The sequence below is a fragment of the Erinaceus europaeus genome (assembly GCF_950295315.1).
Source record: "Erinaceus europaeus chromosome 5 unlocalized genomic scaffold, mEriEur2.1 SUPER_5_unloc_1, whole genome shotgun sequence".
Lineage (NCBI taxonomy): Eukaryota > Metazoa > Chordata > Mammalia > Eulipotyphla > Erinaceidae > Erinaceus > Erinaceus europaeus.
In genome coordinates, this window is record NW_026647112.1 from 16951 (window position 1) to 229617 (window position 212667).

The 212667-nt window shown below is 65.4% G+C and overlaps 10 protein-coding genes across 32 annotated transcripts; 7 read left to right on the top strand and 3 right to left on the bottom strand.

The window, feature by feature from the left end:
• Positions 1 to 1156: 1156 nt before the first annotated feature.
• On the bottom strand, positions 1157 to 6539 carry LOC132536103 (uncharacterized). Its single transcript, XM_060183712.1, has 5 exons — positions 6439 to 6539; positions 2751 to 2921; positions 1977 to 2144; positions 1514 to 1629; positions 1157 to 1313 (listed from the first exon to the last, which is right to left on the bottom strand). The coding sequence occupies exons 1-5, from the start codon at positions 6445 to 6447 to the stop codon at positions 1157 to 1159; spliced, it is 621 nt and encodes a 206-aa protein (XP_060039695.1). The 5' UTR covers positions 6448 to 6539.
• A 1811-nt stretch (positions 6540 to 8350) lies between these two features.
• Positions 8351 to 48889, top strand: ATP11A (ATPase phospholipid transporting 11A). Of its 8 annotated transcripts, none has more exons than XM_060183716.1 (30): positions 8353 to 8549; positions 22379 to 22501; positions 24098 to 24187; positions 24942 to 25022; positions 25184 to 25291; positions 25725 to 25853; positions 26295 to 26398; positions 26796 to 26846; positions 26971 to 27035; positions 27116 to 27197; positions 27746 to 27896; positions 28225 to 28422; positions 30309 to 30482; positions 31048 to 31208; positions 31286 to 31357; positions 31678 to 31751; positions 33546 to 33649; positions 33851 to 34032; positions 34651 to 34899; positions 35052 to 35226; positions 35361 to 35463; positions 36138 to 36283; positions 36625 to 36684; positions 36851 to 36978; positions 38510 to 38645; positions 42180 to 42245; positions 42475 to 42578; positions 42909 to 43086; positions 44159 to 44241; positions 46740 to 48889. In XM_060183716.1, exons 1-29 carry the CDS (start codon positions 8511 to 8513, stop codon positions 44234 to 44236), a joined length of 3411 nt encoding a protein of 1136 aa, XP_060039699.1. In that variant the 5' UTR covers positions 8353 to 8510; the 3' UTR covers positions 44237 to 44241; positions 46740 to 48889. The 8 variants fall into 8 exon arrangements, with proteins under 8 accessions (XP_060039707.1, XP_060039699.1, XP_060039700.1 ...); XM_060183717.1 differs by having other exon boundaries at positions 46744 to 48889; XM_060183721.1 differs by having other exon boundaries at positions 8354 to 8549; positions 42909 to 43074.
• Positions 48890 to 55976: 7087 nt separating this feature from the next.
• MCF2L (MCF.2 cell line derived transforming sequence like) lies at positions 55977 to 98942 on the top strand. 7 transcript variants are annotated; one of them, XM_060183736.1, is made up of 31 exons: positions 55977 to 56001; positions 72722 to 72805; positions 74946 to 75060; positions 75654 to 75744; positions 76848 to 76967; positions 77978 to 78094; positions 78412 to 78561; positions 79052 to 79176; positions 79435 to 79549; positions 81101 to 81220; positions 81297 to 81488; positions 81819 to 82010; positions 82100 to 82259; positions 84669 to 84742; positions 84825 to 84892; positions 85271 to 85337; positions 85440 to 85555; positions 85633 to 85702; positions 86982 to 87074; positions 87679 to 87771; positions 89193 to 89318; positions 89430 to 89651; positions 91205 to 91297; positions 91382 to 91460; positions 92227 to 92284; positions 92575 to 92675; positions 96193 to 96264; positions 97137 to 97264; positions 97544 to 97656; positions 97727 to 97830; positions 97910 to 98942. In XM_060183736.1, the coding sequence occupies exons 2-31, from the start codon at positions 72730 to 72732 to the stop codon at positions 97993 to 97995; spliced, it is 3336 nt and encodes a 1111-aa protein (XP_060039719.1). In that variant the 5' UTR covers positions 55977 to 56001; positions 72722 to 72729; the 3' UTR covers positions 97996 to 98942. The 7 variants fall into 7 exon arrangements, with proteins under 7 accessions (XP_060039719.1, XP_060039718.1, XP_060039713.1 ...); XM_060183735.1 differs by lacking the exon at positions 55977 to 56001 and adding an exon at positions 56190 to 56269; XM_060183730.1 differs by lacking the exon at positions 55977 to 56001 and adding an exon at positions 65306 to 65503.
• Positions 98943 to 114578: 15636 nt separating this feature from the next.
• Positions 114579 to 124731, top strand: F7 (coagulation factor VII). Its single transcript, XM_016194465.2, has 8 exons — positions 114579 to 114767; positions 120491 to 120651; positions 121331 to 121355; positions 121440 to 121553; positions 122138 to 122278; positions 122634 to 122743; positions 122973 to 123096; positions 123997 to 124731. The coding sequence occupies exons 1-8, from the start codon at positions 114710 to 114712 to the stop codon at positions 124713 to 124715; spliced, it is 1452 nt and encodes a 483-aa protein (XP_016049951.2). The 5' UTR covers positions 114579 to 114709; the 3' UTR covers positions 124716 to 124731.
• Positions 124732 to 128099: 3368 nt separating this feature from the next.
• Positions 128100 to 146843, top strand: F10 (coagulation factor X). Of its 2 annotated transcripts, XM_060183766.1 has the most exons (8): positions 128128 to 128240; positions 139097 to 139257; positions 141929 to 141953; positions 142713 to 142826; positions 143653 to 143784; positions 143967 to 144184; positions 145484 to 145601; positions 146231 to 146843. In XM_060183766.1, the coding sequence occupies exons 1-8, from the start codon at positions 128171 to 128173 to the stop codon at positions 146821 to 146823; spliced, it is 1431 nt and encodes a 476-aa protein (XP_060039749.1). In that variant the 5' UTR covers positions 128128 to 128170; the 3' UTR covers positions 146824 to 146843. The 2 variants fall into 2 exon arrangements, with proteins under 2 accessions (XP_016049953.2, XP_060039749.1); XM_016194467.2 differs by lacking the exons at positions 139097 to 139257; positions 141929 to 141953 and having other exon boundaries at positions 128100 to 128240.
• A 4437-nt stretch (positions 146844 to 151280) lies between these two features.
• PROZ (protein Z, vitamin K dependent plasma glycoprotein) lies at positions 151281 to 157441 on the top strand. 4 transcript variants are annotated; one of them, XM_016194470.2, is made up of 9 exons: positions 151286 to 151457; positions 151701 to 151816; positions 152969 to 153132; positions 154961 to 154985; positions 155237 to 155350; positions 155447 to 155578; positions 155704 to 155792; positions 155959 to 156076; positions 156286 to 157441. In XM_016194470.2, the coding sequence occupies exons 1-9, from the start codon at positions 151432 to 151434 to the stop codon at positions 156810 to 156812; spliced, it is 1311 nt and encodes a 436-aa protein (XP_016049956.1). In that variant the 5' UTR covers positions 151286 to 151431; the 3' UTR covers positions 156813 to 157441. The 4 variants fall into 4 exon arrangements, with proteins under 4 accessions (XP_060039723.1, XP_016049956.1, XP_016049958.1 ...); XM_016194472.2 differs by having other exon boundaries at positions 151287 to 151485; XM_016194473.2 differs by having other exon boundaries at positions 151287 to 151461.
• Positions 157382 to 175382, bottom strand: PCID2 (PCI domain containing 2). Its single transcript, XM_060183741.1, has 14 exons — positions 175248 to 175382; positions 173801 to 173890; positions 172674 to 172747; positions 172439 to 172506; positions 166222 to 166261; positions 165291 to 165345; positions 165014 to 165117; positions 164817 to 164892; positions 164594 to 164735; positions 163009 to 163109; positions 162055 to 162128; positions 160277 to 160402; positions 157898 to 158021; positions 157382 to 157786 (listed from the first exon to the last, which is right to left on the bottom strand). Exons 1-14 carry the CDS (start codon positions 175281 to 175283, stop codon positions 157697 to 157699), a joined length of 1200 nt encoding a protein of 399 aa, XP_060039724.1. The 5' UTR covers positions 175284 to 175382; the 3' UTR covers positions 157382 to 157696.
• Positions 175383 to 175466: 84 nt separating this feature from the next.
• On the top strand, positions 175467 to 192901 carry CUL4A (cullin 4A). Of its 4 annotated transcripts, none has more exons than XM_060183744.1 (20): positions 175467 to 175772; positions 176519 to 176634; positions 180910 to 181013; positions 181276 to 181345; positions 183172 to 183245; positions 183787 to 183949; positions 184279 to 184341; positions 186163 to 186245; positions 186629 to 186696; positions 186785 to 186903; positions 188219 to 188411; positions 188675 to 188779; positions 188864 to 188974; positions 189661 to 189746; positions 189843 to 189950; positions 190305 to 190418; positions 191258 to 191363; positions 191436 to 191608; positions 192180 to 192430; positions 192487 to 192553. In XM_060183744.1, the coding sequence occupies exons 1-20, from the start codon at positions 175640 to 175642 to the stop codon at positions 192536 to 192538; spliced, it is 2292 nt and encodes a 763-aa protein (XP_060039727.1). In that variant the 5' UTR covers positions 175467 to 175639; the 3' UTR covers positions 192539 to 192553. The 4 variants fall into 4 exon arrangements, with proteins under 4 accessions (XP_060039727.1, XP_060039726.1, XP_060039729.1 ...); XM_060183743.1 differs by having other exon boundaries at positions 175468 to 175772; positions 184252 to 184341; XM_060183745.1 differs by lacking the exon at positions 192487 to 192553 and adding an exon at positions 192684 to 192901 and having other exon boundaries at positions 175472 to 175772; positions 184252 to 184341; positions 192180 to 192332.
• Positions 192902 to 194461: 1560 nt separating this feature from the next.
• Positions 194462 to 198456, top strand: LAMP1 (lysosomal associated membrane protein 1). 2 transcript variants are annotated; one of them, XM_060183765.1, is made up of 9 exons: positions 194488 to 194706; positions 195046 to 195161; positions 196056 to 196269; positions 196359 to 196517; positions 196594 to 196736; positions 196918 to 197043; positions 197479 to 197545; positions 197627 to 197797; positions 197886 to 198456. In XM_060183765.1, exons 1-9 carry the CDS (start codon positions 194643 to 194645, stop codon positions 198023 to 198025), a joined length of 1200 nt encoding a protein of 399 aa, XP_060039748.1. In that variant the 5' UTR covers positions 194488 to 194642; the 3' UTR covers positions 198026 to 198456. The 2 variants fall into 2 exon arrangements, 1 of the variants encoding a protein (XP_060039748.1); XR_009547784.1 differs by lacking the exon at positions 197886 to 198456 and having other exon boundaries at positions 194462 to 194706; positions 197247 to 197545; positions 197627 to 197709.
• Positions 198457 to 199033: 577 nt separating this feature from the next.
• On the bottom strand, positions 199034 to 206510 carry GRTP1 (growth hormone regulated TBC protein 1). 2 transcript variants are annotated; one of them, XM_060183768.1, is made up of 8 exons: positions 206409 to 206510; positions 206137 to 206285; positions 202531 to 202689; positions 201799 to 201923; positions 200309 to 200405; positions 200030 to 200202; positions 199760 to 199945; positions 199034 to 199314 (listed from the first exon to the last, which is right to left on the bottom strand). In XM_060183768.1, exons 1-8 carry the CDS (start codon positions 206453 to 206455, stop codon positions 199225 to 199227), a joined length of 1026 nt encoding a protein of 341 aa, XP_060039751.1. In that variant the 5' UTR covers positions 206456 to 206510; the 3' UTR covers positions 199034 to 199224. The 2 variants fall into 2 exon arrangements, with proteins under 2 accessions (XP_060039751.1, XP_060039752.1); XM_060183769.1 differs by having other exon boundaries at positions 199233 to 199362.
• Between the last annotated feature and the right edge of the window lie 6157 nt (positions 206511 to 212667).

Sequence of the window (212667 nt, forward strand, 5' to 3'; positions counted from 1 at the left end):
GTGAGCAGGGGAGGGGAGAGGCCTGTGTGAGCAGGGGAGGGGAGAGGCCTGTGTGTGCAGGGGAGGGGTGCGGCCTCTGTGTGAGCAGGGGAGGGGTGCGGCCGTGTGAGCTGGGGAGGGGTGCGGCCCGTGTGAGCAGGGTTGGAGTTCTGTCCCCACTCAGGGATGTCCTGAGCCCTTCCTGTCAGGGACCAGGCTGCCCACTCTGGACCCCAACCCCAGCAGAGCGCTCAGGCCATGCGGGCCCCATCCCCATGGCTCTGGGGGGAGAGGCCAGTGCGTCCACCTCTCCGTCCGCCGGCGTCTGTCCTCCGGCCACCCTGGGCCAGGCTCCTGTGTGCTCAGCCTCCAGTGCTCCCACTCTGGGGGCAGTGTTTCTGGGGGGCACTCCTGCAGGGGGAGGGACGTTTGGTGCTGAGCCAGGGGCCGGGTTCCAGGAAGTAGGGGCGAGGCCACGTCAGGAGCCCCAAGTCCCTTGGGACCCCCACGTCCCCTCCGTCAGTCAGGGAAGCCCCCACACACAGCAGCCACCACCTGTCACGGGGCTCAGCGACTTCCCAGAGGCCTCAGCCTGGGGGCAAGGCTCCAGGGTCACCCCCCAGAATAACCAAGCGCTAGGCAGGTGCTGGAGGGCAGCTCAGGGAGAGCAGCACCCTCCCCTGCACCCTCCCCTGCACCCTGCCCCCTGCCCCCTGCCCCCTGCCCCCTCCCCCTGCAGCAGCCAGGTCAGGCCCAGGTCAGGCCCAGAAGCCCAGTGTGTCTGCATGTCCTGCCCCAGCTCCCTCCCTCCCTGACTGCAAAGGCCACAACCTGCAGATGGAGGCCGAGGGGACCCTGGACACAGAGGCTGGAGCTCATCCCTGAGGGTCCTGCCTTCCCCAGAAGGGACCAGGAGCTGGGGGACCAGGGGCTGGGTCTCTCTCTCTCTCTCCCCCCTGAGGGTCCTGCCTTTCCCAGAAGGGACCAGAGAGCTGGGGGACCAGGGGCTGGGTCTCTCTCTCTCTCTCTCTCTCTCTCTCTCCATCCCTGGGGGTCCTGCCTTCCCCAGAAGGGACCAGAGAACTGGGGGACCAGGGGCTGGGGCCTTCCCCCCACCTACACGCCTCTGTGACTTGTGATTTCTTCTTTTCTGTCCTCACTTTCTCCCAGCCAGTGCTCATTCTGTGACTGTCTGTGCTTCCTCCATGGAGGAGTCAACCTCGAGCCCCAGGGCTGGGGGCACCCTGGCTGCTCCGCCCTCAGTTACTGGCTTTCCCCTGGCAGGTTCCTGGGAGCGGGTGGCAGGAAGCCAGTGGAAATGTGATACCTGTGGCCTTCGGAAGAAGAGGAAAGAAGAGGACCCAGAGGGTGGAGACAGCTCTGTGCTGAGTTCCTCTCGGCTCACAGACACGTGGGGGGCTGGGGGTCCTCCCTGCACCGAGACCGGGGGCTCAGAGCCGCAGGGGCTGGGAGGCGGTATCCTCAGAGCCGGGGCTGGGAAGGGCACCCTGGCCAGCAGGAGAACGTAGCTCACCTGAGGGGTGACGTGTGGGGCTGGGGGGCAGAGAACCCTAGACGTAGCCCCCCTTGACGGAGACCAGGATCACGCTGGCCGGGCAGACCACAGGGGAGAGGACGGCTCGAGAGGCCCTGCTGGACGTAGCAGCTTCTGTGAGAAGGGGACGCGGCCTGGGCGCCATATCCTACACCCCACCCGTCCCCGACTGCCTGGCACAAGGTACAGCCGCAGGTGGCAGGGGGACGGGGCTCAGGCCTGTTTTCCCTGGGGCTTCTCCCACCAGCTCCCAGGGGCCAGAGCCACTCCTGCTCCAAGTCCCTGGGTACCTGCTCCTCCCCAGAAGCTGCTCCCTGGGGTGGGGGCCTCTGTGGGTGAGCCCTCCACCTGCCCAGGTGAGGGAGGGGCATGCCTGGGGGCCCGGGTCCCCTCTGAGCCCTGAGGAGCAGCTGCCCCCCCAGCCGCGAGAGGGTGTACCCACCTTCATAAGCTGTGTCCCGTCCCGTTCACGTCGCGCCCTGGTGAGGCTCTTCAGGAAGGGGGCGAGGCGAGTGGGGAGAAACAGGCTACACGGGCTCAGACAAGCTCGGCTGAGGGCACCTGTTCCCAGGCGCGAGGACTCAGGACTGAGCCCTAGCTCACTCCCCACCTGCAGGGGGAAGCTTCATGAGCGGCGGAGCGGGGCTGCAGGCGTCTCCCCCCTCTCTCTCCCCCTGTGTGGCTTCCTCTTCCCTCTCAATTTTTGCCTCTGTCCAATAAAATAAAGAAAAAGATAAAAAAAGAATTCCCTCTCAATTCCTATCTGTCTCTATCCAATAGAAAAGAAAAAACAACAGTGACAGCACATGTCACCAGGCTCAAGCCCCCACTCCCCACCTGCAGGGGGGAAGCTTCATGAGTGGTGGAGCGGGGCTGCAGGGGTCTCTCTCCCTCTCTGTCTCCCCTTCCCTCTCAAACCATCTCTGTTCTGTCACATAAAAATAAGGAGGAAAGAATGGCTACCAGGAGCAGGGGACTAGTGCAGGCGCTGAGCCTCGGTGATGACCCTGGTGGCAACGAATAAAATAAATACATAAGTAAAGTAGACAAAACCGGTCTGAGGCCCGGCGACTGTCGAAACGGGCAAGTGTGTGGAGCCCGGGAAGGCGTGCTGGTCTTGGCCGGATGCAAAGCCGTCACCGTGAAGAACGTCAGTCCGGGGTGGCGTCTCAGTCCCCCCAGACGGCCGTGCTCTGGCGGCCGGGCCGACCCTCACCCACGGGGAGCGGAAGCTGCCACGGGCAAGAAGAATATTGCCAAGAGGACAAAAAGCCGCTTGTGAAAGGTCATGATCACAGTCGCCTCGTGCCCACGAGGTGGACGTCCCCTTGGACGAAGCGGCCGTCAACAGGACGTCTTCCGAGACCCTTCTCTTCAAGACAAGGCCCTAGAGAGGCAGAAGCCAAGAGGCCGGAGGAACAAATGGTTCCTCCAAAAGCTGCGATTTCAGATGTTTTGTTTCAGTCATTAAAAGTTAAAAATAGGGAGTCGGGCGGCAGCGCAGCGGGTTAAGCGCACGTGGCACGAAGCGCAAGGACCGGCATAAGGATCCCGGTTCGAGCCCCCGGCTCCCCACCTGCAGGGGAGTCGCTTCCCAGGCGGTGAAGCAGGTCTGCAGGTGTCTGTCTTTCTCTCCCCCTCTCTGTCTTCCCCTCCTCTCTCCGTTTCTCTCTGTTCTATCCAACAACGACATCAATAATTACAATAATAACTACAACAATTAAAACAACAAGGGCAAAAAATGGGGGGGGAATAAATTTTTTTAAAAAGTTTAAAAATAATAATAATCAAAACCAAGAAAGTGGTGGAGGTTGGCAGTAGAAGCAGCAGTGGACAGGCTCCAGGTGCCCCCGTCAGCCTCAGGCGAGAGGACACTCAGCACAGATCATTTGTTTGAGCGGAGCTAAAAATACTGAACTCTGACAAATCACCCATTATTTTTAGTAGTAGAGGTAAATCAATCGAAAGTGCATTACACAAACACCGGCGGCTCCCGGCCAGTGAGCTCACCCCCAGGTGACAATGGCCTCCCAGAGTCATGGGGACCAGGGCACCTCTGACCTCCACCCCACAGCCCCTGCACACCTGGTGGGACACCTGCAAGTCTCGCTGGAAGAAACAGGAAGACAGCAGAGTGCATGATGGGAGGACTCACATGGTGTGTGGGGCACACAGCCACTGGGGAGGTGTCCCCAGGAGCCAGAGAGGGTCCCAGGGTCAGTGTCCTCATGGGGGCGTCCGGGGTCAGTGTCCCCAGAGACCAGGGAGGGGCCTGCTGTCAGTGTCCCCTGGGGGGGCAGGATCTGCTGCTGGCCCAGACACAGGATGACCTGTGCCCAGTGTCCAGGGTGCAGAGATGGGAAGCCTGGCCCTGGGGTCCCCTGGGTGGATGGGCCACCAGTGTGGGGCAGGCCGCTCCTAGTGCCCTGGGGACCCTGATCATAGCGGGTGCCACCCACAGGCATGCCCTGCTGGCTCTGAGTCCAGCCCAGCTTCCTCCTCTTCCTCTGAGAGGCGGTGGGCAGTGTGTGACCTTTGAGGGCCAGGAAGGGTGGCCAGGCTGAGGGCATCGCAGGGTGTGAGGGGCTGCCCGAGGGTGGAGAGGACTGGGAGGGGCTCCTGTTCCTCTGCACCCTGGGGTGGGCCCAGGGTGGGCTCAACCCTCTGCTGCTCTGTGAGGAAGCACCCCAGGGCCTCTTGCCTCCCGGGGCTGTCCCAGGGAGACACACCTGCAGCCCCTCCCCGACATGCTCCCCAGACCACAGGAACGTGGGTACTGGGGGCCTGGGAGGCAGGTCACCTTGAGCCCCGGTGACTCTCACCAGCTTTCCGGCCAAGCGGAACCTGTGGCCGCAGCAGCCTCCCTGGAGCTGCCGTGGACCCGGCCACAGGGAAGAGTTTATTTTTATCCCGAGACCTGACACAGCTCAGCTCCGCAGCCCCAGGCCGGGCCTCTCGGGAGGTGGATGGGGCCCCTGCGGGGGACAGACTCCGGGCCTGGGGTCCATGCCAGCTGCCACCCTGCCCTGCATCTGGGGCTCTTGGGGCTCATGGGGCAGCTCCCGTCGGGCCGAGTCACACACCGTTGGCTGGGTCGTCACCTAGTCACCTTTTCAAGGGACCTTCCATGGAAATCTCATTTTAATATTTTATTCATTTATTGATCCGACAGAGACCGAGTAGAATCAGGAGGGAAGGGCGAGATGGAGGGAGAGAGCCCTGCAGCCCTGCCGCACCACTCATGAAGCCTCCCCCTGCAGGTGGAGGGCTGGGGCTTGAGCCCTGAGCATGGGGATGCGTGAACACTACCACACGCACCATCACCCAGCCCATGTCACTGAGTGTTTGTTGTTGTTGTTGTCAGAGTTTCAGTATTCCAAGTCAAAATTTCAGCCAGAGACAGAGAGAAAAAGGGAGGGAAAGAGACTGCACCAGGTAGAGACCCCTGCCCCTCCCCAACACGGACCCCCAGCAGTAGGCAGGTGCCATGCCAGGTGAGTTCCCCTGCCCGCCCTCCGTGGGCACTGGGGGTCCTGGTCACTGTGGCCCACCTCATGAAGGGCCCACATTGGGGTGGACACTCACTGAGCCCCATAAAAGTCAGGCCTCAGCCAATCACGTGCCCCACCCCCACCTCCAGGGCTGACCCCAGAGGGCATCCCTCTGCTGCTCTGGCTGGGGCTATCCTGCCGTCACCGTCACTGGCTCCACAGGCCACCAGACACTGCACACTCTGAGGACAGCACCTCAGTCTGCCCCTCCCAGAGCTGTTCCCCCCCCCCCCCAAGGATACAGCCCAAGGAATATTCTGGAACTTCCCAGCAAGCCCTTCGGGGCTGCATGTGAGCCAGTCGGAGCCCCCACTCACATCCACCCCCACCTCTGAGACCCCCAAGCCCCCACCAGACTCTGGTCACGTGACCCCTCTCCAGGCCTGTCCAAGCCCCCCACCTGAGAACCCAGAGAGACCCCCACACTCCACACTCACAGCTCCTGGAAATGGCCCCCTCTACTCCCACCCCCAGGGCACAGGGTGCTGTCATCCCAGAGTGCCGCCCCGCGGGGGTGTTGGAGGGCGTCAGGGAGGGTGGCACCCTCCTCTGCCCCTCTTCCCCTTACAAGAGGTTCAGAAACGTGGGGTTCCTGCTGGTCTGGGCTGGTCAAGGTTAATGGGAGCTGGCTCACTGTTGCCACACACACACACACACACACACACACACACACCCCACCGCCTGCTGTGTGCGCCTGGCCCTGGGTTCAAGCTCAGCACCACGTGGGTGCAGTACTACAGACCAGGAGCTACTGCGCTGGGCTGGGCCTCGGGGTCCCTCTCCCCCTCTCTCTGGTGGCCAACTACCCATCCAGGCTGCAGAGTGCCGGGCATCACGCCCAGTCTCCGGTGGGGTGCTGGGTGGGGTTCTGTGGAACCCGGGCAGTGCGGTCGCCCCCCTGGAAGGTGATGTCCCGGGCAGGGCAGGGCAGGGCAGGGCAGGCAGAGAGGCTGCAGGAGGCTGGGGTGGGGGTGGGGGAGGAAGTGAGGCAGGAAAAGGAAGTGCCACCACCGGAGGGCGGGAGACAGGGACGGAGGCTGCAGCCAGCCTGAGTCTGGGGGGTGCCACCCTGTTCTGGTCTCAGCGCCGGCCCCCGCCCCCCCCTGGTGCTCTGTGTGGAGCTGGGTGCAGCCGGCCAGCTACAGGCTCGGGGGCCCGGTGCAGGGGGCAGCCCCGGAGCATGGAGGCCGCAGACCAGGCACCCGTGAGCCCCATCTGTCCCCTTGGGAGAGGTGGCACCTGGTGACATTCCAGGCTGGGCAGGGGGGCTGCACAGCAGTCAGCTGGGGATACGAGGGGCACTGGCCTTCACACAGTGATGCCACAGCTCATAGCAGCAAGGTCCTCACTCACCTGCTCCATCTGTGGCAAGAGGGGCTCCTGGGAGCCTCAGGCGACTCGGGAGAGGGGCCCCCTGCCCTGCCCTGCCCTGCCCAGCACCGCCCCTGCATGCCCTCTGGCTGAACAGGAAGTTGCAGGGTGTTAGCAGATGTCTACTTTGCAGGGAGAGGACAGGTTGCCCCCCCACCCCACCCTCAGGACACCTTACTCCACCCAGGGGCGGTGCCCCACCCCCAGCAAAGGAACAGCCCCACCTCTCAACACACCCCCAGCAGTGACAGTCCCCCAGGATGACAGTGCCCCCCATCAGTGACAACCCCCCAGCAGTGGCAGCCCCACAGGGTGACAGCCTCCCAAGCAGTCACAGTCCCCCCCCAGCAGTGACAGTCCCCCCCATCAGTGACAGCCTCCCATCAGTGATAGCCCCCCAGGGTGACAGCCCCCCAGCAGTGGCAGGCCCCAGCAGTGACAGCCCCCCAGTAGTGACAGTCCCCCAGCAGTGACAGTCCCCCCAGCAGTGACAGTCCCCCCCAGCAGTGACAGCCCCCCAGAAGTGACAGCCCCCCAGCAGTGACAGTCTCCACCAGCAGTGACAGCTTCCCAGTAGTGACAGCCCCCCCAGGGTGAGAGTCCCCCATCAGTGACAGCCCCCAGGGTGACAGCCTCTCAAGCAGTCACAGTCCCCCCCAGCAGTGATGGTCACCCAGGATGACAGCCCCCAGCAGTGACAATCCCCCAAGCAGTGACAGCCCCCCAGCAGTGACAGTCTCCCCCATCAGTGACAGCCCTCCAGGATGACAGTCCCCCCATCAATGACAGCACCCCAGGATGACAGTCTCCCCAGCAGTGACAGCCCCCCTGGTTGACAGTCCCCTCCAGCAGTGACAGCCCCCCAGTGGCAGCACCCCCAGTGCCAACCCCCAGTAGTGACAGCTCCCCATCAGTGACAGGGTCCTCAGCAGTGCCAGGCCCCAGCAGCGCCAGCCTCCCCCCAATGCCAGACCTCCAGAAGTGACAGACTCCAACAGTGACAGTTCCCCCCGACAGTGATAGCCCCCAAATAGTGACAGCCCCCCAACAGTGACAGACTCCAACAGTAACAACCCTCCCAGTAGTGGCAGTCCCCCCAGTGCCAACCCCCAGCAGTGACAGCCCCCCAACAGTGACAGCACCCCCAGTAGTGACAGCCCCCACAGCAGTGACAACCCCCTCAGTAGTGACAGCCCCCCCAGCAGTGACAGTCCCCCCAGCAGTGACAACCCCCCCAGTAGTGACAGCCCCCCCCAGCAGTGACAGTCCCCCCAGGGTGAAAGTCCCCCAGCAGTGACAGTCCCCCAGGGTGAGAGTCCCCCAGCAGTGACAGTCCCCCCAGCAGTGACAGTCCCCCAGCAGTGACAGTCCCCCCAGCAGTGACAGTCCCCCAGCAGTGACAGTCCCCCCAGCAGTGACAGTCCCCCCAGGGTGATAGTCCCCCAGAAGTGACAGTCCCCCCTAGCAGTGACAGTCCCCCCAGCAGTGACAGCCCCCCAGCAGTGACAGTACCCCCAGGGTGAGAGTCCCCCAGCAGTGACAGTCCCCCCCAGCAGTGACAGTCCCCCCCAGCAGTGACAGCCCCCCCAGCAGTGACAGTCCCTCCAGGGTGAGAGTCCCCCCCCAGCAGTGACAGTCCCCCAGGGTGAGAGTCCCCCAGCAGTGACAGTCCCCCAGCAGTGACAGCCCCCCAGCAGTGACAGCCCCCCAGGGTGAGAGTCCCCCAGCAGTGACAGTCCCCCCCAGCAGTGCCAGCCCCCCAAGGTGCCAGCCCCCCCAGTGCCAGCCCCGGCCCCCTCTCTGCTCTCCACAGAAGCAACAGAGCAGGACCAGGGCAGGCAGGCGGGCGGGCGGGGCTGGCTGGGCGGGGCGGCTTGGGACGCATGCTCACAGGGCCAGTGACGTGCGCCAGGCCAGGCTGGGGCCGAGGGCGGAGGCCGGGCAGGAACGGCAGGCCGGGGGCGGCCGCGGGCAGCACCCAGCAGTGAGGCCGGCACCTCCCGCCGGGCATGAGCGCCCCGGGGCCCCCAGCAAGGCCATAGCTGGCGGGCGCCATGGACTGCAGCCTCGTGCGGACGCTCGTGCGCAGATATGTGAGTGGGGCTGGCGAGGGGACCGTGGGAGGGGACGGGGACACAGGCGCCACCACCGGGAGCCTCGCTGGGGGTCCGGGGACCGTGGACGAGTGTCCCGCGGGGTTCCGCTGTCTCCACTGGTGCTGGGGGTCCTCCGGGTGCCTGCTCCCCGTCCCGCACCGGGGCTGGAGTGTGTGGCCCCAGGAGGCACTGCTGTGGCGGCCAGGAGGTGCTGGGTCCAGAGTGAAGTTTGGACTCTTCTCCAGAAAGTCACCAGTCAGCCGGGCAGGCGCTGGGGGCCCTCAGCCACGGCCAAGCCGGGACGTGTGCAGCCCAGGAGGGGACCCCCGGTGGCCGGCGGGACAGAGACCGGGCTCAGACATAGAGGGGGGTGTGCAGAGGGCAGGGAACTCCCCAGCTTCAAGTCCCAGCCATTGTCCCCAGCAAGTCACAGGTCTGGCCAGGGCCCTTTGGGAGGCTGGGGACCTGCCCTCTTCTCTGGGGGCCCGGGAGCCTTTGTACCCCGACCCAGGTGTCCTGTCCCGCTAGTGCCAGCCCCTGGGGTGGCCAGGAGTCAGACCTCAAGGTGAGTGTCCAGGGACACTGGCTGGGGGCTCCTCTCTCCTCAGCATCCCTGCCTGAACCTCAGTAGGGACAGCCTGGCCACACCTGTGCCCGTGGCCTAGAAGGAGGGCAGAGCCCCCCAGGCCCCCAGGTCACCCCTGTCCCGGCAAGGGGCCGGCAGTGCAGGCGTATCGCGCGGCCTCATGTCCACTTCTCCCCGGGCCCCCAGCTGCTAGCTGGGTGCCAGCACCCACGTTTGGATGTCACTTGTTCGGTGCCCCTGAAGCTCCTTAGCCCAGAGGGGAATGTTCTGGAAGATCCTCTCCCAACTGCGCTATGTCTGTGGAATGCAAGGTATGGGCGGCCATCGCAAGCCTGGCTCTTGTCAGCCTCGCTGCATTGCATCCAGACCCATGCAACCCCCATCCCCCAGGAGCCCCCCACCTCTGCGCCTGACACCAGGCATCCAGCTGGGGACGGCACCCACTCTCCAGAAAGTCTGTCTCCCTCGCTCTGTCCCATCAGGAGGAGAACTGGACCTTCCTTCTCTCCTTCCTTCCTTCCTTCCTTGCTTCCTTCCTGTTGGAGGGACGCAGGGCCTGGAGCCCCCTGCCCCCCAGGGGCTGCCTGCTGAGAGCCCGCAGAGCCAGGCCCCTCATGCCCACACTGCCCGCTGCATCTCTGGGAGAGCTTGGCTCCCAGGACGCCCAAGGCTGCCAGGAGATAAGAGTCTAGAAAACATCCGTGCAGGTGTTGGGTTGCATCCAGCGGGGCGGGAAGTCGGGTGACCGCATTCCGGGGTGGCCCCAGCGGCCAGCATGTCTCCCAGGCGAGCGGCCAAGCCCCTGACAGACACTGTGACGGTGAGTCCATGACGGCTCGGGCCCTGTGCCCCCCGCTCCCGGCTTCAGGGGACGGGCAACCTCACAGGCCTGTCCGGGCTTGAACCTGTGGCCCGCGGCTGATGGGGGTGGGAGGGGCAGACACGCTGTGGAGGATGCCGGCTCCGCTCCCCCGGCCCTGTGAGACCGGCCCCAGCACCCGGGGGCGTCTGCCAGAGTGTGGGCAGCGGGTCCCTTTGAAGGTGGCCGCACCACGGCTTTGCTGCACTCTGACGTCCGGTCCAGGAGCGTGGTCGTGGCCGCAGCATCCAGGAGGCTGGGCTCACACGCCTCTGTCCACCCTGCACTGACTGGCCCCCACCGGTCCCCAGGGTGGGCCGCTTCTGCTCTGAGGTCCCTGACGGCTGGCCCTCTGGGGGGCTGTCCTGCCAGCATGGAGGCCAAGGGGCCACCTACAGGCCCCTCCACAAGGCCCCGCCCTCGGCGGCTACGACCACCCTCACGTCCAGGTGTGACCACAGACTGACCGACAGGGACCCTGGGCAGGCTGCCACCCACCCTCTGGGATGTCCGCACACTCTGGTGTGGTGCCTCAGCTTCTAGAATCTTCTCTCACGCCGGCTGGGCCGGCCTGTCCTCAGCACCATGCAGCGCCTGCAGGGGCGTGCCCTGCATCCTTGTCCTGTGACTCCGAAGCCCAGGCCCTGGTTGTCCTGGGAACCCCTCAGTTGGGTCCGAGAGTTGTTCCCTAGCTCCGGGTTCGGGGCCCAGGGGCTGCGAGTCACAGTTCTGGGGTTGACGCCCAGCCTGGGTTTAGTTAGCGAGCCCCCTCCCTGGCTGGCCTCCCACCCGCATCCATCTGCTCAGACATCCGGGACGGCCATGTCCCCAGGCGTGCAGCCAGGTGTCCAGGTGTCCACACCGCATGTGGACATGCTCTGTTTGCAGCTGGCTTAGTGGGCACCTCTGAGGGGCGGGGTGGTGGTGGCCTCGACGGCCTGGACATCACAGCCACAGAGCGCCCACCAGCCTGGCTGCACTGCCCACCGGGGTCTCTGTGAAGGGCCAGTGCCCCTGCCTGCTGGGGTCTCTGAGGCCAGGTGACCTCTTTGGTCTCCCCTGCCCGCCTGGCCCCCAGGAATGCGGTGACACCACCCGGCTCCATGGGAACACAGGGCGCTCAGCCCATGCCAGCCCCCACTTCAGCCCTGACCCCTGATCTCCCCCCGCGGTGGAATCAAAGCCTGTGTCCTTGCTGTCCGCTGGCCGCCCACTTCCAGCCTGCTGGGCCAGGATCCCAGCCTCCCGTCTCGGCCCCTCTCGGGTGACACCGTCACCTGGCCCATCGGTGCCCCGCCTGGCCTGACCTTTGCCCTCGCCGTGGCCCAGGGGTGCCAGGTCCTCCTGACCTCTGACCTCTGAGGGAGGCTGGCAAAGGCAGAGTGGTCAGGTGCTAGGCTACTCAGGCCAGCGCCCCCCCCCCCCCCGCGCCTGTTCCCGGCCTGGACTCCTGGCATTTGTGGAACAGGGACGCCTGGCTCTGTCCCTCTCGGACCCGCCCTTGGCCCACTGTGAGAGACGGAGAGACAGCCTGGTCACTGCCTTGAGGGGCTGGGGGGGCATCACTGGGCAGCATGACCACCAGCTCACAGCAGGGTCCCCGCACCCCTCAGCAGGGCTGCTGCCTGGGGACCCACATGCAATGTTCAAATTGCCTTGGGGATGGGACCCCCAGTTCTGTAGATTCTTGGTGGGAGGCTGCGGGGGAGGGGGGAACCTGGGGGTGCCTGGGGAGGGTCTTTCCCAGAAGCAGGAGGGGCCCTTGACATTGCTGCCCGCTGAATGGCTTCCGAGCCCCTTGACTGCCCCACCACCACCCCCGCCACGACTGAGGTGACCTGGGGTGCACCATGCTCCTGACTCGCAGGCCCGGCCCCGGCCGTCCTGAGCTGTGTAGACGGACTCCGGTCCCTGCCCCCCAGCCTGGGCCCAGTGTGACCCAGACACACACCCTGCACAGCCCCAGGTGATGGGCTCTCCCGGCCAGTCACTCTGTGCTGTGTGGCTTTCTGGGTGGGACCTGGGGCCCTGGATTCTGGGCTGTGGACCCTGGGGCTGTGGACTCTGGAGGCTGGGGCCCTGGACTGTGGGGTTTGGGCCCTGGACTCTGAGGATGTGGACTGTGGGACCTGGGGTTGTGGATTCTGGGCTGTGAGGTCTGTGATCCTGGACTCAAGGGCTGTGGGGCCTGGGGCTTTGGGACCTGGGGCTGTGGGGTCTGGGGCTGTGGGGTCTGGGCTGTGGGACCTGGGCTGTGGGGTCTGGGCTGTGGGACCTGGGCTGTGGGGTCTGGGCTGTGGGACCTGGGCTGTGGGGTCTGGGCTGTGGGGTCTGGGCTGTGGGACCTGGGCTGTGGGGTCTGGGCTGTGGGGTCTGGGGCTGTGGGGCCTGGGCTGTGGGGTCTGGGGCTATGGGGCCTGGGTCTGTGGGGCCTGGGCTGTGGGGTCTGGACTGTGGGGTCTGGGCTGTGGGGTCTGGGCTTTGGGACCTGGGGCTGTGGGGTCTGGGCTGTGGGGTCTGGGCTGTGGGGTCTGGGGCTGTGGCGTCTGGGCTGTAGGGTCTGGGCTGTGGGTCTGGGCTGTGGGGTCTGGGCTGTGGGGTTTGGGCTGTGGGTCCTGGGCTGTGGGGCCTGGGGCTGTGGGACCTGGGTTGTGGTGTCTGGGCTGTGGGGTCTGGGCTTTAGGGTCTGGGCTGTGGGTTCTGAGGCTGTGGGGTCTGGGCTGTGGGACCTGGGCTTTTGCAGCCTGGGGCTTTGGGGCTGGACTGTGGCCAGGAGCTGTTTCTCCTTGCCCACATCACTCAGGGGGAACAGGGGGCAGTCAGGTGAGGTGGTGCCTCTGGCTGAGACAGCCCCACCCTGCCCTGTCAAACACTAGCACCCGTGAGGCCAGGGAAACGGACACCAGTGCCCCAGCTGTGCAGGGCCAGGTGTGCTGGGTCTGTACCTGAGTCAGGTGTGCTAGATCAGGTGTGCTGGGTCAGTCCCTGGGCCAGATGTGCTGGGTCAGTACCTGGCCAGGTGTGCTGGGCCAGGTGTGCTGGGTCACTCACTACCTGAGTCAGGTGTGCTAGATCAGGTGTGCTGGGTCAGTCCCTGGGCCAGGTGTGCTGGGGCGGCAGGTAGACATATCCCCGGCCCTCTAGCTGATCATTAACCAACTCCGGTGCTGGAGCTGCACAAAGTTCCCCACCTGTCAGGTGACAGTCGAGCCCCCCACCCACACTGAGTCCACCCAAGACCCCGGGAGCCCCCCAGGCCCTGGCATCACAGACCCTAGCTAGGGACACCCGGTGTCCACCCTGGACCCTGCCCCAGTCACGAGGCCCGTTGGTCAGTTCCACACTGCACCTCCCATGTGGCATCCAGCAGACAGGTGACCCTGGGAGCTGGGGCAGGCACAGCTATGTGGCCAGACACCCTCGGCCGTGTGCCCGCTGCCGTGTGCATACCTGACCTGGTATGCCGCCTGACCTGGCCACACCATAGGTCCAGTCCAGGGCTTGCCATCACTGCCCAGATGGGGAGCATATGCCGCTGGCCGGGCAGATGGCACAGTCACCCTAACTAGACTGGATGACTGTTCCTGGCAGGGCCGGGGGAGGGGGGCTGGGCCCCCTGGCAGAGACTGGGGTCCTTGGGAGGGGGCTGGAGTCCCCCAGGTAGGTGCTGGGGACCCCTGAGGAGAGGGCTGGGGTCCCCTGGCAGGGGCGCTGGGACAGCAGTCGGCCCTCTGTCACCATGCTGGACAGGGACCTGCTTTGCAGACTGGGTGCTGGTGCTCATCTGTCCTCAGGTGGGGGACGTCCAGTCTGTCTCTCGTCTGTGGAGTCCCCCTGGCATCTTCCAGCCTGCTTCCTAGTGCTGGGCCTCGAACTCTGGGCCCCAGGCACAGGGAGACCAGGCTCTGCCCACTGCCCCGCCTCCCAGCCCCTTCCTGCTTGAGTCGGAATGCAGGTCTCCTGGAAGAAGGTTCTGGAAGCCTCCCACTCCCCTGGTCTGCGGGGCAGTCTCTCCGCCTCACCCTTAGATGTGCCCCCCAGGGGCCGGGTCCCCAGAGCCGCAGGGAGGAGCATGACCCCAGCCGCCTGCCTGCTCCCCCGGCTCTCCCCCGGCTCTCCCCCGGCTCTCTCCCGGCTCTCCCCCTGGCTCTCCCCCTGGCTCTCTCCCGGCTCTTCCCCGGCTCTCCCCCTGGTTCTCTCCCGGCTCTCTCCCGGCTCTCCCCCGGCTCTCTCCCGGCTCTCCCCCTGGCTCTCCCCCGGCTCTCCCCCGGCTCTCTCCCGGCTCTCCCCCGGCTCTCTCCCGGCTCTCCCCCTGGCTCTCCCCCTGGCTCTCTCCCGGCTCTTCCCCGGCTCTCCCCCTGGTTCTCTCCCGGCTCTCTCCCGGCTCTCCCCCGGCTCTCTCCCGGCTCTCCCCCTGGCTCTCTCCCGGCTCTTCCCCGGCTCTCCCCCTGGCTCTCCCAGCTCTCCCCCTGGCTCTCTCCCGGCTCTCTCCCGGCTCTCCCCCTGGCTCTCTCCCGGCTCTCCCCCTGGCTCTCTCCCGGCTCTCTCCCGGCTCTCCCCCTGGCTCTCTCCCGGCTCTCCCCCTGGCTCTCCCCCGGCTCTCCCCCGGCTCTCTCCCGGCTCTCCCCCTGGCTCTCTCCCGGCTCTTCCCCGGCTCTCCCCCTGGCTCTCCCGGCTCTCCCCCTGGCTCTCTCCCGGCTCTCTCCTGGCTCTCCCCCGGCAGATGAGCTATTTGTGGCCAGATTAGGGGACTCAGGGCTCAGCCGCCTGCCCGCTCCTCTCAGTGGGCTGGGGCTCAGGGGAGCAGGAGGGCTGCCTGGGGTGCTGCGGGGTACAGGGCAGCGGGCAGGGTGGGGAGCTGCCCACCCCAGCTCTGACCCCGAGAGCCCCCCCCCCAGCGGGGGCCAGCTGGGATTGTGGTGCCCACGGCCCAGCACAGAGCCTGGAGTCCTGTCGGCCTTTCCTGCTGGGGGGGGACTGCAAACCGGGGTGCACACGCCCTGGGCAGCCACCCAGAGGAGTCACACAGGGAAAGGAGGCTCCCAGCTGGCGCAGGCCTGGCCACTGAGCCCCACTGAGCTGTGTGGGGGGCCTGGGGGGCACCTCCTGGGGGCATGGCCTCGGGTGATGGGAGGCGGGGGCACGAGAGGACACACCTGCTCCCCACAGCCGGGGTATCACCGCTGAGCCTGCTTCTCTCCCACAAGCTCGAGGCAGCCTCAGAACCACGTGGCCACTCAACCCAGAGCGTCTGTCACCCAGAAATTACTGAGGGGACATTTCTTTCTCTTTTTAAATACTTACTTGCAATATATATATATATGTTAATTTATTTTTCCAGAGCCCTGCTCAGCTCTGGCTTATGGCGGTGCTGGGGATTGAACCTGGGACCACTGGTGCCTCAGGCAGGAGAGTCTGTTTGCAGAACCATTGTGCTGTCTCTCCAGCCCTTACTTACTTGTTTATATTTATTATTGGATAGAGATGGGAACTGTGAGGGGAGGGGGAGATAGAGAGACAGAGAGACACCTGCAGACCTGCTTCACCACTCATGAAGCTTCCCCCCTGCAGGTGGGGACTGGGGGCTCGAACCCAAGTCCTTCTGCCTGGTGATGTGCACTGTACTGGGTGTGCCATTGCTTGGTCCCTGAAGAGACCTTTCTTTTTTTTAAAGATTTTAAAAAATATATTTATTTATTTATTCCCTTTTTGTTGCCCTTGTTGTTTTATTGTTGTAGTTATTGTTGTTGTTATTGATGTCGTTATTGTTGGACAGGACAGAGAGAAATGGAGAGAGGAGGGGAGACAGAGAACCTGGGCCTCAGAGCCTCAGGCAGGAGAGCCCGTGATATTTATTTATTTGTTTATTTATTTATTATTTTTATTGGATAGAGACAGCCAGAAATCGAGAGAGGAAAGGCTGATAGAGAGGGAGAGAGACAGAGAGCCCTGCAGCCCTGCTTCCCCACTCGTGAAGTTTCCCCGTTAGGTTCCGGAATCCAAGGAAGACACCAAGAGACCAGAGTGACGTAAAAACAAAGAGTCTTGATTTCTAGCCTGGGCTAGGGCTGAAAACCGAGTGGCTGACGCAGCAGCTAGTATTCGACCCTTTATCTAAGTTCTACGAGGGCTTATATGCGATTCAGAATATATGGCTTACATGACACAGCTCAGCTCTGCGTAGTGATTGATTACAGTCTTACATTTGAAGTTATCTGTTACCCATGTGAAGGGAGGGTGAGGGTCTTTTTTTTTTACAATCCTGTAGTTATCTCTTTTCCTGCCTCAAGGTCTACCTTTGTAGTTATCTCTCACATCAAGGCTCTGTGGCTTGTAGCAGCTGTAATTCCAAGAGCCATTCTTCTATCTGGGAACTCAGGTCTGTTCTGTAATTACTTACTTAACCCTTGTGTTACTAGAGTCCAGGCTTATCTGTCTTTTAATTAGCAATTTACATTTATTAATTTTAGCTCAATTCCTACACCCCCTTCAGGTTGAGAGCAGGGGGATCGAACCCGGGTCCTTGTGCACTGTAATGTGTGCATTCAACCAGGTGCGTCACTACCTGGTTCCTGTGATATTTATTTACTTAATGAGAGAGATAGATGATAGATAGATAGATAGATAGATAGATAGATAGATAGATAGGGAGATAGAAAGAGAGATAGATAGAGAGATAGATAGATAGGGAGATAGATAGATAGGGAGATAGATAGATAGGGAGATAGAAAGATAGATAGATAGATAGATAGATAGATAGATAGATAGATAGATAGGGAGATAGATAGATAGGTAGATAGAAAGATAGGGAGATAGGGAGATAGGTAGATAGATAGATAGATAGATAGATAGATAGATAGATAGATAGATAGAAAGATAGATAGGGAGATAGATAGGGAGATAGAAAGAGAGATAGATAGAGAGATAGATAGATAGGGAGATAGATAGGGAGATAGATAGATAGGGAGATAGAAAGATAGGTAGATAGATAGATAGAAAGATAGGGAGATAGAGAGATAGGTAGATAGATAGATAGATAGATAGATAGATAGATAGGGGGACAGATAGGGAGATAGATAGATAGATAGATAGATAGGTAGATAGATAGATAGGTAGGTAGGTAGGTAGATAGATAGATAGATAGATAGATAGGGAGATAGATAGGGAGATAGATAGGGAGATAGATAGGTAGATAGATAGGTAGGTAGGTAGGTAGGTAGGTAGGTAGGTAGGTAGGTAGATAGATAGATAGATAGATAGGGAGATAGATAGGGAGATAGATAGGTAGGTAGGTAGGTAGGTAGGTAGGTAGGTAGATAGATAGATAGATAGAGAGATAGGGAGATAGATAGGGAGATAGAAAGAGAGATAGATAGAGAGATAGATAGATAGGGAGATAGATAGGGAGATAGATAGATAGGGAGATAGAAAGATAGGTAGATAGATAGATAGAAAGATAGGGAGATAGATAGATAGGTAGATAGATAGGTAGGTAGGTAGGTAGGTAGGTAGATAGATAGATAGATAGATAGATAGATAGATAGGGAGATAGATAGGTAGATAGATAGGTAGGTAGGTAGGTAGGTAGGTAGGTAGATAGATAGATAGATAGATAGGTAGGTAGGTAGGTAGGTAGATAGATAGATAGATAGATAGATAGATAGATAGGGAGATAGATAGGGAGATAGATAGGTAGGTAGGTAGATAGATAGATAGATAGATAGATAGATAGGGAGATAGAGAGATAGGTAGATAGGGAGATAGAGAGATAGGTAGGTAGGTAGGTAGGTAGATAGATAGATAGATAGATAGGGAGATAGATAGGTAGATAGATAGGTAGGTAGGTAGGTAGGTAGGTAGGTAGGTAGGTAGATAGATAGATAGATAGATAGATAGGGAGATAGATAGGGAGATAGATAGGTAGGTAGGTAGGTAGGTAGGTAGATAGATAGATAGATAGATAGATAGATAGATAGAGAGATAGATAGGGAGATAGATAGGGAGATAGATAGGTAGGTAGGTAGGTAGGTAGGTAGATAGATAGATAGATAGATAGATAGATAGATAGAGAGATAGATAGGGAGATAGATAGGGAGATAGAAAGAGAGATAGATAGAGAGATAGATAGATAGGGAGATAGATAGGGAGATAGATAGATAGGGAGATAGAAAGATAGGTAGATAGATAGAAAGATAGGGAGATAGATAGATAGGTAGATAGATAGGTAGGTAGGTAGGTAGGTAGGTAGGTAGGTAGGTAGGTAGGTAGGTAGATAGATAGATAGATAGATAGGGAGATAGATAGGTAGATAGATAGGTAGGTAGGTAGGTAGGTAGGTAGATAGATAGATAGATAGGTAGGTAGGTAGGTAGATAGATAGATAGATAGATAGATAGATAGATAGATAGGGAGATAGATAGGGAGATAGATAGGTAGGTAGGTAGGTAGATAGATAGATAGATAGATAGATAGATAGATAGATAGATAGGGAGATAGAGAGATAGGTAGATAGGGAGATAGAGAGATAGGTAGGTAGGTAGGTAGGTAGATAGATAGATAGATAGATAGGGAGATAGATAGGTAGATAGATAGGTAGGTAGGTAGGTAGGTAGGTAGGTAGATAGATAGATAGATAGATAGATAGATAGATAGATAGGGAGATAGAGAGATAGGTAGATAGGGAGATAGAGAGATAGGTAGGTAGGTAGGTAGGTAGGTAGATAGATAGATAGATAGATAGGGAGATAGATAGGTAGATAGATAGGTAGGTAGGTAGGTAGGTAGGTAGGTAGGTAGGTAGATAGATAGATAGATAGATAGATAGATAGATAGATAGGGAGATAGATAGGGAGATAGATAGGGAGATAGATAGGGAGATAGATAGGAGAGAGAGACCAGAGCCCTGCTGAGCTCTGGCTGATGGTGGTGCTGGGGATTGAACCTGGGCCTCAGAGCCCTGTGCTGTCCTCCCGAGTGCTCATGGGTAATTTTTACTTTTCTTTTCCCACTGGAGCAGGGCTTGGAGCCAGCACTAGGAGTCTACCGCCCGCAACCGGCTTCCCCGTGTCTGCCGTCAGGTGGGCCCTGTGTGTGGCCCTGTGGGGTCAGTCCCCACAGTCCCGCCGCCCCTGCTCCCTCGATGAGGGTGGGTGGCTGAGCTCAGCTTCTGCGTGAGGCTTTTTTGGACGTGCCTTTGTCCTGATCAATGAACAGGGAAGCCGCGGGCCATGGCGCAGGGACATCCCTGAGCACCGGAGGGGCAGGGGCGCAAGGGGTGGGGATCTCTGGCTGTGGCGGGTATCTCCCCTGCAGCAAGGAATTCTCCTGAGAGAGAGGCAACTCTGCCCTGCAGCAAGGAATTAATTCTCTGCCAGAGAGAGGCAACACCCTGCAAACCAGGCTAACTGGTAGCACTTAAAAAGCCACCCAGTAAGGTCCTTCAGGAAGCAGGGCTCCTCTGCTCACCTGCTGACACTGACACCTGGGACCGTGGCCTCTGTGCCGGGAACCCTGCCTTCTGGGAGGCTGATCTCTGAGGGGCTGATCTCTGGGGGGCTGGTCTCTGGGGGCTGGTCTCTGGGGGCTGATCTCTGGGGGCTGATCTCTGGGGGCTGATCTCTGGGGGGCTGGTCTCTGGGGGATGATCTCTGGGGGCTGATCTCTGGGGGCTGGTCTCTGGGGGCTGGTCTCTGGGTGGCTGATCTCTGGGGAGCTGATCTCTGGTGGGCTGATTTCTGGGGGCTGGTCTCTGGTGGGCTGATCTCTGGTGGGCTTATTTCTGGGGGTACTGGTCTCTGGGGGGCTGATCTCTGGGGGCTGGTCTCTGGGAGTTGGTCTCTGGGGGCTGGTCTCTGGGGGCTGATCTCTGGGGGGCTGATCTCTGCGGGGCTGATTTCTGGGGGGGACTGGTCTCTGTGGGGCTGATCTCTGGGGGGGACTGGTCTCTGGGGGTGCTGGTCTGGAGGAGGGAGCCATGGACAGCCTGGGCTACAACAGAGCCCAGCCTTGTCCCACAGGTCAGAGCACTGGGCTGTCCCCCCATTTCATTGGACATTTGCTATCAGAAGAGGGAGCCCTCTTAGCAGGTGGGGAACAGGGGCCCCACCTGCGTCCCCCACCTGCGTCCCCGGGAAGCAGGCCCAGCTCAGGCCCTGAGGTAGTGTGGGCGGGAGGAGGCAGCCTTGGGTCTGTGTCCTGTCCTCTCTGCCTCAGCCTGAGGGCATGGCTGCTTTGGGGATTTCTGTGCACCCTGGGGCCTTCCTGCTCGGGACCCTCCACTCCCCGAGAAGCTGTGAGCTGTGGGTGGAGGCTGGGCTAGGACGTGCGGGCTCCTGGGGCCCCAGGGCTGGGAGATGAGGGTGATGTCTCTGCTGGGGCCCCAGGAGGTGGACTGAGACCCGCAGGCTCCCAGTGTGGGGGACATGCCCAGGGCGGCCCACAGATGAACCTCACGCCAGGGGCTGTGACCAGGCCGGGTGACCATCCAGCCCAGCACAGCCCGCTCCCTGGGGCAGGGTGGGGGTCGGGGGGGGTGAGCAGTGCCACATGGGGAGCGGTGTGACAGCTCTCTGGGGAGGCGGGCTCCCCGAGACGGCAGGGGCCCGAGTTAGCAGTCCGCCAGAAACATTAGCCAAGGAATCGACTCATGAAACAGCTCGGGGCCACTTCCAACATGGACTCTGCCTCCACCGTGGTCCTCAGCTCAGAGACAGTCTGCCCGCTTTAGAGTGTGTTTTCAAGTTCATGCGAGTCAGGCCTCTAGATTCCGCATGTGATGAAACCGTCTGAGAGTATCTCTCATCTCTTATTTTTTTTAATTAAAAAATTTTTATTAATGAGAAAGGAGTAGAGAGAGAGAAAGAACCAGACATCACTCTGGTACGTGTGCTGCCGGGGATTGAACTCAGGACCTCATGCTTGAGAGTCCAATGCTTTATCCACTGTGCCACCTCCCTGGCCAGTAAAACTTTTTTATATTTATTTATTTTCCCTTTTGTTGCCCTTTTTTTTATTGTTGCTGTAGTTATTATTGGTGTTGTTACTGATGTCATTGTTGTTAGATAGGGCAGAGAGAAATGGAGAGAGGAGGGGAAGACAGAGAGGGGGAGAGAAAGACACCTGCAGACCTGCTTCACCGCCTGTGAAGTGATCCCTCCCTGCAGGTGGGGAGCCGGGGGCTCGAACCGGGATCCTTACGCCGGTCCTTGTGCTTTGTACCACCTGTGCTTAACCCGCTGCGCTACCGCCGGACTCCCTGTCTCTCATCTCTTGACTTATTTCACTGAGCATCATCACCTCCAGTTCCATCCCTTTTGTCCCAAAGGGCACAGTATCATCATTTTTGACGGCAGAGTCATACTCCATGGACTCTATATCCCATAACTTCTTTACTCAGTCACCTGCCTATGGGCATCTGGGCTGCGTCCACTCTCTGGCTGCCGTGAACAACGCAGCTGTGGACACAGGGGGCCGGTGCCCCTTCCCATGAGCGTCTGCGTGTCCTTTGGGTCAATGCCTGATGTGAGATTGTTGGGAGGCAGACCGGTCCTCTGTGTGGCCTGTGAGCATGGGGCAGGCAGCCGGGTGTGAGCTGGTGGCCTGGCCTCTCAAGCCCTGGACAGAGCTGGGCTCAGGGTGGTGGTGGCTGGCACAGAGGCCGTGCGGCCATAGCTGGACACTGGGTGACAGAGTGGCTCCTGTCCCTGTTCCCTCAATGTCCAGTGACACTCCCGTCTACCGTTGACCTATCCCTTCCCCCAACATATCCCCTGCTGACCTGACCCTGGCCCTGATATATACTGATATTTCTGTTTTTCTGATGTATCTCACCTCCTCCTGACCTGTCCCTGTCCCCTGACTTGTCCCTGCCCCCTGACCTGTCCCCTCACCCTGACCTGTCCCTGTCCCCTGACCTGTCCCTGCCCCCTGACCTGTCCCATCATCCTGACCTGTCCCTGACCTGTCCCCTCACTCTGACCTGTCCCCTCACCCTGACCTGTCCTCTCACCCTGACCTGTCCCCTCACCCTGACCTGTCCCTGACCCCTGACCTGTCCCTGACCCCTGACCTGTCCCCTCACTCTGACCTGTCCCCTCACCCTGACCTGTCCCCTCACCCTGACCTGTCCCCTCACCCTGACCTGTCCCCTCCCTGACCTGTCCCCTCACCCTGACCTGTCCCCTCACTCTGACCTGTCTCCTCACCCTGACCTGTCCTCTCACCCTGACCTGTCCCCTCACCCTGACCTGTCCCCTCCCTGACCTGTCCCCTCACCCTGACCTGTCCCCTCACTCTGACCTGTCCCCTCACCCTGACCTGTCCTCTCACCCTGACCTGTCCCTGACCCCTGACCTGTCCTCTCCCTGACCTGTCTCCCAACAGTGTGCCGGTGAGGAGAGCTGGGTGGACAGCCGCACGGTGTATGTGGGCCACAAGGAGCCGCCGCCGGGCACCGAGGCCTACATCCCCCAGCGCTACCCCGACAACCGGATTGTGTCCTCCAAGGTGAGCCCCCGCCCTGCTCTGGAACTCCCGCCAGTCTGGTGGGGCCTCTGGAGCACCGGTGTCCCATGTCCCCAGATGCCTCCCCCACCTCATCTCTGGGGACACCGTGGATGGGCTCCTGCCCGTGGTGCAGCTGGCCATGGTGGGAGGCTGGGAGGGACAGGTAGAGGCCGGGCAGAGAGGCGTGGCTGTCCCTCCATGTGGGCTCACGGGCAGGTTCCACACAGGGGCCCCGAGGGGTGTGAGCCCCCCCCCAGTCAGACGGGCAGGGTCCTCATCTTGCGCCATTCTGTCACGGTCTGGTCACACTCACACAGCAGACCCTGCGGGGTGGGCGTGGGGAAGCTCTGCTGCTGCTGTCTCTGAATAAAGGAGTAGCCCTGGGGGCGGGGTGGCGCTCCTGGCTGAGCAGCTGTTCACCAGCGCAAGGACCCAGCTCGGGCCTCCGGTCCCCACCTGCAGGGGGAAGCTTGGCAGGTGTGAGGCAGGGCTGCAGGGGTCTCTCTGTCTCTCTCCTTCTCTGTCTCTCCTTCCCCTCTCAGTTTCTCTCTGTTTCTATCCAGTAATAAGTAAATATTAGGGAAAAAAAGTTTCTTTAAATAGATAACATAAAAGATAGCCTTAAAGGGAGTCGGGCGGTGGCGCAGAGGGCTAAGCGCAGGTGGTGCAAAGCGCAAGGACCGGCCTAAGGATCCCGGTTCAAGCCCCCGGCTCCCCACCTGCAGGGGAGTTGCTGCACAGTCTTTGTCTCCCCCTCTCTGTCTTCCCTTCCTCTCTCCATTTCTCTCTGTCCTATCCAACAACATCAGTAACTACAACAATAAAGCAACAAGTGCAACAAAAGGGAAAATAAATAAACATTTTTTTAAAAAGTAAAAAAAAAAAAAGATATCCTTAAAATAAAAACCCCTCTCCTTAGAAGTAAAATCCTTGGGATCAGGAGGTGCACCTGGCTGAGCGCACACGTTACAATGAGCAAGGATCTGGGTTCAAGCCCCCGGTCCCCACCCGCAGGGGGAAAACTTCACGAGTGGTGTCTCTCTGTCTCTCTCCCTCCCTATCTCTCGCTCCCCTCTCAACGTCTTTCTGTCCTATTTAACCGAATAAAATAATAAAGGGGAATTTAAAAAGTGGCCGAGCTGTGAGATTGCACAGGTGCAAAGCCCTGGGCCAGACAGAAAGGAAGAATGAGAGGGAGAGAGGGAGAGAGGGAGGCTACATTCGGTGAAGACACGGAAGAACGATGAACATGGCTGGCAGCCCAGCTAGTGAGTGTTCACCATGGTGCCGTGAGCCCCGCTGCCTGGGTGGCTCCGGGGTTCGGGGTTCGTGCCTGCTCACGCCCCCACAGCATTCACGTCTCAGCTCCCATCCATCCAAACCCATGTCTGCCCGTGTCCTGCCCATGAAAACCAGCCCTGGTCTCTGGGCTCTGAGTCCCCCGTGTGGACAGAGGGTCCCTGGTTCTCTGGGCGACTGAGCCCCCCCGTGTGGACAGAGGTCCTGGGTGCAGGGCTGAGCCCACAGGGGACATGACCGTCCTCGGGTCGTGGTGGTCAGGGGTCAGGGGTCAGGCGTGGCCGTCTCTGCCCACAGTACACCTTCTGGAGCTTCATCCCCAAGAACCTGTTTGAACAGTTCCGCAGAATTGCCAACTTCTACTTCCTCATCATCTTCTTGGTCCAGGTAGGCGGGCGGCAGACCATCCCAGGGGACAGGCCACCCCAGGAGGCTGGGACAGGGGACAGGCCTTCTAGGGGACCCAGCTTCCTTTGGGGGGGGGACGGCACGAGCTCAGCATCAGTGTGTCTGATGCATCTAGGGGGTTTCTGAGGGTGTGTGTGTGTCTGGGGGCCTCCCTGCAAGGGGTCTGGGGGAGCCTGGACGTGTCTGAGGACATGTGTGTGGGGGCGGCTCTGCGGGGTGTCTGGGGTTGCCCTGTGGGGTGTCTGTGAGGGTCTGGGCCGCCCTGTGGGGTGTCTGGGATCTGGGCTGCCCTGCGGGGTGTCTGCGGGGGTCTGGGCTGCCCTATGGGGTGTCTGTGAGGGTCTGAGGGCCGCCCTGTGGGTGTCTGCGGGGGTCTGGGCTGGGCCGCCCTGCGGGTGTCTGCGGGCTCTGGGTTGGGCCGCCCTGCGGGTTTCTGCGGGGGTCTGGGCTGGGCCGCCCTGCGGGTGCCTGCGGGGACCTGGGTTGGGCCGCCCTGCGGGTGTCTGCGGGGGTCTGGGCTGGGCCGCCCTGCGGGTGTCTGCGGGGGTCTGGACTGGGGTGCCCTGCGGGTGTCTGCGGGGGTCTGGGCTGGGCTGCCCTGCGGGTGTCTGCGGGGGTCTGGGCTGGGCCGCCCTGTGGGTGCCTGCGGGGGTCTGGGCTGGGCCGCCCTGCGGGTGTCTGTGGGGGTCTGGGGGCCGCCCTCCTGCCAGGTCCCTGACCCGCCTGCCCGCAGCTCATCATCGACACGCCCACCAGCCCCGTGACCAGTGGGCTGCCTCTGTTCTTCGTCATCACCGTCACGGCCATCAAGCAGGTAGGAGACGGGCAGTGCCACCCACGCCCGAGGTGGGAGATGGTGCGGGCTTACCTGGCACCCTGCCCCGTGGGGACGGCCGCCTCGAGACCAGAGAGGGAGGGGTCCCAGGGAGGCCGCCGGGTGGGATCTGCCGGGCTCCACGCCACCCCCCCTCCCAGGGTTATGAGGACTGGCTGCGGCACAAGGCGGATAAGGCCATGAACCAGTGTCCCGTCCACTTCATCCAGCACGGACGGCTGGTGCGGAAACAGAGCAGAAAGCTGCAGGTGAGCCTACCCAAGGGAGACCCTGCAGCCACCCCAGGGAGACCCAGGCCCCCCATCCAGGGGAGACCCAGGCCCCCACCCAGGGGAGACCCCGCAGCTTCCGCAGGGAGACCCAGGCCCCCACCCCGGGGTGACACAGCACTGACCCTGAGGAGACCCCAGGCTCCATCCTGGAAACCCCCCAGATCTGGCCCACACCCTGGTTGACCCCCTGCCCAGACTTCCACCTCAGGGTGACACCCCCCCAGACCCAGGCTTCCACCCTGAACTGAGCCCCCTACTCCCCCACCCCTGGGTAACTCCCCTCCCCACGCCCCACCCTGTAGATGCCCCCCCAAGATCCGGGCTCCTGCGGGGAGTGAGGCTTGAACCCGGAGCCATGTGCCCCCCACAAAGCCCGGCTTCTGTCCCTGGCTCTCCCGTGGCCCCACAGGTGGGGGACATCGTGATGGTGAAGGAGGATGAGAGTTTTCCCTGTGACCTCGTCTTCCTGTCCAGCAGCCGAGGGGACGGGACCTGCCACGTGACCACGGCCAGCCTGGATGGCGAGTCCAGCCACAAGGTGACGCCCACGAGGCTCTGTGGCAGAGAGCCGGGGTCAGGTCAGAGGTCGGGGCGCCCCCGTCTCTGCCACCCGCTTCTGTCCCCACAGCAGAGCCTCTGCCTCCCCTGCGGGACAGTGGGGACAGCGGGGCACAGGCCATGTGGAAGGCTCTTTGCTGCCACAGGGAGGCCCTCCCAGCCAGAACAGGAGGGGCCACAAAAAGGGGCCCCGTCCCTCCACCACACCTGTGTCTGGGGTGCAGGGGTGGAGAGAGGAGGGCGACGGGGGCAGGGGCAGGGGACGGGGGGACATGGGCTAGCCGAGGGACGTGACGGGCGGCTGGTGGGTGGGCGGGCGGCGGAGGACCGGTTGGGGGGCACATCAGATGCGGGGGCCGTCCCCCCCGATGCCCAGGTGGCCACAGGCACGGGCTGGCCCTGCTGACCCCTGTCCCCACAGACCCACTACGCAGTGCAGGACACCAAGGGCTTCCACACGGAGGAGGACGTGGACAGCCTGCACGCCACCATCGAGTGTGAGCAGCCCCAGCCGGACCTCTACAAGTGCGTCCCGTCCTGTCCCTGTTCCCTGCTCTCACCCTTGTGCCTCTCCCACTCGGTCCCAGACCCTGAGTGTGTCCCTGCCACTGTCCCCCTCCCCGTCCCCGTCACCCTCCCCCCAGGCCCCCTCCCAGTCCCCATCCTTCTCCCCCAGTCCCCCTCCCCACCCCCTCCCTCTCCCCGTCCCCGTCCACATCCCCCTCCCCGTCCCCCTCCCCCCAATCCCCCTCCCCATCCCATCCCCCTCCCCTCCCCATTCCCATCCTCCTCCCTCTCCCTGTCCCCCTCCCCCCAGTCCCCCTCCCTGTCCCATCCCCCTCCCCGCCCCGTCCCCTTCCCCCTGCTCCCCTCCCCGTCCCCGTCCCATCCCCGTGCCCATCCCCCTGTCCTCTGTGTGCAGGTTTGTGGGCCGCATCAACGTGTACAGTGACCTGAGGGAGCCTGTGGTGCGGTGAGTCCCCGCTGAGCCGTGCTCCCACAGGGTCAGGAGGCTCCTCTAAGGGTCCCACCACCCCACCCCACCCCACCCTCGGCAGGGGCGCCCGTCCCCTCACTCAGTGTGTCCCCTCCCCCAGGCCTCTGGGGTCGGAAAACCTGCTCCTCCGAGGAGCCACGCTCAAGAACACGGAGAAAGTCTTTGGTGAGTGACCGTCTGCTCGGCACAGCCCCCACGGCCTCGTCCCTGGGCCCTCACGCACCTCCCTCCCTCCCTCCCCACAGGTGTGGCCATCTACACTGGCATGGAGACCAAGATGGCCTTGAACTACCAGTCCAAGTCACAGAAGCGCTCCGCTGTGGAGAAGTAAGGCCCCGGGTGCGAGGCCACGGGCCAGGCCTGGGGCAGACAGGGTCCTGGCCTTGCTGGGTCCCGTGAGGCGCGGGGTTGGGGGCGACTTTCACTCCCCTTCACAGTGACAGCCCTGATCAGGGGTCTCTCAACCTGCCCACTGTGTGGGAGGGCTCTGGCTGAGTGGAGGTCTCTGTGTGGGGAGGTCTCTCTCTGTGGGTCTCTGTGGGGGTCTCTCTCTGTGGGTCTCTCTGTGGGGTCTCTCTGTGGGTCTCTCTCTGTGGGTCTCTCTCTGTAGGTCTCTCTGTGGGTCTCTCTGTGGGGAGGTCTCTCTCTGTGAGAGTCTCTCCCTGTGTGGAGGTCTCTGTGGGGGTCTCTCCCTGTGTGGGGATCTCTGTGGGGTCTCTCCCTGTGTGTGGGTCTCTCCCTGAGTGGGGGTCTCTGTGAGGGTCTCTCCCTGTGTGGGGGTCTCTCCCTGAGTGGGGGTCTCTGTGGGGTCTCTCCCTGTGTGGGGGTCTCTCCTGGGTGGGTCTCTGGCTCCTAAGCCGCCCGCCCGCCCGCAGGTCCATGAACGCCTTCCTGGTGGTCTACCTGTGCATCCTCATCAGCAAGGCCCTGGTCAACACGGCCCTCAAATACGTGTGGCAGAGCTGGCCTCAGCAGGACGAGCCCTGGTACAGCCAGAAGACCGCCGCCGAGCGCCAGCGCAACCTGGTACGACCGGCGGGGGTGGACGCGTCCCCGTGGGCTGCCCTCCAGAGCCGTGTGGCGGGTGTGCTCAGCGCCGTCCTCATCCGTCCCCCGCCATCCGTCCCTGTCCGTCCCTGTCGTCAGCCCCTCGCTCTCCCCGTCCTCCCTCCCCCGACCCTCCGTGTCCCCCATCATCTGCACCCGGTCCATCCTCTGTCTGTCCCTCGTCCCCCATCCATGTCCGTCACTTGTCTCCTGCCCATCCCGTATGTCCGTCCCCCATCGTCCGTCCCCCGTCTGTCACCGGCCATCCATCCGTCCATCCGTCCATCCGTCCTCATCTTCCCCGCAGTTCCTGAGTGCCTTCACGGACTTCCTGGCCTTCATGGTCCTGTTCAACTACATCATCCCGGTGTCCATGTACGTCACGGTGGAGCTGCAGAAGTTCCTGGGCTCCTACTTCCTGGCCTGGGATCAGCTCATGCTTGATGAGGACAGCGGAGAGGGGCCCCTGGTCAACACCTCGGACCTCAACGAGGAGCTGGGCCAGGTCAGGACTGCCCCCAGGCCACTGTCCCCACACCCAGCACTCTGAGCCCGTGTCCCGTGTCCGTGTCCCCACACCCAGCACTCTGAGCCCTTGTCCCGTGTCCGTGTCCCCACACCCAAAACTCTGAGCCCATGTCCCGTGTCCGTGTCACCACACCCAGCACTCTGAGCCCGTGTCCCCACACCCAGCACTCTGAGCCCATGTCCCATGTCCGTGTCACCACACCCAGCACTCTGAGCCCGTGTCCCCACACCCAGCACTCTGAGCCCATGTCCCGTGTCCGTGTCACCACACCCAGCACTCTGAGCCCGTGTCCCCACACCCAGCACTCTGAGCCCGTGTCCCGTGTCCCCACACCCAACACTCTGAGCCCGTGTCCCGTGTCCCCACACCCAGCACTCTGAGCCCATGTCCCATGTCCCCACACCCAGCACTCTGAGCCCATGTCCCGTGTCCGTGTCCCCACACCCAGCACTCTGAGCCCATGTCCCGTGTCCCCACAACCAGCACTCTGAGCCCGTGTCCCGTGTCCCCACACCCAGCACTCTGAGCCCATGTCCCGTATCCCGTGTCCCCACAACCAGCACTCTGAGCCCATGTCCCGTGTCCGTGTCACCACACCCAGCACTCTGAGCCCGTGTCCCCACACCCAGCACTCTGAGCCCGTGTCCCGTGTCCCCACACCCAGCACTCTGAGCCCATGTCCCATGTCCGTGTCACCACACCCAGCACTCTGAGCCCGTGTCCCCACACCCAGCACTCTGAGCCCATGTCCCGTGTCCGTGTCCCCACACCCAGCACTCTGAGCCCGTGTCCCGTGTCCCCACACCCAACACTCTGAGCCCATGTCCTGTGTCCTGTGTCCCCACACCCAGCACTCTGAGCCCATGTCCCATGTCCCCACACCCAGCACTCTGAGCCCGTGTCCCGTGTCCGTGTCCCCACACCCAGCACTCTGAGCCCATGTCCCGTGTCCGTGTCCCCACACCCAGCACTCTGAGCCCATGTCCCGTGTCCCCACAACCAGCACTCTGAGCCCGTGTCCCGTGTCCCCACACCCAGCACTCTGAGCCCATGTCCCGTATCCCGTGTCACCACACCCAGCACTCTGAGCCCGTGTCCCCACACCCAGCACTCTGAGCCCATGTCCTGTGTCCTGTGTCCCCACACCCAGCACTCTGAGCCCATGTCCCGTGTCTGTGTCCCCACACCCAGCACTCTGAGCCCATGTCCCGTGTCCGTGTCACCACACCCAGCACTCTGAGCCCGTGTCCCCACACCCAGCACTCTGAGCCCGTGTCCCGTGTCCCCACACCCAGCACTCTGAGCCCGTGTCCCGTGTCCCCACACCCAGCACTCTGAGCCCATGTCCTGTGTCCTGTGTCCCCACACCCAGCACTCTGAGCCCATGTCCCATGTCCCCACACCCAGCACTCTGAGCCCATGTCCCGTGTCCGTGTCCCCACACCCAGCACTCTGAGCCCATGTCCCGTGTCCCGTGTCCCCACACCCAGCACTCTGAGCCCATGTCCCGTGTCCCGTGTCCCCACAACCAGCACTCTGAGCCCGTGTCCCGTGTCCCCACACCCAGCACTCTGAGCCCATGTCCCGTGTCCCGTGTCCCCACACCCAGCACTCTGAGCCCATGTCCCGTGTCCCGTGTCCCCACAAACAGCACTCTGAGCCCGTGTCCCCACACCCAGCACTCTGAGCCCGTGTCCCCACACCCAGCACTCTGAGCCCATGTCCTGTGTCCTGTGTCCCCACACCCAGCACTCTGAGCCCATGTCCCGTGTCCATGTCCCCACACCCAGCACTCCAAGCCCGTGTCCCGTGTCCGTGTCCCCACACCCAGCACTCCGAGCCCGTGTCCGTGCCCCGTGCAGGTGGAGTACGTGTTCACAGACAAGACGGGCACGCTGACGGAGAACAACATGGAGTTCCGGGAGTGCTGCATCGAGGGCCAGGTGTACGTGCCCCACGCCATCTGCAACGGCCAGGTGCTGCCCGGGTCCTCAGGCATCGACATGATTGACTCCTCCCCCGGTATCAGCGGGAAGGTGGGTGCTGCTGGGTCTGTCCCTGTCCCCAGCCCTGTCCCAGCCCCATCCTCATCTCCGTCCTTGCCCCCATCCTCGTCCCCGTCCCGTCCTGTCCCATCCCCATCCTTGTCCCTGTCCCCATCCCCGTCCCCATCCCCATCCTTGTCCCCATCCCCATCCTTGTCCCCATCCCCATCCTTGTCCCCATCGCTGTCTTTGTCTCTGTCCTGTCCGGTCCTGTCCCCATCCTTGTCCCCGTCCCCGTCCCCATTGCTGTCTTTGTCTCTGTCCCGTCCTGTGCTGTTCTGTCCCCATCCTTGTCCCTATCCCCGTCCCCATCCCCATCGCTGTCTCTGTCCCGTCCTGTCCTGTCCCCGTCCTTGTCCCCATGTCTGTCCCCATCGCTGTCTTTGTCTCTGTCCCATCCTGTGCTGTCCCACCCCCGTCCCATCCTGCCCCCACCCGTGGCCATGTGTCCTGAGCCATGTCCCGGGTTATGCCCTGGACGTCGGGTCCTGCTCAGGGGAGGTGGCCCGGGCCCCCGGTGAGGGACACGCAGGGACGGTGGCCGTTGCCCCTGCAGGAGCAAGAGGAGCTGTTTTTCCGGGCCCTCTGCCTCTGCCACACCGTCCAGGTGAAGGAGGAGGACGAGCCTGACGGCCCCCACAAGCCCCCGGACGGCAAGTCTTGCGTGTACATCTCGTCCTCGCCCGATGAGGTGGCCCTGGTGGAAGGCATCCAGAGGTGCGCCCGGGTGCTGGGTGACTGCACATGCCCTCCGCCCGTCCCCCCATGCCCTGCAGCGTCCCCCGTCCCCACAGGCTGGGCTTCACCTACCTGCGGCTCAGAGACAACCACATGGAGATTCTCAACAGGGACAATGACATCGAGAGGTGGGGGCGGCGTCGGGGTGCGGGCAGGGCGCGGGCAGGGCACGGGCAGGGAGCGGGCAGGGTGCGGGCAGGGTGCAGACAGGGCGCGGGGTGGGCCCTCGGGGGCAGGGAGGCCCCTCTACCCCCGGAACCCCGAGAATTGGAGTGGAGTTGGAGCCGGGTGCTGTGTGAGGATGGGGAGCTTCCGGCTTCTAGAATGTTCTGCAGGCCACTGGCACCCCTGGTCCCGTCCCCACAGACATGGAGGGCTGAGGGCCCTGCAGACGGTCAGCCCTGGTCCAAGGCCCCTAGCAGGTGGGAGCCCTCACGCCTCCTTGCAGGTTTGAGCTGCTGGAGGTCCTGAGCTTCGACTCCGTGCGGAGAAGGATGAGCGTGATTGTGCGGGCAGCCACAGGTGAGACACGCCCCTGCCTTACACCTCCTGTCCCTGTCACCTCCTGTCCTCTGTCACCTCCTGTCCTTGTCACCCATCCTCTGTCACCTCCTGTCCCTGTCACCTGTCCTCTGTCACCTCCTGTCCTATGTCACCTCCTGTCCCTGTCACCTCCTGTCCTCTGTCACCTCCTGTCCCTGTCACCCATCCTCTGTCACCTCCTGTCCCTGTCACTTCCTGTCATGTGTCACTTCCTGTCCTGTGTCACCTCCTGTCCCTGTCACCTCCTGTCCTCTGTCACCTCCTGTCCCTGTCACCCATCCTCGGTCACCTCCTGTCCCTGTCACCCATCCTCGGTCACCTCCTGTCCCTGTCACCTCCTGTCCCTGTCACCTGTCCTCTGTCACCTCCTGTCCCTGTCACTTCCTTCCTCTGTCACCTCCTGTCCTCTGTCACCTGTCCCTGTCACCTGTCCTCTGTCACCTCCTGTCCCTGTCACTTCCTGTCCCTGTCACCTCCTGTCCTCTGTCACCTCCTGTCCCTGTCACCTGTCCTCTGTCACCACCTGTCCCTGTCACCTCCTGTCCCTGTCACCTCCTGTCCCTGTCACTTCCTGTCCCTGTCACCTCCTGAACTATAGTCCACAAGCCCTGGTCCCCACCTGCAGGGGGAGCTTCATGAGTGGTGGAGCAGGGCTGCAGGTGTCTGTCTCTCTCCCTCTCTATCTCCCTCTTCTCTCTAAATTTCTCTCTCTATCCAATAATTACTTAATTTAATTTAATAAGAGAAATTGAGAAGAGGCAGGGGCAGACAGCATAATGGTTATGCAGAGACTCTCCTGCCTGAGGCTTGAGGTCCCAGGTTCAATCCCCCACACCACCATCAGCCAGAGCTGAGCAGGACTACAGTAAAACAAAGAAAAAAACATGGGGGGGGACATTGTGAGGAAGGGTAAGAGACAGAGACACCTGCAGACCTGCTTCCCTGTGTGAAGCTTGCCCCTGCAGGTGGGGAGTGGGGCTTGAACCCGGGCCCTTGAGCACAGTGACAGGTGCTCTACCGGGAGCCCCCACCCCCGTCTTCACTCAGGGTCAGGGAGCACAGGCCTGGCTCAGAACTGGTCACTCAGTGGTGAGAGGCTGGGCCCGGCTCCACCTTCCACCCACTCCGTTTGTGTCTTATTGTGTGGCGAGGGGTGAGGGGTCCGGGGGTGGGGGGCTGGAGGGCCGGGGCTCTGGGTCTGGACTTGGTGGCGAGGGGCTGGTAGGGACTGGGGACCAGGGGACAGGGGCCTGGGGGGCAGGGGCTGGGGGGGCCGGGGAGCTGGGGGACCCTGGGGGCAAGGGCTGGGGGGCCAGAGGGGTGGGGGCTGGGGGCCGGGGGCTGCCTGGGGATCGGGGTGTGCAGGGGCTGGGGTGCCGGGGGGCCGGGGGCTGGGGAGCCGGAGGGCCGGGAGGCTGAGGAGCCGGGAGGCCGGGGCTCTGGGTCTGGACTTGGTGGCGAGGGGCTGGTGGGTGCTGGAGGGCTGGAGGGCCGGGGGGCAAGGGGGTGGGGGCCGGCGGCCTGGTGGCCTGGGTACCAGGTGGGGAAGGGGCTGGGGGCCGGGGGGGCCTGGGGGGTCGGGAGCCATTGTGCCGGGGGGCCCGTGGCTGGGGGACTAGGTCTGGGATTTGGTGGAGAGGGGCTGGTGGGGTCTGGGGGCCGGTGGGCCGGGGGCTGGGGACCAGGGGGGCCAGGGGGCCGGGGGGCCGGGGGTCCAGGGCTCTGTGTCTGGGTCTCTGTGGCCCCAGTTGCCGACACTATGCTTCTCTGCAGGGGACATCTTTCTGTTCTGCAAGGGAGCGGACTCCTCCATCTTCCCCAGAGTGGTGGAGGGCAAGGTAGAGCAGGTGCGAGCCCGCGTGGAGCACAATGCTGTGGTAAGACTCGGGGAAGGGGCCAGACATGGAGGGGACCCCACACACGGGCTTCCCAGCCAGGACCCCTCCCCACAGTGCTGGTGTTGAGTGCTGGGCTGCTGAGTCCCCCCGAGCCCACACTCAGAGCCTGTCCCCCCGGAGGGCTGAGGGCGGCTTCTGGAAGGTTCCTCCTGGGACACCAGGCTCCATCCTCACCTGCAGGAGGGGCTGCGCACCCTGTGTGTGGCCTACAAGCGGCTGGGCCCCGAGGAGTTCGCGGCCGTGAGTGCCCGGCTTCAGGAGGCCAAGGTGGCACTGCAGGGCCGTGAGCAGAAGCTGGCCGAGGCCTACGAGCTCGTGGAGACGGACCTCACCTTGCTGGGCGCCACGGCTGTGGAGGACCGGTGAGCCACGGGGACAGTGGGGGACAGAGGCCGTGGAGGGTCTGTGAGCCACAGGACGTGGTGGACAGAGGCCGTGGCGGGTCCGTGAGCCCTAGGGACAGTGGGGACAGAGGCCATGGCGGGTCCGTGAGTCACAGGGATGGGAGGGACAGAAAACAGCCCATGGAGGACCGGTTAGCCAGGTGGGACAGGGGACAGAGAGGGACAGAGGCCATAGGTGAAGCAGTCCAGTGGTGGAGGGACAGAGGGATGTGGCAGTGTGGCCAGCTGCACCTGTGACACTGTGACTGCCTGAGGCCCTGTCAGTGGCCGTGTGCCCAGCATGCCAGGAAGGGTTGGGGATGGTCCCTCAGGAGTGAGGCCTGAGAGGCTGACTCCCGGGAGAGACCAGGATGGTCCCCGGGGCCACGTGGCGTGGTCGGTCACAGGGTCACTGCGGCGAGTCATGTTAGGACAGGACCCGTCCGTGCTGCCGTCCCCAGCCCGTCACTCGCCACACCCTCCACGGCTGGTCCGGTCCAGCGTCCCTGCTCAGCCTTGGCCGTGCTCTGAGCCCGGAGTGGACAGGGAGGCGGCCGGGGACCCTACCGACCGGGCCCATCTGGGTCTCCACCCCAGGCTGCAGGAGAAGGCGGCGGACACCATCGAGGCACTGCAGAAGGCGGGCATCAAGGTGTGGGTGCTCACGGGCGACAAGATGGAGACGGCCTCGGCCACCTGCTACGCCTGCAAGCTCTTCGGGCCGGGCACGCGGCTGCTGGAGCTGACCACCAAGCGCGTGGGGGAGCAGGGCCTGCGCGACGTGCTTCTCGAGCTCAGCAAGACCGTGCTGCGTGGCGGGGCCCTGCCTCGGGACAGCACCTCAGGGTGGGAGCCGGGTCAGCACAGGGGCAGGTGGGGGGGCAGCACAGGGGCGAGGCTGGGTCCCCCGGGGTGGGGGGGCAGCACAGGGGCAAGGCTGGGTCCCCCGGCAGGGTCTGGCCCCGTGGCCGCCAGGCGTCACCCGCTGTCCCGCACAGCCTCTCTGCGGAGCTGCAGGACTTTGGGCTGATCATCGACGGGGCGGCCCTGTCCCTCATCATGAAGCCGCCCGAGGACCCGGCGGCCGGCAGCTACCGAGAGCTCTTCCTGGCCGTGTGTCGGAACTGCAGCGCCGTGCTGTGCTGCCGCATGGCGCCCCTGCAGAAGGCACAGGTGAGGGGCCAGGTCCCCGCGGCAGGGGCGGGTGGGGAGGGTGCTGAGGCAGGGGCGGGTGGGGAGGGTGCTGAGGCGTGGTGGCTGCAGAGGTGAGTGAGCTGGGTTCTCCCTGGAGCACGTCCCGCCCCCAGATCGTGAAGCTCATAAAGTTGTCCAAGGAGCACCCCATCACCCTGGCCATCGGCGATGGGGCCAATGACGTCAGCATGATCCTGGAGGCTCACGTGGGCATTGGTGAGCATCCTGCAGTGGGGACAGGGTGCCGGGTGGGGTGCCGGGTGGAGGTACTGGGCCAGGGTGCTGGGCCGGGGTGCTGGGCTGGGTGCTGGGCTAGGGTGCTGGCTGGGGGTGCTGGGCTGGGGTGCTAGGCTGGGGTGCTGGGCTGGGGTACTGGGCTAGGGTGCTGGGCTGGGGTGCTGGGCTGTGAGTACTGGGCTGGGTGCTGGGCTGGGTACTGGGCTGGATGCTGGGCCGGGGTGCTGGCTGGGGTACTGGGCTGGGTGCTGGGCTGGGATGCTGGGCTGGGTGCTGGGTGGGGTGCTGGGCTGGGTGCTGGGCCGGGGTGCTGGGCTCCAGGACTGGCCGGGGTGCTGGGCTGGGTGCTGGGCCGGGGTGCTGGGCTCCAGGACTGGCCGGGGTGCTGGGCTGGGTGCTGGGCTGGGTGCTGGGCCGGGGTGCTGGGCTGGGTGCTGGGCTGGGTGCTGGGCCGGGGTGCTGGGCTGGGTGCTGGGTGCTGGGCTGGGTGCTGGGTCGGGGTGCTGGGCTCCAGGACTGGCCGGGGTCACCCCCATACGGGTGTCAGTGAGCCGCACCCCAGGGTGAGGGGCTGGGATGAGACAGGTTCGCGGGCCGGGGTCACTGTGGGGGGACGCTCAGGTCCCCGGGGCCAGGCCGGCTCTGTCCCTCAGGCATCATCGGCAAGGAGGGCCGCCAGGCGGCCAGGAACAGCGACTATGCCGTCCCCAAGTTCAAGCACCTGCAGAGGCTGCTGCTGGTCCACGGCCACCTCTACTACGTGCGCATCTCCGAGCTGGTGCAGTACTTCTTCTACAAGGTGGGCGCCACGCGGGCGGGCATCGGGCCTCCATGGGCAGGCGCCTCGGGCGGGCCTTCACGGGCGGGCCTCCACGGGCGAGCCTTCACGGGTGAGCCTTCACGGGTGGGCCTTCACGGGTGGGCCTCCATGGGCGAGCCTCCACGGGCGGGCCTTCACGGATGAGCCTTCATGTGTGGGCGCCCCTCCACGGGCGAGCCTTCACGGATGAGCCTCCATGGGCGAGCCTTCACGGGGAAGCCTTCATGGGCGAGCCTTCACGGGCGCTCCTCCACGGATGAGCCTCCACGGGCGGGCCCGGCCCAGGCAGGGGCCCTCACACCACCCGGCCTGTCTTCCAGAATGTCTGCTTCATCTTCCCTCAGTTCCTGTACCAGTTTTTCTGCGGGTTCTCGCAGCAGGTGTGTAGGGAGGGGAGGGGAGGGGAGGGGAGGGGAGGGCACATGCAGGGCGGTGGCCATGGAGGGGCAGGCGCCCCCTAGGAGCCTGCTGCTGCACCCACAGTGAGCTGGGCACCCCTGGGAGTGGAGAGTGGGGAGCAGCACCCCAATCCAGGTGCCCCTCCAGACGCTGTATGACACGGCCTACCTGACGCTGTACAACATCAGCTTCACGTCACTGCCCATCCTGCTGTACAGCCTCCTGGAGCAGCATGTGAGCGTGGACACACTGGCCAGGGACCCCGGCCTCTACAGGTGGGACCAGGGCGGACACCTGGCCAGGGACCCGGCCTCTAAGGGGAGATAGGGGTGGACACACTGGCCAGGGACCCAGCCTCTAAGGGGAGACAGGGGTGGACACACTGGCCAGGGACCCCGGCCTCTACAGGTGGGACCGGGGCGGACACCTGGCCAGGGACCCAGCCTCTAAGGGGGGACAGGGGTGGACACCTGGCCAGGGACCCAGCCTCTAAGGGGAGACAGGGGTGGACACCTGGCCAGGGACCCAGCCTCTAAGGGGGGACAGGGGTGGACACCTGGCCAGGGACCCAGCCTCTAAGGGGAGACAGGGGTGGACACACTGGCCAGGGACCCAGCCTCTAAGGGGGGACAGGGGTGGACACCTGGCCAGGGACCCAGCCTCTAAGGGGAGATAGGGGTGGACACACTGGCCAGGGACCCAGCCTCTAAGGGGAGACAGGGGTGGACACACTGGCCAGGGACCCAGCCTCTAAGGGGAGACAGGGGTGGACACCTGGCCAGGGACCCCGGCCTCTACAGGTGGGACCGGGGCGGACACCTGGCCAGGGACCCAGCCTCTAAGGGGAGACAGGGGTGGACACACTGGCCAGGGACCCAGCCTCTAAGGGGGGACAGGGGTGGACACCTGGCCAGGGACCCAGCCTCTAAGGGGAGACAGGGGTGGACACACTGGCCAGGGACCCAGCCTCTAAGGGGAGACAGGGGTGGACACACTGGCCAGGGACCCAGCCTCTAAGGGGAGACAGGGGTGGACACCTGGCCAGGGACCCCGGCCTCTACAGGTGGGACCGGGGCGGACACCTGGCCAGGGACCCAGCCTCTAAGGGGAGACAGGGGTGGACACACTGGCCAGGGACCCAGCCTCTAAGGGGGGACAGGGGTGGACACCTGGCCAGGGACCCAGCCTCTAAGGGGAGACAGGGGTGGACACACTGGCCAGGGACCCAGCCTCTAAGGGGGGACAGGGGTGGACACCTGGCCAGGGACCCAGCCTCTAAGGGGAGATAGGGGTGGACACACTGGCCAGGGACCCAGCCTCTAAGGGGAGACAGGGGTGGACACCTGGCCTGGGACCCCAGCTTCTAAGGGGAGACAGGGGTGGACACCTGGCCAGGGACCCCGGCCTCTACAGGTGGGACTGGGGCGGACACCTGGCCAGGGACCCGGCCTCTAAGGGGGGACAGGGGTGGACACCTGGCCAGGGACCCAGCCTCTAAGGGGGGACAGGGGTGGACACCTGGCCTGGGACCCCGGCTTCTAAGGGGAGACAGGGGTGGACACCTGGCCAGGGACCCAGCCTCTAAGGGGGGACAGGGGTGGACACCTGGCCAGAGACCCAGCCTCTAAGGGGGGACAGGGGTGGACACCTGGCCAGAGACCCAGCCTCTAAGGGGGGACAGGGGTGGACACCTGGCCAGGGACCCGGCCTCTACAGGGAGGCAGAGGGGGGAGCAGGGGAGGGGGCATGGCGGGCACCGGGGGGGCCGTCAGGGCAGGGTGGCAGACCTCAGCGCGCCTCCTGCAGGGACGTGGCCAAGAACGCTCTCCTCCGCTGGCGGACTTTCTTCTACTGGACTTTCCTGGGCGTGTTTGACGCTCTTGTCTTTTTCTTCGGTGCTTATTTCCTGCTGGAGGACACGGCGGTCACCAGCCATGGCCAGGTGTGCACGAGGACAGGGCAGCGGGGGGCACAAGGGCTGGGGGTGAGGTCCGGGGTCGGGCTGGGCCAACGCAGACCACTGAGCATCCCCTCCTCGGGGGTGCTGGGGCTCAGTCCTGCCGGCTGGGGAGCAGGACTGAGTGCTCCCGTGGGTACTGGGGCTCAGTGGCACCGCCGGGGGGGCAGGGCTGAGTGGCCGTGTGGCCCGTGGGTGCTTCACATCTCCTCTCCCCCTCACCTTGCCCAGCTCGCGGCCGCCGGCTCGCACACGGTAAGACCACCGCGCTCTGTCCCGTCTGCCGTGCCCACCTCAGTGGCTGCCGTGTCCAGTCAGGGCGCGCGCGTGGTCTCGTGGTCTGTGTCCCCTCCGCGGGGGCGGTGTCCCGTGTCCACTGTGTGACCCCTTCTCTCTGGGTGACGGCAGGCCTGGGAACACCTGGAGAGAGGGACAGCCCTTCTGCCCACGTCCCATGCCATGGCCCTGACCCAGAGTCCCCGTGCTGTGACAGACGGGCCCCACACTCACTGTCCCCACCCCTCCTGCTCCCTACGTGTCCCCACGTCCCTGTTCTGCACCCCTGGCCCACACTGTCCCCGGGCTGTGCACAGCACGGGCCCTGCGGTCACTGTCCCCGCCCTCAGGTCCGTCCGTGTCCCCGTCCTCTGGCCGGGACCCATGTGTCCACCTGCTGTCCCTGTGCTGTGTGTGACTGTCCTTGCTCCTCTGTCCCCATTCCCATGACCCACCTTCCCAGATGGTATTTTTCTAAGGTTTTTCCAAGCGGATCTGAGACTCATGGCCAACCTGTGGGACTGAGGCCTGTGGGGGGCGGTCTCCCTAATCCAGGCCCCCCTTCCCACTCAGGGAGAGACAGAGACACAGAGATGCAGAGGGAGACAGAGAGACACAGAGGGAGAGACAGCGAGATGGAGAGATGCAAAAACAAAGAGACAGAAATACACAGAAGACAAAGACAGAGACACAAAGAGGGGGAGAGATACGGAATGAGGGAGAGACACACAGGGAGGGAGACAAAGAAGCAGAGAGATGCAGGAGAGGGAAAGACACGGAGAGGAAGAGACAGGAAGAGAGAGAGGGCGCCCCTGGGCTGGGCAGGCCTGTCCCCCCCACCAGGTGAGACCTCAAGCCACAAGGATCCTTTGGGAACAAGGCACCAGGGGACTCAGGGCTCTGGGAGCACCGTGCAGGGACTCAGGGCCTCTGGGAGCACCGTGCAGGGACTCAGGCCTCTGGGAGCACCGTGCAGGGACTCAGGGCTCTGGGAGCACCGTGCAGGGACTCAGGGCTCTGGGAGCACCGTGCAGGGACTCAGGGCTCTGGGAGCACCGTGCAGGGACTCAGGGCTCTGGGAGCACCGTGCAGGGACTCAGGGCTCTGGGAGCACCGTGTAGGGACTCAGGCCTCTGGGAGCACCGTGCAGGGACTCAGGGCTCTGGGAGCACCGTGTAGGGACTCAGGGCTCTGGGAGCACCGTGCAGGGACTCAGGGCCTCTGGGAGCACCAGGGTACTCAGGGCTCTGGGAGTACCATGCAGGGACTCAGGGCTCTGGGAGCTCCGTGCAGGGACTCAGGCCTCTGGGAGCACCGTGCAGGGACTCAGGGCCTCTGGGAACACCGTGCAGGGACTCAGGGCCTCTGGGAGCACCGTGCAGGGACTCAGGCCTCTGGGAGCACCATGCAGGGACTCAGGTCTCTGGGAGCACCGTGCAGGGACTCAGGGCTCTGGGAGCACCGTGCAGGGACTCAGGGCTCTGGGAGCACCGTGCAGGGACTCAGGCCTCCGGGAGCACCATGCAGGGACTCAGGCCTCCGGGAGCACCATGCAGGGACTCAGGGCTCTGGGAGCACTGTGCAGGGGCTCAGGGCCTCTGGGAGCACTGTGCAGGGACTCAGGGCCCACTGGGAGCACTGTGCAGGGACTCAACCTCTCTGGGGAGCACCGTGCAGGGACTCAGAGCCTTCTGGGAGCACCGTGCAGGGACTCAGGGCCTCTGGGAGCACCATGCAGGGACTCAGGGCCTCTGGGAGCACTGTGCAGGGACTCAGCCCTCTGGGAAAACCATGCAGGGACTCAGAGCCCTCTGGGGAGCACTCTGCAGGGACTCGGGTCCACTGGGAGCACCGTGCAGGGACTCAGCCCTCTGGGGAGCACCGTGCAGGGACTCAGGGCCTCGGGAGCACCGTGCAGGGACTCAGCCCTCTGGGGAGCACCGTGCAGGGACTCAGGGCCTCTGGGAGCACCGTGCAGGGACTCAGGCCTCTGGGAGCACCATGCAGGGACTCAGGGCCTCTGGGAGCACTGTGCAGGGACTCAGCCCTCTGGGAAAACCATGCAGGGACTCAGAGCCCTCTGGGGAGCACCGTGCAGGGACTCAGGGCCTCTGGGAGCACTGTGCAGGGACTCAGGGCCTCTGGGAGCACTGTGCAGGGACTCAGGGCCTCTGGGAGCACTGTGCAGGGACTCAGGGCCCACTGAGAGCACCGTGCAGGGACTCAACCTCTCTGGGGAGCACCGTACAGGGACTCAGAGCCTTCTGGGAGCACCGTGCAGGGACTCAGGGCCTCTGGGAGCACCGTGCAGGGACTCAGGCCTCTGGGAGCACCATGCAGGGACTCAGGGCCTCTGGGAGCACTGTGCAGGGACTCAGCCCTCTGGGAAAACCATGCAGGGACTCAGAGCCCTCTGGGGAGCACTCTGCAGGGACTCGGGTCCACTGGGAGCACCATGCAGGGACTCAGCCCTCTGGGGAGCACCGTGCAGGGACTCAGCCCTCTGGGAAAACCATGCAGGGACTCAGAGCCCTCTGGGGAGCACCGTGCAGGGACTCAGCCCTCTGGGAGCACCGTGCAGGGACTCAGAGCCTTCTGGGAGCACCATGTAGGGGAGGACTTGGCCTTCTGGGAATGACTCAGGCCCTCTGGGAGCACCATGCAAGGGAGGACTCGGCCCCACTGGGAGCACCTTGCGGGGACTTAGGCCCTCTGGACAGCACTGTGCAGGGACTTGGGCCCTCTGGGGAGCACCGTGTGGGCCCCTCTGGGAGCGCGCTAGGTGTGTGCAGCAGTGGGAAGCCACCTTGTCCAGTGGAAGGTTCTTTCTCTCTCTACCTGGAAGTGAGGGGTCAGCACTCCCCTAGGCCAGGTGTGAGACCCCCAGCCATGAGATGCTGCTAGGCAGTCAGAGTCCAGAGCCCAGAGGGTCCAGGACATGGGCCTGGGGTCCTGCCCTCTGTTCACCCAACCAGTCTGGGCTGAGGAGAGTGAGGGTGCTCAGGGCCCTGTGAGACTGGGTGCTCATCCCTGAGAGACTGGGTGCTCAGCCCTGGGTGACTGGGTGCTCAGCCCTGGGTGACTGGGTGCTCAGCCCTGGGTGACTGGGTGCTCAGCCCTGGGTGACTGGGTGCTCAGCCCTGGGTGACTGGGTGCTCAGCCCTGGGTGACTGGGTGCTCAGCCCTGGGTGACTGGGTGCTCAGCCCTGGGTGACTGGGTGCTCTTGCCGGGCGTCTCCTCAGATCTTTGGCAACTGGACGTTCGGGACTCTGGTGTTCACGGTGATGGTCTTCACGGTCACTCTCAAGGTGCGTGTCCACCTGTGCACGGGCAAGGCCGGGGCGCCCGAGCCCGGGGTGGTCATGGCCGCGGAGGGGCCGGCCCGAAGCCCTCCTCCCTCCCAGACACGTGCGGCCTCGGCCGTGGTCACAGCCCCCGAGGGTGGGGCACTCACTGCCCAGCGCAGGCCCCAGCTGACCCTGCCCCGGTCGTCGCCAGCTCTGACGTGACCCTGAGTGCCTGTGCCCCTGCCCCCAGCTGGCGCTGGACACACAGTACTGGACCTGGGTCAACCACCTTGTCATCTGGGGCTCCCTCCTGTTCTACGTGGCCTTCTCCCTGCTCTGGGGGGGCGTCATCTGGTAGGCCCCCTCCCCAAGGCCTCACCCGGCCCCACCTGCCCCACACCACCCCCACCCTGCCACAGATAGCCCCCCCAGGCCCCACCATCCCCACCCTCCCCTCCCAGCCCCCTGCAGGCCTGCTCCGCCTGGGTCCTGGAGTCAGGCAGGGCGGCCCACTGGGCAACGCATCACTTCCTGTCCTGTGGGGTCCCCCACCTGCTGACCCACACCTCACCCAGTGGGTCCCCCCACATTGACTGCGCCCCCCACCCAGTTAAGTCCTCCTCCAACTCCTGACCCCGCCCCCACCCAGTGGGTCCCCCCACTGACCCGCCTGCCCACCCACAGGCCTTTCCTCAGCTCCCAGAGGATGTACCACGTCTTCCTCCAGCTGCTGTCCGGGGCACCCGCCTGGCTGGCCATCACCCTGCTGGTCACCGTCAGCCTCCTGCCCGACGTCCTCAAGAAGGTCCTGTGTTACCAGCTGTGGCCCAGCGCCACCCAGAGGGCACAGGTGAGGGGGAAGGTGCAGGGGAATGGGGCAGGGGTGGAGGTGCAGGGGAGTAGGCCAGGGGCAAGGGACACAGGTGAGGGGGCAGGGGACAGGGGGAAGATGCAGGGGAGTGGGGCAGGGGGCAGGGGGGAAGGTGCAGGGGAGTAAGGCAGGGGCAAGGGACACAGGTGAGGGGGCAGGGGACAGGGGGAAGGTGCAGGGGAGTAGGGCAGGGGCAAGGGACACAGGTGAGGGGGCAGGGGACAGGGGGAAGGTGCAGGGGAGTGGGGCAGGGGGCAGGGGGAAGGTGCAGGGGAGTAGGGCAGGGGCAAGGGACACAGGTGAGGGGGCAGGGGGCAGGGGGGAAGGTGCAGGGGAGTAAGGCAGGGGGCAGGGGGGAAGGTGCAGGGGAGGGGGCAGGGCATAGGGGAGGGGGGCAGGGGCGGGGTGTGCGAGGGTGCAGGTGAGAGGAGGAGGGGTCAGGTCACGGGGTGAGGGAGGGGGTGGGGAGGGGCATCACTGTAGGCTGGGGAGGGGTAGTGTCCGTGGGGAGGGGAGGTCACGGCCTGGGGTTCAGAGGTCACGGGTCCAGGGTCCCGAGCAGGGTTGAGAAGGGGCAGCCAGCGGGGCGCTGGGGTGGGTCCGGGCCCCGTGCGCATCCTGGTGGGACAGACTGGGTGTGAGGGCGAGGCCGGCTCGGGGCGGGGCAGGGGCCGCTAGGACCACAGCCTGCGGTGTGGACGCTCCCGGAGCCCCAGGGGACAGGACCGGGTGGGGGCACGGCCAGCCCCATCGTGGGGGTGGGGGCGGGGGCTCACTGGGTGTCACCTGGCATGGCTGCGCTGCTGAGGTCGGTGCCCCCACACCCCTCGCCCACTGCGGGAACTCTGTGGGAATCCGTGACGGGGGTCTCGGGTCACGGTCAGGCCAGACCCGTCCTCACCGGCGGCCGGAGGCCGGCCAAGCCCGGAACAGCCCCAGGAGGCCCACCGGGTGCAGCCCCCGGCCACGTGCCCCCAGGGCAGGGGCTGCTTGACCTCACTCGTCTCGTTTCTCTCCTTGCTGGCCTGTCCCTCTGCCTCGCTCTTGCTGGCCGCCCCGCCAGACGCGGAAGCGGTGCCTTTCTGTGGAGCAGTCCGCCATCTTCATGCTCTCTCAGACCTCCAGCTCTCTGCCTTTCTGAAACAGGTGACACCTCCACCTCTCTCTCCTGGGCCACCGCCAGCCCCGGGCCCTTCTCAAGGCCCACTCCCCACCCCGGGCCAGGCTGTGTGTGGGCACCTCCAGGCAGACTGGGCACCGTGTCCCCCGGCTAGGCTGTGTGTGGGCACCTCCAGGCAGACTGGGCACCGTGTCCCCCGGCAGGCTGTGTGTGGGCACCTCCAGGCAGAATGGGCACCGTGTCCCCGGCCAGGCTGTGTGTGGGCACCTCCAGGCAGACTGGGCACTGTGTCCCCCGGCTAGGCTGTGTGTGGGCACCTCCAGGCAGACTGGGCACCGTGTCCCCCGGCAGGCTGTGTGTGGGCACCTCCAGGCAGAATGGGCACCGTGTCCCCGGCCAGGCTGTGGGCACCTCCAGGCAGACTGGGCACCGTGTCCCCCGGCCAGGCTGTGTGTGGGCACCTCCAGGCAGAATGGGCACTGTGTCCCCCGGCCAGGCTGTGGGCACCTCCAGGCAGACTGGGCACCGTGTCCCCCGGCCAGGCTGTGGGCACCTCCAGGCAGACTGGGCACCATGTCCCCCGGCCAGGCTGTGGGCACCTCCAGGCAGACTGGGCACCGTGTCCCCCGGCCAGGCTGTGTGTGGGCACCTCCAGGCAGACTGGGCACTGTGTCCCCCGGCTAGGCTGTGTGTGGGCACCTCCAGGCAGACTGGGCACCGTGTCCCCCGGCAGGCTGTGTGTGGGCACCTCCAGGCAGAATGGGCACCGTGTCCCCGGCCAGGCTGTGGGCACCTCCAGGCAGACTGGGCACCGTGTCCCCCGGCCAGGCTGTGTGTGGGCACCTCCAGGCAGAATGGGCACTGTGTCCCCCGGCCAGGCTGTGGGCACCTCCAGGCAGACTGGGCACCGTGTCCCCCGGCCAGGCTGTGGGCACCTCCAGGCAGACTGGGCACCATGTCCCCCGGCCAGGCTGTGGGCACCTCCAGGCAGACTGGGCACCTTGTCCCCCCAGGCTGTGGGCACCTCCAGGCAGACTGGGCACCGTGTCCCCCGACCAGGCTGTGGGCACCTCCAGGCAGACTGGGCACCGTGTCCCCCGACCAGGCTGTGGGCACCTCCAGGCAGACTGGACACCATGTCCCCCGGCCAGGCTGTGTGTGGGTACCTCCAGGCAGACTGGACACCGTGTCTCCCAGCAGGCTGTGTGTGGGCACCTCCAGGCAGACTGGATACCGTGTCCCCCCAGGCTGTGGGCATCTCCAGGCAGACTGGGCACCGTGTCCCCCGGCAGGCTGTGTGTGGGCACCTCCAGGCAGACTGGGCACCGTGTCCCCCGGCAGGCTGTGTGTGGGCACCTCCAGGCAGATTGGGCACCGTGTCCCCCGGCCAGGCTGTGGGCACCTCCAGGCAGACTGGGCACCGTGTCCACCGGCAGGCTGTGTGTGGGCACCTCCAGGCAGATTGGGCACCATGTCCCCTGGCCAGGCTGTGGGCACCTCCAGGCAGAATGGGCACTGTGTCCCCCGGCCAGGCTGTGGGCACCTCCAGGCAGACTGGGCACCGTGTCCCCCGGCAGGCTGTGTGTGGGCACCTCCAGGCAGACTGGGCACCGTGTCCCCCGGCCAGGCTGTGGGCACCTCCAGGCAGACTGGGCACTGTGTCCCCCCTGGGCCTCATGGTCCACTGAGGAGAGCATGGTCTCCCCTCCCTCACTCGGGGGTCAGTGGGCAGCCAGGCCCAGCAGAACTGCAGAGCAGACGGGCAGCAGGCAGGGTGGGGAGCTGGCTCAGACCCCTGGGCTCCTTCTTTCTGGAACCTTCCACCTCCCTGGCCTTTGAGCCAGGGCTCTCAGTTGACAGTCACTGTCTGTCGCGCCCCACCCGTAGGCTCAGGCCTGTGGTCCTCCCCCACCTGTGACCACGGCCTCTTTGTGGGGGTGCAGCCAGCGGGAGGGGGTACCCAGGGCAGAGTCTGTTGGGGCCTGAACACTTCTGTCTGACCAGAGACAGGCCAAGGGACAGGGGCAGGGGGACAAGGACAGGTGGACAGGGGCCAGCCAGGGGCAGAGGGACAGAGAGGAGGTGAAGGCCAGTAAGTGACAAGAGACTGGGGACAGAAGGATTGGCGGATGGGCAGGCAGGTGTCGGGGACTGTCCTTCTGGACACCTCCTCAGAGCACTGTCCAGAAGCCAGCAGTGGCCAGTGACCGCGCAGAGGTGGTCCTGTGGCCCCCACCTCAGTGTGCCCTCCCTGCCTTGCAGAGGAGCGCGAGGCACAGAGCTGGGCACAGAGCTGGGCACCGGCCTCTGTTGGCAGACCCCCCACAACGAAGGCGCCCTTAGCCGTGACGGTAACGCCCGTGTGCTGTGACCGCCCACCCTGCCTCCTGCCCGTGTGCCGTGCCTGCCGTGCCCTGTCCCCAGGGTCCACGCTGACCGCCCCTCCTTGGGGCCGAGGGCCGCCGCCCGCAGCCTGCCTGGGGGGTGGGGTGGGGGCGTCCACTGACCCCGTGCTCTGTTCTAGGCAGAAGGCGCCCGCCAGGGGCCCCCCCCCCGATTGAGCTGGCTGCCCTGCCCACAGAGCCCCGGCCCCCGCCATGAGCGCTGACCGCCCTGCCCGGCCCGGCTGAGGCCCTGGACTCCGGTGGATGCTCCCCAGGCCGTACCTCCCAGAGCACAAGTGTGGGTGCCGGTCCTCCCGGGAGCCTCAGCGCGCCGCAGGGGGGAGGCGTGACTGGAGGCCCCCTCCCCACAAGCACAGAGCCCCACCCCCGGCTCTCACCTCTTGGACGCCGGCCGCTAGACGCCGGCCGCTCACCCCGAGCCATGCCCACCTGTGCCTGGTGGCCTAGCGGGAGTCCCTGCGCCCCACCCCTGTCCCCTCTCCTGCAGGGCAGTGTGCACCGGGCGTGGGCTGACCCTGGGCGTCCTCACGGAAGTAGCCTTCGCCCCCAGGGGGCAAGCTGGGACCTGATGCCCACGGCCACCCTGACCAACCTTGCTGTGAGCTGTCCCCTGCCCTCTGTCCCCTCTGAGTGGACACGGCCTGCCGGACACAAGCGCCTTAAGGCCCCGGCCACTACGGTCCAGGTTCGGGCCGCGCCTGGGGACATTCCCAGTCCTGCCGCCCGGCCACTGGGCCCTTCATGCTGTGGACGGAGGCCGGCTGGGCCCCGGTGCCCGCGGAGGGGTGGTCACCATACCAAAGACCCGGAGGTCGAACCGGTACCTCGAGCCGCCAGCCTGAACCCCTCGTCCCCGCGTCTGCCACCCCTTCCCTTGCCCCCATGATGGTGTCTCTGCCCCACATGGTGTCCCAGGCCTGGGGGGACCGTCCCCCCGAGTCTTGCTGACAAATCCTTTGTAAGGTATTTTTTTAGAAACCTCACAATGGCCTTTGCACTGAAGTATTTTCATAGCTGTTTTTACCTTTTTTCTTCTTTCTTTTTTTTCTTTTTTTTTTCTTGGTCAAACACACCATATCTGATTTTTTAAAGTATTTTTTTAAGCCTTTTTTTTAAGTTGGTGAAACAACGCTGGAGTTCTGGCGAGCGTTGTGAGCAGGGTGTCCTCCCGCTGGGGGCCTGGCCCCACCCGGCCTCGGTCTGCTCTGTGTCCCCACCTGGGTTTCGCTTTCTGTGCCCATCCTTGAGCCTTAAGGGCAGCCTCCTCTCCCTTCGAGGACGGCCCCATGGGGTGCACCCCACTACGAAACAGAAGCTGTGTGAGCTGGGGCTTGGGGACAAGGGCCAGGAGGGAGAGGGGCCCCCAGGACCAGCTGGCCAGTGGTTCGGCCCCTGAGTTCTCCCCTCAGGGACCCTTGGTTGCTCCCCCCACATGGACCGGGACTCCCCCCGCTGCTGTGTCCCCTCAGAGTTCTGCTGGACCTCCTGCCCTGTAGTCCCCATGTCCTGTCCCTGCCCTTCCCTCTCCAGGTGCCCAGGGTCTGTGAGGGGCTGGGCTGAAGCCCCCCACACCTCCACACCCCTTCAGCGGCCCTGGGGGCACAGAGCAGCCTAGCTCCCAGCCCCCATCACCGCTGGCTACAGAAATACCTGAGAATCACTTCTGGCCCCAGAAGCTGTCTGAGAGTCCTGGGGACTCCTGCCTGGGCGGAGACCCCCATGCCCACAGAGGCAGCCCCAGGGAGGGCCGGGGGACCTTCTCAGCCGTGGGAGGGGCTCCCCAGCACGTTCTGGAAGCTTCTGCATCCTGTCCCGCTGGCTGGGCCAGCCGGGAGCAGCTACGCCGACTGTCTCAGAGCCCACGTCACACGCCACACTCCCGCGACCCCTGTGTGTCACTGCCCCCAGCAGACTGGGGGGCTTCTCCTGGGCCTGGCCTGCAGAGCTGTGGTGAGGACACACGGACTCTCAGGAAAGCGTGCTTCAACTCTGCAGAAAACACGCCTGCGGGTGAGACTCTAAGCTCTTACTTTCACCTCGTGGAAACACCCATATCACTCCATCTCGTCCCGAGCTGAGCTCCTGTGTCCCCGTCCCCTGGCCCGCCGAACCCGTGTGTCTGCGGCGAACGTCTCTGTACCGTCAGCCCTCGGCTCTGGAGTCACCGTGACCCGGTGAGGCCAGCAGGTGCGTCCAGACTCCGGCAGCCTCCGGCTCTGACCCCTGATCCGCTGACCGCTCTGGACAATTAAATGTGACTTAGACCAGTCTCCTGTGGAGTCTCTTACACACGCACGCACACACACACGGACGGGCAGGGCACACTCGGCTGAGCACATCTGTTCCCAGGCACAAGGATCTGGGTTCAAGCCCCTGGTCCCCACTTGCAGGGGGGAGCTTCACGAGCAGTGGAGCAGGACTGCAGGGGTCTCTCTCCCTTTTGGTCTTCCCCTCCCCTCTCAATTTCTCTCTATCCTATCTAAGAAAGAAAGAAAGAAAGAAAGAAAGAAAGAAAGAAAGAAAGAAAGAAAGGGGGGAAAATGGCCTCAGAGAGTGGTGGGCTTGTTGTGCAGGCACAAACCCCCTACCATACAATAAAATAATAATAATAATAATAATAATAATAATAATAAAACATGCACAGGGGATTGGGTGGTGACACACTGGACGAGTGCATGTTTCCATGTACAAGGTACCCGGTTCAAGCCTTCACTCCCCACCAGCAGGGGGAAAATGTCACAAGTGGTGGAACAGGGCTACAGGTCTCTCTCTCTCTCTCTCCTCTATACTCCCTTTTCCCTCTCCATTTCTCTCTAGTCTATCAAAGAAAGAACGGAAGAAAGAGAAAGAAAGAAAGAAAGAAAGAAAGAAAGAAAGAAAGAAAGAAAGAGAGAAAGAAAGAAAGGGAGAAAGGATTGGCCAGTGGGAGAAGTGGACTTGTCGTGCAGACACTGAGGCCCAGCAACATCGCCGCTGGCAATAAAATAGAATCCAGTACAGGGGTCAGGGTGGCGCACCTGGTAGAGCGCACACACTGCAGTGCACAAGGGCCCGGGTTCAAGCCCCTGGTTCAAGCGGGAGGCTTCAGAAGCGGTGAAAAAGGGCTGCAGATGTCTCTCTGTCTCTCTCCCTCTCCGTCTCCCTCATCTCTCAATTTCTCTCTGTCTATGTCCAATAAAATAAAACGTTTACGAAGAAACTCACGCACTGCCTGGGCTTCTCACGCCTGGAGAGCTGAGCCCTGGGGGTGCAGCCGGAGGGGCCTGGGGTCCCTGCCGTCCCCCCTGCCTGGGCGGCTGTGTGGGGGTTCGGAACCCGGCTCCGCGCAGCCAATTCCCGGGGATACCTTCCAACACCCCCATCTGAGCCAGGCCTGGCCCGGCCCCTCCTCCAGATTCCACCCCACCCCCCCAGGCCCCAAGAAACACATCCCAGGGTCCCCGGCCCCCAGAGCTCCCCCATCCCCAGGGTCCCTTTCCTCAGGAGCCCCCCACCCCCCAAAAGTGTCCCTCCACACTGCCTCCCCCAGCTTCCCGTCTAACCCCAGCCTCACACTCCACAGAGAACTGGGCTCCAGGTGCCAGCCAGCCTGGGGCATGAGGTGGTGCTGGGCTGTGCACCCACAGCCTCACCGCTGGGGGCTCCGACCCTGCCAGGCACGTCGCTCAGCACTGCCCTCAGCACCTCAGAACCATCAGGCGAGGCTGGGGGCTGGGAGCAGGTGGGCCCCACACCTCTGAGGGCCAGCTGGCTGCTCTGGGCACCGGCCCGCTTCCTGCCGTGGACTTGAGGGGCAGCTTGTCCAGCGCTGAGTGGCCCCATCCTGTCACACATGCCTGGGGGGACACTGGGGGAGGGGCGACCAACTGGGCAGGGGGAGTCCAGTTGGGACGGGGCACGGGGGGGTGACCAGACAGCAGTGGCCTGCCTGACCAGAGGGGCCTGGGGACAGCAGTGACCTGCGTGGCCAGAGGGACCTGGGGACAGCAGTGACCTGCCATACCAGAGGGACCTGGGGACAGCAGTGACCTGCCTGACCAGAGGGGCATGGGGACAGCAGTGACCTGCCTGACCAGAGGGGTCTGGGGACAGCAGTGACCTGCCATACCAGAGGGACCTGGGGACAGCAGTGACCTGCCTGACCAGAGGGGCATTGGGACAGCAGTGACCTGCCTGACCAGAGGGGCCCGGGGACAGCAGTGACCTGCCTGACCAGAGGGACCTGGGGACAGCAGTGACCTGCCTGACCAGAGGGGCCTGGGGACAGCAGTGACCTGCCTGACCACCAGTGACCTGCCTGACCAGAGGGGCCTGGGGACAGCAGTGACCTGCCTGACCAGAGGGACCTGGGGACAGCAGTGACCTGCCTGACCAGAGGGACCTGGGGACAGCAGTGACCTGCCTGACCAGAGGGGCCTGGGGACAGCAGTGACCTGCCTGACCAGAGGGACCTGGGGACAGCAGTGACCTGCCTGACCAGAGAGGCCTGGGGACAGCAGTGACCTGCCTGACCAGAGGGGCCCGGGGACAGCAGTGACCTGCCTGACCAGAGGGACCTGGGGACAGCAGTGACCTGCCTGACCAGAGGGGCCTGGGGACAGCAGTGACCTGCCTGACCACCAGTGACCTGCCTAACCAGAGGGGCCTGGGGACAGCAGTGACCTGCCTGACCAGAGGGACCTGGGGACAGCAGTGACCTGCCTGACCAGAGAGGCCTGGGGACAGCAGTGACCTGCCTGACCAGAGGGGCCCGGGGACAGCAGTGACTTGCCTGACCAGAGGGACCTGGGGACAGCAGTGACCTGCCTGACCAGAGGGACCTGGGGACAGCAGTGACCTGCCTGACCAGAGGGACCTGGGGACAGCAGTGACCTGCCTGACCAGAGGGGCCCGGGGACAGCAGTGACCTGCCTGACCAGAGGGACCTGGGGACAGCAGTGACCTGCCTGACCAGAGAGACCTGGGGACAGCAGTGACCTGCCTGACCAGAGAGACCTAGGGACATCAGTGACCTGCCTGACCAGCAGTGACCTGCCTAACCAGAGGGGCCCGGGGACAGCAGTGACCTGCCTGACCAGAGGGACCTGGGGACAGCAGTGACCTGCCTGACCAGAGAGACCTGGGGACAGCAGTGACCTGCCTGACCAGAGAGACCTGGGGACATCAGTGACCTGCCTGACCAGCAGTGACCTGCCTAACCAGAGGGGCCCGGGGACAGCAGTGACCTGCCTGACCAGAGGGGCCCGGGGACAGCAGTGACCTGCCTGACCAGAGGGGCCCGGGGACAGCAGTGACCTGCCTGACCAGAGGGGCCCAGGGACAGCAGTGACCTGCCTGACCAGAGGGGCCCGGGGACAGCAGTGACCTGCCTGACCAGAGGGGCCCGGGGACAGCAGGCACAGGCTCAGACAGCCGGGGCTCCATGACAGTGATGCCAGGCAGCCAGGTGGGCCTGACGTCCAGCCCGGGGGCGCGGAGCACACTGGGCCCCAGAGGAGGTGACAGGACGGCCAGGCTCCTGAGGGATGGGCCTCCCCTCGTGCTGCCCGGCCCATCCCGACGGCCGCCCGCAGGCTGCTGAGAGGAGCGGTCAGCCCGGGCCTGTCCCCCTCCTCCGGACTCAGTCCCCTGCCGGCAACCGGGGCTGCGGACACTCAGGACGCCGGCAAGCTGAGCCCGGGAGACGCAGGTGACGCCTCGCTCGGCCTCGCTCCGGTCAGCCGGAGGGGGGTCGGGGCGTCCAGTGAGGGTCCCCTGGACGGGACGCGGCGGGCTGTGCCGTCCCCCCGAGGGCTCTGCCACCCCGTGGCCCCATCCCGCGTGGCTGTGCTCCACAGACGGTGCCTGCGCTCCTGCCCGGCGTGCCTGGCACGTGGGCCGCGCGACTACCCTGGCACCTCACCGGGGCCTGTGCCGTGCCGAGGGAAGCGGCCTTTCACCCACGGGCAAGACCGGGCATGAGGGCAAGGGGCTGTCGTCTCAGCTCCGTCTCTCAGCTCCGTGTCTCAGCTCCGTGTCTCAGCTCCGTGTCTCAACTCCGTCTCTCAGCTCCGTCTCTCAGCTCCGTGTCTCAGCTCCGTGTCTCAGCTCCGTGTCTCAGCTCCGTGTCTCATCTCCGTGTCTCATCTCCGTCTCTCAGCTCCGTGTCTCAGCTCCGTCTCTCAGCTCCGTGTCTCAGCTCCGTCTCTCAGCTCCGTGTCTCAACTCCGTCTCTCAGCTCCGTCTCTCAGCTCCGTGTCTCAGCTCCGTGTCTCAGCTCCGTGTCTCATCTCCGTGTCTCATCTCCGTCTCTCAGCTCCGTGTCTCAGCTCCGTCTCTCAGCTCCGTGTCTCAGCTCCGTCTCTCAGCTCCGTGTCTCATCTCTGTCTCCCAGCTCCGTCTCTCAGCTCCGTGTCTCAGCTCCGTGTCTCAGCTCCGTGTCTCAGCTCCGTGTCTCAGCTCCGTGTCTCATCTCCGTGTCTCAGCTCCGTGTCTCATCTCCGTCTCTCAGCTCCGTGTCTCAGCTCCGTGTCTCAGCTCCGTCTCTCAGCTCCGTGTCTCATCTCTGTCTCCCAGCTCCGTCTCTCAGCTCCGTGTCTCAGCTCCGTGTCTAAGCTCCGTCTCTCAGCTCCGTCTCTCAGCTCCGTGTCTCAGCTCCGTCTCACAGTATAACAGTGTGTGTCACAGTATCACAGTGTGTGTCACAGTATCACAGTGTGTGTCACAGTATCACAGTGTGTGTGTCACAGTATCACAGTGTCTGTGTGTGTCACAGTATCACATTGTATGTCACAGTATCACAGTGTGTGTCACAGTATCACAGTGTGTGTGTCACAGTATCACAGTGTCTGTGTCACAGTATAACAGTGTGTGTCTGTGTCACAGTATCACAGTGTGTGTGTGTGTCCCAATATCACAGTGTCTGTGTGTGTCACAGTATCACAGTGTGTGTGTGTGTCACAGTATCACAGTGTGTGTGTCACAGTATCACAGTGTGTGTGTGTGTCACAGTATCACAGTGTGTGTGTCACAGTATCACAGTGTGTCACAGTATCACAGTGTGTGTCACAGTATCACAGTGTGTGTGTGTGTCACAGTATCACAGTGTGTGCGTGTGTGTCACAGTATCACAGTGTGTGTCACAGTATCACAGTGTGTGTGTGTGTGTGTCACAGTATGTGGCTGTCACTGTGTGTGTGTGTCCCAGTGTCACTGTGTGTGTCCCAGTGTGTGGGTCACTGTGTGTGTCACAGTGTGTGTGACTGTCCGTGTGTGAGCGTCTGGCCTTGAGCTAAGGTCACCAGGGCATCAACACCAACACTGACCTATGTCAGAGTGTCCTGTTGTGGTCACTATTGTCCCCACTTCCTGGAAACCTGGGGCTGTGCCCAGCCCCTCCCACCTGAGCTGCCAAGGACACGGGGGGGGGGTGGGCTGGGAGTCCCCATGGCCCCACTCTGCCCCCTGCACCCCCAGACCAGGACAGGGGACCAGTATTTTCAGCTCTACTGGACCCAGTTCCCCAGCACCTCAGGGGCTGTCGGGACTGTGCATAGACGGGGAGACCCAAGACAGAGTGAGGGGGCCCCACCCCAAGTGGCCTTGCTGGTCAGACTGGGGACAGGACACTGAGCCCAACCCCAACCCCTCCCCCAGCCTCCTGCTGCTGCCAAGGGAAGGTTCTGGAAGCTGAGCTGGGCGGCTGCGGCCACCCCGGGGACAGCCAGCTTCAGGGTGGGGGCCTCACATCCTGACCCTCTGGAGCTCCTGGAACTGGGATGTTGGCGACAAAAGTCAGGGCCAAGGCCCGAGCGGGTGGGCAGCAAGTATGGCCCAGGCAGCACCCTGACCCAGTGATCCCACCCCCAGCTGGCCACCGGCACCCGTCCCCGCCCGGTCCCCACCCGTTCACCCCCGTCCACACCCCGTCTTACGTCCACCTCTACTGTCCCCAAGCCTGTCCTCACGCCCTCCTCCAGCGTCCCCTCCCCGTCCCCACACCAGCCCCGGGTCCTGTGGCCAGGTGCTGCCAGGCAGGAGTCCTGCAGAGTCTCTGCAGCCCCAACAGCCCAGCCGCCCACGAGGCCACAGGCGGCACGGACACACGGGGAGAGGCCATCCCAGTCCTCCCAGGACCCCTCGGCCTGCTCCTGGCCCACCAGGCCCCCTTAGGTCCCCTCACAGCACCCCCCATTCCCCGGCCCCGGCCCCCAGACATTCAGAACGCAGGCTCCCCACCACCCTGCCCGCCCAGGGCTCCCCTTCCCAGCCAGATGCCAGGTGGCCGGGCTCTGCGTGTCGTGTTACCTGGGCCCCTGACGCTCAGACACAAAGGTGTCCCCTTCCCCGGGGCCCAGGGCCTCTCTGCCCGTCTGCTGCCCTGTACCCGCAGCAGGATGACACGGTGGGGGAGTCGCTGTCCTGGCCAGGCGCCAAGCCTCTGTCCCACGCTCCTGGCCACCCTGCGGCCCTGGCGGCCCTGCCCTCACCGGAAGGACAGGGGCCTCGCTCTGAGAAGCTTCCAGATCCTTCTGTGCTCAGGTTCACGCCTGAGCATCAGGTGTCCAGTGGCAAGAGAAAGGCACACCAGTGCTTAGTCACAGCACCGCTGCACAGGCGACACCAGGGCACGGGGTGCTGACTGAGCCCAGCTGCAGGGGGGGAGCGCAGGGGGGGAGCGCAGGGTGCTGACTGAGCCCAGCTGCAGGGGGGGAGCGCAGGGGGGGAGCGCAGGGTGCTGACTGAGCCCAGCTGCAGGGGGGAGCGCAGGGTGCTGACTGAGCCCAGCTGCAGGGGGGGAGCGCAGGGTGCTGACTGAGCCCAGCTGCAGGGGGGAGCGCAGGGTGCTGACTGAGCCCAGCTGCAGGGGGGGAGCGCAGGGTGCTGACTGAGCCCAGCTGCAGGGGGGGAGCGCAGGGTGCTGACTGAGCCCAGCTGCAGGGGGGAGCGCAGGGTGCTGACTGAGCCCAGCTGCAGGGGGGGAGCGCAGGGTGCTGACTGAGCCCAGCTGCAGGGGGGAGCGCAGGGTGCTGACTGAGCCCAGCTGCAGGGGGGGAGCGCAGGGTGCTGACTGAGCCCAGCTGCAGGGGGGGAGCGCAGGGTGCTGACTGAGCCCAGCTGCAGGGGGGAGCGCAGGGTGCTGACTGAGCCCAGGGCACTGGGTGCTGCGTGGTGCTCAGGTGCGGCAGGAGGGGAGGCGCCTGCTCAGCCTCAGCCCTGCAGCCAGCGGCTCCTCCCCCCTCCCTCCCCCCTTTCCCTCCCCCTCCCTCCCCCTGCCCCCTCCCCCTCCCCCCTCCCCCCGCTCTGGTCCTGCGCCGCCGCGAGGCCTCCGGCCGCCTCCCTGCGCCATGCACGACATGCACCGCTGCTGCGGCCTGTGCACCTGCCCGGGGGTCGCCCCAGGTGGGGGCTCCGGGGGGGGAGGGGGGGAGGGGAGGAAGGGTGCGGGGAGGAGGGGGCGGGGAGGGGGGAGGGGGAGGGGAGGGGCCTGCGCTCCCAGGTGGCGGCGGACCCGCAGCGCAGGTGACGATCCCGCGCAGGCGCCGCTTCCGCTTCCGTCCCCCCAGCGCGTCCCCCCGGGCGGGGCCACCCTCCCCGTCGGCCCCGGGTCCGAGCGCCATGGCCCTGCAGCGCCTGCGGCGGAGGGCGGCGGCCGCGGCCGTGCGCGCGGGTAGGACGGGCGGGGGCGGGGTGGGGGCGGGGTCGGGGGTCGGGTCGGCCGCCTGTCGCATCCTCAGGGCCGCGGGGGTGTCGCACAGTCACGTGACCGCGAGGCCCGCCTGCGCCCGGGAGCGGCCGAGCTCAGGGTCCTGCGGGGACGTCACGTCACGTCTCGTCGCGCCGGTGCGGCGGCCCTGGAGCCCGCGGGTCCCGCAGGGCAGAGGCTCAGCGACGCCACAGGCCCCTGCAGGTCTAGGGCAGGTCCGTCCAGCAGGGGACACTCGGGGACTGGGGGCAGGTCCGTCCAGCAGGGGACACTCGGGGACTGGGGGCAGGTCCGTCCAGCAGGGGACACTCGGGGACTGGGGGCAGGTCCGTCCAGCAGGGGACACTCGGGGACTGGGGGCAGGTCCGTCCAGCAGGGGACACTCGGGGACTGGGGGCAGGTCCGTCCAGCAGGGGACACTCGGGGACTGGGGGCAGGTCCGGCCAGCAGGGGACACTCGGGGACTGGGGGCAGGTCCGTCCAGCAGGGGACACTCGGGGACTGGGGGCAGGTCCGTCCAGCAGGGGACACTCGGGGACTGGGGGCAGGTCCGTCCAGCAGGGGACACTCGGGGACTGGGGGCAGGTCCGTCCAGCAGGGGACACTCGGGGACTGGGGGCAGGTCCGTCCAGCAGGGGACACTCGGGGACTGGGGGCAGGTCCGTCCAGCAGGGGACACTCGGGGACTGGGGGCAGGTCCGTCCAGCAGGGGACACTCGGGGACTGGGGGCAGGTCCGTCCAGCAGGGGACACTCGGGGACTGGGGGCAGGTCCGTCCAGCAGGGGACACTCGGGGACTGGGGGCAGGTCCGTCCAGCAGGGGACACTCGGGGACTGGGGGCAGGTCCGTCCAGCAGGGGACACTCGGGGACTGGGGGCAGGTCCGTCCAGCAGGGGACACTCGGGGACTGGGGGCAGGTCCGTCCAGCAGGGGACACTCGGGGACTGGGGGCAGGTCCGTCCAGCAGGGGACACTCGGGGACTGGGGGCAGGTCCGTCCAGCAGGGGACACTCGGGGACTGGGGGCAGGTCCGTCCAGCAGGGGACACTCGGGGACGTGGGGGCAGGTCCGTCCAGCAGGGGACACTCGGGGACGTGGGGGCAGGTCCGTCCAGCAGGGGACACTCGGGGACTGGGGGCAGGTCCGTCCAGCAGGGGACACTCGGGGACTGGGGGCAGGTCCGTCCAGCAGGGGACACTCGGGGACTGGGGGCAGGTCCGTCCAGCAGGGGACACTCGGGGACTGGGGGCAGGTCCGTCCAGCAGGGGACACTCGGGGACTGGGGGCAGGTCCGTCCAGCAGGGGACACTCGGGGACTGGGGGCAGGTCCGTCCAGCAGGGGACACTTGGGGACTGGGGGCAGGTCCGTCCAGCAGGGGACACTCGGGGACTGGGGGCAGGTCCGTCCAGCAGGGGACACTCGGGGACGTGGGGGCAGGTCCGTCCAGCAGGGGACACTCGGGGATGTGGGGGCAGGTCCGTCCAGCAGGGGACACTCGGGGACTGGGGGCAGGTCCGTCCAGCAGGGGACACTCGGGGACTGGGGGCAGGTCCGTCCAGCAGGGGACACTCGGGGACTGGGGGCAGGTCCGTCCAGCAGGGGACACTCGGGGACTGGGGGCAGGTCCGTCCAGCAGGGGACACTCGGGGACTGGGGGCAGGTCCGTCCAGCAGGGGACACTCGGGGACTGGGGGCAGGTCCGGCCAGCAGGGGACACTCGGGGACTGGGGGCAGGTCCGTCCAGCAGGGGACACTCGGGGACTGGGGGCAGGTCCGTCCAGCAGGGGACACTCGGGGACTGGGGGCAGGTCCGTCCAGCAGGGGACACTCGGGGACTGGGGGCAGGTCCGTCCAGCAGGGGACACTCGGGGACGTGGGGGCAGGTCCGTCCAGCAGGGGACACTCGGGGACTGGGGGCAGGTCCGTCCAGCAGGGGACACTCGGGGACTGGGGGCAGGTCCGTCCAGCAGGGGACACTCGGGGACTGGGGGCAGGTCCGTCCAGCAGGGGACACTCGGGGACTGGGGGCAGGTCCGTCCAGCAGGGGACACTCGGGGACTGGGGGCAGGTCTGTCCAGCAGGGGACACTCGGGGACTGGGGGAAGGTCCGTCCAGCAGGGGACACTCGGGGACTGGGGGCAGGTCCGTCCAGCAGGGGACACTCGGGGACTGGGGGCAGGTCCGTCCAGCAGGGGACACTCGGGGACTGGGGGCAGGTCCGTCCAGCAGGGGACACTCGGGGACTGGGGGCAGGTCCGTCCAGCAGGGGACACTCGGGGACTGGGGGCAGGTCCGTCCAGCAGGGGACACTCGGGGACTGGGGGCAGGTCCGTCCAGCAGGGGACACTCGGGGACTGGGGGAAGGTCCGTCCAGCAGGGGACACTCGGGGACGTGGGGGCAGGTCCGTCCAGCAGGGGACACTCGGGGACTGGGGGCAGGTCCGTCCAGCAGGGGACACTCGGGGACTGGGGGCAGGTCCGTCCAGCAGGGGACACTCGGGGACTGGGGGCAGGTCCGTCCAGCAGGGGACACTCGGGGACTGGGGGCAGGTCTGTCCAGCAGGGGACACTCGGGGACTGGGAGCAGGTCTGTCCAGCAGGGGACACTCGGGGACTGGGGGCAGGTCTGTCCAGCAGGGGACACTCGGGGATGTGGGGGAAGGTCTGTCTAGCAGGGGACACTCGGGGACTGGGGGCACGTCTGTCCAGCAGGGGACACTCGGGGATGTGGGCGCAGGTCTGTCCAGCAGTGGACACTCGGGGACTGGGGGCAGGTCTGTCCAGCAGGGGACACTCGGGGGTGTGGGGGCACGTCTGTCCAGCAGGGGACACTCGGGGACTGGGGGCAGGTCTGTCCAGCAGGGGACACTCGGGGATGTGGGGGCAGGTCTGTCCAGCAGGGGACACTCGGGGACTGGGGGCAGGTCCGTCCAGCAGGGGACACTCGGGGATGTGGGGGCAGGTCTGTCCAGCAGGGGACACTCGGGGACTGGGGGCAGGTCTGTCCAGCAGGGGACACTCGGGGACTGGGGGCAGGTCTGTCCAGCAGGGGACACTCGGGGATGTGGGGGCAGGTCTGTCCAGCAGGGGACACTCGGGGACGTGGGGGCAGGTCTGTCCAGCAGGGGACACTCGGGGGACTTGGGGGCAGGTCTGTCCAGCAGGGGACACTCGGGGGACATGGGGGCAGGTCTGTCCAGCAGGGGACACTCGGGGACTGGGGGCAGGTCTGTCCAGCAGGGGACACTCGGGGACGTGGGGGCAGGTCTGTCCAGCAGGGGACACTCGGGGATGTGGGGGCAGGTCTGTCCAGCAGGGGACACTCGGGGATGTGGGGGCAGGTCTGTCCAGCAGGGGACACTCGGGGACTGGGGGCACGTCTGTCCAGCTGGGGACACTCGGGGATGTGGGGGAAGGTCTGTCTAGCAGGGGACACTCGGGGACTGGGGGCACGTCTGTCCAGCAGGGGACACTCGGGGATGTGGGCGCAGGTCTGTCCAGCAGTGGACACTCGGGGACTGGGGGCAGGTCTGTCCAGCAGGGGACACTCGGGGGTGTGGGGGCACGTCTGTCCAGCAGGGGACACTCGGGGACTGGGGGCACGTCTGTCCAGCAGGGGACACTCGGGGACTGGGGGCAGGTCTGTCCAGCAGGGGACACTCAGGGACATGGGGGCAGGTCTCTCCAGCAGGGGACACTCAGGGACTGGGGGCAGGTCCGTCCAGCTGGGGACACTCGGGGACTGGGGGCAGGTCCGTCCAGCAGGGGACACTCAGGGGACATGGGGGCAGGTCTGTCCAACAGGTGTCACTCGGGGGACATGGGAGCTGGTCCCTAGGAGCTGGTCTTGGTCACTCTCACCATGGACAGGGCTCCAGAGCCACCTTTGAGGGGCTGCCTGTCCCCCTGTCTGGGCCCAACAAGTCAGTACGTCTGTCCTCTACCTGGAGGCTGCGGGTGCCCTGTCCTCAGCTCTGTTCTCCCTCCCCTAGTCCAGTGTCCTGGTGAGGGATCTTTGGGCAGCTGAGCAAACCTTGGACAGGCCACTGCCTCAGGCTGGGGGGGGTCCTCCAAATGGATTCCAAGGCCGGGGGGTCCCCAGGCCTGGAGACCAGCATTTTCAGTGGGGCCCAGCCTTCAGCAAAGTCGGGACAGTGATGCTGGGTGAGTGGCGCGTAGGCAAACACGGGTGGGAGGAGGGAGCTCCCGGGATGGTGGGCTGAGCGTGATGGGTCAGTGAATGAGGGTGGTGACGCAGATGAAGGCTGAGTGGGGGCGGGTGACGGATCGTGGACGACGGACAAACTTGGATGGATGACGTGGGTGGGTGGGTACATGGGTGATAGGTGGATGGATGGACAAACGGAGGGGTGGGTGGGTAGACAGAAGTGGGTGGATGGCTCAGTGAGCGGTCGTGAGCTTCTCCACCTGCCCCGTCATGTCTGGGGTGTTGGGGGCCCTGCCCAGCCCCTGTGTTTGGGGTTCAGCTGCGTGTCCCACTCTCGGACGAGTGTCTCCCCCATCTTCCAGCCCCATCCTGCTGCCGGAGCTGGGGGCCTCACGGTGCCCCAGAGTGTGAGGCATGTTGCCTCCTGACTGGGTCCCTCCTGAGTCGAGTGTCCCCGCTGGTCCCGGGCGAGGGGAAGTGAGACTCGGCTGCAGTGCCCCCTGTCACGTCTGTCCTGTTTCTTCCTTTGCAAAAATAGTTGCTGGGCAGAGGGAGGTGGTGAAATCTGGGGCCCTCCTACCCTCAAGGCTGGGGCCTCTGGGTGTGATACTTGGGGTGTCTGGAGGGCGACATTTGTGACATCTGGGGGCAGCCTCTCGGACCCGCACGCCTGCCTTCACCCCCGCTACATGCCCCGGCCTTTTCTGCCCATGCCCGCTGGACACCCCCACCTGGGTCCCTGGCTCACCCCATTTCTGTCCTGCCTGTAGTGAGGGAGGGGGCGCCTGCCTTCCCGCCGGGGCCTGAGGGCCCCCTCCCCTCAGCCCCAGGGGCCCCTGGCAGCCCTCTCTCTGCTCAGCCTGAGCACTGAGCTTTGTCTGCTGGGCTTGGCTACCAACAGATGTTTCTATTTATTTATTTATTTTAATTTATTTTTTATTTAAGAAAGGATAAATTAACAAAACCATAGGGTAGGAGGGGTACAACTCCACACAATTCCCACCACCCAATCTCCATATCCCACCCCCTCCCCTGACAGCTTTCCCACTCTCTATCCCTCTGGGAGCATGGACCCAGGGTCATTGTGGGTTGCAGAAGGTGGAAGGTCTGGCTTCTGTAATTGCTTCCCCGCTGAGCACGGACATTGACTGGTTGGTCCATACTCCCAGTCTGCCTCTCTCTTTCCCTAGTAGGGTGGGGCTCTGGGGAAGCTGAGCTCCAGGACACATTGGTGGGGTCTTCAGTCCAGGGAAGCCTGGCCGGCATCCTGATGACATCTGGAACCTGGTGACTGAAAAGAGAGTTAACATACAAAGCCAAACAAATTGTTGAGCAATCATGGACCCAAAGCTTGGAATAGTGGAGAGGAAGTGTTAGGGGGGTACTCACTGCAAACTCTAGTGTACTTCTGCTTTCAGGTATATATTTTGCAGTAGTTTATGGATACGTGTGAACATAAGCTCTCTCTCACAGAAACTGGTGTATGTCTAGGTTATGGGACTTTGTTAGAAAGTGAACTACCTGAGATGAAATTAGAGTGTACTATGAAAGGAAAGGTCTCACCCGAGTAATGAAGCTGAAGGGTTGTCATTCCACACGTGAAGTCTCTGGACACAGTCTGAGGTGAAGCATGTTGAGGTGGCAATCGTTGCGTTGGTTAGGTTGTGATCGGCGGATGCAATATTATTTTATATGGATTGGGAGAGGCATACGGGAAAGTGGGCCCTATCCAAGGGTTCCAGGACTGGGGGAAGTAGGGGCTCTATAGTGGAGATGTGAGGTTCCTGCTGTCTTAGGGTTCAAAAAGACAATCAATAGTTAATGTTATCATCACATTATTTGTTAATTGGGTTAACTTTGAAAAGTCCCTTTGTTATGGTTTGCTGTACAGTACCCAGTATCTTGTATATAGCTGTGCTATTGGTTGCTTCTAATCTACTTGGTCTAGGCTTTTGAGAGAGTCCGCATATCAAATACATAGCCTATATATTGAAAAGATTCAGTTTGTCTTTTGAGAAACTTTGAGACATACAATTGATTTCCCCCCTCTCATATTAATTAACTACTGATTATATGTCTACACTTTACTAGGAGTGTACATAAACACCATTCCCACCACCAAAAGACTGTGACCCATCCCTCCCGCCCACTCCCACCCCCCACTGGCCCAGGAAGCTGCATGTCTCCCCCTCACCACAGGGCTTTTACTTTGGTGCCCTACAATAGATGTTTTTAAACGTGTGTTCATTTTCTCTTTTCTAAGATTAAAGTATTTTTCGTTTATTTTAATGGGAGAGAAAAAGAAAGAAAGGAAGGAGGGAAGGAAGGAAGGGTGGATGGAGAAAGAAAGAAAGACAGACAGACAGACAGACACTATAGCCCTGCTCAGCTCAGGCTGGTGACGGAGAGATAGACAGACCAGTAGAAAGAGACGAGTCCCCAGAGCCCTGCTGAGCGCCGGCTGATGGAGGCGCTGGGGCTGAACCTGGGGCCTCGGAGCCTCGGGCGGGAGCGACTCTGCAGAACCCTGTGCGTCCCCAGTGTGCTTGGGCAATTTTTTACTATTATTTTCTTTTCCCACTAGGACAGAACTCGGGCTCTACAGGCGCGCCACTCGTAGCAGACACCTTTCCATTTTTTTCTTTCTGTTTTATTTGACAGAGCAGGGAAATTGAAGGGGAGGGGAGACAAAATAGAGAGATACCAGAGGCCTGCTCTGCCCCAGGGGAAGCTTCCCCCCTGCTGGTGGGGCCCCTCCTACCTGATGCCTGGGGTGATGTTTAGGGAGTCTGGGGGTGACAGCCTCTCCGGCCCCCAGCTCACTTTCTCCCTGCTTACTGTCCCCCAAGGGCTATGGTCATTTCTACCCAAGGGTGCTTAACTCTCATCAGAGCCCTGGACCCTGAGCACTAAACTGTGAGCCCCTGAGCCCCTGAGCACTGGAACCGTGAGTCCTGAGCCCTGGAACCATGAGTACTGAGCCCCTTAGCCCTGAGCCCTGAGTCCTGAGTCCTGAGCCCAGAGTCCCTGAGCCCTGAGTCCTGAGTCCCTGAGCCCTGAGTCCTGAGTCCTGAGTCCTGAGTCCCTGAGCCCTGAGGCCTGAGTCCTGAGTCCCTGCGTCCTGAGCCCTGAACCCTGAGCGCTGAGCCCTGAGTCCCTGAGCCCTGAGCCCTGAGACCTGAGTCCCTGAGCCCTGAGCCCTGACCTGAGTCCCTGAGCCCTGAGCCCCTGAGCCCTGAGCCCTGAGCCCTGAGTCCTGAATCCTGAGCCCTGAGCCCTGAGTCCCTGAGTCCCTGAGTCCTGAGTCCCTAAGCCCCTGAGTCCTGAGCCCTGAGCCCTGAGCCCTGAGCCCTGAGCCCTGAGTCCCGGAGTCCCTGAGTCCCTGAGCCCCTGAGTCCTGAGCCCTGAGCCCTGAGTCCAGAGCTCTGAGCCCCTGAGCCCTGAGCCCTGAGCCATGAGCCCTGAGCCCTGAGACCTGAGCCCCTGAGCCCTGACCCCTGAGCCCTGAGTCCCTGAGCCCCTGAGCCCCTGAGCCCGGAGCCCTGAGTCCTGAATCCTGAGCCCTGAGTCCTGAGTCCTGAGTCCTGAGTCCCTGAGCCCTGAGCCCTGAGCCCCTGAGCCCTGAGCCCCTGAGTCCTGAGCCCTGAGCCCTGAGCCCCTGAGCCCTGAGCCCCTGAGTCCTGAGCCCTGAGCCCTGAGCCCCTGAGCCCTGAGTCCCTGAGCCCCTGAGCCCTGAGCCCTGACCCCTGAGTCCTGAGCCCTAAGTCCTGAGCCCAGAGCCCCTGAGTCCCTGAGCCCTGAGCCCCTGAGTCCTGAGTCCCTGAGTCCTGAGTCCTGAGTCCCTGAGCCCTGAGTCCATGAGTCCTGAGCCATGAGCCGTGAGTCCTGAGCCCTGAGTCCCTAGCCCTGAGCCCTGAGTCCTGAGCCCCTGAGCCCTGAGCCTTGAGTCCTGAGTCCCTGAGTCCTGAGTCCTGAGTCCATGAGCCCTGAGTCCCTGAGCCCTGAGCCTTGAGTCCTGAGTCCCTGAGTCCTGAGTCCTGAGTCCCTGAGCCCTGAGCCCCTGAGCCCATGAGCCCATGAGCCCTGAGCCCTGAGTCCCTGAGCCCTGAGCCCCTGAGCCATGATCCCTGAGTCCTGAGCGCTGAGCCCTGAGTCCTGAGCGCTGAGCCCTGATCCCTGAGTCCTGAGTCCTGAGCCCTGAGCCCTGAGCCCTGAGCCCTGAGCCCTGAGCCCTGAGCCCTGAGTCCCTGAGTCCCTGAGCCCTGAGTCCTGAGTCCTGAGTCCCTGAGCCCCTGAATCCTGAGCCCTGAGCCCTGAGCCCTGAGCCCTGAGTCCTGAGACCCTGAGTCCTGAGCCCTGAGTCCCTGAGCCCTGAGTCCCTGAGCCCCTGAGTCCCTGAGCCCTGAGACCTGAGCCCCTGAGCCCCTGAGTCCTGAGTCCTGAGTCCCTGAGCCCCTGAGTCCCTGAGCCCCTGAGTCCTGAGTCCTGAGCCCTGAGCCCCGAGTCCCTGAGCCCTGAGCCCCGAGTCCCTGAGCCCTGAGCCCTAAAACTCTGAGCCCCTGGACCCTAAGCCCTGAGCCCCTGGACCTGCAGACGCCCTGGTATGGCAGCCAGCCCACCCAGGAATGTGGTGGCCAGCGGGTGGGCGGGCGGTCACTTCCTTCCCCAGCCAGCACGCCCGTCTGTCCAGCCCCCTTGAACTTGAGACTTCCTGAGCCTGAGGTGTTTGGTGGAGCCTTCCACAGGAAGGAAGCCTGGCCTGCCCACCGGGCGTCAGCACTGCCCGGGGACGGGACCGGCCGTTCTCGGCACCGCCGTGCTGTCCCGGGCTCGTGATGGACGCCCGGCCAGCGCCTCACCCCCTGCCACGTCCTGCCCTGGGAGCCGCGACTGCCCGTTGGGCTGCTGTCCTGTGCTCGCCCCACGGGGACCAGCCGATGGCCGACAGGGGGGTGGCCCGGGGGCCCCTGCGGAGGTTCTGGCCCAGGCCCCGGAGGCGTCGGGGGGCCCAGAGGCGGCCGCAGCATGGTGAGGCGGTGCGGGGCTGTGGTGGGTGGGCACCTGTGTCTGAGGGCCGGCTGCCTCCCGTGCCCCCCGCCCCCCACCCACCTGGGCAGGCCCCAGGTAGCCGGTTGCTGGCCACTGCAGACACATCTGCTGGCTCGGGGCTGCTGTGGGACCAGGGCCTGGCACATGGATGGGGCTCCCGGTCCTGCCCCTTCCTCCTGGGTCTGTCCCCTGCCCACATCCTCCTGGCCTGTCTCCTCTCTTAGCCCCATGGGGTCTGCCTGGGGTTCCGGTCTGCCCTGCAGGGAGGTCACAGTCCGTGGCCACTGCCAGCCAGGCTGTCCCAGATGTCTCTGCATGGTTGTGGTGGGGAGAGCTGTCAGCCGTGAATGGTCAGCTCTCTCTGGGTCCACGGTCACCACAGGGTGGGGGAAGGGGCCCTGTGTGACCCTCCTTACACCTGCCTCTGGGGAGCAGGAATGTGCATCTCTGTGGGTCTGGGGTCCCTGTGGGTCTGGGGTCCGTGTGAGTCTGGGGTCCCTGTGGGTCTGGGGTCCCTGTGGGTCTGGGGTCCCTGTGGTCTGAGGTCCCTGTGGGTCTGAGGTCCCTGTGGTCTGGGGTCCCTGTGGGACTGGGGTCCCTGTGGGTCTGAGGTCCCTGTGGTCTGAGGTCCCTGTGGGTCTGAGGTCCCTGTGGTCTGGGGTCCCTGTGGTCTGGGGTCCCTGTGGGTCTGGGGTCCCTGTGGGTCTGGGGTCCCTGTGGGTCTGGGGTCCCTGTGGTCTGAGGTCCCTGTGGGTCTGGGGTCCCTGTGGGACTGGGGTCCCTGTGGGTCTGAGGTCCCTGTGGTCTGAGGTCCCTGTGAGTCTGAGGTCCCTGTGGGTCTGAGGTCCCTGTGGTCTGGGGTCCCTGTGGTCTGGGGTCCCTGTGGGTCTGGGGTCCCTGTGGTCTGGGGTCCCTGTGGTCTGGGGTCCCTGTGGGTCTGGGTCCCTGTGGGTTTGGGGTCCCTGTGATCTTGGGTCCCTGTGGGTCTGGGGTCCCTGTGGGTCTGGGGTCCCTGTGGTCTGGGGTCCCTGTGGGTCTGGAGTCCCTGTGGGTCTGGGGTCCCTGTGGTCTGGGGTCCCTGTGGTCTGGGGTCCCTGTGGGTCTGGGGTCCCTGTGGTCTGGGTCCCTGTGGGTCTGAGGTCCCTGTGGGTCTGGGGTCCCTGTGGGTCTGAGGTCCCTGTGCTCTGGGGTCCCTGTGCTCTGGGGTCCCTGTGCTCTGGGGTCCCTGTGCGTCTGAGGTCCCTGTGCTCTGGGGTCCCTGTGGGTCTGAGGTCTCTGTGGCTCTGGGGTCCCTGTGTTCTGGGGTCCCTGTGGGTCTGGGGTCCCTATGGTCTGGGGTCCCTGTGGTCTGGGGTCCCCTGTGCTGGGTGCCTGTTGTTTGGGCCCCAGTGTGGGGAGCTTGTCGGTTGGGTGCTTCTTGTGGTCTCTGTGGGGTCCTTGTGGGCTGCAGGGTTGAGCAGGAGGGTCGAGGGTGGCCGCCCGCCTGGCACCCCGAGACGCCTGCTCACCCGTGGGGGGCACCCGGAGGCAGGAGGGGCGTCCCCAGGCTGGCTGTGAGGAGCCACCCCGTGCGGCCAGCTGGCGGGCGTGTGCCAGTGTGAGGGCCAGGCAGGGGCCCCGCCCGCGTCCTGCTTCCCGGGCAAAGTCCAGGAGGCTGCCAGCATGGGGGACGCTTGGCTGACCCGCATCTCGGTGCCCGAGATGAAGAGCTACTACGTCCTCTGCGAGTGGTGCTCCTGGCTGCTGGCCGGGGCCGAGGGTGAGCGCCCACCCCATGCCTGCCGCTGGAGGCCCTGGCGGCCTGGGCCCAAGCTGGGGAGGCCCCGGGTCCCGGGGAGGCCCGGCCAGAGCCGCATGAGGTCAACTGGCCTTCCCTGCTGCCCGCAGGCCCAGGGCACCAAGCCCGGCCCCCCCAAATCTCACGCCAGAGAGGGGGCGCCAACCACCTGACCCTGCATGGGAAGAGTACTGTGGGAGTACCTGGCAAGGGTGCCTGGTGAGGGTACTTGGGGCAGGTACTCTGTCAGAGTACTTCGTGGGTACTTGGAGCAGTGCTGGGTGAGAGTACCTTGTGAGGGTACTTGGAGCAGTGCTGGGTGAGAGTACCTTGCGAGGGTACTTGGAGCAGTGCTGGGTGAGAGTACCTTGCGAAGGTACTTGGAGCAGTGCTGGGTGAGAACCTTGCGAGGGTACTTGGAGTAGTGCTGGGTGAGAGTACCTTGCGAGGGTACTTGGAGCAGTGCTGGGTGAGAGTACCTTGCGAGGGTACTTGGAGCAGTGCTGGGTGAGAGTACCTTGCGAGGGTACTTGGAGCAGTACTGGGTGAGAACCTTGCGAGGGTACTTGGAGCAGTGCTGGGTGAGAACCTTGCGAGGGTACTTGGAGCAGGCGCCCTGTCAGAGTGCTCGTGGGTCCGTGGAGCAGGTGCCTGTGCGGTGTGGCAGGCCGGGGAGGCGCTGGGCCCCGCGCAAGCACCGCACCCCCCGCCCGCCCGCCCCAGGCCGCCCGCCGCCCGCCGGCGCCCCTCCCTGCGCTCCGCTTCCCTCTGATCCTCTGATCCGACTTGCAGCGCCAGGCCCAGGCCCAGGCCCAGTGAGGGCGGGCGGGCGGGCGGCCAGTGTAGGTTAATAACGGTGATGGACGCCGCCGACGTTGTTTTGCACCAAGACTCTCCCGGGGGCCGGGCGGTGGTCGCCTGGCCAAGCGCACATGTCACAGGGCTCAAGGACCCGGGTTCGAGCCCCCGGAACCCACCTGCAGGGGGAGAGCTTCACGAGTGGAGACGCAGGGCTGCGGGTGTCTCTTCTCCTCTCTCAATTTCTCTCTGTCTCTATCCAATAAGTAAGTAAAAAGTGTAAAATTAAAAAAAAAAAAAAAAGGACTCTCCTGCCTGGGGCTCTGAGGCCCAGGTTCCATCCCCAGCACCACCATCAGCCAGAGCTGAACCAGACTCTGGGGATAATAATAATAATAATAATAACGATAACAACAACAACAATGGGGCTAGGGAGGCAGCGCAGTGGTTCCGTAAGATTCTCCTGCACCTGAGGCTCTGAGGTCCCAGGTTCCATCCCCAGCACCACCTTCAGCCAGGGCTGGGGAGTGAAAATGAGTGCGGTCCGGGAGGTGGCGCGGTGGCTAAGGCACTGGACTCTTAAGCGTGAGGTCCCGAGTTCGATCCCCAGCAGCACGTGTACTAGAGAGATGGCTGGTTCTTTCTCTCTTCCTAGCTTCTCGTGAATAAATACATAAATGATTTTTTAAAAAAGGAAATAAAATTTAAAATAAGGAGGCGGGCGGTGGCGCAGCGGGTTAAGCGCAGGTGGCGCAAAGCGCAAGGACCGGCATTAGGATCCCGGTTCGAGCCCCCGGCTCCCCACCTGCAGGGGAGTCGCTTCACAGGCGGTGAAGCAGGTCTGCAGGTGTCTGTCTGTCTCTCCTCCTCTCTGTCGTCCCCTCTCTCTCCATTTCCCTCTGTCCTATCCAACAACAACGACATCAGTAACAACAATAACAACTACAACAATAAAACAACAAGGGCAACAAAAGGGAAAGTGAATAAATATCCTTAAAAAATTTAATTAAAAATATTAAAAAGGTGGCACAGTTGGACCCAGGACCACTGCAGCTGGGGTGCTGTGTGGGGTGTGGTGGTGGTTGATCTTAGGGGAGGAAACTCTGGCTGTCACCCTCCCTCCTGGTGGCCCTGGGGCCAGCGGGGATGGGCACTGTGAGAGGTCCCCGCCCTGCACCCACCTGGGGTGGGGCTCCCAGGTGGCACCCTCACCCCGCGACTCCCCAGGGAGAGCAGGTGCCCTGAACGCCCGGCCCGGCCTGGTGTCTTGGTGACCGCGCGCGCAGCGGGGCAGGCTGGGTCACAGCAGCCCGAGGGCCCCTCTGAGGAGTCCCTGAGTAGGTGCTGCGTCCTTTTCCCTGAAAGTGGATGCTGGGTACTGGGTGGAGGGTGCAGTGCCGCGGGGCCCCGGCAGAGGGGGCCTGGAGGGGCGGGGGGGGGCGGCGCCGAGAGCAGCCGGGGGCGGGCGGGGAGGTGACGTTGGTGACGGCTGGGCGGGAGCCCCGGTCCAGCATCCAGCGTCCGTCCCCGGGCAGCATGGAGCCCGGCCGCCGGGCCCTGTGCACACGTCCTGGGCGTGCCCTGCGCCTCCCCTCCTGAGCCGGCATGTCCCCGAGCCTGCTGACCTCGCTGTCCCAGGACCTTCACGGCCGCTGGCTCGTCCTCAAGGGCGGCACAGGTGCGCGGGGGGGGGGGGGCGCCATGGGTGACAGTCCTACCGGGTGCTGAGCCGCGTGGGGGGGCGCCGTGGGTGACAGTCCTACCGCAGGGGGCGGCGCTGTGGGTGACAGTCCCACCGGGTGCTGAGCCGCGGGGAGGGGGTGCTTCCTTTGTTCTCACGAAGGATCAGGGTGGCGTAGCCGTGCCTGGCGTCAACAAGCCCGTCCCCTGCCTGTCTCCTGTCTGTCCCCAGCCCCGTCCCCTGTCTGGTCTGTCCCCCTCATCCTCTGCCCCGTCCCCTGTCTGTCCCCTGTCTGTCCCTGTCTGTCCCCAGCCCCATCCCCTGCCCTGTCCCCTGTCTGTCCCCTGTCTTTCCCCTGTCTGTCCCTAGCCCCATCCCCTGTCCTGTCCCCTGTCTGTCCCCTGCCCTGTCCCCTGTCTGTCCCATCTGTCCCCTGTCTGTCCCCTGCCCTATCCCCTGTCTGTCCCATCTGTCCCCTGTCTGTCCCATCTGTCCCCTGCCCTGCCCGTCCCCTGCCCTGTGACAGTCAGTTCCTAGCAACAGTCTGGAGCCTGGGGACAGGGCTGCCGTGTGCTGCTGGTGGCCCTGCCCCTCTGTGTCCCCAGAGTCCCCGTCCTGCTCACTCCGGCCTTCCCAGCAGGCCTTGAGAGTCCTCTGTGCTCAGGTGCCCTGCCCTCCCCTGAGGCCCGTGCCCTGTGGGTCCCCAGTGGGTGGCCCCTCCCTAGCGGTGCCGACCCAGGGTAGGGGTGCTGGGGGCGGGCTGGGGGCGGGCAGGGCCTCAGGGGGGCTCAGGGGGGCTGGTCACTGTCACGCCTGCACATCCCCACCCTCTCCACCCTCCTTCCTCCATCCCTTCCCTGCCACCCTCCGTCCCCTCTCCCTCTAACCCTCTTCCTCCACCCCTTGCCTCTTCCATCTCCGTCTCCCTGTCGTTGTCTCTCTCCTCTCTGTCTCTGTCTCTGTCTCTCGCTATTTTCTGTCTGTCCCTCTTTCCCTGTCTTCCTAGCTCTACTGTTCTTTCTCTCTCTGATGTCTCTGTCTGTCTGTCTGTCTGTCTCTCCCGTCTCCGGTGTGTGCCCCAGGCTGGTGCAGCACTGAGCTGGTGGGTGGCAGGTGTGGGCGGCGGCCAGCAGCCCAGGGCCAGGCTGAGGGGAGACGCCTCGTGACTGCAACACTGTTTACCTGCTGTCATTGTCACTGTTTGGGTTGCTGGGTGTTCCTGTGAAGTGATCACACCTGTCACTTGTGTTTGGACTGGGCAGGTGCTGGGACCCAGGATCCGGGACTCAGGAGCCACAGCGAGGGTCTGGGGGAGGGCTGGGGGCTGTGTCCCCAGAGGTGAGGGTCCGGGGGAGGGCTGGGGGCCGTGTCCCCAGAGAGGAGGGTCTGGGGGAGGGCTGGGGGCCGTGTCCCCAGAGAGGAGGGTCTGGGGGAGGGCTGGGGGCCGTGTCCCCAGAGGGGAGGGTCCGGGGGAGGGCTGGGGGTCGTGTCCTCAGAGAGGAGGGTCTGGGGGAGGGCTGGGGGCCGTGTCCCCAGAGAGGAGGGTCCGGGGGAGGGCTCAGAGAGGAGGGTCTGGGGGCCGTGTCCCCAGAGGGGAGGGTCCGGGGGAGGGCTGGGGGCCGTGTCCCCAGAGGGGAGGGTCTGGGGGAGGGCTCAGAGAGGAGGGTCTGGGGAGTGCTGAGGGGGCATATTTCACGTTGGCAGGTGTGGGGGGGCCCAGATGTCGCAGTCACCAAATTGCTGGGAAGTGTGTTGGCTGCCTGGGCTCCTGCAGGCATGGTGAGGCCTGTGTGGGTCACACCTGCTGGGCTACACAACCCTCATGATATTGAAGATGTGGGAGAGGGAATCTGGTGCAGAAAGGGTGCAGGTGCAGGTGGAGATGCAGCTGCAGGTGGAGATGCAGGTGCAGGTGGAGATGCAGGTGCTGGTGGAGGTGGAGGTGCAGGTGGAGGTGCAGGTGGAGATGCAGGTGGAGGTGCAGGTGGAGATGCAGGTGGAGATGCAGGTGGAGATGCAGGTGGAGGTGCAGGTGCAGGTGGAGATGCAGGTGGAGGTGCAGGTGGAGGTGCAGGTGGAGATGCAGGTGCAGGTGGAGGTGCAAGTGGAGATGCAGGTGGAGTTGCAGGTGGAGGTGCAGGTGGAGATGCAGGTGCAGGTGGAGGTGGAGATGCAGGTGGAGGTGGAGATGCAGGTGGAAGTGGAGATGCAGGTGAAGGTACAGGTGCAGGTGGAGGTGCAAGTGGAGATGCAGGTGGAGGTGCAAGTGGAGATGCAGGTGGAGATGCAGGTAGAGGTGCAGGTGGAGATGCAGGTGGAGGTACAGGTGGAGTTGCAGGTGCAGGTGGAGATGCAGGTTGAGGTGCAGGTGGAGATGCAGGTGCATGTGGAGGTGCAGGTGGAGATGCAGGTGCATGTGGAGGTGCAGGTGGAGGTGCATGTGGAGGTGCAAGTGGAGATGCAGGTGGAGGTGCAAGTGGAGATGCAGGTGGAGGTGCAAGTGGAGATGCAGGTGGAGGTGCAGGTGGAGATGCAGCTGCAGGTGGAGATGCAGGTGGAGGTGCAGGTGCAGGTGGAGATGCAGTGTGGGTGCTGGTGGGGTTCTAGGTTTGAGCACAGGGAACTTCTGTTGGGGACAGACTGCGTCCTGGGTTTGGGGACAGACTGCGTCCTGGGTTTGGGGACAGACTGTGCATCTGGGTTGGGGACCTTTGCTGCCTTCCCCCCAGGCTCAGAGCTGGCAGTGCTGAGTCCCTGCAACCATGGTGGGGACTGTCACCAGGACAAGCCTGAGGAGGTTCCCCAGGCTGCCCTGCGCCGAGCTCCCTCCCAGCTACTGGGACCACGGGTGCTGCTTGGGCTCCGGAAACTTCCGTAGAGCCTCCCCTGCCGAGCCCTGCCCCCCCCATGCCCACAGTCAGGAGAGTAACTGTCCCCCCAGATGAAATCATGCACCAGGACGTCACCCCACTGTGCGCCGCCGACATCCAGGACCAGCTAAAGAAACGCTTCGCCTACCTGTCAGGTGGGTCCCGGGGGTGAGGGTCCCTGGAGGCTGGGGTTCCAGGAGGCTTGGGTCCCATGGGGTGGGAGTTCTGGGTAACAGTGGTCCCTGGAGGCTGGGGTCCCTGGGAGACGGGGATCCGGGGTTTGTAAGGCTGGGGGGGCAGAGGTCCCTGAAGGCTGGGTGCCCGAGTGGTGGGCGTCCAGGGGTCTGGGGTCCTGGGAGCCATGGGTCCCGAGGTGTGGGGGTCCCCAGAGGTTGAAGCCCAGTGGTGACGGAAACAGTGACGTGGCGGGCCAGTGCGGTCCTCACCCCGGAAAGTGCCCACCGTGCCTAGTGCTGCTCTGGCCTGGTGCACGGAGAGACAGGGCTGTGGTCTCTCTGTCTGTCTGTTTCTCTTTCTCTTTCTGTCATTGTGTCTGTGTTTCTGTCTTTCTCTCTCTGTCTGTGTCTCTTTCTGTCACTGTGTCTGTGTTTCTGTCTTTCTGTCCTTGTGTCTCTCTGTATCTCTGTCTCTGTGTCTTCCTCTGTTTCTGCCTGTCTGTCTCTCTTTATCTCTATCTCTGTGTCTTTGTCTGTCTCTGTCCCTGCATATCTGTCTGTCTCTGCATATCTGTCTCTCTGTCTCTGCATATCTGTCTCTGTCCCTGCATATCTGTCTCTCTGTCCCTGCATATCTGTCTCTCTGTCTCTGCATATCTATCTCTGTCTCTGCATATCTGTCTCTCTGTCCCTGCATATCTGTCTCTCTGTCCCTGCATATCTGTCTCTCTGTCTCTGCATATCTCTGTCTCTGCATATCTGTCTCTCTGTCTCTGCATATCTGTCTCTGTCTCTGCATATCTGTCTCTCTGTCCCTGCATATCTGTCTCTCTGTCTCTGCATATCTGTCTCTCTGTCCTTGCATATCTGTCTCTCTGTCCCTGCATATCTGTCTCTCTGTCTCTGCATATCTGTCTCTCTGTCCTTGCATATCTGTCTCTCTGTCTCTGCATATCTGTCTCTCTGTCCCTGCATATCTGTCTCTCTGTCCCTGCATATCTGTCTCTCTGTCTCTGCATATCTATCTCTGTCTCTGCATATCTGTCTCTCTGTCCCTGCATATCTGTCTCTCTGTCTCTGCATATCTGTCTCTCTGTCTCTGCATATCTGTCTCTCTGTCTCTGCATATCTGTCTCTGTCTCTGCATATCTGTCTCTCTGTCCCTGCATATCTGTCTCTCTGTCTCTGCATATCTGTCTCTCTGTCTCTGCATATCTGTCTCTCTGTCTCTGCATATCTGTCTCTGTCTCTGCATATCTGTCTCTCTGTCCCTGCATATCTGTCTCTCTGTCTCTGCATATCTGTCTCTCTGTCTCTGCATATCTGTCTCTCTGTCCCTGCATATCTGTCTCTCTGTCCCTGCATATCTGTCTCTCTGTCTCTGCATATCTGTCTCTCTGTCCCTGCATATCTGTCTCTGTCTCTGCATATCTGTCTCTCTGTCCCTGCATATCTGTCTGTCTGTCTCTGCATATCTGTCTCTCTGTCTCTGCATATCTGTCTCTCTGTCTCTGCATATCTGTCTCTCTGTCCCTGCATATCTGTCTCTCTGTCCCTGCATATCTGTCTCTCTGTCCCTGCATATCTGTCTCTCTGTCTCTGCATATCTATCTCTGTCTCTGCATATCTGTCTCTCTGTCCCTGCATATCTGTCTCTCTGTCCCTGCATATCTCTCTCTCTGTCCCTGCATATCTGTCTCTCTGTCCCTGCATATCTGTCTGTCTCTGCATATCTGTCTGTCTCTGCATATCTGTCTCTCTGTCTGCATATCTGTCTATCTCTGCATATCTGTCTCTCTGTCTGCATATCTGTCTGTCTCTGCATATCTGTCTCTCTGTCTCTGCATATCTGTCTCTCTGTCTGCATATCTGTCTGTCTCTGCATATCTGTCTCTCTGTATCTCTGTCCCCTCCTGTCTCTCTGTCTCTGTCTGTCTTTTCTCTCTCTGTCCCTGCCTGTTTTTCTCTGTCTCTGTCTCTGCCTGGAAAGGTTGGTCTGGAGGGCTGAGCCCTGGCCACAGGAGAAGGTGAACTAGTCAAACTCTAAGCTGAGGAGAGGAGAAGGCCAGGACGGCATGGCCGCAGTGACCAGCCCCGGCTGACAGGCCTGTCCCCTCAGGTGGCCGCGGGCAGGACGGCAGCCCCGTCATCACCTTCCCCGACTACCCAGCCTTTGGGGACGTCCCCGACAAGGAGTTCCACGATGTCCTGACCTACCTCACCAGCATCCCCAGGTGGGGCCTGCAGGGGCAGCGGGCGCAGGGGTGGCGGGGGGCAGGGTGCCGAGCGTCCAAGGTCCTCGGCCGGGGATCTGGGGTGGGGTCTAGAGGACCCGATGCTTCTGGGACAAGACAGCTCAGCCGCCCGGGCTGTTCATGCTCTGAGCCACGGCCGCAGGGGGGCGGGGTGCTCCTCCTGGAGAGGGAGCTGGACCAGGCCTCACCCCTGCCCCCCTCAGACAGGGAGCTGGACCAGGCCTCACCCCTGCCCGCCTCAGACAGAGAGCTGAACCAGGCCTCACCCCTGCCCGCCTCAGACAGGGAGCTGCCAGGCCTCACCCCTGCCCGCCTCAGACAGGGAGCTGCCAGGCCTCACCCCTGCCCGCCTCAGACAGGGAGCTGCCAGGCCTCACCCCTGCGTTCCCTGGAGGCTGCCCCCCAGCAGTTCCCCTCTGCCCTCTGTGGCCTGGGTGCGGGGCTGTGACAGGTGCAGGGACCAGACACTCCCCGTGGAGAGAGACAGGTGGGCGTGGGGCGCAGCTTCTGGGAGGGCGGGAGGGGGCTTCGGGCGTCTGTGCTGTGCCCCTCACGCCCCCCCACCCCCGCAGCCTGCAGGACGCTGCCATCGGCTTCATCCTGGTCATCGACCGCCGGCAGGACAAATGGACCTCGGTGAAGGCCTCTGTCCTGCGCATCGCGGTGAGAACCACGCGAAGGCGTGCGCCCGGGTCCCCGTGTCCCCCGTCCCCTCTGTGTCCCCTGTCCCCCGTCCTCTATCCCTTGTGTCTCCCTGTCCCCTCTATCCCCGTCCCGTGTCTCCATGTCCTCCGTGTCCCGTCCCCTCTGTCCCCCTGTATCCTGTGTCCCCTTGTCCTCCCTGTGTCTTCCTGCCCCCCATGTCCCCCTGTATCTTCTGTGTCCCTGTCCCCTCAGTGTCCCCCTATCCCCTCTGTGTCTCCGTTCTCCTGTCCCCTGTCATCACTGTGTCCCCCTGTCCCCCATCCTCAGTGTCCCCCTGTCCTCAGTGTCCCCCTGTCCCGTGTCCCCTGTCCCCCTGTCCTCAAAGACCTCCTGTCCCCTGTGTGCTCTGTGCCCTCTCTGTGTCCCTCTGTCCCCACTGTTCCCCTGTAGAGTCCTGTGTCCATCTGGGCCTGTGTCCCTGTCCCCATGTCCCGTGCCCTGAGCGTGTGTGCACACATGTCCTAGTCCCCGTCGGAGGCTGTGGGTCCCCGTGGCTGTGGGTCCCCCTGTGTCTCTGTGTCCTCACCCGTGTCTGTGGGTCCCCGTCTCTGTGTCCTCACCCGTGTCTGTGGGTCCCCGTCTCTGTGTCCTCACCCGTGTCTGTGAGTCCCTGTGTCTGTGGGTCCCCGTCTCTGTGTCCTCACCCGTGTCTGTGGATCCCTGTGTCTGTGGGTCCCTGTCTCTGTGTTCTCACCTCACCCGTGTCTGTGGGTCCCATGTCTGTGAGTCCCTGTGTCTGTGTGTCCCCGTCTCTGTGTCCTCACCCGTGTCTGTGAGTCCCTGTGTCTGTGGGTCCCCGTCTCTGTGTCCTCACCCGTGTCTGTGGGTCCCATGTCTGTGAGTCCCCGTGTCTGTGGGTCCCCGTCTCTGTGTCCTCACCCGTGTCTGTGGGTCCCATGTCTGTGAGTCCCTGTGTCTGTGGGTCCCCGTCTCTGTGTCCTCACCCGTGTCTGTGGGTCCCATGTCTGTGAGTCCCCGTGTCTGTGGGTCCCCGTCTCTGTGTCCTCACCCGTGTCTGGCCCCCGTGGCCTGCACCCCCCTGAGGTGCCCCTCGCTCGCAGGCTTCGTTCCCGGCCCACCTGCAGCTCGTCCTGGTGCTCCGACCCACCGGCTTTTTTCAGAGGGCCCTGTCCGAGCTGGCCTTCAAGTTCAGCCGCGATGACTTCAAGATGAAGGTGCCGGTGAGTGACCGTGCTGTGCTCCTGCCCCACACCGGCCTCCGCAGCGAGGCCCGGAAGCTTGGGGTCGGCCCCCACCCCACCCCCGGGATCACTGGCCCGTCCATGCGGCCACGCTGCCAGAGTCCAGAAGGCCCTACGGCCGGAGAGCCGGGGCACTGAGAGCCATGGCCTCCCTCTGGGGACGGCCACACTGCCAGAGCCCAGGGACGAGGACAAAAGTGGAGGAGGGGACAGACGTGGGCGGGAGGCAGAGGGACGAGGACGGTGGGGCAGACGAGCGTGTGGTCAGCCCCCTGTGGAGGGCCGCGGTGTCCCCTGAGTGCCCAGACGAGCATGTGGTCAGCCCCTCTGCAGAGGGCCGCGGTGTCCCCTGCGTGCCCAGAGGAGCGTGTGGTCAACCCCTCTGCGGAGGGCCGCGGTGTCCCCTGAGCCGCCCAGACGAGCATGTGGTCAGCCCCTCTGCAGAGGGCCGCGGTGTCCCCTGAGCCGCCCAGGCCCCCAGAGCTGTGCACGTCGTGAGGCAGAGGACGGGGGACCCCACACGCACTGTGGGCCACAGGGTCGGGGACAGACCCCCCTCCATGGCATCGGACTCGCGTCTGTCCCCACTGCTGGCTCTCGGCGGCCGCCAGGAGACGCCACCCGTGCCAGGTGCCCGGGGTGTGGGGTCCCCTTCTTTTTGCCTGGCAAGCAAGGTGGGGCCGGAGCGGGTGCTGAGCTTGAGTCTGAGACCGTCGCCACGGCGTGGGGACCATGGGGACATCCCCCCGGGACCTGGGCCACCCTGTCACCTGTACACACAGTGGCCGGCCGAGGGTGCGAGAGGAAAGGGGCTTAGACACCAGCACCTGCTGGCCAAGGCGTGTCCGGACCTGCCCACTGTGCCCTGCCTCCGGGCGCCCGTGGGCTCAATCCAGCCGGCGCCGAGGGTGCGGCCGGCAGGGACGCCCGGGACCCTACACAAAGACGGCCGCCCGCCCGCACGTCACTCAGCGAGGTCTCCTCTCCAGGTCATCATGCTGAGTTCCGTCCCCGAGCTGCACGGTTACATTGACAAGTCGCAGCTGACCGAGGACCTGGGCGGGACCCTGGGCTATTGCCACTCTCGCTGGCTTTACCACCGCACGGTGAGTGCCCGGCCAGCAAGTGCCTCACCCCTGCAAGTCCTGCCCTCGGTGCCCGGCCAGCCCAGTGCCCCACCCCTGCTGGTCCAGCCCTCAGTGCCCAGCCAGGCTGCTATCCATGGCCTTTGTCAGCTCCTCTGGCCGGGGCCAAGGGGACAGTGGGCATCTGGGCCCCCTCAGCCAGTCTCAAGGGCATCCTGAGGGGAGAGGGGCAGAGGGAGGAGGCAGCCCACGTGAGGAGGGACCTGGCCTGTGTTTTCTGGGCCTTGAGGTCAGGGGTCACAGAGGCTGCCCCTGGGTGACCTGAGTCCGCCCCCCAGGCCATCGAGGGCTTCGCGCTGATGGTCAAGCAGACGGCGCAGAGGCTGCAGGGCGTGGGCTCCGAGCTGGCGGAGACAGAGCTGCCCAACGACGTGCCGTCCACCAGCAGCCTGCTGAGCGCACACGCCGAGAAGCGGGGCGAGGTCAAGGTGCGTGCGGGAGACATCGCGGTGCCCGGGTACGAGACTGTGTGGAAACAGCAGCGGTGGCGTTAGGGTCAAGTCAGGACTGGCCGGGGCAGCTGCCCTCTGCCCCTGTCTAAAGCCCTCTGCTGTCTGCCCCTTGCCCTCTGCCCCCTGCTCCCCGCCCTGAGCCCTCTGACCCCTGCCCTCTGCAGTCTGTGCCCGGGCCCGGGGCCAGGGCCCCTCAGTGTCGCCGCTCACCCCTCAGCGCCGGGAGCAGCGCCTGTGCCCACGTGCGTGGCCACTCCTCTCAGGACAGGCGTCCTTGGACGGGCAGGCCCCCGGCCCTGGAATAACGCTGCCTGCTGATGAGGGTGGCCCGGGCCTGTCCGCCCTGCTCTACCCTGGGGGCCCAGGGGACGCTGGCCGGCAGCCGCAGAAAGAGTCCGGCAGTCCCGGCCCGCACCGTGCTGGGCAGAGTCCCAGCCCTGGGTGCGAGGCTCGGCCTCTCCTGCAGGAAGAGCTGAGACGGGCCCTGGCCGAGGGGCAGTGGATCCTGGGCAGCATCCGGGAGCCACTGGCGGCCGACACTGAGCGCGGCCTCAACCAGGACCAGCTGGACAATGAGACCACCATGCGCAGGTGGGGCTGCAGGGGAGGCCGGGAGGGAAGGAGGGCACTGCAGGGGGAGGCCGGGCAGAGGGAGGTTGCTGCAGGGGGAGGCCGGGCAGAGGGAGGTTGCTGCAGGGGGAGGCCGGCAGAGGGAAAGTTGCTGCGGGGGGGAGGCCGGGCAGAGGGAGGGCGCTGCAGGGGGAGGCCGGCAGAGGGAGGTTGCTGCAGGGGGAGGAGAGGAGAGGAGGGCAGGGGGGAGCCCCGCGAGTCAGGGCCCTCTCTCCCCAGGCTGCTGGACCAGCTGAACGAGACTGAGGCCGCCTTCGATGAGTTCTGGGAGAAGCACCAGCAGAAGCTGGAGCAGTGTCTGCAGCTCAGGGGCTTCGAGCAGGACTTCAGGGAGGTCGGTGGGGGTGGGGCGGGGGTGTGCATCCCCCACACGGGCGTCCCCCACTCCGGCGTCCCCCACACTGGCATCCCCCCACACCTGCGTCCCCCACACCAGCGTCCCCCACACCGGCGTCCCCCACACCTGCGTCCCCCACACCGGCGTCCCCCACACGGGCATCCCCCACACCTGCGTCCCCCCCACGGGCGTCCCCCACACCTGCGTCCCCCACACCGGCATCCCCCACACCTGCGTCCCCCACCACACGGGCATCCCCCACACGGGTGTCCCCCACTCCGGCGTCCCACATGGGCGTCCCCCCCACCGGCATCCCCCACTCTAGCGTCCCCCCCCACCGGCGTCCCCCACACGGGCGTCCCCCACAGGGGTGTCCCCCCCACCGGCGTCCCCCCCACCTGCGTCCCCCCCACCTGCGTCCCCCCCACGGGCATCCCCCACTCCAGCGTCCCCCCCACCGGCGTCCCCCACACGGGCGTCCCCCACACCTGCGTCCCCCACACCGGCATCCCCCACACCTGCGTCCCCCACATGGGCGTCCCCCACACCTGCGTCCCCCACACGGGCGTCCCCCACTCCGGCGTCCCCCACATCGGCGTCCCCCACACCTGCGTCCCCCACACCGGCGTCCCCCACACGGGCATCCCCCACACCTGCGTCCCCCCCACGGGCGTCCCCCACACCTGCATCCCCCAACGGGTGTCCCCCACTCCGGCGTCCCACATGGGCGTCCCCCCCACCGGCATCCCCCACTCTAGCGTCCCCCCCCACCGGCGTCCCCCACACGGACGTCCCCCACACCTGCGTCCCCCACACGGGCGTCCCCCACACCGGTGTCCCCTACACGGGTGTCCCCCACTCCAGCGTCCCCCACACGGGTGTCCCCGCACTCCAGCGTCCCCCCCACCTGCGTCCCCCCCACGGGCATCCCCCATTCCAGCGTCCTCCCCACCGGCGTCCCCCACACGGGCGTCCCCCACACCTGCGTCCCCCACACCGGCATCCCCCACACCTGCGTCCCCCACACCTGCGTCCCCCACACCTGCGTCCCCCACACCTGCGTCCCCCACACGGGCGTCCCCCACACCAGTGTCCCCTACACGGGTGTCCCCTACTCCGGCGTCCCCCCCACACGGGTGTCCCCCACTCCAGCGTCCCCCACACGGGTGTCCCCCCACTCTGGCGTCCCCCCACTCTGGCGTCCCCCACACGGGCATCCCCCACACCTGCATCTCCCACACGGGCGTCCCCCCCATTGGCGTCCCCCACACGGGCGTCGTCCCCCCCACCAGCGTCCCCCACTCCGGTGTCCCCCACTCCGGCGTCCCCCCCACCAGCGTCCCCCACACGGGCATCCCCCACTCCAGCGTCCCCCAGGCCAGGCCCTCCCCTCTGAGGGGCAGCAGGTGGTCACCCACGGAGGGTGGCAGTGGCCGAGACCCACCAGGCTCCGTCCCTCCCGGAGCCCCTGGTCCTGAGGGAGCCCCCCGCCCCGTCGCCCCGTCGCCCCCCCGCAGGCCACGGCCAAGCTCACGGCCCCTCCTCCAGGTCAAGGCGGCGCTGGACGCGACGGCCCAGAAGCTGGCCGCCCTCACGGACGTGGGCAACAGCCTGGCGCACGCAGAGCACCTGCTGAAGGAGCTGGCCGGCCTGGAGGCCGCGTCCAGGGTGAGCGGCGGGCGGCCGGGTCCGGGGGCACGAGGGGGCACGAGGGGCGCGGAGACGCTGAGCCGGGTCCCCGCAGGCGGCGCTGGAGCGGGCGGGCGCGCTGGCGCTGGAGGGCGAGCGGCTGGTGGGCGGCGGGCACTACGCGGAGGACAGCATCCGCCCCAAGTGCCGGGAGCTGCGGGGGCTCCGTGACCAGCTGGAGGCCGAGCTGGGCCGACGCCGCGACGCGCTCGACCAGTCCCTGCGGCTGCACGGGCTTCTGGAGGCGGTAGGACCCCCGCCCGCCGGGCACAGCGCCCGGGACACGCCTCCCGGCCCCCCGCCCCGGGCCCTCCTGCCCTCGTCCTCGTCACCCTGGGGCACCTCAGCCCCCCACGCCCTCAGCTCTACACCCCCCGTGCCCCTACACCCCTGTGGCCCCTGCCCCTGGGCCCCCGCACCGTGCCCCACACCCCTGGGCCCCCCTGCCCCGGGCCCCCCACACCCTCAGCCCTGCCGCCTTCGGGCCCCCGCACCCGCGCCCTCCCGCGCCGCTGGGCTGGGCCCCGAGCGTGTGGGGGGCGCCCGCGCCGGTGCTGACGCGGCCCTGTGTCCGCAGTCCCTGCGGTGGTGTGACGAGGGCATCTACCTGCTGGCCTCCCAGCCTGTGGACAAGTGCCAGAGCCAGGACGGGGCCGAGGCGGCCCTACAGGACCTCCAGCGCTTCCTGGCCACGGGCGCCGGCCGCAGGCTGCAGGGGCTCGGCCAGCTGCTGCTCGACTTCCAGCCCATCCTCACCCCGGACCTGCGGGTACGCGCCCGGGACCCGTCTCCGCGCCTCCCTCGGCGTGCGGTGGGCGCAGCAGGGCGCGCGTGCCAGCCCGTGCCCTGTCCCCCCAGGAGCACGTGCAGAAGGTGTTCCGGAAGCAGGAGAGCACGGAGGACATGTTCCAGCGCCGGCAGACCAGCCTCAGGAAGCTGGCCGCCAAGCAGACGCGGCCCGTGCAGCCCGTGGCCCCCCGGCCCGAGGCGCTGACCAAGGCCCCCTGCCCGTCCGCGGGTGAGCGCCCGCCAGCGTGCCCACACACGGCGCTGCTCTGCCACGGGCACCCTCGTCGCCACCTACTCGCACGCTCACTCACACATCTACCCACAGACACCCACTCACACTCCCCTACTCACTCACACACTCGCCCATTTACACACACACTCATTCACTCACTCATTTACACACTCACCCACTCACTCACACACTCGCCCATTTACACACTCACCCACTCATTCGCTCGCCCATTTACACTCACTCACTCGTTCACTCACCCATTTACACACTCACTCGCCCATTTACACTCACCCACTCACTCATTCACTCACCCATTTACACACTCACCCACTCATTCACTCGCCCATTTACACACTCACCCACTCATTCACTCGCCCATTTACACACTCACCCACTCATTCGCTCGCCCATTTACACTCACTCACTCGTTCACTCGCCCATTTACACACTCAGTCACCCATTTACACACTCACTCGCCCATTTACACTCACCCACTCACTCATTCACTCACCCATTTACACACTCACCCACTCATTCACTCGCCCATTTACACTCACCCACTCACTCATTCACTCACCCATTTACACACTCACCCACTCACTCATTCACTTGCCCATTTACACACTCACTCATTCACTCGCCCATTTACACACTCACCCACTCATTCACTCGCCCATTTACACACTCACCCACTCACTCACACACTCGCCCATTTACACACTCACCCACTCATTCACTCGCCCATTTACACTCACTCACTCGTTCACTCGCCCATTTACACACTCAGTCACCCATTTACACTCACTCGCCCATTTACACTCACCCACTCACTCAGTCGCCCATTTACACACTCACTCACCGATTTACACACTCACCAACTCACTCATTTACTCGCCCATTTGCCCACTCATTCACTCACCCATTTACACACTCACCCACTCACTCACTCACCCATTTACACACTCACTCACTCGCCCATTCACACACTCACTCATTCACTCGCCCATTTACACACTCACCCACTCACTCATTTACTCGCCCATTTGCCCACTCATTCACTCACCCATTTACACACTCACCCACTCACTCACCCATTTACACACTCATTCACTCACCTATTCACATACTTACTCATTCACTCGCCCATTTACACACTCACCCACTCACTCATTCACTCGCCCATTTGCCCACTCATTCACTCACTCATTTACACACTCACTCACACACTCACCCATTTACACACTCCCCCACTCACTCATTCACTCACCCATTTACACACCCACTCACTCATTCGCTCGCCCATTTACACACTCCCCCCACTCACTCATACACTCACCCATTTACACTCACCCACTCATTCACTCGCCCATTTACACACCCACTCACACACTCGCCCATTTACACACCCACCCACTCACTCGCCCATTTACACACTCACCCACTCACACACTCGCCCATTTACACACCCACCCACTCACTCATTCGCCCATTTACACACTCACCCACTCACTCATACACTCGCCCATTTACTCACCCACTCACTCACTCGCCCATTTACACACTCACCCACTCGCCCATTTACACACTCACCCACTCACTCATTCACTCGCCCATTTACACACTCACCCACTCACTCATTCGCCCATTTACACACTCACCCACTCACTCACTCGCCCATTTACACACTCACCCACTCACTTATTCACTCGCCCATTTACACACTCACCCACTCACTCATTCGCCCATTTACACACTCACCCACTCGCCCATTTACACACTCACCCACTCACTCATTCACTCGCCCATTTACACACTCACCCACTCACTCATTCGCCCATTTACACACTCACCCACTCACTCACTCGCCCATTTACACACTCACCCACTCACTTATTCACTCGCCCATTTACACACTCACCCACTCACTTATTCACTCGCCCATTTACACACTCACCCACTCACTCATTCGCCCATTTACACACTCACCCACTCACTTGCCCATTTACACACCCACTCACTCTGACCCACCCACACACTCCCCCACACCCTCCCCCACGCCCCACCCACAGGTCACTGTGCCCCGCCCACTTGCCGGCGCTGCCCGAGGCCTCAGAGCACTGCTGCTCCCCTCCCGGCCTGCGGCCCTCCTGGGTGCCCACGCCCCGCCAGCGGTGTTCAGTGCTGCCGGTGGCAGCTGTACACACACGTGTGCACACGCACATACATACGCGCGCACGCGTGAAACAGCTCAGCGAGCACACGTGCGTGCGCACGGCCTGTCCCGGTCTCCCCACACCCAGTCCCAGGAGCACAGGGCCCCCTCGCCGGGTGGTGGCCCCAGGGGACCTCCAGCAGGCCCGTCCCGCCCGGAGGGAGCCCCGGCTCACACCCCGCCTCCTCCCGCAGGCGTCCGCAGGGGCTCGGACAACGGCAGCGCCCAGAGCGGCGCTCTCCGCAGGGGCCCCTACAGGAGGGTCAAGGTGGGTGCCCGCCCCCCGCCCCCCGCCCCGCTGCAGCCCGGGCGCCCCCCACCGGGTGCTCAGGCCGCTCCTGTCTCCCCAGAGCGAGCTGGCCGAGGGCCGGGGCCCCTCCGCGGGAGAAGAGGAGGAGAGCCTGGCCGTCCTGCGCAGGTGAGTGGCATGGCCGCCGGCCCCGCCGGGGCTCAGTGTCTGCCGGGGCGGGGCAGAGCCTCGGGGGGCAGGAGAGGACGGCCCATGGCACAGCGGGCACCTGGGGTGGGCACACACTCCCTCGGTACAGACTCACATGGGCACCTCAGGTGGGCACACAGGGCACCTCAGGGCGGGCTCACGGGGCACCTCACGGTGGACACACGGGCACCTCATGGGCCGGCTCACGGGACACCTCAGGGCGGGCTCACGGGCACCGCGGGGCGGGCTCACGGGCACCGCAGCGCAGACAGCTGCACCGCAGGGTGAGGGACAGCCCGGGCTGCCTGCCGCGTAGGACCGGCTGGGCCGCAGCGCCCGCTGCCCGTGGCCCCGCAGGCACGTGATGAACGAGCTGCTGGACACGGAGCGCGCGTACGTGGAGGAGCTGCTGAGTGTGCTGGAGGTGAGGCGCCGCGACAGCCTGCACTTCTCGGGGTCTCCCGACCGCCCCGGCCTGACCCCGACCCCCCGACCGCGACCGCGACCGCGGCCTTCGTGTCCCCAGGGCTACGCGGCCGAGATGGACAACCCGCTGCTGGCGCCCCTGCTGCCCGCGGGCCTGCAGAGCAAGAAGGCCGTGCTGTTCGGGAACATGGAGGAGATCTACCGCTTCCACCACAGGTGGGCCCGCAGCCCGCCCGTCACACGCGGGGCCCCCCGGGCCGCCTCCCGAGCCTGACGGCGCCTGTCTGTTCCAGAATATTCCTGCGGGAGCTGGAGAACTACGCGGACTGCCCGGAGCTGGTGGGGCGCTGTTTCCTGGAGAGGGTGGGTGCGCGGCCGGCCGGCCTGCTGCCCTCAGCTCTGGGAGCTCTCCCACCCGTCCTCGCCAGCGACGCCCCCCCCGCCGCCCCCCCCCTCCCCCGGCTGTCCTCCCGTCGGCGCGGGCCGGGACCGGGTGGGCGCGGGCAGAGCCCGGTGGTGGCACCGTGCGGGGCCGCAGACGGGAGTGCGGGGAGCCAAGGCCATGGCGACCCTGGGCCTTCGGCCACGCTCTTGTGCGTGAGAGTGCGTGAGAGATCAGGACTCCGGTCCACTCTGGTACCGGCCCCTCGGCACTGAGTCTGCTGTGGCCGCCCTGGGGTCTCCCAGCCCTCCAGGGCCCCCTCACTCCTGTGAGGTCGACAGTCCTGTGAGGACGGGGCTCCTGTGAGGACGGGGATCCTGTGAGGATGAGGGATCCTGTGAGGATGAGGGATCCTGTGAGAACGAGGGTCCTGTGAGGACAGGGATCCTGTGAGGACGGGGGTCCTGTGAGGACGGGGGTCCCTGTGAGGACGGGGATCCTGTGAGGACGGGAATCCTGTGAGGATGAGGGATCCTGTGAGGACGGGAATCCTGTGAGGATGAGGGATCCTGTGAGGACGGGGATCCTGTGAGGATGAGGGTCCCTGTGAGGACGGGGATCCTGTGAGGATGAGGGTCCCTGTGAGGATGGGGGTCCCTGTGAGGACGGGGATCCTGCGAGGACGGGGATCCTGCGAGGATGAGGGTCCTGTGAGGACGGGGGTCCTGTGAGGATGAGGGTCCCTGTGAGGACGGGGATCCTGTGAGGATGAGGGTCCCTGTGAGGATGGGGGTCCCTGTGAGGACGGGATCCTGTGAGGACGGGGGTCCTGTGAGGACGGGGGTCCTGTGAGGATGAGGGATCCTGTGAGGACGGGGGTCCCTGTGAGGTCGACAGTCCTGTGAGGACGAGGATCCTGTGATGACGGGGGTCCCTGTGAGGACGGGGGTCCCTGTGAGGACGGGGGTCCCTGTGAGTATGAGGGATCCTGTGAGGACGAGGGTCCTGTGAGGACGGGGGTCCCTGTGAGGACGGAGTTCCCTGTGAGAACGAGGGTCCCTGTGAGGACGGAGTTCCCTGTGAGAACGAGGGTCCCTGTGAGGACGAGGGTCCTGTGAGAACGAGGGTCCCTGTGAGGACGTGGATCCTGTGAGGACGGGGGTCCCTGTGAGGACGTGGATCCTGTGAGGACTTGTGTCCCTGTGAGGAGAGGGTCCGTGACCTTGTGAGGACGCATCGCTCCTGTCGCGGGTCCCGCAGATGGAGGAGTTCCAGGTGTATGAGAAGTACTGCCAGAACAAGCCGCGCTCAGAGAGCCTGTGGCGCCAGTGCTCCGACTGCCCCTTCTTCCAGGTGGGCCTGGGGGCGGGGCCTGGGCCGAGGGCGGGGCTATGGTGGGCGGGGCTAGGTCTCTGTGTGGCTTCGGGAGCCGGACATGAGCTGGAGGCGTGGCTGTATGTAGCATGGCTGCGTGTGGGCGGGGCTAGGTTTGGGGGCGGGGCTAGGTCTCTGTGTGGCTTCGGGAGCCGGACATGAGCTGGAGGCGTGGCTGTATGTAGCATGGCTGTGTGTGGGCGGGGCTAGGTTTCTGGCGTGGCATTATGTGGGCGGGGCTAGGTCTCGGTGTGGCTTCAGGAGCCGGACATGGGATGGAGGCGTGGCTGTATGTGGGGCGGGGCTGTGTGGGGGCGGGGCTAGATCTCGGGGTGTGGCCTCGGGGCCGAACCCTGCTGGGGGCGGGGCTAGGCTTGAGGGCGGGATTGTCTGGGGCACCCGGCATGGAGCTTTGGCAGCTCTTGGCTGCCGGTGATGCATTGGCCGCTAGGGCTACCTTTGGGGCTGCTTCAGGCTGGGCCTGGGGTGTTGCGATGGGGCTGAGTCGGCGGCGGGGACCCTGCCGGGCCGGGTCCGCGCGGGGTGGGGGCTGCGTGGCCCCGGCTCAGTGGCCCCTGTGCAGGAGTGCCAGAGGAAGCTGGACCACAAGCTGAGCCTGGACTCCTACCTGCTGAAGCCGGTGCAGAGGGTCACCAAGTACCAGCTGCTGCTCAAGGTCAGGACGGGTCCCACAGTGCTCCCGGCCAGGCCGGCGCCCAGTGTCCCGACCGGTGGTGTCAGCTGGGCAGAACTGAGGGTCCAGGGTGCCCACTGGGGGGTGTGGGGGGCAGACAGGGTCCAGGGTGCCCACTGGGGGTGTGGGGGGCAGACAGGGTCCAGGGTGCCCACTGGGGGTGTGGGGGGCAGACAGGGTCCAGGGTGCCCACTGGGGGGTGTGGGGGGCAGACAGGGTCCAGGGTGCCCACTGGGGGTGTGGGGGGCAGAGAGGGTCCAGGCTGCCCACTGGGGGTGTGGGGGGCAGAGAGGGTCCAGGCTGCCCACTGGGGGTGTGGGGGGCAGACAGGGTCCAGGGTGCCCACTGGGGGTGTGGGGGGCAGACAGGGTCCCGGGTGCCCACTGGGGGTGTGGGGGGCAGAGAGGGTCCAGGCTGCCCACTGGGGGTGTGGGGGGCAGACAGGGTCCAGGGTGCCCACTGTGGGTGTGGGGGGCAGACAGGGTCCCGGGTGCCCACTGGGGTGTGGGGGGCAGAGAGGGTCCAGGGTGCCCACTGGGGGTGTGGGGGGCAGACAGGGTCCAGGGTGCCCACTGGGGTTGTGGGGGGCAGAGAGGGTCCAGGGTGCCCACTGGGGGTGTGGGGGGCAGACAGGGTCCAGGGTGCCCACTGGGGGTGTGGGGGGCAGACAGGGTCCAGGGTGCCCACTGGGGGTGTGGGGGGCAGACAGGGTCCAGGGTGCCCACTGGGGGGTGTGGGGGGCAGACAGGGTCCAGGGTGCCCACTGGGGGTGTGGGGGGCAGAGAGGGTCCAGGCTGCCCACTGGGGGTGTGGGGGGCAGAGAGGGTCCAGGCTGCCCACTGGGGGTGTGGGGGGCAGACAGGGTCCAGGGTGCCCACTGGGGGTGTGGGGGGCAGACAGGGTCCCGGGTGCCCACTGGGGGTGTGGGGGGCAGAGAGGGTCCAGGCTGCCCACTGGGGGTGTGGGGGGCAGACAGGGTCCAGGGTGCCCACTGTGGGTGTGGGGGGCAGACAGGGTCCCGGGTGCCCACTGGGGTGTGGGGGGCAGAGAGGGTCCAGGGTGCCCACTGGGGGTGTGGGGGGCAGACAGGGTCCAGGGTGCCCACTGGGGTTGTGGGGGGCAGAGAGGGTCCAGGGTGCCCACTGGGGGTGTGGGGGGCAGACAGGGTCCAGGGTGCCCACTGGGGGTGTGGGGGGCAGACAGGGTCCAGGGTGCCCACTGGGGGTGTGGGGGGCAGACAGGGTCCAGGGTGCCCACTGGGGGTGGGTAGCAGAGGGGCCTGGAGTGTCCACTTGAACACGTGGGGGCAGAGGGCCCGGGATGCCCCTGGTGCGGAGGCCGAGTTGTCCCCTGCCCAGAGTGAGCGGGCCCAGGCCGCGGGAGCTCACCTGGCCGCCCCGCAGGAGATGCTCAAGTACAGCGGGGGCTGCGAGGGGGCGGAGGACCTGCAGGAGGCGCTCAGCTCCATCCTGGGCATCCTCAAGGCCGTCAACGACTCCATGCACCTCATCGCCATCACCGGCTACGACGTGAGCCCCGTCCCCACGCCCTCCCCGTCCCCACCGACCTTCGCCCCCAGGGGAAGCTGGCCGAGCTGGGCCCCGTGTCCCCTGACCCCGACCCCCCGCCCCCGCCTGCAGGGGAAGCTGGCCGAGCTGGGCCGGCTGCTGATGCAGGGCTCGTTCAGCGTGTGGACGGATCACAAGCGCGGCCCCGCCAAGGTGAAGGACCTGGCCCGCTTCAAGCCCAGGCAGCGCCACCTGTTCCTGCACGAGAAGGCGCTGCTCTTCTGCAAGAGGAGGGAGGAGAGCGGCGAGGGCTACGAGAAGGCGCCCTCCTACAGCTACAAGCAGTCGCTCAGCGTGAGGGCCCGGACGGGACTGGGGGACACGGGGGGGGGGGGGGGGGAGGCAGGGCCCGGGCAGCCTGGGTGCTGGGGAGTCAGTGCCAGTGCTGGCCACACCCTCACATCGCCCAGCCTGAGCGGCAATCAGGTGGCAATACCCTCAGTGACTGACCCTCATGTGTCCCCCGTGACTGGCCCTCAGATGTCCCCTGTGACTGACCCTCACGTGTCCCCGTGACTGACCCTCAGATGTCCCCTGTGACTGACCCTCACATGTCCCCCGTGACTGGCCCTCAGATGTCCCCTGTGACTGACCCTCATGTGTCCCGTGACTGAGCCTCACATGTCCCCCGTGACTGAGCCTCAGATGTCCCCTGTGACTGACACGTGTTCCCTGTGACCCTCACGTGTCCCCCGACTGGCCCTCACGTGTCCCCTATGACTGGCCCTCACGTGTCCCCCGTGACTGAGCCTCACATGTTCCCCATGACTGACCCTCATGTGTCCCCTGTGACTGAGCCTCACGTGTCCCCCGTGACTGGCCCTCGTGTGTCCCCCGTGTCTGAGCCTCACGTGTCCCCTGTGACTGAGCCTCACGTATCCCCCGTGACTGACCCTCACGTGTCCCCCGTGACTGACCTTCACGTGTCCCATGACTGAGCCTCACATGTCCCCCGTGACTGAGCCTCAGATGTCCCCCGTGACTGACACGTGTTCCCTGTGACTCTCACGTGTCCCCCGACTGGCCCTCACGTGTCCCCTATGACTGGCCCTCACGTGTCCCCCGTGACTGAGCCTCACGTGTCCCCCGTGACTGGCCCTCGCGTGTCCCCCGACTGGCCCTCACGTGTCCCCTGTGACTGGCCCTCACGTGTCCCCTGTGACTGGCCCTCACGTGTCCCCCGTGACTGAGCATCACGTGTCCCCCGTGACTGGCCCTCGCGTGTCCCCCGTGACTGATCCTCGCGTGTCCCCTGTGACTGAGCCTCACGTGTCCCCTGAGACTGAGCCTCACGTGTCCCTCGTGACTGAGCCTCACGTGTCCCTGTGACTGAGCCTCACGTGACCCCTGTGACTGGCCCTCACGTATCCTCCGTGACTGAGCCTCACGTGTCCCTGTGACTGAGCCTCACATGACCCCTGTGACTGGCCCTCACGTGTCCCCCATGACTGAGCCTCACGTGTCCCTGTGACTGAGCCTCACGTGACCCCTGTGACTGGCCCTCACGTATCCTCCGTGACTGAGCCTCACGTGTCCCCCGTGACTGGGCTTCACGTGTCCCCTGTGACTGAGCCTCATGTGTCCCCTGTGACTGAGCCTCATGTGTCCCCTGTGACTGACCCTCACGTGACCCCTGTGACTGAGCCTCACATGACCCCTGTGACTGACCCTCACGTGTCCCTGTGACTGAGCCTCACGTGTCCCTGTGATTGACCCTCACGTATCCCCCGTGACTGGCCCTCAGATGTGGCCACCTGGGTGGCTGCCATGTGTCTCCTGCACATGGGCTTCAGGGCCGGTGTCCCCAGAGCGGCTCCACGCCCGCTGACCAGTCTCCTCTGTGACAGATGGCAGCCGTAGGCATAACAGAGAATGTGAAAGGTGACACCAAGAAGTTTGAGATCTGGTACAACGCCAGAGAGGAGGTCTACACCGTACAGGTGGGTCCGGACAGAGACCAGGCCCCAGAGAGGCTGAGATGATGACGCCCACGTCCGGGCCCCTCACCCAGTTCTCTCTGCTAGGCGCCCACCCCAGAGGTCAAGGTTGCCTGGGTGACCGAGATCCGGAAGGTGCTGACCAGCCAGCTGCAGGCCTGTCGTGGTGCGTGTCAGGTCCCCTCCCTGTCCCCATCCCTTTCCCCATCCCTGTCCCCACCCAGTCCCCGTCCCCTGCCTGTCCCCGTCCCCTAACTGTCCTCGACACCTACCTGTCCCCGTCCCCTCCATGTACCCGTCCCCTCCCTGTCCATGTCCTCTGCCTGTCCCCGTCATCTCCCTGTCCCCATCCCCTCCCTGTCCCCGTCCCCATCCCCTGCCTGTCCCCTCCCTGTCCATGTCCCCTGCCTGTCCCCGTCATCTCCCTGTCCCCATCCCCTCCCTGTCCCCATCCCCTCCCTGTCCCTGTCCCCATCCCCTGCCTGTCCCCTCCCTGTCCATGTCCCCTGCCTGTCCCCATCATCTCCCTGTCCCCATCCCCTCCCTGTCCCCGTCCCCTCCCTGTCCCCATCCCCTTCCCTGTCCCCATCCCCTGCCTGTCCCCGTCCCCTGCCTGTCCCCATCCCCTCCCTGTCCCCATCCCCGTCCCCTGCCTGTCCCCTCCCTGTCCCTGTCCCCATCCCCTTCCCTGTCCCCATCCCCTCCCTGTCCCCATCCCCTTCCCTGTACCCGTCCCCTTCCCTGTCCCCATCCCCTGCCTGTCCCCGTCCCCTGTCTTTCCCCATCCCCTCCCTGTCCCCATCCCCTGCCTGTCCCCTCCCTGTCCCCATCCCCTCCCTGTCCCTGTCCCCTACCTGTCCCCGCCCCTCATCTCTGCAGAGCTGAGTGTGCCCACGTCCCAGCATCCAAACCCGACACCCTTCCCTCCACAGAGGCCAGCCAGCACCGGGCACTGGAGCAGTCCCAGAGCCTGCCCACCGGGACCGCCAGGTGAGCCCACCTGCCACCAGGTCCTGTGGGGGTGCCCAGAGCCCCCGTGAGCGCCCCCCAGCAGAGGGCAGTCCTTACAGGTGACAGTCTGGGGGCGCTCAGAGTCCGGAAGGAGATGTCTGCAGGCAGCTCCTCTGGGACAGGCCTGTGCCGACGGGACTCGTGCGTGGCGGGGTGAGGGGTCGATGCCCCGACTCTCTGTGGGGGCTTGTTAGCCAGGTCCCAGGGCAGCCTGGCAGGGCAGGGTGTCGGGGAACGCCCACAGCAGCCCCACCCCTCTCCGCTCTCAGCCCCACGAAAGGAGACTCCAGAAGCACGAGAAAGCTGGAAGAGAGAAAGACAGACCCACTGAGCCTGGAGGGCCCCGTGAGCGCCCCCGCCCTGGCCCCAGGTGGGTGTCGAGGCCGCAGCCCTGGCTGGGCCGGGCCGTCTGTCAGCAGGGCCGTGTCCCCATGTCCCCGTGTCGCCAAGGCTATGCCAGGAGAGCTTTGTCCCGTGTCCCAGGTCTGCAGGGACCGACCGCGTCCCCGCGTCCCCGAGTCCACGTTGCACCTTTACGTCTGAGTGTGCTTTATATGGTCCTGGGTGCCTGTCTGCCCACTGGCATGTGGGGCCCCTGCCTCCATGTGTGCCCAGCCCAGCTGCCCCCACCCTGCCCCATGCTATGCCTGCAGAAGTGACCCTGCCCTGCCCTCCTGGGCCCTGCCCTGCCCTGCCCTCCTAGGCCCTGCCCTGCCCTCGTGGGCCCTGCCCTGCCCTCCTGGGCCCTGCCCTGCCCTCCTGGGCCCTGCCCTGCCCTGCCCAGCCCTCCTAGGCCCTGCCCTGTCCTCATGGGCCCTGCCCTGCCCTGCCCTCCTGGGCCCTGCCCTGCCCTGCCCTCCTGAGCCCTGCCATGCCCTCCTGGGCCCTGCCCTGCCCTGCCCTCCTGGAACCTGCCCTGCCCTCCTGGGCCCTGCCCTGCCCTGCCCTCTTGGGCCCTGCCCTGCCCTGCCCTCCTGGGCCCTGCCCTGCCCTGCCCTGCCCTCCTGGGCCCTGCCCTGCCCTCCTGGGCCCTGCCCTGCCCAGCCCTCCTAGGCCCTGCCCTGCCCTCCTGGGCCCTGCCCTGCCCTGCCCTCCTGGAACCTGCCCTGCCCTCCTGGGCCCTGCCCTGCCCTGCCCTCTTGGGCCCTGCCCTGCCCTGCCCTCCTGGGCCCTGCCCTGCCCTGCCCTGCCCTCCTGGGACCTGCCCTGCCATCCTGGGCCCTGCCCTGCCCTGCCCTCCTGGGACCTGCCCTGCCATCCTGGGCCCTGCCCTGCCCTGCCCTCCTGGGCCCTGCCCTGCCCTCCTGGGACCTGCCCTGCCCTCCTGGGACCTGCCCTGCCCTCCTGGGACCTGCCCTGCCCTCCTGGGACCTGCCCTGCCCTCCTGGGACCTGCCCTGCCCTCCTAGGCCCTGCCCTGCCCTCCTGGGCCCTGCCCTGCCCTGCCCTCGTGGGCCCTGCCCTGCCCTCCTGGGACCTGCCCTGCCCTGCCCTCCTAGGCCCTGCCCTGCCCTCCTGGGCCCGGCCCTGCCCTGCCCTCGTGGGCCCTGCCATGCCCTCCTGGGACCTGCCCTGCCCAGCCCTCCTAGGCCCTGCCCTGCCCTCGTGGGCCCTGCCCTGCCCTCCTGGGCCCTGCCCTGCCCTCCTGGACCCTGCCCTGCCCTGCCCTCCTGGGACCTGCCCTGCCCTCCTGGGCCCTGCCCTGCCCTGCCCTCCTGGGCCCTGCCCTGCCCTGTCCTGCCCTGCCCTGTCCTCCTGGGCCCTGCCCTGCCCTCCTGGGCCCTGCCCTGTCCCCTGGGCCCTGCCTTGCCCTGTCCCCTGGGCCTTGCCCTGCCCTCAGTCCTGAGTGCCCCAGGTGGTGACCCTGCTGTGTGCCCCACTCTCTGTGCCCACCACAGGCACCCCCTGAACCCCGTCTCTCAGCCATGTCCTCTGCCACGGGCACCCTCATGTCTCCCCACCCCATGTCCCCTGCACTGTGTGCCCGTCCTGTGTCCACTGCACTGTGTGCCCTGCACTGTGTGCCCGTCCTGTGTCCCCGTCCTGTGTGCCCGTCCTGTGTGCCTGTCCTGTGTCCCTGCTCTGTGTCCCCTGCTCTGTGTCCCCTGCTCTGTGTCACTGTCCTGTGTCCCCGTCCTATGACCCCTGTCCCCCAGCCCTGACCCCCTGCCCCCTGCTCTGTCCCCATCCCCTGTTCCCCAGCCCTGACCCCCTGCCCCCTGCTCTGTCCCCATCCCCTGCCCCCGTCCCGTGTTCTGTGCCGGCCCCATCCTGTCCCCTGAGAGCTGGGGCCCCATGGCCTCTCTCCCTTGCAGAGGACCCTGTCCCGAGCCCCCTCAGACAGCTGTGGGCTGGCCAGGACACACTTCACGCTGCAGAGCTTGGCTCGGCTCAGAGTCAGAAAGGCGACGCTTCGGAGCCGCCAAGTTTGCCCATCTGTCCTGCCACCATCGCCGTGCCTGGTCTTGCGCGGTGGCCTCCCACACCATTCCTCCACCCGGCGCCCTCCCGTGTGTCCGGACGCCCCTTCCCGGGCTCTGACTCACCCCTGCTAGAGCCAGGACACGAGGGGGGGACGTGGGGGCTTCTGGGAGCAGGGCCCAGCCCCCCAGCCGGCCCCCGGGACAGAGCAGATGCGGAGACGCCGAGCCCACACCCCACCCCGCGCCTCTGAGCACAGGGGCTACCCGAGCGGCCTCCCACACCCCTGCGTCCCCACCTCGCTCCCTCCCCCAGGGCAGCCCAGCACCCTCGGCCTCAGAGTCAGTGGACGTGAGCTGTGTCTGTCTGTCCATCCCCATGAACTCCATCTCCATGCTTCTGACTCTGTCATCTCTTCACTCCTTCTCTCCCTCCTCCCCGTCTCTCCTCCTCCTCCCCGTCTCTCCTCCTCCCCGTCTCTCCCTCCTCCCCGTCTCTCCTCCTCCCCGTCTCTCCTCCTCCCCGTCTCTCCCTCCTCCCCGTCTCTCCTCCTCCCCATCTCTCATCCTCCTCCCCGTCTCTCCCTCCTCCCCGTCTCTCCTCCTCCCCGTCTCTCCTCCTCCCCGTCTCTCCTCCTCCCCGTCTCTCCTCCTCCCCATCTCCTCCTCCTCCCCGTCTCTCCTCCTCCCCGTCTCTCCTCCTCCCCGTCTCCTCCTCCTCCCCGTCTCTCCTCCTCCCCGTCTCTCCTCCTCCCCGTCTCTCCCTCCTCCCCGTCTCTCCCTCCTCCTCCCGTCTCTCCTCCTCCCCGTCTCCTCCTCCTCCCCGTCTCTCCTCCTCCCCGTCTCTCCTCCTCCCCATCTCTCCTCCTCCCTGTCTCTCCCTCCTCCCCGTCTCTCCTCCTCCTCCCCGTCTCTCCCTCCTCCCCGTCTCTCCTCCTCCCCGTCTCTCCTCCTCCCGTCTCTCCTCCTCCTCCCGTCTCTCCTCCTCCCCGTCTCTCCTCCTCCTCCCCGTCTCTCCTCCTCCCCGTCTCTCCTCCTCCCCGTCTCTCCTCCTCCCCATCTCTCCTCCTCCCCGTCTCTCCCTCCTCCCCGTCTCTCCTCCTCCTCCCCGTCTCTCCTCCTCCTCCCCGTCTCTCCCTCCTCCCCGTCTCTCCTCCTCCCCGTCTCTCCTCCTCCCCGTCTCTCCCTCCTCCCCGTCTCTCCTCCTCCTCCCCGTCTCTCCCTCCTCCCCGTCTCTCCTCCTCCCCGTCTCTCCTCCTCCCGTCTCTCCTCCTCCTCCCGTCTCTCCTCCTCCCCGTCTCTCCTCCTCCTCCCCATCTCTCCTCCTCCCCGTCTCCTCCTCCTCCCCGTCTCCTCCTCCTCCCCGCCTCTCCTCCTCCCCGTCTCTCCTCCTCCCCGTCTCTCCCTCCTCCCCGTCTCTCCTCCTCCTCCCCGCCTCTCCCTTCTCTGTCTCACTCTTCTCCTGCAGCTTCTCCCAGTCCTGACAAAAAAGCTAAGCGTCTTGAAGTCAAGAGTGACCCGACCCCCTTTGGTCTGCGAGGTAGAGCGGCCCCGCGTGTCCTGGACTCCCGTCCTGCCCTGTGTGCCCGCCAGCAGCCGCAGGTGCCCTGGAGAAGGGCTGGGGGCTCACGCCTGAGCAGGCCGCACGCTGTCCACGCAGGGCAGCCCAGGGAGGCGCTCTGGCCGTGCCCCCGCCCTGCCACCACTCCACTCTGGGGGACCCTGTGCTGCTGGAGGCGAGGCCTCTGTGCAGGTGGTGGGGCGGGGGTCCCCGAGTTTGGGGGTTGGGCTCTCGGGGTGTCCGCAGAGTGGGGGTCCAGGGCATGGGTGGAACCCCTTCAGGGCGCCCACTGGCCCGTGAGGGCCCCGCTTGCTCTGCTCTGGGCCCCGCTCTCTCCCGGCGACTCAACTCCAGGCCACCTGCAGCCACCAGCCGGGCCCTTCCCCTGACCCCTCCCCAGATGAGGCAGAGCTGGGGGCCTGGAGGGGGTTGGCGGCTGGGGCTGGTGCACCGGGAGCTGGAGAACTCCAGCCTGTCACATGGTCACGGGGAACCGGGCCGGGACACACCGCCACATAGGACACGGGGCCTGTGCCTCACAGCCACAGGAGACGGTGCAGGCTCCCAGACACACGGGCCACAAAAGGGGGTCACGGTGACCGCTCTGCCTCCCGTCACACCCCCCTCCAGCCCCTCAAAATGCCCCAGGAAGCGGTGCTGCCAGCCCAGGGGTCCCAGCTGAGGGGGCTCCCCAAGGGTCCACGGCGCCCCACCTGCTGGCCGAGTGGTCCCTCGTCCGCCGCCACGGCCGTACCCCCAGGACTGCTCCATGTGTGCGGCCCAGGGCCAGTGTCTGGGGGTCCTCCCTCCCGGGCCTGTCCTCACAGACTCCGTCCCCCACTCCCGCTCAGGCTGGAGCAAGACGTCCCAGCCCCCAGAGGCTCCCGAGGACAATGACGGCTGGTCCAGTGCCGAGGACCTCATCATCATCAACTCCTCAGATGCCGAGGAGGAAGGCGGAGGGGTTCCTGGGAAGCTGGTAACAGTGGCCCTGCGGGGGCAGGGGACCGGGTGACCACAGGGTCCCGTGACCTCAGGGCAGGCCTCCCCCCCCCCCCTTTGGCGGCTCCTGTGGTCGGGTGGCCGTGCCGGCCCCGGCAGGCAGGGCTCCAAAGAGCGGCACCCCCCCACCAGAGGACCAGCCATCCCAGCCCTGGGTGGGGGGCCGGGGGCCATGTGGGTGGGCCTCCACATGACCCCCTTGGGCCCTGGATGCGGGGACCCCTGGGTGTCGGGGACAGAGCAGCCTCTGCCCCAGGCCCCCGGCAAGTTCACGGTCGTGGGGGACGAGGAGAAGGCCGGCTCGGACGCCCTGGCCCTGAGGAGCGGGGACGTGGTGGAGCTGCTGCGGCAGGGTGACGACGGCCTGTGGTGAGTGTCCCCGTGCCGGGACCCGGCCCGCCCAGCCTGGCGTCCGGCTGACAGCCGTCCCTGCCCGCAGGTTGGTCAGGAACCTCACGTCCAGCCGGGAGGCCTGGGTGCCTCCCCGCAGCCTGTGTGCGGCCCTCGGCCCGACCGGCTCAGCCCAGTGCCTGAGCAGCTCCGGTAGGCCGCCCCCCGCCCGCCCCCGCGCCCCGTGCCCCCGTGCCCCATGCCCACGTGAGCCGGGCCTGCTTCTCCACAGACTCCAGCGCAGGGTCAGCCCTGCTCAGCGCCTCGTCCAGCTGCAGCGAGGGCTGCGGGGGCGCCCTGGCCGAGCTGCAGGGGTAGCCGCCTGACCCCTGTGCTTGGCCCCCAGCTGGGTGAGGGCCGACTGCCCCAGGAGCACCAGAACGGGCCGGACCAAGTGCCCTCGGCCTCGCCCGCCGTGAGCCGTGAGCCGTGAGCCGTGAGCCGTGAGCCCAGGCAGTGCTTCCTGAAGATCCCGCCCACCGGCCAACCTCCAGGCCCCGCGGCGGCCCCGGGGTGTGGGGACAAGCCTGTACGGAGACCCGGGGGGCTGTGTGGGCCGCTGCGAGGCGCCCCCTCTCCGTCCTCTCACCCAGGGCCACCGGCTGAGGATCCTGCGGGGTGAATTCTGGCAGGGGTGCAGCTCGTGGTGGCTTTGGGCGACACTGGCACCCAGGCTTCCCCAGGGATCACTGTGTTTACGATTTCTACTGCGTTTGATACGCGACTGGTTTTCGTTACTGGGGTTGACAGGACGGCCCCTGTGTGGTTTGGGGCTCCCTCCCCCACTCAGTTCTGGGGGGAAAATGCAGAACCCCACTTCCGACAGCCACATCTTTTTCTATAAGACGACCTGGAGACTCTGGAGTTTTTGTTTTAAGAACTTGGCCAAACCATCGGGAATTTTTATTGTTTTTAAAGAACACGAGATGCAGTTTCCAAGGGTGTCCGCGGAATTCGGGGTCACCCAGGGCCTCAGGTCCGAGCCCCCGGTGAGGAGGATGCCCCTGCCCGCCCATCTGGACGTGACTCCTGACCCTCCGCGTGTGTCACAAGACACAGTGGGAACTGGGGCTGGGGGCAGTGGGGTCGGGAATCGTCACCTCCAGCCACAGAGCGGAGTGGGGGCTGTCTCTCCGGGCCCCAGGGCCACGCTCCGGGCGCGTGTGGCCTCTTCCTCATCAAAGCACTTTAAAACCACCCCGAGGGCTGTCCCTGCGCCCTTTTTGTAAACTGCTGATGTAAATAAAGAGAAAGTGTCAGAGTTATTTCTGGGGTGATGGGCTTGACGGAACGGCCTCCACCCTCATGGCTGCAAGGGTGTGGTGTCCTCGCTTCTGTCCCCTGTCCCCATACTAGTCCCCATCCCCGTCTCCTGTCCCCTGCCCCCTTCCCCTGTCCCCGTTCCTGCCCCTGTCCCCATCTTCATCCCCTGTCCCCATACTAGTCCCCATCCCCGTCTCCTGTCCTCATCCCCGTCTTCCTGTCCCCGTTCCTGCCCCTGTCCCCATCTTCATCCCCTGTCCCTATACGAGTCCCCATCCCAGTCTCCCGTCCTCATCCCCGTCTCCTGTCCCCTGCCCCCTTCCCCATCCTGTCCCCACACCCCCATCTCCTGTCCCTGTGCTCCCACCCCCATCCTGTCCCCTTGTCCCCATCCCCATCTCCTGTCCCCTGCCCCCACTCCCATTCCGTCCCCGTGTCCCCATCCCTGTCCCCATGGCTGGCATGTCTGCGGCAAGATGAGGGTGTCAGAGGACCTCGGGCATGTCCCCTGCTGGAGCCACCCAGGTCTGAGCCCTGCCGCCCCTGGAAGCACTGAGCCAAGGAGATCTTGGTAAGGAGTGGGCTGGGACTGTGGTCTCTCCTGTCTTCCTCCCTCTCCTCACCTCTCTTCCTCTTCACCCCTCTCTCTCCCTCTCTCTCCCTCTCTCCCCCTCTCTCCTCTCCCCCTCTTCCCTTTATCTTTTCTCTCCCACCCTCTCCTCTCTTTCCCATCCTTCTCCCCTCTTTCTCCTCCCTTCTCTCTCTTCTCCCCTCTCTCCCTCTCTTCTCTCCCTCTCCCTCCCTCTCCCTTTATCCCACCCTCCCTTTCCAACTGGAGTAAGTAAGGGAAGTCGGCCAGGTGGTGGGGTGGGCAGGTGGGAAGCCCCAGCAGAGGCCGGGGAGCAGAGAGGCAGTAGACCCATGTCCTCAGGGAAGAGGAGTGGGAGCTGGCTCACAGGGAAAGAATGGCAGGACCTGGAGCTTTTACATATAAAATGGAAATATTGACAAGACCATAGAATAAGAAGGGAACAATCCCACACAGCTCCCACCACCAGAGCTCCCTCCCTGTCCCCTCTCCTCCATTGGAAGCTTCCCTGTTCTTTACCCCTCTGGGAGCAGGGACCCCAATTCTTTATGGGGAGCAGAAGGTGGGAGTTCTGGCTTCTGTCGTTGCTTCTCCGCTGGACATGGGTGTTGGCAGGTGGACCCACACCCCCAGCCTGTGTCTGTCTGTCCCTAGTGGGGCAGGGCTCTGGGGAGGGGAGGCTCCAGGACACATGGGTGAGGGCGTCTGCCCAGGGAGGCCAGGGTGGCGTCATGGCGGCATCTGTGACTTGGTGGCTGAAAAGCAGCAAGATATAAAGGAGAGTCGGGCGGTAGCACAGTGGGTTGAGTGCGCGTGTCATGAAGCACAAGGATCCCAGTTCAAGGCCTCGGCCCCCCACCTGCAGGGGAGTCACTTCACAGGCGGTGAAACAGGTCTGCAGGTGTATGTCTTTCTCTCCCCCTCTCTGTCTTCCCTCTATTTCTGACTTATCTAACAATGATGACATCAATAACAATAATAACCATTAAAATAAGGGCAACAAAAGGGAAAATATATATTTTTAAAAAAGAAATAAAGCAGAAGAAATTATTAAACCAAAAGGCAAGAATTTAGCAGATGAGATTAGAGTCTCCATTCTGGAAAAAGCTAGGAAGTTTATTTTAGGTCTATTCCAAAACCTAGATATGGACCAGGGCCCATGAGATAAGGAACATGTACACATGTCCATAGTTAGGGGCAAATATACACCTTAAAGCAAAAATGCACGATTGTTTGCTGTGAGTCAATAAACGCAGCAAGCAAGTAGAAAGACCCACAAAGACACCGTAAAGTATCTAATCAAATCGTTTCTACTAAGACCTAGACACCCTTCTCACCTACCTCCTACTCCGCTTCTCTCAGTCACTCCAAAGCTAACCCTGTCGAAGTAAGGGCGACAAGAGCTGAATGAGGGCAAGAGACTGGCACACTCCCATGGCGACTCTGGTCACTACCAGGCCACCCCATCCCCTGGGGCCCTAGTCGGGGAGTCCTGGGGTTCCCACAGACATGACGGGCCTAGACCTCTAACACATCCCTCTCTCCACCATCCCTGGTCATCTCCATCAGGAACAACATAACGGACCCCTCTGTGGGCCCCTATGGGACCTGGAGCTCAATGTGGATCAACAAGGGTGGGGAATGTTCCTCTCCCTGAAGGGAGGTTGGACAACATGCTCTACCTGCCACCCGAGGAAGATGGGACCTGAAATGAGTGCAGCCTAGAATGTTCCCAGCCGCGACCACAGAATGTGAGCTCAGACCTCCAGGGATGCAGAGGGTCCTGTGATGAATGTGGGCCCCAGGTCAGATCAATAGTCTGCCTCTTGCTGACAAATTCTGCCCAGGGCAGTGAAACCCGGTGATGACGCTTTTTGAAATGTTTCTATGGAGTAATTTTGCTAATTCGTGGTTAGTGGTTTACGAGACTAAGACTGGAGGCCAGGCAGTGAGGCACACATTATCATATGCAAGGACCCAAGTTGGAGTCCCTGCTCCAACTATGGGGGAAGCTTCATGAGCAGTGAAGCAGGGCTACAAGTGTCTCCCGGTCTCCCCTCCCTCCTCGATTTATCTATGCATTTTCAAATAAAAACGAAAAGAAAAGAATGGCCACTGGATGTGGTGGATTTGTAGAGCTGGCACAAGCTCCAGCGACAACCCTGGTGGTAAGTGAAAGTCTGTTTTCATTAGAAATAAAGGCTAGAGGCCGGGTAATGGCGCTCCCTGTTGAGCACACGCTGTAAGGCACAAGGACCCAGGTTCAAGCCCCCGACCCCCACCTGCAGGAGGGTAGCTTCATGAGTGATGAAGCTGGTCTGGAGGTGTCTTTCTGTCTCCCTCTCTGTCACCCCTTCCCTCTCAATTCTCTCTGTCCTATCCAATAAAACGGGGGAAGAAAAAGGGACAAATGGCCTCCGGGAGTGGTGGATGCGTAGCACTGGCTCCGAGCCCCAGTGATAATCCTGACAAGAGTAAAAAAAATAAAAATAAAAAGATGACAAGGTCTACCCCCCCACACACACACACCTCTGTGCCTCTGTCACTCCAGCAGTGACCACCATGACTGTCCAGGCAGGCCCTAGAGGGCTTGTTCACCTCTGGCTCCTGTGTTTTGTTTTGTGCAAGTCTCTGTGACGTTCCCCAGATGGCACATGTGAGGGAGGGAAGCCATCCGCCAGTCCCCAGAGGTGACAAGGAAAGACCCACAGGGGCAGGACACGGGGCAGGGGCAGGGGCCCCTGGGAAGCCTCCTTGCTGCCTCGCCTGTGGGTGGAGGGAGGGTCCCCCGGCGACAGCGCCCCTCCCCTGCAGCCATCTCCTGTGGCAAAACAGGTGGGTTCCCCAGAGGGCCGAGGCTGGGCTCAGTGGGGAAGCATGTGCCTCGCCGTGGGAGGCCCCGGGTTCGATGCGCGGCACCACACGGGAGCAGCTCAGAATGACCACAGACTCCGGGAGCGGTGAGAGAGCCCTGGGCTGGGGCTGGGGTGGGGTGGGGGCTCCCCCTGCGCTTGGCCCCAGTTCACAGAACGCACAGGCCGGCACAGCCCGAGGGAGCCTGCGAGGGACCATGCACGTGGCGGTGCACAGGGACCCAGGGCCGAACCCCAAGCCCCAACTGCAGAGGGGAAGCTCCACAAACGGTGGGGTGGTGCCTCTCTCCCCCCACTCCCTCTCTCCCCCCACTCCCTCTCTCCACCTCCCTCCCTCTCTCCCCCACCTCCCTCTCTCCCTCTCTCTCCCTCTCACCCTCTCTCTACCCCTCTCCCTCTCTCCTTCTCCCTCTCTCTCTCTCTCCCTCTCTTCTCTCCCTCTCTCTCTCCCTCTCTCTATCCCTCTCCCTCTCTCTCTCTCCCTCTCTCTCTCTCCCTCGCCCTCTCTCTCTCCCTCTCTCCTCTCTCTCCCTCTCTCCCTCTCACCCTATCCCCCCCCCCTTTTCACCAGAGCCCTGATCAGCTCTGGCTTATGGTGGTGCAGGGGATTGAACCTGGGACTTTGGAGCCTCAGGCAGGACCGTCTCTGCATAATCATGCTGTCTACCCCCACCCTCTCTTCTTATCTCCCCTTCCTGTCTCAATTTCTCTCTTTATCTTAAATCAATAAATAAAATATAAAAAATTCAAAGAGTGAATAGTGGGAGTCGGCGGTAGTGCAGCGGGTTAAATGCACACGGCACAGGACCAGCATGAGGATCCTGGTTCGAGCCCCCGGCTCCCCACCTGCAGGGGAGTCGCTTCACAGGCAGTGAAGCAGGTCTGCAGGTGTCTGTCTGTCTGTCTCTCCCCCTGTCTGTCTTCCCCTCCTCTCTCCATTCTCTCTGTCCTATCCAACAACGACAATAGTAACTACAACAGTAAAACAACAAGGACAACAAAAAGGGAATAAATAAATAAATATTTTTTTGAATAACTACAACAATAAAACAAGGGCAACAAAAAGGAATAAATAAATACTAGAAGAAAAAAAAAAAGAAGAGGCAACAATATGGGAAAAATGGCCTCCAGGAGCAGTGGATTCGTGGTGCAGGCACTGAGCCCCGGCAATAACCCTGGAGGCCAAAAAAAAAAAAAATTGAATACTTGAAAGGAAATAATAAAATCGAAGGCTCAGGGGCCAGGCTGGTGGCACACCTGATCAAGCACACACACTACAGCGTGCATGGACCCAGGTTCAAGCCCCCGGTCCCCACTTGCAGGGGAAGCTTCACAAGTGGTGAAGCAGAGCTGCAGGGGTCTCTCTGACTCTTCCATCTCTCTGCCTTCATCCAATAATAAAAATAAAATATTTTGATTGGGGTGGGGGTAATAATAATGGTTATGCAAAGAGACTCTCATGCCTGAGGCTCCAAAGTCCCAGGTTCAATCCCCCGCACCACCATTAGCCAGAGCTGAGCAGGGCTCTGGTAAAAATAAATGAATAAGTGGTCCAGGAGGTGATGCAGTGGATAAAGCACTGGATTCTCAAGCATGAGGTCCAGAGTTCAGTCCCCGGCAGCACACGTACCAGAGTGATGTCTGGTCTTTCTCTCTCTCTTCCTACCTTTCTCATAAATAAATTATTTTTTAAAAAGCTGCAATTAAAAAAAGAATAAATAAATAACTTTGATTGGAGGTACATAGCATAATGGTTATGCAAAGAGACTTTCATGTCTGAGGCTCCATAGTCCCAGGTTCAATCCCCTGCATCACCATAAACTAGAGCTGAGCAATGCCCTGGTTAAAAATAAATTAATTTACCTAACCAACACAACGATTGCCACCTCAACATGCTTCACTTCAGACTGTGTCCAGAGACTTCATGTGTGGAATGACAACCCTTCAGCTTCATTACCCGAGTGAGACCTTTCCTTTCATAGTACACTCTAATTTCATCTCAGGTGGTTCACTTTCTAACAAAGTCCCAAAACCTAGATATACACCAGTTTCTGTGAGAGAGAGCTTATGTGCACACGTATCCATAAACTACTGCAAAATATATACCTGAAAGCAGAAGTACACTAGAGTTTGCAGTGAGTACCCCCCTAACACTTCCTCTCCACTATTCCAAGCTTGGGATCCATGATTGCTCAACAATTTGTTTGGCTTTGTATGTTAACTCTCTTTTCAATCACCAGGTTCCAGATGCCATCAGGATGCTGGCCAGGCTTCCCTGGACTGAAGACCCCACCAATGTGTCCTGGAGCTCCGCTTCCCAGAGACCCACCCCACTAGGGAAAGAGAGAGGCAGACTGGGAGTATGGACCGACCAGTCAACGTCCATGTTCAGCGGGGAAGCAATGACAGAAGCCAGACCTTCTACCTTCTGCAACCCACAATGACCCTGGGTCCATGCTCCCAGAGGGATAGAGAATGGGAAAGCTATCAGGGGAGGGGGTGGGATATGGAGATTGGGTGGTGGGAATTGTGTGGAGTTGTACCCCTCCTACCTTATGGTTTTGTTAATTAATCCTTTCTTAAATAAAAATAATAAGAAAGAAAAAGAAAAGAAATTAATTTGCAAAGCACAAGGACCGGTATAAGGATCCCAGTTTGAGCTCCCGGCTCCCCACCTGCAGGGGAGTCGCTTCACAGGCGGTGAAGCAGGTCTGCAGGTGTCTGTCTTTCTCTCCCCTCTCTATCTGCCCCTCCTCTCTCCATTTCTCTCTGTCCTATCCAATAACAATGACATCAATAACAACAACAACAATAATAACTGCAACAGTAAAACAACAAGGGCAACAAAAGGAAATAAATATTTAAAAATATTTGAAATAAATAAAAATATTAATAAATTAATTAATCGGGGCCAGGTGGTGGTGCACCTGGTTGAGCACACATTACAATGTGCAAGGACCCAGGTTCAAGCCCCGGCTCCCCACCTGCAGGGGGAAAACTTCACAAGTGGTGAAGCAGGGCTGCAGGTGTCTCTCTGTCTCTCTCCCTCTCTATCTTCCCCCTCCTCTCAATTTCTGGCTGTCTCTAGTAAATAAATAAAGATAATTTTAAAAATAATAATTAATTTAAATGTTTTTTTAAAATAACAAAGTAAAATCAGAGTCTCTGTTCCTTGAAAAAGCAGAACATCAATTTAAAGTAAATGGAAAACACCTCCTGACAAGTAAAGGTGTTTAGGCAAAGGGACCACTAGGAACAGCTGTCCACCAATACACTTGTTTTTATTATCTTTATTTATTCACTGGATAGAGACAGTCAGAAGTCAAGAGGGGAAGGGAGAGAGACAGAGAGACACCTGCGGCTCTGCTTCACCACGGGTGAAGCTTCCCCTCTGCAGGTGGGGACCAGGGGCTGGAACCCGGTTCCTTGTGCACTGTGACATGTGCGCTCAACCCGGTGTGCCACCACCCGGCCTCTTCTGCCAATACATTTTTAAATGTGTTTTTAACAGGAATTTGTAAAAAATAGCGACTAATTCCTAGCACTGCTAAAACGGTATCATCTGTTTTCCATCTACACCATGCCTCAGCCTCGCGTGAGCTTCATGTGCAGCTTGGCGATACGAGAATCCGGCATGAAGCCCAGCCAGTCTATCTTGGCGTTACTCTCGATCGCACTCTGTCATTTCACAAACATCTCATAAAAACTGCAGCAAAGGTGGGCGCGAGGAATCACATCATTGCAAGACTGGCCAGCTCCTCATGGGGCGCGAGCGCTTCCACACTGCAATCATCCTCTCTGGCATTATGCTATTCCACTGCAGAATACTGTGCCCCAGTATGGTTCCGTAGCCCCCATGTCCACTTGGTCGATTCCAAATTATATTCCTCCATGAGGATCATTTCTGGAACCATCCGTTCCACCCCGGTTCCATGGCTGCCAGTTCTTAGCCACATCGCCCCGCCAGATATTCGTCGGGATGCGGCATCATCTAAGTTCATTTCCCACGTCTACGCTCGACCGGACCTGCCAATATACGCGGATATCTTCGCCCACCCTGTCCAACGCTTGACGTCTCATCATCCAATCTGGTCCCCTACGCCTACACTGAACTTCTCTGTTCCAGACTCTTGGAAACAGAGTTGGCAGTCAGCCGAGGTAAAGAACAAACACCTCATCACAGACCCCTGCAAGCGTCAACCCGGCTTTGACCTAGCACGTTATGATCGGGCCCTCCTCAATCGCTATCGAACAGGCCATGGCCGGTGCGCCGCTATGTTCCATCGCTGGGGAGCCAGAGACGACCCGAACTGCCCCTGTGGCTACAGACAGACTATGACCCACATAGTCAACGACTGCCACCTCTCCAGATTCAAAGGAGGTCTCGAAACTTGACATCAGGCTCAACCTGACGCTGTTGACTGGCTACGGAAGAAGGGCCAACGCTAGAAGAAGAACAGGAATTTGTGTAAATTTCCAGGAGCCATTTCTCTGTTTGATAGAAGATAAGCTTTGAAACAATGGAAGCCCTCGAGACAAGTTTCCAATTTCTCCCTGGGCAGGCCATTTCCCCTCAGGTAGATCATTTATCAGAAATAGTGACACAACACATAGTTGTGGTAGCAAACATGGTTTCGGCCATTGTATGTTGCAAGGATCATTCCACTTTGAAGATTGCTCCCCCTCCTCCTCCTCCAGCACTTCCCCCCACCTTCCCCAAAGCCTTATAATGCCTGTGAACACAATAAAATTTGGCAGCTTGATCAGAATCCTGTCTTGCTGTCATTTCTCGTGTTTCCTGTTCCATTCATTCCAGGTTCGTGGGTTCCTAGCCCCTGTTCCTGCCCCGCTAGCCGGGGCATCTGGCACCCAACGTGGGGCTGTATGGACAGCGCTTACAGAGACATTACGGGTGCAAGTGAAATTAACAGAGCCAGAGTTGCTGGTATAAAGGCACACCAGTATGAATGAATTGCCTATGTGTTCTAGAAAAAGCAGGACTGAGGGGACGGAGGATGGGGCACCATAGGGGGGTTTTTTGTGGTGGCCTCCAGGAAAGTTGGAGGTGTGTTGTTCAAAGGTGCTGCTGCAAGAATGGGTCGTGAAAGGGATGCACACAGACTCTCCTGCCCAAGGCTATGAGGCCCCAGGCAGGGCGGAGGCAGGGCCAGAAGAGGAGGCAGGGCGGAGGCAGGGCTGTGGCAGGGCAGAGGCAGGGCCAGAAGAGGAGGCAGGGCGGAGGCAGGGCGGAGGCAGGGCCAGGAGAGGCAGCTCTGCAGTTCTGTAGGGCCCAGCCCTGGGGAGGAGCCCTGCCGGCCCAACAGGGGCTGCGCCTCCGTCCCTCCCTCGCTCTCCAGCCTGGACTCCTGCTGCGATGGACACTGTTCTCTCCTGCGCTGGGAGCCCTTGTGCTGCGATGGACACTGTTCTCTCCTGCGCTGGGAGCCCTTTGCTGCGATGGACACTGTTCTCACCTGCGCTGGGAGCCCTGTGCTGCAATGGACACTGTTCTCTCCTGCGCTGGGAGCCCTTGTGCTGCGAGGGACACTGTTCTCTCCTGCGCTGGGAGCCCTTTGCTGCGATGGACACTGTTGTCTCCTGCGCTGGGAGCCCTTTGCTGCTATGGACACTGTTCTCACCTGCGCTGGGAGCCCTTTGCTGCGATGGACACTGTTGTCTCCTGCACTGGGAGCCCTTTGCTGCAATGGACACTGTTCTCACCTGCGCTGGGAGCCCTTGTGCTGCGATGGACACTGTTCTCTCCTGCGCTGGGAGCCCTTGTGCTGCGATGGACACTGTTCTCTCCTGTGCTGGGAGCCCTTGTGCTGCGATGGACACTGTTGTCTCCTGCGCTGGGAGCCCTCGTGCTGCGAGGGACACTGTTGTCTCCTGCGCTGGGAGCCCTTTGCTGCGAGGGACACTGTTCTCACCTGCGCTGGGAGCCCTTGTGCTGCGATGGACACTGTTGTCTCCTGCGCTGGGAGCCCTTGTGCTGCGATGGACACTGTTCTCTCCAGCACTGGGAGCCCTTGTGCTGCGATGGACACTGTTCTCTCCTGTGCTGGGAGCCCTTGTGCTGCGATGGACACTGTTGTCTCCTGCGCTGGGAGCCCTTGTGCTGCGATGGACACTGTTGTCTCCTGCGCTGGGAGCCCTTGTGCCGCGATGGACACTGTTCTCTCCTGCGCTGGGAGCCCTTGTGCTGCGATGGACACTGTTGTCTCCTGCGCTGGGAGCCCTTTGCTGCGATGGACACTGTTCTCACCTGCGCTGGGAGCCCTTGTGCTGCGATGGACACTGTTCTCTCCTGCGCTGGGAGCCCTTTGCTGCGATGGACACTGTTCTCTCCTGCGCTGGGAGCCCTTTGCTGCGATGGACACTGTTCTCACCTGCGCTGGGAGCCTTTGTGCTGCGATGGACACTGTTCTCTCCTACGCTGGGAGCCCTTGTGCTGCGATGGACACTGTTCTCTCCTGCGCTGGGAGCCCTTGTGCTGCGATGGACACTGTTCTCTCCTGCGCTAGGAGCCCTTGTGCTGCGATGGACACTGTTCTCTCCTGCGCTGGGAGCCCTTGTGCTGCGATGGACACTGTTCTCACCTGTGCTGGGAGCCCTTCTGCAGCGATTGACACTGTTCTCTCCTGCGCTGGGAGCCCTTGTGCTGCGATGGACACTGTTCTCACCTGTGCTGGGAGCCCTTGTGCTGCGATGGACACTGTTGTCTCCTGCGCTGGGAGCCCTTGTGCTGTGATGGACACTGTTATCTCCTGTGCTGGGAGCCCTTGTGCTGCGATGGACACTGTTCTCACCTGCGCTGGGAGCCCTTGTGCTGCGATGGACACTGTTCTCACCTGCGCTGGGAGCCCTTGTGCTGCGATGGACACTGTTCTCTCCTGCGCTGGGAGCCCTTTGCTGCGATGGACACTGTTGTCTCCTGCGCTGGGAGCCCTTTGCTGCGATGGACACTGTTCTCATCTGCGCTGGGAGCCCTTGTGCTACGATGGACACTGTTCTCTCCTGCGCTGGGAGCCCTTGTGCTGCGATGGACACTGTTCTCACCTGCGCTGGAGACCTTGTGCTGCGATGGACACTGTTCTCTCCTGCGCTGGGAGCCCTTGTGCTGCGATGGACACTGTTCTCTCCGGCACTGGGAGCCCTTGTGCTGCGATGGACACTGTTCTCTCCAGCACTGGGAGCCCTTGTGCTACGATGGACACTGTTCTCTCCTGCGCTGGGAGCCCTTGTGCTGCGATGGACACTGTTCTCTCCTGCGCTGGGAGCCCTTGTGCTGCGATGGACACTGTTCTTTCCGGCACTGGGAGCCCTTGTGCTGCGATGGACACTGTTCTCTCCTGCGCTGGGAGCCCTTGTGCTGCGATGGACACTGTACTCTCATGCGCTGGGAGCCCTTGTGCTGCGATGGACACTGTTCTCTCCTGTGCTGGGAGCCCTTGTGCTGCGATGGACACTGTTCTCTCCGGCTCTGGGAGCCCTTGTGCTGCGATGGACACTGTTCTCTCCTGCGCTGGGAGCCCTTGTGCTGCGATGGACACTGTTCTCTCCTGCGCTGGGAGCCCTTGTGCTGCGATGGACACTGTTCTCTCCTGCGCTGGGAGCCCTTGTGCTGCGATGGACACTGTTCTCACCTGCGCTGGGAGCCCTTGTGCTGCGATGGACACTGTTCTCACCTGCGCTGGGAGCCTTTGTGCTGCGATGGACACTGTTCTCTCCTGCGCTGGGAGCCCTTGTGCTGCGATGGACACTGTTATCTCCTGCGCTGGGAGCCCTTGTGCTGCGATGGACACTGTTCTCTCCTGCGCTGGGAGCCCTTGTGCTGCGATGGACATTGTTCTCTCCTGCGCTGGGAGCCCTTGTGCTGCGATGGACACTGTTCTCTCCTGCGCTGGGAGCCCTTGTGCTGCGAGGGACACTGTTGTCTCCTGCGCTGGGAGCCCTTTGCTGCGAGGGACACTGTTGTCTCCTGGGCTGGGAGCCCTTTGCTGCGATGGACACTGTTCTCACCTGCGCTGGGAGCCCTTTGCTGCGATGGACACTGTTGTCTCCTGCGCTGGGAGCCCTTGTGCTGCGATGGACACTGTTCTCTCCAGCACTGGGAGCCCTTGTGCTGCGATGGACACTGTTCTCTCCTGCGCTGGGAGCCCTTTGCTGCGATGGACACTGTTCTTTCCGGCACTGGGAGCCCTTGTGCTGCGATGGACACTGTTCTCTCCTGCGCTGGGAGCCCTTGTGCTGCGAGGGACACTGTTCTCTCCTGCGCTGGGAGCCCTTTGCTGCGATGGACACTGTTGTCTCCTGCGCTGGGAGCCCTTTGCTGCGATGGACACTGTTCTCACCTGCGCTGGGAGCCCTTTGCTGCGATGGACACTGTTGTCTCCTGCGCTGGGAGCCCTTTGCTGCTATGGACACTGTTCTCACCTGCGCTGGGAGCCCTTGTGCTGCGATGGACACTGTTCTCACCTGCGCTGGGAGCCTTTGTGCTGCGATGGACACTGTTCTCTCCTGCGCTGGGAGCCCTTGTGCTGCGATGGACACTGTTATCTCCTGCGCTGGGAGCCCTTGTGCTGCGATGGACACTGTTCTCTCCTGCGCTGGGAGCCCTTGTGCTGCGATGGACATTGTTCTCTCCTGCGCTGGGAGCCCTTGTGCTGCGATGGACACTGTTCTCTCCTGCGCTGGGAGCCCTTGTGCTGCGAGGGACACTGTTGTCTCCTGCGCTGGGAGCCCTTTGCTGCGAGGGACACTGTTGTCTCCTGGGCTGGGAGCCCTTTGCTGCGATGGACACTGTTCTCACCTGCGCTGGGAGCCCTTGTGCTGCGATGGACACTGTTGTCTCCTGCGCTGGGAGCCCTTGTGCTGCGATGGACACTGTTCTCTCCAGCACTGGGAGCCCTTGTGCTGCGATGGACACTGTTCTCTCCTGCGCTGGGAGCCCTTTGCTGCGATGGACACTGTTCTTTCCGGCACTGGGAGCCCTTGTGCTGCGATGGACACTGTTCTCTCCTGCGCTGGGAGCCCTTGTGCTGCGAGGGACACTGTTCTCTCCTGCGCTGGGAGCCCTTTGCTGCGATGGACACTGTTGTCTCCTGCGCTGGGAGCCCTTTGCTGCGATGGACACTGTTCTCACCTGCGCTGGGAGCCCTTTGCTGCGATGGACACTGTTGTCTCCTGCGCTGGGAGCCCTTTGCTGCTATGGACACTGTTCTCACCTGCGCTGGGAGCCCTTGTGCTGCGATGGACACTGTTCTCACCTGCGCTGGGAGCCTTTGTGCTGCGATGGACACTGTTCTCTCCTGCGCTGGGAGCCCTTGTGCTGCGATGGACACTGTTATCTCCTGCGCTGGGAGCCCTTGTGCTGCGATGGACACTGTTCTCTCCTGCGCTGGGAGCCCTTGTGCTGCGATGGACATTGTTCTCTCCTGCGCTGGGAGCCCTTGTGCTGCGATGGACACTGTTCTCACCTGCGCTGGGAGACCTTGTGCTGCGAAGGACACTGTTCTCTCCTGCGCTGGGAGCCCTTGTGCTGCGAGGGACACTGTTGTCTCCTGCGCTGGGAGCCCTTTGCTGCGAGGGACACTGTTGTCTCCTGGGCTGGGAGCCCTTTGCTGCGATGGACACTGTTCTCACCAGCGCTGGGAGCCCTTTGCTGCGATGGACACTGTTGTCTCCTGCGCTGGGAGCCCTTGTGCTGCGATGGACACTGTTCTCTCCAGCACTGGGAGCCCTTGTGCTGCGATGGACACTGTTCTCTCCTGCGCTGGGAGCCCTTGTGCTGCGATGGACACTGTTCTCTCATGCGCTGGGAGCCCTTGTGCTGCGATGGACACTGTTCTCTCCTGTGCTGGGAGCCCTTGTGCTGCGATGGACACTGTTCTCTCCGGCTCTGGGAGCCCTTGTGCTGCGATGGACACTGTTCTCTCCTGTGCTGGGAGCCCTTGTGCTGCGATGGACACTGTTCTCTCCGGCTCTGGGAGCCCTTGTGCTGCGATGGACACTGTTCTCTCCTGCGCTGGGAGCCCTTGTGCTGCGATGGACACTGTTCTCTCCTGCGCTGGGAGCCCTTGTGCTGCGATGGACACTGTTCTCTCCTGCGCTGGGAGCCCTTGTGCTGCAATGGACACTGTTCTCACCTGCGCTGGGAGCCTTTGTGCTGCGATGGACACTGTTCTCTCCTGCGCTGGGAGCCTTTTGCTGCGATGGACACTGTTCTCACCTGTGCTAGGAGCCCTTGTGCTGCGATGGACACTGTTCTCTCCTGCGCTGGGAGCCCTTGTGCTGCGATGGACACTGTTCTCTCCTGCGCTGGGAGCCCTTGTGCTGCTATGGACACTGTTCTCTCCTGCGCTGGGAGCCCTTGTGCTGCGAGGGACACTGTTGTCTCCTGCGCTGGGAGCCCTTTGCTGCAAGGGACACTGTTGTCTCCTGGGCTGGGAGCCCTTTGCTGCGATGGACACTGTTCTCACCTGCGCTGGGAGCCCTTTGCTGCGATGGACACTGTTGTCTCCTGCGCTGGGAGCCCTTGTGCTGCGATGGACACTGTTCTCTCCAGCACTGGGAGCCCTTGTGCTGCGATGGACACTGTTCTCTCCTGCGCTGGGAACCTTTGTGCTGCGATGGACACTGTTCTCTCCTGCGCTGGGACCCCTTTGCTGAGATGGACACTGTTCTCTCCTGCGCTGGGAGCCCTTTGCTGCGATGGACACTGTTCTCACCTGCGCTGGGAGCCCTTGTGCTGCGATGGACACTATTCTCTCTGGCACTGGGAGCCCTTGTGCTGCGATGGACACTGTTCTCTCCTGCGCTGGGAGCCCTTGTGCTGCGATGGACACTGTTCTCTCCGGCACTGGGAGCCCTTGTGCTGCGATGGACACTGTTCTCTCCTGCGCTGGGAGCCCTTGTGCTGCGATGGACACTGTTCTCTCCGGCACTGGGAGCCCTTGTGCTGCGATGGACACTGTTCTCTCCTGCGCTAGGAGCCCTTTTGCTGCGATGGACACTGTTCTCTCCTGCGCTGGGAGCCCTTGTGCTGCGATGGACACTGTTCTCACCTGCGCTGGGAGCCCTTGTGCTGCGATGGACACTGTTCTCACCTGCGCTGGGAGCCCTTGTACTGCGATGGACACTGTTCTCACCTGCGCTGGGAGCCCTTTGCTGTGATGGACACTGTTCTCACCTGCGCTGGGAGCCCTTGTGCTGCGATGGACACTGTTCTCTCCTGCGCTTGGAGCCCTTTCTACGAGTGCTGCGCTGCAGGGACAGACAGAGCTGTGGACCGAAGACCCCTCTCAAAGCCGCGAGAAGCCACGGTGCCTAGAGCCACGGAGAAGCCCCAGACCAGGCTGTCCCAGGCAGAGGCCCTGACGTCCACAGAGTGCTTTTGGGACCCACGGGGTTGAGGACCGCGGTAGAAACCCCCCACAAGGAGGCCTCTCCAGACAGGACTCCTCAAGCACCCCCCGTTATTTAGTCACTTACTTATTTTTGCCTCCAGGGTTATTGCCAGGGCTGGTGCCTACAAATCCACCGCTCCCGACAGCCATTTTTTTTCTTTGTTCTTTTTTCTTTTTTTCATATATCATTTTCATTTTATTCCACAGATTAGAGGAAGTTGAGGGAGGAGGCAGAGAGGGGGAGACAGAGACACCCGCAGACCAGCTTCCCCGCTTGTGAAGCTTCCTGCCTGCAGGTGGGGGCTGGGGTCCTGTGCATGGCGACAGGTGCAGCAGCCCTCCCCGCCCCAGTTCACTCTGTCCGGCTGTCTGTGAGCAGGGACAGTGACCGTGAGGACAGGCCGTGGCTCCCCGCCCTCACTGATCAGAAGGCCGGCTCCAGGCAGCCCTGACGGTGGGCCGTCTGCAGCTGATCAGCTAGCCGGGGTCAGAGAGGGGGGGACCGGCCAGGTCAGTGCCGGCTTGGTGGGTGTGGGTGGGGTCAGGACGGGGTCAGGCAGACACCCCCCACCACCGAGCAAATCCCTCTTCCTAGGTGGACCCCTCTTTCTGAGTAGACCCCACTTCCTGAACAGGACACCCCCTTCCTGAGCAAGGCGGCTCTGTGTCCATGATGCCGGGCCTAGACACAGTGGGAGTGTCTGTGGGGGGACAGCTGGGACCCCAGCTCATGGCTGGTCCCCCTGGGAGGGCCCTCTGCTGGTCACTCCGCAGCCGTGCTTCCCAGCTGGGCCCTGCTCTCCCCCTCCCCCCAGCTCTGTGAAGCCACGACCTTTGCCCCTGCCCCCGTGTCCACCTCAGAGCCCGGCCTCCTGGCCACCTCCACGCCCAGCCTCGCCATGGCCACCCTGGGCCTCCTCTGCCTCCTGCTGGGCTGGCAGGGGTCTCTGGCTGCAGGTAGGTGGGCCGGGCGGGACCCTGGAACCCGGAGTGGGGGTGGAGGGAGGTGGGCAGTGGGTGAGCCGAGCCCAGGGGCATTGGCTGCCCATCTCCGACCTCCAGAGCAGACGGCGCTGCGGCAGGTCCTGGACACACGGACCCCTGTCCCGGCCCGACCAGGGTCTCAGTCCTCGGCCCCGGGCGCTGACCAAGAGGCCCAGTGGACAGGGGCCACTCTGGGTGTGCAATCTGTGCCCGAGATCACACAGGAGCTGGGCGTCCACCCGGGGGACAGTCATAGTGACCACACTGGGCGACTGTCACATGGGCCCACACCACCTGCTCAACCTTGAGGCTCCGCCATGGGCAGAACCGTCGGGCCAGGACCACAGACCCCACACAGCCCCAGACCCCAGACCCCATCAGCCCCAGACCCTCAGCTCAGCACCCAGACCCCACTCAGCCCCCAGACCCTCAGCTCAGCCCCCAGACCCCCTCAGCTCAGCCCCCAGACCCCACTCAGCCCCCAGACCCTCAGCTCAACCCCCAGACCCTCAGCTCAGCCCCAGACCCTCAGCTCATCCCCCAGACCCTCAGCTCAGCCCCCAGACCCAACTCTGCCCCCAGACCCTCAGATCAGCCCCCAGACCCAACACAGCCCCAGACACACAGCTCACCCCCAGACCCTCAGCTCAGCTACAGACCTTCAGCTCAGCCCCATACAGCTCAGCCCCCAGACCCTTAACTCAGCCCCAGACATTCAGCTCAGCCCCAGACCCTCAGCCCCCAGACCCTCAGCTCAGCCCCAGACCCTCAGCTCAGCCCCCAGACCCTCAGCTCAGCCCACAGACCCTCAGCTCAGCCCACAGACACTCAGCTCAGCCCCAGACCCTCAGCTCAGCCCCCAGACCCTCAGCTCAGTCCAGACCCTCAGCTCAGCCCCCAGACCCTCAGCTCAGCCCACAGACCCTCAGTTCAGCCCACAGACCCTCAGCTCAGCCTCCAGACCCTCAGCTCAGCCCAGACCCTCAGCTCAGCCCAGACCCTCAGCTCAGCCCCCAGACCCTCAGCTCAGCCCAGACCCTCAGCTCAGGCACCAGATCCTCAGCTCAGCCCCAGACCCTCAGCTCAGCCCCCAGACCCTCAGCTCAGCCCCCAGACCCTCAGCTGAGCCCCCAGACACTCAGCTCAGCCCCAGACCCTCAGCTCAGCCCCCAGACCCTCAGCTCAGCCCCCAGACCCTCAGCTGAGCCCCCAGACCCTCAGCTCAGCCCCAGACCCTCAGCTCAGCCTGAGACACTCAACTCAGCTCCCAGACCCTCAGCTTAGCCCCAGACCCGACTCAGCCCCAGACCCTCAGCTCAGCCCCCAGACCCTCAGCTCAGCCACAGACCCTCAGTTCAGCACCCAGACCCTCAGCTCAGCCCCCAGACCCCACTCAGCCCCAGACCCTCAGCTCAGCCCCCAGACCCTCAGCTCAGCCCCCAGACACTCAGCTCAGCCCCCAGACACTCAGCTCAGCCCCCAGACCCTCAGCTCAGCTCCAGACCCTAAACTCAGCCCCCAGAACTTCAGCTCAGCCCCCAGACCCCACTCAGCCCCAGACCCTCAGCTGAGCCCCAGACCCCACTCAGCCCCAGACCATCAGCTCAGCCCCCAGACCCTCAGCTCAGCCTCTAGACCCTCAGCTCAGCCCCAGACACTCAGCCCCTAGACCCTCAGATCAACCCCCAAACCCCACTCAACCCCAGAGCCCGCTCAGCCCCCAGACCCCAGTCAGCCTGCAGACCTTCAGCTCAGCCCCCAGACCCTCATCCCAGCCCCCAGACCCTCAGCTCAGCCCCCAGACCCTCAGCTCAGCCCCAAGACCCTCAGCTCAGCCCAAGAACCTCGGCCCCCAGAATCTCAGCTCAGGCCCCAGACCCTCAGCTCAGCCCCAAGATCCTCAGCTCAGCCTCCAGACCCTCAACTCAGCAACAGACCCTCAGTTCAGACCCAGACCCTCAGCTCAGCGCCCAGACCCTCAGCTCAGCGCCCAGACCCTCAGCTCTGCCCCCAAACCCTCAGCTCAGCCCCAGACCCCACTCAGCCCCCAGACCCTCAGCTCAGCCCCCAGACCCTCAGCTCAGCCCCAGACCCTCAGCTCAGCCCCAGACCCTCAGCTCAGCCCCAGACCCTCAGCTCAGCCCCCAGACCCCCTCAACTCAGCCCCCAGACCCTCAGCTCAGCCCCAGACGCTCAGCTCAGCCCCCAGACCCTCAGCTCAGCCCCAGACCCTCAGCTCAGCCCCCAGACCCTCAGCTCAGCCCCAAGACCCTCAGCTCAGCCCCAAGACCCTCAGCTCAGCCCCAGACCCTCAGCTCAGCCCCCAGACCCTCAGCTCAGCCCCAAGACCCTCAGCTCAGCCCCCAGACCCTCAGCTCAGCCCCAGATCCTCAGCTCAGCCCCAGACCCTCAGCTCAGCCCCAGACCCTCAGCTCAGCCCCAGACCCTCAGCTCAGCCCCAGACCCTCAGCTCAGCCCCCAGACCCCCTCAGCTCAGCCCCCAGACCCTCAGCTCAGCCCCAGACGCTCAGCTCAGCCCCAGACCCTCAGCTCAGCCCCAGACCCTCAGCTCAGCCCCCAGACCCTCAGCTCAGCCCCAGGACCCTCAGCTCAGCCCCAGACCCTCAGCTCAGCCCCCAGACCCCCTCAGCTCAGCCCCCAGACCCTCAGCTCAGCCCCTGACGCTCAGCTCAGCCCCAGACCCTCAGCTCAGCCTCAGACCCTCAGCTCACCCCCCAGACCCTCAGCTTAGCCCCAGACCAACAGCTCAGCCCCCAGACCCTCAGATCAGTCCCCAGACCCACAGCTCAGCCCCCAGACCCTCAGCTCAGCCCCTGACGCTCAGCTCAGCCCCAGACCCTCAGCTCAGCCCCAGACCAACAGCTCAGCCCCCAGACCCTCAGATCAGTCCCCAGACCCACAGCTCAGCCCCCAGACCCTCAGATCAGTCCCCAGACCCTCAGCTCAGTCCCCAGACCCTCAGTTCAGCCCCCAACCCTCAGCTCTGCCCCAGACCCTCAGCTCAGCCCCAGACCCACAGCTCAGCCCCCAGACCCTCAGATCAGTCCCCAGACCCTCAGCTCAGCCCCCAGACCCTCAGCTCAGCCCCAGACCCACAGCTCAGCCCCAGACCAACAGCTCAGCCCCCAGACCCTCAGATCAGTCCCCAGACCCACAGCTCAGCCCCCAGACCCTCAGTTCAGCCCCCAGACCCTCAGCTCAGCCCCCTGACCCCGCTCAGCCCCCAGACCCCACTCAGCCCCCAGACCCCCTCAGCTCAGCCCCCAGACCCTCAGCTCAGCCCCAGACCCACAGCTCAGCCCCAGACCAACAGCTCAACCCCCAGACCCTCAGATCAGTCCCCAGACCCACAGCTCAGCCCCCAGACCCTCAGTTCAGCCCCCAGACCCTCAGCTCAGCCCCCTGACCCCGCTCAGCCCCCAGACCCCACTCAGCCCCCAGACCCCGCTCAGTATCCCCAGACTCCTGACCCCACTCAGTCCTCCGCAGGCTCCCAGGCTCCACTCAGCTCTCCCAGCCCCCTGGGAGCAGCCCAGCTCTGCCCCTCACCCAGGCCTCAGACAGACACTCCGCATTCCCCGGGGTCATGGAGAGGCCCCATCACCACCACGCACGCTGGTGTAGGGATAGTGGCCTTTCCACGGGGCTGACAGAGGGCAGGGCACAGGCACAGGACGGGGACAGGAACATAGGCGGGGGTGGGGCCAGGGGCACAGCCATACAGGACAGTGGGTGCCCTCATCTGCAGGGGGCTGGGTGCAGACTCATGTTCAGGGCCCCTCTAGCCAGGGGTGAGGCCCAGGACTGGTGGACACAGAGGTGAGGCCCAGGACTGGTGGACCCAGAGGTGAGGCCTAGGACTGGTGACGCAGGCGTGAGGCCTAGGACTGGTGACGCAGGGGTGAGGCCCAGGACTGGTGGATGCAGAGGTGAGGCCCAGGACTGGTGGACGCAGGGGTGAGGCCCAGGACTGGTGGACGCAGGGGTGAGGCCCAGGACTGGTGGACGCAGAGGTGAGGCCACGGACTGGTGGACGCAGGCGTGAGGCCCAGGACTGGTGGACACAGAGGTGAGGCCCAGGACTGGTGGACGCAGAGGTGAGGCTCAGGACTGGTGGACACAGAGGTGAGGCCTAGGACTGGTGATGCAGGGGTGAGGCCCAGGACTGGTGACACAGGGGTGAGGCCCAGGACTGGTGGACACAGAGGTGAGGCCTAGGACTGGTGATGCAGGGGTGAGGCCCAGGACTGGTGACACAGGGGTGAGGTCCAGGACTGGTGGACGCAGAGGTGAGGCCCAGGACTGGTGGACACAGAGGTGAAGCCTAGGACTGGTGACGCAGGGGTGAGGCCCAGGACTGGTGGACGCAGAGGTGAGGCCAAGGACTGGTGGACGCAGGCGTGAGGCCCAGGACTGGTGGACACAGGGGTGAGGCCCAAGACTGGTGGACGCAGGGGTGAGGCCCAGGACTGGTGACACAGGGGTGAGGCCCAGGACTGGTGGACACAGAGGTGAGGCCCAGGACTGGTGGATGCAGGGGTGAGGCCCAGGACTGGTGGACGCAGGGGTGAGGCCCAGGACTGGTGACACAGGGGTGAGGTCCAGGACTTGTGGACGCAGGGGTGAGGCCCAGGACTGGTGGACGCAAGGGTAAGGCCCAAGACTGGTGGACGCAGAGGTGAGGCCCAGGACTGGTGACACAGGGGTGAGGTCCAGGACTGGTGATGCAGGGGTGAGGCCCAGGACTGGTGACACAGGGGTGAGGTCCAGGACTTGTGGACGCAGGGGTGAGGTCCAGGACTGGTGATGCAGGGGTGAGGCCCAGGACTGGTGAACGCAGGGGTGAGGCCCAAGACTGGTGATGCAGGGGTGAGGCCCAGGACTGGTGGACGCAGGGGTGAGGCCCAAGACTGGTGGACGCAGAGGTGAGGCCCAGGACTGGTGACACAGGGGTGAGGTCCAGGACTTGTGGACGCAGGGGTGAGGCCCAGGACTGGTGGACGCAGGGGTGAAGCCCAGGACTGGTGACACAGGGGTGAGGTCCAGGACTTGTGGACGCAGGGGTGAGGCCCAGGACTGGTGGACGCAAGGGTCAGGCCCAAGACTGGTGGACGCAGAGGTGAGGCCCAGGACTGGTGACACAGGGGTGAGGCCCAGGACTGGTGGACACAGAGGTGAGGCCCAGGACTGGTGGACGCAGGAGTGAGGCCCAGGACTGGTGGACGCAGGGGTGAGGCCCAGGACTGGTGACACAGGGGTGAGGTCCAGGACTTGTGGACGCAGGGGTGAGGCCCAGGACTGGTGGACGCAAGGGTAAGGCCCAAGACTGGTGGACGCAGAGGTGAGGCCCAGGACTGGTGACATAGGGGTGAGGTCCAGGACTGGTGATGCAGGGGTGAGGCCCAGGACTGGTGGACGCAGGGGTGAGGCCCAAGACTGGTGGACGCAGAGGTGAGGCCCAGGACTGGTGGATACAGAGGTGAGGCCTAGGACTGGTGATGCAGGGGTGAGGCCCAGGACTGGTGGACGCAGAGGTGAGGCCCAGGACTGGTGGATGCAGAGGTGAGGCCCAGTACCAGTGGATGCAGGGGTGCGGCCCAGGCCTGGTGGACATATAGTGTGCGTCCCAGGTCCCATGTCTGGGCCCCGTGGGCAGTGTGCTGACCCCACCCCAGTCTTCCTGCCCCAGGAACAGGCCACGCAGGTCCTGTGGAGGCTGAAGCGAGCCAACTCCTTCCTCGAGGAGCTGCGGGCAGGCTCGCTGGAGAGGGAGTGCCGAGAGGAGCAGTGCTCCTTCGAGGAGGCTCAAGAAATCTTCCGGAGTCCTGAGAGGACGGTGAGGGTGGATGCGGTCAGCGGGGACGGGCCAGTGTCAGGTGGGTCAGTGTCGGTGGGTCAGTGTGGGGGGTCAGTGTGGTGGTCAGTGTGGGTGGTCAGTGTGGTGGTCAGTGTGGGTGGGTCAGTGTGGTGGTCAGTGTGGTGGTCAGTGTGGGTGATCAGTGTGGTGGTCAGTGTGGGTGGGTCAGTGTGGGTGGGTCAGTGTGGTGGTCACTGTGGGTGGTCAGTGTGGTGGTCAGTGTGGGTGGTCAGTGTGGTGGTCAGTGTGGTGGTCAGTGTGGGTGGTCAGTGTGGGTGGTCAGTGTGGTGGTCAGTGTGGGTGATCAGTGTGGTGGGTCAGTGTGGGTGGTCAGTGTGGTGGTCAGTGTGGGTGGTCAGTGTGGTGGGTCAGTGTGGTGGGTCAGTGTGGTGGTCAGTGTGGGTGGGTCAGTGTGGGTGGTCAGTGTGGTGATCAGTGTGGTGTGTCAGTGTGGGTGTTCAGTGTGGGGGTCAGTGTGGTGGTCAGTGTGGGTGGCCAGTGTGGTGGTCAGTGTGGTGGTCAGTGTGGGAGGTCAGTGTGGTGGTCAGTGTGGGTGGTCAGTTTGGTGGTGAGCGTGGTCAGCGTGGGTGGTCAGTGTGGTGGTCAGTGTGGGTGCTGACTCCAAGTTCCCTTGTTCATGGTCCCTTTGCCCTCACAGCGGCAGTTCTGGGCGTCCTACACTGGTGAGTGACCGCAGCCCAGCCCCGGCCCACCACCCACTGCTCGCACCGCCTCCCCCTGCATGCCTCACTCTGACTGGCCCACAGACGGCGACCAGTGTGCCTCGAACCCCTGCCAGAACGGTGGCTCCTGCGAGGACCAGCTGAAGGCCTATGTCTGCTTTTGCCTTGAGGACTTTGAGGGCCGGAACTGTGAGCGAAGTGAGAGCAGCCGGCAGGGCATCTGGTGGGAGAGGGGGGGCTGGGGGAGGGGGCAGCTGGTGGGAGGGGCAGATGGTGGGAGGGGGGGCTGGGGGAGGAGGCAGCTGGTGGGAGGGGCATCTGGGGCAGCCAGGAGTTGGGGCAGGGGCTCTGGGGGAAGGTCAGGCAGCCAGTACTGGGCTGTGCTCTCACCCAGAAGCCGGGCTATCCTGGTCCCTACCCAGGGACACAGACAGTGCTGGGACCCGAGTCCTCACCCAGGGACACAGACAGTGCTGGGACCCGAGTCCTCACCCAGGGACACAGACAGTGCTGGGACCCGAGTCCTCACCCAGGGACACAGACAGTGCTGGGACCCGAGTCCTCACCCAAGGACACAGACAGTGCTGGGACCCGAGTCCTCACCCAGGGACACAGACAGTGCTGGGACCCGAGTCCTCACCCAGGGACACAGACAGTGCTGTACAGACAGTGCTGGGGACCTACTGTGGCAGAGTCCCTTCCAGGCAAGATGCTGTCTGGCCTCAAGGCCACTGTCCCACCCCAAGGAGCAGCCCCCTCAGGCCCCCTCCTTCGGTCCCCAGACAAGAAGGACCAGCTGGTGTGTGCCAACGAGAACGGGGGCTGTGAGCAGTACTGCCAAGACCACGAGGAGGGGTCACGCACCTGCCACTGTCACCAGGACTATGTCCTCCAGGCTGACGGCCAGACCTGCACACCGAGGGGTGCCGACCACTGCAACCCTCCCCGGGCCCACCCAGGACCTCCCCCACCCTCCCCAGGACCTCCCCCACCTTCCCCAGGCCCACCCAGGACCTCCCCTACCCTCCCCAAGCCCACCCAGGACCTCCCCCACCCTCCGCAGGCCCACCCAGGACCTCCCCCACCCTCCCCAGGCTCACCCAGGACCTCCCCCACCCTCCCCAGGCTCACCCAGGACCTCCCCCACCCTCCCCAGGCCCACCCAGGACCTCCCCCACCCTCCTAGGCTCCACACAGGACCTCTCCCCACCCTCCCAGGACCCTCCCCAGGGTGGCCCTGCCCTTCCCAGACCCCTCCCACAGCCCCTCCCTTCACAGTGCCGTTTCCCTGCGGGAAGATCCCCATCCTGGAGAAGAGAGACAGAGCTGGTCCCCAAGGCCGCATCGTGGGGGGTGTGGAATGTCCCAAGGGGGAGTGTCCCTGGCAGGTGAGGGGTGTGGGACCCCCAGGGAATGTCCCTGGCAGGTGGGGGGTGTGGGACCCCCAGGGAATGTCCCTGGCAGGTGGGGGGTGTGGGACCCCCAGGGAATGTCCCTGGCAGGTGGGGGGTGTGGGACCCCCAGGGAATGTCCCTGGCAGGTGGGGGGTGTGGGACCCCCGGGGAGTCTCGCTGGCAGGTGAGGGGGGGTTTGGAGACAGCCCTCACACCCCCACAGGCAGCCCTGAAGATGAATGGGCGTGTGCTGTGTGGGGGCTCCCTGCTGGCCCCCGACTGGGTGGTGTCTGCTGCCCACTGCTTTGACGGCTACTCTGGCCGTGGCAACCTCACCGTGGTACTGGGTAGGTGTCCTGGGACCCGGGGGCACAGAGCTGCAAAGTAGGGTCCCCCAAAACAAGGGGGCTGTGAGGTGGGAGCCCCTAGGACAAGGGGGGCTGTGAGGTAGGGTCTCTCCCTGGCTGAGAAGTGGGGTCCCCCTGGGTCTGGCCTCCTGAGCCATGAGGTTCCTGTGTCCCCATGTCCTCTTGTCCCATATCCCTGTGTCCCCATGTCCTGTGTCCTGTGTTCCTATGTCCTGTGTCCCCATGTCCTGTGTCCTATGTCCCATGTCCCCATGTCCCTGTGTCCCCATGTCCTGTGTCCCTGTGTCCTGTGTCCCTGTGTCCCTATGTCCTGTGTTCCTATGTCCTGTGTCCCCATGTCCTGTGTCCTGTGTCCCTGTGTCCTGTGTCCTGTGTCCCCATGTCCTGTGTCCCTGTGTCCCTATGTCCTGTGTCCCCATGTCCTGTGTTCCTGTGTCCTATGTCCTATGTCCTATGTCCCATGTCCTCATGTCCTGTGTCCCTGTGTCCTATGTCCCTGTGTCCCTATGTCCTGTGTCCCCATGTCCCTGTGTCCCATGTCCCCCTGTCCTGTGTCCCCATGTCCTCTGTCCATGTGTCACTGTGTCCCTATGTCCTGTGTCCCTATATCCTGTGTCCTATGTCCCATGTCCCCATGTCCCTGTGTCCCCATGTCCTCTGTCCCCATGTCCTCTGTCCATGTGTCCCTGTGTCCCCATGTCCTGTGTCCTATGTCTCTGTGTCCCTATGTCCTGTGTCCCCATGTCCTCTGTCCATGTGTCACTGTGTCCCTATGTCCTGTGTCCTATGTCCCTGTGTCCCCGTGTCCCCATGTCCTGTGTCCCATGTCCCGTGTCTCCATGTCCTGTGTCCCCGTGTCCCTGTGCCCCATGTCCCCAGGTGAGCACGACCTGCTGGAGGTGGAGGGCCAGGAGCAGGAACGGCCAGTGACGCAGGTCATTATCCCCGACGCCTACGTGCGGGGCAGGACGGACCACGACGTGGCGCTACTGCAGCTGGGGCAGCCAGCAGTGCTGGGGACCTGGGTGTCACCGCTGTGCCTGCCCACCAGCCCCTTCGCGGAGGCCACGCTGGCCCGGGTGCGCCTGTCGGCTGTCAGCGGCTGGGGGCAGCTGCTGGAGCGTGGGGCCACGGCACGCGTCCTCATGGCCGTGTGGGTGCCACGCCTCATGAGCCAGGACTGCCTCCAGCGCTCCCTGAAGGCCGCGAGGGCGCCCGCCCTCACCCCCAACATGTTCTGCGCCGGCTACTCGGATGGCAGCAAGGACGCCTGCCAGGGGGACAGTGGCGGCCCCCACGCCACGCCCTTCCGCAGCACCTGGTACCTGACTGGCGTGGTCAGCTGGGGCCAGGGCTGCGCCGCCGTCGGCCACTTTGGGGTCTACACCCGCGTGTCCCGCTACACTGACTGGCTCACCCGCCTCATGGCTGCCGGGGGGCTCCCCTCCCAGGGGGAGGTCCTGCTCCGCGCCCCCCTGGGACCCCTCAGCCCACCCGCACCCTTGTCCCCCAGCCCTAGTCCACCCATGACCCGAGTCCCCGCCCGTGACCTGGGTCCCCTCCCTGATGCCCTGACCACTAGCTATCCCGGGAATTAAATGTCTGTGGCCTTGCCATCAGCCTCCCATCCCTTGGGGGGAGGGGACGGGGCAAAGAGACGGAGGCATGGAGAGAGGGTGAGAACCAGCCACAGGGCTGGACCCCCGGGCACCCAGGAAGGCCTGCTCACCACAGGACCGCCGGACCACACAGCACGAGACCATAGGACCACACACCACAGGCTCACTAGTCACACACATGGGGTCAGGTGACATCACACTATGGGACCACAGGACAACACATCACAGGACTGACTATATGACCACACACCATGGGCCACTGACCACTCACCATGGGCCACTGACCACTCACCATGGGCCACTGACCACACTCCATGGGCCACTGACCACACTCCATGGGCCACTGACCACATTCCATGGGCCACTGACCACACTCCATGGGCCACTGACCACTCACCATGGGCCACTGACCACACTCCATGGGCCACTGACCACACTCCATGGGCCACTGACCACTCACCATGGGCCACTGACCACATTCCATGGGCCACTGACCACACTCCATGGGCCACTGACCACTCACCATGGGCCACTGACCACTCACCATGGGCCACTGACCACACTCCATGGGCCACTGACCACACTCCATGGGCCACTGACCACTCACCATGGGCCACTGACCACATTCCATGGGCCACTGACCACACTCCATGGGCCACTGACCACTCACCATGGGCCACTGACCACTCACCATGGGCCACTGACCACTCACCATGGGCCACTGACCACTCACCATGGGCCACTGACCACACCCCGTGAGACCACTGACCACTCAACATGGGACACTGACCACACTCCATGGGCCACTGACCACACACCATGGGCCACTGACCACACACCATGGGCCACTGACCACACACCATGGGCCACTGACCACACACCATGGGCCACTGACCACACTCCATGGGCCACTGACCACACACCATGGGCCACTGACCACACACCATGGGCCACTGACCACTCACCATGGGCCACTGACCACACTCCATGGGCCACTGACCACTCACCATGGGCCACTGACCACACTCCATGGGCCACTGACCACACACCATGGGCCACTGACCACATTCCATGGGCCACTGACCACACTCCATGGGCCACTGACCACTCACCATGGGCCACTGACCACACTCCATGGGCCACTGACCACTCACCATGGGCCACTGACCACATTCCATGGGCCACTGACCACACTCCATGGGCCACTGACCACTCACCATGGGCCACTGACCACTCACCATGGGCCACTGACCACTCACCATGGGCCACTGACCACTCACCATGGGCCACTGACCACTCACCATGGGCCACTGACCACACCCCGTGAGACCACTGACCACACACAGGGCTGCCTGCTGAGGGCTCTCACCTCCACCCTCCCTCCTAACCCACATGTTCATCCTGTGAAGACAGGACTGTGACCTGCTTCAAGGTGCCCGTCTCCCAGCGTCCTCCGCTTGTGGTTTCTGCCCCCTGAGAGTTACTCGCCTACTTGACAAGACAGCTCTGCTTCAGGCTGCAGGGTGCCCTAGCTGACCCGAGTGAGCACAGGCCCTTTGCTCTGCTCCCGGGGCACCCGGTGCCCACAGTGGACGCCACGGCCAGCCAGGTGGAGGCGGGGGACACTTCCATGGCCCAGGGAGCAGCTGCCAGAGGAACGAGTCTGGGGAGGGTGGGAGGACGGTGGGGGCCCCAGGGTGCTGGAGACACCTGGCCAGAGCACAGGACAAGCTGGCCACCCCTGGACCCCCCTGGACGCAGCTCATACTCAGCCCACAGCCAGGCTGACAGCCTCCCTCCCCACCCAGACTGTCTCACCCCCTCCCCCTTCCAAGCCCTCTCTGTCTCTGTCTCTGCCTGTCTGTCTCTGTTCCTTCTCTCTCCTGCCTCGTCTCTCCCACTCTGTCTCTGACTCTCCACCTCTCTCTTTTTCTCTCATCTCACCATCTCCCTCTCCCTGTCTCTCTTTGCCCTTTGCTGAGTCTCTGTATCTGTTTCTGTCTATTTCTCTCTGACTCTCCCTTCCCCATGATGTCTCTCTGTCTCTCTCCCCACATACTCTGCGTGGCATCATCTCTGCCCTGTGCCATCTCTCGGTGTCTGTCTCTCCCCACATTCTCTCTGCCTGGCATCATCTCTGCCCTGTGTCATCTCTCGGTGTCTGTCTCTCCCCACATTCTCTCTGCCTGGCATCATCTCTGCCCTGTGTCATCTCTCGGTGTCTGTCTATCCCCCCACATTCTCTCTGCCTGGCATCATCTCTGCCCTGTGTCATCTCTCGGTGTCTGTCTCTCCCCACATTCTCTCTGCCTGGCATCATCTCTGCCCTGTGTCATCTCTCGGTGTCTGTCTATCCCCCCACATTCTCTCTGCCTGGCATCATCTCTGCCCTGTGTCATCTCTCGGTGTCTGTCTCTCTCCCCACAGTCTCTCTGCCTGGCATCATCTCTGCCCTGTGTCATCTCTCGGTGTCTGTCTCTCCCCACATTCTCTCTGCCTGGCATCATCTCTGCCCTGTGCCATCTCTCGGTGTCTGTCTCTCCCCACATTCTCTCTGCCTGGCATCATCTCTGCCCTGTGCCATCTCTCGGTGTCTGTCTCTCCCCACAGTCTCTCTGCCTGGCATCATCTCTGCCCTGTGTCATCTCTCGGTGTCTGTCTCTCCCCACATTCTCTCTGCCTGGCATCATCTCTGCCCTGTGCCATCTCTCGGTGTCTGTCTCTCCCCACAGTCTCTCTGCCTGGCATCATCTCTGCCCTGTGTCATCTCTCGGTGTCTGTCTCTCCCCACATTCTCTCTGCGTGGCATCATCTCTGCCCTGTGTCATCTCTCGGTGTCTGTCTCTCTCCCCACAGTCTCTCTGCCTGGCATCATCTCTGCCCTGTGTCATCTCTCAAATTTTTTTTTTTGCCTCCATGGTTATTGTTGGGGCTCAGTACATTGCTGTTGTTGGATAGGACAGAGAGAAATGGAGAGAGGAGGGGAAGACAGAGGGAGAGAGAGACAGACACCTGCAGACCTGCTTCACCGCCTGTGAAGCGATTCCCCAGCAGGTGAGGAGCCGGGGGATTAGCCACTGCACTACCGCCCGGCCCCCCCATCTCTTAATCTTTTCCTCTGCTCTGTGTCACCTCTCTGCCCTGTGTTCTCTCTCAGTCTTTGTGTCCCTGTCTCTGCCCTGAGATATCGCTCCCGTCTCTGACCCCTGAACAGAGGTTTGTATCGGAGGATGCAGGTTCTGGGCTGAGCCATCTGGATTCAGTCCTGCGTCTACATGGCTGGCCTCAGCCCTGTGGACGTGCCCGGCTCCCCCGCCCCCCCATCCGCCCCTGCAGCCGGGCTCCAATTGGGGCCAAGGCCAGTGGGCCAGCGGTCAGCGTGCAGACAGGCGTGGACCTTGCCCCTGCTCCAGATACACAGGCCGAGGCTCAGCATGGCGGCTGCACTACCCCTCGTCCTGCTTGGCGCTGCCCTGGCCGGTCTGCTGCTGCCCGGGGGGGCTGGTAAGGGATGAGAGGGGGTGGGGGGACGATAAGGGTCGGGGGGCAAAAAGGGGCGAGCTTGAGGGGCAGAGGGAGGACAGGAAGGGGGCACCGTGAGGGGCTGGGGGACAGCCAAGGGGGCTGATGAAGGGCCTGGAGTGGGGGGTTGGATTCTGAGAGGAGACAAGTGCACCAGAGACCTAGTGCCCCAGAGCCCCCCAGGCTGTGACAGTGACTCCCCAGAACCCCCCCAGGCTGTGACAGTAACTCCCCAGAGCCCCCCCCAGGCTGTGACACCAGCTCCCCAGAGCCCCCCAGGCTGTGACAGTGCCTCCCCAGAGCCCCCCAGGCTGGGACACCAGCTCCCCAGAGCCCCCCAGGCTGGGACAGTGACTCCTCAGAGACCCCCCAGGCTGTGATACCAGCTCCCCAGAGCCCCCCAGGCTGGGATATTGACTCCCCAGAGCCCCCCAGGCTGTGACAGTGATTCCCCAGAGACCCCCCAGGCTGTGACAGTAACTCCCCAGAGCCCCCCCAGGCTGTGACACCAGCTCCCCAGAGCCCCCCAGGCTGTGACAGTGACTCCCCAGAGCCCCCCAGGCTGGGACACCAGCTCCACAGAGCCCCCCAGGCTGGGACAGTGACTCCCCAGAGACCCCCCAGGCTGTGATACCAGCTCCCCAGAGCCCCCCAGGCTGGGACATTGACTCCCCAGAGCCCCCCAGGCTGTGACAGTGACTCCCCAGAGCCCCCCCAGGCTGTGACACCAGCTCCCCAGAGCCCCCCAGGCTGTGACATTGACTCCCCAAGCCCCCCAGGCTGTGACAGTGACTCCCCAGAGTCCCCCAGGCTGTGACAGTGACTCTCGAGAGCCCCCCCAGGCTGTGACACCAGCTCCCCAGAGCCCCCCAGGCTGGGACACCAGCTCCCCAGAGCCCCCCAGGCTGTGACAGTGACTCCCCAGAGCCCCCCAGGCTGGGACACCAGCTCCACAGAGCCCCCCAGGCTGGGACAGTGACTCCCCAGAGACCCCCCAGGCTGTGATACCAGCTCCCCAGAGCCCCCCAGGCTGGGACATTGACTCCCCAGAGCCCCCCAGGCTGTGACAGTGACTCCCCAGAGCCCCCCCAGGCTGTGACACCAGCTCCCCAGAGCCCCCCAGGCTGTGACAGTGACTCCCCAGAGCCCCCCAGGCTGTGACAGTGACTCCCCAGAGCCCCCCCAGGCTGTGACACCAGCTCCTCAGAGCCCCCCAGGCTGGGACACCAGCTCCCCAGAGCCCCCCAGGCTGTGACAGTGACTCCCCAGAGCCCCCCAGGCTGGGACACCAGCTCCCCAGAGCCCCCAGGCTATGACAGTGACTCCCCAGAGCCCCCCCAGGCTGTGACACCAGCTCCCCAGAGCCCCCCAGGCTGTGACAGTGACTCCCCAGAGCCCCCGAGGCTGGGACAGTGACTCCCCAGAGCCCCCCCAGGCTGTGACACCAGCTCCTCAGAGCCCCCCAGGCTGGGACACCAGCTCCCCAGAGCCCCCCAGGCTGTGACAGTGACTCCCCAGAGCCCCCCAGGCTGGGACACCAGCTCCCCAGAGCCCCCAGGCTATGACAGTGACTCCCCAGAGCCCCCCCAGGCTGTGACACCAGCTCCCAGGAGCCCCCCAGGCTGTGACATTGACTCCCCAAAACCCCCCAGGCTGTGACATTGACTCCCCAGAGCCCCCCAGGCTGTGACAGTGACTCCCGAGAGCCCCCTAGGCTGTGACACCAGCTCCCCAGAGCCCCCCAGGCTGGGACACCAGCTCCCCAGAGCCCCCCAGGCTGTGACAGTGACTCCCCAGAGCCCCCCAGGCTGGGACACCAGCTCCCCAGAGCCCCCCAGGCTGGGACACCAGCTCCCCAGAGCCCCCCAGGCTGTGACAGTGACTCCACAGAGCCCCCCAGGCTGTGACACCAGCTCCCCAGAGCCCCCCAGGCTGGGACACCAGCTCCCCAGAGCCCCCCAGGCTGTGACAGTGACTCCCTAGAGCCCCCCAGGCTGTGACAGTGACTCCCTAGAGCCCCCCAGGCTGGGACACCAGCTCCCCAGAGCCCCCCCAGGCTGTGACAGTGACTCCCTAGAGCCCCCCAGGCTGGGACAGTGACTCCCTAGAGCCTCCCAGGCTGGGACACCAGGTCCCCACAGCCCCCCAGGCTGTGACAGTGACTCCCCAGAGCCCGCCCAGGCTGTGACAGTGACTCCCTAGAGCCCCCGAGGCTGTGACACCAGCTCCCCAGAGTCCTCCAGGCTGTGACAGTGACTCCCCAGAGCCCCCCAGGCTGTGACACCAGCTCCCCAGAGCCCCCCAGGCTGTGACATTGACTCCCCAGAGCCCCCCAGGCTGTGACACCAGCTCCCCAGAGCCCCCCAGGCTGTGACAGTGACTTCCCAGAGCCCCCCAGGCTGGGACACCAGCTCCCCAGAGTCCTCCAGGCTGTGACAGTGACTCCCCAGAGCCCCCCAGGCTGTGACACCAGCTCCCCAGAGCACCCCAGGCTGTGACATTGACTCCCCAGAGCCCCCCAGGCTGTGACACCAGCTCCCCAGAGCCCCCCAGGCTGTGACAGTGACTTCCCAGAGCCCCCCAGGCTGGGACACCAGCTCCCCAGAGCCCCCCCAGGCTGGGACACCAGCTCCCCAGAGCCCGCCAGGCTGGGACAGTGACTCCCCAGAGCCCCCCCAGGCTGGGACACCAGCTCCCCAGAGCCCCCTAGGCTGGGACACCAGCTCCCCAGAGCCCCCCCAGGCTGGGACACCGGCTCCCCAGTGCAGGCTCAGGGCAGGAAGAGACTGAGTCTCTATCAGATCACAGGGCAGGGGTGGCCACAGCTCTGGATAGAGCTGGGTGACATCTCAGGATCACAGCATGGGAGACCCTACCGCCTGCATCAGGGGCACTCCACCTATGCCCAGAGACACTCCCCATATGATTCACCAGGCAGGACATGACCTGAGGGGTCTCCAGTGTGGCCAGAGGGTCAGGGGGCCTGGAGCAGAATGAGCTCAGGGACTGAGCTCTGGGGTCTGACACAGCCACCATGTCCCTGCAGACAACTAGCAAGACCTTCTGGGGGGAGGCAAAGGGTGACCAGGAGGGCGGGGAGGTGATGGGGGTGACCAGGAGGGCGGGGAGGTGATGGGGGTGACCAGGAGGACGGGGAGGTGATGGGGTGACCAGGAGGGCGGGGAGGTGATGGGGTGACCAGGAGGGTGGGGGAGGTGATGGGGTGACCAGGAGGGTGGGGAGGTGATGGGGTGACCAGGAGGAAGGGGAGGTGATGGGGGTGACCAGGAGGGTGGGGAGGTGATGGGGTGACCAGGAGGGTGGGGAGGTGATGGGGTGACCAGGAGGGTGGGGAGGTGATGGGGTGACCAGGAGGGCGGGGAGGTGATGGGGTGACCAGGAGGGCGGGGAGGTGATGGGGTGACCAGGAGGAAGGGGAGGTGATGGGGTGACCAGGAGGGTGGGGAGGTGATGGGGTGACCAGGAGGGCGGGGAGGTGATGGGGTGACCAGGAGGGCGGGGAGGTGATGGGGTGACCAGGAGGAAGGGGAGGTGATGGGGGTGACCAGGAGGGCGGGGAGGTGATGGGGTGACCAGGAGGGCGGGGAGGTGATGGGGTGACCAGGAGGGCGGGGAGGTGATGGGGTGACCAGGAGGAAGGGGAGGTGATGGGGGTGACCAGGAGGGCGGGGAGGTGATGGGGTGACCAGGAGGGTGGGGGAGGTGATGGGGTGACCAGGAGGACGGGGAGGTGATGGGGTGACCAGGAGGGCGGGGAGGTGATGGGGTGACCAGGAGGGTGGGGGAGGTGATGGGGTGACCAGGAGGGTGGGGAGGTGATGGGGTGACCAGAAGGGCGGGGAGGTGATGGGGTGACCAGGAGGGCGGGGAGGTGATGGGGGTGACCAGGAGGGTGGGGAGGTGATGGGGAGACCAGGAGGGCGGGGAGGTGATGGGGGTGACCAGGAGGGCGGGGAGGTGATGGGGTGACCAGGAGGGCGGGGAGGTGATGGGGGTGACCAGGAGGAAGGGGAGGTGATGGGGGTGACCAGGAGGGTGGGGAGGTGATGGGGTGACCAGGAGGGCGGGGAGGTGATGGGGGTGACCAGGAGGAAGGGGAGGTTATGGGGGTGACCAGGAGGAAGGGGAGGTGATGGGGGTGACCAGGAGGGTGGGGAGGTGATGGGGTGACCAGGAGGGCGGGGAGGTGATGGGGTGACCAGGAGGAAGGGGAGGTGATGGGGGTGACCAGGAGGGTGGGGAGGTGATGGGGTGACCAGGAGGGCGGGGAGGTGATGGGGTGACCAGGAGGGCGGGGAGGTGATGGCGGTGACCAGGAGGGCGGGGAGGTGATGGGGTGACCAGGAGGGTGGGGAGGTGATGGGGTGACCAGGAGGGTGGGGGAGGTGATGGGGTGACCAGGAGGACGGGGAGGTGATGGGGGTGACCAGGAGGGTGGGGAGGTGATGGCGGTGACCAGGAGGGCGGGGAGGTGATGGGGTGACCAGGAGGGCGGGGAGGTGATGGGGTGACCAGGAGGAAGGGGAGGTGATGGGGTGACCAGGAGGAAGGGGAGGTGATGGGGTGACCAGGAGGAAGGGGAGGTGATGGGGTGACCAGGAGGGCGGGGAGGTGATGGGGGTGACCAGGAGGGTGGGGAGGTGATGGGGTGACCAGGAGGACGGGGAGGTGATGGGGGTGACCAGGAGGGTGGGGAGGTGATGGGGTGACCAGGAGGGCGGGGAGGTGATGGGGTGACCAGGAGGGTGGGGAGGTGATGGGGTGACCAGGAGGAAGGGGAGGTGATGGGGGTGACCAGGAGAAAGGGGAGGTGATGGGGGTGACCAGGAGGGTGGGGAGGTGATGGGGTGACCAGGAGGGCGGGGAGGTGATGGGGTGACCAGGAGGGTGGGGAGGTGATGGGGTGACCAGAAGGGCGGGGAGGTGATGGGGTGACCAGGAGGGCGGGGAGGTGATGGGGGTGACCAGGAGGGTGGGGAGGTGATGGGGAGACCAGGAGGGTGGGGAGGTGATGGGGTGACCAGGAGGGCGGGGAGGTGATGGGGTGACCAGGAGGAAGGGGAGGTGATGGGGGTGACCAGGAGGGCGGTGAGGTGAAGGGGTGACCAGGAGGGTGGGGGAGGTGATGGGGTGACCAGGAGGACGGGGAGGTGATGGGGTGACCAGGAAGGCGGGGAGGTGATGGGGTGACCAGGAGGAAGGGGAGGTGATGGGGGTGACCAGGAGGGCGGTGAGGTGAAGGGGTGACCAGGAGGGCGGGGAGGTGATGGCGGTGACCAGGAGGGCGGGGAGGTGATGGGGTGACCAGGAGGAAGGGGAGGTGATGGGGTGACCAGGAGGGTGGGTGAGGTGATGGGGGTGACCAGGAGGGTGGGGAGGTGATGGGGTGACTAGGAGGGCGGGGAGGTGATGGGCTGACCAGGAGGAAGGGGAGGTGATGGGGTGACCAGGAGGGTGGGGAGGTGATGGGGGTGACCAGGAGGAAGGGGAGGTGATGGGGTGACCAGGAGGAAGGGGAGGTGATGGGGTGACCAGGAGGGTGGGGAGGTGATGGGGGTGACCAGGAGGGCGGGGAGGTGATGGGGTGACCAGGAGGGTGGGGAGGTGATGGGGTGACCAGGAGGAAGGGGAGGTGATGGGGGTGACCAGGAGAAAGGGGAGGTGATGGGGGTGACCAGGAGGGTGGGGAGGTGATGGGGTGACCAGGAGGGCGGGGAGGTGATGGGGTGACCAGGAGGAAGGGGAGGTGATGGGGGTGACCAGGAGGGCGGTGAGGTGAAGGGGTGAACAGGAGGGCGGGGAGGTGATGGGGTGACCAGGAGGGCGGGGAGGTGATGGGGTGACCAGGAGGGCGGGGAGGTGATGGGGTGACCAGGAGGAAGGGGAGGTGATAGGGGTGACCAGGAGGGCGGTGAGGTGAAGGGGTGACCAGGAGGGTGGGGCAGGTGATGGGGTGACCAGGAGGACGGGGAGGTGATGGGGTGACCAGGAGGGCGGGGAGGTGATGGGGTGACCAGGAGGGTGGGGGAGGTGATGGGGTGACCAGGAGGGTGGGGAGGTGATGGGGTGACCAGGAGGAAGGGGAGGTGATGGGGGTGACCAGGAGGGTGGGGAGGTGATGGGGTGACCAGGAGGGTGGGGAGGTGATGGGGTGACCAGGAGGGTGGGGAGGTGATGGGGTGACCAGGAGGGCGGGGAGGTGATGGAGTGACCAGGAGGGCGGGGAGGTGATGGGGTGACCAGGAGGAAGGGGAGGTGATGGGGGTGACCAGGAGGGCGGGGAGGTGATGGGGTGACCAGGAGGGTGGGGGAGGTGATGGGGTGACCAGGAGGGTGGGGGAGGTGATGGGGTGACCAGGAGGGCGGGGAGGTGATGGGGTGACCAGGAGGGTGGGGGAGGTGATGGGGTGACCAGGAGGGTGGGGAGGTGATGGGGTGACCAGAAGGGCGGGGAGGTGATGGGGTGACCAGGAGGGCGGGGAGGTGATGGGGGTGACCAGGAGGGTGGGGAGGTGATGGGGAGACCAGGAGGGCGGGGAGGTGATGGGGGTGACCAGGAGGGCGGGGAGGTGATGGGGTGACCAGGAGGGCGGGGAGGTGATGGCGGTGACCAGGAGGGCGGGGAGGTGAAGGGGTGACCAGGAGGGCGGGGAGGTGATGGGGGTGACCAGGAGGAAGGGGAGGTGATGGGGGTGACCAGGAGGGTGGGGAGGTGATGGGGTGACCAGGAGGGCGGGGAGGTGATGGGGGTGACCAGGAGGAAGGGGAGGTTATGGGGGTGACCAGGAGGAAGGGGAGGTGATGGGGGTGACCAGGAGGGTGGGGAGGTGATGGGGTGACCAGGAGGGCGGGGAGGTGATGGGGTGACCAGGAGGAAGGGGAGGTGATGGGGGTGACCAGGAGGGTGGGGAGGTGATGGGGTAACCAGGAGGGCGGGGAGGTGATGGGGTGACCAGGAGGGCGGGGAGGTGATGGCGGTGACCAGGAGGGTGGGGAGGTGATGGGGTGACCAGGAGGGCGGGGAGGTGATGGGGTGACCAGGAGGAAGGGGAGGTGATGGGGTGACCAGGAGGGTGGGTGAGGTGATGGGGGTGACCAGGAGGGTGGGGAGGTGATGGGGTGACCAGGAGGACGGGGAGGTGATGGGGTGACCAGGAGGGTGGGGAGGTGATGGGGTGACCAGGAGGGTGGGGGAGGTGATGGGGTGACCAGGAGGGCGGGGAGGTGATGGGGTGACCAGGAGGGCGGGGAGGTGATGGGGGTGACCAGGAGGGTGGGGAGGTGATGGGGGTGACCAGGAGGTAGGGGAGGTGATGGGGGTGACCAGGAGGAAGGGGAGGTGATGGTGGTGACCAGGAGGGTGGGGAGGTGATGGGGTGACCAGGAGGGCGGGGAGGTGATGGGCTGACCAGGAGGAAGGGGAGGTGATGGGGTGACCAGGAGGGTGGGGAGGTGATGGGGGTGACCAGGAGGAAGGGGAGGTGATGGGGTGACCAGGAGGAAGGGGAGGTGATGGGGTGACCAGGAGGGTGGGGAGGTGATGGGGGTGACCAGGAGGGCGGGGAGGTGATGGGGTGACCAGGAGGGTGGGGAGGTGATGGGGGTGACCAGGAGGGCGGGGAGGTGATGGGGGTGACCAGGAGGAAGGGGAGGTGATGGGGGTGACCAGGAGGAAGGGGAGGTGATGGTGGTGACCAGGAGGGTGGGGAGGTGATGGGGTGACCAGGAGGGCGGGGAGGTGATGGGCTGACCAGGAGGAAGGGGAGGTGATGGGGTGACCAGGAGGGTGGGGAGGTGATGGGGGTGACCAGGAGGAAGGGGAGGTGATGGGGTGACCAGGAGGAAGGGGAGGTGATGGGGTGACCAGGAGGGTGGGGAGGTGATGGGGGTGACCAGGAGGGTGGGGAGGTGATGGGGTGACCAGGAGGAAGGGGAGGTGATGGGGTGACCAGGAGGAAGGGGAGGTGATGGGGTGACCAGGAGGGTGGGGAGGTGATGGGGGTGACCAGGAGGGCGGGGAGGTGATGGGGGTGACCAGGAGGAAGGGGAGGTGATGGGGGTGACCAGGAGGAAGGGGAGGTGATGGTGGTGACCAGGAGGGTGGGGAGGTGATGGGGTGACCAGGAGGGCGGGGAGGTGATGGGCTGACCAGGAGGAAGGGGAGGTGATGGGGTGACCAGGAGGGTGGGGAGGTGATGGGGGTGACCAGGAGGAAGGGGAGGTGATGGGGTGACCAGGAGGAAGGGGAGGTGATGGGGTGACCTGGAGGGTGGGGAGGTGATGGGGGTGACCAGGAGGGCGGGGAGGTGATGGGGTGACCAGGAGGGTGGGGAGGTGATGGGGTGACCAGGAGGAAGGGGAGGTGATGGGGTGACCAGGAGGAAGGGGAGGTGATGGGGTGACCAGGAGGGTGGGGAGGTGATGGGGTGACCAGGAGGGCGGGGAGGTGATGGGGTGACCAGGAGGGTGGGGAGGTGATGGGGTGACCAGGAGGGTGGGGAGGTGATGGGGTGACCAGGAGGGCGGGGAGGTGATGGGGTGACCAGGAGGGCGGGGAGGTGATGGGGTGACCAGGAGGGCGGGGAGGTGATGGGGGTGACCAGGAGGAAGGGGAGGTGATGGGGGTGACCAGGAGGGCGGGGAGGTGATGGGGTGACCAGGAGGGCGGGGAGGTGATGGGGTGACCAGGAGGAAGGGGAGGTTATGGGGGTGACCAGGAGGAAGGGGAGGTGATGGGGGTGACCAGGAGGGCGGTGAGGTGAAGGGGTGACCAGGAGGGCGGGAGGTTATGGCGGTGACCAGGAGGGCGGGGAGGTGATGGGGTGACCAGGAGGGCAGGGAGGTGATGGGGTGACCAGGAGGGTGGGGGAGGTGATGGGGTGACCAGGAGGGTGGGGAGGTGATGGGGTGACCAGGAGGACGGGGAGGTGATGGGGTGACCAGGAGGGTGGGGAGGTGATGGGGGTGACCAGGAGGGCGGGGAGGTGATGGGGTGACCAGGAGGGTGGGGAGGTGATGGGGTGACCAGGAGGAAGGGGAGGTGATGGGGTGACCAGGAGGAAGGGGAGGTGATGGGGTGACCAGGAGGGTGGGGAGGTGATGGGGGTGACCAGGAGGGCGGGGAGGTGATGGGGGTGACCAGGAGGAAGGGGAGGTGATGGGGGTGACCAGGAGGAAGGGGAGGTGATGGTGGTGACCAGGAGGGTGGGGAGGTGATGGGGTGACCAGGAGGGCGGGGAGGTGATGGGCTGACCAGGAGGAAGGGGAGGTGATGGGGTGACCAGGAGGGTGGGGAGGTGATGGGGGTGACCAGGAGGAAGGGGAGGTGATGGGGTGACCAGGAGGAAGGGGAGGTGATGGGGTGACCTGGAGGGTGGGGAGGTGATGGGGGTGACCAGGAGGGCGGGGAGGTGATGGGGTGACCAGGAGGGTGGGGAGGTGATGGGGTGACCAGGAGGAAGGGGAGGTGATGGGGTGACCAGGAGGAAGGGGAGGTGATGGGGTGACCAGGAGGGTGGGGAGGTGATGGGGTGACCAGGAGGGCGGGGAGGTGATGGGGTGACCAGGAGGGTGGGGAGGTGATGGGGTGACCAGGAGGGTGGGGAGGTGATGGGGTGACCAGGAGGGCGGGGAGGTGATGGGGTGACCAGGAGGGCGGGGAGGTGATGGGGTGACCAGGAGGGCGGGGAGGTGATGGGGGTGACCAGGAGGAAGGGGAGGTGATGGGGGTGACCAGGAGGGCGGGGAGGTGATGGGGTGACCAGGAGGGCGGGGAGGTGATGGGGTGACCAGGAGGAAGGGGAGGTTATGGGGGTGACCAGGAGGAAGGGGAGGTGATGGGGGTGACCAGGAGGGCGGTGAGGTGAAGGGGTGACCAGGAGGGCGGGAGGTTATGGCGGTGACCAGGAGGGCGGGGAGGTGATGGGGTGACCAGGAGGGCAGGGAGGTGATGGGGTGACCAGGAGGGTGGGGGAGGTGATGGGGTGACCAGGAGGGTGGGGAGGTGATGGGGTGACCAGGAGGACGGGGAGGTGATGGGGTGACCAGGAGGGTGGGGAGGTGATGGGGGTGACCAGGAGGGTGGGGAGGTGATGGGGTGACCAGGAGGGCGGGGAGGTGATGGGGTGACCAGGAGGGTGGGGAGGTGATGGGGTGACCAGGAGGAAGGGGAGGTGATGGGGGTGACCAGGAGGAAGGGGAGGTGATGGGGGTGACCAGGAGGGTGGGGAGGTGATGGGGTGACCAGGAGGGCGGGGAGGTGATGGGGTGACCAGGAGGAAGGGGAGGTGATGGGGGTGACCAGGAGGGCGGTGAGGTGAAGGGGTGACCAGGAGGGCGGGGAGGTGATGGGGGTGACCAGGAGGGCGGGGAGGTGATGGGGTGACCAGGAGGGCGGGGAGGTGATGGGGTGACCAGGAGGAAGGGGAGGTGATGGGGTGACCAGGAGGGTGGGGAGGTGATGGGGTGACCGGGAGGAAGGGGAGGTGATGGGGGTGACCAGGAGGAAGGGGAGGTGATGGGGTGACCAGGAGGGTGGGGGAGTTCTGAGGCAGGTGGGCAGCTGGCAGGGTCCCCACCCAAATCCCCAGCTGCCCACACCCGCCCCCCAGTTGCCAGTCCCCGAGCCCTCGGCCCAACTCCCCAGCCCCCCAGCCCCAGCCTCTAGTCCCCAGCCCTGCAGCCCCAGCCCCCCATGCCCACCCAGCCCTGCAGCCCCAGCCCCCCATGCCCACCCAGGGGTGACCGCACCCCTTGCAGGCCCGGTCCCCAGGCCCCCGGCCCCCAGCCCCACACCCAGGGTGAATGCCACCCCGCAGTGTTCCTTGACCGGGATCGGGCCCACGTGCTGCTGCCCAGGGCCCGCAGGGCCAACTCGTTTCTGGAGGAGATGAAGCAGGGCAACCTGGAGCGTGAGTGCTGGGAGGAGAGTTGCTCCTACGAGGAGGCCTACGAGGTCTTCGAGGACAAGGCCAAGACGGTGCGGGCGGCTCTGGGCAGGGGCTCCGTGCGGCTGGGGGCTGGGCTGGGGCTCCGCACAGGCGGGCATGGCCCCTGCCCGTGATGGGGGAGGGGAAGCCCCGTGAGGGGCCCAGGTGGCTAGGGTCTCCCCTCACAGACGGCCCCCACCCACCCAGGGGTGTGAGGTGAACAGAAGCTGGGAAGGTGAGATGCCTTCTGCAGTTCAGGGTCCTCAGCTCCTGGTCCCTACCCTTGCCCCCAGCCCCTGGCCCCTGCCCCCAGCCCCTGGTCCCTGCCCCCCAGCCCCTGGTCCCTGGTCCCTGGTCCCTGGCCCCTGCCCCCCAGCCCCTGGTCCCTGGCCCCTGCCCCCTAGCCCCTGGTCCCTGGCCCCTGCCCCCAGCCCTTGGTCCCTGGCACCTGCCCCCCAGCCCCTGGTCCCTGGCCCCTGACCCCAGCCCCAGCCCCTGGTCCCTGATCCCTGCCCCCCAGGCCCTGGTCCCTGGTCCCTGGCCCCTGACCCCAGCCCCTGGTCCCTGGCCCCTGCCCCCTAGCCCCTGATCCCTGACACCTGCCCCCAAGCCCTTGGTCCTTGGCACCTGCCCCCAGCCCCTGGTCCATGCCACCTGCTCCCAGCCCTAGGTCCCTGGCACCTGCCCCCCAGCTCCTGGTCCCTAGCACCTGCCCCCAGCTCCTGGTCCCTGGCACCTGCTCCCCAGCCCCTGGTCCCTGGCACCTGCCCCCCAGCCCCAGCCCCTGGTCCCTGGTCCCTGCCCCCCAGCCCCTGGTCCCTGGCCCCTGCCCCCTAGCCCCTGGTCCCTGGCCCCTGCCCCCAGCCCTTGGTCCCTGGCACCTGCCCCCCAGCCCCTGGTCCCTGGCCCCTGACCCCAGCCCCAGCCCCTGGTCCCTGATCCCTGCCCCCCAGCCCCTGGTCCCTGGTCCCTGGTCCCTGCCCCCCAGCCCCTGGTCCCTGGCCCCTGACCCCTAGCCCCTGGTCCCTGGCCCCTGCCCCCAAGCCCTTGGTCCTTGGCACCTGCCCCCAGCCCCTGGTCCATGCCACATGGCCCCAGCCCTTGGTCCCTGGCACCTGCCCCCCAGCTCCTGGTCCATACCACCTTCCCCCCCAGCTCCTGGTCCCTGGCACCTGCTCCCCAGCCCCTGATCCCTGGCACCTGCCCCCCAGCCCTTGGTCCCTGGCCCCTGCCCCCCAGCTCCTGGTCCCTGGCACCTGCCCCCAGCTCCTGGTCCCTGGCACCTGCTCCCCAGCCCCTGGTCCCTGGCCCCTGCCCCCCAGCCCCTGGTCCCTGGCCCCTGCCCCCCCAGCCCAAGCCCCTGGTCACTGGTCCCTGACCCCAGCCCCTGGTCCCTGGCCCCTGCCCCCCAGCCCTTGGTCCCTGGCCCCTGCCCCCCAGCCCCAGCCCCTGGTCCCTGGCCCCTGCCCCCCAGCCCCTGGTCCCTGGCCCCTGCCCCCAAGCCCCAGCCCCTGGTCCCTGGCCCCTGCCCCCAAGCCCTTGGTCCTTGGCACCTGCCCCCTAGCCCCTGGTCCCTGGCCCCTGCCCCCAAGCCCTTGGTCCTTGGCACCTGCCCCAGCCCCTGGTCCATGCCACCTGCTCCCAGCCCTAGGTCCCTGGCACCTGCCCCCAGCTCCTGGTCCATGCCACCTTCCCCCCCAGCTCCTGGTCCCTGGCACCTGCTCCCCAGCCCCTGGTCCCTGGCACCTGCCCCCCAGCCCCTGGTCCCTGGCCCCTGCCCCCCAGCTCCTGGTCCCTGGCACCTGCCCCCAGCTCCTGGTCCCTGGCACCTGCTCCCCAGCCCCTGGTCCCTGGCACCTGCCCCCCAGCCCCAGCCCCTGGTCCCTGGTCCCTGCCCCCCAGCCCCTGGTCCCTGGCCCCTGCCCCCTAGCCCCTGGTCCCTGGCCCCTGCCCCCAGCCCTTGGTCCCTGGCACCTGCCCCCCAGCCCCTGGTCCCTGGCCCCTGCCCCCCAGCCCCTGCCCCCCAGCCCCTGGTCCCTGCCCCCCAGTCCCAGCCCTTGGTCCCTGGTCCCTGCCCCCCAGCCCCTGGTCCCTGGCCCCTGCCCCCAGCCCTTGGTCCCTGGCACCTGCCCCCCAGCCCCTGGTCCCTGGCCCCTGCCCCCCAGCCCCTGCCCCCCAGCCCCTGGTCCCTGGCCCCTGCCCCCCAGTCCCAGCCCCTGGTCCCTGGCACCTGCCCCCCAGCCCCTGCCCCCCAGCCCCTGGTCCCTGGCCCCTGACCCCAGCCCCAGCCCCTGGTCCCTGATCTCTGCCCCCCAGCCCCTGGTCCCTGGTCCCTGGCCCCTGCCCCCCAGCCCCTGGTCCCTGGCCCCTGACCCCTAGCCCCTGGTCCCTGGCCCCTGCCCCCAGCCCTTGGTCCCTGGCACCTGCCCCCCAGCCCCTGGTCCATGCCACCTGCCCCCCCAGGCCCCTGGGCACAATGCAGGTGTCTTTCTGCCTCTATTTGCCCTCCTCTCTCAATCTCTCTGTCCTGCTAAGAGAAGCAAAAAGGAACGAGGCGGGTGTGGTTATTCCCCAGGGCCCTGGCAGAGTGGAGGCCGGGCCTGAACAGCGCAGACACACCTGTCTGCCAGAAGCCAGGGAGCCCCGTGCATTAGAGGCCTGGGAGCGCGGGCAGCACTGTGAACCGCGTTCTCCTGACGTGCCCCAAACCTCCCCTTTCAGGATGAATTCTGGAACAAATACAAAGGTGAGCTGTCTCTGACCGGACCGTGGAGTGCCGGGGGGAGCACAGTGACCTGCGGTGGCCCCGGACTCCCACTTCCAAGCCCTGCTGCCCAGTGCCAGGTGCTTGGCCGGCTCTTACTGAGCTCACTGGCTCCCAGCGTGCCACTCAGACCTAGATCAGCGTGCTTGTCCTGGGAAACATTCCGTGACATTCCAGCCTGACAGACACAGCCAGCAGTGGCTTCTGAAGGCCGGGGTCCTCCTGGGAGGCGCAGGTTACTGCTGACGCCCTCGGGCCCTGTCACAGGCTGCAGCCTCCACGCTGCTGACAGCTTTCAGATTTCCATGGGGCTGGGAGATGGCACAGGTGTCTGCAAAGTCTCTCCTGCCTGAGGCTCTGGTTCAGTCCCCAGCGCCACCATCAGCCGGAGCTCAGCAGGGTTCTGGTTGACTTAAACACATATGTATCTGCAAACACCCACAAGTCCCACCTTAGAGGGACAGCGTGAAGACCACACACGGGCTCGGGCCAGCGTAGGGCATCCCCATGTCCTGCCTGGAGCTCCAGCCAGCCCTGCTCCGTCCTCCCTGCAGCCCCTTTGGACAGCAGCCCTAGCACCCTGCCCTCACTCACTGTGACACTCACCTAGCCAGAGAGGCCCAGGGCTCAGGGAGTCACCAGTCGGGGACGCCTGGACAGGCCTAAGCCCAGCCTGGCCTGGGTGCTGGAGTCTATGTCCCTGGGATGAGCCCTGGGAGTGCAGAAGCCCTGTCTCTGCAGACGGTGACCAGTGTGAGAGCAGCCCCTGCCTGAACCAGGGCCAGTGCCATGATGGGCTGGGCGTCTACAGCTGCACCTGTCCCGAAGGCTTTGAGGGCCGGAACTGCGAGCTGTGTGAGTTCTCCCGGGGCTGTGGTGATGCTCCCTGGGGCAGTGTGGGTGCTCCCGGGCTGTGTGGGTGCTCCCGGGGATGTGTGGGTGCTCCCGGGGATGTGTGGGTGCTCCCGGGGCTGTGTGGGTGCTCCCTGTGGCTGTGTGGGTGCTTCCGGGGCTGTGTGGGTGCTCCCGGGGCTGTGTGGATGCTCCCAGGGCTGAGTGGGTGCTCCCGGGCTGTGTGGGTGCTCCCGGGATGTGTGGGTGCTCCCGGGATGTATGGGTGCTCCCGGGATGTGTGGGTGCTCCCGGGGCTGAGTGGGTGCTCCTGGGGCTGTGTGGGTGCTCCCGGGGTGTGTGGGTGCTCCCTGTGGCTGTGTGGGTGCTCCCGGGGCTGTGTGGGTGCTCCTGGGGCTGAATGGGTGCTCCCGGGGCTGTGTGGATGCTCCCGGGGCTGTGTGGGTGCTCCCGGGCTGTGTGGGTGCTCCCTGTGGCTGTGTGGGTGCTCCCTGTGTCTGTGTGGGTGCTCCCGGGGCTAAGTGGGTGCTCCCGGGGCTGTGTGGGTGCTCCCGGGCTGTGTGGGTGCTCCTGGGGCTGAGTGGGTGCTCCCGGGCTGTGTGGATGCTCCCGGGCTGTGTGGGTGCTCCTGGGGCTGAGTGGGTGCTCCCGGGCTGTGTGGATGCTCCCGGGCTGTGTGGGTGCTCCTGGGGCTGAGTGGGTGCTCCCGGGCTGTGTGGATGCTCCCGGGCTGTGTGGGTGCTCCTGGGGCTGTGTGGGTGCTCCCGGGCTGTGTGGGTGCTCCGGAGTGGCCCGTCCCCACTCCGCTCCACCAGCCTGTCTTCCGCAGCCACGCACACGTCCTGCAGCCTGGACAATGGGGACTGTGACCAGTTCTGCAGGGAGGAGCGCGGAGCTGTGCTGTGCTCCTGTGCCCGCGGCTACGAGCTGGCCAACGACGGCAAGGCCTGCGTGAGCACAGGTGGGGGCGCATCGGCGGGGCTGCCCCTCGGCCCGAGTGTGGCAGGCAGGCACCTTGGGGCATCTGATGGGCAGAGGGGTCCCGGCTCCCAGTGCAGCGCGTGGCCTCGTGCAGGCCGAGCACCCAGCTGTGCACACCCTGCGCCCTGTGTCTCGGCTGCCAGCTGCTCCCTGCGCCCGCAGAGCCCTTCCCCTGTGGGAGGACCACCTCCAGCCGCAGCAAGAGGGCGGCACTGACAGACGCCACCCCGATGGAGCCGCCGGACCCAGAGGCCCTGCCGCCCACCCAGAGCCCCTCCCAGCTGGTGGACCTGAATGACACGGCCAGCGCTGTGGACGACAGAAGCCTGACCCGCATCGTGGGCGGGAGGGAGTGTGGCAAGGGGGAGTGCCCATGGCAGGTGAACTGGGGGCGTCTGCTGGCAGGAGGGGCAGTGGGCAGGGCCATGGCTGGACGGTGCTCCCTGGGGGTGTCCCCTGGGACGGGGTCTGTGCTCCCTGGGGGTGTCCCCTGGGATGGGTCTGTGTTCCCTGGGGGTGTCCCCTGGGACTGGGGTCTGTGCTCCCTGGGGGTGTCCCCTGGGAAGGGTCTGTGCTCCCTGGGGGTGTCCCCTGGGAAGGGTCTGTGCTCCCTAGGGGTGTCCCCTGGGATGGGTCTGTGCTCCCTGGGGGTGTCCCCTGGGATGGGTCTGTGCTCCCTGGGGGTGTCCCCTGGGATGGGTCTGTGCAGCCTGGGGCTGTCTCCTGGGACAGGGTCTGTGCTCCCTGGGGCTGTCCCCTGGGAAGGGGGTCTGTGCTCCCTGGGGGTGTCCCCTGGGAAGGGGGTCTGTGCTCCCTGGGGGTGTCCCCTGGGATGGGTCTGTGTTCCCTGGGGGTGTCCCCTGGGACGGGGTCTGTGCTCCCTGGGGTGTCCCCTGGGACGGGGTCTTTGCTCCCTGGGGGTGTCTCCTGGGATGGGTCTATGCTCCCTGGGGGTGTCCCCTGGGAAGTGGGTCAGTGCTCCCTGGGGGTGTACTCTGGGACTGGGGCAGTGCGCAGGACACTTTCCTCTGGACGCCTGGACACTTCTTAGGCCTGCTGGTGACATCATGCAGGCTGAGGGGCTACAGGCGTCTCTGTGGGACGGAGGGAGGGCCAGAGACAAGGACCTGCTGACCCTCTACAAGGCCAGGGCCAGCTGAGATGGAGAAGCTCAGGGAAGAGACCCAGATACAGAAACAAAGAGATGTGGAGACAGAAATGTGGAGATAGGAAGTCAGGCGGTGGCGCAGCGGGTTAAGTGAACATGGCGCAAAGCGCAGGGACTGCCATAAGGATCCCGGTTCGAGCCCCCGGCTCCCCACCTGCAGGGGAGTCGCTTCCCAGGCGGTGAAGCAGGTCTGCAGGTGTCTGTCTTTCTCTCCCCGTCTCTGTCTTCCCCTCCTCTCACCATTTCTCTCTGTCCTGTCCAACAACAGCAATAATAACAATAACCACAACAATGATAACAAGGGCAACAGAAGGGAATAAATAAATAAATATCAACAACAACAAAAAAGAAACGTGGAGATAGAGAGACAAGGAGGCAAAGGTGGGAATATTGGCTGAGGGCTGGGGCCTCCGGGGGGTGGGGGCCAAGCACGGGTGGGGTCTGAAGCCTCCCGGGGCAGTGGGGGCAGGGAGGCCCGGAGCCTGGCAGACCCCCCCCCCCCCGCCTGCAGGCCCTGCTGGTGAACGAGGAGGGCGATGGCTTCTGCGGAGGCACCATCCTGAGCGAGCGCTTCGTGCTCACGGCTGCCCACTGCATCCACCAGGCCAGCAGGTTCACGGTCAGAGTCGGTGAGTGACGGGCAGGGTCGTGGGTGGGCCTGGCCCCGGGGAAGGGGCTTCCAGAGACACACAGCCCTCAGCACAGCCCTGCCCAGGCCCAGGCCCGTCTCCAGCCTCCTTCCTGAGGAGTCCCCCCCAGCCCCCCGAGCCCCCAGAGCTCCCAGACCCCCTCAGCACCCAAGAGCGCCCCAGAGCTCCATAAGCCCCCCAGAGCCCCCAAGACCCCTAGCCCCCCCAGAGCCCCCAGGCCCTCCCAAGGTCTCCTAAGCCCCCCAGAGCTCCCCAAGACCCCCAGAGCCCCAGCCCCAAGGATGCCTAGGGCCCCCCAGAGTCCCCCAGAGCTCCCCAAGACCCCCAGAGCCCCCAGCCCCCCAGAGTCCCCTAAGCCCCCAGAGCCCCCTCAGAGCCCCCAGAGCCCCACAGAACCCCCTAGTCTCCCAAAGACCCCCAGCCCCCCAGAGTCCCCCAAGCCCCCAGAGCCCCTCAGAGCACCCAGGCCCCCCCAGAGCCCCTCAGGTTCCCAAAGACCCCCAGCCCCCCAGAGTCCCCCAAGCCCCCTAGAGCCTCCCTGAGTGGCCCCTGGCCTGTGCCCCTGTGCCCGGCCCCCCACCCCGGTCTCGCCGCCGGCCCGCCCGCAGGGGACAGGAACACGGAGGAGGAGGAGGGCACAGAGTCGGCCCACGAGGTGGATGCCGTCATCAAGCACAACAAGTTCGTGCGGGAGACGTACGACTTTGACATCGCGATGCTGCGGCTGCGGACGCCCATCGTGTTCCGCGAGGACGTGGCTCCCGCCTGCCTGCCCGAGCGGGACTGGGCCGAGGCCGCGCTGCTCACGCAGAAGACGGGGCTGGTCAGCGGCTTCGGCCGCACGCACGAGAAGGGCCGGCCGTCGCCGCGGCTCAAGCTGCTGGAGGTGCCCTACGTGGAGCGCAGCACCTGCAAGCTGGCCTCCAGCTTCACCATCACCCCCCACATGTTCTGCGCCGGCTACGACGCCCAGCCCGAGGACGCCTGCCAGGGCGACAGCGGCGGCCCCCACGTCACCCGCTTCCGGGACACCTATTTCGTCACCGGCATCGTCAGCTGGGGCGAGGGCTGCGCGCGCCGGGGCAAGTATGGCGTCTACACCAAGGTCTCCAACTTCCTCAGGTGGATAGACAGGTCCATGCGGCTCCCGGAGGGGCCCCGGTCCCCCGCCCCAACCACCAGCGCCACCCCCCCCAAATAAAGGGCCGTCCTCACCTCCTCCAGCTGCCTGCCGGTTGGGTAAACACCAAGGTGGCGGTCAGGACCCTTGGCCGGGGAGGCCTCCACCCCTGAGGGTCCTCCCTGACCTGGGGTGCTCCCACACCTGATGATCCTCCCTGACCTGGGGTGCTCCCCCACCCCTGAGGGTCCTCCCTGACCTGGGGTGCTCCCCCACCCCTGAGGATCCTCCATGACCTGGAGTGCTCCCACCCCTGAGGGTCCTTCCTGACCTGGGGTGCTCCCTCACCCTGAGAGTCCTCCCTGACCTGGGGTGCTCTCCCACCCCTGAGGATCCTCCCTGACCTGGAGTGCTCCCACCCCTGAGGGTCCTCCCTGACCTGGGGTGCTCCCACCCCTGAGGGTCCTCCCTGACCTGGGGTGCTCCCACTGCTGGGTCCTCCCTGACCTGGGGTGCTCCCCCACGACCTGGAGACCTCTACGACTTGGAGTGCTCCCTGACCGGTGGGTCCTCCCCCACGACCTGGGGGTCCTCCCTCATAGCCTGGTCTGCTCCCCCACCACCTGTGTCCCTCTTCCTTTGACCACCTGTCCCCTCCCCGTGCTCCCTGTGTGGGTGTGCGGCACCTTGGGCCTAGGCGGGGTCCCTTTTCCTGCCCCAGAGGGAAGGGGAGCGGCAGAGGGAGGGGGAGGGCAGGGGAGAGGCAAAGAGAGGGGAGGGAGAGGATAAGGGGGAGGGGAAAGGCAGAGGGAGAGGTAGAGTGGGGAAGGGGAGGATAAGGGGGAGGGGAGAGGCAGGGGAGGGGAGGGTAAGGGGGAGGGGAGAGGCAGAGGGGGTAAGGGGAGAGGCAAAGGGGGGAAGGGGAGAGGCAGGGGGAAGGGAGGATAAGGGGGAGGGGAGAGGCGGGGGAGGGAAGGGGGAGGGCAGAGGGACAGGGAGAGGGGCCTCTCAGTATCCTGGCATGTGGGACCGGACTCCTGCCCCATCCCCCATCCCCCATCCCCAACCCAGGAGGTGTCTGGGCCTGGGGTCCTGGTTCGGCAGAGGGGGTCCCGCAGGTGACCCCAAGAGCAGAGGGGAGGTGGCGTAGGGGGTCGCCGGCAGGGGTGCCCTACCCCCTCGGGTGCCCGGCTGTGAGGCTCCCCTGCCCCCAGCCCCACCCCCACTCCGCCGTGTGTCAGCCAGGAGCAAAGTCCCGCTCAGACCCACCGCCATCCCGCCAAGGACGGGCAATCGATGCCGCCAGGGGGCGGGGGGACGTGGCATGGGGACCCGTCTCTGAGCCTACACGCACCCCTGCTGTTGTCGGTGTGGAGCTGCTGCAGAGCTGGACCCTGCCCAGCAGGCCCGGCGCACGGCTCCCGCCCCCTGCCGCTGTGTCCCCAGCCTGGGGATGTCACGGCCCAGCCAGGAGCCCTGGCAGCCGTGTGTGGAGGCCCCATCCTGCGTCTACCTGGCCACCATGTCCCCGGCGCTGGGACAGTCTGCAGGTCTCAGGCTGTGGGGGTGCGGAGACAGAACCCCCGGCCCCCAACTCCAGGAGCTGCGGTGTCACAGCCCCTCCCATGTGGTGCCGGCGCTCACGCGGGGGGGCCTCGCGGGCAAAGCCAGAGCGAGGCCCGTCCGGGCGGCTGCCTCCGGGTCCTGGTTAAGGGGCTCTCTTCCTCCCGCTCCCTCTTTTCTTGCTCCTGTTTTGCTGAAATGGGGACCCGGTGCATTTGCTGAACTGCTTCCCTCACCTGGGTAGGACAGCCGGGGGACAGTGAGAAGGACTTTAAGGGGACACGGCCACGTCCTCTGTGGCCACAGCCCATGGACTGCGCGGCAGCTGGCCGGGCCAGGGTGCAGGAGGAGCCGGAAGGGACGTCTCCTTAATAAAGGATCAGTGACTCAAACTGGGGGCCAAGGGCGGAAAGTGAAGCTTCCTTAGAAAGAGACGTGTTGTGGCCCGGGAGGCGGCTCAGTGGATAAAGCACTGGACTCTCAAGCATGAGGTCCCGAGTTCGATCCCCAGCAGCACATGTGTCAGAGTGATGTCTGCTTCTTTCTCTCTCCTCCTGTCTTTCTCATAAATAAATAAAATCTTAAAAGAAAAAAAGACAAAGAAAGACATGCTGGGAGTCGGGCGGTAACTCAGCGGGTTAAGGGCACGTGGCGCAAAGCACAGGGACCGGCGTGAGGATCCTGGTTCTAGCCCCCGGCTCCCTACCTGCAGGGGAGTCACTTCACAGGCGGTGAAGCAGGTCTGCAGGTGTCTGTCTTTCTCTCCCCCTCTCTGTCTTCCCCTCCTCTCTCCATGTCTCTCTGTCCTGTCCAACAATGACTACAATAAAACAGCAAGGGCAACAAAAGGGAATATTTAGAGAGAGAGAGAGAGAGAAGTGCTGGGGCCAGGTGGTGGCACACCTGGTTAAACACACACACATGACAGTGCGCAAGGATCCGTGTTCAAGCCCCTGGTCCCCACCTGCAGGGGGAAAGCTTCATGAGTGGTGAAACGGGGCTGCAGGTGTCTCTCTGTCTCTCTTCCGACACAATTTCTATCTCTATTTAAAATACATACAGGTAAAAGAGAGAGAGAGAAGTGCTGGCTGGTGGAGGGGTGGCCCTCTCAGCCCCCTTCACCATTCATTCACCTCCCTGGGGACTGTGGGTCCTTCCTGCCACCATGTTCAAACTATTTTCTCCACAGTGAGCTGGAGTGAGTAGGCAAGTGGTTGGTGGGTGAGTGAGTGGGTGAGAGTGAGTGGATGAGTGAAAAAGTGGGTGAGTGAGCGAGTGGGTCACTGAGTGGGCGGGTGGGTCACTGAGTGGGTGAGTCACTGAGTGGGTGAGTGAGCGAGTGGGTCACTGAGTGGGCGAGTGGGTCACTGAGTGGGTGAGTGGGTCACTGAGTGGGCAGGTGGGTCACTGAGTGGGCGAGTGGGTCACTGAGTGGGTGAGTGGGTCACTGAGTGAGTGAGTGAGCGAGTGGGTCACTGAGTGGGCGGGTGGGTCACTGAGTGGGCGAGTGGGTCACTGAGTGGGTGAGTCACTGAGTGGGTGAGTGAGTGAGTGGGTCACTGAGTGGGTGAGTGGGTCACTGAGTGGGTGAGTGAGTCACTGAGTGGGTGAGTCACTGAGTGGGTGAGTGAGCGAGTGGGTCACTAAGTGGGTGAGTGGGTCACTGAGTGGGTGAGTGGGTCACTGAGTGAGCTAGTGGGTCACTGAGTGGGTGAGTGAGTGGGTCACTAAGTGGGTGAGTGAGTCACTGAGTGAGTGAGTGGGTCACTGAGTGGGTGAGTGAGCGGGTGGGTCACTGAGTGGGTGAGTGGGTCACTGAGTGAGCGAGTGGGTCACTGGGTGAGTGGGTCACTAAGTGGGTGAGTGGGCGGGTGGGTCACTGAGTGGGTGCTGGCACTCCCGTGTGGTGAAGTCCAACAGAAAGGCAAACTGACTGGTTCTCCCTCGCTCCCTCAAGAGACGACGTGAAATAGAGACAAGAGAAACCAGGGAGAATGGAGGCACTCTCATTTAATGGCAGAAGAACGTAGGTTTAAATAGGAATTCAGACAACATATTTCAAATACGTCAAAAATCACAGGTTTCTTAAAGGTCAACTTGCCCCTATGGTAGGGGGCTGGTATGACAGGAATGGATGAGACACATAAAGGTCAAGACAATTATTCTCCATGATGCAAACAACTTAATTATCCAAAGGTATTTGAGAGAAACATAGGGGTTAAACCAGCAGGGCGAGACAGAGAGAAGATAAACAGAGCATGGTAGGTATCAGAGCCATAAGGAAATAAAGTTTGGAGTCTCACTGACTGATGTCAGAGAGGTGTGTGATGGAGTGTGCTTTCTCTAGTGATCAGAAGTGGGGTGGTTGTGTGAACTCTGGGAGACTATGTGAACTTTGAATGAACCTTAAGGCAGGCGGCCATGTGGCCTGCAGTCAGTGGGGAGAGGCAGTGAGGTCTCTGTGGGCTTGAGAGTCTGGAAGGGAAGAATTAAGTCTGAGAGACGCAGTTTCTCCCCTTTGCTTACCTTGGCAAGAGACTCACAAGGGGGTGTCTTTCCCAGACCTCCATCCAAGGATGGGGGGAGTTCTCCCTAACCTCTATCAAGCTTACACATGTCGCTTTGCAGCGGGAGGACGCAGAGGAGAGAGGAAAAGAGAATCCAGAGCGGAGAGGGAACACAATTCTGTATTCGTGCGGGCACCTCAGGGTTGGGTCAGAGCGCAGCGGTTTGGGCCACGTGGAGCTAGCCAAAAGTGGCCGTCCCCCGCTATGTGCACCACCCTTCCGTCACCGAGGTAAAAAACAGGCAGGAGGGGGGGGGTGGAAGTAGGAGGGCTTTTTATAGGGCAAAATCCAGGAGTGACGTGTCAGGACAGGATTGGTTGGGAAAGGCCTTGAGAATACCGTATTAACTCTCGTGGGAAGTGGCAGAGCCTGAGGGCAAAGACTGCATCTGCATAATTCCCCAGCATCTCCTCCTTTTCCTTTATATCTGACGGACACAGTATAGGAAACAGAGTGGAGCAGGCTTAAATGTTTAAGGAATGCCGTGCTCAGGTGGGAAGGTGTAGGACGTTGTTGTGGGGGAGGGAAGACTTACGTGGCCGCCAACCTTGTGAGATTCATGTGTCCACCCCGTGCTCCCCACAAGTGGGTGAGCGAGTGGGTCACTGAGTGGGTGAGTGGGCGATGGGCTTGGCCCAGCCCTGTGCTGACTGAGGCCCAGCTGCATGGCAGGCAGAGCCATGGCCGTGCTCCCTTTGTCCCGTGGAGGACGACACGGAGGCCTGTGTCTGGAGCTCTGTCACGCACCCCCACTGCTGCCCCGGCCCCACCCCCGTTGTTCCGTGCGGCCTCCTCATGGGCGTGGCTCTGGACTCAACCCTGTGGCAGGTGGACTCTGGCCTCTATGCTGACCACTGCTGTGGACACAATGGCTGACCACACACCCTGGCTCCCTGTCCTCGCCCTGCTCCCTGTCCTCGTCCCTGTCCTGACTGAGCCCACAGGTAGGCTCTGTCCCCAAGTCCTCCAGGGTGACTCTGTCCCGTGTCCTCCAGGGTGACTGTCCCCGTGTCCTCCAGGGTGACTGTCCCCATGTCCAGGGTGACTGTGTCCCCGTGTCCTCCAGGGTGACTGTGTCCCCGTGTCCCTCTGTCCCCGTGTCCTCCAGGGTGACTGTCCCCGTGTCCTCCAGGGTGACTGTGTCCCCGTGTCCCTCCAGGGTGACTGTGTCCCCGTGTCCCTCCAGGGTGACTGTGTCCCCGTGTCCTCCAGGGTGACTCTGTTCCCGTGTCCTTCAGGGTGACTCTGTTCCCGTGTCCTTCAGGGTGACTGTGTCCCCGTGTCCTCCAGGGTGACTGTGTCCCCATGTCCTCCAGGGTGACTGTGTCCCTGTGTCCTCCAGGTGACTGTGTCTCCGTGTCCCTCTAGGGTGACTGTCCCTGTGTCCTCCAGGGTGACTGTGTCCCCGTGTCCTCCAGGGTGACTGTGTCCCCGTGTCCTCCAGGGTGACTGTGTCCCTGTGTCCTCCAGGTGACTGTGTCTCCGTGTCCCTCCAGGGTGACTGTCCCTGTGTGCTAAGGGTGACTGTGACCCGGTATCCTCCAGGGTGACTGTGTCCCCGTGTCCTCCAGGGTGACTGTGTCCCCGTGTCCCTCCAGGGTGACTGTGTCCCCGTGTCCTCCAGAGTGACTCTGTTCCCGTGTCCTTCAGGGTGACTGTGTCCCCGTGTCCTCCAGGGTGACTGTGTCCCCGTGTCCTCCAGGGTGACTGTGTCCCTGTGTCCTCCAGGTGACTGTGTCTCCGTGTCCCTCCAGGGTGACTGTCCCTGTGTGCTAAGGGTGACTGTGACCCGGTATCCTCCAGGGTGACCGTGTCCCCGTGTCCTCCAGGGTGACCGTGTCCCCGTGTCCCTCCAGGGTGACCGTGTCCCCGTGTCCTCCAGGGTGACCGTGTCCCCGTGTCCTCCAGGGTGAGCGTGTCCCCGTGTCCTCCAGGGTGACCGTGTCCCTCCAGGGTGACCATGTCCCCGTGTCCTCCAGAGTGACTGTGTCATTGTGTCCTCCAGGATGACTCTGGCCCCGTGTCCCTCCCTGGTGGGGGACACCCTGGGGTGGCATGGCAGGAGAGCAGGGTTCCAAAACCAGCCTCGCCCCTAGTGTTCCTCCCGGCCCCCCGGGCCCTGGGGTTGCTGTCTCGCGCCCGCCGGGCGGGCCCCCGCCTGCTGGAAGAGCTGTTTGAGGGGGACCTGGAGCGGGAGTGCTTCGAAGAGATCTGCACCCTGGAGGAGGCCCGCGAGGTGTTCGAGGACGAGCAGCGCACGGTGTGTCCAGGCCCCCGGGGACAGCGGGCGGGTCTGGTCAGGCGGCTGTGATGAACTGGAGGGCAGTGGGGACCCAGCAGCAGGGGTGTGCAGACACATGAAGCCTTGGGGTCCCAGGTTCAATCCCCAGCACCGTCGTCAGCCACGACTGATGGAGCAGAGATGACAGGCAGGCAGACAGGCAGGCGGCCTGCGGTAGCGCAGCGGGTTAAACGCACATATTACAAAGCACAAGGACCGACTTACGGTTCTGGTTCGAGCCCCCGGCTCCTCACCTGCAGGGGGGCCGCTTCACAGGTGGTGAAGCAGGTCTGCGGGCATCTCACCCCCTTCCTCCCAATTTCTGTTATCTATCAGATAAAAATAATTAACAACAACAAAAAAAGATGATACGGAGGACAGACGATAGAGGTGTATCTGTCACAGGTGGACTGCTAGGCAGCCGAGTTTCCCACAGGGCAGGCCGGGTGGCACAGTGGGCAGAGCTCTGGGCTCTCAGTCATGAGGCTCTGGGTTCAATTCCCCATGTCGCACGTGCCAGATGGCACCCTGGCTCTCATGAATCTTTTTTTTTTTTTTTTTTTTTTTTTTACCAGAGCACTGATCAGCTCTGGTTTATGGTGGTGCAGGGGATTGAACCTGGGACTCTGGAGCCTCAGGCATAAGAGTCTGTTTGCATAGCCATTATGCTATCTACCCCTGCTCCAATAATTAAAAAATTTTTTTATATTTATTTATTCCCTTTTGTTGCCCTTGTTTTATTGTTGTAGTTGTTATCGTTGTTATTGATGCCGTTGTTGTTGGATAGGACAGAGAGACATGGAGAGAGGAGGGGAAGACAGAGAGGGGGAGAGAAAGACAGACACCTGCAGACCTGCTTCACCGCCTGGGAAGCGACTCCCCTGCAGGTGGGGAGCCGGGGGCTCGAACTGGGGTCCTTATGCCGGTCCCTGCGCTTTGTGCCACGTGCGCTTAACCCGCTGTGCTACCGGACCACTCCTTATTTTTTAATTATTATCTTTATTTATTGGATAGAGAACCAGAAATCAAGAGGGATTTCTACGTCTCCATTTGTGAAGTTTTCCCCTGCAGGTGGGGACCAGGGGCTTGAACCTGGGCCCTTGGGTATGGTAACAGGTGCATTCAAATAAATGTGCCACCACCTGCAGCCTGAGTCTTTTAAAAATACATTTTATGGGTGGAGGGGTAGATAGCATAAAGGTTATGGTAATGGAATCTCATGCCTGAGGCTCCAAAGTTCCAGGTTCAATCCACAGCACCACCATAAGCCAGAGCTAAACAGTGCTCTGATTAAAATTTTTTAAAAATTGCCAATTTTTTATGGGGTGGGTAGAGTCCTGCAGAGCTCTGGCTGGTGATGGTGGTGCTGGGGACTCAACCTGGAGTCTCAGGCAGGAGGGTCTCTGCAGACCTGTTTAAAAGTCCCCGGGAGGCCCGCAGAGTGTGACGCTCCCCCACCTGTCACATGGGCACTGACCCCAGTGGCTTCTGGAAGCAGAGGCACCAGGCCAAGTGTCCAGAGCGGGACTCGTGTCCACAGGTGTCCAGTGGCTCCCCGGCACCTGCTCGGGGCCTCGGCCAGTGAGGGGCAGCCCCCGGCCACGTCCACACCGCCGACCACGCGAGGCCAGGATGCAGGGCCTGCAGGGCAGAGGGGGCTGACAGGCGTCCTGGGGCTGTGGCCATAGTCCTTGGGCTGGAGTGAGGGGACAGGACAGGAGCCGCCTTGGGGACAGTGGCTAAGCCGCACCCCAGGGCTGGGGACAACGGGCAGGAGGGGTGACCGACCCTGGCTTTCCTCGTGCAGGACGACTTCTGGAAACGCTACATGGGTGAGTGGCCAGTCCCTCTGCCCCTGGCTTCAGGGGAGCACCCCAGGGTCCCCACCACAGGGCCTGGGGCTGGAGGAGGCCAGCGGCCAGGGGACCTGCAGGGGACAACAGGATGAAGGGGGACATCTGTGGTGCTGTGAGGGATCGTGGGCCCCCTCCCCCCTTGCGGAGCTCTCGGCGGTCCCCCACCCTGTGGCGCCCCGCTGGGGTGTCGGGTGCCCCACTCCGAGGTGGTTGGGGTGTCTCGGCAGGCGGCTCCCCGTGTGTGTCCCAGCCCTGCCTTAACAATGGCACCTGCCAGGACCACGTCCGCGGCTACTCCTGCTCCTGCAGCTCAGGGTTCGAAGGCCCCAACTGCGCCTTTGGTGAGAGCCCGGGGCTGGGGCTGGCCAGGGGTGGGGGCTGAGCCGCAGCCTCACAGGGGACCCCGGCTCACCGTCTCTGTCCCTCCTCGCGACCAGCCAAGCAGGAGTGTCACCCCCTGAGGACCGACGGCTGCCAGCACTTCTGCCATCCGGGAGAGCAGGCCTACACCTGCAGCTGTGCCCAGGGACACCGGCTGGGCGAGGACCGCAAGGCCTGCGAGCCCCTGGGTGAGTCGGCCCCTGGCAGCCCCCAATACCTGCCGCTCACCTGGAGGCTGAGGCGGCCGGGGTCACCCTGCTCTCCCGCTCCACTCGAGGGGCCTCACCACCCACCGTCTGTCCCCCCCGTGAAGACCAGTGCGCCTGCGGGGTCCCGACTCCGGGTGACCAGGCCGACGCCACGGCCCCAGCGGGATGTGTCCCTCGCGTCTTCCCGTGGCAGGTACGAGCGCCACCCCGCCGCCTCCCTCTCCCGCCACAGCCCGAGTCGGTCCCCTCCGCCCCAGCCTTCTGGGGGTCTTCCAGAACCCCACCCTTCACGAGGGCTTCACACTACTATGTCCACGGCTCAGACATGGGCGCCCCTCACGTGGCCCTGGGTGTGGCAGGTGACACTGGAGGACGGGGAGGGGACGGCGTTCTGCGCGGGCGTCCTGCTGCAGGAGGCCTTCGCGCTGACCACGGCCCGCTGCGCCCTGCTCCACGCTAACATCAGCGTGCGCGCCGGTGAGTCCCGCCGGGACAGGAGGGGCAGGAGGGGCGCCACAGTCCGAGCCACCTGGTGCTGGAGCCTCGGGGCGGGGGCAGGGCGGGCAGACGCGCTCACCCAGATGAGCGGGGGCAGGGTGCAGAGGACACGCAGGCCTGGGGGGCCCGGCCTCCCGACCCGGGACAGGCCCCTCCCCGCGGCCGACACCGAGGCAGCTGTGTTGCAGGGGCCCCCGGAGCAGGCGCGGAGCCCAGGTGGGTGTCCCGGTGGCACGTGCACCCCGGCTTCAGCCCCGGGTCACCCAGACGCTCGGACTATGACGTGGCGGTGCTAGAGCTGGACCCGCCCCTGCGCTGCGTGGACGTGGGGCCGCCCGTCTGCCTGCCCGAGTGGGCCTTCGCGGAGCGTGTGCTGGTCCCGGGCTCGGCTGGGCTGCTTACTGGCTGGACACTCCGGGGCCCCGGGCCGGCCACCCCCGCCCAGCTGCCCGTCACCGCTCTGGACGGCAGGGCCTGCGCCACGACCCTTGGGACACCCCCCGGCACCAGGCTCTCCTGCGAGCGGCCGCTGGCGGCCTCGGGGGCACGTTGGTGGGCAGGCAGCACGGTGGTGCGCTGGCATCGGGGCGCCTGGTTCCTGACGGGGCTGTTGGGCGGGGTTCCCGGCGAGGGGACCCCGGGGACGCCCCAGGGGGCGCTGCTCCTCACCAGGGTGCCCCGGCTGGCGCTCTGGCTGCGGCAGGTCACGAAGTGACGGGGGCTGTGGGGCTGGTGCTCCGGGCCCATGGGGGGAGGAGGAGCCCGAGTAGTAGCGTGCGGGCCGGGACGCACCCACCCAGGCCCAGAGCAGGGGTGGTGCGGGGGCAGGGGAGGGGGCCTGGGAGAGGGCCGGGGGCAGGGACCGAGGGCCAGGCCGCCCAGCCGGGTCCACGCCGCGCTCTGAGCAGAGGAGCCCGAGTGGGGGACAGCCCACAGGAGGAGCCGACCCCGCTCCCACCAGCCCACCCACCCCGTCTCCTCAAACACGCACTTGGGTCCGAGCCGGTGCCGAAGCAAACGCAGAGCGAGGGGGTGTGAGCTGCCCGCAGGCCCCCGGTTCTGCCTCAGAGCCCCAGCGGGGGACAGGCCGGACCGCGCAGGGCAGCCCCCGGGACTCAGGCACACAGACCACGGCCATCACCCACACCGGGACTGACGACGGGCTCTCGGGCCGGAGCTGGGCCTGCAGGCCACACACGGGAGATGCCCGTGGCCCCCGGAGGGTCTGTGCCCCCAGGTACCGGTCCACACGGGCAGGGACAGAGAGCCCACGCTCTCCGGAAGAGCTTCTGTGCTGCTTTAATCTGCTGTGAACCGAGCTCAAATAAACATCATGTGGCCTCGCCTGCCGCGTGTTCTGCACGAACCGACAGACGTAAAGGCCCCGGGGAGGGGGCCGAGGGTCACCCACGTCGCTCACGAGCCTCTGCGGCAGGAGGGTGGCGACGGCACACGGCCAGACGTGGCGCTGTTGGGGTTCGGGAAGTCGCCCAAGTGTGCGGGTGGGGGACGTAGCTGCCTGCAGGGCCCTCGGGGGCCCCCACGACAGAGGCGGCACCTCGGGGCCGGGGCCATCGGCCCTGGCTCTGCCCAGCGCCCTCAGCACACGGTGGACAGCGGGGGAAACGGGTTCTGCTTGCTGACCACGAGCTTCTGGTGCTGGTGGGAGATGTAGCCTTTGATGTGGCCCTGAGGAGAGAGGCCGCACTCAGCCCAGCCCCAGCCCCGACCCCGCCTGCCCAGGCCAGGGGCACGTGGACCCCGCCCCGCCCCACCCCGCGTGCATGTGCACGTGCGCACCATGTAGATGAGGTTGGCCAGGATGCACTGCACCTCCTCGAGGTCCACGTCCTCCACCTGCATGAGCTTCAGGGCCACGAGGAAGGCGTCCAGGGACAGCTGGTGTGTCCGCAGCAGCAGGTACCTGCAGGGCAGGGCGTCATCCACAGCAGAGCAGGGACACGGGCCGCAGCTCTCGGGCAGGGAGCTTGAGCCGCCAGCAGAGGGTGAGCGGGTCACAGCCCCAGCACAGAAGGGAGGTGAGAGCAGAGGGTCCCACAGGAGGTGAGAGCAGGGGGTCACAGGAGGTGAGAGCAGGGGGGTCACAGGAGGTGAGAGCAGGGGGCCCACAGGAAGTGAGAGCTGGGGGTCACAGGAGGTGAGAGCAGGGGGTCATAGGAGGTGAGAGCAGGGGTCACAGGAGATGAGAGCAGGGGGGTCACATGAGGTGAGAGCAGGGGTCACAGGAGATGAGAGCAGGGGGGTCACAGGAGGTGAGAGCAGGGGGCCCACAGGAAGTGAGAGCTGGGGGTCACAGGAGGTGAGAGCAGGGGGTCACAGGAGGTGAGAGCAGGGGTCACAGGAGGTGAGAGCAGGGGGGGTCACAGGAGGTGAGAGCAGGGGGTCACAAGAGGTGAGAGCAGGGGGGTCACAGGAGGTGAGAGCGGGGGGGGTCACAGAAGATGAGAGCGGGGGGGTCACAGGAGATGAGAGCAGGGGGATCACAGGAGGTGAGAGCAGGGGGGTCACAGGAGGTGAGAGCAGGGGGGTAACAGGAGGTGAGAGCAGGGGGGTAACAGGAGGTGAGAGCAGGGGGTCACAGGAGGTGAGAGCAGGGGGTCACAGGAGGTGAGAGCAGGGGGTCACACGAGGTGAGAGCAGGAGGGTCACAGGAGATGAGAGCGGGGGGGTCACAGGAAGTGAGAGCAGGGGGGGTCACAGGAGATGAGAGCAGGGGGTCACACGAGGTGAGAGCAGGGGGATCACACGAGCTGAGCAGGGGTCACAGGAGGTGAGAGCAGGGGGTCACAGGAGGTGAGAGCAGGGGTCACAGGAGGTGAGAGCAGGGGGGGTCACAGGAGGTGAGAGCAGGGGGTCACAAGAGGTGAGAGCAGGGGGGTCACAGGAGGTGAGAGCGGGGGGGGTCACAGAAGATGAGAGCGGGGGGGTCACAGGAGATGAGAGCAGGGGGGTCACAGGAGGTGAGAGCAGGGGGGTCACAGGAGGTGAGAGCAGGGGGGTCACAGGAGGTGAGAGCAGGGGGGTCACAGGAGGTGAGAGCAGGGGGGGTCACAGGAGGTGAGAGCAGCGGGTCACAGGAGGTGAGAGCAGCGGGTCACAGGAGGTGACAGCAGCGGGTCACAGGAGGTGACAGCAGGGGGGTCACAGGAGGTGAGAGCAGGGGGGTCACAGGAGGTGTGAGCAGGGGGTCACAGGAGGTGAGAGCACGGGGTCACAGGAGGTGAGAGCAGGGGGTCACAGGAGGTGAGAGCAGGGGGTCACAGGAGTTGAGAGCAGGGGGGGTCACAGGAGATGAGAGCAGGGGGGTCACAGGAGATGAGTGCAGGGGGTCACAGGAGGTGAGAGCAGGAGGGTCACAGGAGATGAGAGCGGTGGGGTCACAGGAGGTGAGAGCAGGGGGTCACAGGAGATGAGTGCAGGGGGTCACAGGAGGTGAGAGCAGGGGGTCACAGGAGGTGAGAGCAGGGGGTCACAGGAGGTGAGAGCAGGGGGTCACAGGAGGTGAGAGCAGGGGGGTCACAGGAGATGAGAGCAGGGGGGTCACAGGAGATGAGAGCAGGGGGGTCACAGGAGATGAGAGCAGGGGGGTCACAGGAGATGAGAGCGGTGGGGTCACAGGAGGTGAGAGCAGGGGGTCACAGGAGATGAGTGCAGGGGGTCACAGGAGGTGAGAGCAGGGGGTCACAGGAGATGAGAGCAGGGGGTCACAGGAGGTGAGAGCAGGAGGGTCACAGGAGGTGAGAGCAGGAGGGTCACAGGAGGTGAGAGCAGGAGATGAGAGCAGGGGGGTCACAGGAGGTGAGAGCAGGGGGTCACAGGAGATGAGAGCAGGGGGTCACAGGAGATAAGAGCAGGGGCTCACAGGAGATGAGAGCAGGAGGGTCACAGGAGGTGAGAGCAGGAGGGTCACAGGAGGTGAGAGCAGGGGGTCAGAGGTGAGAGCAGGGGGGTCACATGAGGTGAGAGCAGGGCGGTCACAGGAGATGAGAGCAGGGGGGATCACAGGTGAGAGCAGGGGGTCACGGGAGGTGAGAGCAGGGGGGTCACATGAGATGAGAGCAGGGGGGTCACAGGAGGTGTGGCAGGAGTCACAGGAGGCGGGGTCAGGGGTCACAGGCAGCAGGGTCAGGGGTCATAGGCAGCAGGTCAGCATCTCACACTTTCTTGAAGAGGTTCCTGTAGGTGATGACCTTGAGCTTCTCCAGGATGAGGAAGATGCCGCAGCGGATGAAAAAGGCCTCGTGCCTGCTCAGCGCCTCTGTCAGCAGCAGCAGGTTCCCGTCGCTGGGGGAGATGGGGGTCAGGGTTAAGCCGGGTGGTCAGGGCCATGGGGCAGATGGGGGGTCTGGGTTAAGCCGGGTGATCAGGGTCATGGGGGAGATGGGGGTCAGGGTTAAGCCGGGTGATCAGGGCCATGGGGGAGATGGGGGTCAGGGTTAAGCCGGGTGGTCAGGGCCATGGGGGAGATGGGGGTCAGGGTTAAGCCGGGTGGTCAGGGCCATGGGGGAGATGGGGGTCAGGGTTAAGCCGGGTGGTCAGGGCCATGGGGGCAGATGGGGGTCAGGGTTAAGCCGGGTGGTCAGGGCCATGGGGGCAGATGGGGGTCAGGGTTAAGCCGGGTGGTCAGGGCCATGGGGGAGATGGGGGTCAGGGTTAAGCCGGGTGGTCAGGGCCATGGGGGAGATGGGGGTCAGGGTTAAGCCGGGTGGTCAGGGCCATGGGGGAGATGGGGGTCAGGGTTAAGCCGGGTGGTCAGGGCCATGGGAGCAGATGGGGGGTCAGGGTTAAGCCGGGTGGTCAGGGCCATGGGAGCAGATGGGGGGTCAGGGTTAAGCCTGGTGGTCAGGGCCATGGGGGAGATGGGGGTCAGGGTTAAGCCGGGTGGTCAGGGCCATGGGAGCATTGGGGGGTCAGGGTTAAGCCGGGTGGTCAGGGCCATGGGAGCAGATGGGGGGTCAGGGTTAAGCCTGGTGGTCAGGGCCATGGGGGAGATGGGGGTCAGGGTTAAGCCGGGTGATCAGGGCCATGGGAGCAGATGGGGGGTCAGGGTTAAGCCGGGTGGTCAGGGCCATGGGGGAGATGGGGGTCAGGGTTAAGCCTGGTGGTCAGGGCCATGGGGGAGATGGGGGTCTGGGTTAAGCCGGGTGGTCAGGGCCATGGGGGAGATGGGGGTCAGGGTTAAGCCGGGTGATCAGGGCCATGGGGGAGATGGGGGTCAGGGTTAAACCGGGTGATCAGGGCCATGGGGGAGATGGGGGTCTGGGTTAAACCGGGTGGTCAGGGCCATGGGGGAGATGGGGGTCAGGGTTAAGCCTGGTGGTCAGGGCCATGGGGGAGATGGGGGTCAGGGTTAAGCCGGGTGGTCAGGGCCATGGGGCAGATGGGGGTCAGGGTTAAACCGGGTGGTCAGGGCCATGGGGGCAGAGTTGGCAGTCGGGGCTGGGGGTGCATCCTGGCCCAGGGGTGGAGACCATGGGTGTCGGGGAAGGTGCGGGAGGGTGTATGAGGGTGTAGGGAGGGTGAGGTGCAGGAGGGTGAGGTGTGGGAGGGTCAGATGCAGGGAGGGTACAGGAGGGTGAGGTGCGGGAGGGTCAGGTGCAGGGAGGGTGCGGGAGGGTGAGGTGTGGGAGCGTCAGATGCAGGGAGGGTATAGGAGGGTCAGGTGCGGGAGAGTCAGGTGCAGGGAGGGTGCAGGAGGGTACAGGAGGGTGAGGTGCGGGAGGGTACAGGAGGGTGAGGTGCGGGAGGGTCAGGTACAGGGAGGGTGCGGGAGGGTCAGGTGCGGGAGGGTCAGGTGCGGGAGGGTCAGGTGCGGGAGGGTCAGGTGCAGGGAGGGTACAGGAGGGTGAGGTGCGGGAGGGTGCGGGAGGGTCAGGTATGGGAGGTTGCAGGGAGGGTGCGGGAGGGTCAGGTGCAGCCCCATTGGGCCGCCCTACCTCACAGCCTTGGTCACCTCCACGAACTGCAGCAGCTGGTACTTCTTCAGCAGCTCCGTGGATGGCATGTGGCCCTGTGGGACCCGACACCCGTGACTGGCCACCCGCCTCGCGTGGCAGGAGAAGCCCAACTCCCTCGGGGACAGATGGGGCGGCCGCGTGCACTGAGGGGCCGTGGGCACAGGGGGCTCACCTGCACTGAGGGGCCGCGGGCACAGGGGGCTCACCTGCACTGAGGGGCCGCGGGTACCAGGGGCTCACCTGCACTGAGGGGCCACGGGCACCGGGGGCTCACCTGCACTGAGGGGCCGCGGGCACAGGGGGCTCACCTGCACTGAGGGGCGGCCCCTGGGGGGTCACTCTGGAGGACAGCGCCCACATGGACCCCTGACCCTGCCCGACTTCTCCCTGCTGACCCAGCCTGGTCACTCAGGATTTGGGGGACAGTGAGCCCCCTGCTGGCTCAGGCCCCTGACCTGTGCCCTGGGGAGGGGGTCTGGGGGGGTCTGGTCACTGCAGGGCTGCCATGTCCCGGGGCCTGGGGGTCTGGTCACTGCAGGGCTGCCATGTCCCAGGGTCTGGGGGTCTGGTCACTGCAGGGCTGCCATGTCCCGGGGTCTGGGGGTCTGGTCACTGCAGGGCTGCTATGTCCCGGGGTCTGGGGGTCTGGTCACTGCAGGGCTGCCATGTCCCGGGGCCTGGGGGTCTGGTCACTGCAGGGCTGCCATGTCCCGGGGTCTGGGGGTCTGGTCACTGCAGGGCTGCCATGTCCCGGGGTCTGGGGGTCTGGTCACTGCAGGGCTGCCATGTCCCGGGGTCTGGTCACTGCAGGGCTGCCATGTTCCGGGGTCTGGGGGGGTCTGGTCACTGCAGGGCTGCCATGTCCCGGGGCCTGGGGGTCTGGTCACTGCAGGGCTGCCATGTCCCGGGGCCTGGGGTCCTGGGGCGGCTCACCAGCAGCATCTTGACCGGCAGCAGGTAAATAAGAATCATTCTCTTATTCTTCCGGCTTGCGCGGTGGCAGTGCTGGAAGGCGAAGGACAGGCACTCCTCGGCTGTGGGCGTCCCAGTCAGTCAGGCCGCCCTGAGGCCTGACCCCGCGCCCCGGGAGGGACCCAAAGCTGCCGCCCCACGGGGACACCGTCCAGGCCATGCCTGCGTCAGACACCTCCCGGCGCCCCCGGACACCCCGGCACGGACCCTGAGCTCTTCCCACGCCGAGACCCAGGGGCCCCGAGGGCCTCCCCACAGGGCTCACTCCCCGCCAGCCCCCATCTACGTGTCTCCTGTTGCTGACAGAGGGGCCCGGCACGCACCGCAGCCCCACCTCGCCGTGGGGTACCAAATCGCACGCTTACAGGTGCCAGGCGGTAGGGCACCCGCCGGACACGCAAAGCACGTGTGCGGGGACCCGGCTCCGGCCCCCGCCCCCCCCCCCAGCCGCCTCTCTCCCTACCCCACCTCTACCTCTCTGTCCACCGGGACGGAGAGAGAATCGAAAAGGAAGGAGGAGAGGGACACGGCCTCCCGAGTGGGGACTGGGCGTGCGGCCCCGTCCCCGCCGACAACCGTGGCGGCAGGGAGAAAAAGGAGCTGCCTTCCCAGAGGAGGAGGGAGAGGCCCGCGCCGCCGTCCGACCCAGGCCGTCCCTGCTTCAGAGGCCAGGAGGGCCGGGAGCCGTCCCCCAGCGTGTGCCCGCCCAGACACCCGGTGCCGGGCCGCGCTGCGCCCCGAAGGGCAGCTGGGGGGTCAGCCCCTCCTGAGAAGCTGTCTGCACAGAACGGAGCCGGGGAGGTGGCGCAGTGGCAAAGCTTTCGACTCTCAAGCGTGAGGTCCTGAGTTTGATCCCTGGCAGCCCATGTGCCAGAGTGACGTCTGGTTCTTTCTCTCTCCTCCTAGCTTTCTCACAAATAAAATCTTTTTTAAAAAGAGGGAATTGGGCGGTGGCGCAGCGGGTTAAGCGCACGTGACGCAAAGCGCAGGGACCGGTGTGAGGATCCGGGTTCGAGCCCCCGGCTCCCCACCTGCAGGGGAGTCGCTTCCCAGGCGGTGAAGCAGGTCTGCAGGTGTCTGTCTTTCTCTCCCCCTCTCTGTCTTCCCCTCCTCTCTCCATTTCTCTGTCCTAGTAACGATGACATCAATAACAACAACAATAATAAAACAACAAAGACAACAGAATGGAAGATACCTAAGATAAAAAAAAAAAAAAAAAAAAAAAACAGAGTCCCCGGCCTGTCCAGAGGGGCAGAGCCCAGGGGGCTGCAGCTGCAGGGGACCCAGACTCAGGCTCCCGGACGCAGTGCACAGGCAGCCACAGCTCCCCGGAGGCAGGCCTCTCTCTCTGCCGCCAGTGTCTCTGCCGGGGCTGCGTCCACCCCGCGACAGATGAGGAGAGCGAGAGGGAGAGGGAGAGGGAGAGGAGAGCGAGAGGGAGAGGGAGAGGGAGAGGAGAGGGAGAGGGAGAGGGAGAGGGAGAGGCAGAGGGAGAGGGAGAGCGAGAGGGAGAGGGAGAGGGAGAGGGAGAGGGAGACGAGCTCACCCTGCTTGAAGTCGCTGTCGAACATGGCCTTGCGGCCCACGTAGTAGCGGTAGGTGACCCTCTGTGCCGTGCTGTAGTCCTCCTTCAGGTTGGAGCTGTCGATGGCGCGGATCAGCGGCTTGCACAGGTGCAGCTTGTTGATCTGAGGACGCACCACCCGTCAGGCCCACGCGGCCGTGTCCCGCCGGGGCTGGGGCCGGGGCAGGGAACGGGCGCCGCGCACCTTGAAGTAGATCTTGAATAGCTGGTTCACCAGGAACAGCATGCCCCACTTCTTGGAGTCCTCGATGCCGGCGCGGCTGTGAAGGGGATGGCCGGCACTCAGGCGTGGGGCGCCCCGGCCGGCGCTCACGGCAGCCTCAGACGCGGGGGCGCCACGGGACGTGCACGGCGAGAGGGCGGGCGGGTGCGGACACTCACGTGTCACTGGCGCACACGCGGAAACAGCTCATGAGCAGCTCGGCCGCCTTCTCCAGCATGTCCCCCGCCTTGCTCTTCCCCTTCTTCACCAGCTGCTGGTCGGCCTGGGGGACAGCGGCTCTGAGCCCGCAGCCAGGAGTGAGGCGGGCGGCCCGTCGTCTGTGAGGCATCGGCCCGACCGGGACCGGGCCCCGCCATCGGGGTCTGTGCTGCCGCCCCGTGACTCGGCCCGAGAGCCGCCCCCCACCCCCTCACGCGACGGGCGGGCGAGACTCACGCTGTTGGCGAAGACGCGCAGGTCCAGAGCCACGGCGTACATGACGGGCAGGGCCCTGGGGGGGCAGGGCGGGGGTCAGCGGGCCCTGGGGCATCCCCCCCTCGGACAGTGGCAGTTCTGGCAGTTCGTCTGGGAGAGCGCCAGTGGCTGTGCACAAGGACGTGTGTTCAAGCCCCGCTTCCCCCGGCAGCAGAAACTTCAGGAGCAGGGGAGCGGGACTGTTGGCCTCTGCTCACACCTCCATAGAAAGAAAACTGAAGGACCCCGGTTCGAGCCCCGGCTCCCCACCTGCAGGGGAGTCGCTTCCCAGGCGGTGAAGCAGGTCTGCAGGTGTCTGTCTGTCTCTCCCCCTCTGTCTTCCCCTCCTCTCTCCATGTCTCTCTGTCCTATCCAACCACGACAACAATGACAACCAGATGAGGACACAAAAGGAGAACAAATAAATGCTTTTTAAAAGGGGGGCTTTGTAAGGAAAGGGGAAAAGTAGGCTCCGGGAGCAGCAGCTCCCTAGTGTAAACACCAGCCCACGCGATGACCCTGGAGGCAGAGAAGAGAAAAAGGAGAAATGAAATGCCCCCAGGAGCAGGGAGGGAGCAGAGCTCCCGCCCCCACACGACACGCAGGCAGCCAGGCGCTCTCACGCACACCCACGGGCTCCGTCTACACCACCTGCTCTCTCCAGCTCCCCCCCCCCCCCCCCCCCCCGTCACCATGACTACTCGGCCGGTGCCCGTGACCCGCCACTCCCAGGGGCCACCTTCCTTCCTTTCTTCCGCAGAAAGATCAGAGAGAGAGAAAAAGAGAGACAGGAAGAGCGAGCCAGCTGCGGCCCCCCCTAGCTCCCCCGCGGGTGTGGCCCGGCCGGAGGCAGCGTTGTCGCCACGGTCTGGTCTGGGTCCGTCTGTCGCAGGCCCGGCCCCGCCCTACTCACCAGTTCTCCTCCTTGTGGGCCTGAAACGCCCGCAGGAAAGATGTGAGAGGCTAAGGAAGGCAAGTGTGCGCTGGGGACGATGACAGCCGCGCACCCCACGTCCACACAGCACTGGCGCCCCAGCTCAGGGAGGACGGCTGGCACACGCTGTGTCAGCAAGCCTCCCTCCCTCCCTCCCTCCCGATCCAGTCAGGGGGAGGGCACCGGGGGCAGGAGAGTCAGGGGGCGGGCTCTAAGGGCAGGAGGGTCAGAGGGCAGGATCTGGGGGCAGGAGGGTCAGAAGGTGGGCTCCGGGGGCAGGAGGGTGAGAGGACAGGATCCAGGGGCAGGAGGGTGAGAGGGCAGGCTCCGGGGTCAGGAGGGTCAGAGGGCAGGCACCGGGGGCAGGAAGGTCAGAGGGTAGGCACCGGGGGCAGGAGGGTGAGAGGGCAGGATCCAGGGGCAGGAGGGTGAGAGGGCAGGATCCAGGGGCAGGAGGGTGAGAGGGCAGGATCCAGGGGCAGGAGGGTGAGAGGGCAGGATCCAGGGGCAGGAGGGTCAGAGGGCAGGATCCAGGGGCAGGAGGGTGAGAGGGCAGGATCCAGGGTCAGGAGGGTGAGAGGGCAGGATCCAGGGGCAGGAGGGTGAGAGGGCAGGATCCAGGGGCAGGAGGGTGAGAGGGCAGGATCCAGGGGCAGGAGGGTGAGAGGGCAGGATCCAGGGGCAGGAGGGTGAGAGGGCAGGATCCAGGGGCAGGAGGGTGAGAGGGCAGGATCCAGGGGCAGGAGGGTGAGAGGGCAGGATCCAGGGTCAGGAGGGTGAGAGGGCAGGATCCAGGGGCAGGAGGGTGAGAGGGCAGGATCCAGGGGCAGGAGGGTGAGAGGGCAGGATCCAGGGGCAGGAGGGTGAGAGGGCAGGATCCAGGGGCAGGAGGGTGAGAGGGCAGGATCCAGGGGCAGGAGGGTGAGAGGGCAGGATCCAGGGGCAGGAGGGTGAGAGGGCAGGATCCAGGGTCAGGAGGGTGAGAGGGCAGGATCCAGGGTCAGGAGGGTGAGAGGGCAGGATCCAGGGGCAGGAGGGTGAGAGGGCAGGATCCAGGGGCAGGAGGGTGAGAGGGCAGGATCCAGGGGCAGGAGGGTGAGAGGGCAGGATCCAGGGGCAGGAGGGTGAGAGGGCAGGATCCAGGGTCAGGAGGGTGAGAGGGCAGGATCCAGGGGCAGGAGGGTGAGAGGGCAGGATCCAGGGGCAGGAGGGTGAGAGGGCAGGATCCAGGGGCAGGAGGGTGAGAGGGCAGGATCCAGGGGCAGGAGGGTGAGAGGGCAGGATCCAGGGGCAGGAGGGTGAGAGGGCAGGATCCAGGGGCAGGAGGGTGAGAGGGCAGGATCCAGGGGCAGGAGGGTGAGAGGGCAGGATCCAGGGGCAGGAGGGTGAGAGGGCAGGATCCAGGGGCAGGAGGGTGAGAGGGCAGGATCCAGGGGCAGGAGGGTGAGAGGGCAGGATCCAGGGGCAGGAGGGTGAGAGGGCAGGATCCAGGGGCAGGAGGGTGAGAGGGCAGGATCCAGGGTCAGGAGGGTGAGAGGGCAGGATCCAGGGGCAGGAGGGTGAGAGGGCAGGATCCAGGGGCAGGAGGGTGAGAGGGCAGGATCCAGGGGCAGGAGGGTGAGAGGGCAGGATCCAGGGGCAGGAGGGTGAGAGGGCAGGATCCAGGGGCAGGAGGGTGAGAGGGCAGGATCCAGGGGCAGGAGGGTGAGAGGGCAGGATCCAGGGGCAGGAGGGTGAGAGGGCAGGATCCAGGGGCAGGAGGGTGAGAGGGCAGGATCCAGGGGCAGGAGGGTCAGAGGGCAGGATCCAGGGGCAGGAGGGTGAGAGGGCAGGATCCAGGGGCAGGAGGGTGAGAGGGCAGGATCCAGGGGCAGGAGGGTGAGAGGGCAGGATCCAGGGGCAGGAGGGTGAGAGGGCAGGATCCAGGGGCAGGAGGGTGAGAGGGCAGGATCCAGGGGCAGGAGGGTGAGAGGGCAGGATCCAGGGGCAGGAGGGTGAGAGGGCAGGATCCAGGGGCAGGAGGGTGAGAGGGCAGGATCCAGGGGCAGGAGGGTGAGAGGGCAGGATCCAGGGGCAGGAGGGTGAGAGGGCAGGATCCAGGGGCAGGAGGGTGAGAGGGCAGGATCCAGGGGCAGGAGGGTGAGAGGGCAGGATCCAGGGGCAGGAGGGTGAGAGGGCAGGATCCAGGGTCAGGAGGGTGAGAGGGCAGGATCCAGGGGCAGGAGGGTGAGAGGGCAGGATCCAGGGGCAGGAGGGTGAGAGGGCAGGATCCAGGGGCAGGAGGGTGAGAGGGCAGGATCCAGGGGCAGGAGGGTGAGAGGGCAGGATCCAGGGGCAGGAGGGTGAGAGGGCAGGATCCAGGGGCAGGAGGGTGAGAGGGCAGGATCCAGGGGCAGGAGGGTGAGAGGGCAGGATCCAGGGGCAGGAGGGTGAGAGGGCAGGATCCAGGGGCAGGAGGGTGAGAGGGCAGGATCCAGGGTCAGGAGGGTGAGAGGGCAGGATCCAGGGGCAGGAGGGTGAGAGGGCAGGATCCAGGGGCAGGAGGGTCAGAGGGCAGGATCCAGGGGCAGGAAGGTGAGAGGGCAGGCTCCGGGGTCAGGAGGGTGAGAGGGCAGGATCCAGGGGCAGGAGGGTGAGAGGGCAGGATCCAGGGGCAGGAGGGTGAGAGGGCAGGATCCAGGGGCAGGAGGGTGAGAGGGCAGGATCCAGGGGCAGGAGGGTGAGAGGGCAGGATCCAGGGGCAGGAGGGTGAGAGGGCAGGATCCAGGGGCAGGAGGGTGAGAGGGCAGGATCCAGGGGCAGGAGGGTGAGAGGGCAGGATCCAGGGGCAGGAGGGTGAGAGGGCAGGATCCAGGGGCAGGAGGGTGAGAGGGCAGGATCCAGGGGCAGGAGGGTGAGAGGGCAGGATCCAGGGGCAGGAGGGTGAGAGGGCAGGATCCAGGGGCAGGAGGGTGAGAGGGCAGGATCCAGGGGCAGGAGGGTGAGAGGGCAGGATCCAGGGGCAGGAGGGTGAGAGGGCAGGATCCAGGGGCAGGAGGGTGAGAGGGCAGGATCCAGGGGCAGGAGGGTGAGAGGGCAGGATCCAGGGGCAGGAGGGTGAGAGGGCAGGATCCAGGGGCAGGAGGGTGAGAGGGCAGGATCCAGGGGCAGGAGGGTGAGAGGGCAGGATCCAGGGGCAGGAGGGTGAGAGGGCAGGATCCAGGGGCAGGAGGGTCAGAGGGCAGGATCCAGGGGCAGGAGGGTGAGAGGGCAGGATCCAGGGGCAGGAGGGTGAGAGGGCAGGATCCAGGGTCAGGAGGGTGAGAGGGCAGGATCCAGGGTCAGGAGGGTGAGAGGGCAGGATCCAGGGTCAGGAGGGTGAGAGGGCAGGATCCAGGGGCAGGAGGGTGAGAGGGCAGGATCCAGGGGCAGGAGGGTCAGAGGGCAGGATCCAGGGGCAGGAGGGTGAGAGGGCAGGATCCAGGGGCAGGAGGGTGAGAGGGCAGGATCCAGGGGCAGGAGGGTGAGAGGGCAGGATCCAGGGGCAGGAGGGTGAGAGGGCAGGATCCAGGGGCAGGAGGGTGAGAGGGCAGGATCCAGGGGCAGGAGGGTGAGAGGGCAGGATCCAGGGGCAGGAGGGTGAGAGGGCAGGATCCAGGGTCAGGAGGGTGAGAGGGCAGGATCCAGGGGCAGGAGGGTGAGAGGGCAGGATCCAGGGGCAGGAGGGTGAGAGGGCAGGATCCAGGGTCAGGAGGGTGAGAGGGCAGGATCCAGGGGCAGGAGGGTGAGAGGGCAGGATCCAGGGGCAGGAGGGTGAGAGGGCAGGATCCAGGGGCAGGAGGGTGAGAGGGCAGGATCCAGGGGCAGGAGGGTGAGAGGGCAGGATCCAGGGGCAGGAGGGTGAGAGGGCAGGATCCAGGGGCAGGAGGGTGAGAGGGCAGGATCCAGGGGCAGGAGGGTGAGAGGGCAGGATCCAGGGGCAGGAGGGTGAGAGGGCAGGATCCAGGGGCAGGAGGGTGAGAGGGCAGGATCCAGGGTCAGGAGGGTGAGAGGGCAGGATCCAGGGGCAGGAGGGTGAGAGGGCAGGATCCAGGGGCAGGAGGGTGAGAGGGCAGGATCCAGGGGCAGGAGGGTGAGAGGGCAGGATCCAGGGGCAGGAGGGTGAGAGGGCAGGATCCAGGGGCAGGAGGGTGAGAGGGCAGGATCCAGGGGCAGGAGGGTGAGAGGGCAGGATCCAGGGGCAGGAGGGTCAGAGGGCAGTATCCAGGGGCAGGAGGGTGAGAGGGCAGGATCCAGGGGCAGGAGGGTGAGAGGGCAGGATCCAGGGTCAGGAGGGTGAGAGGGCAGGATCCAGGGGCAGGAGGGTGAGAGGGCAGGATCCAGGGGCAGGAGGGTCAGAGGGCAGGATCCAGGGGCAGGAAGGTGAGAGGGCAGGCTCCGGGGTCAGGAGGGTGAGAGGGCAGGATCCAGGGGCAGGAGGGTGAGAGGGCAGGATCCAGGGGCAGGAGGGTGAGAGGGCAGGATCCAGGGGCAGGAGGGTGAGAGGGCAGGATCCAGGGGCAGGAGGGTCAGAGGGCAGGATCCAGGGGCAGGAGGGTGAGAGGGCAGGATCCAGGGGCAGGAGGGTGAGAGGGCAGGATCCAGGGTCAGGAGGGTGAGAGGGCAGGATCCAGGGGCAGGAGGGTGAGAGGGCAGGATCCAGGGGCAGGAGGGTCAGAGGGCAGGATCCAGGGGCAGGAAGGTGAGAGGGCAGGCTCCGGGGTCAGGAGGGTGAGAGGGCAGGATCCAGGGGCAGGAGGGTGAGAGGGCAGGATCCAGGGGCAGGAGGGTGAGAGGGCAGGATCCAGGGGCAGGAGGGTGAGAGGGCAGGATCCAGGGGCAGGAGGGTCAGAGGGCAGGATCCAGGGGCAGGAGGGTGAGAGGGCAGGATCCAGGGTCAGGAGGGTGAGAGGGCAGGATCCAGGGGCAGGAGGGTGAGAGGGCAGGATCCAGGGGCAGGAGGGTGAGAGGGCAGGATCCAGGGGCAGGAGGGTGAGAGGGCAGGATCCAGGGGCAGGAGGGTGAGAGGGCAGGATCCAGGGGCAGGAGGGTGAGAGGGCAGGATCCAGGGGCAGGAGGGTGAGAGGGCAGGATCCAGGGGCAGGAGGGTGAGAGGGCAGGATCCAGGGGCAGGAGGGTGAGAGGGCAGGATCCAGGGGCAGGAGGGTGAGAGGGCAGGATCCAGGGGCAGGAGGGTGAGAGGGCAGGATCCAGGGTCAGGAGGGTGAGAGGGCAGGATCCAGGGTCAGGAGGGTGAGAGGGCAGGATCCAGGGGCAGGAGGGTGAGAGGGCAGGATCCAGGGGCAGGAGGGTCAGAGGGCAGGATCCAGGGGCAGGAAGGTGAGAGGGCAGGCTCCGGGGTCAGGAGGGTGAGAGGGCAGGATCCAGGGGCAGGAGGGTGAGAGGGCAGGATCCAGGGGCAGGAGGGTGAGAGGGCAGGATCCAGGGGCAGGAGGGTGAGAGGGCAGGATCCAGGGGCAGGAGGGTGAGAGGGCAGGATCCAGGGGCAGGAGGGTGAGAGGGCAGGATCCAGGGGCAGGAGGGTGAGAGGGCAGGATCCAGGGGCAGGAGGGTGAGAGGGCAGGATCCAGGGGCAGGAGGGTGAGAGGGCAGGATCCAGGGGCAGGAGGGTGAGAGGGCAGGATCCAGGGGCAGGAGGGTGAGAGGGCAGGATCCAGGGGCAGGAGGGTGAGAGGGCAGGATCCAGGGGCAGGAGGGTGAGAGGGCAGGATCCAGGGGCAGGAGGGTCAGAGGGCAGGATCCAGGGTCAGGAGGGTGAGAGGGCAGGATCCAGGGGCAGGAGGGTGAGAGGGCAGGATCCAGGGGCAGGAGGGTGAGAGGGCAGGATCCAGGGTCAGGAGGGTGAGAGGGCAGGATCCAGGGGCAGGAGGGTCAGAGGGCAGGATCCAGGGTCAGGAGGGTGAGAGGGCAGGATCCAGGGGCAGGAGGGTGAGAGGGCAGGATCCAGGGGCAGGAGGGTCAGAGGGCAGGCTCCGGGGTCAGGAGGGTGAGAGGGCAGGATCCAGGGGCAGGAGGGCCAGAGAGTGGGCACTGGGGCAGGAGGGTCACGGCTGCCGCTGCGTGAAGCTCGGGCCATGTGCGCACATCTCTGCCGCTCCTGGGCCAGCGGCCTCGTTCACTCGCTCGCTCGCTCACAGACACACGCGGGGACGAGGATATTGGACGGCGACGGTCTGGCACTTGTAGGCCTCCACGAAGTCGTGATTCCCGGCTGCGTAGGTGCACCTGGGAGGGGCAGAGGGCGGGGTCTCCGAGGTCTCCTCCCACCCGCCCGGCCGGAGCACAGGGTGGGCCCGGGAAGCCCCGGGTGAGAGCCGGACCCCCGCCCGCCCAGGACCTGTGTGCGCACAGCGGCTGGGAGATGCGGCAGGGAGCCCCCGGCCGCCACTTGCCTCAGGTGAGCCGCGAACATCTCGTCGTACGGGGGCTCCAGGACCTGCTGGCACTTCTCCTCCGGAGAGGCCATCTGGGGGCACAGGCCAGGGCTGAGGGGCGGGGGGCTGAGGGGCGTGTGGCTGAGGGGCTGAGGGGCTGAGGGGCTGAGAGGCTGAGGGGCTGAGGGGCTGAGGGGCTGAGGGGCTGAGGGGCTGAGGGGCGGGGGGCTGAGGGGTTGAGGGGTTGAGGGGCTGAGGGGCGGGGGGCTGAGGGGCGGGGGGCTGAGGGGCTGAGGGGCGGGGGGCTGAGGGGCGTGTGGCTGAGGGGCTGAGAGGCTGAGGGGCTGAGGGGCTGAGGGGCTGAGAGGCTGAGGGGCTGAGGGGCTGAGGGGCTGAGGGGCGAGGGGCTGAGGGGCGGGGGGCTGAGGGGTTGAGGGGTTGAGGGGCTGAGGGGCGGGGGGCTGAGGGGCGGGGGGCTGAGGTGCTGAGGGGCGGGGGGCTGAGAGGCTGAGGGGCTGAGGGGCTGAGGGGCGGAGAGGCTGAGGGGCTGAGGGGCTGAGGGGCGAGGGGCTGAGGGGCTGAGGGGCGAGGGGCTGAGGGGCTGAGGGGCGGGGGGCTGAGGGGCGGAGAGGCTGAGGGGCTGAGGGGCTGAGGGGCGGAGAGGCTGAGGGGCTGAGGGGCGAGGGGCTGAGGGGCTGAGGGGCTGAGGGGCTGAGGGGCTGAGGGGCGGGGTCTGAGGGGCTGAGGGGCTGAGGGGCGGGGGGCTGAGGGGCGAGGGGCTGAGGGGCGGGGGGCTGAGGAGCTGAGGGGCGGGGGGCTGAGGGGCGAGGGGCTGAGGGGCTGAGGGGCGGGGTCTGAGGGGCTGAGGGTCGGGGGGCTGAGGGGCGAGGGGCTGAGGGGCAGGGGGCTGAGGGGCTGAGGGGCAAGGGACTGAGGGGCTGAGGGGCTGAGGTGCTGAGGTGCGAGGTGCTGAGGCGCTGAGGCGCTGAGGGGCGGGGGGCTGAGGGGCTGAGGGGCGGGGGGCTGAGGGGCTGAGAGGCGGGGGGGGGGCTCGTGGCTCGGGGCTGAGGGGTGGGGGCAGGGGTGAGGGCGGCCTGTCCTGACCCCTCGCCGGCTCCCCAGCCTCGCCCCTGCCGGCCCCGCACCTGCAGCCGAGGGTTGGCCACATGGGGGTGCTTGAAGGACACCAGCTCCGCGCAGGACGCCCCGTCTCTGGACTCGATGGCCTCGTACACCTGGGGGGAGGATGGCGCCGAGCAGGGTCACGCGGCCACCCACTTCGGACACCGGTCCCTGCGCCACCCGGCCCCCGGGTCACCCGATCCCGTCCCCCATCACCCGGTAACCCGGTCCCCGTCCCCATCACCGCATCCCCGTCCCCGATCACCCCGTCCCCATGTCTCCACCACCCCATCACCATGTCCCCATCACCCCGTCCCCATGTCCCCACCACCCCATCCCCCATGTCCCCATCACCCCATCCCCATGTCCCCATCACCCCATCACCCTGTCCCCATGTCCCCATCACCCCGTCCCCACCACCCCGTCCCCATGTCCCCATCACCCCATCACCATGTCCCCATCACCCCGTCCCCATGTCCCCACCACCCCATCCCCCATGTCCCCATCACCCCATCCCCATGTCCCCATCACCCCATCACCCTGTCCCCATGTCCCCATCACCCCGTCCCCACCACCCCGTCCCCATGTCCCCATCACCCTGTCCCCATGTCCCCACCACCCCGTCCCCATGTCCCCACCACCCCGTCCCCATGTCCCCACCACCCCGTTCCCATGTCCCCATCACTCCGTCCCCCATGTCCCCATCACCCCGTCCCCATCACCCCGTCCCCACCACCCCGTCCCCATGTCCCCACCACCCCGTCCCTATCACCCCGTCCCCATGTCCCCATCACCCCGTCCCCATGTCCCCATCACCCCATCACCCCGTCCCCATCACCCTGTCCCCATGTCCCCAGCACCCCGTCCCCATGTCCCCATCACCCCGTCCCTATCACCCCGTCCCCATGTCCCCAGCACCCCGTCCCCATGTCCCCATCACCCCATCACCCCGTCCCCATCACCCCGTCCCCATGTCCCCATCACCCCATCACCCCGTCCCTATCACCCCGTCCCCATGTCCCCAGCACCCTGTCCCCATGTCCCCAGCACCCCGTCCCCATGTCCCCATCACCCCGTCCCCATGTCCCCATCACCCCGTCCCTATCACCCCGTCCCCATGTCCCCAGCACCCCGTCCCCAGCACCCCGTCCCCATGTCCCCATCACCCCATCACCCCGTCCCCATCACCCCGTCCCCATGTCCCCATCACCCCATCACCCCGTCCCTATCACCCCGTCCCCATGTCCCCATCACCCCGTCCCCATGTCCCCAGCACCCCGTCCCCATGTCCCCATCACCCCGTCCCCATGTCCCCAGCACCCCGTCCCCATGTCCCCATCACCCCGTCCCTATCACCCCGTCCCCATGTCCCCATGTCCCCAGCACCCCGTCCCCATCCCCCATGTCCCCCATGTCCCCATCACCCGTCTCTCGGGGAGGGCGGGACGTCCGGGAGCCCCGCGGGCGCACCTGCTGCAGGTACTGGTTGATGGTGATGTGCGCCATGCCGGCTCCGCACGTCACTTCCGGTGACAACGGCCGCTCCGCCGCGTGCGCGTCACTTCCGGCGGCCCGCCCCGTCCCGCTCCTCGCGCCGCGCGCGTCAGTTCCGGCCGCGCCCCGTCCCGCCCCCTCCCGCCCGTGCGACGTCACTTCCGGCGGTCCGTCCGAGCCGCCCGCCGCCGCCGCCGCGCGCTCCGGGCTCCGGGCTCCGGGTTCCGGGCTCGGGGCTCCGCGTTCCGCGTTCCGGGCGCGAGTCGGGCGCTATGGCGGCGCGTCCGGGCGCTGGGGGCTGAGGCGGCGCGCGCTGCACGCGGGTCCCGCGGCCGATCGGGGTCGCGGGCGGTTGGCCGAGCGGCGCCATGGCCGACGAGCCCCCCCGGAAGGGTCCCTGCTCGGCGCTGGGCGGCCACACCAACGGGCTGTCCAAGCTGGCGGCCGCCGTGTCCTCCGCGCCCGGAGGCTCCAGGAAGCTGGTCATCAAGAACTTCCGCGGTGCGGGCGGGGACACGACGGGGACACGGGGGACGGGACACGGGGGACACGGGGGGGCATGGGGGACATGGGGGACGGGACACGGGGGACACGACGGGGACACAGAGGACGGGACACGGGGGGGACACGGGGGGGACATGGGGGACGTGACGGCGACACGGGGGACGGGACACGGGGGACATGACGGGAACATGGGGGACATGACGGGGACATGGGGGACGGGGACACGGGGGACGGGACTTGGGGGACATGGGGGACGGGGACATGGGGGACACGGGGGACGGGATGGGGACGGGGACATGGGGGATGGGACTTGGGGGACACAGGGGACATGGGGGGACGGGACATGGGGGGGGACGGGGACGGGACAGGATGGGGATGGGGGACGTGGTGGGGGAAGGGAGTGGACGGGACGGGTTGGGTGTGGAGACAGCGTGGGGGACGGGAGGGAGGACGGGATTGGGACGGGGACACAGGTTAGGGCGGGGGGGGGGGGACGCGGGTGCTCCCCGGTTTGCGGGTGGAGCCCAGGGTCCGAGCCGGCCGGCGCTATCGGCTGGCACCTCGGGTGGGTGCGGTCGGGCGGCGCCGGGTGGGGCTGGGCGGGCGGCAGATGTGGGAGCTTCCTGCCCGTCCACCCGGTGCCGCCGGCCCTGGGCTCCCCGTCCTGGACGGGGACGGGGACGGGGACGCAGGGCGGAAGGCGGGCGGGGGTCTCTGCGGCCTGACACCCCCCCCCCCCGTAGACCGGCCGCAGCTGCCCGACAACTACACTCAGGACACCTGGCAGAAGCTGCGCGAGGCCGTGGGCGCCATCCAGAGCAGCACCTCCATCAGGTACAACCTGGAGGAGCTCTACCAGGTGAGCCCCGGGCCGGGGGCGGGGGGCGGGGGGCGGGGGGCGGGGGCGGCGGACCGCCCTCTGGACAGATGGACAGATGCGCTGCCTCCGTCTGGCGGCTTTTTCCGCCTCCGTCCTCGTCCTCCACGGTCACCGGCGCGACGGGTCAGCAGGCGGCGGTGCTGCCCGGCTTCAGGGAGCACGAGGTCACCGGTGCGGCCTGCGGCGGCGTCTCTCCATCTCCCCGTCTCTCCATCTCCCCGTCTCTCCATCTCCCCGTCTCTCCATCTCCCCGTCTCCCCATCTCCCCATCTCTCCATCTCCCCGTCTCTCCATCTCCCCGTCTCCCCGTCGTCTCCCCGTCGTCTCCCCGTCTCTCCATCTCCCCGTCTCCCCGTCTCCCCGTCGTCTCCCCGTCTCTCCATCTCCCCGTCTCCCCATCTCCCCGTCTCTCCATCTCTCCATCTCCCCGTCTCCCCATCTCCCCGTCTCCCCATCTCCCCGTCTCTCCATCTCCCCGTCTCTCCATCTCCCCGTCTCCCCATCTCCCCATCTCTCCATCTCCCCGTCTCTCCATCTCCCCGTCTCTCCATCTCCCCGTCTCCCCGTCTCTCCATCTCCCCGTCTCCCCGTCTCTCCATCTCCCCGTCTCCCCGTCTCCCCATCTCCCCGTCGTCTCCCCGTCTCTCCATCTCCCCGTCTCCCCGTCTCTCCATCTCCCCATCTCCCCGTCTCCCCGTCGTCTCCCCGTCTCTCCGTCTCCCCGTCTCCCCGTCGTCTCCCCGTCGTCTCCCCGTCTCTCCATCTCCCCGTCTCCCCGTCTCCCCGTCTCCGGCCGCCTCCCCGGCTTCTGTTCCCGGACCACAAGAGCCCGGGCTGCCGGCTGCCGGTCAGTCTGTCCCGTGCTCTGCTCTGCGCGGTCAACACGATGTTAGGCCGCGGCGCCCTGTCTCCGTGTCGGCGCCGGCCGGGGCCAGAGCTGGTCAGGGGACGCGGCCGCCTGCAGGACAGGACCACGGGCTCCGGCTCCCGGCCCGCAACCCACGACCCGCAACCCGCGCCCTCTCCTTGCGCTCTGCCGCCAGGGTCGCCCCGGGCCGGTGTCCGCGCCGTGAGTCCACCACGGACGGCCGCGTTCTCCCTCTTGTCGGTTAGGACAGAGACCGAGGGAGACGGACAGACGCGCAGCCCTGCGGGTGGGGAGCGGGGCGGGGGCTCGAACCTGGGTCCTTGTATCACTGTGCTGCGGGCGCTTCCCCGGGCGCACCCCCCCCTAGCGGGACGTGGCTCGCGTGGCCCCTCCTGCCACGGCAACCCGCATCTCTGCCCTGGGAGCCCCCTGGCGGGACAGAGACCCCAGAGAGAGACTTCACAGAGACCCCACAGATTCCAGAGAGACACCACAGAGAGACCCACAGAGAGACACAGAGAGACCCACAGAGAGACCCACAGACCCCACAGAGAGACCCACAGACCCCACAGAGAGACCCACAGACCCCACAGAGAGAGACCCACAGAGAGACCCCACAGAGAGACCCACAGAGAGACCCCACAGAGAGACCCACAGAGAGACCCACAGAGAGACCCACAGACCCCACAGAGAGAGACCCACAGACCCCACAGAGAGAGACCCACAGAGAGACCCACAGAGAGACCCATAGAGACACCCACAGAGAGAGACCCCACAGAGAGAGACCCACAGAGACACCCACAGAGAGAGACCCACAGAGACACCCACAGAGAGACCCCACAGAGACACCCACAGAGACCCACAGAGAGAGACTCCAGAGACCTAGAGACTCCACAGAGACCCACAGAGAGACCCCACAGAAAGAGACCTCACAGAGACCCCACAGAGAAACCCACAGAGACCCACAGAGAGAGACCCCACAGAGAGAGACCCACAGAGACACCCACAGAGAGAGACCCACAGAGAGACCCCACAGAGAGACCCACAGAGAGACCCCACAGAGAGACCCCACAGAGAGACCCACAGACCCCACAGAGAGAGACCCCACAGAGACACCCACAGAGAGAGACCCACAGAGAGACCCCACAGAGAGAGACCCCACAGAGAGCCCCCGGGCCCAGCCGTCTCCAGCCCCAGCCGCCAGCCCTTGTCCCGACCGTCTTGGCGCCTCTTGGCGTGGGCACTGGCAGGGCCCTTTCCGTGCGTGACCCGCCCTGCTCGGCCGCGTGTCCGCTTCCTCAGCCCGAGCGCTGTCAGACCGTGTCCTGGCGGCCCTGCTGTCCGTCCGTCCGTCTGTCCCCTTGGGGTCTTGAGGGAGGGCGTCGCCTCTGCTCCGGGTGGGCTCGGCCTTTCCGGGCGCCCTGTGCCGGGCACCTGCCGTCAGCCGTCGTCGGAGAGGAGAGGAGAGGAGAGGCGGGGACCCGGACCGGTGCGGGTGGCCCTCAGCTTCTCGGTCGCCCGCCCGTGAGCCTCCTCCTCCCCCCACCGACAGCGGCGACGGCAGAGGCGCGTCCCGGGGACTCGGTCGGCGGCCTCGGCGCGGGCTCTGTCCCGGTTTGGGCTTCGGCCCGGCCGACTGGCGTGGCTGAGGTGCGGTGTGCTCCTTCTCCCGGAGCCGCGCTCGGCTCTGCCGGGCCGGGGGGACCTTCTGGGGGTCCGACTCCTCCGGCTGGCGGGTGTGTCGCGGGTGCCGCTGCTCTTCCTGCGGGGCTGAGGCCCACGGTGCGCGACTTCGTGTCCTTGGCGGACAGACGGCCGGGCGGGCGGGCGGGCGTCTGCTGCTGGGCTCGAACCGCCCCTCTGCCGAGCCCCCCCCCGCGCACCCCCTCTGCCGAGCCCCCGCGCACCGCGCCCCCTTTGTGCCCGTCAGAAACACCTGATGGCGGGTCCCCTCCCATCTGGCCGCAGGGTCGGCGTCGTGTGGCCGCTCGCTCTCCCGGTTCTGGCCGGAGCCCCGCTGAGCTCTGGCCGAAAGTGCTGCCGGGGGTCGAACCCGGGGACCCAGAGCCTCGGGCCGAGATGCCGAGATGCTTGTCGCCCAGCCTTGCTCCCCGCCTCTGTCCCCGCCCCCGGCCAGCTGCCGTCTGCCGTGTGGCCCCGGGCCGGCTCGTCCGCGAGGGCAGGGGCGGCGGGCACACGGCGTCTGGTAGCCGGCAGAGCAGCCCCGTCCCGTGCCCTCCCGCTCCCCCGGCTCCGCTGAGGCCGCCCCACGGCCTCGGGTGTCGCCGGCCGGGCCGGGTGTCGCGGCACCTGTTTGTGTTTGTGTCGGCTCAGCCGATGCGGGGTGGGGCTTGGGGCTGCCTGAGAGCTTCCCGCTCCTGCCCAGAGGCCACCCCGGCTGATCTGGCCCAGCTCTCCCTGTCCCGCCCTGGGGTCTGGGGGTCCGGGCCCAGCTCTCCCTGTCCCGCCCTGGGGTCTGGGGTCCGGGCCCAGCTCTGCCTGTCCCGCCCTGGGGTCTGGGGTCCGGGCCCAGCTCTCCCTGTCCCGCCCTGGGGTCTGGGGTCCGGGCCCAGCTCTGCCTGTCCCGCCCTGGGGTCTGGGGTCCGGGCCCAGCTCTCCCTGTCCCGCTCTGGGGTCTGGGGGTCCGGGCCCAGCTCTCCCTGTCCCGCCCTGGGGTCTGGGGGTCCGGGCCCAGCTCTCCCTGTCCCGCTCTGGGGTCTGGGGGTCCGGGCCCAGCTCTGCCTGTCCCGCCCTGGGGTCTGGGGTCCGGGCCCAGCTCTCCCTGTCCCGCCCTGGGGTCTGGGGGTCCGGGCCCAGCTCTCCCTGTCCCGCTCTGGGGTCTGGGGGTCCGGGCCCAGCTCTGCCTGTCCCGCCCTGGGGTCTGGGGTCCGGGCCCAGCTCTCCCTGTCCCGCTCTGGGGTCTGGGGGTCCGGGCCCAGCTCTGCCTGTCCCGCCCTGGGGTCTGGGGTCCGGGCCCAGCTCTCCCTGTCCCGCCCTGGGGTCTGGGGTCCGGGCCCAGCTCTGCCTGTCCCGCCCTGGGGTCTGGGGTCCGGGCCCAGCTCTGCCTGTGAGGTGCCCTCGCTGCTGCTGTGGAGCCCGGGCAGTGAGGGCGGGGTGTCCCGTCAGGACTCGGTGGCCTGGCCCCGTCCCTCAGGCTCCGCGGCTGTCTGCGCCCTGTGTCTGGGTGCCGCACGGAAGCACAGCAGAGCCGCCGCTCCGGCCGCTGCTCCCCTTGCTGAGGCCGAGACGCCCGGGCTCCCCCGCCGCCGAGGCGGTGGCGGCGGGCGGCGGGCGGCGGGCGGCGGGCGGCGGCAGGGCCTGAACACGCACCGGGCCCTGGAACGCTGCTCCCTCCCCGCTGAGCGGCCGGTGCCGTCTGTTTCCAGGCTGTGGAAAACCTCTGTTCTCACAAAGTCTCCCCGACGCTCTACAAGCAGCTCCGCCAGGTCTGTGAGGATCACGTCCGGGGCCAGATCCTCCCGTTCCGGGAATATCCTTGTGGCTGCCAGGGGCCCCGGGCTCGGGCCCAACCCTCCGCTCTCCCCTGGCCTCTCCCCTGCGCTCTCCCCTCCGCTCTCCCCTGGGCTCTCCCCTGGCCTCTCCCCTGGGCTCTCCCTGGGTCTCTCCCCGGGGCCCGTGAGCGAGGCTGGGGACATGGGGTCAGCCGCGGCGGACGCAGCGCAGGGTTTCTGAGCGCAGGTCTCGGTCTCGGTCTGGGGGTCTGTGCCAGCATTTTCCTGAGCGGCCTGCACAGACTCTCTGGACCGAGTTCTTTTCCTGAAGAAGATCAACACGTGTTGGCAGGACCACTGCAGGCAGATGGTGAGTCCCTGGGTACACTACCCCCCAGCCCCCAGGGAGCTGCCCTCACCCCCAGGCCTGTCCCCCAGCCCCCAGGGAGCTGCCCTCACCCCCAGGCCTGTCCCCCAGCCCCCAGGGAGCTGCCTTCACCCCCTGGCTCTGCCCCTCAGTCCCCAGGGAGCTGCCTTCACCACCAGGCTCTGCCCCCCAGCCCCCAGGGAGCTGCCCTCACCCCCAGGCCTGTCCCCCAGCCCCCAGGGAGCTGCCTTAACCCCAGGCCTGTCCCTCAGCCCCCAGGGAGCTGCCCTCACCCCCAGGCCTGTCCCCCAGCCCCCAGGGAGCTGCCCCACCCCCAGGCCTGTCCCTCAGCTCCCAGGGAGCTGCCCCACCCCCAGGCCTGTCCCTCAGCCCCCAGGGAGCTGCCCTCACCCCCAGGCCTGTCCCCCAGCCCCCAGGGAGCTGCCCCACCCCCAGGCCTGTCCCTCAGCCCCCAGGGAGCTGCCTTCACCCCCAGGCCTGTCCCTCAGCTCCCAGGGAGCTGCCCCACCCCCAGGCCTGTCCCTCAGCCCCCAGGGAGCTGCCCTCACCCCCAGGCCTGTCCCCTCAGTCCCCAGGGAGCTGCCCTCACCCCCAGGCCTGTCCCCCAGCCCCCAGGGAGCTGCCCCACCCCCAGGCTCTGCCCCTCAGTCCCCAGGGAGCTGCCTTCACCACCAGGCTCTGCCCCCCAGCCCCCAGGGAGCTGCCCTCACCCCCAGGCCTGTCCCTCAGCCCCCAGGGAGCTGCCCCACCCCCAGGCCTGCCCCCCAGCCCCCAGGGAGCTGCCCTCACCCCCAGGCCTGTCCCTCAGCCCCCAGGGAGCTGCCTTAACCCCAGGCCTGTCCCTCAGCCCCCAGGGAGCTGCCCTCACCCCCAGGCCTGTCCCTCAGCCCCCAGGGAGCTGCCCTCACCCCCTGGCTCTGCCCCCCAGCCCCCAGGGAGCTGCCCTCACCCCCAGGCCTGCCCCTCAGCCCCCAGGGAGCTGCCCTCACCCCCAGGCCTGTCCCTCAGCCCCCAGGGAGCTGCCCTCACCCCCAGGCCTGTCCCTCAGCCCCCAGGGAGCTGCCCTCACCCTCAGGCTCTGCCCCCCAGCCCCCAGGGAGCTGCCCTCACCCCCAGGCCTGTCCCTCAGCCCCCAGGGAGCTGCCCTCACCCCCAGGCCTGCCCCTCAGCCCCCAGGGAGCTGCCCTCACCCCCAGGCCTGTCCCTCAGCCCCCAGGGAGCTGCCCTCACCCCCTGGCTCTGCCCCCCAGCCCCCAGGGAGCTGCCCCACCCCCAGGCCTGTCCCTCAGCCCCCAGGGAGCTGCCCTCACCCCCAGGCCTGTCCCTCAGCCCCCAGGGAGCTGCCCTCACCCCCAGGCCTGTCCCTCAGCCCCCAGGGAGCTGCCCTCACCCCCTGGCTCTGCCCCCCAGCCCCCAGGGAGCTGCCCTCCCCAGGGAGCATTCCTTCCAGCTCGCCCTGCCATCTGGCTCAGCTGGGCAGAAGGGGTGAAGAAGGACGTGTCTTCTGTCAACCCAGCTCATTCCCCCCCCCCGAGGGGCACAGTGGGGGAGCTCTGATGGGCTCGTGGGCTGAGGTGCCGAGGCCGCAGGGTGGGCATTGGGTATGTGCCCTCGCTGCTCTGCCCCAGAAGCACAGGTTCCCCCCCTCCCCGTGCCCTCTGGAGCCACTGGGGGTCTGCCAGGAACAGGTGCGTGGCCTGCGTGGGCATCTCCAGAGGAGGGGCTGCTGCCCTCTCCCTCCACTGGGCGCAGCCGGGCACAGGCGGGGGGGGGGGCAGTGTGGCAGCAAGTGAGCTCCTACCCCACAGATCATGATCAGAAGCATCTTCTTGTTCCTGGACCGCACCTACGTGCTGCACAACTCCACACTGCCCTCCCTGTGGTGAGTGGGGCTGCCCTGCAGCTGTTCAGGGCCGGGGGCTGAGGCGGCGTCTCCCCTCAGGACACGGGCCTGCAGCTGTTCAGGGTGGGAGGGACACGGGCCTCCAGCTGTTCAGGGTGGGAGGGACACAGGGCTGCAGCTGTTCAGGGCAGGAGGGACACAGGGCTGCAGCTGTTCAGGGCAGGAGGGACACAGGGCTGCAGTCAGGGTGGGAGGGACACAGGGCTGCAGTCAGGGCGGGAGGGACACGGGGCTGCAGCTGTTCAGGGTGGGAGGGACACAGGGCTGCAGCTGTTCAGGGCAGGAGGGACACAGGGCTGCAGTCAGGGCGAGAGGGACACAGGGCTGCAGTCAGGGTGGGAGGGACACAGGGCTGCAGCTGTTCAGGGCAGGAGGGACACTGGGCTGCAGCTGTTCAGGGCAGGAGGGACACAGGGCTGCAGCTGTTCAGGGTGGGAGGGACACAGGGCTGCAGTCAGGGCGGGAGGGACATGGGGCTGCAGCTGTTCAGGGTGGGGACTGAGGCAGCGTCTCCCCTCAGGGACATGGGCCTGGAGCTGTTCAGGAACCACATCATCAGCGACCGGGCCGTGCAGGCCAAGACCATCGACGGCATCCTGCTGCTGATCGCGCGTGAGCGGGCGGGGGAGGCCGTGGACCGCAGCCTGCTGCGTGGCCTGCTCAGCATGCTGTCCGACCTACAGGTGAGGCCTGGGGATGGCGGCCCAGGCGGCTCAGAGGAGCTGCCCGCAGGAAAGCTAGAGAGGACGGTCACTGTCCCCAGGTGGGGTGGGGTCACTGCCAGTCACTGTCACCAGGCAGGTGGGGTCACTGCGGGCACTGTCACCAGGTGGGGTGGGGTGGGGTCACTGCCGGTCACTGTCACCAGGTGGGGTGGGGTTACTGCCGGTCACTGTCACCAGGTGGGGCGGGGTCACTGCCGGTCACTGTCACCAGGCGTCCTCAGCATGTGGAGGTCGGGTCAGGTCTGCCCCTCACTCCCTAGGTGTACAAAGAGTCTTTTGAAGTGAAGTTTCTGGAAGAAACAAACTGCTTGTATGCTGCAGAAGGCCAGAGGCTGATGCAGGAGAGAGAGGTGAGGGGTTCCCACAAGTCCACCTGTCCCGGCCGTGCCCCCCCCCCCGGGCCTTGTCCACACACAGGTCCCGGGGGTCCCCAGGAGCCAGCTCCATCTGTCCCACACTCGGATGCTCTTATGACCCCCAAAGGCAGTGAGATAGCTTCAGAAGTATACGGGGGGTGGTCTGGGAGGCGGCACAGTGAGTAAAGCGTTGGACTTTCAAATGTGAGGTCCTGAGTTTGATCCCTGGCAGCACATGTACCAGAGTGACATCTGGTTCTTTCCTTCTGTTCCTCTCAATAAATAAAACTTTTAAAGATTTTGTTAATTTTTAATGAGAAAGGAGGAGAGAGAGAAGGAATCAGACATCCCTCTGGTACATGTGCTGCCAGGGATTGAACTCAGGACCTCATGCTTGAGAGTCCAGTGCTTTATCCATTGTGCCACCTCCCAGACCACATAAATAAAATATTTTTTAAAAAGAAGAAGAAGAGAGCCGGGTGGTGGCACAGTGGGTTAAGCACACGTGGCGCGAAGAGCAAAGGATCCCGGTTCGAACCCCGGCTCCCCACCTGCAGGGGAGTCGCTTCCCAGGCGGTGAAGCAGGTCTGCAGGTGTCTGTCTTTCTCTCCTCCTCTGTCTTCCCCTCCTCTCTCCTTTCCTCTCTGTCCTGTCTAAGAACAGCATCAGTAACAGTAAGAAAAGGGCAGCAAAGGGAATAACTTAAAAAAAAAAAAGTGCATGGGGGCTGGGGGAGTCAGCACAGTGGCTATGGGAAATGCCCCTCGTACCTGGGTTCAGCCCCCAGCACCACCGCGAGCCGCAGTTTAGACGTGGTCTGTCTGAAACACGGGCAGATCACAGCTGGCAGAGCGCCAGATCTCAGAGCGGAAGGGGCCTCGAGCTTGGTCCCGCAGTGGCACGGGTCTCCCTCGTGAACAAGTAGCAAGGGCTAGAGAGAGAGGACGCTTGAGGAGCCTCCGCTCAAAGGGACACGGCTGAGCCCCAGAAAGCCTTGTGCAAAGCCGAGCCCAGACCCTCCTCACCTGTCCCCAGATCAGAGCACGGTCTCACAGGGTGGCCCCTGGCCCGGCTGCACCCCTGGGAGTTTCTGCCACCGGCTTTCGGCCTGTGAAGAGCTTGACCCGGCCCAGCCGCTCGGGGACCTCGCCCCACAGACCCTCGTGAAAATGGGTTTGAGCACACGTTGCTCTGCTCTTTCCAATTTTGAGAAGAGAATGTGACTTGAGTTCCCGGGGGAGGCCGTGGCTGAGCAAGAAGGTCCCGCCTGAGGCTCCAGGGTCCGGGACCCCCACCCCCAGTGTCAGCCAGGGCCCCCACACCCAGCGTCAGCCAGGGCCCTGTCCCCCATCCCCAGTGTCAGCCAGGGCCCTGCACCCCCCACCCCCAGTGTCAGCCAGGGCCTTGCACCCACCACCCCCAGTGTCAGCCAGGGTCCCGCACCCCCCACCCCCAGTGTCAGCCAGGGCCTTGCGCCCCCCATCCCCAGTGTCAGCCAGGGCCCTCACACCCAGTGTCAGCCAGGGCCCTGTCCCCCATCCCCAGTGTCAGCCAGGGCCCCGCACCCCCCACCCCCAGTGTCAGCCAGGGCCCCGCGCCCCCCACCCCCAGTGTCAGCCAGGGCCCCGCACCCCCCACCCCCAGTGTCAGCCAGGGCCCTGCGCCCCCCATCCCTAGTGTCAGCCAGGGCCCCCACCCCCAGCGTCAGCCAGGGCCCTGCTCTCCCTCTCTGGACGGCACGTGGCAGCGCCCTCTCAGCTTCCCCGGGGACATCGAGTCGTTCTTGTCACTGACGTTCTGCGTCTGGCGCGCCAGGTTCCAGAGTACCTGAGCCACGTGAGCAAACGGCTGGAGGAGGAGGGCGACCGGGTGATCACGTACTTGGACCACAGCACGCAGTGAGTGCCCGTGCCCGTGTGGGGGCCTCGCCCGCCCGGCCCGCACAGCTTCTTGTTCTGCCCCCGGGACTCCTCGGCCGCCCCCGTGCGTGACGCCGCGTCAGGCGGGGATGTGGGGACCTCCTGGTCCCAGGAGCATACCCCGAGATCTCGCAGGCTCCTTTCCTGTCCTGTGGGCGCCCGTCCCCAGAGCCCCAAGAGCTGAGTTTCTGATGGGGGGTGGGGGTGCATGGTGAGGGGCTTCCACGGAGGGCCCACCCGGCCTCACAGCCTCCTCCCTCGGGGGCACTCCCTGGCCTACACCCCCGCCTCTGCCACCCCGTGAGGGGCGCTGGCTTCTGGTGGCTCCGTGTGGCGGACTCCTGTTCTCCCCACCTCCTCAGGAAGCCCCTCATCGCCTGTGTGGAGAAGCAGCTCCTGGGAGAGCACCTCACGGCCATCCTGCAGAAAGGTAGGTGTGACCCCGCTGACCCCGCCGACCCCGCTGACCCCGCCGACCCCGCTGACCCCGCCAACCCCGCCGCCCTCTCCCCTCCCAGGGCTCGACCAGCTGCTGGAGGAGAACAGGGTGCCCGACCTCACGCAGCTGTTCCAGCTGTTCAGTCGTGTGAAGGGCGGCCAGCAGGCACTACTGCAGCACTGGAGCGAGTATATCAAGGTGCACCCTCGCCCCCGTCTCTCCGTCTGTCCGTCCATCGGGGCCGGACACCGGCCTGGCACCCTGCAGTGGGCGGGGGAGGTGTCTGCTTCCAGCTCCTAGGAGCATGCCCCCCGAGGTCCGGTGGCCTCCCCGGCCTCCGTGCATCCCGGCAGCTGGCTTGATCGAGCACGCGCTCACGTTTCTGTAAGGCGTGTGCACGTGGGTGGCCTCAGTCTGTGGGGGTGAGGGGATCCCTGCCTGCCAGTGGGACCAGGGCTTGAACCCAGGTCTCAGTGCCTGGGAACAGGTGCAGCTCTGCCCATCCCTGTGGAGAGTTCTTTAAAGCCACGGGTGCGTGGCACTGGCTGCTCTGCCTCTGGGGCCTCAGGGTCTCTGCCGCCCCCTCCCCACAAAAAAAGTGTAGCAAGCAGCAGGCTGAGTGTGTGAGTGTGGAAGCTGGGTGCAGGCTGCGTGGGTGAGTGTGGCAGCCGGGTGCAGGCTGAGTATGTGAGTGTGGAAGCTGGGTGCAGGCTGAGTGTGTGAGTGTGGCAGCCGGGTGCAGGCTGAGTGTGTGAATGTGGCAGCCGGGTGCAGGCTGAGTGTGTGAATGTGGAAGCCGGGTGCAGGCTGAGTGTGTGAATGTGGAAGCCGGGTGTAGGCTGTGTGTGAGTGTGGAAGCCGGGTGCAGGCTGAGTGTGTGAGTGTGGCAGCCGGGTGCAGGCTGAGTGTGTGAGTGTGGAAGCTGGGTGCAGGCTGAGTGTGTGAGTGTGGCAGCCGGGTGCAGGCTGAGTGTGTGAGTGTGGCAGCCGGGTGCAGGCTGCGTGTGTTTGAGTGTGGCAGCCGGGTGCAGGCTGAGTGTGTGAGTGTGGCAGCCGGGTGCAGGCTGAGTGTTTGAGTGTGGCAGCCGGGTGCAGGCTGAGTGTGTGAGTGTGGCAGCCGGGTGCAGGCTGAGTGTGTGAGTGTGGAAGCTGGGTGCAGGCTGTGTGTGAGTGTGGCAGCCGGGTGCAGGCTGAGTGTGTGAGTGTGGCAGCCGGGTGCAGGCTGAGTGTGTGAGTGTGGAAGCTGGGTGCAGGCTGTGTGTGAGTGTGGCAGCCGGGTGCAGGCTGCGTGTGTTTGGCAGCCGGGTGCAGGCTGAGTGTGTGAGTGTGGAAGCTGGGTGCAGGCTGAGTGTGTGAATGTGGCAGCCGGGTGCAGGCTGCATGTGAGTGTGGAAGCCGGGTGCAGGCTGCGTGTGCGTGCGCGTGTGCTCCCATGAGCCTTGAGAGCTGGACCGCCAGTGAGGCCACAGACTCGGCTCCCAGGAGCGGCCGTGGGTGACGCTTGCGCCCCGCAGACCTTCGGCACGACGCTGGTCATCGACCCCGAGAAGGACAAGGACATGGTGCAGGACCTGCTGGACTTCAAGGACCGCGTGGACCAGGTGATCGACGTGTGTTTCCAGAGGAGCGAGAGGTTCGTCAACCTCACGAAGGAGTCCTTCGAGACTTTCATCAACAAGAGGCCCAACAAGCCCGCCGAGCTCATCGGTGCGTCTGCTTTGCGGCTGACGTGCCTCCCTTTAAAGGACGGGACGGGCACAGAGGTGTGGGTGGGAGACAGAGACGGGGACCCTGCGGTCCCACCCCTGCAGGTGGGGACCGGGACTTGAACACCGGTCCTCGCGCACGGTGACCGCTGTCCGGCCACTCCCCGCCGGCAGAGTTTAAAATGGCATCCGCTTGGCGGGTCGGTTTGTTTTGGCTGACCTAACGGAGGGGTGGTTTCTGAGTACCGTGCCCTCGGCCCGCAGCCAAGCACGTGGACTCCAAGCTGAGAGCCGGCAACAAGGAGGCCACGGACGAGGAGCTGGAGCGGATCCTGGACAAGATCATGATCCTCTTCCGGTTCATCCACGGTGAGGCCCGGGGTTGTCCTGCCGCCGGGCGGCAGCCGGCGGAGCCTGCACACTCACGTCCGGTTCTCGTTTGACGGCAAACAGGCAAAGACGTCTTTGAGGCGTTTTATAAGAAAGATCTGGCAAAAAGACTCCTGGTCGGGAAAAGTGCCTCTGTCGATGCTGAGAAGTCCATGTTGTCCAAACTCAAGCACGGTGAGTGGGCGGGCGGGTGAGAGAGACAGGGTGAGGGTGAGGGTGAGGGCCTGTGCTGGGCCGACCTGCGGGCGGGTGGGTGAGTGAGGGTCTGCCGGGCCCTGTGCTGGGCTGTCGTGGGGGCGGGGCTGACACCTGGCCTGGGCTCTCCCGGGGACGGGCTGCATGCGTGTCCTTATCCTATGCCCCACCCCAGAGTGGGTCCCGGCTGGGGAGCCCTCCCTCTGCATCCTGCCCAGCGTGGGGTCTCGTGGGGGCACTCCCCCTGCATCCTGCCCAGCGTGGGGTCTCGGGGGTACTCCCCCTGCACCCTGCCCAGAGTGGGGTCTCATGGGGGCACTCCCCCTGCATCCTGCCCAGCGTGGGGTCTCATGGGGGTACTCCCCCTGCATCCTGCCCAGAGTGGGGTCTCATGGGGGCACTCCCCCTGCGCCCTGCCCAGCGTGGGGTCTCATGGGGGCACTCCCCCTGCACCCTGCCCAGCGTGGGGCCTCATGGGGGCACTCCCCCTGCGCCCTGCCCAGAGTGGGGTCTCATGGGGGCACTCCCCCTGCGCCCTGCCCAGCGTGGGGCCTCATGGGGGCACTCCCCCTGCGCCCTGCCCAGCGTGGGGCCTCATGGGGGCACTCCCCCTGCGCCCTGCCCAGCGTGGGGCCTCATGGGGGCCCATCCCCGCACCCGCCCAGAGTGTGGAGCGGCCTTCACCAGCAAGCTGGAGGGAATGTTCAAGGACATGGAGCTCTCCAAGGACGTCATGGTCCACTTCAAGCAGGTGAGCGCTGCCCCCAGGGACACGGGACGGCGGCCTCTCCCAGTCCCGGCTGGAGGCCGGGGAGACGGTCCCGTCCCCACGCTCCCTGTCCTCCAGTACGTGCAGAACCAGAGCAACCCGGGCAGCATCGACCTGACCGTCAACATCCTCACCATGGGCTACTGGCCCACTTACACACCCATGGAGGTGCACCTGCCGCCCGAGGTGAGGGGCTCGGTGCTGCGCCCCCACCCGAGACGGCCCGCTCTCCTCCTGACCCCCCCCCATAGCTGTCGCGGCCTCAGGTTCCTGGCGGCCACGGCCCTGTCCCTGCACCCCACAGCCCAGTGTTCTGCCCTGTCCCCACCCCACCCACCCCCAGGGCCCAGTGTCCTGCATGAGTCCCCGGTACAGATCCAGCCCGTTTCCCGTGTCCACGCAGGGACCCCGTCCCCACGACACGTGCGGTGTCCCACCTACAGGCCCCATGCAGCATGAGGACCCCCGTCCCGCTGTGGCCTAATGCGGGGTTCCCCGGGCTGCCCGTGCTGGCCTGAGGCCGTGCTTGCTGTGTCCTAGATGGTCAAACTCCAGGAGGTCTTTAAGACGTTCTATCTCGGGAAGCACAGCGGCCGGAAGCTGCAGTGGCAGACCACCTTGGGCCACGCCGTGCTGAAGGCAGAGTTCAAGGAAGTAAGTCGCGGCCGACCTGCTGCGCCTGACTGGGCGCTGGGGGCGGAGGAGACGCACGGTCAGGGTGCTCAGACGGGGCGCGCAGGACGCGAGTCCCGCCACAGCCTCGGGGGGGGGGCGGGCGGGCGGGCGGCCGACCAGAGCGGCCCCACTGAGGACAGGCGGGCTCCCGGGTGCTGGACGGCAGGCCAGGGTGTGGCGCCAGGGTCTCAAAACTGAGTGCACGTAGCCGCGGCTCCCTCCCCAGGCGCCAGAGATGAGTCGGAGCCAAGCGGGACTGGGGCCGCGGTGGGGCCGCGGTCCGGGTCCCGGGAGTCTGTCTGTCGTGGCCTCACGGCCAGGAGAGGGTGTGGGAGAGGGGAGAGTGAGGGTGCGAGCGTGTGTACGTTGGTGCCAGTCGAGGTCACAGAGCTGGGGACGGTGCTGACGACGGGGGCTTGTCACCACAGGGTGATGGGGTCCAGGATGGGCACGGGAGCCCGGCTGCCCCGAGCGGGTGGGCCCAGGCCGCCTGCTGCTGCTCTGGCCTTGGCTGGCTTGCGCCCCCAGTCCCCCCCAGCACCCCTTGCTGCCGGCAGTGGCGCCAGGGCAAGAGCGGCCGTGCACCTGAAGTCTGGGATGGCTTCCTGGTAGAGGGGGTTTGCCTGCACCCTGGGCCAAGCCCCGGGGCCGGTGGGGCCCCGATTCAGCTCAGCCCCACCTGCCCGGCCGCCGGCTGTGGGGTTTGATCCCGGGCCGCTCTTGTGAGCACGGCCGCCGAGTCCCCACTGCCCGGCAGCTGTGGCAGGGACCCTCGGGCGCCGGCCGGCCGCGCCCCTCTCACCCGCGCGTCTCCCCAGGGGAAGAAGGAGTTCCAGGTGTCCCTGCTCCAGACGCTGGTGCTGCTCATGTTCAACGAAGGCGACGGCTTCAGCCTGGAGGAGATCAAGATGGCCACCGGCATAGGTAGGCGGGCGCCGCCCGGGCGGGGGGCCGGGGCCTGAGCTAGCGTCAGCCATGCCGCCCCGCCCACCCCAGAGGACGGTGAGCTGCGCCGGACGCTGCAGTCCCTGGCCTGCGGGAAGGCGCGCGTGCTGCTCAAGGCCCCCAAGGGCAAGGAGGTGGAGGACGGCGACAGGTTCCTCTTCAACGCGGACTTCAGGCACAAGCTGTTCCGGATCAAGATCAACCAGGTCCAGATGAAGGAGACGGTGGGTGCCCCGCAGCCCGGCCCCAGAGGGCCCCTGGGCACACGCTGGGGGGACACCGCCACTCGGACCATCTCTGGCCTCGCTCCCCACCCCCGGGTGCTGCCGGGCTGTCTGAGGTGGGCGGTGGAGGACGGGGTGCTCTGGGATCGAGGCTCCCGGAGGGGCCTCAAGACAGTCACGGCAGCGGGGTGCGGGCGAGGCGTGGAGTCGCCACGGAGGGAGCCGGTGGCCGTGATGCCACGGGGGTGCTTTCCAGGGTGTCACCCGTGTCCTGCCGCCTGTGATCGCAGCCTCGACGGGGGACACGGCTGCGGGCGTCACAGCTGCCCGTGGCAGAAAGTGGGACTCCCTGGCTTGGACGGACGGGGGTGGCGGGGGCAGGGGCGCGGCCTCAGCTCGGCACAGCCGCCCGGCCCCCGCCCGAGGGCCCCTCCTGCCGGTCGGTCGAGCGCCCACCGCGCTGCCTCTGCCCTCCCCCGGGAGGCCGTCCCCACAGGAAGCGGGGCCGCACGGCTCTGGGCTCCGATCCGGCTCCGGCTCTGCCCAGCTGACCCTCCACACCCACCCGCAGGCGGAGGAGCAGGTGAGCACCACGGAGCGCGTGTTCCAGGACCGCCAGTACCAGATCGACGCCGCCATCGTGCGCATCATGAAGATGCGGAAGACGCTCAGCCACAGCCTGCTGGTCTCGGAGCTGTACAGCCAGCTCAGGTTCCCGGTCAAGGTGAGGGCCGGGGTCTCGGGCTGTACAGCCAGCTCAGGTTCCTGTCAGGAGAGGGCCGGGGTCTCGGGCTGTACAGCCAGCTCAGGTTCCCGGTTCCTGTCAGGTGAGGGCCGGGGTCTCGGGCTGTACAGCCGGCTCAGGTTCCTGTCAGGAGAGGGCCGGCGGGGCCTGGGTCTCGGGGTGCCACCCGCCCAGGTTCCCAGTGAAGGTGAGCGGCCATGGTGCCGGGCCGCCTGCCGAGCGGCCTGTGGCGGTGAGGCCTCTCTGACGCCGTGGCCCCGGCCCACTCGCTGAGGTGACAGGGCCGCGAGTGTCCGAGTCCCGTGACTGGGCCCTGCCTGCCTCTTGCAGCCTGGCGACCTGAAGAAGAGGATCGAGTCTCTGATAGACAGAGACTACGTGGAGCGGGACAAGGACAACCCCAACCAGTACCACTACGTGGCCTGACGCCCGGCGCCGGCCTCTCGAGACCGGGACTGCCCCTCCGTTCCGGGACGCTCTGAGCCGCCGGCACGCCGGCCGGGACGACCGTCTCCCGTCGGACGCCTGCCCCCTCGGGTGGCCCCGGCAGGCGGCCGGGCCGGTGGGGGGCTTCCCGGAGGTTCCTGCGGCCCGTGGTGGCCAGGCCCGGCCGGCGCTTGCTGTGGCGTCGGCGCGGTGCACAATAAAAGACCCTACATGCTGCACGCTGTGGCCCGCGGCCAGAGTCGGGGTCCTCGGCCACTGCCCGCCCAGGGCCCGCACGGTGTGAGTCGCGAGCTGCGGGACGTGCGGTGCTGTCACCTGGGCCGCCCTCGCAGCAGGGAGACCGTCCACGCTGCGGGCCGGGTCGCCGGGGGCCGGCGGCGGCGGAGGGCGCCGGAGACGGGCAGGGCGGGCCGGTGAGGGAAGTGGAGGCGGCCGGGACTCCCGAGGCGGTGGCGGGACGGCCAGGGGTCTCGGCAGCGCCTGCTTCGTGGTGGCTGTGAGCCACCACGAGGCTGGCGGTGAGCCGGGCGGCGGCCGGACCGGGCGGCGGGTCGCGGCAGGAGACGGCCTCTGCGCCGGGTGAGCTCGGGCTTTACCGGCGTCCCGGAAACGTCACTTGTGTTCAGAACTTCGCGGCCAGCCGGGGCTGCGGGGGCCTCACGCCGCCGCCCTCTATCCCGAGTGCGCCCGGGGTTGTCGCGGCTGCGGCGGCCCCGTCAGTCCACCTCCCGGTGGCGGCGGTGTTTGGGGTTGGCGCTCCCGGCCGGGCGCACACGTCACGGCGCACAGGACCCAGGTTCGGATCCGGGTCCCCACCTGCGGGGGAGCTTGGCGAGGGGTGATGCAGGGGTCTCTGACCCCTCTCTTCTCTGTCCCCCCTGAGATCTCTGACTATCCGGGGAATGAGGACAATGAAGATACTGTTTCAGAGGGGCGGAGAGGGAAAGGGAGAAAGACACGCAGCCCTGCCCCACCTGCCCCACCGCAGGGCCGACCAGGGAGGCTCCTCCAGCTGACTGACGGCTTCTGGCCGCCTCCCCCCCTCCCCCTTTCCCTCCCCCTCCCTCTCCTCCTCCCCCCTCCTCCCCCTCCTCTCCTCCATCTGGGCTCTGCCCCGCGTCCTCCCCACTTTATCGTGCAGCGCGAGGCGGGCGGCTCGGGAGGGCGGGGCGCCGGTCAGCGCACAGGCCCCTTCCCGGGCGGAGGCCGGGCAGCCGGCGGGACTCTGCTTTCCAGCAACGGGGCGGTGCGGGCTCTCCGGGAGCCGCCGCTGCCTCCGCCACCGAGAGCGCTGCCGCAGCCTCGGAGCAGGCGGGGGCCGGGAGCCTGACCCCTGACCCACCCGGGAGGCCGAGCCCTAAGCTCCCGGTCAGGCTCTCCAGCAGTCGCCCCAACACGGAGCTGCCAGGCTCAGCACCCGGCGGGGACACGGGCCGGGACTCGCGCGGACGCCCACGAGGGGCAGCCTGGCCCCGCCCCGCGGACACGCCCTCCGGGCAGCCTGGCCCCGCCCCTGCGGACACGCCCTCCGGGCAGCTTGGCCCCGCCCCGCGGACACGCCCTCCGGGCAGCTTGGCCCCGCCTCCGGCCGGCCTCGTCCTACTTCCGGAACCAATGGGGGGGGTGTCACGTGCCGCCGCGGTCACATGGGAACCGACACCGGGGACTCGGACTCTCGCGAGAAGGGCCGGTTCACGTGACGCGCGGGCGCAGTGTGAGCTCACGTGACGCACGCCGGGGTCTCCTTTCTGCGCGGGCGCCGCCGGCTGCGATCTCCGACCCCCCGCGCGCCGCCCGCCCCCCCCCCCCCCCCCCCGGCCCGACCCCAACCGCCCCGCGCCCATGGCGGCCTCCGGCGGCGCCCGGCCCGGCCTCCTGCTGCTGCTGCCGCTGCTACTGCTGCTCGGTGAGGGCGGCGGCCACGGGGGAGCGGGTGCGGGGCCGGGGACACGGGGGTGGGGGGTGTGGGGCCGGGGACACGGGGGAGGGGAGGGGGCACGGGAGGGGTGGGGTCCACGGAGACGGGGCGGCCCTGGGGCGGGGGGCGGGGGTGTCCCGGGGCCTCTGCGCCCCCAGCTGTCCGCCGCCGCCCCGGCCCCGCGGCCGTCTCTGTCTCTCTGTCGTCCCGGCCGAAGCGGGCCGGCTCTCGGGGCTCCGCGGGGTCGGGACCCCGGTCCCGGTGGCCAGACCCGGAGGGCGGGCGCCTGCGGGAAGCGGGTCTCAGCCGGACTCCCCCCACCCCCAGGCCCGCCGCCCGCCGCGTGTGCCCGGTTCGAGCTGGAGGAGGCCGGGGAGACCTGCGTGCTGGCTGACTTCGCTGCCGCCTTCTCGGTCACCTACGACACCCTGCGGGGACCCCAGGTGGGGGCGGGGATGGAGGGCGCTGGGGGCGGGGCTGGAGGGCAGCTGGGGGCGGGGCTGGAGGGGGCTGGGGGCGGGGCTGGAAGACAGGTGGGGGCGGGGCTGGAGGGCAGCTGGGGGCGGGGCTGGAAGACAGGTGGGGGCGGGGCTGGAGGGCAGCTGGGGGCGGGGCTGGAGGGGGCTGGGGGCGGGGCTGGAAGACAGGTGGGGGCGGGGCTGGAGGGCAGCTGGGGGCGGGGCTGGAAGACAGGTGGGGGCGGGGCTGGAGGGGGCTGGGGGCGGGGCTGGAAGACAGGTGGGGGCGGGGCTGGAGGGCAGCTGGGGGCGGGGCTGGAAGACAGGTGGGGGCGGGGCTGGAGGGCAGCTGGGGGCGGGGCTGGGGTGTCAGGTGCTGGGCTGTCCTGCTCGCACACTCCCGCCCAAACCCCCCTTCCACACTCCCCTCCACCCCCTCCCCCACACCCCTCCCCTCCACCCTACACCCCCTCCCCCACACTCCCTTCCACCCTCCCCCACACTCCCCTACACCCCCTTCCCTACACCCCCTCCCCCACACTCCCCTCCCTCACACCTCCCCCACACTCCCCTACACCCCCTTCCCTACACCCCCTCCCCCACACTCCGCTCCCCTACACCCCCCTCCCCCACATTCCCCTCCACCCCCCTCCAGACGCGGCGCCCCGGCTGTTCTGCTCCTAAAGCTTCACCGTGCGGGTGGAGCGCGGGGGCTGGAACCCAGGTCTTTGGGGCGCTGACAGCCGCGCCGGCCGCTGGTCCCGCCGCTGGTCCCGCTCGCTCACTGCGGCAGGCGCCCCTGCGGGCGGAGGCGGGAAGCCCCGGCCCGGCCCGACCCCCACCCCCCCCCACCCCCCCCCCCACCCCCCGTCGTTCCAGATGGCGACCCTGCGGCTGCCGCCCGCCGCCCGCGTGCTCAACAGCAGCTCCTGCGGGGACGCGGCGTCCGGGCCCCGCCTGGTCCTGGGCTGGGGGCCCGGGCACGCGCTGACCCTGCGCTTCGCGCGGAACGTCACCCGCTACGGCGTGCGCGCCCTGGGCCTGGCCTACAACCTGGCGGACGCCGCCGCCTTCCCGAACGCCAGCGCCAAGGGTAGGCATGGCGGGCGGGGGCCGGGGTGCGGGCCGGGGCGGGGCGGGGCGGCAGCTGGGGACCCACCCGGCCACCCCGCCTGCCCGCAGAGACCAGGGTCGCGGCCGCCGCCACCGACCTGAGCGCGGACGTGGACACGAAGTACCGCTGCGAGAGCCCGCGCCGGGTGCTCCTGCCCAACGTGACCGCCACGCTCAGCGCCGCCACCATCCAGGCCTACCTGAGCGGCCGCCGCTTCAGCACACAAGGTGGGGCCCCGGCCGCCCGTGCGCCCCTCCCGCCCGGCCGCGGCTCAGCGCCCCTTCTGTCCCTCCTGGTCCTCAGAGACGCGCTGTCGGCAGGACGGGCCCGCGCCCACCCCGGCCCCCGCGGTGCAGAAGTTCAACGTCAGCGGCGCCAACGGGACCTGCCTGCTGGCCAGCCTGGCGCTGCAGCTGCACGTCACCTACCAGCACAAGGACAACGCGGTAGGGCCGGCGCCGGTCTGCCTGCCCGCCCGTCTGTCCCTCTGCCCAGTCTGTCTGCCCGTCTGTCTGCCTGCCCATCTGTTCCTCTGCCCAGGCTGCCTGTCCGTCTGTCTGTCTGCTCGCCCGTCTGTCCCTCTGCCCGCCCCCGCCCCAGAGGTGACCTCTACCCGCTCGCACACAGACAGCTGAGGGCGTCTTCAACATCAGCCCCAACCAGACCACGGCCAGGGGCACCTGCTCGCCCCGCCTGGTGACGCTGCAGCTGCAGAGCCCGGGCGTCTCCGAGCTGGAGCTGAGCTTCGCCCTGGTGAGGGTCCCGCGCGGCCCGTCCGAGGGGGGTGGTCCCAGGGGCCCCGCCTGTCCCCGTGTCCCTCGCCGGCCGTGTCCTGCGGCTCAGCACCGGCCATCTCTTGCGAGACGCACCTTGAGGACGAGGGGTCGCTGGCGGGGGGCCGGGAACTGGCATGCCCACTGGAGACACACACCCACACACACACACACACCCGTTAGCACACGTGGGCCCCGTCCCTGCTCGCAGTTGCGGGTGTCTGTCCATCTGTCTCAGCCCCGCTCTGTCCACCGTGCCGGGTAGTGGGTCTGTCGTGCGGCACCAAGCCCAGGGACAGCGGCCCTGGAGGTGACAAACGGAAGGGGGGGCTCGGCCAGGCTGCCCGCCCGGCCCCGAGCTGCCCCACGGCAGCCCAGCCGCCAGGAAACTGAGGCTGTCTGTCTCCTCTCGAAGAACGCGACTTCCAGCCGCTTCTTTCTGCGCGGGGTCCAGCTCACCATGACGCTCCCTGACGCCAGAGGTGAACCTCCCCCGGCCCCCAGCCCCGGTCGCCCCAGGCCGGCGCTCGGCACTCACCGCCCCCCCCCCCTCCGCCCCCCAGACCCCACCTTCAGGGCCGCCAACGGCTCCCTGCGGGCTCTCGAGGCCTCCGTGGGCAGGTCCTACCGCTGCAACGCGGGGCAGCAGGTGCGTGTGACGGCGGCCCTCAGCCTCCACCTGTCCCACGTGTGGGTGCAGGCGTTCCGGGTGGACGGCGGCCAATTCGGGGCAGGTGAGTCCCGGAGCGGCAGCGACCTGCGGGCCGAGGGCGCCTGGGGTGGACCCGGCCCGCTGACGCCCGCCCGCCCGCCCATCCACAGCAGAGGAGTGCGCCCTGGACGAGAACAGCATGCTGATCCCCGTGGCCGTGGGCGGCGCCCTGGCCGGCCTGGTCCTCATCGTGCTGGTCGCCTACCTCATCGGCCGCAGGCGCAGCCACGCCGGCTACCAGACCATCTAGGCCGCCCCCGCGGCCAGGTCACCCGCTAAACCGCTAACGGTCGGTCCGCTAACTGGCTTGACCTCGACATTCACCAAAGCGGGGCTCACGGGGCCTCCGCCTCCCTGCAGGAGACCTCCCCTCAGCCCCGGCGCTCGGCGGGCGGGCGGCTTCTGCAGTGAGCCCCTGCCCAGTCGAAACTGGCGTCCCTTCCCGTGTGGGGGGACAGCTGCTCCTCCCTGTGGGGGTGGGCTTCTCCACGTGCTGCTCCTCCATCCCGCTGGGTGTTGTCGCCCCCTCCTCCCTGTGGGGCTGTCCTCTCCCCCTCCCCGCCCCCCTTCTCCACCCCTCCCTCCCTCCCCGTGGGTGTGGGGCTCTGCGCTGTACAGTAGTTGGCTGGGCTGGGCTGAGGGCCCTGCTGGACGTTAATAAACCGTCTTTCTTGTTTGTGGGCTTTGTTGTCGCTGGTGAGCACGGGCTGGGTCTGGGGTGGGGACACGGTGGCTTGGGGACGGGCCACCGCCCTCTCAGGGCTCAGCCCGGCTCCTCTCACTCTTCCCATCTGGTGTGATGGAAGCCGGGGTCAGACTCGGGGCTTCACCCCGCACCGTCCTGCACGAGATCTGTGAGGCCGGGGGGGGGGGGGTGGACGGGGGGGAAGGCCGGGGTCACGCACAGGTGCTGCCCGAGGGCGAGGTCACGGCCGTGGGTCTGCGAGCCGGCGCCTCCGGGGTCGTGGCCTGGCCAGACAGGTGCTGAGCCTGGGGCGTGGGCTGGAGTCACGGGGCAGCGCCTAGCGGAGGCCTTGGGTGTGCAGACCCCCATGGCTGCCCTGAACGGGTGGGGCGACTGCACCGTCACCACCCGTCATAGGTCGGGGCAGGGCTGGCGGCTGAAGCCCTGGGAGGGCCAGCGGGGCTCAGCTGTCGCGTCCTGTGGCGGCTGTGGGCACCAGGCAGCCCTCCGCCCCGTGCCCGTCCCTGTCCCTGAGGAGACGCGCTAGGCTGGGACCAAGCTTAATGCTGAGGACCAGGTTCCACTGTTTTAATTCCCAGTCCGGTCGTTAGTCCAGGCGGACGTGCTCAGTCTCTGCAGCAGAGTCTCTGAGAACGTGACTCCTGGGGGGACGCTCAGTCTCTGCGGCAGAGTCTCTGAGAACGTGACTCCTGGGGTCAGATTGGAGGCAGGTCCCAGGCTGCTGTGAGGCCCGGCAGGGGTGCTCAACCCTGGACCAGCAGGCGTCTCCTGCAGGCCTGGCGCAGCCGGCGGATGGAGCTTCGGGACAGGCTGCCCGGCTCCGAGAAGATGCTCTAGAAGGGGCACAGCTCATCAAAGCCTTGCTTCCTCGCTGCTGGGGTCTGGGGTGCAGGACAGAGCAGGCCGGATCTGGGGGGCACCCAGCACGGGATGGGCAGAGCTGCACGGGCCGGGTGCTGCAGCCCACAGCCCTGCCCTGCAGGACCCCGCCCGGCCAGCACAGGGCCCAGGGATCTGCCCACACGGCCTGACTGCAGGGCTGTCTACACTGCAGGGCCCAGGGTGTCTACACTGTGCAGGGCCCAGGCTATCTACACGGTGCAGGGCCCAGGCTGTCTACACGGTGCAGGGCCCAGGCTGTCTACACGGTGCAGGGCCCAGGCTGTCTACACGGTGCAGGGCCAAGGCTGTCTACACTGCAGGGCCCAGGATGTCTACACTGTGCAGGACCCAGGCTGTCTACACAGTGCAGGGCCCAGGCTGTGTCTAGAGCCTCACCTGCATGAAGGAGTAGCAGTGCCAGGCGCAGGCCCCCCGGGTGATCTCCTGGGCGCGCTGGCAGAGCTCCGGGCCTGAGGCTGCACTGAGCAGGAAAGCCTGGTGCAGCTTGAGCAGGGTGAGGGCCACGCGGAACAGCACCTTGGAGCCCTCGCAGAACAAGCAGTCCCACACGCGCAGTGCCGTCTGCAGGAGATGGGGGTGGAGGCCCGGCCCCGTCAGGATGCAGGACGGAGGGCAGTGTCCCCCCAGACAGACCCCCGCACTGACCTCCACAGGGAGGACATCTGCAAACAGGCAGATAAACCAACGGGCGGCCAGCAGGCTCCAGGGGACACCGTGTCTGTCCAGCAAGGCGGCCACGGCAGGCAGCTTGGCCCTCACCAGCTCACCCAGCACCTCCTGGTCCGTCCGCAGCCCCAGCATGGCCGGGCCATAATAGTCTGGGGAGGGAGGGTCCCCAGAGCCAGATGGACATGAGTCCCCAACGGGAGGCAGCCTGGCCACCCCAGCCCTGGACTGAGCCTGGACTCAGCAGCGTCCACCTACCGGGCAGGATCCGCCCCAGCAGAGCGTCCAGCAGCCAGAAGGCCTCTTCCTCCCTCGAGCTGACCAGCAACAGGTAACCCGCGACAAAGTTCATGCCCTGAGGGACAGCCGGGCTGCAGGGCTGTTCCCTCTCCCCGGCACCCACGGGACTTGGCCCAGCACCCCTGGCCCGACCAGGGCTCACTCCCAGCATCCTCGCCCACCTGGGACTCACCTCGCAGCACCCCCGTCCCCACTAGGGCTCTCACCCAGCCAGCATCCTCGCCTACCTGGGACTCACCTGGCAGCACCCCCGTCCCGACCAGGGCTCTCACCCAGCCAGCATCCTCACCCACCTGGGACTCACCTGGCAGCACCCCCGTCCCGACCAGGGCTCACACCCAGCATCCTCGCCCACCTGGGACTCACCTGGCAGCACCCCCGTCCCTACTAGGGCTCTCACCCAGCCAGCATCCTCGCCCACCTGGGACTCACCTGGCAGCACCCCCGTCCCCACCAGGGCTCACACCCAGCATCCTCGCCCACCTAGGACTCACCTGGCAGCACCCCCGTCCCCACTAGGGCTCTCACCCAGCCAGCATCCTCACCCACCTGGGACTCACCTGGCAGCACCCCCGTCCCCACTAGGGCTCTCACCCAGCCAGCATCCTCACCCACCTGGGACTCACCTGGCAGCACCCCCGTCCCCACTAGGGCTCTCACCCAGCCAGCATCCTCGCCCACCTGGGACTCACCTGGCAGCACCCCCGTCCCTACTAGGGCTCTCACCCAGCCAGCATCCTCGCCCACCTGGGACTCACCTGGCAGCACCCCCGTCCCCACCAGGGCACACACCCAGCATCCTCGCCCACCTGGGACTCACCTGGCAGCACCCCCGTCCCCACTAGGGCACACACCCAGCATCCTCGCCCACCTGGGACTCACCTGGCAGCACCCCCGTCCCCACCAGGGCTCACACCCAGCATCCTCACCCACCTGGGACTCACCTGGCAGCACCCCCGTCCCCACTAGGGCTCTCACCCAGCCAGCATCCTCGCCCACCTGGGACTCACCTGGCAGCACCCCCGTCCCCACTAGGGCTCTCACCCAGGCAGCATCCTCGCCCACCTGGGACTCACCTGGCAGCACCCCCGTCCCCACCAGGGTTCACACCCAGCATCCTCACCTACCTGGGACTCACCTGGCAGCACCCCCGTCCCCACTAGGGCTCTCACCCAGCATCCTCACCCACCTGGGACTCACCTGGCAGCACCCCCGTCCCGACCAGGGCTCTCACCCAGCATCCTCACCCACCTGGGACTCACCTGGCAGCACCCCCGTCCCGACCAGGGCTCTCACCCAGCATCCTCACCCACCTGGGACTCACCTGGCAGCACCCCCGTCCCGACCAGGGCTCACACCCAGCATCCTCGCCCACCTGGGACTCACCTGGCAGCACCCCTGTCCCCACCAGGGTTCACACCCAGCGTCCTCGCCTACCTGGGACTCACCTGGCAGTACCCCACAGCCGGGTTGTGCAGCCCGTACGCCAGCAGCACATTAAACAGCGGCTCCTGCAGGCAGTGCTCCGCGTCTCTGCGGAAGCGGACGTTGTCAGGGAAAGTCCGGTGCAGGTCTGTGGGGTGAGGACAGTGTGATGGCACATGCCACAGGGGCCGCCCACCTGCCCACCCAGGGCTGACCCCAGGCCCCACCCAGCCAGAAGAGACGTGGGTGGGACAGGTTTAAAAAGCAAACCATATTTTTAAGATAAAGAGAATCATCTTTGCAAGCCGAGAGCATCCCTGAGAGTGAGCTGCAGTGTATGCTGGGTGGTGGTGGCCTGTCAGTGGGCCTGAGGTTTCTGTGACCCCCGGCCCACCAGGTGGTGACCCCCAGGCCCTCCCACCCGGGGGTGACCCCAACCCCCTCCCACCCGGGGGTGACCCCAGCCCCTCCCACCCGGGGGTGACCCCAACCCCCTCCCACCCCGGGGTGACCCCAGCCCCTCCCACCCGGGGGTGACCCCAGCCCCTCCCACCCGGGGGTGACCCCAACCCCCTCCCACCCCGGGGTGACCCCAGCCCCTCCTACCGGAGGTGACCCCAGCCCCTCCCACCCGGGGGTGACCCCAGCCCCTCCCACCCGGGGGTGACCCCAACCCCCTCCCACCCGGGGGTGACCCCAGCCCCTCCCACTCGGGGGTGACCCCAGCCCCTCCCCCCAGGGCCCGAGCAGGTCACCTGTCCTGATGGCCTCCTCCAGGCTGTCGTCCCTGTGGCCCTGGAGGAGCCGGTGGTAGTAGCCGGGGTTTTGGTCCAGCTGGGCCTGGGCCCCGCTCACCCCCATCCACACACGGGCCCTGTGCTCCAGGGGCACACCCTTCCGGATGTAGCGCTTCACTGCAGGACACACGGACATGCAGGGTCAGGACAGAGGGATGAAGGACAGACAGACGGACAGGGCAAGGGTCAAGACGACATGAAGGATAGATGGAAGACAGACATGGCGAGGTCAGGATGGATGGACACCGAGGCTGGGCTGGGAGGGGCTGCATATGGGCAGATGCACCTCGTTTAAGCGGCCACCCCACTTCCAGGCTGTCAAAAGACCACTGTCGGGAGGCGGATGGTGGCGCAGCGGGTTGAGCGCACGTGGCACAAAACGCAAGGACCGGCGTCAGGACCCTGGTTCGAGCCCCGGCTCCCCACCTGCAGGGGAGTCGCTTCCCAGGCGGTGAAGCAGGTCTGCAGGTGTCTGTCTTTCTCTCCCCCTCTCTGTTTTCCCCTCCTCTCTCCATTTCTCTCTGTCCTAGCCAACAACAACAGTAAGAACTACAACAATTGGGGAGTCGGGCGGTGGCGCAGCGGGTTAAGCGCAGGTAGCGCAAAGCACAAGGACGGGCATAAGGATCCCGGTTCGAGCCCCCGGCTCCCCACCTGCAGGGGAGTCGCTTCCCAGGCGGTGAAGCAGGTCTGCAGGTGTCTGTCTTTCTCTCCCCCTCTCTGTCTTCCCCTCCTCTCTCCATTTCTCTCTGTCCTATGCAACAGTGACAACAATAATAACTACAACAATAAAACAACAAGGGCAACAAAAGGAAATAAATATTAAAAAAAGACCACTGTCCCCCTCTTGCAGACTGTCCATAACCCCACCTCACCCCCATTATACTGGCCCTCAGGGGCCTCCCGCTATGCCCCATGGGGCCACCTTTGACCCCGAGCCTCTGACCCGCTGACCCCGAGCTCAGGCCAGGTGCCTGGGCAGCCTCTGATCTGCAGGGGCCAGCACCCCAACCCCGGGGCTGGGGCGAGCAGCAGAGTGTCTCACAGGAGACGCCTCCAGGGTGGCCGCCGCCCCAGGGAGAGGGGCTGAAGCTGGTGACAGCTCACTGGGGTGACGCCTGCCAAGGCAGGGCCCATGGAGCAGCTCCTCGTGCTGAAGGAAGCTCTCTGTCTCTGGCCTCCGTGTCTCTCCTGTCCCTCTCCCCCTCCCTCTCCCTCTCTCTCCTCCTCCTCCTCTCTCTCCCTCTTTCCCCCTCCCTCCCTCTCTCTCCTCTGTCTCTCTCCCTCCTTGTCTCTTTTTTCCTTAATATTTCATTGACTTATGTTTTAATATTTATTTATTCCCTTTTGTTGCCCTAGTTGTTTTATTGTTGTAGTTGTAGTTATTATTGTTGTTGTTATTAATGTCATTGTTGGATAGGACAGAGAGAAACGGAGAGAGGAGGGGAAGACAGAGAGGGGGAGAGAAAGACAGACACCCGCAGACCTGCTTCACCGCCTGGGATGCGACTCCCCTGCAGGTGGGGAGCCGGGGGCTCGAACCGGGATCCTCACGCCGGTCCCTGCGCTTTGCGCCACCTGCGCTGAACCCGCTGCGCTACTGCCCGACTCCCAATATTTCATTTATTAACGAGAGGGATAGGAGGAGAAAGAGTCAGACATCGCCGGTTCACGTGCTGCTGGGACGGAACTCAGGACCCGATGCCTGAGAGTCCAAAGCTTCAGCCACCGCACCACCTCCCAGACCACTCCGTCTCCGTCTCTCTGTCTGAGAAAGTCACTTAGTGGTGAAGCCCTTGTGATGACAGAAATGAAACCCTGGGGCTGGGTGGAGGCGCACCTGGCTGAGCGCACCTGTCACCGTGCACAGGACCCGGCTTCAAGCCCCCAGCTCCCCTGCAGGCGAGAGCGTCACAAGCGGTGAAGCAGGGCTGCAGGTGTCTCCCTGTCTCCCTCCCTCCCTATCTTCTCCCTCTCGATTTCCCTTGGTCTCAACCAATACATACATAAAATATGTCAAAAACACACACCCACAAAAGAAAGCATAAAAGGAGAGGAAAGAAGGAGAGGAGGAAGCCTGTGGCAAGGGCCTGGTGGCTCCTGGAGCCCACTCATCCTGACTCGGGAGCCCACGGCTTTGAAACGGGAAGAGGTGGGCTGGGGACACAGCACAAGGGTTCTGCAACAGACTCTCCTGCCTGATGCTCTGAGGCCCCAAGTTCAATCCCCAGTACAACCATCAGCCAGGGCTGAGCAGGGATCTGGGGCAGAAAGTGAGAAAAGGAAAGGAAGGAGAAGGGAGAAAGGGAGGGAGGAAGGAGCGAAGGAGCGAGCTGGAGGAGAGCAGACAGAAGCAGCAGTGGCTGAGGCAGCCCCCTGGGTTGAGGTGGGGTGGGGCGGACCTGGCCACGGCAAGCACCTTCCCCAGGACACTGGGTGCTGAGTGCAGGCTGCAGCGGGGAGACACGCCCAGCACAGCACCCACCACCCTAAGGGGTCCTTAGTCCCACCAGGCTGCCACTTTGGGAGGGCGCCAGGTGACTACGTACAGGGAGGGGGTCCAGGTCCAAGGGGGCAGATCCGAGGTCCATGGGGAGGGCTTCGGGCACAGGGCCGGGTGCAAGGGGAGGGGGCTGGGCACAAGGGGCGGGGCTTCGGGCACAGGGGCGGGGCCCAGTGCAAGGGGAGGGGGCTGGGCAAGAGGGGCGGAGCTTCGGGCACAGGGGCGAGGCCGGGTGCAAGGGGAGGGGGCTGGGCACAAGGGGCGGAGCTTCCGGCACAGGGGCGAGGCCGGGTGCAAGGGGAGGGGGCTGGGCACAAGGGGCGGGGCTTCGGGCACAGGGGCGGGGCCCGGTGCAAGGGGAGGGGGCTGGGCACAAGGGGCGGGGCCCGGTGCAAGGGGAGGGGGCTGGGCACAAGGGGCGGGGCTTCGGGCACAGGGGCGGGGCCGGGTGCAAGGGGAGGGGGCTGGACACAAGGGGCGGGGCTTCGGGCACAGGGGCGGGGCCGGGTGCAAGGGGAGGGGGCTGGCCACAAGAGGCGGGGCTTCGGGCACAGGGGCGGGGCCCGACGCAAGGGGGCGGGGCTGTTCACAGGGGCGGAGCTTCGGGCTCAGGGCCCGGTGCAAGGGGGGCAAGGTGCAGGCGGACCCGGGCGCGGGGGGCGGGGCTTCGGGCTCGGCACAAGCGGCATGGTCCGGGCGCAGGGGGCGGGGCACGGTCGCAAGGGGCGGGGTCTGGGCGCAGGGGGCGGGGCACGGTCTCAAGGGGGCGGGGTCCGGGCACGGGCGGAGGCGGGGTCCGGGCGCAGGGGGTAGGGTCCGGGCACGGGTGGGGGCGGGGCGCAGGGGCGGGGCACGGTCGCAAGGGGCGGGGTCTGGGCGCAGGGGGCGGGGCACGGTCTCAAGGGGGCGGGGTCCGGGCACGGGCGGGGGCGGGGTCTGGGCACGGGCGGGGGCGGGGCGAAGGGGCGGGGCACGGTCGCGAGGGGCGGGGTCTGGGCGCAGGGGGCGGGGTCCGGGGGCGGGGTCCGGGGCGGGCCCAGGTGCCGGTGCGGGAGGCTCACGGGTCAGGTTCCTGCGCACGCCTCCTCCCCGCAGCAGCCGCTCCCACTTGTGCGCCCTGCGCGCCAGCACCGCCAGCTGCGCGGCCAGCGAGTCCTCGTAGGCGGCCGCGTCCACGTCCGCCGGCCGTTCGAAGCCGTAGGCGTCCACCCTGCGCCAGACCGTGACGACGGCGGGACACGCGGACCCTCCCTCCGCCCTGCCTCCGCACCCCGGACCCAGTGTCGCCCGCCCGTGTGCCCCCGAGCGCCTGTCCCGGGTCCCCGGGCCGCACCTGGGCACGCGGTCCAAGGCCGCCTGCGCGCGCTCTGCGGGCTCCATGCCGGGTCGGCCAGGTCCCCGATCGCCTTTTCCCGGATCGCGTTTCCGCCGGGCGGCGGGGGGTGGGGGGGGTGCACCTGTCGGGGGCGGGGCGGAGCGGGGGCTCCGCTGATTGGACGCCTACCGGGGCAGGGGGCGGGGCCGACAGGTGAGGCCGGAGGGGCCCTAAGGCGGCCACGCCCCCTCCTGGCGGGACCGAAGGTCGCGGAGCTGAATCCGGAATGTTCCGGGTTCCTGCGCTCGGCCCCGCCGGCGCCCTGACCTCTGGTCCTGCCGCTCAAGGCCCAAGTTCGGAAAAAAGGATTTTATTGGCGGCCCGCAGCCCGCAGCCAGGCCCCACTGTCCCCACGCTGACCCTCCCCACCCAGGACACTGTCCCCACCCAGGCCACTGTCCCCACGCTGACCCTCCCCACCATGACCACTGTCCCCACCCTGACCCTCCCCACCCAGGCCACTGTCCCCACCCTGACCCTCCCCACCCAGGCCACTGTCCCCACCCTGACCCTCCCCACCCAGGCCAATGTCCCCACCCTGACTCTCCCCACCCAGGCCACTGTCCCCACCCTGACCCTCCCCACCCAGGCCAATGTCCCCACCCTGACTCTCCCACCCAGGCCACTGTCCCCACGCTGACCCTCCCCACCATGACCACTGTCCCCACCCTGACCCTCCCCACCCAGGCCACTGTCCCCACCCTGACCCTCCCCACCCAGGCCACTGTCCCCACCCTGACCCTCCCCACCCAGGCCAATGTCCCCACCCTGACTCTCCCCACCCAGGACACTGTCCCCACCCTGACCCCACCCAGGCCACTGTCCCCACCCTGACCCTCCCCACCCAGGCCAATGTCCCCACCCTGACCCTCCCCACCCAGGACACTGTCCCCCACCCTGACCCTCCCCACCCAGGCCACTGTCCCCACCCTGACCCTCCCCACCCAGGCCAATGTCCCCACCCTGACTCTCCCCACCCAGGCCACTGTCCCCACCCTGACCCTCCCCACCCAGGCCACTGTCCCCACCCTGACTCTCCCCACCCAGGCCACTGTCCCCACCCTGACCCTCCCCACCCAGGCCAATGTCCCCACCCTGACTCTCCCCACCCAGGACACTGTCCCCACCCTGACCCCACCCAGGCCACTGTCCCCACCCTGACCTCCCCACCCAGGCCAATGTCCCCACCCTGACCCTCCCCACCCAGGCCAATGTCCCCACCCTGACCCTCCCCACCCAGGACACTGTCCCCCACCCTGACCCTCCCCACCCAGGACACTGTCCCCACCCTGACCCCACCCAGGACACTGTCCCCACCCTGACCCTCCCCACCCAGGCCAATGTCCCCACCCTGACACTCCCCACCCAGGCCACTGTCCCACCCTGACCCTCCCCACCCAGGCCACTGTCCCCCACCCTGACCTTCGCCACCTAGACCACTGTCCCACCCTGACACTCCCCACCCAGGCCACTGTCCCCACCCTGACCCTCCCCACCCAGGCCAATGTCCCCACCCTGACTCTCCCCACCAAGGACACTGTCCCCACCTGACTCTCCCCACCCAGGCCACTGACCCCACCCTGACCCTCCCACCCAGGCCACTGACCCCACCCTGACCCTCCCCACCCAGGCCACTGTCCCCACCCTGACACTCCCCACCCAGGCCAATGTCCCACCCTGACTCTCCCACCCAGGCCACTGTCCCCACCCTGACTCTCCCCACCAGGACACTGTCCCCCACCCTGACCCCACCCAGGCCACTGTCCCCACCCTGACCCTTCCCACCCAGGCCAATGTCCCCACCCTGACCCTCCCCACCCAGGACACTGTCCCCCACCCTGACCCTCCCCACCCAGGACACTGTCCCCACCCTGACCCTCCCCACCCAGGCCAATGTCCCCACCCTGACTCTCCCCACCCAGGCCACTGTCCCCACCCTGACCCTCCCCACCCAGGCCACTGTCCCCACCCTGACCCTCCCCACCCAGGCCACTGTCCCCACCCTGACCCTCCCCACCCAGGCCAATGTCCCCACCCTGACTCTCCCCACCCAGGCCACTGTCCCCACCCTGACTCTCCCCACCCAGGACACTGTCCCCACCCTGACCCTCCCCACCCAGGCCACTGTCCCCACCCTGACCCTCCCCACCCAGGCCACTGTCCCCACCCTGACCCTCCCCACCCAGGCCAATGTCCCCACCCTGACTCTCCCCACCCAGGCCACTGTCCCCACCCTGACTCTCCCCACCCAGGACACTGTCCCCACCCTGACCCCACCCAGGCCACTGTCCCCACCCTGACCCTCCCCACCCAGGCCAATGTCCCCACCCTGACCCTCCCCACCCAGGACACTGTCCCCCACCCTGACCCTCCCCACCCAGGACACTGTCCCCACCCTGACCCTCCCCACCCAGGACACTGTCCCCACCCTGACCCTCCCCACCCAGGCCACTGTCCCCACCCTGACCCTCCCCACCCAGGCCAATGTCCCCACCCTGACACTCCCCACCAGGCCACTGTCCCCACCCTGACCCTCCCCACCCAGGCCACTGTCCCCCACCCTGACCCTCCCACCCAGGACACTGTCCCCACCCTGACACTCCCCACCCAGGCCACTGTCCCCACCCTGACCCTCCCCACCCAAGCCAATGTCCCCACCCTGACCCTCCCCACCAAGGACACTGTCCCCACCCTGACTCTCCCCACCCAGGCCACTGACCCCACCCTGACCCTCCCCACCCAGGCCACTGACCCACCCTGACCCTCCCCACCCAGACCACTGTCCCCACCCTGACACTCCCCACCCAGGCCACTGTCCCCACCCTGACCCTCCCCACCCAGGACACTGTCCCCACCCTGACCCTCCCCACCCAGGACACTGTCCCCCACCCTGACACTCCCCACCCAGGACACTGTCCCCACCCTGACACTCCCCACCCAGGCCAATGTCCCCACCCTGACACTCCCCACCCAGGCCAATGTCCCCACCCTGACTCTCCCCACCCAGGACACTGTCCCCACCCTGACCCTCCCCACCCAGGCCACTGTCCCCACCCTGACCCTCCCCACCCAGGCCACTGTCCCCCACCCTGACCTTCGCCACCTAGACCACTGTCCCCACCCTGACCCTTCCCACCCAGGCCACTGTCCCCACCCTGACCCTCCCCACCCAGGCCACTGTCCCCACCCTGACCCTCCCCACCCAGGCCACTGTCCCCACCCTGACCCTCCCCACCCAGGCCACTGTCCCCACCCTGACCCTCCCCACCCAGGCCAATGTCCCCACCCTGACCCTCCCCACCCAGGCCACTGTCCCCACCCTGACCCTCCCACCCAGGACACTGTCCCCACCCTGACCCTCCCCACCCAGGACACTGTCCCCACCCTGACCCTCCCCACCCAGGACACTGTCCCCACCCTGACCCTCCCCACCCAGGCCACTGTCCCCACCCTGACCCTCCCCACCCAGGCCACTGTCCCCACCCTGACCCTCCCCACCCAGGCCACTGTCCCCCACCCTGACCCTCCCCACCCAGGCCACTGTCCCCCACCCTGAGTCTCCCACCCAGGCCACTGTCCCCACCCTGACCCTCCCCACCCAGGCCACTGTCCCCACCCTGACCCTCCCCACCCAGGCCACTGTCCCCACCCTGACCCTCCCCACCCAGGCCACTGTCCCCACCCTGACCCTCCCCACCCAGGCCACTGTCCCCACCCTGACCCTCCCCACCCAGGCCACTGTCCCCCACCCTGACCCGTCCCACCCCAGGCCACTGTCCCCACCCTGACCCTCCCACCCAGGCCACTGTCCCCACTCTGACCCTCCCCACCCAGGCCAATGTCCCCACCCAGGCCACTGTCCCCACCCTGACCCTCCCCACCAGGCCAATGTCCCCACCCTGACCCTCCCCACCCAGGCCACTGTCCCCACCCTGACTCTCCCCACCCAGGCCACTGTCCCCACCCTGACCCTCCCCACCCAGGCCACTGTCCCCCACCCTGACCTTCGCCACCCAGGCCACTGTCCCCACCCTGACCCTCCCACCCAGACCACTGTCCCCACCCTGACCCTCCCCACCCAGGCCAATGTCCCCACCCTGACCCTCTCCACCCTGGCCACTGTCCCCACTCTGACCCTCCCCACCCAGGCCACTGTCCCCACTCTGACCCTCCCCACCCAGGACACTGTCCCCACTCTGACCCTCCCCACCCAGGACACTGTCCCCACCCTCACCCTCCCCACCCAGGACACTGTCCCCACCCTGACCTCTCTCCAGCCAGGGCCCAAACTTGGGAAACCCAGCCCAAAAGCTGCACCCTTTTGGGTGACGTGGGGTGACACCCAGGCTCCTCAAAGATGGTAGAAGCCAGGTGCTTACTGCCCCCAGCTGCCTCTCCCAGGCACCGCTAGCCCCAAGCTGCATGGACCACCTAAAGGGACAAGTGCCCAGCTTGGCCCCCTCCCTGTCTCCAGTGCTCCCTCTCAGACCTGCCTGGGCCTCCGGCACCCCCAGACCCCTGGCTGACACTTCCGTCCTGCGGAGCCGTGAAGGGTGCTGTGCAAAGCTGAGGTGGGGGTGGCCTCCCCCTCTGGATGTGTGGCCGCAGATCGCAGGCCCCCAGCACCCTGCCCCCAGACACTAAGCCTCAGACCCCCAGTCCCTCAGGCCCAGTTCCCAGGCCTCAGACCCCCAGTGTCCCTGACCCCAGGCCTCCACACTCAGACCCCCAGACCCCCAGTTCTGTGGGTGCGAAGCCTGCCCTGTGCCCCACCTTCCTCTGAAGACACACACACACACACACACCTATACCAGCCCCCTGCCTGGGCTGGGAGGGTCATGGCGCTACTCCTGGGGCCCAGCTTAGGGTGCACACCTAGCCGGGCCACCCAGCTCTCTTCCACCCAGTGTCCCCACCCAGCAGGAGCCCCGGACTCTCCCCAGGGGCCCCCGAGACAGAGCTGGCATGGGGGTCCAGACCCCAGCCATGCTCACAGCCGGGCTGCCACCTCGTCTCCATCCTGCTCCCAGCACGCTTCACACTCTCAGGCGCCAGGTCCAGGGTTCAAGCCCCAGCGTCCCGAGCACCAGACTGATGCCCTGGTCTCCCTTCCTTCCTTCCTTCCTTCCTTCCTTCCTTCCTTTTACCAGAGCACTGCTCAGCTCTGGCTTATGGTGGTGCCTGGGACTTGGGAGCCTCAGGCATGAGAGTCTGTTTGCATAACCATTATGCTGTCTCCCCCACCCATTTCTCTTTTTTTTAAATATTGAAATTTATTTACTTCTTCATGTATTTATTATTGGGCTGAGACAGAGAGAAATTGAGAGGGGGAGAGATAGAAAGGGAGAGAGACACAACCCCACCAGTGTGTCCTGGAGCTCCGCTTCCCCAGAGCCCTGCCCCACTAGGGAAAGAGAGAGGCAGGCTGGGAGTATGGATCCACCTGCCAACGCCCATGTTCAGCAGGGAAGCAATTACAGAAGCCAGACCTCCCACCTTCTGCATACACAATGACCCTGGGTCCATGCTCCCAGAGGGATAAAGAATAGGAAAGCTGTCAGGGGAGGGGATGGGACATGGAGATCTGGTGGTGGGAATTGTGTGAAGCTGTACCCCTCTTATCCTATGGTTTTGTCAATGTTTCCTTTTTATAAATAAACAAAATTTTAAAAAAATTAAAAAAGAGAAATTGGGAGAAAGTATTAAAAATAAAAGGGAGAGAGAGACCCCTGCAGCCCTGCTCCACCACTCATGAAGGTTCCCACTGCAGGTGGGGACCAGGGACTTGAACCTGGGTCCTTGCACAATGTAATGTGAGCACTTAACCAGATGTGCCACCAACTGACCCCTGTCCCCCTCTTCCCCTTCTCACTAATTAATCAATATTCTTTATGATTCTATCTATTATTTATTGGACAGAAACAGAGAAATCGAGAGAGAAGTGAGTGGAAGAGAGAAATTATCTATATAATTTATTATTGGATAGAGACAGAAATTGCGAGTGGAGGGGGAAATAGGGAGAGAGACAGACAGACACCTGCAGCCCTGCTTCACCACTCCTGAAGCTTCCTCCCAGAAGGGGGGGACCAGGGCCTTGAACTCGGGTACTCGTTCATCCCTGCCCCCAAATCAATCTTTCTTAAGAAGAAGAACGCACGTGGAGCCCACCCACCTGGACTGAGTCCTCCTCCCTTGCTATCCCAGAGGGAGGGGACAG

Bases quoted from the DNA above. Each gene is read 5' to 3' on its own strand.
- LOC132536103 (XM_060183712.1), bottom strand. The intron at 2,145-2,750 runs GTGAGGGTCGGC...TTCCCCCTGCAG, and splicing joins GCAGCTTCCGCTCCCCGTGG to GTGGGGAGTGAGCTAGGGCT. The intron at 1,630-1,976 runs GTGGGTACACCC...TACGTCCAGCAG, and splicing joins ACGGGACACAGCTTATGAAG to GGCCTCTCGAGCCGTCCTCT.
- ATP11A (XM_060183716.1), top strand. From the start codon at position 8,511: ATGGACTGCAGCCTCGTGCGGACGCTCGTGCGCAGATAT. The intron at 27,897-28,224 runs GTACGACCGGCG...TCTTCCCCGCAG, and splicing joins CCGAGCGCCAGCGCAACCTG to TTCCTGAGTGCCTTCACGGA. The intron at 31,209-31,285 runs GTGCGCCCGGGT...CCGTCCCCACAG, and splicing joins CTGGTGGAAGGCATCCAGAG to GCTGGGCTTCACCTACCTGC.
- MCF2L (XM_060183730.1), top strand. From the start codon at position 65,311: ATGGACGCCCGGCCAGCGCCTCACCCCCTGCCACGTCCTGCCCTGGGA. The intron at 75,061-75,653 runs GTGGGGCCTGCA...CCACCCCCGCAG, and splicing joins TACCTCACCAGCATCCCCAG to CCTGCAGGACGCTGCCATCG. The intron at 97,831-97,909 runs GTAGGCCGCCCC...GCTTCTCCACAG, and splicing joins CCAGTGCCTGAGCAGCTCCG to ACTCCAGCGCAGGGTCAGCC.
- F7 (XM_016194465.2), top strand. From the start codon at position 114,710: ATGGCCACCCTGGGCCTCCTCTGCCTCCTGCTGGGCTGGCAGGGGTCT. The intron at 120,652-121,330 runs GTGAGGGTGGAT...TTGCCCTCACAG, and splicing joins TCCGGAGTCCTGAGAGGACG to CGGCAGTTCTGGGCGTCCTA. The intron at 121,554-122,137 runs GTGAGAGCAGCC...TTCGGTCCCCAG, and splicing joins GGGCCGGAACTGTGAGCGAA to ACAAGAAGGACCAGCTGGTG.
- F10 (XM_060183766.1), top strand. From the start codon at position 128,171: ATGGCGGCTGCACTACCCCTCGTCCTGCTTGGCGCTGCCCTGGCCGGT. The intron at 139,258-141,928 runs GTGCGGGCGGCT...CTCCCCTTTCAG, and splicing joins TCGAGGACAAGGCCAAGACG to GATGAATTCTGGAACAAATA. The intron at 141,954-142,712 runs GTGAGCTGTCTC...CTGTCTCTGCAG, and splicing joins ATTCTGGAACAAATACAAAG to ACGGTGACCAGTGTGAGAGC.
- PROZ (XM_016194470.2), top strand. From the start codon at position 151,432: ATGTGTCCACCCCGTGCTCCCCACAA. The intron at 153,133-154,960 runs GTGTGTCCAGGC...TTCCTCGTGCAG, and splicing joins TCGAGGACGAGCAGCGCACG to GACGACTTCTGGAAACGCTA. The intron at 155,793-155,958 runs GTACGAGCGCCA...TGGGTGTGGCAG, and splicing joins CTCGCGTCTTCCCGTGGCAG to GTGACACTGGAGGACGGGGA.
- PCID2 (XM_060183741.1), bottom strand. From the start codon at position 175,283: ATGGCGCACATCACCATCAACCAGTACCTGCAGCAG. The intron at 165,346-166,221 runs GTGAGTAGGGCG...CTGCCCCCCCAG, and splicing joins GCCCACAAGGAGGAGAACTG to GGCCCTGCCCGTCATGTACG. The intron at 158,022-160,276 runs GTGAGATGCTGA...CCTGCCCTGCAG, and splicing joins AGGAACCTCTTCAAGAAAGT to GTACCTGCTGCTGCGGACAC.
- CUL4A (XM_060183743.1), top strand. From the start codon at position 175,640: ATGGCCGACGAGCCCCCCCGGAAGGGTCCCTGCTCGGCGCTGGGCGGC. The intron at 175,773-176,518 runs GTGCGGGCGGGG...CCCCCCCCGTAG, and splicing joins GGTCATCAAGAACTTCCGCG to ACCGGCCGCAGCTGCCCGAC. The intron at 188,780-188,863 runs GTGAGGCCCGGG...GACGGCAAACAG, and splicing joins CCTCTTCCGGTTCATCCACG to GCAAAGACGTCTTTGAGGCG.
- LAMP1 (XM_060183765.1), top strand. From the start codon at position 194,643: ATGGCGGCCTCCGGCGGCGCCCGGCCCGGCCTCCTGCTGCTGCTGCCG. The intron at 196,737-196,917 runs GTAGGGCCGGCG...GCTCGCACACAG, and splicing joins ACCAGCACAAGGACAACGCG to ACAGCTGAGGGCGTCTTCAA. The intron at 197,044-197,478 runs GTGAGGGTCCCG...CTCCTCTCGAAG, and splicing joins TGGAGCTGAGCTTCGCCCTG to AACGCGACTTCCAGCCGCTT.
- GRTP1 (XM_060183768.1), bottom strand. From the start codon at position 206,455: ATGGAGCCCGCAGAGCGCGCGCAGGCGGCCTTGGACCGCGTGCCCAG. The intron at 206,286-206,408 runs GTGCGGCCCGGG...GGTCTGGCGCAG, and splicing joins GCCTTGGACCGCGTGCCCAG to GGTGGACGCCTACGGCTTCG. The intron at 200,406-201,798 runs GTGAGTCCCAGG...GCTGTCCCTCAG, and splicing joins CGGCTGTGGGGTACTGCCAG to GGCATGAACTTTGTCGCGGG.